At 40.8% G+C, this 229,020-nt stretch overlaps 10 protein-coding genes, 1 long non-coding RNA gene and 2 other non-coding genes across 19 annotated transcripts; 3 read left to right on the top strand and 10 right to left on the bottom strand.

Moving 5' to 3' along the window:
* Positions 1–5,839: 5,839 nt before the first annotated feature.
* Positions 5,840–22,608, top strand: LOC125897177 (ribonucleoside-diphosphate reductase subunit M2-like). Its single transcript, XM_049590290.1, is given in 13 exon segments — positions 5,840–5,934; positions 12,458–12,615; positions 16,450–16,506; positions 16,747–16,815; positions 17,618–17,770; positions 17,944–18,060; positions 20,201–20,334; positions 20,414–20,508; positions 20,617–20,643; positions 20,646–20,749; positions 20,928–21,032; positions 21,121–21,234; positions 22,102–22,608. Coding segments are annotated over 12 exon segments (1,197 nt in total). The 5' UTR covers positions 5,840–5,934; positions 12,458–12,546; the 3' UTR covers positions 22,255–22,608.
* LOC125897652 (small nucleolar RNA SNORD94) lies at positions 21,604–21,742 on the top strand. Its single transcript, XR_007450458.1, has one exon. It is a non-coding gene; the product is annotated as a small nucleolar RNA SNORD94 (small nucleolar RNA).
* A 5,853-nt stretch (positions 22,609–28,461) lies between the features above and the next one.
* On the bottom strand, positions 28,462–39,030 carry LOC125897440 (galectin-8-like). The gene is made up of 9 exons (XM_049590767.1): positions 38,929–39,030; positions 37,950–38,038; positions 37,546–37,756; positions 34,113–34,232; positions 33,931–33,999; positions 31,278–31,304; positions 30,388–30,476; positions 29,206–29,371; positions 28,462–28,977 (listed from the first exon to the last, which is right to left on the bottom strand). The coding sequence occupies exons 1-9, from the start codon at positions 38,965–38,967 to the stop codon at positions 28,828–28,830; spliced, it is 960 nt and encodes a 319-aa protein (XP_049446724.1). The 5' UTR covers positions 38,968–39,030; the 3' UTR covers positions 28,462–28,827.
* Positions 39,031–42,048: 3,018 nt separating this feature from the next.
* On the bottom strand, positions 42,049–46,341 carry LOC125897495 (ribonucleoside-diphosphate reductase subunit M2). Its single transcript, XM_049590864.1, has 10 exons — positions 46,016–46,341; positions 45,705–45,773; positions 44,887–45,039; positions 44,663–44,779; positions 44,283–44,416; positions 44,096–44,190; positions 43,854–43,987; positions 43,571–43,675; positions 43,369–43,482; positions 42,049–42,586 (listed from the first exon to the last, which is right to left on the bottom strand). The coding sequence occupies exons 1-10, from the start codon at positions 46,103–46,105 to the stop codon at positions 42,434–42,436; spliced, it is 1,164 nt and encodes a 387-aa protein (XP_049446821.1). The 5' UTR covers positions 46,106–46,341; the 3' UTR covers positions 42,049–42,433.
* On the bottom strand, positions 42,861–42,999 carry LOC125897651 (small nucleolar RNA SNORD94). The gene has a single exon (XR_007450457.1). It is a non-coding gene; the product is annotated as a small nucleolar RNA SNORD94 (small nucleolar RNA).
* A 4,097-nt stretch (positions 46,342–50,438) lies between the features above and the next one.
* Positions 50,439–78,626, bottom strand: klf11a (Kruppel-like factor 11a). 3 transcript variants are annotated; one of them, XM_049589874.1, is made up of 7 exons: positions 78,312–78,626; positions 78,149–78,208; positions 75,431–75,540; positions 60,748–60,977; positions 55,784–56,005; positions 54,438–55,335; positions 50,439–53,363 (listed from the first exon to the last, which is right to left on the bottom strand). In XM_049589874.1, the coding sequence occupies exons 4-7, from the start codon at positions 60,778–60,780 to the stop codon at positions 53,068–53,070; spliced, it is 1,449 nt and encodes a 482-aa protein (XP_049445831.1). In that variant the 5' UTR covers positions 60,781–60,977; positions 75,431–75,540; positions 78,149–78,208; positions 78,312–78,626; the 3' UTR covers positions 50,439–53,067. The 3 variants fall into 3 exon arrangements, with proteins under 3 accessions (XP_049445831.1, XP_049445834.1, XP_049445833.1); XM_049589877.1 differs by lacking the exon at positions 60,748–60,977 and having other exon boundaries at positions 78,312–78,573; XM_049589876.1 differs by lacking the exons at positions 78,149–78,208; positions 78,312–78,626 and adding an exon at positions 77,159–77,240.
* Positions 78,627–82,197: 3,571 nt separating this feature from the next.
* On the bottom strand, positions 82,198–97,071 carry taf1b (TATA box binding protein (Tbp)-associated factor, RNA polymerase I, B). The gene is made up of 15 exons (XM_049589873.1): positions 96,940–97,071; positions 96,041–96,139; positions 92,228–92,315; positions 91,522–91,619; positions 91,346–91,438; positions 89,960–90,065; positions 88,859–89,030; positions 87,608–87,707; positions 87,278–87,425; positions 86,983–87,157; positions 86,449–86,486; positions 85,367–85,454; positions 84,782–84,852; positions 84,246–84,474; positions 82,198–84,142 (listed from the first exon to the last, which is right to left on the bottom strand). The coding sequence occupies exons 1-15, from the start codon at positions 96,955–96,957 to the stop codon at positions 83,902–83,904; spliced, it is 1,764 nt and encodes a 587-aa protein (XP_049445830.1). The 5' UTR covers positions 96,958–97,071; the 3' UTR covers positions 82,198–83,901.
* A 2,817-nt stretch (positions 97,072–99,888) lies between these two features.
* On the top strand, positions 99,889–113,598 carry adam17b (ADAM metallopeptidase domain 17b). Of its 2 annotated transcripts, none has more exons than XM_049589868.1 (18): positions 99,889–100,216; positions 103,653–103,785; positions 103,886–104,019; positions 104,097–104,185; positions 104,510–104,693; positions 105,306–105,436; positions 105,511–105,597; positions 105,672–105,782; positions 106,945–107,089; positions 107,188–107,279; positions 108,658–108,810; positions 108,881–109,080; positions 109,324–109,427; positions 109,508–109,642; positions 110,625–110,755; positions 110,850–111,017; positions 111,156–111,212; positions 111,360–113,598. In XM_049589868.1, exons 1-18 carry the CDS (start codon positions 100,126–100,128, stop codon positions 111,750–111,752), a joined length of 2,538 nt encoding a protein of 845 aa, XP_049445825.1. In that variant the 5' UTR covers positions 99,889–100,125; the 3' UTR covers positions 111,753–113,598. The 2 variants fall into 2 exon arrangements, with proteins under 2 accessions (XP_049445825.1, XP_049445824.1); XM_049589867.1 differs by having other exon boundaries at positions 103,650–103,785.
* A 480-nt stretch (positions 113,599–114,078) lies between these two features.
* LOC125896905 (cleavage and polyadenylation specificity factor subunit 3-like) lies at positions 114,079–126,966 on the bottom strand. Its single transcript, XM_049589869.1, has 18 exons — positions 126,795–126,966; positions 125,620–125,683; positions 125,403–125,500; positions 124,845–124,973; positions 123,952–124,129; positions 123,718–123,807; positions 123,453–123,603; positions 122,675–122,850; positions 122,425–122,583; positions 120,749–120,895; positions 120,360–120,512; positions 120,142–120,250; positions 119,128–119,226; positions 118,199–118,293; positions 118,000–118,087; positions 116,082–116,148; positions 115,500–115,596; positions 114,079–114,385 (listed from the first exon to the last, which is right to left on the bottom strand). Exons 1-18 carry the CDS (start codon positions 126,863–126,865, stop codon positions 114,296–114,298), a joined length of 2,061 nt encoding a protein of 686 aa, XP_049445826.1. The 5' UTR covers positions 126,866–126,966; the 3' UTR covers positions 114,079–114,295.
* LOC125896906 (uncharacterized) lies at positions 124,192–124,825 on the bottom strand. Of its 2 annotated transcripts, none has more exons than XR_007450362.1 (3): positions 124,530–124,825; positions 124,362–124,487; positions 124,192–124,235 (listed from the first exon to the last, which is right to left on the bottom strand). It is a non-coding gene; the product is annotated as an uncharacterized LOC125896906 (long non-coding RNA). The 2 variants fall into 2 exon arrangements; XR_007450363.1 differs by having other exon boundaries at positions 124,194–124,235; positions 124,362–124,424; positions 124,551–124,825.
* A 1,494-nt stretch (positions 126,967–128,460) lies between the features above and the next one.
* Positions 128,461–162,357, bottom strand: asap2b (ArfGAP with SH3 domain, ankyrin repeat and PH domain 2b). Its single transcript, XM_049590060.1, has 28 exons — positions 161,892–162,357; positions 152,439–152,511; positions 148,106–148,251; positions 147,948–148,022; positions 146,566–146,615; positions 146,144–146,273; positions 145,954–146,039; positions 143,329–143,404; positions 142,800–142,886; positions 142,615–142,718; positions 142,185–142,254; positions 139,792–139,879; positions 139,658–139,706; positions 139,417–139,583; positions 137,462–137,595; positions 137,053–137,147; positions 136,764–136,953; positions 136,532–136,617; positions 136,185–136,300; positions 135,170–135,237; positions 134,896–135,003; positions 134,585–134,816; positions 133,331–133,435; positions 132,065–132,347; positions 131,490–131,548; positions 131,109–131,173; positions 129,515–129,634; positions 128,461–129,390 (listed from the first exon to the last, which is right to left on the bottom strand). Exons 1-28 carry the CDS (start codon positions 162,015–162,017, stop codon positions 129,316–129,318), a joined length of 3,063 nt encoding a protein of 1,020 aa, XP_049446017.1. The 5' UTR covers positions 162,018–162,357; the 3' UTR covers positions 128,461–129,315.
* A 1,635-nt stretch (positions 162,358–163,992) lies between these two features.
* On the bottom strand, positions 163,993–228,773 carry LOC125896984 (NLR family CARD domain-containing protein 3-like). Of its 3 annotated transcripts, XM_049589991.1 has the most exons (13): positions 181,886–181,948; positions 181,123–181,285; positions 180,357–180,459; positions 180,159–180,272; positions 178,826–178,939; positions 178,585–178,710; positions 177,929–178,007; positions 175,241–175,445; positions 171,718–173,524; positions 171,450–171,623; positions 170,968–171,141; positions 170,814–170,860; positions 163,993–167,392 (listed from the first exon to the last, which is right to left on the bottom strand). In XM_049589991.1, exons 2-13 carry the CDS (start codon positions 181,133–181,135, stop codon positions 166,845–166,847), a joined length of 3,504 nt encoding a protein of 1,167 aa, XP_049445948.1. In that variant the 5' UTR covers positions 181,136–181,285; positions 181,886–181,948; the 3' UTR covers positions 163,993–166,844. The 3 variants fall into 3 exon arrangements, with proteins under 3 accessions (XP_049445948.1, XP_049445950.1, XP_049445949.1); XM_049589993.1 differs by lacking the exons at positions 180,357–180,459; positions 181,123–181,285; positions 181,886–181,948 and adding exons at positions 228,241–228,343; positions 228,662–228,773; XM_049589992.1 differs by lacking the exons at positions 181,123–181,285; positions 181,886–181,948 and adding an exon at positions 208,276–208,488.
* Positions 186,066–204,305, bottom strand: LOC125896985 (NLR family CARD domain-containing protein 3-like). Its single transcript, XM_049589995.1, is given in 10 exon segments — positions 186,066–186,681; positions 188,934–188,980; positions 189,110–189,283; positions 189,579–189,752; positions 189,836–191,642; positions 195,114–195,342; positions 195,507–195,555; positions 199,633–199,773; positions 203,443–203,682; positions 204,217–204,305. Coding segments are annotated over 10 exon segments (3,513 nt in total). The 3' UTR covers positions 186,066–186,118.
* Positions 228,774–229,020: the final 247 nt, after the last annotated feature.

The following is a 229,020-nucleotide window of genomic DNA, read 5'->3' as shown; positions in this document are numbered from 1 at the left end:
GATCATGATTTGGGTTAAAATAGGTGGATTTCTGCCTTTCTGACAGAAAGCCTTAAAGACAAACTTTTCTCATGTGCTATTCATTAGTCTAGATTGTTTTGGTGTGAGTTGCTGAATGCTGGAGATACCAGCCGTAGAGATGTTCCCTGTCACTGTTGTACCATTATATCTGATGTTTTTGGATTAATATTACAGCTGCATTAATGTGTATGTTAGATTTTACTGCTGTAGGCCTAGATGTACTGTTTATGTACTGATGGGTAGTTTTACATATATCAGTGCATCTATTCTATAAGATTATCTTATGTTTGTAATGTCACTGTCCTGTGACGATGCATTTTCCAGCTGATCGAAGAGCTTTTTTTAAGAGTTTATTTAGTTGAAGAGCCCATGAAGAAACACTTCATGCTTCAGTTTATCAAAAACATTCAACATCAACACATCTGGAGATTCTTGGTTTTAACTGGACAAGAAGGGGGTGCAAACCGTGATGTGAAAAATAACTACACCTGTCAGGCAAATGTAATGGAGTAAGAAGTAAATATTTACCTTTAGCGGAGATGTATCAAGTTGCATAAAATGGAAATCCTTAAGTCAAGTACAAGTGGCCTACCTTGAATTGGAGGTACAGGTTTCCCTCTTTCATCTGTTAATCCAGTAGATACTTATTATATACATTTTTTGGTGACAATATAACTTCCAAACCAGAAAATGAAATAGAAAACACTTTAGAAACACAAGTACAAATCAGTTGTTGTGTCATAAAACCTCTGATTAACAACACATTTTCTCTTAAAGATACAAAGCAGGCCTAAACAGTTGAACTGTCATGGTGTTTGTGTCCACATGGCTGTGAGTGAGTATTCATTGTTTGCATGGCAGTATAAAGTACGGCTCCATATTGTTTGGGAAGGCCAAATAAAAGGACACTGACCTCACAGAGGTCCTGGTGCACCATCGGATCACTCAGTAGGGCAGGTTATAGCTTTGTCCGGGCTATAACCTGCCCTGCTGAGTGATCCGATGGTGCACTCAGCAGGGCAGGTTATAGCTTTGTCCGGGCTGTTCTTATCAGGGGTGGAGACATGTTGACCACGGGTGTGGATCAGGTCATCTGACTCATGGAACACTTCGAGGAAGAACACACCTCTTTAATTCTGTGTACTGTAGATATGTTTGATACTGATTAGTATAGTACACAGGTCTGCAGCAGATATTAAAACCCCAGAGTCAAGATCCAATCCTGGTTGTGGAAGTCGCAACAATGGACGAGCTTGTAACCATGGATACTGGAGGATGAGATTCATTCCTGTGTTTCCACTTGAGACAAGAAACACTCACATCCAGTGTGTCAGAGACGTGAGGGGCAGAGTCTGGACAACAGGTGGCTGCTGCTGGAGAAATCTGGAGAGGATAAAACTGATACAAAACTAAACTATCAGTGGAAATATCAGCAACGTCACACAAATTTTAAGTGTAACTAATGTCATTGAAATGAAGTTTTAGGAAAAACTAATTTAAAGATGTCGGTTTAAATGTATTAGAAAGTTATAATAAACAACTTTATAACCTAACTGATGATGTGATCGTATTTTTTTCCTCTCACAATGTGTTGCAATGACATGGATGTGTCATACACAGTGGCGTGAGGTAGTTGCAATTGGCCCTAGTGCATGTTTTTGTGCACCAACACTTCAAAGTCTGTGTCGAAGGCAGTGACTTGCGGTGTCAGACCCAGACGAAAAGAAGCCATCCGTTGGCATGATACGTGTACAGTCGCCATTACAGTTCAACAGTGCTCGACAGCATCAAGGGTAGAACGAACGTTATAGTAGTGAAAGTCCAAGTGGGGCGGGCAGGAGTGGTGGTGGATGGGTCCAACAAACACTGAGCTTCACCACAGAGAGCTGTGTTCATGTCCTGTAAGATTATAAAGCCAAACCCTGTTCTTTTTTCTTAAGCCTAACCATGTGCGTTAGTTGTTGGTTGAAAAAACATCAATTTGCAGTGTTGTACCGACGTAGTTTATTTTGAAATAGACAGTATGCAAATGGTAAATTTCCTGTGAAAACGGAAGTGTATTTTGAAAACAGACAATGCATGTAACAGGCTGAACTTGACACGGTGACCCAGAACGTCAACAACCAACACGCCCAGGGTACCTTTCATGTCATATCTGGACTTGGAAGGTCCATGACCAAACGTTGATGAGACGTGAGAAAGTCTCGTCACATGATCAGAGGCTTGACATTGGATAATATCCACATACATAGCGTATTACCCAACAGCCGCTTATCCTCTTGAGGGTTGCAGGGTGGCTGGAGCCTATCCCAGCTGACACTGGGTGGGAGGCAGGGTTCACCCTGGACAGGTCACCAGACTATCACAGGGCTGACACACAGAGACAGACAACCATTCACACTCACATTCACTCCTACGGACAATTTAGAGTCTCCAATTAACCTGCATGTCTTTGGACTGTGGGAGGAAGCTGGAGTACCTGGAGGAAACCCACACTGACACGGGAAGAACATGCAAACTCCACACAGAGGGGGTTCCTCCACCCTGGGGTTTGAACCAGGAACACTCTCGCTGTGAGATTACTGGTGCTGATGCCTTAAAAACAGTAAGTACACACTGCACAGACCAGAATACAATATGAAAGGACCCAAAGACATGTCAACCCCTTGTGCAGTAATAATCAGTAATAAAAGACTGATATGTCATTATCTACCCATCTTTACATTAACAACATAAACACTTAAAGATTTAATTTCATCACAGTTTCAGTCAGTAACAGGGCCGTCTCATGACAAATGTCGCTGTGTCATTCAAGCATAACCAGTTACAGTATTTAGCTGTGGTGAGATGAGCTTCCTCTCGGCTCTCTTGGTATAAAATACTCAAAATTCCTCACATTTTTCTGGGGAGGCTCCAGACTGACTGTGTGACATTGTGTGAAGTGCAAAAGAATGGACAAAAAGACAAATATCACACATCACACTGGGACAAAACTCAGTGACACTGTGGCTGATGGTTTTTTAATTCTTTTCTGTCATGTATTCAGAGGAGACTGTGGTGATACGGAGAGGAGCTGCTGCCCTCTAGTGGTCTGTCAGGATTATAGCTGATAGATGATTGTAGATGATTCTTCTTTACCACAAGACAGGACTTTTAGAAAATTGAGTTAAAAAGATATACAAAGAAACTGCAAAAACTGTTTTACAGTTTAAAAAAAGAAACATGCCATATAAAACGTACAGCAGCAACCCATGTTAGAAATGACCTTCCTCAGAGAGCCTTAATGAGATGATTTGCATGTAACATATAACTATTCTTAAAGTGAAGTGAATCTTATCAGCTCCCCTCCAGTGAAGCTCATCAATTATTTAACACAAACCTGTCTGCAGTGGTGGAAAGATTATTAAAGTATATTTTCTTCCTCTATCTTCTTGTATCTTCTTCATGTTCTCTTCAATCCACAACATGCTTATTCTGAATAATAATACACGATATAATCAACAAATAAATGTATTATTATAGGCTACATGAAGACCAGACTTTACTGATCCCACGAAAAAATAACAATACGCAACATTCTGAAACAGGCCATACTGCATTATGAATGCTTTTACATTTGATTCTTCAAGTAAAATTTGTTGCTAGTGCTCATGGGAAGAAGGCTGTGAGCAACGAAAGAAGAAATGACCCAATAAATTAGCAAGGAATTAGTAAAAAAAAAAAAAAAGAGAGAGAAAATTAAAAACAATAAAATATTTTTTTTTTTAAATGAAAATATTTTTTAGAGGACAGTGAGGAACAAACAAACAAGAAAATGACAAAAAAGCTTTAAAACTATAATAATTCTGTAACATCATTTTAAAAATATAATTGTCTAAATATATGTCTTGTCTAAATTGTCTAAATATATTAATTTTTTGCAATTCATGGGACATTTCTTAATCGCTCAATGCCTTTTTCCCACGTTTTTGAAAAGATAAAATTGCACCAATGTGCTCAGGGCTCAAAGGTTTAAATACTTGCAAAAGGCGTCTAAAAGCAGCACAAGAAAAGTGATGTTGCCACAGGTTTCAAAGAGTTAAGTAAAAATTCCAATACATGACTTTTACTTCTAATAGAGTATTTCTCCACTGTGGTATTGTTACCTTTCCTGAGGGTCAGTGTTCAAAAACAGCCAAACTATATCAAAACATCTCTTTTCAAACCCTCACACAACTCATGCAGTCTCATTTTTCCAGTTGTGTGTTCCTTACTTACAAAACTGCTTAAAAGCTTACTATCTAAAACACTTGTGCATACAAGAAGCATACATGGGCAAGCTTTTGCATTTGAACTCTGTTCATGCATCCCATTTAGCAGAGATCAAACACATGCATTTGCCTAGACACACTGTTTGTACATGTGTGAGACTGTTTATCCAGAAGTGCGTTTACTAAGGTTGTAGCAAAAATGCATGTGTTTGGGAAGTGATAGCCATTTTCAGTTCTTCATTCATTGTGGAGGCATGCAAGAATGTTTTCTTCATAAAGCTCAAGGTAACAGTTGCAGGTGAAATATTCCTTTAAGAAGAAGATCTGAACACTCCTTCCACCACCGCCTATCTGTTGTGGTGCATTCAGGTTCCAAGACACAACTGGACTATCTGTGCAGCCAGTGAGGCTCACAGTGACCAGACAGAGGAAGCCCTCCAGTTTTAGATGGATTGTGGTCTCCTACATTTTAGCTGGTGCTTTATTCATACATAATATAATGTCTCTGACTTAAGATGGTTGTAATAACATGGTACCAGACATTAGAGAAGCAGGTGGTAATTTGTGGATGTGAGGTGCTACAGCTGCCACACAGCCATCAACATCTAAACAGCTGGCAACATAAGTGAGTACACCCCACAGTGAACATGTCCATGTGCCTAAAGTGTCAATATTTTGTGTGCCAACCATTATTATCTAGCACTGCCTTAACCCTTTTGGGCATGGAATTCACCAGAGCTCACAGGTTGCTTCAGGAATCCTCTCCCACTCCTCCATGATGACATCATGGAGCAGATGGATGCGAAGACACCTTGCGCTCCTCCACCTTCAGCTTGAGGATGCCCCACAGGTGCACAGGTGGGTTTAGGGCTGGATACATACTTGGCCAGTCCATCACCTTCACCTTCAGCTTCCGCAGCAGGGCAGTTGTCATTTACTTGGTGTGTTTTGGGTCATACTATACAAGCTATACACTGACTACTTTAAGTTATATCAAAGTGTCATATTTATAGTGTTGTCACATGAAAAGATATAATGAAATATTTGCAAAAATGGGAGGGGTGTACTCACTTATTTGAGATACTGTATGTAAACACATACACTCTTATTTCTGTCTCATAGAAGGACTTTAAAGACTTACTCTGAGCTGTGTGTGATTAATACAAGTACACACACACACACACACACACACACAGCACGAGGAGGAAAGTACAGGCGTAGTGACGACAGAAGAACAAGTTTCAGAGTAAACTAACATTTTATTGCCGTGTCCCCTTTGCCACCCATGGGTGCACCCTGTGAAAAGCTCCCTCTCTCAGCATACTGTATTCTTTATCTTCCTGTCCATCAGGTTGTTTCTGTTTAATAAGATCTGTCTCGTTCTTTCTCTCTTCCTTCGCTGACACCCGATCCTGGAGTCTAGAGTTACAACACACACAAAGACATGCAGGAGGAAGAGAGAAGGAGAGGAGGAGGGATGGAGCTGGTGGTTGGCACTACATTAAACAAACAGGTGTGAACTGACAGAGAGGTATTTGTTCAGTGTCTTGGTATTTGTTCGACACACGTGAAGATAGAGCGAGGCAGAGCAGTGGAGTCTCACAGGGAAACACTCGAGTTCTGTCGAGCAGCTTGTTCCAGCTGATTATCAACTGGCTGTCAGGTAACATACAGTTCGGTGTGTGCGTTGTGATGTTGTTTAGTGCATGTGCGTGTCCTCAGGCTGGGTGTGTATGTTTGTGCATGTGTCTGTGTACGTATGCATACTCTGGGTAGCATTACAATAAGATATTTTCCTGATTAGGCTGGCAGGGTTGGCAGGACTATAGTTGGTCCAGTGGGCAAAGTTTTGCAGTCCAGATGGCTGTGTCAGGGTAATTCCCCTCAGAGGAGCTCGTCCACTAATCCTCCAGAAAATCATTGCTAGGTCTCAGGAGGCTGGAAAAGCATACCGAAGGAGCTCTATATTTCTGTCAGTGCTGTCTCATCACTGTGACCTTATCATTGTTCAATATGTTATGAAAAATAAAGTGCAAGAGAACCATCACGTCATGGTAAACTGTCCCACAGTCAGAAGACATCAGTGCTCTAGATTTACTCACACAAACTAATAAATGGCCACTGGGGTGTCCCTCCTCTCATGTTAGCCTCTGGGGCACCCTCTGTTGATTTTATTATGTTTCCAAGCTGAGATAAAGGTCAAGCTGTTCTGTGTGCATCCTCCTCAGCAGGTTGCAATTTAATTTAAGGACCAGTGAGGCCAAAAGGGTCGTAGACATCAGGAACAGAGGGAGGAGACCTTAATTCACTCAGCCCTGTATTATTTGTGTGATTAAATCTCCTGTTTCCTTTCTCTCACCTAACATGAGGATATTACGTCAGTAAAATTAGACTGATTGCTGACTGCTTGCTTTCACGCCAGAGAGGAGATCTGCTGTGTGTTGTGTTTTTCTCTCATGGTGTCTGGATGCTCAGAGTCACGGGTTCACAGGAGTCAGCTGTGTCTCTTTCTCCATTATTCTCTGCATCATGAAGGGATCATGCCACTGTACACAAGCAGCTGGTGAAATCAATTTAATCTATGTAATGTCATTGCATGAAATGATATCATAATCCCTCATTACTCCAGCTTGGTTTTCAGCTTATACCAGCTCTGAGGTATGCGACTGTAACAGATGCAGCTCATAAAATTAACATGTTGATGTGCAGAAGGTTCAAAGCAATGTCTGATTTTATGTTTTCCCACTCTCCATTTGTCTGTGTTTGTGCATTTATAATCAATAATCAATCATTAAATCTGATTATCGTGTCAAAGTGACGGGACGTGTTCCCGGGTTGTCTGATAGTTTTACACTTTACAGGTTAAAACTGTGTCTGTCACTTCTGCTTATCATCTGAACAAATACACGACACCTCTTAATGTAGAGTTATAATAACAGCTGGTGTGTAAAATATTATTGTGGCGCCACCCAACTGCAGACAAGATGGCGGACAAGGGATGAAATGGATATCCACAGTCCCTACTGGAAGTCACAGCGGGTGGTGGGATTGGACGGTGATTGGCAACAGCTGGACTGTGAATGGGCAGGAGATGGCAGAGGGAAGTGATGGATCAGGAAGTGAGATGGGAGGAACTGAAGTGGCAGGCGGGAAGGAAGATGGCTGGAGTTTGGCAGGTCAGAATAAACAGAGAAAACATAAAAAACAGAGACAACAAAATGACAGAGGCAACATAGAAGGAACTGATAGTGAGGGAAGTGTAACATCAACAACAAAGCAGAGTGAGGAATATAAAATCTACATCAAACTCTCTCAAAACGGTGCATCGTTCAGTGAGTGGAACTCAGTTCAGCTGACAAAGTCAATTCACAAGTCGGTAGGAGAGATTAAGAATGCCAGAGTGTTGTGAAATGGATCATTGTTGATCTTCTGTAGGGATAGTGCACAAGGAAGGAAAGGCCATAAGACTGAACAAGACTGACGGTAAAATAGTGCAGTGCTCAATACCTGAGCATAGGAAGCCGACTAGGGGAGTCATTTCAGGAATACCTACAGTTGTGTCAACAGACAGGGTTAAAGATAATGTGGTGGGTGCAAAAGTGTTGGAAGCCAGACGGTTGAAAACTATGGGGTGCTGTCTGTAAAGTGGCTTACTCTGAAATTAACAGCAACATTTTGCCACATTTAGCTTCAAACAACATTTAAAAAAGTGGTTTGGATTTTTTAAAGTCACTTTTTACCACATTTACAACAATATTTGAAATATGTTAAATATAATATCACAGCTAAATCTAAATCTAAATTTTAAATCTAAATGTAAAATCTAAATCTAAATGTTAAATCTTGAGTTTATATTGAACATTTAGATTAAAATTTAACATTTAACATTTAGATTTAACATTTAACATTTAGATTTAACATTTAGGTTTAGATTTAACATTTAGATTTAGATTTAACTGTGATATTATATCTAACATATTTCAAATATTGCTGTAAATGTGGTAAAAACTTACTTTAAAAAATTCACACTACTTTTTTAAATGTAGTTTGAAGCTAAATGTGGCAAAATGTTGCTGTTAATTTCAGAGTGAAACACTTTGCAGACGGCACCCCGTAGGAAACAACCAGAAATGGAGAGAAATGTGACAGCCTGTCTGTATTGACTAAATTTAATGAGCCTAGGTTGCTCAGCAAAGTGTATAGAGGATATATGAGCTATGAGGTGAGACCATATATTCCTCCACCACTGCGATGCTTCAAGTGTCAAAAGTACGGTCATGTAGCAGCAATTTGCAAAGGCAAACAAAGATGTGGTAGATGTGCAAGACGGGGCCAAGCTAAAGTGTTGCAACTGTGGAGGGGAACATACGGTGCAGAGAGTTAAAATCTCTCTCTCTCCCCCCTTCACGCTTGTCTGTCCTATACATTGAAGGCTAAAAAGCCCCCCAAAAAATATCTTTAAAATCCCCATACGCATACGCAGAGGCAGCGAAAAAAGTAAAGACAGTTCAGACAGTTGCCTCTAAACCAGTGGGAGTAGAGAGTAACAGCAGACCTTGTAGAGGATATGTTAAACCAGACATAAAGGAGGATACACTGATTGTGGGCAAAAATGAACTTGTGTTGTTTATGGTTGAGGTGATTAATTGTTCAGCACAAGCAAGTGAAAAGATTAAGATTATTGTGAGAGCAGCTGAGAAATGTCTTAGACTTGAGGGGATAAGCTGGGAAGCAGTGGAGGAAATGTTAGCTGGGGAAACATCTAACTCTCAGACATGGGCTGGTGGATCATCATGGTCTTAATTATTTTACAGTGGAATGCAAGGAACCTTATCTCTAATGGACAAGAATTTAAAAAGTTTGTATCAAACTTATCAGACAAACCTCATGTAATATGTATTCAAGAGGTCAAAGGTCAAAGGTTAATTTATTATCACTCAGTACATGTCTGCACACTACAGAGTGAAATATGTACTCGAAATGTTGAATGAAATGTTGAGAACTGCCAGAACTCAATATTTCTCCCAGTTAATATCCTCAAAGAAGAAAAATCCCCGAATCCTGTTTGATACTATTAACTCCCCACCGAGCATTTTTCGATCTGAAAGACGTCTAATAGACGTCTAATGGTCCTTAGACGTCTGGGCTAAAATCGGTCTACCATTGGTCTAGAAAATGAAAGTTTTTTTAGCCGTCAAAAGCTTAGACTAGCCGTCTAATAGATGTCTAAAAGACGACTATGTCTATACCCCTTGTCTAATCTTAGACATTTAAATAACCGCTAATATACGTCTATTTATAGACGTCTAAAGTTAGACGTTTGCCAGACGTTTATTTTTAAACCAAATGTATACGCCTCGTCTAATCTTAGACGTCTAAATCGAGTCTAAATCTAAACTACACTGTACATTGATCAATGACTGTTAAAAATATTTTAATCCAACATTTGGCCATCATTTATACAACTTATAGTTGTTTTTTTATTTAATATTTAATAATTAATGGATTACATTCTATCGTCTAGAATCGGGCTAAAATATAGACCGATTATAGACGGGAATTTCGGTCTAAACTTAGATGAGACGTCTAATAGACGTCTAAGGCTCAGTGGGTCTATGGTTTATCCCACTACCCCCCAAGTCCCAGGGTTTTCTCAAGCAGACAAAGATGAGGAAGGTGTTATTTTTGATTCAACGATGTCCTTGGAGCATCACTCAAAACTAAAATTTATACCGAAGAAACTGCAGGCGGTAATTGAGAAGGTGGAGCAGTGGGCAGATGTATGGGGCTGTATCGGTTGCAAAGATACACGGGAAAGAGATCTCCTTGAAAATATATGGCCAAACAATTGAGCAGGTTAGGGTCATTAGATTACTGGGTATGTGGCTGGATGAAAAGCATCACATTGATAAAGTAAGGGATAAGTGCAAAAGGGTCAACAATCTCTTAAGATGCCTGTCAGGAAGAGACTGGGGAGCAACCAGAGCATCACTGTTAAATATTTATCAGACTATTATGAGTGCAACACTAGACTACGGGTGTATAGGGTATTTATCAGCAGCAGAAAGTCATCTTAAAAAGCTGGATGTACAGAAGGCACAGGGACTGAGGATATGTAGTGGAGCATTTAAATCCTCTCCAGTAGCAGCCATACAAGTGGAAATGGGGGAACAGCCTTTACGGATCAGAAGAATGAAACTTATGTTAGCATACTGGATCAATCTTCGAGGGCATAGCATTTCATACCCTGCTAAAGCCATCTTGGATGACTGTTGGGAGCATAATGACTCTAATTTTATGAGCTTTGGATGGATAGGGAACATAAAGGCAGAACAAGCAGGGTTAGGTCATATACAGTTCAGTCCGACATTCCCATATTCACATACTCCTCCCTGGCTATTTGTAGAACCATCAGTAAACTTTGAAACACAGCAACAACTGAAGAAAAGGACTAAGCAAGTCTCTGCTGGGAGGGTAGCTCAGAGTTATCTGGAGCAACACTTCTCAGTCAAAACAATGATTTTCACTGATGGGTCAAAAGACCCTGATACTGGACGAACAGGAGCTGCAGTTTTCATTCCACACCACAAAGTACATATCAAGAAAAGAACCACAGATCATTTATCAGTATATACAGTGGCAGTGGTGTGCACAGGGGAGGGGGGAGGGGGGCAAATCAGTCAAAATGCATGCTAAAGTGTCCTCTTGGGAGCCAAAAGGCATGCTGAAGTGCCCTCTTGGCAGCCAAAATGCCCTCTTGGAAGCCAAAATGCGCGCTAAAGTACCCACCTGGGAGACAAAATGCGTGCTAAAGTGCCCTCTTGGCAGCCACAATACCCTCCTGGGAGTCAAAACGCATGCTAAAGTGCCCTCTTGGGAGCCAAAAGGCACGCTAAAGTGCCCTCTTGGCAGCCAAAATGCCCTCCTGGGAGCCAAAAGGCACGCTAAAGTGCCCTCTTGGCAGCCAAAATGCCCTCCTGGGAGCCAAAAGGCACACTAAAGTGCCCTATTGGCAGCCAAAGTGCCCTCTTGGGAGCCAAAAAACACACTAAAGTGCCCTCTTGGCTGGTAAAAACGTTACTGTTGCAATGACTTTTATGTTGGGCCCTTTTTTGATGTATATTGAGCGAGAACTATATCTCACAGAACCAGTTTGGATTATCTGGTGCTAACAGGGTGTTAAAATGCACTAGAATACAGGAAATGGCATCTACTTAATTGAAAATGTTCTGGGGGAGGACCCCCAGACCCCCCCAGGGATTTATTTCTTTCATACATCCATGTCTCTGTGTGTTCTTCACAGTCCAACGCTGAATCTACACGGTTCTCATGGATACTGATCCTAACTACAAACTAACTTGAGTAGTCTGTCTAGTTAGTCTGTTTTAAGGCTATATAATGTGCCATTTGTATAACACGTAAACATGTCGAAAGTGCCCTCGAAAACACGCGGAACTTAACTTCTTCAGTGGCGAGAACGCGCTGTAGCCCTTTTTTTCTTTTTGTCCCTGCCCTTCAAAAAGTCTGTACACACCACTGTACAATGGAGCTTTCAGCTATTATATTGGGTTTGGAGTGGATAGAAGAAAACAACCATGACAATACACTAATAGCATCAGACAGCTGGGCAGCACTTACAAGTATCAAAACCATGAAGTCATGTAGGCAAGATCTCATAATTGAAATACACAATCTACTGTACAGAATACACAAAAGGGGTCTGATGGTCTGCTTTATTTGGGTTCCATGTGGTAATAGAAGGTAATGAAGGAGTTGATATTCTGGCCAAACAATCACTTAAATCACACACTGTAAATGCAGACATTCTGTTAAGTAGGGTGGAGGGTAATACACCACATAAAACAGGCAAACACCCTGATGGCAAATGTAGTCACTGTGGTCAGTCTGAATCTGTCCAGCACGTTGTGTTGGAGTGTAGAGCATTTGAGGAGGAAAGGAGGACACTGATGACAGCAGCAGAGAAGGCCAAGATATGTTTAAGTATAGGGAACCTGCTCGGAGTAGAGTCAAATAGTATACTCAAACATCTAATCATATATATATATATATATATATATATATATATATATATATATATATATATATATATATATATGAAAGATACAAGGCTGATAATCTCCCCTTTTTTTTGTCTGCACATCTGCTGTCCCACATTCCGGTCCTAGGTGGCGGTAATGCACCTTCAAGTTGGTTGTTAACCGCCAATAAACTCCATAGAAGAAGAAGAAGAATTAAAAAGAAGAAGAAGAAGAAGATGAAGATGAAGAGAAGACGAGACAAGACAAGTAAACGAACAATACACGCACGAGTAATAGAAAGAACGGTAAGGGAACGAGTCTTTAAATTATTAGAATTAGACAACTTTATTGTCATTTTACATTGCACAACGAAATTCTGTTCGCTACTAGCAGTACTAGCTAGTAGCTAGTACTAGCATAGAGGTTGTTTTTTGTTTTGTTTTTCCAATCCAACTTTATTGAAGATAATAACAATAGTAACAGTATAAAACATCAAATGCATCACTGCTCTAATAAAAGAGAACCTTAAGTACATAAAGGTTAAAAAAATAGCAATAAAATAAAAATAAATAAAAATAAACAGAAAAATGAAATTAGTAAACACAAGAGCATTTTCAAATAAACACATTAAACAAAGTACAGATGGTAATTGTTTTAAGAGCTTTTCTGTTTTGTCGATGTATTTTTCAAATTCTGCTTTAAACACCAAAAAAAGAGGTTTTTGTTTTGAGAATTTACAGTTATGGACATGGAATTTGGCAACAAACAAAATCAGGTTTATAAGAAAAAAAACATTAGTGTTCTTATAATCAAATTATCCAAAGATGACATTATGGAAGTATAAAGTAAAATTTTGACAAATGTCATTGACTACAAATGAATTAATATCTTTCCATAGATTATGTGTGAATTCACAAGACCAAAATAAATGTGTGATAGTCTCAGGGTGCAAACCACAAAAGGAACAGTTCACATCAATGTGCTGTTTGAATTTATGTAAGAGCACTTTTGTTGGGTAAAACCTGTGGAGCAGCTTAAAAGACACTTCTTTGGTTTTGTTAGTCAAAAGGAACTTCTGTGGTAGGGACCAGATTTTTTCCCAGTCAACATTAGGGACAAATTTACTCCAATAGAAGGTTGCAGGAGAGGTGGAGACTAAATCTGCCTGAAACAATGACCTGATTTTAGAATTGGAGCCTTTATAGGTGGAGAAACAGATTTTACCTAAAGGAAGTTGAGTTGGGTCTGGGGGTGACAATATTGAAGGCAAAGAGCCATCAACAGAACAGAATAACATACAAAGACCAAAAGGAACAGTACTAGCGTAGAGGACCAAGCCGCTGCGTTTACATGCAGCCATCATCTTCATTATCTTTTAACACGTGTGTTGTGTTCTCTAAGATGCAGTTCTATGCGAATAATATTGAATAATTGGGGGGACGTCTATGTGGGGAATCTCGGCATGCACAAATTACTACCACGGGATGGTGGGTTTAGCTACATTTGTTGCGTAAAAACGAGGGCATGATTGGTATTAACTTTTTTTTTTTTTTTAAAGATATTTTTTGGGGCTTTTTAGCCTTTAATGGATAGGACAGACAAGCGTGAAAGGGGGAGAGAGAGAGAGAGAGGGAGTGACATGCAGCAAAGGGCCACAGGCTAGAGTCGAACCTGGGCCGCTGCGGCAACAGCCTTGTACATGGGGCGCCTGCTCTACCACTAAGCCTCCAACGCCCCGATGATTGGTATTAACTTAACGTCAGCTGCTGAAGGTCTGTTGTGCTCCTTTTCATTAATGTCTGTGTGTAAACAGTGTTAATGTTGGTCAGAGGCTATTACTGCCTTCGCTTGATGTGTTGGTTAATTTAGATGTGTAGTTTGCAGTGGGGTTAATATGTGTTCCTCTGCTTTTTGGTCTGTTGTGGTGTAAAACATCTGTGCACACACTCACTGCACACAAGCCATTATTTTGGTTTGCCTGGTCTCCTTGTGTGTTAATGCTTGTATAACCTCAACCCTGTACTGCTCAATCAAGTTCTATACATCTTTTTTTCCCAGAGATATTCTAAAAATAATAACAAGAGTCGTCTCATGTCGTATGAGACGTATACATAGCCCCGGGTGTCTGCAAAAAATACATTTGTATTATGTTTTAGTAATGCATCAGAGCACTTAATACACATACACATGTGGATACATAAATAGCTGTAGTGCCTCCTCCACCATGAGTCCTTTAGATCGGTAAAATATGGTTGATGCTCAGTATGTTTTCCAGACTTCTCCTTTTTTCAGATGCACCCCTCTATTTTGCATGACGAAGCCAGTCTGGGGCACACAACCCTTTCACCATCTGAGTTTGGGTGTCCTCTCTGCCCCAAATTTAAAACCAAAAATGAGAGTGCGATCCAGAGGCACCTGAAAAACCACACGGAAAATGCAGTTCATTTCCATGGTATGTTGATGAGAAGTATCTGTTTGAGATCATATACTTCTACATGTAACAGTAATGTTTAATTTGTTTGGGACAAAACAAGACATTTTAGGTTGCATCTTGGGATTTGGCTTACAGTGGTTGACATTTTATACCATTTTCTTACATTTTATAGACCTGTTTTTCCATTTTTTTTCTTTTTTTTTCTACTTTTAAGATTGATATGGATATCTGGAATAAAAACTTGTTCACAAAAAAGAGAACTCCAAGTCTACTTCTTTATGTTGCCAGTACAATAGTGTAATCTTGTGTTTACCTGTATTCCTGAAATATAATAGAATACATCTGACAATATGACAAGCTAATTATTGCATTCATTAATAGTCAAATAGTTACAATTAACCATACTGATGTAAGAGTAAGTATGACATTTCTTGTGTCCATGGTTTTCAGTTGTTTTGAATGACCTGACAGTAATCTGCATGTTGCAACTGTAGCCCAATAACTGAAAGTGCTCACCTTATTTAAACTTTGTTAAAAATTAAATCAACTAAAATTCATGTGTTTGCTGATTTGCTGCGATTTTTGTAGGTTTAACTTGTTGGGGTCATTGTTATTCCACACAAAACATGATTGTATTGTATAATAATTGCTGAAATAATTGTATTATTATTATTATTATTTATTTTTATTATGTGTGTGTGTATATATATATATATATATATATATATATATATATATATTTATTTACCATTGTTGACTGCTTTAAAGTTTGTAAAAGCATTCCTAAAATAAATAATTTAAAAAAGACAGACTTAAAAACTGACTTCTGGGGGGGAAAGCAAAAAAAAAAAATATATATATATATATATATATGACTTCCGTTATGGATTTCCGGTATGGATTGGATATATGGCGGCGCCCTTGTCCGCCATCTTGCCTGCAGTTGGGTACCCTTTTACATCAGCGACCAACAAATTGGCGGCAGCGGGAAACAAACCAGAAATTGACTCAAGAAACAGGTCACAGTTATTATCTGTTTCCACATATCTTATGTGCAGTTTAGGTGTATCTATAAACAGAATTATTAATTGTGTCCCAGCTGTTTTCTGTGACAGTTTAACTCATCCACACTCTTTCAGACGTTTCTGAAACACAGCTAAAATCTCATCAGGGAAATCAGATTTATTTTCTGGGATTGTAACAGTAATGTTTCCCTCTCACACTGAGTGTCAGAATCACAGTTTAACGGTTTTTACTGTAAAATAAACGCGTGTTTTTATTAAAATCATAAATGTTGTGTAAACGCGGATTTTAACAGTTTTGTAACACCGGTTTCGGACAGTTTTGTAACTCCTCACAGACAAAGACGTTTGAATCTCCCGCAGCTGCCGGGGCGTCACGTGACCGCTGCTCTCCACCTGATTGGCTCCGTCTCAGCGTCGCTGTTAAAGAGCCAACACGAGCTGTGTTCCTATTGGCCGGCTGCGTTCTAGCGCCAAGATTTCAATAAAAAAGGCTCGAGCGGTCAGAAGCCGCTTCAGTGTGTCTGCTCTCCGTCTGTGTCCGCCGCTCCGCAACAAACCTGCTGCTGCTGCTGCTTCTCTTTTTAACCGACTTTTAATCGGTTAGCGTGTCTTTTATTCGTGTGTCCGTGTGAAGGGAGGAAATCAAAATGCTTTCTGCTCGCTCTCCTCTTTCCGTCAAGGATGAAAACGGCGTCATCAGTCAGGTCAACAACATGTCGCTGGACAAAGAAAACACGGTGAGAACTCAGACACACACTCATGTTTCATGTGTCATTATAACGTCTCATGTTACTTTAAGGTCCCAGCACAGTGTTGGACACTTTAACCTCACGGCAGCCATCTTGTGACGGTCCTGTAGTTAATGTGTGTTTCAGTCTGATGTCATCAATCAAACGTATTGATCCAATATCAGAGTATTGATCCAGTATCAGAGTATTGATCTGTTCACTGAGGGGTTCCTGTCGTTGATCTTTCAGCCTCCGAGTCTGAACGCGACCCGGATCTTGGCGTCTAAAACCGCGCGGAAAATCTTCGATGATGCTGCGGTGAGTACAGATCTGCTGAAACCTTCATCATCTTCATCTAACTCTCACATCATCTTCATCTCATATTAAAATACAGCATTATTAGTTAGTGTTGATTATTGTGCTCATGTGGCGCCTAAAATATGGTTCTGGCGCCAAACAGACAGCTGTTGCTGTTTATCTGCCTTAGGGAGTGTTCTTAACTTATCAGAGGAGGAGGGAGGCCAGGATATGATTTGGGTTTTGATTTATTTTTATTTTCTTTCTTTGACCCTCTCTTCAGCATAAATGAGCTGTTTGAAAGTTAAAAGTTGTAAGATGAAACCCTGGAGGTTAATAAGTCTCAGTTTTTCACTCCTCATGCAAACAATTCATTTTTGGCCAAATCTTAAAAAAGTAGAATGAAGTGATTTTGAGTGTCACTATTTTAAGCTCAGATTTGGTTATGTTTTATGTTTTTCTGAGGGATGCGTTTGTCAGACATGATGTGTCCAAGGACCATCAGCACTTTAAAACTCTAGCAATAATTTCCTATTTTTTTTTAAGGTTTCTGGCTGATAAATGTAGTGATTTTGGCCAAAAGACAGCGGTCACATTTTCTTTCAAAATTGCCTGAAATGTGTAAAGAGAAATCACCAAAAATTTTAGGAGGGAAAAATGTAGCCAAAAAAATGTATAACATACAAGATACAACATTGTGAATTTGTATGGTACCCTCAGACAAAAAAAAAAAAAAAAACACTTTATTTTTTCTCTCACAAATGTGTTTAGACTTTTCAAATCCTGAACAATTCGGTTGACAGTTGTGTGTTTTGTCTCTCAGCCCAAAGCAGTGAAGAAGAGGAGCAGCAGGGAGAAAGAGGAGGAGCCTCTGCTGAAGGAAAACCCTCGTCGCTTTGTCATCTTCCCCATCCAGTACCACGACATCTGGCAGATGTACAAGAAGGCCGAGGCGTCTTTCTGGACCGCTGAGGAGGTAACCATGGAGACCGCTCCCATCTCTATCTGAGAGCTCTGAGAAATACAGCTGTACATATGCAGTACCATCATCTCTAATATTATAAACAGCTAATGTCTGCTCTGATGAACTGAGGCCCATCACAGATGATGTCACAGCTGATGTCATGTTAATGTGCCGTGTGTGTTAAGGTGGATCTGTCGAAGGACCTGCTGCACTGGGAGTCTCTGAAGGACGAGGAGAGGTACTTCATCTCTCACGTGTTGGCTTTCTTTGCCGCCAGTGACGGCATCGTCAACGAGAATCTGGTGAGCTTCGCCCACATGTCACTATACACAACATACACCACAGTCACATGACTTAAAGCCACCACCACAACAAGGCCGTAAAACCATGTTTGGCATGACGGCGTTCTGTAGTCTCATTTAGCCACTTGTTAGCAGCCGCCATTTTAACACACACACACATAAAAGCTTCAAAATGGACGGCGGGCGATTTACTGACATATTTTATGTTGGAGAACAAAACTTGAAGGTCTCAAACTGAGGGAACACATTTCAACATCGTAGGGCTCATTCCTGCAGCACTCCAGAGCAAAGCTGTTGAAGTGAAACATCAGCTCTCAGATCAGTTATTGATTCATTATTGATCATCATCACATTAATGCTGTGATTTTATGATTGAAATTAACAGGATGTTATTAATCATTCAGATCAGAAAGTCAAAGACAACAAATATGTGACATTTTTCACATTTAGCTTCAAATATAAACAGGGTTCCTACGCAAATATGGAAATAAATTTCATCAATTTCCAGGCATTAAAGTATGGAAAATGAAAAATAAAGTATCGAAAAATATTTATGTTTCCAGACTCTTACCACTGTTCTAAAATACTGTTTTCTAGAGTAGAAAATTAGGTATTTCCAAAAATAATTTAATCAATCCGGATCGTGTTTTATGCCTGCGTTCAGGCGTTGTCACGTGAATAACTTCCAGCATTTAAATAGGTCATAACACAAAACAGCAACATGTCAAGTGACATTTTACTTTTATTATATTCAATAAAATTGTATGTTCCTAAATCTTGAGACACCTCATATGTAAGCTAGACAGACATTTCACCTGCTCATACTGTGCACACATGTGCTGTATGTACTTAGTCCTAAAGAGCCCTTCTGGTGCCAGTAGATACACAGAAACATCCCAGCAGGCTGTGCTTTGCAAGCATACAAAAAAGTTTCACGCATGTGAAAATGATTTTTCATGCGTGTGCTTCACCTCCGCTGCTACAACTCCATCCTAGGGGAAACACTGCTGTGTGCGTTTTGTGCAACAGGTGGATATGGTAGTCTACTGGTAGAGTAGAGAGAGAGCTAAGTAGCGTTGAAGTACAGTAGAGCAGGGCAGAGAGATGGAAGCAAAATATATTAAACCTGGTGTTAACACAGCAGAACTGGAGAGAGGGGTGAAAAATAAATAGAAGTGGGCATGGCTCAAGTAGGGCGCAAAATTATAGACGGAGAACGATTGACAAAGATTGCCACTTAAACAATTTTTATAAGGCAAGTAAAAACTGACTTTGGGCAACTAGATCTCTGACCAACTTGCCCGACCGGGCAAGTGAAAAAAAACCTTAGCGTTGAACCCTGCATCGCCAACATGGGGGAGAAGGCAATTCTGAGCCACATGAAAGGAAAAAACACTGACGTCTTGTTACTGCATTGCTTGCACCCAGAGTCCCAACCTTTTTGCCTCAGCCCAAACATTGAACTTACCTGAGTTTTTATTTGCATGCCATTATGGTACTTGGCTACAATCGCCTATTAAGCATAATTAAATATGATGTGAAATATGATACGCTGATATATTTACTCAGATGTCGCATATTCTCTAAAAACAAAACAAAACACAGAAGTCTGGAAATTAGGGTATGGAAAAGTATGGAATTTTGAAATTCCAAATGTGTAGGAACCCTGTATAAAGATTTTGTGTCTTGTCAGACACGTTTACTGCTGCTGAGCAAAACATTTAAAACTGTACTTTAATTAATAAGCAGTTTCCTATTTAATCATGTGATCTGAGGGACTGTTCTTTATTCATGAGTGGGAGGCAGTTCAGATAATTGCAGGAGGGGCATATATTTAAGTTTACAGGAGGGACGTCCAAATTTAAATGGTTGTATTTATTTTACCGCAGATTTTTAAAGAAGACATGCCCTCCAAAACCAGCGTATTCATTTTATTTTATTACGAAGCCATTTATCGCTTCGAGAAACTTTACAGAAACTTTATTGTTGGATTTACATATGTCCGATGTCATGTGTGATGAACGCTTCTGTCAGAAGGAAAAAATATGCAAAATAAAAGTAACCCAACTAATAACGCAATCAATCAATGATCAATAGTTTGAGATGAGCTGATGACTGAGTGTCGTCTCTTTCCCACCAGGTGGAGCGCTTCACACAGGAAGTGCAGGTGACGGAGGCCAGGTGTTTCTATGGTTTCCAGATCGCCATGGAGAACATCCACTCAGAGATGTACAGCCTCCTCATCAACACCTACATCAAGGAGCCCAAAGAGAGGTGATGACCTGGTTACTGGGATCTTACTGGTGTCTGTTACTGGTTACTGGTGTCTGACGGTGTGTTCAATGACCCACAGAGAATACCTGTTCAACGCCATCGAGACTCTGCCGTGTGTGAAGAAGAAGGCCGACTGGGCAATCAACTGGATCGGCAACAAGAGCGCCAACTATGGTAAACTTGCTCACTTCCTGTTCCTGCTGTCAGTCAGCTCTGATACTGATCTATTGATCAGGTATCAGATATTGATCAGGTATTGATGGTGACTCTGTGGTTCCTCAGGTGAGCGTGTGGTGGCCTTCGCGCCCGTGGAGGAATCTTCTTCTCTGGTTCCTTTGCTGCGATCTTCTGGCTGAAGAAGAGAGGCCTGATGCCCGGCCTGACCTTCTCCAACGAGCTCATCAGCAGAGACGAGGTGATTATTGATTATTGATCAGTGGGAAGCTTCATCCTGTCACTTTGACATCAGATAAATCCAGTTTGATCCAGTCAACGTTTAATTGATGGAAATAAATCCAGTTTGTGTTACTGGTATTACTGGCGTGTGTGACTGGTTTCACTGGGCTGTAACTGGTGTGTGTTACTGGTTTCAGGGTCTGCACTGTGACTTCGCCTGTCTGATGTTCAAACACCTGGTGAACAAACCGTCGGCAGAAACCGTCACCAAGATCATCAAGGACGCCGTGGAGATCGAGCAGGTGGGTCCTCGACATGTCATGGTGTCTCTCTGTCAGTCAGCTGATGGTTGAACTGGTTTTAATGGTGTGTTCTTTGTTGTGTTCTCAGGAGTTCCTGACGGATGCTCTGCCAGTGAAGCTGATCGGGATGAACTGTGACCTGATGAAGCAGTACATCGAGTTTGTAGCCGACAGACTGATGCTGGAGCTCGGCTTCACAAAGGTAACCACATCCCAGTAAAACCACAGCTCCCAGTAGGGCCGGGGGACGGCTGATGTCACGCATGTCCGTTATTACAGCCAGAACTAAAAGGTTGTTTTCAGTCAGCTGATGCAGACGACAGCTGGAGTCTGTACGCTGTCACAGGAGCAGTTACATAAAGTCAGACAGACTCTGACACAGATCTGGGATCTGTTCTGATCCTGGATCAGATGTTTTCAGTCTGTCACCCTAAAATGTTTCTGTCCTGTTTCAGTTTTGACTCCAGTAACAGCTGCAGGGTTTTTATCAGCCACTCAGTCGTCTCATCAGAATTATAGTTAAAGGTTTAAATGTGGAGTCTGAGCGTCAGGCGTCTGGAGGAGGATCAGGTCTGTGATGATGAGAGGCGCAGGGGTACGGACCTCAGCCAATGATGGGGGCTGAGTGCTGCTGCACACGTTCTGATTGGAGGACAAGTGGTTCACCAGCAGAACGACAGCAGCACGAAACAGACGCCTGTCTGAACAGACGGCACCTGAAACACTGAGTGAACTCTGAATGAGCGAGTTCAGACAAACATTGCAGAGAAAAGTTGCCACAAAATAAGAAGTACAGAGAGTTGTTGACTGGAGATAATACACCGTCTCATAATGGTCACTTCCTGTGAACCGGCTGCTTTTTACATCGTTACAGAATGGAGCGTTCACAGTAGTTGTTTGTTTCAACTCGTCTCGTTGTGAATCTTTGCTCTGAACTGGACTTTAATGAACGAGTTCCTGTTGGACAGAACAAACTGGTCTCAATGCTTTTAATCGTCCTCTTTTAATGCGTCTCCAGTTAAGCATGTGCAGAATAAACTGACCTGGGTTCTGTGTTGTGTCTCTGTAGATCTACCGGGCGGAGAACCCCTTCGACTTCATGGAGAACATCTCTCTGGAGGGAAAGACCAACTTCTTTGAGAAGCGTGTGGGCGAGTACCAGAGGATGGGCGTGATGTCCGGCACCACAGACAACACCTTCAGGCTGGATGCCGACTTCTGAGGACAGAGGTGGAGACACTCAGTCACACTTCACATCACAGGAGGACAACGGGTTTAACATCAACAACATAAAAAAATAACAACTCTGTGACAGACTGGCACCAGTGCATGCTGGGAGTGGCATCACATTGACACTTGTACAGAACCGTTATATGATGAAATGAGAGTTTTACAGACTGAAGCCTGTATTTGTAAATATATTTTTTTTAATCTGCATTTTGTGATAAAATGTAAAGATTTATATTTAAATCAGTGTTTTAAGATCAGTGATTTGTTGTACTTAATTAAATGTGTACAGTTAAGTTTTTCCTTTTTTAGTGGTAACTTTTGGTTTTGTAATAAAAGTTTGTATAAACCTGGTCGTAGTTTTGCTTTTTAACATTTTCTTTACAAACCGCTGCTGATAAATGAAGATTAATTTTCATTTTTTGGTAGAAATCATTTCTTTAATTTCTCAGTTGGAATATTTAAAAATAGCAGCTTTGTGCATTTAGTCCTTCTCAGGCAAGCTCAGGGGTTTAGTGTTGCTGTAGCCCACAGGAAGTGAGGATTAGAATATATGACCTTCACATAATCCGCTCCAAATTAATCTATATTTTTAGGTCATTACTAAAAGTGTGTGTCATATAGAAACTAAAGTGATGGTCAAAGTTGTCACAGTGAAATTTAAGGTGTGCTGATGGATTCACGTCATCAACTCATGCATTGAGTAACATTACAAGTAAACGTTCCACCTTAAAAGTTGCCGGCAGTCGGCCCAGTGAACGAAGTTATTTTTTTCTCTTTCATTTTATAGTTCTAGTTTACTGATGTATGAACAGAGGTTACATAAAACCAGAGTGACCGTCCTCTACCGACCAATCCGACTGCACGGTTTCTAGCTCCACCTTTTAGTACCAGATCTGTGTGCTAGGTACCCCAACAGAGGGGGGACCAAACATGGGGATGGTAAGGCACGGTTCTGTTGGTACCATCCACAAATTTTCACTGTGAAAACCGGGACAGCTCCTGCAAAAAAAATTTTAAAAATTAATTAATGGGTATAAATGGACTCCACACGAGCAGGCAGTTTTCGGAACAAAAATTTTTTTGTTTTTCCAGATTAAAACAAGGTGAAAAGATGCATTATATGTGTAATATTCTGACATCAATCATGATAATCAAGCCACAGTTCATTTTATTTCAAAAGTCAATGACGTGGAACCTTTGACCCCCCCCCCCCAATCCTCCAGTCTGCATGTTAAAGTATGCTGGAGCAAGATACTGAACCCCAAATTGTTCCTGATGGCTGTTCATCAGTGTGCGAGTATGTTCAAAGTAGTAAGACGACTAGAAAGGCACTATACAAGTGCAGTCCATTTACCCCGTCACCACCCAGTTCTGCCTGGCTGTCAGTGCTAAGAAAGCTACTTTTCTGTCTGTGATTGATCACAGTGACATATTCTATGTGCTTGCAACTTCCTCCATTTTATATAGCCTTAATACAGTGAACCATGCATCTCTACGTTTTATTACAAATACGAAGTCCCTGACTCATCTCTGGATTCTTGATTGATTATGATTTGCTGTGTTGGACATCATCGACCATTTGCAGACAACAGCACAGGTATATTTTTATCTATAAAGCAATATGGGGGAAGCTTCCAGTTGACCTCTGAATCCTGCTGTGTGTCAGATTTGGTAGTTTCCAGCTACACTCCTCCGCGTGGTTACTTTTTAACAGATCTGGGGAAACTGCAGTTTTCTACCCTGCACCTTGGACATGAAAAAAAAAAGGTTGTCAAAAAGATCTAAAATTAAAAACACTTTTATCCACTGATGAATTTAAATCTCTGGATTCTTGATTGATTATGATTTGCTGTGTTGGACATCATCGACCATTTGCAGACAACAGCACAGGTATATTTTTATCTATAAAGCAATATGGGGGAAGCTTCCAGTTGACCTCTGAATCCTGCTGTGTGTCAGATTTGGTAGTTTCCAGCTACACTCCTCCGCGTGGTTACTTTTTATCAGATCTGGGGAAACTGCAGTTTTCTACCCTGCACCTTGGACATGAAAAAAAAAGGTTGTCAAAAAGATCTAAAATTAAAAACACTTTTATCCACTGATGAATTTAAGGGCATTATAAAGAACGTGGTGACAGAAGCCCTTTTTAAACAGGAATTGTGCAAATTTGCAGGAAAGCCCAATCAGTCTTCTTTCAGCATTGGCAGTATAAAAACAAAATCGGGGAGTGCAGCAAAATGCCGCCTGCCTACTTTTGTTTATACAGAATGTGCCTTTTTTGTGGCAATGGGGGGCGTGAGCAAGTAACAAAACATGTAGCTCAGCGTGTGACGTAGTAGGGAAGCCGCGGCTGGTCAGTCCTTCGGCGATTCTCTCATAAGTCGGCCCGTTCTTCACCGTCCTGGTCATCTGACAATTGATGGCCTCTTCGTTTGCGAGGGCAAGGAGGGAACGCAATTCCTTGTCTCCCCAGTTGCTCATCTTTACAGTGTCTGTCAGGTTTGCCTTTCCCTCTTGCTACTACCTGCTCGCTAATTCCTGCTATCAGCTGTTTACTGTTTATCCACCGCCAGTGGGTCGCACATGCGGCGTCATCAACAGCTCCTCCCACGACTCAGGTGACAGGAACGGTGAAGAACGGGCCAATTTACGAGAGAATCACTGAAGGACTGATCAGCCGCAGCTTCCCTCCTACATCCCTGTTTACATCACACGCTGAGCTACACGTTTTGTTACTTGCTCACGCCCCCCATTGCCCTGAAAAAGGCGCCTTCTGTATAAACAAAATTAGGTAGGCTGCATTTTGCTGCACTCCCTGATTTTTTTATACTGCCAATGCTGAACAAAGACTGATTGGGCTTTCCTGCAAATCTGCACAATTCCTATCTTAAAAGGGCTTTCAACGGCCCCTCCCATTACGGAAGGCCGCCTCTGTCTTTTTACACTAAAAGGGTTCCACCAATATGTCTACCCTACGAGGCGGAAAATTGGGCACCTCGGATCAACTCGCAATCCGGCTCTGTGTGTCTAAACGCTCGCAGCTTGCTGGCAAAACGGCCCAACATTGGCGGAAAAAAGCTGGCAGTGTAAAAGGGGCTACAAACACATACTTGTTTTTCTTGAGAGGTCACTGGGTTTGAATAGTTGTTTTTATTGTGGATTTTTTTTGTATTATATGTTGTATTTGTTGCATTTTAATTGTGTTCTGACTGGCTGCTGCCTCAACCAGGTCTCTTAAAGAGATTTTCAATCCTTATGTGACATCCTGGTTAAATAAAGGTGAAATAAATAACCCCAGCCATGAAACTTTGCAGCCCGAGGATGAGGTGGAAGCCTACATGGAGTTCAGGACACCCAAGGAGGATCCTTTGGAGGTTTGATGGTGGTGGAAACAGCATGCTAAAATGTTTCCTAACCTGGCAGTGATTGAATGTTTTCACCATCCAGTGAAAGAGACGTCTCCTCCGATGGATTTCGAATTCAAGAACAAAGAACCCAGCTTACTATGAGGGAGTGGAGCCTGGTTGGGTTTAATCCTGGGTGTGGGTCAGGTCGCAGGACTTTTATTAACGGGTATGGACGGACGCATAGTATAGTATGTTGTCTGAAATCATGAGAAAACGTCATAGTATAGCAATGATGTCCGAAATCATGAAAAAAACATCATAGTATAGCATGTCGTTTGAAATCTTGAAAAAAAAGTCATAGTATAGCATGACGTCCGAAATCATGAAAAAATTCACAGTATAGTATGACTTCCGAAATCACTAAAAGACATCATAGTATAGCATGTCGTCCAAAATAATGAAAAAACGTTATAGTATAGCATGTCGTTCCAAATCATGAAAAAAACATCATAGTATAGCATGTCGTATAGCATGTCGTTCGAAATAATTGTGGTAAAAAGTCATAGTCTAGCATGATGTCCAAAATCATGAAAAAACGTCATAGTATAGCATGTGGTTCAGAATCATGAAAAAACATCATAGTATAGCATGTCAGCCGAAATCTTGCAAAAAAGTCATAGTATATCATGTTGTTTGAAATCATAAAAAAAGTCATAGTATAGCATGTCGTCCAAAATAATGAAAAAAGTCATAGTATAGCATGTTGTTCGAAATCTTGAAAAAGCGTCATAGTGTAGCATGACTTCCAAAATAATGAAAAAATATAATAGTATAGTATGTCGTCGTAAATAATGAAAAAAAGTCATAGCATGATGTCCAAAATCATGAGAAAACGTCATAGTATAGTATGTCGTCCAAAAAAATGAAAAAACTCATAGTATAGCATGTTGTTCAAAATCATGAAAAAACATCATAGTATAGTGTGTCGTTCGAAATCATGAAAAAACGTCATAGTATAGCATGTCATTCGAAATAATGAAAAAACGTCATAGTATAGCATGTGGTTCGAAACCATGAAAAAAACTTCATGGTATCGCATGACTTCCAAAATCATGAAAAAAAGTAATAGTATATCATGTCGTGCAGAATCATGAAAAAAGTCATAGTATAGTATGTCGTTCAAAATCATGAAAAAACGTCATAGTATAGTATGCCGTCCAAAATCATGAAAAAACGTTATAGTACAGTATGTCGTCCAAAATAATGAAAAAGTGTCATTATAGCATGTGGTTCGAAATCATGAAAAAATTCATAGTATACCATATCGTCCAAAATAATGAAAAATAGTCATAGTATAGTATGTCGTCCGAAATCATGAATAAACGTCATAATATAGCATGTCGTCCGAAATCGTGAGATAAAGTCATAGTATAGCATGTCATCCGAAATCTTGAAAAAAGTCATAGTGTAGCATGTTGTCCGAAATCATGAAAAAACGCCATAGTATAGCATGTCGTTCCAAATTATGAAAAAAGTCATAGTGTAGCATGTCGTTCCAAATTATGAAAAAAGTCATAGTGTAGCATGTTGTCCGAAATCATGAAAAAACACCATAGTATAGCATGTCGTTCCAAATTATGAAAAAAGTCATAGTGTAGCATGTCGTTCCAAATTATGAAAAAAGTCATAGTATAGCATGTCGTTCCAAATTATGAAAAAAGTCATAGTGTAGCATGTTGTCCGAAATCATGAAAAAGTCATAGTATAGTATGTCGCTCCAAATTATGAAAAAGTCATAGTGTACAGTATGTCGTCCAAATTATGAAAAAGTCATAGTGTAGCATGTGGTTCGAAATCATGAAAAAATTCATAGTATACCATATCGTCCTAAATAATGAAAAATAGTCATAGTATGTCGTCCGAAATCATGAAAAATCATCATAGTATAGCATATCATCCGAAATCATGAATAAACGTCATAATATAGCATGTCGTCTGAAATCGTGAGAAAAAGTCATAGTATAGCATGTCATCCGAAATCTTGAAAAAAGTCACAGTGTAGCATGTTGTCCGAAATCATGAAAAAACACCATAGTATAGCATGTCGTTGCAAATTATGAAAAAAGTCATAGTGTAGCATGTCGTTCCAAATTATGAAAAAAGTCATAGTATAGCATGTCGTGTAGCATGTCGTTCCAAATTATGAAAAAAGTCATAGTGTAGCATGTTGTCCGAAATCATGAAAAAACACCATAGTATAGCATGTCGTTCCAAATTGTGAAAAAAGTCATAGTATAGCATGTCATTCGAAATCTTGAAAAAAAAAAAAAGTCATAGTATTGCATGTCATCCGAAATCGTGAAAAAACGTCATAGTGTAGCATGCCGTTGGAAATCATGAAAAAACGTCATGGTATAGCACGTTGTCGGAAATCGTGAAAAAACGACATAGTACAGCATGTTGTTGGAAATTGTGAGAAAACGTCATAGTACAGCATGTCGTCCGAAATCATGAAAAAGTCATAGTATAGCATGTCATTTGAAATCATGAAAAAATGTAGTATGGCATGTTGTTGGAAATTGTGAAAAAATGTCATAGTATTTAGCATGCTGTCCGAAATGATGAAAAAAAGTCATAGCATAGCATGTCGTTGGAAATCGTGAAACGTCATAGTACAGCATGTCGTTAATATTACACTGCATGTTTGACACAGTATGAATGTGTGGAATAATTTAAGTGAAGTATTATATTCATGCTTTCCGACTGTATTGAACTGTCTTGATTCAGTAAATGCTGTTTACGAGCGCGTGTGTTTAACACTGGAGAAATCAACAGGAGAACATGAGGCGGTCTATGGTCACATGGGTAGTTTATTTGATGTGGTCACAAAGTGCATGAACAGGAACAGTTAAAGAAGCACAAACAGCAGATCAGGTAATACTTGGATATGTGTCTCAATAGTAACTTTGTTCAGACTTCATTTCATTTTACTTCAGTAAAAGTTTGAGTCTAACAGGTTAAAACATTGAAAATGGTTAATGACATGTTAATGTTCAACGTCCTTTCAGCCTGCAGAACTATTAAACAGCAGTTTGTTCGACCTTCATGTTCGTTAATGTCTGACACCATGTATAATGGCTGTAATGTAAATATTTTATTGCTACACATGTTATAACCTGAATAAAGTCAGCGAGGCCTCAGAGAGTTAAAGGTCAGAGTCACAGGATGTTGACGCCCAGCAGTGTGACGTCTCCCAGCACTTCCAGCTGGGTGATGCAGCTCACATCCTGGACTCGGTGTTTGTAGTCCAGCTGATGGAGCCCATTGACAGCAACCCTGAACTGCTGAGAGTCACACCGGATGATCATCTGCAGAGGAAACATTAATATAACATTAGTTCATATCACACTAATAAAAAACAGAAATTACAAAGTTCTTTTTTTAGCACAGGGCTGCATGGTGAAAGAATGACAGGATCAGATTTCTGTCTATTCATCATCATCCTGAGGAGAGCTGAGGGTTTTACTGGAAACATTTTAGTGTGCAAACAGAAACCAAACAATCAAAGTGCAGATGTTTGTCTGGTGCTGCTGTACCTCAAAGTATTGTCCTGCACTGAAGGGGAAGGAGTCCAGGGATTTCTCCTCAGGGCCCCAGCACTCAGAGAGGAAGGAGTTTCTGACGAAGACCTCTTTCTTCAGACGAGGGTTCAGATGAAGAGCGATGTCGCTGCTGCCGGACACTCGCAGGTTCACAGTGAAACTGACATGTAACACAGAAAATTACTAAAACATGTTGAAAATATAAAACTCATGATCTGTCAAAAAAATTACTATGTGGGAAAAATTTATATTATAACTTGTTGTAAAAACTCAAAAATGTCAGAGTATAAAATGTAAAAACAAACTCTTTAGTATAGTATGATTACAAAAAAGTCATAGTATAGTAATTATTATAAAAACGTTTAAAAAGTCATAGTACAGCATGTGGAAAAAACTGATGTATGATGAAAAAAAACAATATAATTTGATAAAAAGAGAGAAGAATATGATGGAAAATATAGGTCCTAGTATAGTATGTGGAAAGAAATATAAACATTCATAGTATAACATGTCAAAAAAAGTTGATATAACATAATTACAAGTTACAAGTCATAGTATAGTATAATCATAAAAACATTTAAAAGTGATAGTATAGTACATTTAAAGAGTCAGAGTATAATATAATTACAAAAAGGTGATCGTATAGTATGAAGAAAAAAATGTCATATTATAGTATGTAAAACAAACCCTTAAAAAAGTCATAGCATAGTATGTTAAAAGAATTATTAAAAGAATGTTAAAAAAGTCTCAGTATGTTATGTTGAAAACAAGCCATAATATAGAATGTCTTAACTTTAAAAAATGTCTTAAATTTTAAAAATGTCATAATATGTGAAAAAAAAGTCTTTAAAAACCTTTATACAGTACAAACACTTTCATGTCTATGTTTGAAGTCTGAAAATATGAAATCAATTCAAAGAGAGCATTGTATATTTGCTCCAAAACTTAACTGACATGTTACTTCAAGGAGAACCTAATTTACTCTAACAGTTCATAAAAATGTTATTCCTACAGTCTGACACCCCAACTCTCTCCAAAATCCAAAAACTATTGTGTTAGAAACACACGAGTCTGATTCAGAACAGAAATATTCAAATGTCTGGTTCTCATCAGTCAGCTGACATTGAAGTGTAAACCACACAGACAGACAGACAGGTGAGTTCAGGTGTTGTTTACCCCTCTGCGTTGGGATTGGTCTCTCCTTTAATTGTGATAGTGCGTCCAACACTCAGTCCTTTAGCCAGTTCACCTCTGAAGGGAACCCTCTGTAAAACACACAGACAGCAGATCAGAGACACTCTGACATTTCACCCACTGAAGCAGGTCTCAGATCAGCTGAGGAAGGAAACAAGGAAGGAGCAAAGGGAAATAACCATGAGTTAAAGACAGTCCATTTTTAACTGATCTGAAAACGTGAAAATCCCCAAAACTGACAACATGCTTCACTATCAGAGCTTAAAATTCTGATTCATGCTCAGACTTTTTACATTTTATTAAAATTAAATGTTAAAAACAAGTCTGATGTTACATTTATGTAAACAAGTGTCTGCGATTCAATGTACCAAATATAAAAGTTGTGATGAAGACGAGGGAACGAAGGACCAATGGAAGATTTAAGAGAGGAAAGCTTCATTTTAAAACAAAGTTGATTAGATCACTACTCATTGTTTGGTACTTTTTAATTTAACGAAAGAAAGTTTAATGAGAAGTAACAGATATTTGATTAAAATTTTGGAACCAGAAGAAAGAAGCGTCTACGATAAATGACCGATGGATTATTACTATTGAAGAAATCTGTTCATGAGAAAAATGGACAATATACATGACTCAAAATGTTGATGTCTGAACACAACAGTTTTTGTTTTATTATTTTTGGTTAATGTTGTGAATATTTTGCCAATAAAGATTTAAGTGAAAAACAACCCCAGTGTTTTCAATTTGGAGTGTCTTTGTGTTTTTGAGATGAGTTAAAGAATGAAAAAAAAAAAGATACTATATTTGGTTACATGACCACACATCCACTTTATAAACCTGAACATCGACCATCATGCAACAGTGAAACTCACCAAGTTGCCTGAAGAGGAGATTACCGGCTGGAAGTAAACAAACAAAAAATAATTAAATGCATATTAATAATATAACATTTTTTCTAAAACAAATTTGTCTGCTACAGAACAAAGAAACGTTACAAACACCAAACTTTAAAATTGATATGCTAATATTCTCTGTCAGAGAACTCCGCTGAACATCTGACTTGTGGTGTGCCGCAGGGCTCAATGTTAGGTCCTCTGTGATTTTCTGTTTACATGCTCCTCATTGTGTAAAATACAATATCTAAGATGGCTGCTGATTAGACGCATTGTGTTGTTCTGCTCTTCCAATCCAGAGGTGTTGGACAATCTAGGTTAAGAAGTTATTTAAATAACAGGCATCATTTTGTAAAAAATCAATAATACTGAATCACATCTTAGAAGAGTAACCTGTGGTGATAAATGATATCTGTAAAGTATCGACTATATTGAAATTTGTAACATTTGCTGATGATAAAGATTTGTTGTGTTCAGTTGAGGACATGAAAGAGTTATTAAAAACACTAGAAAGGGAACTGATCGTGTTGAAAAAATGGTTTGCTGTTAATATGATATCACCAAATGAAAATAAAGTGTATGGTGTTCAGTGGTATTAAGGCTAAGTGTGAATTTTTGGGAGTGATTATAGATCAAAACTGTATTGGAAGTCAAACATAGAACATATCAAACTGAAATTATCTAAATCTGTTGCTGTTCTTTATAAAACAAGGGTGTTGTTAAATAAGAAATGTTTGTATTTATTTTATTGTTCACTTGTAATGCCATATTTGACCTATTGTGCTGAAATTTGGGGAAATGCTTACAAAACAAATAGATGTAAACTTACACCTTAACATTTCCAGACACTGTGTATTTAACAACACTGGAAAAACCTTTTTGAGTTGTCAACAAAAACCATCCTGTCTGTATTCATATACTGTTTTAGATTAAGAGAAGGAAATTATAATTTAAGAGGGTTGTTTGTTTATCAAACATGTTCAGTGAGAACCAATGTGATGGAATGGACTCAGTGCTGCTCTGTGCTGAGTTTTAAAAAGGCCTTAAAATGTAAAATGATCACAATGTAAAAGAATTGTGGATTATAATTTAGAGTATAATGTATTTAATTATTAATTTATTGGTTTCCTTTCTTTGGTATGATTGATATTCTGTGTTTTCCTTTGGTTAATATAGAACAGGCAATTATAAGCCTGTTCCTTTGTCAGCTACTAACTGTGAGAAAAATTGTGAAAGAATCTTTGTTTTTTTCAGATGTATGTAACCGAAATAAAAATTATTCATTCAATACAAGTATAATAAACTAGTCCATACCCATTGGTAGCTTTATCACATTCTATCTATGCCAATCCTCAATGCCTATGTGTAGTTTCACACAGACTGACCACGTCAGTGAGTAGAAAAACGTGGGACAGACAGAATGACTGACTGACAGAATGAAACACTGACAGTTTATGTGATTATGTACAGCATACCATACCATGACTTTATTAAACACACACACACACACACACACACAAAAAATATGGCCACAGCGATCGGTCGTATTTTAGCCTTTTCCAAGCATTTTTCTGTTGTTATAGCGCCACCCAGATGCCGATTAGAGTTACATTTCTCCAGTCACCTTGAGGCGTCCTGTTCTACATATCTACCAAGTTTAGTAAAAATCGATATAGCGGTCAGGCCTAGATAAGAACTTAGCTCTCTGGCACCCCCATTTTGTTTGATGGGGTCAATAATGGAGGGATCCCCTCAGATTATGTGTGGTCATATGCCTACAAAGTTGCGTGGTGATGGGTGAAACCCTTGAGATGTTATACACCTTTATGTGATGAGCCACGCCCTCCGCAATATTCATTGCCTTATAGAAGCTCAGTTTTAATAAGTTTTCCAACTTTTGCCAAGAGGGAACTTTAGATATTGGTCCCTAGATTATGTTCACAGAGTTTCATGCAGATCGGTCAAACTTCCTAGGAAGAGATCGATTTTAAGTGTTTTTCGAAAAATTCAAAATGGCAGAAAATCTATATAACCAGAAGTTATGGGTTCTTGAGGCAAATTTGATCCTCATGAGGAGAGGCATCTCTGTGCAAAGTTTCATGTCTCTACGATATACGGGGCATGAGATATGCCCATTCAAAGTTTGCAATTTCACTCGGTTGCTATAGCGCCCCCCTTTGGCCAACTGATCTAATATTGCTTCATTCACATCCTCCCATGACCCTCTACCACTGTGCCAAATTTCACATGGATTGACCAAATCAGAGAGGAGAAAAACGTGAAACAGACAGAGACACACCCACAGATAGAGTTTTCGTCATTATATATTAAGATAAATATCTTCACTTCTCTGCTGATGACACTCATCTGCATTCACACATATACCTGGCAACAATTTGAGCTTATAAAATATAAAATATTAGAGATAGTAAAAGATTTATAATCATAGGAAATGAAGGAAAACAAATTGTCACCATTGAGAAGCTGTGAGCTCCACGTCTGGTATTATTGTTTGATAAATGCTAGCTCATGTCACCGAACAATTTTCTGTGTATTTATTAATTCATCTGTGACGACAGACACAGAACAAAGACTCTCCAAAGTTAAACTCTGACTGTGAGAATAAACGTACCGTCTGAAGTTTCTGATCCTTCTCTGGTTGTTCCTGATTGGTCAGACTGGCTGCAGGCAAAACTTCACTCTAAAAACAACAACAACAAAACATTTTATTCATATTCATCACAAGTTTCATCACATGAAGAAATAACCACAAACTTTATTTTTCTATCACAGGCATTGTTGGATCAGACTCACAGGACTTGGGAGGATGCCGACAGCCTGAATATTGACCTTTCCAGATATGGACAGGGTGTCGACTCGCTCCAGGTCCACTCTGTGTTTGTACTCCAACACATGACTGCCGTTCACCGCCACCTGCAGCCGTGAAGGAACAACAAGCAGTACAACAAATTAAAAATATAACAACACAAAGAAAAGTCCTTCATTTAAAATCCTATAAAGTAAAAGTACATAAGAATTCAGAGCCTCGTGGAGTTAAAGGGACAGTTCACCCCAAAATCAAAACTACATATGTTTTGGCTGTACTGATGTCTGCCTTCTCTTCAAAATAATGGAACTAGGTGGCGCTCAGCTTGAAACGCTCAAAAAATAATGTATCAACATGCCTTTCCAGAAATCATGACCCAGTTACTCAAGATAATCCACAGACCGCGCTGTGAGCAGTTTCATGGAGGAACTATTTTCTATCTACCGAACTAAACCCACCAACCGTATCACTGCACAGAAGGAAGTGCCTAGATTAATGAATAGCAGGACAGGTAATTGAGTTGCGTCGTATCCAGTTTTGCCGGTCCAGTCTGGTGTATGAGCTGAAAACCAGTTTGATGTTATGTAAACCAGCTGAACCAGCATTTGTAATGCTAACAATGATGCTAAAGGAGGTTTGCAGCCCAAAATTGAGCCGCTCACTCACCAATGAGACCTGAGGGGAGACCAGAGGGCGGGCATAATGTTTCCACAGCAACGCTGTAGGATGGCGTTATGAGCAAGAGTTGCCCATTGAGCGGTGCTGGGGTGAGCTCCCACCCAAATGGTGTGTTGCGCACAGCAGCCAAGGCAAGGACTGGAACATGGACACTATGGATGTGTTCAAAAATATTCACTACGGGTGCCGAAGTCACACTGACACAAACTGGACCATTCGTAATTCCAAGTGCTCTCTGAATGTTCCGTTTAGTTATTCAGAGCACCACACTCTGATCATTCTGTCTGAGGAGACAGAGCAGCAGAGCGCAGAGTGGAGTGAATGTGTGATTAAAGGGAAATTTTGGTTTATTTCAACCTGTCTCCTATCGTCCTAAATTTGTTTCAAGTGACTAGTGACATAAAAATAATAGTTAGCATGTTAGCCATTAGCCTAGATACAGCCGGGGCGCATAGTAGTGTCAGACCTGTTAAAACGTAAGTGAACGGACAACCTTCAAGTGCAAAGTTAGTCCACTAAACAAGCTTTTTTTCCACAAAGGCCGCCTCATATCGTTAGGATAAATGTCAGAGAACACATAGAAAACGACATGTAAACGTGTTGTCTTACCTTACCGGTGTGCTGCCATGTTTGTTTAGTTTAGTTAGTTTAGTTTATTTACTTTATTAATCCCCCTGAGGGGAAATTCAATGTTTTCACTCTTGCTTGTCAATTACACACAGGTCCGAAAGACACACACATGCACAAACAGGATCTATACATGCACAAAGTGGAGAGATGTCAGAGTGTGGGGGCTGCCCTTGGTGAGGCGCCCCGAGCGGTTGGGGGTTTGGTGCCTTGCTCAAGGGCACCTCGGCAGTGCCCAGGAGGTGAACTGGCACCTCTCCAGCCACCAGTCCACGCTCCATATTTTGGTCCGGACGGGGACTCGAACAGGCGACCCTCTGGTTCCCAACCCATGTCCCTATGGACTGAGCCACTTTACCATTTAGCTCTGCTTTCCAAAGCGTGGCCGAAATATTGCGAGAACAAGCAGCGATCTCATAGCGTGCCTGAAATCTCACGAGAACAAGCAGCAACAGCTGGAAGGCAGAACTGGACAGTAGCCTGAAAAGTTCATTCATTTATTTTATGAAAGATTTATAGAATAATGGCTGACTTTTTGCCAGACTTCGACTTTGTGGAGGAGGAATTTGATTTTGCAGAGTTTGATGGCCGCCCTTATTTATTTGAGCCAGAATACACTGAGGAAGAGCTTTGTGAAATTGAAGAATGGAGAAGGACAGAGAGAAAGAGGCGCAACAGGTAGAGGACGAGAGAGGAGGAATGGCTGCTGCAAGGCTGCGTAGCTCTGGAGATTGGTGGTGTACCTGTGAATGCTGTGCCCCAGTGCCCACAGAAGAGGAATGCCTCTGTTGCAAGGAATGGGTCCGGTTGCAGCCTTATTTTCAAGTTCTGGATGTGACCGAGGACGAGACACCTCCACCTGGAGTAGTATCCAGCTGGGCTTTATCTAGAACTCGCAAGATTTCAGGCACGCTATGAGATCGCTGCTTGTTCTTGCGGTATTTCGGCTACGCTTTGGAAAGCAGAACTAAATGGTAAACAAACATGGCAGCACACCGGTAAGGTAGGACAACACGTTTACATGTAGTTTTCTATATGTTCTCTGACATTTATCCTAACGATATGAGGCGGTCTTTGTGGAAAAAAAGCTTGTTTAGTGGACTAACTTTGCACTTGAAGGTTGCCCTTTCACTTACGTTTTAACAGGTCTGACGCTACGATGCGCCCCGGCTGTATCTAGGCTAACGGCTAACATGCTAACTATTATTTTTATGTCACTAGTCACTTGAAACGAATTTAGGACGATAGGAGACAGGTTGAAATAAACCGAAATTTCCCTTTAACTTGACCGTTCATTAATTCGTGCAGATTTGGAACGCTCTGTTACTTCAAACAACAGCGCTCTCACTTAAGTGTAGAATAAAATCTCCAACAATGAACTGTACAAGAAAACAGGTAGCTGGAGCATCACCAAGTAAATCACACACAGACACCTGAGATGGCTAGGAGGTGTTGAGAATGGAGCAGGATCGGATCACAAAAGTTGCCTTAAGATGGACACCACCAGGCAAAAGAAAACCTGGGAGGCCTAGAGCCACCTGGCGCAGAACTGTGACACAAGAACTGGAACAGATCAACCTGTCATGGGGGAGGCACAACATGCTGACAAGGACCAAATACAATGGAGAGAGCTCATTGAAGCCTTACGTCCCATAGGGGATGAAGAGGAGTAAGTAAAACCAAGAAGGATAAAAATGAATAAATGTGACTTTTTGTCTCAAGACTAAGTCTAAATCTAAAATAGCTGTAAAAAATTAACACTGGTCAGGCTGTTGCAGCAGCTGCCCGGGTTCGAGTCCAGCCTGTGGCCCTTTGCTGCACGTCATTCCCTCTCTCTCTCTCTCTCTCCCCTTCAGGCTTAGCTGTCCTATCAATTAAAGGCAAAAGTGCCTAAAAAGATATCCCAAAAAAACCCCAAAACTGGTCAAACATCAAGAATGACGCTGACTTTTAGTTTTCTGTTAAAGGTTTGTTTACATAGCTGATGTGTGGACACACAGCAGGAAAATCTTCCATATCACATACAACATACGTCTTCATGTTCTGTGTGAAGACACCTGTAACGTGTGAAGACAATAAATGACACATGCTGTCCATCATCAGCTCGTCTCTCACCTTGAACTTGTCTTTGAGGACGAGGATGAGGAGCTCGAACGACTCTCCGTGACTGAAAGGCTTCACATACAGGATCTCCTCTCGGCCCCAGCGCTCCTTCTGCAGCGAGTTGCAGACGATACATGGCGACCTCTTGAACCTCGGGTTGAAGTGAAACGCCACGTCGGCCCTTGGCTTCACGCTGCTGCCACATGTGAAGTCTATCTGGAACCTGTGTGACATCACAGAGGGACGACAAGTGAGTCTTTAACATGGCCGAGTCTAAAAAGTACAAAAAGTGAACTTGAGGTTCTGATGCATCACTTCAGACTGACATCTTTGTTTGGACACAAGTATTCAAATTAAAATAACTTAAAGTGGCCTGTCAGTTTGTGATGATGCTGTACAGACAGGTGAGTCCACACCTGTCGGCATCAGACTGCACTGAGCCCTGAATGAGAACCATCTCCCCCGGCAGCAGACCGCCCAGGATCGTCCCAGCGAAGGGAATAGCCTGTTGGGGGACAGAGTCAGTCACATTCACACATCTGGAAACATCTGACAAAAAAAAAGATTCATGACAGGGAAAATATTTCTGTTTTTAAATCAGTTCATTAATATAATAATCTGCAGATTAACTGCTGATGAAAATAATCTTTAATTGCAGCTTCATCAGAGTTAAATACTGGATACAAGAATTACAAGATATGTTCTATGTCCTTTATACTCCACCGGACCTTCCCCTTCTCTTCCCAGCCATGTCTTTTTTTTTAAATTTATATATCTATGTATATCCGTATCTATAGATAGATTAATGTTCAAATCTCTAAAATGTCAGTGTCCGGAAACATAACAGATGGTTGTGGGACAGGAGGCAGCCTGTTAAACGTGGTTTGTTCACTGACACCAAACTTCATTAGAATTTATGAATATTTTAAAACGTCCTCGTGTTTTCAAATGTTAACCAGCTAAATGACTCAACCATGGTCAGTATACAAACTTTAAATAACCATTATTTTATTCGGCTAACATGACACACACCTAACTGGTCTCACATGTCCATAAATCACCTGTAATTAAGAGTTTGTGACAAACTGGGCGGAGACGAGCTGTTAGAAACGAAACCTTCAGCTGCACATTAACTGACATAAAGTTATTCAGTGGATGAGACAGCAGAAGAATAGCAGCAAACCTGAACTGAGCATTTTAGACAATTAAAGTCTCGCTGAATATTAATCACTCCGCGAAGCTGATAAATAAGATAGTAGAAAGATAAGTTAGCTGCGATGCTAGCTGACCTGCTCGCTGATAAATGTTTAATAAAAAGTGAATTTAACTGTTGATAAAAATAAAGGGAATCAACAATAATACCTGAACACGAGACAAACACACGGAGCATCTTACCGGGTTTAAAAACGACTGTCTCGGGTTTGACACCGACATGTTTGGAGCAAGCAGCTGCGACGTCAAGCTACTTTGGACTTTTGTTTACTTCCTTATGTGACGTCATCACGGCTGACCGTTCCAAGGACGAGACCGACACCGGAAATAAACTGGATTACTAATGTTTCATTTAAATAAAAAAACATCGTTAAAACACAACAAACATCAGTTCGTTTTTACTTTTATGATGTTTAAATATATTTTAAAGCCTTAAATTAAATATTCAAAGCAGCTCGTGGGCCGATGTGATGACGTAGCTGTCCGCACCTTGCTGACTGCAGAGGTTTGGTGGTCACTTCATGTCTCATGATTCTCATAATAATTTATTATCCTCCACCTCAAACTCAAAGGATCTGATAAATACGGTAGAAAATGTTAATTCGCTAGTTTATATTCGTCTAAAATAAATTATTGAATAATATTTCAAATGTTCAACATGTTTGTAAAATAATCCTCTACTTTTTCACATTGTTGATTTAAAATAAATTTTAATTTGTCATTACAATGTTAATAAACTCCAAGCAACACTTATTTACTCATATTTACACTTTACCAAAAATATTAATTAATTCTCATTTCACACATTTCATACATTCTTACATTCCTATTTTCTTTTATTCATTTTGCAATAACTTTTCACCTGACAACCACATATATGTATTTTTTTTATTATTATTTCTACTTTATATTTTAAGTTCTGCAGAATTTTATGTCTTAATGAGTCTTGTTGCAGGAGCCTGCGCCACAGGAAGTCATTCTTACCTGTGTCCATTAAACTGTACAGCTCCTCCCTCTGATGATCGGACTCATTTGGCTATTTATAAAACAAAACACACAATATAATTACTCATTCTTATTTCATTTATAACGCTACAACCACTTCATTGTATATTGTATATATTTCAGATTGTCTACTTTACTATTTTATTTTATTGTCTACTTTAATATTTTATTTTATTTTATTTTAATGTCTACTTTAATATTTTATTTTATTTATTTCATTGTCTATTTTAGTATTTTATTTATATCTTCATCTTTATCTCTTGTTTCCATTCATGCTGTATTTCTATTTCTACTTTGCACGGAGCATTGGAACAAAAACAATTTCTCCCCGGGGATTAATAAAGTATTCTGAATCTGAATCTGAATATTCCATGACAGTAAATAAATTAAAGCCGTTGATGAATAATATTACAGTTTTTGGAGCTGCCTTTTCAAAATGTTGTTTGTGTCGTTTTTAACCACTTCTCCCATGTTGGAGCCTTCAGCTGACACACCAACAGGAGAACATAGATTTTATTGTCTACACAAACAACAGCGTCAACAACAGGATGTCAGCTCTGCCCTGAGGTCACCTGTTAATGGAATAATTTGTAATAATATTTAATTGACCACAGATGCAGTGATGAGGACAGATTCTCCTTTACATCATATTTATTATTACTGGGACTTACATAATATTTGAGCCTCTGTCCTGCTCCAGTAAAAAAACATGGATTACTCACAGAACAAACAGACTTGTTTACACTAACTTGGTAAGTGTAAAAAAAAACGTAATCATGTGCACACAAAAAAACCCTCACCTTTCAGGACTTTACTGTTTAACTTTTATTTTCAAAGACAACTCTTTGTTTTGTTTTTTTTAAAAAAATGCCATAAGTGTCTGGTTCTTAAAGTTCAGTGTGTTTGCTATTTTCTTTGTCTCAGATCTTAAACTGAATTAATCTGAAGACCAAACAGTGGACTCTAGTTTCTGATATTCTCGGACAAAACGACTCAAGAAGAATATAACTGATAATATTTTAAATCATTAGTTAAATCCCTAAATAGTGCTCCTCGAGTTTGATGTTTGTTTGCTGAATAAATGAAACACACGTGTTTTTTATTCCAAATGTAAAAATAAGTCGTGGTTTGGTCATGTGATTCAGCCAATAAGACAGTGAATAAAGCAACCCCTTATTTATTTCTTCATTCATTCATTTATTCATCTTCTAACCGCTTCATCCTCTTGAGGGTCGCGGGGGGGCTGGAGCCTATCCCAGCTACATCGGGCGAGAGGCAGGGTGGACCCTGGACAGGTCGCCAGACTATCGCAGGGCTGACACATAGAGACAGACAACCATTCACGCTCACATTCACACCTATGGACAATTTAGAGTTACCAATTATCCCAGTCTCCAACCTAGTCTGTCTTTGGAGCCGGAGTGCCCGGAGAGAACCCTCGCTGACACGGGGAGAACATGCAAACTCTGCACAGAAGGGCTCCCACGCCCGGGATCGAACCGGCAACCCTCTTGCTGTGAGGCGACAGTGCTAACCACCACACCACCGTGCCGCCCCTTATTTATTTCTATTTTTTGTAAATGTCCTTTAACCTTCTCAGCTGTGTTTAAACCAACTCTACCGTCTGTCATGTGGTAAAGCAGCTGCAGGTTAATTTCTCCTCACTTCAGCTCTAGAATAATGTGCAGATTAAAGAGGAAGACACTTTGCAGTCCCGCCTCATGTTCATGTTGATGTACTCTGCTTCTAAATCTTCTGACCTGGTTCTAATTTATTCTAAGATCTTTTTAATATTTGATAATCTTACAGCTTACAAAATGCATCATATAGTGATTTGCATTCAAAGTGAGTGTTTCTTTAAAATAAAGCTTTTTCTTTTTTTAAAAAGGCACCTCAACATATTACAACATACATGGCGATGTTTTCATAAAGCAGTAATGAAATCAGCATTTCAGGCTGCAACAATCACAAAACTGCTCCCAAAATCCAGGAGGAATTAATCCGGTGAAAAAGGGCTGTCTGTAACGCTGAATCGAACTAAGATAATCCGAATGTAAAAATAAGTCGGGATGATAACAATTAGTCAATTAAGAATTTGATCGAACAAGTTTAATTGATCCTTCAGTGCTGTTGGAGTGTGTACATTGTGTTTCTGTGAGCTTTGACTGAGGATAAAAAACACATTTGGTATCAGAGGTTTTGTGTTTCTTGTGTCGTTTTTTAAAACTCACTTTTAATCAATTATCTGGTTGAGTCAGAGTGGACGAGCAGTAATGAAACAGATTTGAGGCTTTCACATGAAGTTTTGACTTTTAATACAAAAAGCTAAACTGTACAAATAACCTAAAACATTAGGTCCATAAAAACATCATAAAGCAGATATTATTAAAACAAACTATAAAACCAGGGTTCTGCTCCAACCTCCACCAGGTCACTGCTGACTTCACCTCAGTTTATAATTTACACTCAGCAGATAACGACCCTGGTCAGAGGACTGATCCCTGCTGCAGTGCTCCGATTGGCTGAACAGCTCATCTGTCATGTAAACCACCAGTCAGATGATCTGCCGTCATCCTGAGATAAAAATGTCTGTACATGTAGTTCTGTGGTTTGAGCGTTTCCTTCTGCAGAGACTCAGTGAGAAGCTTCTGGAATGTGTGACTGAGTGTCTCCACCTCTGTCCTCAGAAGTCGGCGTCTAGCCTGAAGGTGTTGTCTGTGGTGCCGGACATCACGCCCATCCTCTGGTACTCGCCCACACGCTTCTCAAAGAAGTTGGTCTTTCCCTCCAGAGAGATGTTCTCCATGAAGTCGAAGGGGTTCTCCGCCCGGTAGATCTACAGAGACACAACACAGAACCCAGGTCAGTTTGTTATTCACAGGGAGTGACCACCATGAGACGGTGTATCATCTCTAGTCAACAACTGTCTGTGCTTCTGATCTGTAACGTTGACAGGAAGTGACCACCATGAGACGGTGTATCATCTCTAGTCAACGACTCTCTGTACGCACCTCTGTATTTCTCTGTAACGTTCAAAGACAGTTTTGTCTCATCATGAATCTTTGGTCTGAACTCGCTCATTCAGAGTTTACTCAGTGCTTCAGGTGCAGTCTGTTCAGACAGGCGTCTGTTTCGTGCTGCTGTCGTTCTGCTGGTGAACCACTTGTCCTCCAATCAGAACGTGTGCAGCAGCACTCAGCCCCCATCATTGGCTGAGGTCCGTACCCCTGCGCCTCTCATCATCACAGACCTGATCCTCCTCCAGACGCCTGACGCTCAGACTCCACATTTAAACCTTTAACTATAATTCTGATGAGACGACTGAGCGGCTGATAAAAACCCTGCAGCTGTTACTGGAGTCAAAACTGAAACAGGACAGAAACATTTTAGGGCGACAGACTGAAAACATCTGATCCAGGATCAGAACAGATCCCAGATCTGTGTCAGAGTCTGTCTGACTTTATGTAACTGCTCCTGTGACAGCGTACAGACTCCAGCTGTCGTCTGCATCAGCTGACTGAAAACAACCTTTTAGTTCTGGCTGTAATAACAGACATGCGTGACATCAGTCGTCCCCCGGCCCTACTGGGAGCTGTGGTTTTACTGGGATGTGGTTACCTTTGTGAAGCCGAGCTCCAGCATCAGTCTGTCGGCTACAAACTCGATGTACTGCTTCATCAGGTCACAGTTCATCCCGATCAGCTTCACTGGCAGAGCATCCGTCAGGAACTCCTGAGAACACAACAAAGAACACACCATTAAAACCAGTTCAACCATCAGCTGACTGACAGAGAGACACCATGACATGTCGAGGACCCACCTGCTCGATCTCCACGGCGTCCTTGATGATCTTGGTGACGGTTTCTGCCGACGGTTTGTTCACCAGGTGTTTGAACATCAGACAGGCGAAGTCACAGTGCAGACCCTGAAACCAGTAACACACACCAGTTACAGCCCAGTGAAACCAGTCACACACGCCAGTAATACCAGTAACACAAACTGGATTTATTTCCATCAATTAAACGTCGACTGGATCAAACTGGATTTATCTGATGTCAAAGTGACAGGATGAAGCTTCCCACTGATCAATAATCAATAATCACCTCGTCTCTGCTGATGAGCTCGTTGGAGAAGGTCAGGCCGGGCATCAGGCCTCTCTTCTTCAGCCAGAAGATCGCAGCAAAGGAACCAGAGAAGAAGATTCCCTCCACGGCGGCGAAGGCCACCACACGCTCACCTGAGGAACCACAGAGTCACCATCAATACCTGATCAATATCTGATACCTGATCAATAGATCAGTATCAGAGCTGACTGACAGCAGGAACAGGAAGTGAGCAAGTTTACCATAGTTGGCGCTCTTGTTGCCGATCCAGTTGATCGCCCAGTCGGCCTTCTTCTTCACACACGGCAGAGTCTCGATGGCGTTGAACAGGTATTCTCTGTGGGTCATTGAACACACTGTCAGACACCAGTAACCAATAACAGACACCAATAACAGTCACCAGTAAGATCCCAGTAACCAGGTCATCACCTCTCTTTGGGCTCCTTGATGTAGGTGTTGATGAGGAGGCTGTACATCTCTGAGTGGATGTTCTCCATGGCGATCTGGAAACCATAGAAACACCTGGCCTCCGTCACCTGCACTTCCTGTGTGAAGCGCTCCACCTGGTGGGAAAGAGACGACACTCAGTCATCAGCTCATCTCAAACTATTGATCACTGATCGATTGCTGTGACCCATCACATCATAAAATACAGAGACAATGATCTATTGATCCTTTGAGTCTGAAGCTTTGTTCTGATTAAACTGAGACGACATGTCATGTGCAGTGAACGTCTCAGTGGACGTCTGTCCTAATTTATACTTCTGTGTTAAATCGACATAGAGCAGTGACATGTGGGCGGAGCTCACCAGATTCTCGTTGACGATGCCGTCACTGGCGGCGAAGAAAGCCAACACGTGAGAGATGAAGTACTTCTCCTCGTCCTTCAGAGACTCCCAGTGCAGCAGGTCCTTCGACAGATCCACCTGAACACACACACACAGCACGTTAACATGACATCACCCAACAGCTGAACACACACAGTACACTTAAATAACATCATCCAACAAATGGGAGTGGTCTCCATGGTTACCTCCTCAGCGGTCCAGAAAGACGCCTCGGCCTTCTTGTACATCTGCCAGATGTCGTGGTACTGGATGGGGAAGATGACGAAGCGACGAGGGTTTTCCTTCAGCAGAGGCTCCTCCTCTTTCTCCCTGCTGCTGCTCTTCTTCACTGCTTTGGGCTGAGAGACAAAACACACAACTGTCAACATCACACAATATAACACACCTGCACACAAAGGTTTATACTGATATTAAGTTTGGCTGGATGCAGTGGAAAGGTCTGAACACATTTTCTGGGGAATGCAGAAGAAATATTACACATTAAAGTAAAACATTTAGATAAAAAACTGAAACACCAAAATGTAATTTATTGTCTAATCAACAAACAGAAGTGGGAGGAGGGGTGGTGCAAAAAGGTGGAGACATGTAAAGTGTTTTCTTTATGTGATTTGGCAACCTTTATTTCTTCTTCTAAAATAAAGGGTGATTTCTTGTCTTCACCAATGAGTAAGTTTTATAAACTAATAGCTTATTTCAGTGTGTGTGTGTGTGTGTGTGTCAGTCAGTCACTCAGAGAAGATCGAGGAAAAATATTTGGAGCTTCAGGGAGGATCAGAAAAGAAAAACCAGGTCACACCCAGCCTCCCTCCTCCTCTGATAAGTTAAGAACACTCCCTAAGGCAGATAAACAGCAACAGCTGTCTGTTTGGCGCCAGAACCATCTTTTAGGCGCCACATGAGCACAATAATCAACACTAACTAATAATGCTGTATTTTAATATAAGATGAAGATGATGTGAGAGTTAGATGAAGATGATGAAGGTTTCAGCAGATCTGTACTCACCGCAGCATCATCGAAGATTTTCCGCGCGGTTTTAGACGCCAAGATCCGGGTCGCGTTCAGACTCGGAGGCTGAAAGATCAACGACAGGAACCCCTCAGTGAACAGATCAATACTCTGATACTGGATCAATACTCTGATATTGGATCAATACGTTTGATTGATGACATCAGACTGAAACACACATTAACTACAGGACCGTCACAAGATGGCTGCCGTGAGGTTAAAGTGTCCAACACTGTGCTGGGACCTTAAAGTAACATGAGACGTTATAATGACACATGAAACATGAGTGTGTGTGTCTGAGTTCTCACCGTGTTTTCTTTGTCCAGCGACATGTTGTTGACCTGACTGATGACGCCATTTTCATCCTTGACGGAAAGAGGAGAGCGAGCAGAAAGCATTTTGATTTCCTCCCTTCACACGGACACACGAATAAAAGACACGCTAACCGATTAAAAGTCGGTTAAAAAGAGAAGCAGCAGCAGCAGGTTTGTTGCGGAGCAGCGGACACAGACGGAGAGCAGACACACTGAAGCGGCTTCTGACCGCTCGAGCCTTTTTTATTGAAATCTTGGCGCTAGAACGCAGCCGGCCAATAGGAACACAGCTCGTGTTGGCTCTTTAACAGCGACGCTGAGACGGAGCCAATCAGATGGAGAGCAGCGGTCACGTGACGCCCCGGCAGCTGCGGGAGATTCAAACGTCTTTGTCTGTGAGGAGTTACAAAACTGTCCGAAACCGGTGTTACAAAACTGTTAAAATCCGCGTTTACACAACATTTATGATTTTAATAAAAAGACGCATTTATTTTACAGTAAAAACCGTTAAACTGTGATTCTGACACTCAGTGTGAGAGGGAAACATTACTGTTACAATCCCAGAAAATAAAACTGATTTCCGTGATGAGATTTTAGTTGTGTTTCAGAAACGTCTGAAAGTGTGGATGAGTTAAACTGTCTGACATCATCCTGTTTTTATTTCCGTATCACAATAAATCTCATATTAAATATGTGTCGGTGTTCATAGCGTTAATTTCTGGAATTTCTGGGTCGTTTCCCCGCTGCCGCCAATTTTTTTTTGTTTGTTGTTAATTTCATATTGGCGGTGTCCTCGAGACATTAAAGCGCCTAAAATCATTTCAAACACCACGTTATTATAACTCTATATTCAGAGCTGTCGTTTATATTTCCAGGTTTGAGAATTTAACCTAACATAGAGGATTTATCCTAAAACATGTCACACAACAAAGGAACATATTCCAGGTATTTGGCGGGTTATTAGTCTGAACCAGGACGTTATAACATTTAAAGTGTAGATTATTGTGTGTGTGTGTGTGTGTGTGACGATCTGTGCGTGCTGTGCTTCTGATTAAATCGAGTTTCAGTCTTTGTGGTTTAATGTTCGCCTAGTTTTCCCTCGAAACAGGAGAAGCTGACTGATCAGCTGTTTCCGGAACGGAGCGCTCTGATTGGCTGCCTGAGAAGACAACAACACAGCCTGTGAATGTAGGTCAGCGGGTGGAGTCGCCCCCTGTCGGCAGGAACGAGAACTGCAGGTTTATATCTGCTAACACACAGGAAACAAACATCCCTGTATCATAGAGATAACTCCACACACACACACACACACACACACACTCTGTCAGAGTTTAACATCATAATAAAGTTACTGACGGATTCTTTGTGTCTGTGGTGGTGAAACTTACTTTGGAGCTGTTATTGTTTGGAAATATTTCACCAAATATATCTATTGTCATATTTCTTTAGTGGTACACTGAGGAACATACGAGCTGCCATACTCAGTCTGATCAAATGATGACACACACACATCTGCACTGATGAAGACTCTATGATGATGATTTCATACCTAGTTTTTATAATTTGGATTTTTTTCCTGTTTATTTTATGAACTCATTACTGTATATTACTTATTTGTTTGACTTTATTAACTATGAAAACATCACTGCTTGATTTAACTGTGTTTTGTCAGTGTCCTTGAGTGCTTTGAAAGGCACCTATTAATAAAAGCATTGTCATTATTATTAGTATCAGTGTAAGTATGAATATGAAACATTAAAGAATATCAAATATGTATAATGTGCTGAGTAGGAAATGTAAAGTGAGTCAAAATATAAAAATGTCTGTAATGCTGCCATATACAACACAATATTACACAAACATAAATGTTATATTATTTTACTCCAAATATTATATAGAGACATACAGTAATAATATATTATGTGTACAGCATATTGTTAAATATACATTAAAGAGTGCTGTTGGTTAAGAATGAGTTGAGCAGTTGCATAATTGCAGAGTTTTGCTGCTATTGAATTATTGCACCAATTATTGTGCGGTAAAGACAGTGTCAATAAGAATATTACACCTTTAAGTCTCTATTGCACAACTGAAATATGATACAGGAATCATAACAGTAAATTATCATTATTATTAAATTTATATAGTGCTGTCTGGATACCCAAAAGGGGCTTTACAAAGAACAAAATAAATAAATATTATTATTATTCTGCATAATGATTACTTTTACTTTTGGTATTTTTGTATATTTTGATGCTGAGACTTTTAAAATTAACAAACATTTAAAACAACGTTATTTCTTGTTTTACTGTAGTCATTTATCTGTGGTGTTTTCAGTATTTTCCCGCCTTTGTTCTGTTGATAGACACTGTGCTGCAGTCCCGTTTCCCGCCTCATGATGTCCCTGTTGCCCTGGTTACTCCCGCCTGTTTTTATTTATATATTTAGAGTTTTGATTCATTTTCTTTTGGCTCCTGCTGAATGTCGGTCAGTAAGGCAAGTGGGCGGGGACCTCAGCAGCCAATCACGTGCCCTTCTCACGTTCCCGGCTCGACGTCGTGCTCCCTGATTGGTCACACCCCCTGAGAGCTGGCTGCTGATTGGATGAGCGCTGTTACCGGGGAGAGGGAGAGTGGTCGGAGCGCCGGTTGTGTAACGCAACACGTGACCGCGCCGCTGTCGTCGAGCAGAAACTTCACATACGGGACGTTAATGTATGTTTATATAAAGACACGCTGCTGACGTCACAGAATTAACCTCCTTCACACTGTTTTCACGGCGCGTGACCTGAATTCACACAAACAGCAGGAGCGGGAAGTTATTGATTCAACTTTATTGTGTCAGCTGTGATCTGTGGACTTTATTATGTTACACTGCAGTGTGTCAGTATGTTCAGAGGAGGGAGTAAAAGTAGTCGGATACTCTATTAAAATTAGAGTAGTGTTGAGTTACTGTGTCACATGTTAAAGTCCTGCAAGAAGTTTTATCATCCAAACAATAATACTGAAAGCACCAAAAGATAAATCCCTCATTATACAGGATGATATAAATGATACTGTATTATTCTAACTGAAGTATTAATGTATTGATCAGTTTAATATTGATTAGCTGGTGAAGGTGAAGCTCATTTTGATGACTTTATTTCCTGCTGGTTAGATTAATCTGTGATAAGACATCATCATTTATGACTGATTATATTTTATATTAATAATCTGAATCTGTAAAGTATCTGTCAGATAAATGTAGATACATATCTGTGAGATGTGGAGGAGGAGAAAGTTATATGAAACAGAAATACTCGAGTAACGAACCTTAAAATTACCTGAGAGCAGAACTTCGAACCTTAAAATTACCTGAGAGCAGAACTTGAGTCATTTCCACTGTTCTTTATGACACAGTATTAATAACAGAGTTACAGTTATAAGTGTTATTATCAAAATGTATTTAAAGTATTAAATTCAAAATGTGTATTTTTAAAGAATTTATTGTGTTTACTTTTTTATCAGGTGTGTATTTTCTGTTTTTATGCTGCTTTTTACATTTTTTATTTTATTTTAATCTACTGTTTTCCCTGCAAAGCGTCTCTGTGTCAGAGTTACAGACACACCTGGGTTCACTGTGTGTCGCTTTTGAGGTATTTTTTGTGTTTATTTTGTTGTTTAGTGTCTTCGTGTAGCTGTTTTTGTTTATTTAATGTAATTATTTGTCATATTGAGGGAATTGTGTGTCTTTTGGTCATTTTGAGTTGCTTTAATTTATTCTGTGTCTCCTTGTGATTGTGTTGCTTGCTGTTGTTGTTATTTTGTCTTTGCAGTTCCTCAGCGTCTCTTTGTCGTCTTTTTTGTCTTTGTTTCTCATTTCCAGTCTCTTCCTGGTTGTCATGTGTTATTATGACATTTGACACTTTGCAGGTGACACTTTGGGCCCCTGGGTCTGTGCCCAGCAGCCTGGGGCCATTCATCCGTCCACGATACTGAACATTATGTTATTATTGATGCATTATCATATAACCCGCATTTCAGTGTCGTAGTTGGCCGAGGTGGTTTACAAACCAGTTAGTAGTTTAATGTACAACACTGACATGTTTAATAACTGATCATACAGAGCTCATCAGGAGCTGGTTGATGTGTTGTTGCACTTTAGACAGTCAGGCTAACTGTTTCCACCTGTTTCCAGTCTTTATGCTAAGCTAAGCTAACCATGAGACTGATGTCCATCTGACGTCTTGCTGACAGAAAATGTTGCACTGCTCCTTTAATCAAAACTAAACAAGTTTTTTTTAACAATATAAATCCTAAATTAGTCACAGTTAGCTTAGTGATGATGCTAATTTCCCATCTGCTGTCTTTAATATTTCCTTCAAGATAAAACTAAATGTGACTGAGATGTGTTGCAGTGTGAGAGAACAAACTTCATGTATTTTTGTGGTAATGTTTTATTATAAAAGCCATAATCTTCACCATCGCTTACAGGCAAATGTTCAGAAATGGGATTATTCTGATATAAGCTGTTATTATTAAGAATAACATTTAATAACGAGGTATTTTCTTACTGGCTACACTATGGGCCAAATCAAGCTATCAAAAAACAAACAAACAAAAAAAAAAAAAGCACTTTTTCCTCAACAAAAGTTTATTAAATAATTTTAACGTGTAAAGCAAAGATAGTAGGTAGTATCACAGTGAGGAATACTGTCCACTGACATTTTAAAATATCAATAACTTCGTACTGTCAATAAATGCAGATTGGAATACACGTAACATTCATATAGATATCAATATATTTACAATATTTACAGTCACAGACAAACAAACAGAAGTCGGCTGATAATAAAAGCACGATACAGAGGCTTTGGCAAAAATAAAACGAGTGCATACATTTTGCTAAACGTGACATTTACACATGAAGTAAACATGATTATACACGGAGAGAGTACAAAAACGAGCAAGATTAAAAAAATCCAGTGCAATGTCAGGTTTTTGTTGGTTTCTGTCCGTGAATGAATAGCAGCCTGTCGCCTTCCTCCTCCTCCTTCTCCTCTTCCTCCTCCGGTGAGTTTGTGGTTGTTGGGAATAAAATGTCCTGAGCAGGGCGGGAAACTCGCTCTGTCCTCTGCTGGCTGCTCCGGCTCCGTCTACACGATGCATGCTGTCGTCTTTTTAATTTGACCTTAACATAACTCTGATTGTTGTTGAGCTGATAAACAAAATGTCTTCATCACTTTCATTTTTTTAACATGTTTTCACTTTAATCTGATTTCTATGTTTTAAACACAAACTGTGGAGGAAAGTTAAAACACCGTCAGGCTGCAGAAAGAACTGATTAAACTTTACATATTAAGTAAAACGACGCTGCGTCGAATTTGGCAACCAGGAGCTGAACACGTCATGTAACTGGAGAAACTGGTGTAAACACTCACACACCTTTAACACCAACATGAACCGGCTCGTTCTGGCTCCTAATTTTGGTTTGAGGCATTTGGATTTAAAGTAAACTGAGAAGCGCAAAAAGGGGGAGGTGTGTCAAATGACTTGTATTTTCATTTTGGCTTTTATTTAAATGTATTCACAGATATTTATCATTAATTTATGTATTTGCAGATCGGTTTTAGCAAAATAGCCTTTTTTTAGTTTGAAAATCTTTGTGTATCATTGGACGTTGTTTTGTATTTCCAGATTTACACAGATTGACAATCTGGACTCGTCACACAAATAATATTGGCACTAATTGATCTCTGTGCTGATTATAAAGGTTGATTTGTGTTCAGTGTAATATCCCGCCATGTCGCTCAGTGGCTTATGTCACTGGCTGAGGCCAGTCATGGTGTTTAAGTTCATCCCACAGATGTTGCTGATATTATCGTTATCATTATTGTTCGACTGTGCTCAGATTAAAATGTATATGGCTGTATTTATTGGAAGTTGTACGGACATTATGGACGCTGGTGAGAAAAGTAATGAAATACAGCAATGGTAAAGACTAGGCGGTGTTTTCTGAGTGCACGTCCAAACTATTCAGCCAATTAGCAACCAGTAGTGGTCAAAGTATGGGGCTGAATGTTCTGCACAAACCTGGTGGAAACACGAGCTGCTTCGCTTCATAGCACCAAGGTTTCTAAAGTCATGACTGAAACTGGAGCTGATTTGGTGGAAAACGAGCATCAGAGTGTTTCTCCACAGTAACAGGAGCTTCATGCTGCTGGTGGGATCTGATTAATATTTGTGTCAGATATTCATGATACAACAGTTGTGTTTTCTGGAGTGTAATGAAGGTTTCGGCCTCTCAGGGGCGCTGGTGTGTCTGTATGAACTACAAAGTTTCCTCCCTGCACCTCGCCAAAATCAAACCTGAAGCAGAAACAGAGGAAACAATTTAAAGTTTGTGACTCAGAGTTTGTCGTGGTTCGTGTAAACGCAGCCGGAGCTCAGTGACGTCTTCACCAGCAGAGCTGATTGGTAGAAAAGATCCTCCTGATGTGGAGCTGATTGAAACAACCAGATGAACCTGTCGGTGTCTGGTTGGCGTCCCTCCCCTCCCCCCCTCCCCCCGGGTCCTGAGTTGGCCCTGTGAGGCTCCTGACTGAGTCTGTTACACCCTGTTTACACCTGGTTAAAATGCGTTCTGGACCATCGCATCACAAGTGGACGGCACTGAAGACGAGTGGAAACGACCACCAAGACGCATCATGTCCTGATCACTCAGACCACCTGTTGAGGGGGACCGGGGCATGTTTGACCACGAATCTGTCGTAGTGTAAACCTCAGTGTGTACTGATGTGTCCCTGATAAGGACTGTGTCATCAGTGCAGGATGTGGCGGTTGTTTTGGTAACAGCGTGCCAACGCTGCGCTCTTTTACATGTCCCCAATGACTCTGTGCCGCCAGTCACACCTGCTGAAATAAACCTGTCTTGTGACGTCGGCAGTAAGGAAGTGTGGACACAAGTGTTCAGCTGAGACGCAAGACAGACGCAGGTGTGATGGCGGCATGTCTCTGCCTGCGTTCAGATCACCAGGATGCATTTTACAGCCGAGTGTAAACAGGGTCTCAGTTGGCAGTAGAGACCAGCATGCCGACAGGAAGTGCGGCGCCTCTGTTTTGGCCCTTTGGCAGGGCCACTTTATTGAGGTCTCGGTTTTCAGCGGGCCACGATGACGCCCTCTTGGTGGTCATGTGTCGCCGGGCGTGTTTGGTCAAGTGGTCGCTGCGCATGAAGCGGCGGTCGCACACGTTGCAGGCAAACTTCTTCTCACCGGTGTGCGTCCGGCGGTGGCGGGACAGCTCGTCGGAGCGGGCGAACTTTTTGTCACAGCCGTCCCAGTGACAGCTGAACGGCTTCTCACCTGCGGAGGAAGAAGACGAACGGTTAGCGCACCAAAAAACCCCCACATGATCATGAAATAATGTTCCTGCTCTGTAGTTTAATTCTCCATCTGTATGATCCTGTACCACAACAAAAATGTTTATTGTTTTAGCAGCAGAAAGTTCAGACTTGAGTTTGACTCGGCATCACACCATTGATTTATGTTACCTGACTGTCCAGCTGTACAAAGGAAGTATTTCCTTGTAATAACGCTGGTATTTCGCCGTAACAGCCGTGATAGATCGCTGTTTACATATTCCTGTATATATATCAACCTAAAATAAAAACCATAACAGACAGAATATTAATTATTCTGCAGCTTCTGTCATCAAGTTGTTCCCTCATGATAACGTCACTGCGCTCTGTTACATGTGGTGCAAACCCACGGCAAAACATGCCATGGCACCTAAGGAATAAATGGTGAATCATCTGATCATATCTAAAAAAATAAAATAAAATAAAATAATGTACAGACTTAAAATAACTTATGAAGTGTTTAGAAATATTTTGTTTATGTTTCTACATTTAAAAAATGTTTTGTGTTTTTTATTTTGTAAAATCTGTTTTAAGTTTTTTCTTAAAATTTGAAAAAATGCTTTTTTCTTTTTCTGTGACACCATTTCAATACTTTACTCAATTATTATAGTTTATAAAGTTACATAAACATGTAGCTCAGGTTGTACAGATTTTAGAGATATGAAGAATTTGAAGCTACTCCAGGAAATGACATCACAATAAGTAAAAATACCACTGTAGGCACTGGTGGATGCTTTACATTACAGAGTTTGAAGGGTTAATCTGATTTCATTATTTATATATGAGAAACATGACATTTGATTAACATGCAAACAAGTGCCAGGAGGTCAAAGGTCAGAACGCCCAGTGAAAACCATGTATCTCCACACTCTTGCCTGCAGGGTTCATTCATCTCAGACGGTCAAAATAAATTCTAACACAAATTTGGAGATACGTGGTTTTTAGAGGACAGTGACAAAACAGTCCTGTGATAATGAAGTGAACAGGAAGTGACATCAGAGGTGACTGAGCATCCTACCTGTGTGCGTGCGCAGGTGAGCCTTCAGGTGGGAGCTCTTGAAGTACGTCTTCTTGCAGCCGGGGAAGTTGCAGACATAGTTTCGTCTACGGGAGAAGTCGGCCTGCGAGGCGCCGCCGCTCGCTCCTGTCGGCATGTAAACGGGGGCTGGGGCCAGGGGGAGGAGCTTAGTGTTGCCCAGGGTCATGACAGTCTGCGGTCCCTGCGGCGCCTGGGACACGGACGCCTGGGGGACCACGAACATCACGGTCCCCTGCGGCACGGCGGAGCCCACCAGCAGGGGCTGGGCGAAGCTGGAAGGAGACTGCGGCAGGATGGGCTTGGGCCCCCCCTGAGTCTGCACCTGAACCGGAGCCTGGACGAAGGCGGAGATCATTCCGGTCCGGCTGCTCACCGGGAACACCTGGCAGAGGACTGGCGAGGAGGAGGAGGAGGAAGACAGCGGGGAGGAGTGAGGAGGAGACGCTGAAGAGGGAGGACAGGACGGGCTGTCTGGAGTTGGAGGAGCTCCGTCCTTCTCCTCTGGAAGTGTCTCTGGAGTTCCCGTCTGAGGCGGCGTGGAGGTTTCTGTCGGCTGGGTGGTTGCAGGTGGAGGTGGAGGAATGCTGAGGCTGTCGGCAGTGTGGCGGATGACGCTGGTGGCCATCGCTCTACTGGGCGGAGCCACACAGGACGACTCTGTCTGAGGTGGAAGTGCTGAGGTCTCTGAGGTGGAGGTGGAGGAGGGTGGAGGGAGGCAGGTGTAGGAGTCAGTGAGGAGGAGGGCAGGGCCAGCGCTGAGGACAGGGCGGGGTAAGACTGGCCTGGAGGCGGGGCTCAGGGCGGAGGTGGTGGTGGTTGTGAGGACAGCGGTGGTGGAGGCCTCGGCGAAGCTCGGACTGTGAGGCGGAGTCATACACTGATGGAGGAAACCACAGAGAAGATGGTCACGACAAACAGGGACGCTGTCATGTTTAAATGATTCAATTAATTAAAATTAATTAATTAACTTCCAGAAAATTTAGTTTTTCTTTTTAAGAAAAATTCTGATTCAAGTTTTTTTTGGTTTTTCACTGAAATAAACGGCAGATTTTTCAATAATAAAAAACAAAAACAAAACACAACCACTACTCAAGTTATAATTTATTTTATTTTCATTTTTTATGAAGTCTATACTTCAATAAAGTGTGAATATGCAAAAGTTGTGAGGATTACAATTAACTTTTAAATAACAGTGATAAGAAGAAAGTATTTTTTCTCATTTAAATTATGATATTATTATACAATTAAAACTCATTTTAAAGCCTCAGATCTTCAGATTGCAGCAGTTAACTTTTATCTTTTCAGATTTAATAAAAGTGTCTCACCAGCGAGGACAGAGCAATCAGGTCTTTCGGGGTGTCCCCTCCCTCCGGGTGGAGATGGATGGAGTCACAGGAGTCGGAGGTGGGGGTCAGCGGGCGGGGCTTGTGCGACCTTTGACCCCAGAAGCTCATGCTGACGAGCGCCTCGGCGGCCTCCAGGTCGTGGTACTCGATGCACGGCTTCAGCTCCATGGTGGACACCGTCCGGCTGTCCATGCGGTCAACCTGAGAGACACCAGGACGTCAGAGGATGATTAAATTATTTTATTTTAATATTCACACTCAGATACAGACGAGAATCAGAATTAAGGTTCCAAAAAACTGGAATCAAAATGAGTTCAACTGAAAACTAAATCTTTACAGGATCAAACAAACAGCTGCTGTTTTTGGCACCAACAGGCTTCCATACGCCTGCTGTGTTTTATATGTGGTCGTTTTATGGTTCAGGAAAAGTTTCCAAAAATAAAAAAAACGTTAAACTTTTGGTTCTTTCGAACATATTTTCTGTGTGGTGACACAGAGAAACTAAACAGAGCCTGAACTGTGTTGACTCCATGATCTCACTCCTACACGGGTCGGGTTACATGTTTGATTTAATTAACTGGGCGAGGTCAGAAATCTGTGATGGTTTTAAAATGTTAAATATAACCTGCTGCAGCGCGAGGTCGTCACCGACACCGACGCTCTGTGAAACAACAGACGAGTCTGAACTCTGAGTCTGTTCACCACAGACAGTAAATATATTCTGTACTTTGTATCTGTCTTTGTCTGTCGTCTGGAGTCCAGATACTGGGCGTGATCTGTGATCTGACAGCAGATGACAGAAACATCTGTCATCTGCTGTCAGATCACATCTTATTCACAGAGTTATTCACAAATGTAAATATAATTTGGGATCCCAAATGTGTCCTCTAGTGAAAAAGTACTCCTCTGTAATGTTGTTTAGTGTCTGTTGTGCTCAGGCAATCAAGTGGTTATGACCAGCTAACAACATAATCAAGTGTCTTTTTTACATGACTGCACAGCAGGGATGCCAAATGTCTCCTCCTCTAATGGAAATACACTGATACGTGTTTTTAAAAAAAAGTATGTTCAGATAATCAGCTTTATCAACAGCCACACGTGAACAAGCAACTTTACATATGAGTCGGGACTCCAAATGTGTTCAACTAAGCTCCCACATTATTTGAAAAATATAGTTTGTTATTTTGTGTCCAGAAAGTTTGACAGTTAATGACAAAAACAAATGTCTTTGTCCTTTTATAGCAACTTTAAATATGAGAGATGGGATCCCAAATGTCTCTGCTGGACATAAGTCAGACTGGCTCCCAGGTAAGGTACTGTGTAGTGAGCTGCAACATATTTCAGTTCTTTTGAAGCAATAAAATCTGTTTGACTTGACAACAAACTAAGAGAAGCAGTAGGGATGCAAAATGTTTACTGAGTCGTTTGCTGCAAGGGACATTTGCTGTAACGACTTGATGACTGTGGCCAGCAAGTTAATAGAAACCGTCTACAAATGAACAAGTGTCTGCTGTTTCTGTTTCTTTTGTGTCCAGAAAACCTGAACACTATGTCAGAGATATGAGTTGGGATCCCAAATGGCATTCTGGCTTACTCAACAACAAACTAACAGAAGCAGCAGGGATGCAAAATGTGTTCTCCTGTAATGTTATGTTGTATTTTGTTTTGCGGTTTCAGATAATCAGTTTTATTAAAAGTCAACAATGTGAAAAAGCAATGTCACATATGAGTTGGGATTCCAAATGTGTTCAGCTGAGTTCCCTAATGATTTGAATGATAGGTATTTATGCTCTTTTGTGTCCACAAAACTTGAACGCTATCCAGATGTGAGAGATATGAGTTGGGATCCCAAATGGCTTTCTGTCTGAAGTGTCAGCAAAAAAAAAAACAACTCTTTGACTCGACTACAAACTAAGAGAAGCAGCAGGGATCCCAAATGTTTACACTGCTGCTGACACTTACTGTAATAGCTGGACATCAATCAGCTGTTTGGGAGGCAAAGCGTCCACCAGTCTTCTATAACTACCAGTGATGTCACTGTTTTGCTACTTCCTCCTGAGCTGTCCTACCAAAATAAGACTAATAATAATAAAAAGGATCAGTTTAAATAGACGGTTCAACGCTCTGTTTAACGCTTATGAATTTTTAAAGGTTAAGTTAAACTGACAACTGACGACACTTTGAAGCAGAAGTACACAGGTGTGTAGTTTGTGTACATGTAGGTACATAAGTGAACACACAGGTGTGTTTAAAGTGTTTATGTGGAGCCGTGAAGTTTACTGAGGACGGCAGCTTTAAATCTCTCCAACTGTGCACACGCATGTGCTCATGTACATGTGAAGAGCAGGAGAAAAAAGTTTTATTCAAAAATATCTAAAAGATTTTTACTCGTTTTACTTTTTACAAATTAAAAAAAAATAATTCTTTAATTCATATATATATATATATATATATATATATATATAGTTGTTTTCTTAAAAAATAAAATGAAAATAAATTTCTCTCTGTCTCTCTCTCTCTATATATATACATACACATACATACATACATATATATGTTCCTTTTTTAAATATAAAATAAGTTATAATAAATAAACTGAGGCTGAAAACTAGAAGTAGGTGGAGGTGATGGGGGGACAAAGGGCTCCTGAGTGCTGCGATAAGTTGGAGTCTGGCGAACGTTCAGCTGCACCAACAGGAAGGGTGGAGGGAGGGCGAGTGAGGGGCGAGAGACATAAGATATACGGATACAAAGAGAGATAGAAAGAGAGAGATAAAGAGAGAGAGAGAGAGCGAGAGAGAGAGAGAGAGAGAGCGAGCGAGCGAGCGAGAGAGAGGGGCCCCACTGCCCGGGAACCTCCCTGCACCCCCAAATAAGCCCCACCCACCTCCCTCTCCCTCATTAACATGCACCGACTCACCCCACTGAGAGAGGGAGAGGAAGCTCTGAACAGGAAGTCAACACACACACACACACACACACACACACACACACACACACACACACACACACACAGAGTATGGAGCTCCGGCGCTGTAATTTCCCACGCATTAGATCACACAAACACATCACAGCAGCAACATGTAAAGAGATCAGGAGAGGAAGCACAGACATCATCATCACCATCATCATCACCATCATCATCATCACTGGACGGTTTAATTACTGTTTAGTAATGATAATAAATGTTTTAATAAAACTCTTTGACATCACAGCCTGAATCATCTGAACTGATTTAATGATTCAACTTTCATATTTCTGTGATGTCAATGATCTGATTTTATCTTTTATTTCTGAGGCTTCGTCGTTTTGTTTCCTGTTCTCAGCTGCAGCTTCAGTCTGAATCTGATCAATAAAACATTCATCAGTATTAATACTGATATCTGAGGTGTTATTGACGAGACACTCAGGAGGCAACATGTGATTATTAGGACCAACATTGATCAGTTATTGGTTCTTTAAAAATCAACATGGGCTAATTTTTTTTAATGTTTTCTGTGATATTAAATGTGTTATTAATATTTCAAACTAAACATGAAACTTTGAGTCATCTTTACTATTTTCAGACATTTTACACAACAAACATGAATCAGCAGAATAAAAGATCTGGATTCAGTTATTGTTACAGATAAATATTATAATATTATTATGAATTAAACATTTTGTGTCTGCTTGGCATGTTTTCTTTAAATATTTTTGTTTTGTTTTTTTTCCTCTTTAACAACACGCCTTCAAAATCCACCATGTTTTCTTAAATATATTTCAGCAATTGTATTTTCTTTAAAAAATTATTAAAAAATTATCTTTTAAAAAATTTGGCTTTTTTCCACCTTAAAAAAATGTTTTCATAAAAATGTTGGTGATTTTCTTCTTTTTTCTTTTAAGATTTTTGGCAGTTCTTAAAAACATGCCCTAGAAAACATATTTTCTAAAATAAAAAAAAAAAACAAAAAACCCAAATTGCACCATTCAACAGTCAGAAAATGACACAGTTGGTTTAGGGGAGTAAATGTACAGTGGAAAAAAAAAAAATCATAATAATATTGTGACTAAATTAGCACAATAATGTTGTATCGTGGCACCTCTGCTGATTCCCACCCCTACTAACAGTATATGTAATATATTATATTAAAATTACTATATTATATTAAGACAAAAAAAGTCCCATCCCAGTTACCTTCCTCTGATAAATACAGAACAGTCCATTATCTTATTAAATAAAATTGTTTGTTTTCAAACAAAGTTTTCATTTGGGGACAAAATGTACAGTTGAAAGAAGATAATGTTTGTCATAAAATATAAAAAGGAAATCGCAATAATATCGTGACTAAACGATTGCAATAATATTGTACTGAGGCACCTCTGATGATTATATGTATACATTATATTTCTAATATACATAATAAGCTTTGCAGAGGGTAAAAGAAGTCTTATACTCAGAATGTGACAAAACGTTTAAAATGACAATAATATCATGACTAAAGTATCGTGATTATGATAAAGTGTATTTAACGTACATAATGAGGTGCTATAATGAGGCGGAGTGAGAGCCGAGCTCAGCTGCAGCCTCCTGACTCATCTCAGACAACAACAAAGACAAAACAACCCAAATCTGATTTTACTCACCAACAATAAAAACAAACCGACCTGCTTCATCTGTAAACTTTATCTACAGCGATGCAACGCAGTGATGCAACTGTTGTGGATACACAGCAACACACACTCACACAGTCAGGAGACACTGGGTTCAGTATGACCTCAGATAAACCAGCCCACAGACACTCAACGAGACAAAAACAGTCGGTAACGGGCTCACCTGGAGCCCGGTCACCGCCGCAGCAGCTGAGTTGAGACCAGCCGCCGGTGTCACCGACCTGAGCACTTATAATAACTTTATAATGAAACATGAGCCGAGCGGCTGCAGGCAGGATGCAGAGACTCACCTGACAGCAGCGCTCCGCCGTGAAGCTGAGCATCAGGAGGAGAAACGGGAGAAACGGTGGAGAGTGTGCGGCCGGTGTGGAGAGAATCACGGCACAGACAGGAGAGGAGTGAGAGCAGGCGGTGATCAGAGCGGAGCCTCCACCAGCTCGGTCCCGGTGTGTCTCAGTGTGTCCCGGTGTGTCTCTGTGCCTCAGTGAGTCTCAGTGTGTGAGTGTGTGTCTGCCTTCAGCTGAGAGGAGCCCAAAAAACACACACACACACACACACACACAAAAAAACCAGAGAAACAAAATTCAGAGCCGTCTGGCGGGTGGTAACACGCAGCCAATCACACGCAAAGGTGTAGCGGCCAGCGGCCAATCACAGGCGAGGCGGTGCGTGATCAGTACGTGGCCGCGACGCCATTGGTCCGACGCGGGGTGCGTGGCTGTCGGGGGGCGTGGCCGGGGAGTCAGCGGTGTCAGAGTAAACCCGGTGAACCCGGAACCCGGCCGCGCGCTCGAACTGGGGGAAAGGTTGGGAAGCAGACAGGCGCGAGGCGGGACCGCGACACCCGCGAGGACGCGCGCGAGAGGCATGTAGTGAACAAATGCAGATACAGTGAACATGTCAGGAAATATATCACTGAATATATAAATATAACAGATGAAACGGTGTCGGGCTTTAATATAAAACACATAAACACAGTTATCTTCATTTGTTTAGATTATTTTTATGTTTTATTTCTTTATGTTGATGTGAAAAAATAGAAAATATAAAATATTAATAAAGACATGTGTTTTAATTTAATTAGCTCTGATATTTAACTAAAAATATGTTTATAAACTAATTATGTTGATGTATTTATGATTTTATGGTTAAATGACAGAAAATGTATTCAACCTACAACATATCAGAATATCACGGTCACCCAAAACATGAGATATTAATAGAAAACTATCTGCGTCATGAACATAACATAACTCTCAGTTATATACATATATATACACACACACACACACACATATATATATATATATATATATATATATATGTATATATATATATATATATATATATATATACGATGTGTTCATAAACATAATTATTTTGTTGTATTTCTGCTTTCTTATGGCTGAAATGACATAAACTCAAACTTCAAACAGCCTATAACCTGTTATGTTATACTCACCAAAAATATTTATTAAAAATATGTTAATATGAAACTAATTAGCCTCTTTTTTTATATAATTAATTCATAAACTCAATCATGTTTGTCTTTTTATGATGTGTTTATGGTTTAGACAATTTGTGCTTTTAACAACTGTAATCATGTTATACCACACAAAATATAAGATACTAAAAAATATATGAATTAATTTGCTCTATTTTTATTAAAAAAAATGTTTTAAACGTGATTATTTTGATGTTTTTATGTGCAAACTCAAACTTGAACTTAAAAACAACATACAACTTAATATAACATCATGGTCTTTCAAAATACAAGATATTAATTTAAAAATAAACGTATTATGAACTTAATTTTAATTAATAATTAATTAATTTTTTAAGGTTTTAATGAGACAATTTGTACTTTTAACAAACTCTAACCATTTTAGAATATTAACGTCACATAAAATATAAGACATTAATATGAATGTGTTTTATCTTGATGATTTATGTTTTGTGTTCTGTGCTGAAGGAGCGAGGGTTTATGGGTAAACTTAAATTACATTTGAACTTTTGTTTGTGTTGTCAGCTGAATCAGCTCGTATAGATACGTGAACGTCAGAACACATGACAAGAATACTGTTTGAACATATGTTGAATCAACAATAATCATCAGCTGCAGCCTGAGTTTTGATTCTTCTGTGTCTATCTGTGTAAACGCTGCTGCAATCTGCTGAACAAGGGCTCATGTAAAATGTAGATGTAAACACAGGAGTGTGGAGGAGGAGACGTAGGAGACTGAGGAGACTGAGGAGGAGACGGGCTGTGAGAGATATTTTTCTTTCTTTGCAGATTATGAAGTGTTTTTGTTCGATGTCCTGCAGCAGTAGAGAAGCTGCAGAGGAACAGAGGAGACAGGAGCAGGTCGTCCTGCCGCAGGTCTTAATGTGGACGAGATGCTGCACAGAAAAGTCCACAGGGTTTTTTTTTTTTTTTTTAAGGGTGGGGGGTGGTGGTGTATGATGATTTGTGGTGTGCACGTGCTGCAGCGACTTGGACATGTGCATGTTAAACACTGTTTGAGACACAAAGAAGAAATAAAGAGTCAAGACGAGACAAAGACAGAAACAAAAGCTCAGATCCTGCAGTTCAGAGGCCCTCAACATATTTCCTTATTGTCTTCTTCCTGTACCGCTTTCCTCTCTGCTGAGTCCAACTACCTCCTCCTCCTCCTCCTCACCCCCTCCCCACCGGGCCGATGAACCCGGGGACTCCTATGCGTCGAGGTTGTAAACAGCCTCTCCAATAAAGAATTCCAGGGCGGGGCTAGAAGGCAGCCGGAGCACCCCCGCCTCCCTTCCTCCCCCATCCTCCCCCATTCCCTCACACTCTCGTGCACACGCCGGCCCAGCACTGGCTCCTTTGTTGTGGCTGCCTGTTAACCCTTTAAGCTGCGGCGAGAGGCTGGAGGTCGAGCCGCACTGCTACCATCATCATCATCATCACCACCATCACTGTGACATGAACAAACAGGGGAGGAGGAGGGGTGAGGGAGGAAGGTGGAGGTGGAGGTGAAGGAGGGCTGTGGTCATACGTCACCCTGTCTGAGATAGAGGCAGACAAAGAGCCTGTTTCATTCCTCGAAGCTGGTTTGTGATGTGATGCTTCTTGTATCAGTGTTTGATGGACAGAAATGTCCTCACACGGCCGGCCTCACATCACCCCCTCGCCTCAGAGCACCTCATGGCGGTGGCGGCGACGGCCTGGCTCGGCGTGCAGCTCGTACACAAACCAGATAAACAGCCTCATGACTCAGAGTGAATTAGCTCAACATGCTGCTGGTCTGCCGAGAGTAAACTCGGAGAAAACTGGGACAAAAGCAGGAATCTGGCAGCAGGCAGGGGTGACGTGAGTTCATTTTCATTTTCAAGTTCAGCGAGGTTGTGAAATAAAAAAAAGGAAAAAGAAAAACACACACAGGCGGTCCGTCCATAAAAAAAAAAAAGCGGTTTCCAGGCAGAAAACACTCCCAGACTTGTGCAGGAGGGAAAAAGACGGAGCTCAGCTCAGACAGCTGTTTGCAGGATGAAGTCAGAGAGACGAACCTGCAGCAGAGTCGGATCATCGACTCAACTCATCAGGAGAAAGACTAAACGTGTCATCACCTCAAGTCTGCAGCACTTTTATCCTCTTTATGTAAAGTTTAACGACCTTTACTTTCGTTACGACTCCAAACCTCCTCCAACGTCACGTTATAAAACTCAACAATGAACCGTGCTGAGTCTCTGAACAACAGCAGGGTATCATCAACGTAAGAAACACACAGAGATGGCGCCACAGAGCCGCCACGACGTCCCTCCTCTACGCCGCCTTCTCATTTTTACACAGAACCAAACAACAGCAACATCATGTGGCTCCAAGTGTGTGATGTCAGACAGCATGATGACATCACAGAATCAAGAGGCGTGACATGTAACACCACAGCGTCAGCCTCTAGTGTGACATAACATACCTGTCAGCAGCTCTTTATAAACAATAACAATGACATCACATGTCAATAACAATCATTTAGCATCCCTGTTGTATGGCGGCTGATCTCATCCTCTGCTCGGAGGGTAAGGAGCTCCTGGACCTCATTGTTTGAGTTAGCTGCTAACTGCTAACAGCTGTTGTTCTTCTTCTCTGAGTTAGCCGCTAACTGCTAGCAGCAGCTGTTCTTCTTCTTTGAGTTAGCTGCTAACTACACTAACAGCTGTGGTTCCTCTTCTTGATGAGTCTGTTTAAGTTGTTTACTGCACATTTTTAACGATGGCTTCATGTCACCAGTTTGGCCTTTTTTAAGATTTTGACCTCACTGAAACTTATTTTTACAGTGAACAAAGGAAAAAACAAGCTAAACTCTTTCTAGCTGTAGCATTAAAACTATTTTACTCACAAAACATTGAGTTAAAAATGTTTTGTTTTTTTAAATCAGATTACAAATTCTTCTTAAACTCAAACAGTTGAAACTGTTAGTAAGTTTAATACGGTTTAATGTATTCAGTCAGTCCTTATTATTGTATTATTAGTTTCCCTTCCTCCGTCTGCTGGTGTTCAGGGAGCTTGTTGTGTTTTTTATTATTATTATTATTATCATTTTAAGGTGGTTTGGTGTAGGAAAATTGGAAATTCAATACATTTTAAGTCAGAAAAAGGTTTAATATGTTGAAAACCTGCTGAGGTTTAGGGATGCTGCGATCCAACTTTTTCACTTTCGATCCGATACCGATACCACAGCCCTAGTACCGATCCGATACCGATCCGATACCAGCGGAAATTTCTATCTCTCTGTTCTGACCAATAGGTTCAATTTTTTTTAGCACTTTTTTTGTAATGTGGAATAATAGAAAAGGCTTGATCAAGTGCTATTACTCAAAATGAGAATAACATACTTCCCAAGATGAAAAGTCCAGTCTTTTTCGCTTTTCACAAGGAAGTACTGCCACACCGCTGACATTTTTTTCAACTATCCATGTTGTTTTTCACCCGGTTGTTGTTATCACGTCATCTCCCCCTCCCGCTCTCCTCTCTTCTTCGTGTGTTACAATGAAGTGCTGGATGGAAAAGCTGGAGCGGATTTGTGGAATGGAGTGCTAGTATCGCACTTTTCCCCTGCAGTGCGATCCGATCCATGTTTTTTGGCTGGATCGCAGCATCCCTACTGAGGTTAACTTTAATTTATCTAATTATGACTGAGTTCTTAAAATGTGCGACACACAGACGGTCAGCGCCTCTGCTAGAAAAACGGTCTCTGAAAATGATCTGATAAAAACAGCTTGTTATGTCTTTGTTCCCAAATAATGAACCGACATCACTCAGTTACTCTTAATCACAACTATCTGAGGTGATAATTGGCTGGCTGTTGTCATGGAAATGGAGGAGCGGCATGAAGCTCTGTGGGTTAAAACCTTCAACATGAACACGTCTGACAGGACTGAACAGTTCACACACCTACAGGAGAGTTTAAACACTTCCTCCTCACTAACCAGCTTCCTGTTCGTACAGCCACCTCATCACCACCGCTCCACTGCACAGAGAGCATCTGAGTGTTTTTGGTTTTCACAGCTGAACATTAATCCAGTTTAGACGTAGAGAATAAATGAACAGCTGAGATAACGACCATATTTTGATATAATAACAATAATTTGTTTTAAAATGTATCCAGACATATATCGGTGTTTCTGTTTGCAGATTTGCCTGTTATAGAAGACTGGATGAAAGGCCTCGGCTGGCCTGGTCTCACCCCCAGGGTGTCAAAATACTCCAGCATCAATGTAAGCCTTTAACGCCCGTATGAGACACACCAGGCTTTCAACCAGCTCTAACATAAACCCCTCTGCACTGTTATCAGACGTTCAGAGTGACGTACGTGGTTTAAAAAGCGAGACACAAGCACAGGACTTTAACTCGGGAGACGAGTGTTTGTGTCCTGGGTCAAAGTAAAAGTCAGTGTTGACTGCTAACTGCTAACAGCTGCTGTTCTTCTTCTCTGAGTTTGCCGCTCACTGCTAGCAGCTGTTGTTCTTCTTCCTTGAGTTAGCCGCTAACTGCTAACAGCTGTTCTTCTTCTTCTTGGAGTTAGCTGTTAACGGCTAACAGCCTCTTTTTAAATCTCCCGCAATGGGTCGCACACATAACACATCATCAAAATGTCACACCTGTGCCGCCAATGATCCCATCCTGCGGGCTATCCCTTTTACACAGGTGCTGTTACTATCTGTGACGAGACATCTCTGCCCCCTCATTCTGTGATCGTACCTTTTATACAGAACAGCGAGGCGGCATCATGGTGTGAAATTCCTGCCTGGTCAAGGCAGTGTAAAGAGGCTAAAGTGAGGACATCTTGAGCAGTGTGGACATTTTTTTACAAGCGATGGCATTTCGGAGAGAATGGGGACAATATGGAAAGTGAGGACATTTTATACAGTGAGGACATGTGAGGCCTTTTCGTAGAGGTTAGAAAACTTTTGCAAAGTCAAGACATTTAGGGAAAGTAGGCTAATGGACGATAATTTTGGAATGTCAGGACAGTTTGGGAAAATAGGGAGAGTATTGAACAGTTAGGAGATTTGGTGAATCTGGGGACATTTTCTTAAGTGTGGACACTTTGTAAAACATAGACAGTTTGAAAATAAGGTTAATTTTGAAAAGGCCATTACTGGAAAATGAGGGTGTTTTTGAATTCAAGATATTTTGGAAAAATCAAGGTCATTTTAGTAATGTTAGTCTGGTTCTCGTTTCCTCGTAGTTCAGTTTGAGTCAGAATTCAGTTTAGGGTTGAATGCTGTCGGTTTAAATTCGAGTCAGTTTGGATCCTGAAAATAAAAAGTCCAGTGAGTGTTTCTGCTGCTTGTCATCAGTCTGTCAGAATAAGAGCTTCCGTTAAATCACCACAAGATGTAAATACGTCTGAGAAGCAGAAATAAATCCTGCTCTGGTCTGTGTGTGTGTGTGTGTGTGTGTGTGTGTGTGTGTGTGTGTGACCCTGCACATTACTGAGGGGTCAAAGGTCGCTCCTCCTTCAAGACTTCCAAGAATCAGCCTTCCAGGAATCACAACCGCCAGAACATGCCCACACAGCTCACGTTGAGACTTCGCTGCTGTTAGAAAAATTCATCTGTTTCATGTTTCTGAGATATTAAAGGACGATTCTGCTGTTTTTCTGTTGTAATGTTTAATGTTTTCCCTTCTCATGTTTGGCCCCTGAGTTTAGTTCCCAAGTTTGGTCCATGACTTTAGTTCTCAAGTTTAGTTCCTGAACTTAGTTTCCAAGTTTAGTTCTTAGGGTTTGGCCCTTGAGATAAGTTCCCAAGTTTAGTCCCTGAGTTTAGTTCCCCTTCCAGATTTAGTCTGTGAGTTTGGTTGACAGGTTTAAGCCTTGAGTTTAGTTCCCAAGTTCAGTTCTTAGGATTCAGTCCTTAAGTTCCCAAGTTTAGTCCCTGATCTTAGTTCCCAAATTAAGTTCTTTGGGTTTAGTTCCTGAGATAAGTTCCGAGTTTAGTTCTCAAGTTTAGTCCCCGAGTATAGTTGCCTTTCCAAGTTTAGTCCGTGAGTTTGGTTCACAGGTTTAAGTCCTGAGTTTAGTTCTTTAAGTTTAGTTCTGAGTTTAACTCTTTAAGTTTAGTTCTTTAAGTTTAGTTCTGAGTTTAACTCTTTTTTAAGTTTAGTTCGTTAAGTTTAGTTCTGAGTTTAATTCTTTAAGTTTAGTTCGTTAAGTTTAGTTCTGAGTTTAGTTCTTTAAGTTTAGTTCTTTATGTTTAGTTCTGAGTTTAATTCTTTAAGTTTAGTTCTGAGTTTAGTTCTTTAAGTTTAGTCCTGAGTTTAATTCTTTAAGTTTAGTTTTTTAAGTTTAGTTCTGAGTTTAGTTCTTTAAGTTTAGTTCGTTAAGTTTAGTCCTGAGTTTAATTCTTTTAGTTTAGTTCTTTAAGTTTAGTCCTGAGTTTAGTTCTTTAAGTTTAGTTCTTTAAGTTTAGTTCTGAGTTTAGTTCTTTAAGTTTAGTTCTGAGTTTAATTCTTTAAGTTTATTTCTTTAAGTTTAGTTCTTTAAGTTTAGTTCGTTAAGTTTAGTCCTGAGTTTAATTCTTTTAGTTTAGTTCTTTAAGTTTAGTCCTGAGTTTAGTTCTTTAAGTTTAGTTCTGAGTTTAACTCTTTAAGTTTAGTCCTGAGTTTAGTTCTTTAAGTTTAGTCCTGAGTTTAATTCTTTAAGTTTATTTCTTTAAGTTTAGTTCTGAGTTTAGTTCTTTAAGTTTAGTCCTGAGTTTAGTTCTTTAAGTTTAGTCCTGAGTTTAATTCTTTAAGTTTAGTTCTTTAAGTTTAGTCCTGAGTTTAGTTCTTTAAGTTTAGTTCTTTAAGTTTAGTTCTGAGTTTAGTTCTTTAAGTTTAGTTCTGAGTTTAATTCTTTAAGTTTATTTCTTTAAGTTTAGTTCTTTAAGTTTAGTTCGTTAAGTTTAGTCCTGAGTTTAATTCTTTTAGTTTAGTTCTTTAAGTTTAGTCCTGAGTTTAGTTCTTTAAGTTTAGTTCTGAGTTTAACTCTTTAAGTTTAGTCCTGAGTTTAGTTCTTTAAGTTTAGTCCTGAGTTTAATTCTTTAAGTTTATTTCTTTAAGTTTAGTCCTGAGTTTAGTTCTTTTAGTTTAGTTCTTTAAATTTAGTCCTGAGTTTAGTTCTTTGAGTTTAGCTCTTTTAGTTTAGTTCTTTAAATTTAGTCCTGAGTTTAGTTCTTTGAGTTTAGCTCTTTAAGTTTAGTCCTGAGTTTAGTTCCTTAAGTTTAGTTCTGAGTTTAGTTCTTTAAGTTTAGTTCTGAGTTTAGTTCTAAATTTAATTCTTTAAGTTTAGTTCTTTAAGTTTAGTCCTGAGTTTAGTTCTAAATTTAATTCTTTAAGTTTAGTTCTTTAAGTTTAGTCCTGAGTTTAGTTCTTTAAGTTTAGTTCTTTGAGTTTAGTTCTTTAAGTTTAGTTCTTTAAGTTTAGTCCTGAGTTTAATTCTTTAAGTTTAGTTCTTTGAGTTTAATTCTTTAAGTTTAGTTCTTTAAGTTTAGTTTTTTAAGTTTAGTTCTTTGAGTTTAGTTCTTTAAGTTCAGTTCCTAATTTTAGTTTCTGGCTGTGTTTGGTTGAGAATCTGTACTCAGCAGCAGCAGATGTGATTTCCCTCCAAAGCAAACAGCAACGACCTCATCGACCAGAGACACACCCACACTGAGTATGTACTGTATATACATACGTGTGTGTGTGTGTGTGTGAGGGGGAGGGAGGGGGATGTCCGGGGTGGGTGGGGTCACTGGAATGTAGGTCACACTCCACCCGCCGTCCAGGACGAGGAGGGTGGTGCGGCGAGCTCTCTGAGTGTTTCCTTCTTCTCTCTCAGTGCAGATGAAAAGTGAGTCCAGTTAATGTTTGGTCCTCATCTCTGTGATCACTGATCTGTGGACCCACACCATCCCTAAGTGTGTACATGTGTGTGTGTCCACATTTACCGAACAGCTGGAGACACCATCCAGATTCACATCTTAAATTCAACAGAGCACTGGTTGAGCACTGCTACAACTCTGCAGCCATCTTGGGTTGGTCATATTTTCATATTCTCATTCACCGAAATGTCTTTTACATTTTCTTTGAGATTGGTTTGTACGACCAGCTCAAACTCTTCATGAATCACTTCCTGCTTGAAGACGTCCCGTTTAATGAGGATCATTAGCATTGTTCAGGCTGCTCTCATAAACTGTTATGTACTTAATTCGTACATATCCCACGTAATGACAAGCCAGTAATTTATACACAACCCATGAATTTTTTAAGGCCACCATCACGTGACCGATGTGCTGACAGAAGTAAAGAAGGAGGCGGTCCGAGCACTCCACTTAGGAGGCAGGTTGTGGTGGAGCGGTCACAAAACTCAGGACTTTCCCCTGAAGACGAGCTCACAACCGTGTGAACGTTGAGTCATTTTAAAGTACGTCCTCTTAATGTTTCCCTTCCCTGAACCTAACCTGAGTAACTTTACATTAATTATTTTATTACATTAAATATTTTTAATACAGTACATTTTATGATATTATTGCATCAATCATTAACTTAATGTTAAGGACCTAACCATCCAACAATAATTAATGTTTTTACAATTTATGTCTGTGATAAATGCTGTAATGTTAGCGATGTTTTAAGAAAACATGCTGTCCACACCCACGTTTTCTTTAAAATAAAAAAATCAGTTTCTTTAAAAATCACATTTTTTTTAATAAAAAATTATCATATTTTCTTGAAAAACATTATTTTTTCTTTAATAATCACATTTTCTTTAAAATCAGCATGTTTTCTTTAAAATCATTGTTTTCTCTGAAAAATCAGCAGTTCAAATAGACACGAAAAAATTTTGCTGTAGAGAAAGGATCAGCGCTCAGTGAATAACCTCCGAAGCCCATTGATAAGCTATTATGGCAAGGCTTAACTATACAGACAGTGAGCAGTGATAACTAACACGTCTTTGGGGTCATCAGGTGGGAACCTCCTTTCACCAGTGTTTTGTCTAGTTGGTCCCACGACACCTGCAGGAGGCTAGACAGTGTTCTCTGGCGTCCCAGAGACGCTCCCTTAATGCCAGCTCTCACTGCTCCCCGCACCGACCCTTTAGGTAAAGGTAAAGGACCCTGTCCTTTACCTTACTTACACATCGCTTTCTCAGCCCAAACAACACTGCCATCTTCAACAAACCCAGGCTCTGTTTATGTTGTTTACTTTAAATTCAGCATGTTTTCTTTGAAATCAGTAGATTTTCTTTAAAATCGGCATGTTTTGTTTACACATTAGAATGTTTTCTTCAAAAATCTTAATATCTTCTGTTAAATGTTTTCTTTAAAAATTAACACGTTTTCATTAAAAATCACCTTTTTTTTTTATAAAATCAGCAAGTTTTCTGTAATGTTAGCATGTTTAAATCAGCATGTTTAGTTTAAAATCAGCATGTTTTATAAAAAGTAAAAAAAACAACAAAAAAGGCATGTTTTCTCAAAAGTCAGCATGTTTTCTTTAAAATCAGTGTTTTTTCATTAAAAAGCAGCATGTTTTCATTAAAATCGACGTTTTCTTTAACATCATAATGTTTTCTTCAAAAATCAGAATATTTTCATTAAAATCAGCATTTTTTTAAATAAAAAATAAAATAAAAATAAATCAGCATGTTTTCCATAAAATCAGTATGTTTTCTTTAAAAATCAGCATGTTTAGTTTAATATCAGTATGTTCACTTTAAAATTATCATGTTTTTTGTTGCTGTTTTTAAAAAAAAAAAAATAAAATCAGCAAGTTTCTTTTAAAAATCAGTGTTTTCTTAAAAAAATCAGCATGTTTACTTTAAAATCAGCAAGTTTTCTTTACAAATCATCATGTTTTCTTTAAAACTTACATGTTTGGTTTTTTTAAACAAATTAAAAATCAGCACGCTTTCTTAAAAATCAGCACGTTTTCTGTAACATCTAGCATGTTTTTATTATAAATCATGTTTGCGTCAAAATCATCGCGTTTTCTTCAATAATCAGAATATTTCTTTAAAATCAGCATGTTTGTTTTTAATCAGCTGGTTTTCTTTAAAATCAGAATCTTTTCTATAAAGTCATCATGTTGTCTTTGAAAAATTGGCACATTTTCTTTGAAATGAATCAGCTGTAAAATAAATACAAAACACAGCCATTTAAAGTTGCATGCCCCTCCCCTGAGCCGAAAATAAAAAAAACATACGACCCTCCCCAGCATTTAAAAAGTTAAAAAATTTGACACGCCCCCGTTTTGACACCACCCCATCATAAATAATGAACAGTCCCTAAGGATCAAACACGTCAGCTGACCTGACTGATGAATGACCACTTCCTGTCAGACACAAACAGGAAACAACCTTTTGTGCTGAATTTGTGTTTGTGCCAACTTATTTATGACCCATAATGCCTTGTTGTTCCTTTCACTTAACCGGCATCTGTCAGAGTAACAACACATGTACTTAAACACAAATCTGAGGTTCTTTGATTGTTTCCATGTTCTGCTCCTTTTTTCTACCTCATCTCTCTCAGAAGGAAATCTGGTGTTTTTTACTGCACTACATTTGTTACTTCTTGTCCAGCGAAAACCACGTAACTCTACGTGTTGATGTCTGTGATAAACTGAAGGATGAAGTGATTCTTTATGTATTAAAATGTTTAATTTGTCACAAAAAGTCCTAAAAAGCCATCAAATTGTATAATGTGTCATTAAAAGTAATAAAAACATCAATGTTTGTGTATTTTTCCCTCGACCTGATGCTGCTTCCTGAAATTAAACTCAGTTATAAAAACCTTGAAAACATGTGATCTATGATTTTTATTTCAAAATGTTCTAAAGTGATCTGTTTAGTTTTAAAGTTTATAAAACGTGTTGGGCTACAGACGGTGTCGGTTTAACAGCTGATTATGGCCCTGACCTTAAATCTGACTCCACAGACACAAACTGCTGTTTAACATCTGTTTGAAAAGTACTGATTTTTTTTTAAAGTTAAAATAAAAGATTATTAATATTTAAATATTTAATTTATATTTCCTCAGTAATGTTTGATTTTATTGTCATATTCTTCATCAATTCATTAACTTACATCTGATTTTCTTTGAGGTCATGAAATTTTCCCACAAACCACCTTTTTATGGAGAAAAAAACATTCATGTTTATTTCTTTGTTTTCATTTCTATTTTTGCAATTTTTTGTATATTTGTGTGGTTTTACAGATGTTTTTTGTTTTTCTAATAATGGAGTAATTAAATATTAACTAAATAAATAAATAATAACTGTTTAATGTTTGAGATTTGTTGTTTGATGTTTTGAATTTGACGCCTGATGCTGTTTCTCAAATAAACTCAATGTCTCTTTCACACAAGTTAATTTTCCTTCTCACCTGTCGGCCAGGTGTGCATAACATCACTGACATTATCTGATAATGATTGGTAATTTATTTTATTATTGATAAGCTCAGATAGAACTTCATTTATCCCGAGGGAAGTCGCTGTGGTTGCAACACAAAGTTGGAAGAGTGCAGATACAAAGCGTTTAATATAAAAAGTCTGACATAACAAAGTAGAGAAGCAATATACATAAAACCAGCTGACAGGAGATGGAAAATATTTAAAGTAAAAACATGAAATATTTCTAAAAGACTTTTTGGAATTGAATTTTTTTTTTTTTTAAATGTTCTTTTGGAAATGTTTAAGAATGTTGTTACATGTTTGTGGCTGAAAGCAGCAGAGAAAAGTTTTTATATTTCCAGATTTGCTTTTCTGAATTTTTGTTTCAAACTTTAATGCTCACAAAATAAAAGTCCATTTTACTTTTTTATTCACATCATCTATGAACTTTTTATGGCTTTAGTTTGTTTTTGAGAAACATTTTCTCACGAACGTGTAAAGAAACTTTGATTTAAAAGTTTTTATGGTGAAATTCACACAACTCTGAGAGAACAATAATTTAGTTTTGTTTATTTATTCCTCACAGTGACATTAACTTGATCTTTGAGCCTTCAGGATGAACTTCGTTAAAAACATGAGCTTTATTTAAATCAGATTCAGAAACATAAACATTAAAAACGTGACGCTGAGCAGACTTTAAGACTTTTCACATTTTTTAGCATTTTGTTTTAATATTTTCTTTTTATTTCAATTTGTTTATCAAAAATATGAATTAATATATGGATAGAAGTGTGAAAAGTCCAAATGATCGCAGTAATGATGGCTCCTGCACACTGATATATCTTATTTTGGGATGTCAGTGGTTTCACAGAATTTATTTCTTTACTGAAAACATGAAGTTATTTTGTTTTTATTAACAGATCAGCAGCTGCTGCAGGACGTCAAAATGTTTCTGTTGAATAAATCATTAAAGAAAAGTTTTCTGTTGATTCCAGCTGAGACTTAAATAACAGCACTGATTTCATTTGCTTTAATTCTGGTTAATTATTCCCATTAACTGTTTTACAGATAATATTCGACAGTTTTTCTTCAAGTTTTGATGAAACATTTTCTGTGAAGAATTCAAGTAATTTGAGTTTATGAGTAATTCAGTATTTAAAGGTTCAAACTTGTAATTTAGGATACAAAAGAAATTTAATTAAAACACTTTAAATTATTTATGAAACATTTTGTCTTCATAAATTTCCTCTGACGACAGACTGACAATGTCTTTTCTAAATGAATGAAAAACAAAACAAATTTCTCCTTTTAAGGAAATAAATGAAATAATTTTTACCACCTAAACATAAAGATTTATGTTGAAAAGCAATGAATTATTTCTTCTAAGGAATTTTAATTTAATTTATTTAAAGCTTTCTATTATATCGTTATTATAAAAATACAAAATATCAGAGTCTGTCAGGGTGAAGGACAAATTTCCATCTTGGTCTCTTCAGCTGTATTTAATCTTCAGTAACAGAGACTCATTCAGCGTCTGACCTTAAGATAAATCACACACTTTACATAAACAGAAAAATGAATGATGAGAAAAAAACATAAAAACAGAATAATTTGACCCTTAAAACTAGTCGTTATTCTCACATTTAATTCTGAAATATTGAGGAACAAAAATTCTCACAGAGGAGCAGCCACACAAAAAACTGATTTAAGGAAATTAAAATATTAATTTAAATGAGTTTTTCATGTTTTTTCTTTCAGGACGTCCTCAGATGAAGCTGCGTGACAAACCCGGCTGCTGTAAAGGAATGTTAATCCCATCGGCTTTTTACATTTTCATCTGTTTAATTTTTTGAGGTTGTTTTTTTTTCTGTTTTCTGCTGAAACATTGTGTTTCAACTCAGAGACATTCTCACGTTCGTCCACGTCATCAGAGATTTTAAAATAGAAATGAGGAGCAGATTCAGGAGCTCAGTGTGAAGTCTGGACGATTACCAGAGATTCTTTTCATCAGCGCTCCGACAGGACGAGTTTCTAAACTGGGAAACTGTTTGTTTTCTGTCGAGGATCTGGAAAAAGATCTGACCTCTGTGTGTTGAACGTGTTCCAGTGTGATGATTCGGTTTGTTTTCAGCCTTCAGATTAAAAGTTTTCTCGTGTCGTCTCCTCTCCGACTGAATCAGCTGTGTCTTCAGTCTGAAAGAAACAAACAAACAAAAAAAAAACAATGTTCTGAGGGAAGTCTGAACAAACTGTGACAAATCTGTTAAACCATTCAGACAAACCTGAACTGTTCATTCATTCATTCATTAAAGGGACAGTTCAGGTTTTTAAATGGGGTCATACAGTCAGTAGATGTCAGTTTCGAGAAGCAGACTGGTGTCTGACACAGAAGCCCTTTTTAAACAGGAATTGTGCAAATTTGCAGGAAAGCCCAATCACTCTTTTTTCAGCATTGGCAGTATAAAAACAAAATCAGGGAGTGCAGCAAAATGCCGCCTGCCTACTTTTGTTCATAAAGAATGCCCCTTTTTTGGGACAATGGGGGGCGTGAGCAGGTAACAAAATGTGGCACGCAATTCCTTGTCTCCCCAGTTGCTCATCTTTACAGTGTCTGTCAGGTTTGTGTTTCCCTCTTGCTACTAGCTGCTCACTAATTCCTGCTATCAGCTGTTTCTGTTTATCCACCACCAGTGGGTCGCACATGCGGTGTCACCAAGAGCTCCTCCCAAAAGTCTTCAACAGCCCCTCCCGTGGTGGAAGGGTGCCTCGTTCTTTTTAAACTAAAAAGGTTCCGCCAATATGTCTACCCTACGAGGCGGAAAATTGGGCACCTCGGATCAACTTGCGAATCTGGCTCTGTGTGTCTAAACACATGCAGCTTGCCGGCAAAACAGCCCAACATTCGCCGAAAATCTGGCAGTGTAAAAGGGGCTAGAAGCTCAGTGACATCTTGCTGTGGACGGGTCAGAAACAAAACATATTTTAGACACCAAAACAAATCTATATCAGTTTAAGTGTTCATTATATTGAAAGTATTTTCACTGCTTTACGCCAACATCAGACATCAACACATCCTCACTGCGACCTCGTCACCTGTGGACGTTGGTCATGGACTTTCCACATCCACATATGACGTCCAAGGTACCCTGGGTGCGTTGGTTGTTGACGTTCTGGGACGCCGTGTCAACTTAAGCCTATTACATGCATTGTCTGTTTTCAAAATACACTTCTGGTTTCACAGGAAATTACAGTTTGCATAGTCTCTGTCATGTATTATGTGTGTGACCCACAGCGAGAGATTTAAAAAGTGGCTGATAGCAGTTAGCAGCTAGTGGCTAACTCAAAGAAGAATAGCAGCTGTTAGCAGCTAACTCAAAGAAGAACAGCAGCTGTTAGTGGCTAACTCAAAGAAGAACAGCAGCTGTTAGCAGCTAACTCAAAGAAGAACAGCAGCTGTTAGCAGTTAGCAGCTAACTCAAAAAAGAAGAACAGCAGCTGTTAGTGGCTAACTCAAAGAAGAACAGCAGTTGTTAGCAATTAACGGCTAACTCAAAGACAAAAAGCAGCTGCTAGCAGTTAGCAGCTAACTCAAAAAAGAAGAACAGCAGCTGTTACCAGCTAACTCAAAAAAGAAGAACAGCAGCTGTTAGCGGCTAACTCAAAGAAGAACAGCCATTGTTAGCAGTTAGCAGCAAGATGCTAATTCAAGGAAGAACAGCAGCTGTGAACAGTTAGCAGCTAATTCAAAGAAGAACAGCAGCTGTTAGCAGTTAGCAGCTAACTCAAACAATGAGGTCCAGGAGCTCCTTACCCTCCAAGCAGAGGACAAAATCAGCTGCCATATAATAGGGATGCTAAATGATTGTTGTTGGCATGTCATTGTTACTGTTTATAAAACGCTGCTGACACGTATGTTATATGCCACACTAGAGGCAGACGCTGTTGTGTTACATGTCACGCCTCTTTTGAGTCTGTGATGTCATCACGCTGTCTGACATCACACACTGGAGCCACATGATGCTGCCGTCATTTAGTCCTGTGTAAACATGTAAACAGGAGGCGTAAAGACAGGACTTTGCAGCACCACCTCTGTGTAAACAGTGCTGACACAGCCAGACTCCATTGAGAAAATCAGTGATTTAACATCAGTGAACACAGGAGCTGCTGATCTACTGCTGCCTCCATCAGTTAGTGTGTTTGTCTCACTGTGTGACTTTGGTGTTTTAAAGGGTTAATTCAGACTCACCAAAGTCGGAACATAACACTAACACACTAACTGATGGAGGCTGCAGTCAACCAGCAGCTCCTGTGTTCAGCATGCTTAAATTACTGGTTTTATCAATGGAGTCTGGCTGTGACAAAAATGATGTAACAGCTTCAGTTCCCTGTTGGAAATCACTGTCTGACAGAAAGGTTAAGCAGTGAAAATATATTTAATACAATGTAAGCTGATATTGGTTATTTCAGGTGTCTAAAATATGTTTTGTTGTTGACCCGTCCACTGCAGGACGTCACTGAGCTTCTGTCTCAGACTCCAGTCTGCTTCTCTAAACTGAGGACGTGCTGACTGTCGTCTGCTGTAGGTAACAACCTGAACTGTCCCTTTAAGTGACGTCTCCAGAGGCAGGCAGGTGAGGACAGAGACAGACAGGTGAGGACAGAGACAAGCAGGTGAGGACAGAGGAAGGACACCGTCCTCACGTGTCTGTCTCTGTCCTCACCTGTCTGTCTCTGTCCTCACCTGCCCGTCTCTGTCCTCACCCGTCTGTCTCCGTCCTCACCTGCCCGTCTCTGTCCTCACCTGCCTGTCTCTGTCCTCACCCGTCTGTCTCCGTCCTCACCTGCCTGTCTCTGTCCTCCCCTGTCTGATCAGGTGTTTTGGACACAGAAACAAAGGTCTTTATTTTAATATCAGATCAAAAATGTTTTGTTTTATCTGAATATTATTTTCTGCTCTCTGAAACTCGCCTCTGAAGATTTTAACTGTGACATAAAGTTGAGTTTTCAGACAGTCTTTGTTCTCGGCTGCTGCAGTGACCTCATTTTCCCTCTCGGGGTCGTTTCAGGTGAAATAGTGTGATCTCAGTCGGAGCTGGAAACACTCAATAACATAAAATGAATTAAAATAAAAAGATAAGATGAATATGAAGACTTAAAGCTGATGTCAAACACCTCGTCATATAAACTGTCACTTTACGTCAGCTTCACTCAGACCAGATGCTGATATCAGATGAGGACATGATGTTCCTCCGTTACATGCTGCGGCTGTTGCTAGGTAACCTCATAGTGTTTGTACGGTGGCCCTGAAGAGCAAATCACAAAACACAGCAGCATTTCACAAGAGGGCAACTTCATGAAGCACGACAGCAATATAAATATTACCACACACATCACCAGAAAACAAAACACTAATTCACAACACGAGTGCAACTTACAAAACACAACAGCAATCCACAAAACAGCAACTCACAACACACATCAGCAACTCATAACACACGTCAGCAACTCACAACACACATCAGCAATTCGCACCACGCATGAACAACTCACAACACGTATCAGCAACTCATGACACACACCAGCAACTCACAATACACATCAGCAACTCACAACACACGTCAGCAACTCACAACACACGTCAGCAACTCATAATACACATCAGCAACTCACAACACATCAGCAACTCATAACACATGTCAGCAATTCAAAACACATCAGCAACTCACAACGTCAGCAACTCAACACAAATCAGCAACTCTCAACACACATCAGCAACTCACAACACACATCAGCAACTCATGACACACATCAGCAACTCACAACACGTCAGCAACTCACAACACGTCAGCAACTCAGAACACACGTCAGCAAGTCACAACACATCAGCAACTCATAACACACGTCAGCAACTCAAAACACATCAGCAACTCAACACACGTCAGCAACTCAACACAAATCAGCAACTCACAACACACATCAGCAACTCATGACACACATCAGCAACTCACAACACACGTCAGCAACTCAGAACACACGTCAGCAACTCACAACACACGTCAGCAACTCACAACAAACGTCAGCAACTCAACACACGTCAGCAACTCTCAACACACATCAGCAACTCACGACACACACCAGCAACTCACAACACACATCAGCAACTCACAACACAAAATGTTAATCTGATAACCGTCGTCAACATTTGTTGAGACTCAAACAGGAAGAGGTCGGTCAGTGTCACAGTGATGCTAGCTGCTGATTGGATGAACCGTCTGTCAGTCTGTCACACACTGAAGAGAACAAATATATAAAGTGTAAATACAATGTAAACAACAGTTCAGAGAGTCGAACCAACAGAAAGTTTTCATTTCATATTCTTCTTCGTCCCTCCATGTCGTGTTGTGTCATGTCGTGTCGTGGCATGTCCCGCCCTCCTGTGAGTGTGAGCATCACTGATATGTCTCCTGTCTTTAAACTCCAGATTTCAGGTGTGTGGAGGCTGGTGGGTGGAGCTTTGGGGGACCTGGAGACAGGTGGGGGTCGACACCACCAGGTGCACGTGGTCTCATGTCAAATATGATTTTTTATCATTTCATTGCAGTTATGAAGTTGAGTTTTCAGACAGTCTTTGTCCTCACTGCTGCAGTGACCTCATTCTGCCTGTTGGAGTCGTTTCAGGTGAAACAGTCTGATCTCACACAAAGAGTCAACAACATAAACAAAACAAAGATTAAAATAAACAATAACAACAACATATTAATGAACAGTGAACATGTCTTCATATTAACTGTCACTCCACATCAGCCTCACACAGATGAGACGTTGACATCAGATGAGGACACACTCGTCCCTCCGTTATACGCTGCGGCTGTTGCTAGGTAACTTGAGAGCTTGGGCATGTTGCCATGGCGATACTATAGAGAGCAGCCGTTACCTCCCGTCACCTCGGCACAGTGCTGCATTCACATGCGGCTGGTTGATTCCGGCGTCCAGACAGATTTATTTTTACCATGTCCTCAGATGACTCCTGAAAACCTCGTTTACATTTTCACCTGCTGCGACTTCAGAGCTCAGAAACATTTAGTTCTGAGTGTCAGCGAGACGGAGACACCGAGAGAGACAGAAATATTCCACATGTCTGCATCATTTTACTCACACGAACACATCGTTTACTGCAGCGCTTATACCACACTGTATGTACACTGTGATTCAAAATGTAGCTGCATTTAATTACAAAAATATCAAAATATAAACATTAAAATGATTTTTTCAAAAAACATTTTAACAAAAAAAACCTAATAAAATCTAAAGTAAAAATATTAACAATAAAAACATTTTAAAAAGAAACTATTAAAAGAAAATTTAAATTAAAAAAATAACATAAAATTATTTTTACAAAATAAAACAAAATTAAATGATCAAAAAACTAAAATGTTAATTATTTAAATATTAGCAATACATTAAAAATATTTTCAAAAAATGTATTCATTGAAAGAAAAATTAAATTATTAAAATTAAAATTATTCAAAGAAATTACAATAATCAAAAGAAAAAGAAGCAAAACTTTACATTTGTGACACTAAATGTTTTTACATGAATAATTCACCCATCAGAATAGTTTTATATCAGTTTTCTGTGAACTCATTGATCAACAGATGTTTCTGCTGTATGACCAAAGAGTTTAACTAAAAACAAAACATCACACTTTATAAAATCTTCATGTTTTGTATATGAAAATCTTAATTTTTAACGTAACTAAAGCTGTTTGATAAATGCAGAGGAGTAAAATTATGTCATGATAGGAAAAGAAAATACACATGTAAAGTTCCTCTAAAGTTATACTTGAGTAAATGCACTTTGCTGCATCACATCACTGCTGATTCAACAAAGTAATGACAGCTTGAGTTCAGATTTACACCACACCAGACATTATTTATGCATTGTAAATATTCTCAGCTGTGGAAACAGGTTTAATGACTGATGTGAGACTGAAGATGATTTCATGTTTTATTTTATGATGATTTAAAGGCTTTGATTAAAAGTTAATTTCCGATGAATTCATGTTTTATTAGCAGAGTCGTTTGTGATGTCACAAGGTCATTAATATATTTCAGTGTCTTGTGTGTGGGTGTGTCATCACACAATAATTACATAAACAAACCTCATTAGTGTAACAGAGTGTGTGTGTGTGTGTACCTACTGTAGAATCACTGCAGCTCAGTTTCAGTATGAATGAAGGTGCCGCTCTGCTGTCTGTCGCCTCCTGCTGCTCACTTCCTGTCGCTGCAGCTCTCTGATGTTTCTTTGTCTTCAGCCTGAAAAACAACCTGATCAGAACAATGTTACAGAGACGTCTCCTAATGTTTGTCCCCTCCAAATATTCAGTTCACTGTGACATCACACAGAGAGACGCAGAACAAGACAAGATTTGGTTTTTCTAGAAAACAGTTCAAACAATAAATCAGATGATGAAACAGATTTTTTTTTTTTTTTTTTTTTACAGACGACTGATTTTGAATCTGTTTCAGTTTCAGACTTTTGTATTCACCAGAAACATTTCTGATCATCATGTTTGAACTGTCCGGCTCATTTGATTGGCAAAACAACAAACAAACAAAGAAACAAAGGCTCATTTTACAGTAACTTCATCTTTGAGCCTTGAACGACAGCCAATCAGAGAGCAGGACAGATGTCAGCTGACTGTAAGTATCAAACACAGGTGTGAAATCAAGATGTGATTAGATCGGTTAAAATGGCCGTGGTTTAGTGAATCTCACACACACACACACACACACACACACACACACACACACACACACACCTGTCTCACCTGCGCTGTGAACTCAAGAGTTCCATTAATAAATCAGACCTTTAATGTTTTACAGTTTTCCAGCTGAAATGCAAACACACTCCTGACATGAGGTGTTGGTTTCAACGACGGGCAGGTAAATTGTTATCTCTACATCACATCTGACCGAGTGAACTGAGTCTTAAAAAGTATTTTTACAGGAGAGAAAAGAGACTCTAAGATACAAAAACACTCAAAAACAGGAGATAAATGAGCATTTTAACAGACAGAGGAATGATATCATAATTTGGATGATAATGTCTTTGTGTCAGTAGCTACTTTTACACACACACACTAATATTCCACTGTTATTCCAAATATGACAATATTCTGAATTTAATACAGGTTGTGTGAACAGCATGTTCTTTAACAGAGGGTTACTGCAGGAGGAACACCAAATTATTGTTGGATAATTGAAGTTTTACGTTTCTTGTTTTGTTTTTCAAAAGTTAAAATATGTCTGAAAATTCACAGTAGAATGAATCCAACATATAATCAACAAAATAAATCCGCTCATTTGAAACAAACAAAAACATCCTTGTAATTTACAGAACATGTTAATGACAGGTTGACTGTTACCCATCAGTCCCTGTGCTTCATGTGAGCAAACTAAATCACTGTGCAGCACCTGTCAATAACAGCGAGGTGAACTAGTTCACTAACAGACATGTATTTTCACATACTGACCAAATGTTTACGGACATTATTTTGAGCCATGATGGATCATTTTGAGAGTTTTTGAGCGAGAGACTGTGACACACCGTCCACCTCAGAGACAAACAGTGAAAGTGCAGAAGGTGAGGCTAACACACCGTCGCTCCGTAGCTCCAGGTGAACGAGAGAGGAGCTGAAAATATTCAGAGAATTATCTAAAGTACAATTTAGTTTCATACAGAATATGTGACAGAGGGTCCCTGTCTGTCAGTCTCTGAGCTGAGGGGTCTACGGCCCGAAAAACATTAAAGACTTCTGGTTTAGATAATTCGAGTTAGGCACTGATCCCAAAGAAGCAATTTTCCAATAAAGAAGTGAGATATGTCGATTATTATTCAGGTTTTAGGAGCATTATTTGGACAGAAAGACAAAGCATCCAGAATGTATGACTAGGCGTATGTTTCTACTGCAGTTTGTGACGCACAGCCTCGTGTTTGTCACTTCTGTGGGTTCAACATAAACCAACAGTTCTTCAGACTGTGGTTGAAAGAAAAGTCCTAATTGCTGGTCAGAAACCTGCCGACTTTTAAACATCATGAAAAACTGATATATATGAGCAAATATCACAACATCGACCTTTTAAAGAAGATGGCTAAAGAATTGAAAGAGGGTGTCTGTGTTCACACGGTCCAACAAGTCCACCACTGGTAGGAAAATAATTCTGTTTCTTTGATGCAAAGACACAAAATGACCAGACAGCCATTCTCCATATTCTGATGTGATAAACGGCATGTTATCAGAGTCTGCACAGCTGCATGTCAACAGCTCAGTAGGAATATTTTCAGATTGAGGGTAAAACTGAAATATTTTGTGTGTAAACATGGTCAGTGTTTCTTTAAGGAACCGACTGCTGCTGAAATCAAACCTTCACACAGCGTCCTTGTCGGCTTCAGTCAGGGTTTGATTTTCACACAGAAGACGACTCTTAGAACTCTGATTTCTGAGTGTCCTTGAACGCACCCAGGTTTAACGTGATGTTAAATTACTGGCGCTCAACAAACAGCTGACGGTGGCGTCCTCCTCTTCGACCTAGCCCTGGTCTCAGTCCTGGTCTTTGTCCTCCTCTTCCTCCTCCTGGGCGTTTTGCTGCCAACGACCCGTCTCTCCACCCTCAGCACCTCCTCGTACAGGTACGCCGGCTTCACGTCCAGCATAAAGCAGAAGAGCTGCAGCAACCAGACGAACGTCCGAGGTAGCGTCGCCTCCACCTCTGAGTAATGACTCGTACAGTGCCTGTAGAGAGGAAGAAGAAGAAGACATCAGGAGAGGAAGAGTCTCTCCCTGCAGGGTCTGAAGCCCTGGGGTCAAAGATCAAGTGATGTGTAGTTAAAGGTACCGGGGCTTGCAGGCTCTGAGTGCTGGGTGCCAGTATGTAGAGTTGGAGGGAACCAGGACGTTGCGTTTCAGGGTCACAACTCCATCCAGCTTCTTGTGGTGCAGACTGGGACCATCCGCTCCGTCCTCGTCCCCCCAGCAGAACCTGAAGCTGGACGGATTGACACGCTCAACGCCCGCCGGTCGAGAGGACAGCTTCTCAAAGCAGATCTGCACCTGCTCTGCTATTCCTGCAAACACACAGACACACCAGGTCAAGATGGGACGGATGGTTCATACGGACAGACAAACCGAAAACATGACACTTCTAGCCACGGCTGTTGCCGGCACGGAGCCATAAAAAATAACAGCAGTGACAGAACTCATTAATAATGACCTTTATATCGCTGCAGTATCAAAACGTATGTTTAACATTAAGACCCAGAACATCTTATGAGCATGTCTCTGTAACACTGACTCTGTCCTCCCTTCATATACACTCAGATATCTGTCCCTGTGTCAGACTTTAAAAATCAGTGTGATGACTCAGATTCTTACTCTTCCTCTTCATCACAACACATTTCTTGATGCTGTTGGCATACAGCGGTTTCTTGGCCATCCACTGTTTCCTGCAGAGACAGAGAGAGGTGAATAAATGTCAAACAGACAAATCTTTAAAGTGCCTCATCTATAGACACCCCTTTGATATAAACTCACCTCACTTTATGAATTCAATGCCTCAAATTTCCTTCATTTAAATGTTAAAGTTTGTCAGTGTGCTCTGTTAAACCTGAGCCGATCAAACCTTTAACATCAAAGAGCAGACTGAGAAACAGAAACTACATTTAAAGCTTCGGTTTTTAAATCCTTTGAAATCACCAACATAATGTTCAGACAAATATTCCTGAGAATGTTTGCAAATGAAAAACTGCAGAAACTCAGAGATTTTGAAGTTTGTTAACCAGAGATTTGAAAATCAAAGTGTTATCATTATTTGACATTAAAGGGAGCAGGTTTACAGAGTGCAGACTGGTCACACGATGTCGTGAGTCACCAGAACAAACTGGTTTTAAACCTGTGAACAGATGTCAGGTGGAGTGATGACCTCAGACTCTGCAGGTGTCACAGCAGCTCATGTCTCACCTGGCGACGTCCTGTTGTCTCCTCTGCTGAGCTCTGATCAGAGCGGCCTGCACCAGTCTGAACCACTTCCGAACATTAAACATGTCTCCTGTCAGAAAACAGTATTTATTATTATTTATTCAGTATGACTGTTCAACTTCTTTATGTTCATGAACACAACAATTATACAGGCTGATACTGTTGTTGTTCACAAACTAAAGAAATGAGAGATAATTTTTCTTTAGTTTTTACTGAATATTTGAAACAAACTGTGAAACTATATCACTGATTTTGTTACAATTCCTATTAAATTAATAATAAAATTTTCATATTGTCAAGAATATCGTTATCTCAAAAATACCCTGAAATATCCTGATATTATTTTAGCACCATATCGACCACCATACTTGAATGTATATATTTATTCAACATATAACACACTTAACTGTACATATTTCTTATGTTTATTCTTATTTTTATTCTACTGATGTGCATATTGTAGTGAACATTATACCTTTATACATATTTTATATTTCTGAATGTAACTGGTGGGAAATATTAAAATGTATCTGGAACATTAAAACATGAACAGACGTCCACAGACTCTGAACTTTACAGAGAGTTCAGAAATTAAACTTTAGATTTTTCCTTTATTTGAAATCTTTAATTTCATTGAAAAATGTGTCTTTTAAAAAAAGTAGATTAGATAAAAATGTCTTTGAGGGACAGACTAATATTTTATAGGAGGAAGTTGTTTAAATGACCAAACTGGATGAAATGATTTTATTACGGATTCAAATTCAAAGGTCTGTTTATTGATTAATTTTACTTTTATTTTAATTTGAATTGTTTGATGTGACGTTAAAAATAAAAGCATGTTTCATACAACATAAAAATCCTGATCAACTTTTTAAATGGTCACTTTCAGGAGAGCTTTGATATAAACTTAGTAAAGACTGAAGTTTAATGAACTGAAGATGTTTGAGTTCTCAGACAGTTTCAAGCTGCTCGACGTCACTGAGGTTCAAAGGATAGTAAATACTAGTTATATTAACAGATTTTAAAAATACAAATAAATATGAGTGCGGAGGTGAAGAACTCACCTGTGTCGTCCTGATCAGCTGCTTCGTTGGATAAATCCCTGAAAGACAAAAACAAAAGTGACTCTTTAAATTTAACTTTTAAACGTTTAAACCTTCCTTCTCTGAGTGATCCATCATGTTTCATAAAGTCAGTCTTTTAAATACTTTCTTTTTTTATTCTCCAGGCAGCTGGTCTTCTCCCTGACTGGCTCTTAAAAATCAGTGAAATCTGTCCAATCAGACGAGTTTACAGAATCTCATCAGGATTGTTTTGTTTCAGTGAGTTTTCTCATTTAAATTTAATCTGCTGCTGTGGACATGAAGTCAGCTGATCCGTAAATATACCGATTAAAAGGATCAGTTCAACTCAAATTACGTTTATTATTATTATTATTATTATTATTATTATTACTACACAAGGACAAAAAGATGAACATACACATGCACATAAATGAACCTGATATTAGTACCACCAAACTAAATGATTTATTATCTATAAATAAATATTTAAAAAACATTTGTGGTGTTATGTTGAAGTGACTCTTTAATAATCACCATTCAGTGTGGTCGTCCAGGCCGAAGATGAGCTTCATGGTGACGATGATAACGGCAGTGGTCTGGACATCATAACGCGGCAGGACGGGACGAGACAGGAGGTCGAACGTGTATAATGTCTGATCCGCCATACCGGCGCGCTCCATCAGCCTGCAGACCCACGGGTGAAGCTCGTCTGGAAACAAAGAAAACAAGGAACAAATAATCAACCAATCAGAAGTTATTGGTTAAATAAAGTTTGTACCACCAGCAGGGTTATTAGTATTGTTACTGGTCCTATTAGTCCTGCTGTTACCGGGCAGATTAGCGTCGGTTAGGTAGCGCACGCTGAGCAGAGCCGGGTGCAGCAGACTCTGACGAGTGATTGGAGGACAAGCAGGAAGCTGCAGGAACAAAATCAGAGTCTGAGCCTCCTTATGCACCGCCCGGTGGGATGGGACGCTCTGTGGAGAAAAACAAAACTTACATTCACTCGGTGGTGTTTTATTTAGCTGACAAACACAGACACATGAAACTGAAACTCTCTGAGTGGACAGACACCATTGATTTGATTTGTGCACTGGCCCTTTAAATCTATGACTGATCACAGTATTGATTCAGTATCAGGAGCTGATTGATTTCTGACCTCTACTCTGAAGATGAGAGCGTCTTTGCCTTCGAGTTTCATCTCGTCAGGAAGTTCCTCGTAGGCGTTCACATACGGGACGTGACCCTCATTCACCAACCTGCACACAAACACACCAACTAAATGTTCCAGAACTTTCCAGGAAAATAATTCACTTTAGACTGTTTACGTTGTTTTTTCCAGCCAAGAAAACAAATCAACATTTATAACAATTTTAATTCTTAGTCTGGTAGATATTTTACAGACTGATTCCAGTAGTTTTAGACTGAATATATCTAGATTTGACTACTTTCTGAGAACAAAAGCTGAAGTATTCCCATGTTTCCCCACCAGAATTTATACCTGGTGTTCAGACCTTCACGTCAGGAGACAGGAAATACTACTGAGCAGTTACCTGACTACAAAAAATCTGAAACAATCTACAGTTTCAGTTCCTGTTTGAGGGGTCTCGGACTCCTTGAAGTCCTTCTCTACTGCACATCTTACCTGTGATGTGCCACATGGCTTGATTTTATGTCCTCTGTTGTTTTCAGTTTACATGCTTCTTCTTGAAGAGAATATAATCTAAATGTAATATTTTTTTGATGTTTATACCAACAGCACTCAGCTGTATGAACATAAAACACCTGCTGATTATTTGAGTTAATAAAATGTGAAATATCACTGCAAATTCTCATCTTATGTCACCAGAACAGGATGTGACTTCTGTCTTAAAAACTCTGAACAATATTTAAGAGGCTGTGACCTCCATGTTCAGTGTTTTTATTTGATAAATGTTGACCTATAATGTCAGCGATCACTTTTCTGTGTACTGAATTAGTTTCAGTATCTGTTTGAGGGGCCTCGGACTCCATGAAGTCTTTCTCTACTGCACATCTCACTTGTGGTGTGTCACAGGGCTCGATTTTAGGTCCTCTGTTGTTTTTAGTTTACATGCATCTTCTTGCAGAAAAAATATATATAGTATGTATTGCTGTTTGTTTTTTTATGCTGACGGCACTCAGCTCTATGAACACAAAACACCTGGTGATGATTTGAGCTTATAATAAAGGAAATATTAAAACAAATTCTCCTCTCACGTCACCAGAACAGACAGATTAATAATGTCAGTGATCAACTTTCTTTATATTGACTGATTAATTCTGTAGTTTTAGTATCTGTTTGTGTGGTGTTGGACTCAGTGAAGTCCCTCCCTGCGGCTGAACATCCAGGTGTGTGTCGTTACCTACACAGGCTTGTGTGTGTTGTTACCTGAGCAGGTCGCTGAGCGTCAGTGGCTCTCGGATCCAGATCAGAGCGAGGTGGATCAGAGCCAAAGTCTTTTTCATGGTCATCAGACTGTGGCGACTCCTCTTCATCCGTGCTGACAGGTAGCTGGCGGCGTCCAGTGAGCCCGAATACTGCGACCAATCACTGGAGCTCCCTGTGCAGGTAAAGGAACATTTCACCTACTGCAGGACTGTCGAGCACCTTAACACTGTCACATGTCACTACGGATCATACAAAGACACCGAATCCATTCAAACTAGACTTGCACCAATTACAATTTTTTTGGGCCGATACCAATTTCATTTTTTTCAAACCACTCTACAGCACACAAGATATTGTAATATTTTCTATCTTTCCTTTATTAGAACATTTTAACCAAGATACAACCAGTTTTTCAGTAATCATCTCAAACAAACAAAAACAGTGACACTGGTTAAGAAACATTTTCCTTTTTGCTCAAATATAACTTCAGGTACAGTATTAAAATAAATAAGTAAAAAAGGCATGCATAAATAAAAACATGGATAAATAAAAATAATATTTCTTGGTGTATAGCATTTGTGGGTAATTTCTTGAATAGACAAAAAAGTGTGCGCTGCTGATGTTACACGATGTCAATCACGCAGCGTGGCGGAAATTTAAATCGGCATATTTTTTTTTACTGACCGACCGGTCGCAGGTCACAGCCAATCACGTGAAAACCGGCCCGTTTTAAACGTTTTTTATTTCATAAAGTTCAGATTATAATGAAGATTTCTGTCAAAAACTGATAAATAGTTGAATTTAATTTCTGAAATTTGTAAAACTTTATTTGCATTTCTGTTAATCTGATTATTAAAAGGAAAAACATTTGTCTTTCTGAATTAAATCTTGTTTCTTCATTAAAAAGAGCAGCTGAAACTTAAAAAAAAAAGATTGAGAACTCAGAACTCAGAATATTACTTTTGGTTATCAGGCCTTCATGTTAGATTATATAAGTTTAAGTTTTTTGTTTTTTTACAGTGGACACAGGACGTTCAAATTTTCATAAACTGTTTCCACTGAGTTCATCACACTGATTAACTGACTGATGGATGAATCTACCTGCGTTGGAGCCGGCGGTACTGGACAGGTTTGTGTCTCCGTCCGTCTCACTGGCCGACATGATGGACATCTCAGCTGCACTGTCTGACTCCGAGTCCGGACGTTGCTGAGGAGAGACAGAGTCAGATAACATTTGAAATCCTTTCAAACAGATTATAAAATCAACTTAACTTCTAAAATCTATTCAAGTCTGGATTTTTTCAGTTTTACACCACAAAAGTTAAAACTAATTTAATATTCTACAACTTAAAGTCAAAGTGCAACTACCGCCCCGCAGTTGTATGACTCCGCGAACCCGTCAAGTTTCTCTGAGGGTGCGTTCACACCTGCCCTGTTTGGTTTGGTTCAGTCGACCTCAAGTCTGTTTGCCACCTAAGTGCAGTTCATTTGGGCAGGTGTGAACACAGCAATCACACTCAGGTGTGCACCAAAACAACCGGACTGAGACCTTCTTGAAGAGGTGGTCTCAGTCCGGTTACAAATGAACTCTGGTGCGGTTTGTTTGTGGTGAGAAGGTGTTCCGACCTGGATCTGAACCAACTGCAGTCACATGACACATTGTTTGGGTTAAACATGAGCATGTTACAGTCCTGGAGGATTATTAATGTGCACCTCCTCCTGTACTGCCTTAATATGCACATTCAGCACATCCAGTGCATCAAAACATTGTTTTCTAGTTGGAGCCGCGCCTCGTTTTCAAACTGTATGGTTTGACTAAAATGAACAATGACAGCAATATAGTCCACGATGAGCAGCGCTAAAATCAACCTGCGTAGTTGTCCCTCCATTGTGACATTAGAAAGTGTCACATTTATCTTGCAAGTGTACTCTTCTTCAACGTTTGCTTTACTTCCTGGATTTTTGCCACATGGAAATTCTGACCAATCAAGAGCAGCTTTCTCACACAAGGCATCTGATCTGGTCTGCTTGTAAATGCTGCCGTGAGAACGCGAAGAAATTGTAGGCAATTACACAACTTTGTGACAAAATGAGTCCCTGATTCGGACCAAAGGAGACGACTCTAGGTCTGAGAGCAGCCTAACAGTCTCCATCCATGTCAGTGAAAACATGGATGCTTCACACACAGAAGAGCTATACAATAAGTTTCAAGATTAGAGTCACCAATTCAGTATCTGACCGAATGTCTCTCCTTCTGTTCCTGAGATATGACGCTAAATTATGGACATTTGATTCTAATCTGTTCATTCTTTTAAATTTAAAGAAATTTCCACGAGGCACTGTTGAGATATTGTGTTCATGAGAATGAGATGGACGGACAGACAGACAACCGTAAAACTAATACCTCTGGCCACGTCTATCTATCTTTATAAGACAATAAAATTGTATTAATGTGTGTGCAAATGTTTGTGTAGTTTGTGCCCTTGCCACTCTGAAGCTGGAGGTCCTCAGTGGGTTGTGTGTGAACGCCTGTCGACTCTTCTGCAGGTAGATTCTCCACAGCTGACACAAGACTTCATCCTGAAACAGCGACATTAAAATCAGCTCTGACTCTCAGCAGGTACCGTCTTCTTCCTCTGCAGCGTCCATAAAAAACCACGCACCTTGAAACGTGCACTGACTCCCAGTCTGATCAGAGCGTCGGCCTGGTTCCTCAGGATAAACTGGAAACCCTCACAGATCACCCACTGACGCCCGCACTCTGAAAAACACCAACAACGACTAAATCTATTGCTCAACAGCGTCGTGTCACATTTAATAAGTACAAATAATTCAGCTGCTGAGTTTCATCGTGATTGTCCATCACGTCACGTCAATGATGAAGGTTTCTGTAGATTTAATTCATTTAATTTAAAGTTACGCTGCGTTAAAAATGTGGTTTACGAGGTTGTTATCAGAGCTGCAATGAAAAAATGACAAAAATGATCCATCATAGTTTTCCCAGAGCTAAACGTAACGTCTTTTAATGTTTTGTTTCATCTTACCAACAATTCAAAACCCAAAAATTATTCACTTTATGTGAAATTACAGAGAAAAAAGAGCTTTTTAACTTGAAAAAAAATCACATCAAATATTAATTATTTAAATTATTAATAATTAATCATTTCAGCAAAAAACACCAAACAGGTGCTTTATTTAACAAAATGATGAAGAATATTGATCTGCAGCCTTAATTTTTCATTTCTTTTCAGAGCTGAAAAGTCAATTCATCACTGGACAGAAACATTATTGGTAATTATTTGGATAACTGATTAATCATTTGAGTCATTTTCAATCAGACACAGTGAATGGATGGACGGACTCACTGACCGGGCCTCTTGGTTCTGGTTCCTTTGCTGATGGTGGAGACCCTGGCGGAACCTGGAGTGAAGTTTGGGTCGACCACCTCTCTGGTCCTCTGAGGACGTTTGGACACGTTCACATGTTAACATGGACAGAGACACACTAACTCCATATAAACTGGTATAGAGATGCTGCGCTGCCACCTGCTGACAAACAGCAGTACTGCACACTGAAACTTAAAAAAAACTCCTTCACACAAAAAAGTTTGATTTCTGACTTCAGCAGTGAGTTGTAGCTTCATGTATGTTTGTTTTTTAAACAAAATTTATACATAAACTTCACTGAAAATGATCATTTGAGAAGTTAGTGCAGGATTTTGAAAGAAAAGTCTTTAACTTTTCTGTAACAGCTCAGAAAGTTAAAATGTTGGAGAGCCATCATCCACACTTTCACACACGTTTTGTTTTTGTCCCAAACTAACGTGTTTCTGTCGATCAGTTTTTAAAACCTGTTCAGATGTTCTGGACGTTCCCACAGAACCTTCTGTCACTGCTGCAGCATTTGATGCAGCTCCACCAGACATTAGGCTGTACTGCACTATTTATTACATCTACATGATAAACATTCACTGCTTAACAGCAACTGAGTTCAATGCTCTTATATTTGAAGTTGCTGCTTGTATGTTTTTCATGGGTTTTTCTTCAACTGTAATTTTATTACTTACTTTTTATACTTATTCTCTTTTCTTTTGTTTTTGCACTTGCATTTATCACCAGGGGTCTGAGACAAACAGCTTTCAGTCTGATGATAAAATTAACTTTGATAGTACAGTCCTGTGACACTGACCCCATATTATATACGTATCACTTCTTATTTGTCATGTTTATTTAATTTTGGTAGGTTTTGCTTTCAGCTCTTTTAAAGATGTATCATTTTCATACTTTTTATTGTCTGTTTAATACCAATAAACAGATCCTGACTGAATAAAAATGCTGGAGAGCAGCAATGGAGTCTGAAGTTGGTTCAGATCCTCTGTAACTGCAGTACAGAGGACAAAATATCATCACAAACATTAGTTGCAGCAATATTTACTGTTTAAATGGGAAAAGGGCAGTTTTATCTTATTATATGCATTTTAATATTCCTCCTCTTTTGGCATAAAGCTTATATTAATAGACTGATTAATTTTTATCTTTTATCACTGACAGGGTCATTTCTCACTGCTTATTTTCATCTTGTTTAACAGCAGCACTGTTTCTGTTTTCACCCTGTTTTCTTAAAGGCTCTCTAAGTCTTCCTAAGCTTGCAAAATTTTTGTCACATACAGTAAACATCTCCTCATGTCCTCTGAATATGCTGTGAAAAAGTCCGGTCTCTGTAGGCAACAAAAACACTTCACTTCTGTTTACGTTCAACGTTATCAAACACAACGGAGCTAGCTCGCCTTTTAGCCTCATTGTAGCTTGTAACTCTAACTGCCTCTCTGAGCACCGCGTTCATGTGTGTGTGCTTGCTTTTGCTGGTCTTGCGCTGGCTGGTTGGTGCAGCCTGGACCACAATGTTTTTGTTGCTATTTGCGAAGCCTGGGCTGCCTACAGAGACCGGATTTTTTCACAGCATATTCAGAGGACATGTAGCTAGCAGGTCGTGAGGAGAGGTTTGCTGTATGTGACAAAAACTTTTCAAGCTTAGGAAGACTTAGAGAGCCTTTAATCTACACTTACACCGGTCAGCCAAAAAATTCGAACCACTCTTAGGTGAAGTGAGCAACATTGATCATCTTGTTACAAAGCAATGTTCTCCTGGGGAACTTTTGGTCCAGAAATTCATGAGGATGCCACTTGATGTGCTTCACCCACCCAAACACCTCTGCAGATCAAATTTTTCTCCTCATGGCAGCAGCACTCCCTGATGGCAGTGCCCCCCCCCCCAGCAGGAAAATGCCCCATGCCACACTGCAGAAACTGCTCAGGAATGATCCAAGGACTGTGACAAAGCCCACAGCGGTGTTTGGGAGAGTGGAGGGCATCAGGTGGCATCCACATGAATTCCAAGTCCAAATGTCTCCCAGCAGAACATTGTATTGTCACAAAATGATCATTGTTACTCGCCTCACCACTGTTTTAATGATTTGGCTGATCGGTGTATCACAGGGATATGAACATCACATGGTAACTGCTACTGGACATATTAAAACAATGATTTTCTTTGCAGACAAATATATCAGTAGGTTGAATGTTGACAAAACAAATATTTCAAATGTAGGGTAAGTCATGTCTGATTGGCTGAAATTCATCATGTGATCACTTCACTGTCAGGAGGAGTTTCTTAATGAACGTCTTAGTGCTCACAGTCCTTATCTGACACTTTGATGTGTTGTTACCTTGTTGGTGCCCCGTAACAACATTCATCAGATCAGAGGGGTATTCCAGGTAGGAGGTTCAACAAACTCTGAGTCTAAGCCTGAACTCTGAGTTGATCTACCCTGAGATGGGAAACTCTGAGTTACCGGTTCCAGAACAGCTGATCTGAGTTAGTTCAGTCAACTCTGAGTGTGTTCACTCTGAGTTAAGCCGACAATAAAAAGCCATCATCAGTGGAGCTCCGACTCCACGATTCACCATGGCAACAGGTAAATAAAAGACAGCGCCTCCATTTTAATCCAGTGGATGTAGAGATATTAATGCATGTGTAGCAGACGGTGCACGTTTATCTTTAAGAAGAGCCTGAGTCAGAGCGAGGAAAGTGTAAATAAGTTAACCATAAAGTTAATAAAAAAAAGTTTATTCATCATTTATCAGACTTACATTTCCTTAATGAAGATAAAGTGGTGGAATCTGACTGTGTATCAGGCTGTAGATACATTGCATTATATTAATAATATATATTAATATATTTGTTCAGATTTAATCTGATGGGGAAAAACACAGGAGGCAGAAGATTTAAAACATATAGGCTAGGCTATAGATCAAAGACATAAAGACATGACTGTAAACTCACAGTCTGACCCAGTAATAATATGTTTGGTGATTTGCACTTGAAAAGACGTTGTGGTTAAAATACAATAGATTTTAAAATGTTGCACATCTATTTATGTCTTGACTCAACAGCATTCAGTGACTTTATTTCAGCTACAAATGTAGTAAATTTAAAGACAGTGAAATGCTGCTCCATTGCTCACTCAGAAATATGAACATATAATCCCCAATATTAGGCTATAGGAATTATGTTCCATCAGTGCGACCAATGACATCAGTGATAGAGATCATTAGTCACTGATACTACGTGTCTATACTGATTTTTAAAATTTAAATAATTAGACCTACACATTATGTGCAATAAACATTTCAGAGCTGCTCTGACAGACTGACAGTCTGATCCTTGTGCACAGTGTTATAAAAAATAATAACTATAAAAAGGACAGAGGTTTGATTCTGAGCTGAGGGTGAATTCTCGCTGTGTAATATTTGAATGTAAAGACAAAAAACTGATGTCCAAAGAAATGATTGATGTGCATAAATTCAGTAACTTAAGACAGTCCTGAGTAACAAACCAATATCCAGCAGGATTTAGACTGTGACAGACGGTAAATCTCCGCTAATTAATGTGCTTCGATACAAGCTTTGACACGGACTGAATGAATGAGGAAATGAAACAGCGTGTAAGAGGGAGGAGACAGAGAGAAACTCAGGGTTTACTGAAGAAAACCTGCCAGCGAGCGTGTTAGGTTCACAGACTCAGAGTTTCCCTCATTTCAGGGTTAACATACTCAGAGTTTCCACTAAACCCCGCTTTCTGGAATACCCCTCAGCTGTTGTTGTTGTTGTTGTTGTTGTTTACCTCGATGACGTTGTGACAGGATCTGCAGTAGAAACGTCCCTCATCAGACACTCCCCAATCCACTGCATGACACACAGCACAAGGCTCCCTGTACCCAGCCTGGACAGACACACACACACACACACACACACACACACACACACACACACACACACACACACAGGTACATCAGTGAGTTGAATTATTTTGGTCTGAACACAGGAAACAATCAAATTTTGTTGTTGTGTTTAAATGTATCAGTGTGTGTTGATGACACCTGAACCTGACAACAAGGTGTTAAATTTGAGTCATTAGGGCAAACACTATTATTACAGTTAAATACATCCAGAACTGCACATTAACTATAATAACCCTACAGTTGTGTCTTTACCTACAAACGACTGGTGATATTTTCTGCCCTCTTAACAAAACTTCTTGAATTTAATTTTAGAAAACTAGTGACACATCTCACCAGACTTCATTCAAAATATCAAATATAATCTTTTCCTGTTGATGTAAATTATTAATAAGGCTTAAAATGTCTTAAAAACATTTGTCCGATTTTACAGTAGATGCGGTATAAAGCTTTTTGTGGCTGAGGGACTTTAGTTTAGCTGGAGTCCACAGCACTGAGCTTGGTGACAACCCGCAATGTTTCTTAATCAAATTACGTTAGTCCGCAGTGAAACATGCGCCGATAGTGAAATAAGTTCGTACACATTATGAAGAATGTGTTAAATGGAGTTAAACGTCATTTGAATTTCATCTTGTGCGCGAAATAATACAAACTCGATAATAACTGAATAGACTTTGGTGTGAAGCGCCTAGCTAACACTAAGTTCGCGCTATTTAGTAGCTTAACGTTTGTGACGTCATTAACCGTCTTTATCAGAGTTACAGAAACACGCAGGATAATTTACCGTATGTTCTTCGTCCATGTTCACTTAAAAAAACAGCAGCTTCAGTCCGTAGTTTTATATTTAACCTGTAGTCCGTCCACAGACCCACATGTCCACTTTGTTTGGGCTTCACTACTTCTTCTTCTACCGTTTCCGGTTAGACTGAACTCTCTCTGCTGCCACCCACAGTCCACAATATGAACTACAACAACTATCACTTCACTGCAGACAAATGTACTTTACTGTCATTTCATATATTTAATAATTAAATTATTTAAACTATTTTAGTGTTACCGTTTAAATTATTTTATCACTACAGCTCTATAAGTGAATATGGGTTAAAAATAAATGGGTAAAAATGAAATGAAATAAAATAAAATAAGAGACAAAAACTGTTGAAAAGACATTGATTTTTTCCCCCAACAAAATTACAGCATAAGGTACATATCTTTGTATTTTCTTTGCACACTCTACATACTCATCACACATATTATATATTCTTCAATATTTCACATATTAGTGTTAACAATGTAGCATAATAATACCAACGACTACAACTACTACTACTAATAAATATTTATTATTTTTCTTACATACTTCGCACTTGACACTTCCTTTTTCTACGTCCTAAGTTCTCTCTGCTTTACATCTGAGCAACTGTAACATAAAGACATAACGTATTTCTAATTCTGATTTTCCACCCCAAATTTCAAAAGTGTTATATTAGAGATTTGTCTTTTTAAAGTAGAATTTCTTTACAGCAGCCTCATTATACAAACTACACACAAAAGCATCTACACTGTGTTCACGCACATGAAAACTGTACTCAGAGTCTCTTCAGTATTTTATTTCCTCTTAATATGTTTATTGTATTCACCAAAGACCAGGGCAAAATTCCTAAAAATCTACTAATGAATCATTCTGATGAAAAATAAACTCATAATCTGAACCTCAGTGTTTTAATGCAGACATTTAAGTTCAAAGCCAAAACTGACAATGAAATATTATCTCAGTTTAATAGAATTATCAAAATATTTCTTTGATTTTATGTCATTTCATTTCATTTTTTTGTAAAACGTGTTTTATAAATAAAGTTATTATCATTATTAGTTTACTGCAGTTCATTATCAGTACATAAAGTATCGTCCTTGTGCGGTTTTTGTTTTTTTGAGGCTCTACACTGAGACTTTATTTAATGCTAGTTGATCTGTCTATCTATCTATCTATCTATATAAATAAATAAATAAAATAAAAGTGTCTCAGCAGCAGCACAGACACATTTCCTGCCATATGCATATGACTGTGAAAACAGGAAGTGTGTCACCTCTTCAGTTTAATACCATCAGTCAGAAATGTTAATCCTCCTCCACATTAATCACCACACTCAGCAAAGTCACTTTTACATTGTACTTTATTTAAAATCTTATTGATATATAAAATACAATCGGTTATGATGCTGTGTCACTTTAATATCAGACTTTATCCATTATATTAAACATTTAATTCAGACACAGTGAGTTAATGGTGTTTAATGTTAATAATATCTTAGACTGTAGTTTTCTTTGACTTCCTGCAGTGTGTCTGTGTCGTGTTTTAGTTTCTGGAGCCTGAGTTCACAGTTTCCCTGTGGGTTTGCTGCCCATGTTTCATATCAGTGGTAGTAAAAGCGGATTTGGATGAGATCAGATGTTAAAAATAGAGCTGCCAGATGTCTCTCTGTTATTCTCTTACATAAGATGGACGACATGTTTCACTTCTACCTTCTTTACTTTCATTTTATTCTGCAGCTTTTCACTCATCTAACACACACCACTGTAAAAGATATCAGATATTAGTTTCATATTTATGTTCAGGTTTTTTTTGTTTTTTTTTTTAATTCCAGCGTGTTTGACTCAGCAGTGTCAAGCTCCACAAAATAAGAGCACAATACGACGACGGATTTTCAAAATAAAGTTTTCTTTCTGGAAACACTAATGTTTGCAGGAGGATTTATGTTCTGTAATACCACTAATTATAATAACCAAACATTTGGGACTTAAAATGCTGAAACGCATTTCTTAGAATTTTTAGAGAAGATATAATTGGACAGCGAACTGAATAAAATAAACATTAAATCAATTTTATATAACATTTAATAATATCTTAAGTGGGGAGATTTATTCAATTTTTCCCTTTAAAGTATTTCTTACTAAATTATTTTTCCCCCCATATTTTTTCATTCTTTTATTATAAATTATTTTGTGGTTGGGGAGACTCGACTTGTACTTTGTATTTTTATTTTATAATTTTTTTTTCGAATGATGTTTTTTATTGTTTTAATAAATCTGTGTATTTCTGTATAGAATCATTAGTTTATGTAGTTGTTATGTTATTCATACACCAAAAAAAAAAAATACAAAATTATTTCTTATTTCATTCAATTCTTTTTTTTTTTTTTTTTTTTTTTTGTTACAGAGATTTTCTTTATCTATGTTTAAGGGGTTGGATGGATCAGTCTGGTCTCTTTAATTTAATTTATTGATTAAATTATTTTTAAGTTAATTCTGTGGTTGGGAAGACATGGGGGCAGAACTTTGTGTTTTTGTTAATATTATGAAATTGTTTTTATTTCTATTTTAATTCTAATTTCAGTTTATGTTTATTCATTAAATATTCTTATTATCTATTTTATTTAGTATTTATTTTGCGTCATATTTTTATGAATACTATTTTATTCCTTTTATAATTTGTTTTAATCTATTTTTCTAGGATTTATTACATTTTATTTATTCATTAATTTATCTACACTATTAAAATGTTCTTTATTAATATTTGATTTATTTTTTGCATGGCCTGGGTCAATAAAGTTTTTTTTAATTAATCTCCCCCCCCCCCACCCCCCTTTTTTTTATGTTAAATCTTTATTGAGTTTAAGCGTTGGTCTTTTATTGTGAAGGCGGAGTGACGTACTTCCGCCGCTGTCAGCCAGCTTGACTCTGCAGCTCTTCCTGGTTCTTTCGAACTGAAGACGTTTTTTTTTTTTCTCGTGTTCAAACCATAAAAACTTGAGCTGAACTAAACTCACTCAGCTGTTTCCACAAATGTGTTTTTAATCTGAAACTTTTTATGTAAAGTGTCGATAAAGTTTTTAAATCTGATGCGTCGAGATTTTTTAAACTGAAACAAGCAGCGACGACCTGATTTCATTTTACATCAGTTTCATCAAACATGAAACAACAACTCTTAGTTTTCACCGTTTTTACCATTTTAACGGAGGCAGCTGTTTCTCCAGCTGCAGACACAACGGAGGAACATCACGGTGAGTGTTTTAATATCTGTAACAAGTTTATTTAAAAGTCTGTTTTAACGTTAAAGCAAAAAGCATGAATTACTTTACAGTCAAAGTTAATACAGATTGTATGGAAGCTCAAGTCTGACAGAAAAATAACATCTCATGGAAAGTTCAATAAAGTATGCTATATATTACATACTGGTCATATGTCTAATGTTTGAGTATTAAAGTCAGAATCAGGAGATAAGAGGTCAGAATTTTGATTTCCCAAGTCATAATTAGGAAATAATAAGTCCCAGTTATTTATTACAACCTAGCTTTGGTACTTACTCTGTAATTACTGTGTCATATGATATCCCATAATATGTTAAAACTGAGACAGTAAATCAAACTGAGGACATAATTAATCCAAATTTTCTGACATTATTGTAAATTATGAGATAATATATAAAATATTTGAGGTTTAAAGCACAAATTAGGAGACAGTGAATCAGAGTTTTGATTTAATAACTCTATAAGACAAACAGTTTTAATGTGATCATAAGTAATCATCTCATTTACAGGATTTATAATTTAAATTATGACTTTTGGAGTCAAAATAATTAAATTATAAATCATGTTGTCTTTCAAAGTCATAATCTTGTTAGTCTGAGTGGGCGGAAGTTTGCTGCAGAGAGCAGCCTCTCATTGGGCGGAACGAGCCACCCGCTGAAGTCCCGCCCTACCACCTCCGGTTGTGTAGCAGTTTTCAACCGTTTTCAACACGTCCTTTACTAACTTTTGCTGTGTTTGATCTTGCGGGGTTGTAGCCATTTTTCTGCCATGGTTCGCGTCCTGTAGGTGATATTTTTGTGGGCGTGTTACACCAAAACCTGTTTCCCCCCGGCAGTATTTTTGCAAGCACACCGTTGCTGTGGCACCGCCCAGAACGATTGTGATTGGTTGAAAGAAGTACAAGCAGCCGGGGCGTTTTTTTCTTCAATCTCACAGTGAGAAAGGTCTGGTGAGCGAAACTATAATCTTGTGAACAGCTGGTCAGTCCTGATTTAGGTTTAATTCATTCATTCATCTTCTAACCGCTTCATCCTCTTGAGGGTCATGGGGGGGCTGGAGCCTATCCCAGCTGACATCGGGCGAGAGGCAGGGTACACCCTCGACAGGTCGCCAGACTATGGCAGATCTGACACATAGAGACAAACAACCATTCACGCTCACATTCACAATGTCACAATGGACAATTTAGAGTTACCAATTAACCTAGTCCCCAATCTGCATGTCTTTGGACTGTGGGAGGAAGCCGGAGTGCCCGGAGAGAACCCACGCTGACACAGGGAGAACATGCAAACTCCGCACAGAAGGGCTCCCACGCCCAGGATCGAACCGGCAACCCTCTTGCTGTGAGGCGAGAGTGCTAACCACCACACCACCATGCCGCCCATTTAGTTTTAATATTTAACATTAATGTTTTAATGTTCGCTGAAGCAAAACACCTGACTTCACTTAACAGTTAAAAGTAAATACAGAATGTATGGAAGCTCAAATTTGCCAAAAAAAAAAAAAAAAAAAAAATATATATATATATATATCTATATATATATAGATATATATATAGATATATATATATTTTTTTAATGAAAAGTTAAATAAAACTGTTGGTCAGAGATAATTTGTCAGATATTTGAAATTTAAAGTCAAAATTAGGAGGTAGTAGGTCAGAATTTTGATTTTCAAGTCATAATAATGAAAAAGAAGAAGTCATAATAGTATTATCTTAGTTACTTATTACAATCAGGAGTTGTTATTCACTACCTTACATCCCATAATATGTTAAAACTGAGATAATGTATAAAACTGTCAGGATAATGAGTCCAGATTTTATGATTTAAGTGAAAATTAAATGAAAATATGTCAAATATTTTAAACTTAAACTCAGAATAAGGAGACAGTGACTAAGAGGTTTAATTTTATAACTTGTAACTATGAGACAAAAAGTCAAAGTGACTGTAAGTCATAACCTCTCATCAACCGGATTTAAAATCAAAATTATAAATCATGTTGACTGTCAGAGTCATGATGTTGAAAACAGCTGATCAGTCCCACTTTTGGTTTAATGATTTATATGTTAGTAGGTAATTGCAGTTTATGTTACTCATTACTTACTGTATCATATCAAATATTCATTCATTTACAACCTTTATTTAAACCTCAGTTGTAGTTTCCCTTACTTGAAATGATGCTGAGACGCAGAGGAACACAAAGTGAATCAAATTCAAAGAGAACGACACTCAGTGACACAAACACAGCGTTGAAATGTAAAGATATTAAATCAAATTGAGACATCCGTCTAAATTTCATGAGATCAGTTAAAATGATGAGAAACTAAGTCAGATTTTTGAACAGTATTGATAGTAAATCAAAATGATGTCTCAAATTGTAAGATATGAAGTTAAAATTTGGGGAAAGTAAATTGTACTTTTGGTTTAACATCTTATAACTTAGTATTTACAGTCTTTCTCAAAATTGTGCAAGGAATTTAAGTTAATACAGGAAAAGTGAAAAGGGGTAGGAACATCTAAGTTTTACTTCTATCTACTCTTTTTTCAAACATTTCTGTTTTTGTTTTGTTTGTTTTGTCTTTTTTGTTACCACAACATTGTTTTAAACTTTGGTTTGAAATAAAGTCATTCATTCATGTAGTATAGTTTGTTTTGTTTTGTTTTTTTTGCACAATTAAAACACAAAAAAATGCAAGAACAATGAATAATTAAATACAGTGTAGGGAGAGGCAAAAAACCCAGAGGGCTTATTTGAAGTCTCCACCTAATGAAATATTATTATGAGATATTAAATCAAAAATAAGAGACAGGAAGTCCAAATTGTTTGAGATAAAATGAGATGGTTTGAGACAGTTGTTCTGATATTGAAGATTCTAAGACAAAACTATGAGACAGTCATAGTGAGTCACAGTTTTGACTTCTTGTCTCATATCTTCGTTCCTTACAATCTCTTTAGCTTCAAATCTCATTTCTTTATCTCAAAACCAAGAGATATTAAACCTAAATTTTGACTTTCTAAGACATAGTTTTGAGATAAATCAGTATGAGACACAGTCAGAACTCTGAGACAGTAAATAATCATAAAAAATGATACTCAAAGAAAAAAATATTGACTCAAAATTATGAATTTTAAAATCAAAATGATGAAATACTAAGTCAGAAAGCTTGAGTCTAAATTATTATAGTCTAATTCATGTTATTTAAAAAATTTGGACGAATAATTATATTATTTAATAAAGAGTTTTTAATTAGAAAAAGTTTTAAATGTGAAATAAAGAACATTTAATTCGAAAATAAAGAGCTTTTACCTTGAAAATAAAGAGCTCTTAATGTGAAAGAAGAGCAGATGTTTGTGAACCTGTGATTGGCTGATCCAACACATGATGGACTCTGTGTTCCCTCAGCAGCGTCTCTCAGGTCGATGCTGGATGACTTCGACGTGTTGCCTCTCTCCAGCCTGCAGACTCACTCCGTCCGTCGCCGTGACGTCCAAACTCAGACTCATGTGGAGAAACTGGTCAGCTTTGATGCCCTGCAGAGGTCAGAGGTCACACCTCACACACTTTAATGACTCAGAGAGACTCCTGACGACAGCAGTGTGTGGGGGTGTGTGTGTGTGTGTGTGTGTGTGTGTGTGCAGGCAGTTCAAACTCTACCTGAGGACCAATGACCAGCTGTTCACTGAGGACTTCAGAGCCGTGATCGTAGACGAGGATGGACAAGAGCAGAGCTACGCTGTCAACAGACACAACTACTTCACTGGACACGTCATCGGTAACGACGAGCTGCCGGAGACCTACGAGGACGAGTCAGTAAAAATACTTCAACCCTGTTTTTGTTTTGTGCTGCAGGGGAGGAAAACTCTCGAGTCCAGGCTCATATTGACGACCACGAATTCTCTGCTCACATCCTGACTGACGAGGCCGAGTACAACATCGAGGTGAGACAGAGGAACAACATTTCATTTTAATTAGTGTGTCAAGTCTCCATCAGGCAAAACAGGCTGAATATCTACAGACACATTTATTTATTGATCGTTATTAAAATTAAGACATGGCAGATTCATCTATGGGACACTGTTAATGTAAAACATATAAAAAAAACCTTTAAAGCTCTGAGGCTGCACTGAGACTGTGGGGAATTATAATGGACATTAACAGACAAATAATCAATAAACTGAAAATAAAAGATTGAAAAATGAAATTATCGACAGACCAAACCCTCCACAGACACGTACCTGATGTGATTCTTCTTCTGTGTTCAGCCTCTGTGGAGGTTCACGTCGGCGCCGCCTGATGGTCGTCTGCTGATCTACCGCTCAGAGGACATCAGGAACCTCAGCCGCCTGCACCAGCCTTCAGTCTGCGGCTACATGACCTCTGACCCCGCCCAACTCCTCCCTGACGGCGTTAAAGCAGCCATGTTGGAGGATGGAGAGGAAGAAGAGGGTCTGTAGATCTATAAAAAAAAAAACAAAGCTCCAATGTGAAAAAAAATGCTTTGAAAATTCTCGTAGGAAAAAAAGATCTTTTTACAGGAGAAAAGAGTTTTACACAAAAAAAGATTCCAATGTGGAAAAAAGCTTTTTATGTTAATAAAAACGTCAAATGAGGTTAAAAAAAAAAAAAAGCTTTTCACTAGATGAAAGAGCTTTTATTCTGAAAAAAGAGCTTATAATGTAAAAAAGATTTTCTTTAATGTGAAAAAAGCTTTAAATGAAAAAAAGCTTTTCATGTTAAAATAGGTGCTTTTAATTTGAAAAACAAGCTTCCCATACTTTAGTGCTTTAAAATCTTTTTCTGTGAAGCAGCAGCAGGAAGTGTTGAGTTTACGTATATTAACAGCAGTTAAAAGTTGGTATTGTTTGTAAGAGCTCTCAGTGTACATCAGTAACAACCGTGTGCTATAAACATCATCATTTATTATAACGGCGCTCCGTTAGTTAACAGAGCATCATTAGTCAGTGAAACAAAACAAATCATGTCAATATGATTTGATTTCGTAATGAATCTCGTGTCGTGACTGCAGCACTGACTGTGTTCATGTCTTTCCCTGTTCAGAGTCTGTGATCAGAGGGAAGCGTCAGGTCCACGACCACAGGAAGAACACCTGTCCTCTGCTGCTGGTGGCCGACCATCGCTTCTTCAAACACATGGGCCGCAAGGAGGAGAGCACCACCCTCAACTACCTGGTCAGTCCACAGTCCATTCAGTTAACCTCCATCACCTCCACACAGAGACGTTCACCAACCCACTGTGCTTTCAGATCGAACTGATTGATCGAGTGGACGACATCTACAGGAACACGTCGTGGGACGAAGAGTTCACAGGTTATGGAGTTCAGATCCAGCAGGTGAGAACACTTCTATTAAAAACATCGTTTTGGCCTGGTGGGACACAAAAAGTTAACGGTGTGTTTCCTGTCAGATCATTATAGAGAAGGTTCCCACTGAGGTGGAGCCAGGGAAAAGTCACTACAACATGAAGGGAAGTCCAGCGGAGGATCGAGACGTCTGGGACGTCAAGAAGCTGCTGGAGGTAACACCTGACGGACGGACACACCTTAAGAGCGGTTAATTAAATTATAACTTATAGAATTAACAAGATGATGCAAGTAACAGATAAAAGGTGAAGTCTACAGATTTCCCAGAGGAAACACTCATATATTGTGTCAATATCACTTTGCATACAACGTCAAACATCAGTGATCTGTTCAGATGGAGAGCAGGAAACTGGAGGCAAAGACTAACAACATGGAACAAATGCCTCTGATTTGTGTTTACGGCTGTTCAATCGATCAAACAGGGACAAAACAAAAACTACAGTTTGGAGGAACGAAGTCAACTAACGTCAAACTTTAACATTACACCTCAAGTTTGACGCAGTTACGTGACAACTTCTCTGTGTTTTTGGTTGGCTTAGTAGGTAGAAAAAAAGTAGCTAAAGTTAGCTAGTAACGTTATGCATCACCAGACTTCTGGGAACGACTGAGTAGGTAGTAGGTAAAAAAAAAAAAGTAGCTGCAATTAGCTAACATTCGGTAGTAATGTTAGTATGACACCATTTTACAGATCTCTGGAAGTGGTTGGGAGAAAACTGTCTAAAGTTAGCTATCATTAGCTGAACGTTGCCTGACAGAGTTTCACCAGACCTCTGGGAACGGTTGACATAGAAGATAGAAAAATGTAGCTAAAGTTAGCTAATGTAAGCTAGTAACACTAGCCTGACAGTGTGTTTCCAGACCTCTTGAATTAATTGACTTAGTAGGTAGAAAAAGAAGCTAAAGTTAGCTAACGTTAACTAGTAACGTTAGCCTGACAGAGTTTCACCAGACCTCTGGGAACAGTTGACCTAGTAGGTAGAAAAGTGTAGCTAAAATTAGCTAACATTAGCTATTAACATTAGCCTGACAGCGGTGCATCCATGTACAGAGTTTAAATTAAAAAATAGTTATATTCAAGTACATTTACTCACAAAATGAAGTATTAGAAAGTACGCACAAACATTCGCGGACACAGGCCGGTAGTTTGAACTTGAATCTCAACACCTCACAAATAAAGTTTGATTATTTAAACAGACTCAGTTAAACAGTTGGTCACTGTAGTTTTTAATCAGACAAACAGGAGGCAGTACTTTGGATGGTAGATATATAACTTCCTGTATATTTGATGTCTCCTCTTCCTGGTTTGTGTCTCTGCAGCAGTTCAGTGTTGATATCGCAGAGAAAGCCTCCAACGTCTGCCTGGCTCACCTCTTCACCTATCAGGACTTTGACGAAGGCACTCTGGGTCTGGCCTACGTTGCCCCGTCCAAACCGGACATCCCGGGAGGTCTCTGCTCCAAAGGTGAAGTCCTGCTGTCTCGTTAATGTCCTCAAACTGTCGTTGTCTTCAAACACCAGAAATAATGTGAAAGTTTCATTCTGTGTGTTTCTGTTCTGAAGCCTGTCCTCCATCTGCAAACGAACAAAGAGCGATCTACCTCAACACAGGTCTAACCAGCACCAAGAACTACGGGAAGACCATCCTGACTAAGGTGGGCTGGTTCTCTGACAGCTGGTCGTACTGAAATGATTTCCTTACTGTTCTTATTGTCTCTGTTCTGTCCACTCGTCCAAGACACTGTCCACATTCAGTGAAGGTACAGACACGAAAAGCTTAATAAGTTAATAAAATAAAACAAGTGTTAGTGGAAGAACGTTACGGGAAACCTCGGCTGCCTGGCAACAATAGAAAAACAGCGTTAAACCACCAAACAATGTGTTTGTGTTCTGTATTTATACTGTTATTTCAAGTCGAAATTATTTTATATGCCAAGTTTTCACATGAAATGTCCAGTTTCTGCTCGTTAGACGCAGACAGTCTTTTTCAAAATGAATTTGTAACATTGGTAAAACACCTCGTATTTATTTTCAGTTCTGTGTGCGATAAAAACACGTGGTTAGGTTCAGAAAAAAGCATCATGGTTTGACTCACAGAGGAAGTGAACTCTGTTCTGTTCTCTGTGACCCATCCATCACCCCTCCAGCTCTTCTTATAGGGATTTCCAACTCCTTAAATTATGTTGCTACACAGCAGCGTATCATAAAGCCACGAAAGGATGTATATTTTCATCATCTAATGCCGACATCACTGACCAAGGCATTTTATTTGACGAAGGAAGTAACAGAGCGCTATAACCACGAGTGGAACAATGTCACAGCAGCTGCTTTTTGCACCAGGAGCATTTTGTTTGAGCCAGATTTTAATTTTCTACAATAAAACAACACAGTGTCGTCTGCAGAGAAGTTTAGTCTGGCTCAACATTCCTGCAAAGCAACGTAATCCAGCAAGAAGCTGCACCGGCTCATCACAAATCTGCAAGCTCACATTCCTGGTGGATTACTTTGTATCATAAGCGCAGTATTTCTACTGTTCACCTCATGATCATCGCGCTAAGAAATAGAGTAACTGCCACTGTGATGATCCTCCAGAGTATTACTCTGTGCAATGTTTCCGTGTCTGTTAAACCTTCAGATTGGACTAACCATAACTCTGGATCAGATTTCATTACGTCACCTGAACATGAAGCAACAACAGCTCCTTGTGTTGTTTTTGGGATGAACTCCTGTTAAACATAAAACCACCTGCAAAGAAAAGAGCTCAAACGTCCTGCAGCTGAACTGAAGTCATTAATAATAAATAATAAGGCGGCTGCGTGTTTGACACGTCAGGTACGACATGTATAAATACATCTATCAGAACCATCATCATTTTGTGGTAGCATTTGTTAAAAGCAGGTGATTTTAAGTTTGTCTTGTCGATCTCAGAAACATGTTGATGTAAGAGTTTGTATTTTTTTTTTTTACAGCCGCAAACATCTGAACTTTCGAGGATGCAGCGACATTTCTCTGAACAGTTTGTTGTCTCCACAGGAAGCAGACCTGGTGACGACTCACGAGCTCGGCCATAACTTTGGAGCAGAACACGACCCAGACAACATCCGGGACTGCGCCCCCCGAGAGGACCAAGGAGGGAAGTACGTCATGTACCCCATCGCCGTTAGCGGAGACCACGTCAACAACAAGGTGCCGACTCATACTACTGAGGTTTATTCACAGGTGGAGGTGTGTTTAACAAAGTCTGTCCTGTGTCCAGATGTTCTCCAACTGCAGTAAACGCTCCATAGTGAAGCGTCTGAGGGCGAAGGCGCCGACCTGCTTCAAGCAGAGGAACATTAACGTGTGCGGTAACTCTCGGGTGGAGCAGGGGGAGGAGTGTGACCCGGGACTGCTGCACATCAACTCGGACAGCTGCTGCACCGCCGAGTGCAGGCTGAAAGCTGGAGCTCAGTGCAGGTCAGAGGAACATCAGCCGCTGCTTTTGAGTCCAAAAAAATAAAACACTTGGTGAAGCAGAATTATTTTATGAAATCCGTCTCCATCGTGGGGTCGAGAACTTCAGGTCAGGAACCAGGTTCAGATCAGATCCAGGTTCTTCACATCATGATGGAAAACACTCAGTGAAGAGGTCAAAGTTCATCTGCAGGTTTCGTGTTTCCTTTAAATGACTCAGACTTGGTCCTCTCTCTCTGTGTTCAGTGACAGGAACAGTGCGTGCTGTAAAAACTGCAGGTTTGAGTCTGAAGGTGAAGTCTGTCAGGAGCCCATCAACGCCACCTGTAAAGGACACTCGTACTGTACAGGTCAGCCCACAGGTCAAAGGTCACACATGACTGTGTGTTGTTTAGAGACTCGCAGTGACTGAAGACTTTGTGTTTGACAGGAAAAAGCAGCGAGTGTCCTCCGCCGGAAAACGCCTCCGATAAAACCATCTGTCTGGACAGCGGAGAGTGTCTTAACGGAGAGTGTGTTCCCTTCTGTCAGGCCGTCTTAAAGCTGCAGCCGTGCGCCTGCAACGGTACGATACTCACGCTTCACTGCAGTAACAGTACGAATACTGCTCTGTGACAATACTAAACTACAAGTCTACACTACAGGTCCTACACTCAAACATCACTACTGCAAAGTATAATACATTTGTATTATGTTGGTTCCTGAACGCCACGCACTCATTTTAGTTCTCAAATATCCTGTGCTTATTTTAATTCCTAAATGCCCCACACTCATTTTAGTTCCCAGACGCCCTGCACTCTTTTTAGTTCCTAAACAATCTGTGCTCATTTTAGTTCCTAAACAATCTGTGCTCATTTTAGTTCCAAGAGTTCCCATGCTTATTTTAGTTCCCAAAGTCCCTGCACTCATTTTAGTTCCCAAATGCCCCATGCTCTTTGTAGTTCCCTAAGTGTCCATGCACATTTTAGTTGCCTAAGTGCCTGCGCTCATTTTAGTTCCCAAATGCTCTGCACTATTTTTAGTTCCCACACAATCCATGCTCATTTCAGTCCCCAAACTCCCCGTGCTCATTTTAGTTCCCCAAGTGACTGCTCTCATTTGAGTTCCTTCAGGCTCCACATTCATTTAAGTTCCCAGAGCTCCCTTGTTCATTTTAGTTCCCAAAGTCCCCAAGCTCACTGAGTTCATTCAGGCCCTGCACTCATTGTAGTTCCCAAACAATCCATGCTCATTTTAGTTCCTAAAGTCCCTGTGCTCGTTTGAGTTCATTCGGCCCAACACTTGACTTGTTCTCAAATGCTGTATACTTATTTTAGTTCCCAAACTCCCAGTGCTTTTTTCACTTCCCAAATGCCCTGCGCTCATTTTAGTTCATTCAGGCACTACACTCATTGTAGTTCCCAAGTGACCCATGCTCTTTGTAGTTCCCTACGTCTCTAGATTAAATATAATATTTTATACCGTTGTCAGATTCATGTGTCGTGTGAACGTCGCCTGGTGGACTCAGGTCTGACGTGTTTAACGTCTCCGTTTCTTCTTCTGCATAGAAACCAACTCGTCCTGTAAAGTCTGCTGTCGCAGCAGCAGCGGCGTCTGCGCTCCCTACCAGGACGCAACAGGCAACTTCCTGTTCCTACGTAAAGGCAAACCCTGCACCGTGGGATTCTGTGACGGAGCGGTGAGTTTCTTCTCTCTCTCCCGTTGTCTGACACACAGAGCGTCACCTGACATGTGCGTCACATGACGTGTTGGTGTGGACACTGTCTCTGCAGGGGAAGTGTATGAAGCAGGTTCAGGACGTGGTGGAGCGTCTGTGGGACTTCATCGATAAACTGGACATTAACACGTTCGGGAAGTTCCTGGCTGATAACATCGTGGGGTCGGTGGTGGCATTCTCGCTGCTGTTCTGGGTCCCTTTCAGCATCCTGGTCCACTGTGTGGTGAGTCTCTGTGATCGACCCGCTCAATCCGGATCAGATCTGTATGTATGATGGAGCTTCATGGAGCCGGCTTTAAAAATGGCGGTCTGATCAGCACATTACTTTGATATTTTCTGAGTCATCTCTTTGTACTTTCAGGACAAGAAACTGGACCAACAGTACGAACAGACGACCAAGTCTCTGTTCTTCCCCAGTGTGAGTAATTCCTGATTGACGAGTCATCGACCGTCAAACTGAGCGTCTGTTTGAGAAATTGTTTCTGTTAATAAAGTTACACATTAAAAATATCATCCTGCTCCTTTAATTTTGGTCCATACTGACTGTTACTGTTGATTTTCCCAGAATGCCGAGCTCCTCAGCAGCCTGGAGTCTGCATCTGTCCGGATCTTCAAACCTCCAACCTTCCCCACCAGCACCTCCTCCGCCGGGCTGCGCTTCCAGTCGTCCAGCCCCCAACAGACCAGTACCCCTCCTGTCCCTGGTTCCGCCCCCGACCCCGCCCTCAGCCACCTTCCTCTGGACAGCCCCCGCATGGCCACCATCCAGGAGGACCCCAGCTTGGACTCGCACCTGGACGAGGACGCACTGGAGGAGGCGTTCGGGCGGCCAGTGGGGTCAGCTCAGCGCTCCTTCGAGGACCTGACGGAGAAAAGTGTGACGAGTCGCAGCGACAAGGCTCTGATGTTAAGACTGAAAAGACAACATCAGATCGACACCAAAGAGACGCAGTGCTGAGAGGACTCACCTGTCCTCACCTGCAGAGACCAGGACACGCAGCAGGCGGAGTCACTGCTCAGTGTTTTCGTTGTCAGGTCCTCGTGTGACTTTTTTAACCTGCTCTGTCCCACAGCCCGCCGCACTGCGTCCACTTCAGGGTCCGTCCTCACCGTGGGTTTAAAGTCTGTGTCCATGCTGTCCCTCTGAAGCTGTTACAGTTTGTTTGATTTTTGGTTCTTACTGACTCTGTGATCTGCAGCTGAACGTCATCAGGTGACGAAACAAAGTGAAAACAGGTTTTCTGCCTGATCTGATGTCATACTGTGACATCATCACCTGACAGTGACATCATTAGCCACCTGTCTTTACTCTACATTCATAGATTTTATTCCCCAACGCCCCATTTAAGCTCTTGAGTGCCCCATACCAGGTAATTTAAGTTCCCAAATGACCCACACTTAGTTTAGTTCCCACATCCCACTCACTTAAGTTCCCAAATGCCATGCACTAATTTTAGTTCTTGAATGCCCCACACTCATTTTATTTCCTAGACACCCCGCACTAATTCTAGTTCCCAGATGCCCCACACTCTTGTATTCCCACATGTCACACACTTTCACACAAGTTTCCAATCCCCTGGGGCTAATTTTAGTTCCCCGACGCCCCACACTCACTTGAGTTCCCAGATACCCCGTACTAATTTGAGTTCCCACACTCACATTAGTTTCAGAACCCGCCCCCTTCATCATCTGCTTTCATGGAGTCTGATTCTGAATGAGTCACCTGATAAAATAAACGTTGAACCTTCAGGGTTTTTTTTTTTCCAAAAACAAAAACAAAAAGCTTTAAAACATTCAAAGACCAACAGAGCTGCAATTTAACAGAGTTCTGCTGTTGTTGTTTTTTAAGTGAAATGCCAAAGATTTGACGCCTTCAGCTGCTTTTTAATGAACATTTATTACAGTTACATTAAATTTCTGTGTTTTAGACAGTTTATCTGAAAATCAACAGCTGTGGTTTTAAATTCGTGCTGCTGGAGACAGTCTGTTGGAGAAGTAAAAGTACCTCAAAATTCTACATTAGTAAATGTATTTATTTACATTTCATCACTGTCCACGAGATACTTTTATTTTTTATTTCTGCACTTAAATCCGACACATCAGATGTTTTAAACCAAACGTTACATTATTTACAGCATTTTGAAACCAACATCTTTCTCAGAGCGAACTCTCGGCTATTATTACGCTTTTATTAAGTGTTGTTTTATTTTGACGTCTGAAAGTCAAACTGTTGTTTTTATTTTATAAATGACAATCAGAGCTGTGTGCCTTATCTTCTTCTGTGGTATTGAAAAATGCACTTCAGTCAGTATTTTTATACATTAGAGATGTGTGTTTAGTGTGTTGTGTACTGTTTGTGTTGTTTACATTCAGATGATCGCGTGCCATATTCTGTAAACACGTCTTTGTTACGTTCACTGAGTATTAATACGTTTCAAGTCAAACACGTTTGTTTGTTTGTGTGGCTGTGTTTACCCGTCAGTCTGACTGCTGTTTCAAAATAAAATGTTTCAGTTTTTACGTGAGAAAAGTTTTCTGAGAACTAAATTTATTGTTCAGTAATTTGTAAGAATGTTCTGTGATATGTTTAATCAGCCTCACAGAGTACGGAAGACAGAAGATGCCAAAATCGAAAAGAAATAAATGTAGAATTTTTTTTTAAAATTAAAATGCTATTAAATATGCCAAAAATAACAATAAACACATTTACATATTAATAAAATAACAATACACACAAAAGTAAATGAATATAAATGTTAGTACAAATGAAAAAAATAAAGAGGCAAAACAGAAATATTAATTTATATTTCTTAAGTATTGTCTACAGAAATTTTTATTATTATTTTTTGTACATTCATGTCATTATGAATTATTTCATCTAATAAATAAATTGCCTTGGCTTTGTTCCAGAGCTTAATCATCACATGGTTTTCATCAGTGGAGATCAGTCAGTTGTCATGGAGACAACAGGCTGCTCAGCAGCAGTTATGACCTCAGATTTTTGTGGTATTATATTTTATTATCCTTGATTTATTAAAATTCTGTTTAAAGCTCCAGAATAAAAAGATAATGTCTGTCTATTTGTTTTCAAAGACGAAGAATAATCTTTAATGTTTTAAACTGTAGAGCTGAAATCATTAATCAATTAATTGATTGATTGATAATGAAGATCTACAATCTAAAATCTAAAATCTAGATTTGTTGTCAAACATCACAGCGGAAGGAAACGTTCATACACTGATAATAAAACTGTTGTTCAAAGAATCAGCTGATAAACACCAGAGTGGACAAACATTTGTTTATTTTGTTGTGATGTTTATCAGATACATGGAGTAGAAAAAGGTGATTGGTCCGTCAGCTGCAGGAGGAGGAGATTCCTTTGGAATCAGATTTCATACTAAAAGATCATCTTCGTTAAAAGAAGAAAAACATCAAAAACATAAGTCCGTCATCAGCTTCCTGTGGACAGCTGACTGCCGCCCCCTGCTGGTGACATCACACTCAGAAGGCGGGGCTGAGGGCATCATGGAGACGGTGGACGGCGACCTCCACCATCTCCCTCAGAGTTTCATCCTCAGTACACGTCACCGTCTGGAGACAGAGGTCAGGCGTCAAAAGGTTAAGGGCATTACATCATTTATTACATCACCTGTGTCCTGACAGATGCCGTGTGTGTGTGTGTGTGTGCGCTCAGCCTAACGAATCTTCTTCTGTGGTTAGAAACACATCAGTGAGCCACACACACCATCCTACTGACACAGACACTAACAAGATTAATGTGGATTAATCCGCCTCTGAAAATAGTCCCCAAACACTGTGGACACATCAGAGGACACAGCCCGTTGTTTACCTGATGTCACACTGTGGACAACAAATCTGTGATGACATCAGCAGGAGGAGAGCTAGTTAACATTAGCTGTTAGCAGCTAGTTAATGTAAACTGTTAGCAGCTGGTTAATAACGTTAGATGTTAGCAGCTAGTTAATGTTAGCTGTTGGCAACTCGCTAAACTTAGATGTTAGCTGTTAGTTGTTAGCAGCTAGTTTACATTAGCTGTTGGCAGCTAGTTATAGTTAGCTGTTAACTGTTAGCAGCTAGTTTACATTAGCTGTCAGCAGCTGGTTAACGTTAGCTGTAAGCAGCTAGTGAATGTTAGCTGTTGGCAGCTAGTTAAACTTAGTTGTTAGCTGTTAGTTGTTAGCAGCTAGTTTACCTTAGCTGTGGGTAACTAGTTACAGTTAGCTGTAAGCAGCTAATTCATGTTAGCTGTTGGCAGCTAGTTAAACTTAGTTGTTACCTGTTAGCAGCTCACTTTAACAGCTAACATTAAACAGCTGCTAACAGCTAACATATGGTTTTATTTTGGATCGATAAATGAAGGATAATGTAAACAACAACCATCTGGGCCTTGAGGGGAAATACCGACATAATTACAACAAAATACGTAGTTTGTACAACACGTTAGGTAACAACATCACGATGTGATGACACAGAAACCTGAGCTTTCTACTTCTGAGAGAATAAATGCTCCAACTGGATCATTTAAATGACAACGTCCCACTCACGTCACTGTTTCTGATTGTCTGATGAAACTACTGATCTGTGTTCTTAAAGATCTTCAGCAGGAACCAATGAGCTCTGAGCTGACAGACAGACAGACAGACAGGAAGTCAGATGGGACCTCTCACTGCGTTCAGATACTCACTCTGGTTTCGGGGTCGATGGACGCTGTGACTCCGTCCACAGTCACACTCAGGTTTTTACCGTCTGTGAAGTTGACGCAGTCGTCTCCAAACATGTCGCTGCAACACAAACATCAACAGTTGGGACACGTCTCAAACTGTAACCACTGTGATGAGCTCTTATTCTGAAAATCACTGCATCTCTAAACATACTTCCTTCCTCAGCTTCGACAGTAAACATTTCTCAACAAGCTGTGAAAACAAACTTCAGCATTCATGACAAACATTTTTAAAACTACATTTAAATGTAATAAATAAAAAACAAATAAAAACATCCAGACCTGTATCACTGAGAGTCATAGACCTCTGACATCATGATGTGTTAAAGTAAAGTCAGACATTATTTATCGATCAATCAATCAATAGTTTCCTGTCGTACTAAATCGCTCTCACAGAGGGTGCTTCAGAAAGGTAACAGACTTTAAATAAAGAGATTAAACTGACTTTAATTGTTTGGTTGTCATGCTGTTACAGTCAGATTCCACCCGCCTGGCACTGCAGGCAGAGTAAAACAAACGTCCACCAGCTGAGCGAGTTGAACTTACTGCAGCATGAGCCCGAGTCTTTCCACAAACACGTCCATGTCGAACGCTTCTCTCTTCGAGTCCAGAACTGAAACAAATCAAAACATTCAACGTTAATGAGATCTGTGTGTTTACATATAAATATATGTTCTCACCTTCATCTCTGCATCATCGTTCAGCAAGTTCTTTACATTTAATTCACAAATTAATTTCTATAACAACAGACGGGTCGATCAGCTCCTTAAAGAGAAATTATCATTATATTTGATTATTTTTACATTCTAATTATTATTTAACTTATATATAAATATGTATTTCCCCAGTTTTTTTTCCTTTTTTTCTCTAAACTGTGTACTTCTGTATTTCTTGGTTTTTATTGGAGTATTTTTCACAGACTGCTCCATCTGCTTCTTGTTGTTATTTATCTTTTCTTGTGTTTTTCTGTATAATCTTACTTTAGTTCTTTTCTCCTTTTTAGGAGTCCAAGCCCACGGGGCCTGGGGAACGCGTATGTAAGCAGACCAGCGGTGACCATCTTATTATTTTTCCGTAAATAAAAGTGGTGCTGCAGGCTACACCATGCAGGGGAGGGTGGTACAATTTGGAGGGTTGGTGTAGACCCCTTCAGGGACCTCAGATGCAAAAAATTACACAAGTGCACCTGCAGGGGGTACTACAATCAAGGCCAAAGCGTTTTGGTATGTAACTCCCACACCGTATGTCGCAGATTCAAAAGCCTTGTATCCATGGATTCCCTGAATGGAACTGCATCACGTATCCATGGCCCCGCCCACTTCTGCCTCACTTTTTCCTGCCAAAAATTGCAAAAAACTGCAAAACCTACTTTTTCGAACTGCTCCTGGAGATTTTGTTCAGACTTTATGAAACTTGGCACCTACACTCACAAGATGGACCTGATCTAAAGTTATCAAAAGAATTTTGCCCAGTCAAAAAATGTGCAAATTATTAACAAACACATTTTGTAGCTAGCTATAAAAATGTAAACTGTTCCGTATCTTTGTCAAATTAAAAGCTATCAAAACCAAAGCTGAGATCCTTAGTTAGTATGAGACTGTGAGAGTGTGAAACGAATTTGGTAAACATCGGCCATTAACATGGAAGTTCTGACATAGGCCCTGCCCACTTCCACCGCACATTTTCCTCGCTAAGTTGCTACACTTCTAAAACCTACTCTTTCGAAGTCCTCCTACAGATTTTGTCAAAACTTCATGAAACTTGGCACGTAGACTCTTGAGATGGACCTGATCTAAAGTTATCAAAAGAATTTTGCCCGGTCAAAAATGTGCAAATTATTAACGACAAAATCTTTTTCCTAGCTAAAATCCACATATTGTTGCATATTTTTGTCAGACTAAGTGATATCAACATGAAACATAAGACACTTGTTTCAGACATTGTTCAGAGGCTCGATGCCAAATTTGGCTCAAATTGGCCACTAGTTGACGCTATAAACACAGAAATATCAGGTTTCATTAAAGTTTGGTAATGATAGGTCAAAGTGGGCGTGACTTATTGCAACAAATGCATTCAGCCTTTGGCACTTCCAATGCACTTCTCATTACGATGAATATTGCACCTCAGACGTTGGCTTGTGTCCTGAAGCTTGCCCTGAGCCCATTGTCCCTTGGGGCCGACTTTCATGGGCTCCATGGGGCGTGGAGGCCGAGATGCGTGGGGAGGCTTGGACCACGTTCATAACTGCTTGCAGTTCTATTTTTTTTAAACTGTAATTGTCTGTTTTTCTCCGTCAGTCGAGGGCAGGTCTGTTCGTATCAGCCTGCAGCTCCTGAAGCATTTCTTATTTTTTCTTTTTTACTATTTGGATTTTATGTTTAATGTTTCAGTTTTATGTGTGCGAGTAAAAAAAATAAAAGAGTTCATTCATTAGAGAGTCTGAGCAGGTTGTTTGTTTACTGACGTTTCTGGGCGTTTGGGTTGGATTGGACCTCCAGGATCACTGTGGTGACGGCGTCGGCGTACATATCGTTCAGTGGGTTGGCGATCCACTGAGGACAAAGACACATAAAAAACTCAGTTACATTAAATACACAGACTGACAGGCGGCGTCTGAGGCAGCAAAGATCTGGGTACAAAATGACATCTTTAAAATGTCTGACCTCCAGCAGCACCATGCCAGCTTCATGAACCAGAGTGATGCTCTTAAAGATCCTGACGGTGATCTTCTCCGCTCCCTCCACCTGTTCTACGTCTCCTAAAAAACACACAAAGTACACAGTCAACACTGCAGGAATTCAGCTTTAAACACTTCAAAGTCCTGACTGTTTCTATACAGACGACTTTAAACTAAACTTAAGTAAAATCACACAGTATCACCAGACAAATGTTTTATCAAAGGAAAAGTACTCATAATTACATTTTTAATAATAATTTCTATTTAACAGAGACAGTTCTCCATCATTAATAATAACAATAATAATGATAATAATATATAAATCTGTTGGTGCAGTAAGAAACCTTTTTTTTTAAAATTTAAATCAAGTTGTTTAAAGATGTTGTATAGACGAGTGAAAACCTTAATTTAAAAAATATTTAAACAAGTGAATTTATACTGAAAACAGCTGCAATACTATAAGGACTCCGTTACAAACGATGCAATATTTCATACCATATTTTAGATTTTTTTTGCATGAAATACAAGCTCAAAAATAATTTTTAACTTCAGCTGTGTAACAAATATAATGCAGTAAATAGTACAAGAGGTCTGAAATGTGTTAAAGTCGAGGTGTAAAGAAACAAATTATAGAAACACTCAGGTGACGTACAAAGTACCTTTAAACTGAACTAAAGTAAAGTACTTAAATTACAGTTGTTGACTTTCCACATGTATAAATATTTTTAATCTTATATTGTGGAGAATGTGAAAATAACTTGGTTGGATACATGAAAACAGGAAATATTTTGGAGTTTAGGTCAAAGTGGTTATGATAAGTTTTCTGGCACCTTAAAAGTTGAATAAAAAAATGTTCTTCTGTAGTAAAGAAACAGAAAGTTACACATAATAAAAATAATAAAAGTCACTTCCTACCTGCGAGGCTGCGCAGCTGACTGACCAGCAGTGAGATGGGGCCGGTGTACGGGATGGCCTGAGTCTGTGTCACTGTGCTCATACACAGATCTGTGTAGTCTGAACAAAGACAGGAGGAAACACACTGAGGAAACCCACAGCACCTGAACACAACACAGTCACCAAATACTGAGGAAACCCACAGCACCTGAACACAACACACAGGATGTGTTAAGGGACGCAGCAAAACAAAAAGACGGGTCACCTGAACACTAGACTAGTAACATGTTCACTATGTGGTTAATTACAATTAGTTCATTAATAAAAAGTTCATTAAACAGTTTTTAAGTTTTAAGTCTTGTTTTTTGTTCTAAGTAAATTTCATCGCCTGAGGAAGACCAAGAGACGCTGCTGAAAACTCCAGAAAAAGCTAGTGATTAGACAGCTTTATGAAAATCTGTTGTTTCACACTCAGTCTGCACACTGATTTAATTTACAATTACACGTTGCTATTTATTTACAACATCAGTAAAACAGCTGATCATTAATCTACAAAATACAAATAATTCAGACTCAATATTTATGATAAACAAATTAATAAATTTTACATCATTAACATTACTTAAAACATGTAGTATTATGGGGTGTTTGTAGCCTGGATGTTGTTGAGTTAGTTTTTGTCTGTCTGTCTGTCTGTCTACAGTGTCTGTCAGTGAACCCATTGTAATCTGCAGGTTACAGGAGTTTCCAGTGGCTCATGTCCTCACAATGCTGAAATGTCCTCACTATGATGGTTTAAAACTTGGTCCTCAAAACGATGAAACAATATAAAAAAAAAAATTGATTTAAGATCAGAACTGCATCTAATGCGCCTTAAAACCAAGTGTGAACATTCACAGTCCTCTGAAGGAATCAGGACCTGCCAAAATGTCCTCACAATGCAGAAATGTCCTCACTGTGATGGTTTAAACGTCGGTCCTCACAAAGACTGAAGTACAAACACGCACACACAGACACAGAGAAGGTGTTACTGACTGGAGAGGTCGGAGGGTGACACGATGTGATAGTTGAAGTTTCTCTTGACAAGGATCCCGGAGACTCTCTGACCCTGGACACACTTCCTGTCAGTCAGAGAGCCCATCACCTGCAGGCAGCAAAGCATGCTGGGAGTTAATAGTACTGTACAACACAGCTGTATGACCTTGTCGCAGCTGATCGATAAAACTGATCTGACAGAGTGGACTCAGACGAACCTTTGCCAGCTTCTCTCCTCTGAAGGTGAGCGTGACTGCTTCTGTGTTTCGCGGGTTGTGGACTTCAATGTCGACCTCGTCGTTGTCTTCGTACTCGCGGATCAGAGCCGCTTTCAGGCGGGCCATCTCGTTCTGCTCGCCGTGGACCAAAATCTGGAGGCACGGAAACAAAACTGACCAGTCTGGAGACATTGTTGTATAAAATTAAGCTTTAAAGAAGTAAAGTGAACAAATTAAAACAACAGTCAGACACCTGCATGTTGGACTTCTAAAGACGGGGATGGGTATCGTTAGGATTTTATAATACTCTCGTAAGTTCTGCTTTATAAATGTTTCTGCTTGTTAAACAGGCGAAGTATAAATAAAGTTTACTGAAGAGGTGTGGTTACCACGTGAGGAGGTTTGAGCGCCCTGATGAACTCGCTGGTCTGCTGGTAGTCGGTGTGAGCAGAGAAGGAGATGTAGTCCACAGACATCTTCAGAGGAAGCTTCTGACCCGACATGGTGGCGATCTCGTCTGGCTCCGTCATGATGTGCTGAAACAGAAACACACATCTCGTCACACCAGACTTCCTGTTTCATTTTGTGTGTGAACCGACAGGCTTCAGTTACAGTTTTGTACTTTGGAGTCACATCACTACGTGTCATGACGTCTCCTTTCATCAAGCTGCTCTGATGTCACAGTGACACTTTAACAAACTGTGGTAGAAAAAATGACGAGACATGAAGGAACATTTGATTGGTCTGTGGTCAGAGTCTTTCACTGTCAGCATGTTTAATGTGAGGAGGCTCTGCAGGCTCAGATAAGATGAAGCATTTCACTGTTGTTGGTGTCAGCTGCTAAGTTTCTGTTTTAGTGACAGGGCTCATTCAGACTCAGAGAGGATGAACCAGGTGTGTTGACGCTGTGTAGACCTCCTGTTTTTACACACAGAAAACTGATCAGAAATTATTAAGGGAATCAATAAAGAACCTGACTAATAGACTCTTTTACTGTTAGTAAATAGTGTGACGTTTCTGGTGGGCGGTGCTGAGCTGGAGGCAAAACAATTCTCCACAGACATTAGCTAGTGCTAGCTAACAAGTTGTGTTGTCTTGTTTTAGACAATGGAGGAAGATGATGCTGTCTGAATGTACCGTTGGGTTATCCAGAGCACCGCACTCTCAGAGTGGCAGAGCGCACTCTGGAGACTCTGTCTGCGGAGACGGAGCGGCAGAGCGCCGAGTGGAGTGAATGTGTGATTAACTTAACCGTTAGTTCATTCATGTAGAAATATAACGCTCCGTTTCTTCCACCAACAGGGCTCTCATTTTAGTGTAGAGTGTCAGACTGAATTTACCAACGCACCATGTCAGGTCACTCACTCTCCGGGACCGCCAGTGTTACTTGAATAAATAAACACTGACCAATGGGACCAGACTGGCCGACCCGTATGCTCTCACTCAGTGGATGGATGATGTCACAGGAAGCCAATCTTACAAAGGAGGACGACACTTGTTTGTTTTGCTATGGAAGCTAACGTTAGCTAATGAGCTAAAAAGTTAGCGTTCCAGAGAAATCCAATATTCCTCTTAATCCCTCCCCAGTTTCTGATGAGGTGGACATGATAACCCTTAATACACATAACGTTATTCATCCCTACAACAGGAAATACTTTTTCCCTAACCTGATATGAAGTGTGCGCTGCACATGTGAGCATTTTTGATGATGACCTCTGTCCAGTCCTTTGGTCTTATCACATTTAACCATAGTTGTGTTTGTTTTTGTTGACGGGCAGTGGCGGCTGGTTTTGAGCCATGACTCCTTCTATTCTGGCTCCCAATAACACAACAAGACAAACACATTTTAAAACTCCTATGTAGCCTACAGCCCTGTGGGGGAGAGGCAGCTTTACCTCCAGGTGATAACATCATGTCATCGTGATGTCATCATGATGCCCTGACAGGGTCTATAAGCAAAATCTACAATTTAATTGGTATCAATAAAAACTCCCGTCCTTATGATTATGGAGAAAATCTCTTTACTCACTTCAGTGTCAGCATCAGTGTGTGGAGCTGAACCCACCTTGGCGAGCGTTCCCTCCACACAGTACCCGGCGATGATGACTCCGTTCCTCCTGTCGGTGCACCAGCTCTCAAACAGCTCTCTGGACAGGCCGCTCTGCATCATACCAGGGGATGCCATCACCACGCTGGGGCCGATGTCATCAAAGTGATCCATGCTCTAAAACACACACAGACAGCGTGAGACAGCCTGCTGAGGATACTGGCCGGGATCGAACCTGTGACTGCCTCCACTGAGCACGCTCACTGACCTTGAGGTTGCTGATGTGCTTGAAGACGAAGGGGTTGTTGATGTTGATGGCCTTGCGGATCTTGTCGTTCATGGCGTTGATGTAGGTCTGGTACACCGCCATGCATTTCCTGGCCAGAGACGAGGCGTAGTAGATGGGGATGTCGTGGAGCTCTGGGTGGTTCTGCCAGTACTCATCTTTTTATACACACACACACACACACACACACACACACACACACACACACAGTACAATTAATACACATAGGTTTCAGAGATTTTGTTTTGACCACACAAAGAATCATTTACTTTGATTAAAAGTTTGTTCTTGGTCTTGAAATCAGACTCGTCTCTACTGAGGGCCCATTGTGTCACTTTTCTGGAGCTTTTGATCGAATCATTCCGTCTCTCTCAGCAGATGGAGTTTTGCTCACTAGTTGTGGAACTGTAGACGTTTAAATTTCCATTCTCCTGAGCACTCGAAGAGCTGCTGAGTTAAAGGGTAAAAATTCTGTATTTTTTAAGCCTGGACTCTATTTTACCATGTTATAGCCCCGTTTCCACTAAGCAGTTCAGTTCAGTTCAGTACAGTTCAAAGTTTCTGTTTCCACAGTGAAAATTGTGGATGGTACCAACAGAACCGTTCCATACCGTCCCCATTTTTGGTCCCCCCTCTGTTGGGGTACCCAGCACACAGATCTGGTACTAAAAGGTGGAGCTGTGAACACTGCAGTCTGATTAGTCAGTAGAGGGCGGTCACTCTGGTTTTATGTAACCTCTGTTCATACATCACGTCTCACCCAGAATGAGCAACAGCTCTTGAGCTCGACCCAGTGCGAAGACGGGGATCAGACAGCGACCCTCCCTGTTCACGATGTCGTGGACCGTGTTACAGAAACGAGCTTCCCTCTCCTCACGCTTCTCGTGGATGTGAGTCCCGTACGTCGACTCCTGATAGACGGACACACAGGCAGGCAGACAGAGTGACATGTTGGATTTAGATGTAGTGTTTAAATCCAGTTTAAACTGATGATGTTAGGAGTGAATGTCGGCAGCTGCGCTCACAGTGATGAGGATGTCTGGTTTGACGCTGGGGATCTCTGCTGCCATCAGATGTCGATCCTCCTGACGAGAGAAATCTCCTGTGTACAACAGCTACACACACACACACACACACACACACACACACACACACACACACACACACAGAGGACGTTAGCACATGTGACACCACAAAGATACAAGATGTAAAATCTGATCTAAAAGCTGGGGGGGACTCAGGGACTGAGCAGGATGCACCTTGACTCCGGCGATCTCGATCATGAACATGGCGGCTCCGAGGACATGGCCGGCGTGGTAACACCAGAACTTGATGCCGGCTACTTCCTTCACCTCGTGGAAGTTGATGGTCTCGATCTTCTCCATGCTCTCCTCCAGGTCTGTCTCTGAGTACAGCATGTCGTCTGCCGAGATGTTACTGCAACCAACACCACAGCGCTGCTTTACTGCACACTGACATACTATGTTTGACACAGTCCTACCTGACTTTGATGCACTTCCACCTGACTTTGACACAGTCCTACCTGACTCTGACACAGTCCCACCTGACTCTGACACAGTCCCACCTGACTTTGACACAGTCCTACCTGACTTTGACACAGTCCTACCTGACTCTGACACAGTCCTACCTGACTTTGATGCACTTCCACCTGACTCTGACACAGTCCTACCTGACTTTGATGCACTTCCACCTGACTTTGACACAGTCCTACCTGACTTTGATGCACTTCCACCTGACTTTGACACAGTCCTACCTGACTTTGATGCACTTCCACCTGACTTTGACACAATCCTACCTGACTCTGACACAGTCCTACCTGACTTTGACACAGTCCTACCTGACTTTGACGCAGTTCTACCTGACTTTGACACAGTCCTACCTGACTTTGACACAATCCTACCTGACTTTGATGCACTTCCACCTGACTTTGACACAGTCCTACCTGACTTTGACGCACTTCCACCTGACTTTGACACAGTCCTACCTGACTTTGACACAGTCCCACCTGACTCTGACACAGTCCCACCTGACTCTGACACAGTCCTACCTGACTTTGACACAGTCCTACCTGACTTTGATGCACTTCCACCTGACTTTGACACAGTCCTACCTGACTTTGACACAGTCCTACCTGACTTTGACGTAGTCGGACAGCAGCCAGCGGTAGATGGCCTTGGTGGCGTGCGTCATGAAGGTGCGTCCTTTAAAGCTGGTCTTCTGTAGGAACCAGGGCAAAGCGCCACAGTGATCCAGGTGGAAGCTGAGAGGGATGAGAGGACAACATGTCTGTTACTAAGCAGCATCCAGGTCCAACACCAACCCTGATCTTCATGGTGTCTCCCCTTAACAATCAAACCTCTGCACCACATCGTCTCATTTGTCATCATCATACTGTCAGCAAACAAGTCATGTTCTCTGATGTTAAACCTGGAGTAAGTCTGGGTTTTAATTTTGTTTCTTTATACAACCAAATATCCTTCAGTGTTTTTAAACCCTCAAACATCAATATCAGAATCTGCAGGACTGTCAGACAGTCTGAGAAATGATCATATAACCTGTTTGTTGTCTCAGAGACCTGACAGTGTATCAATGTGTGTGTGTGTGTGTGTGTGTGTGTGTGTGTGTGTGTGTGTGTGTGAGAGAGAGTTCTCTGGTTTCTGTGATGATGAATTATATTTTCTGAACTCACTGGCTGATGAGCAGCAGGTCGATCTCGGCCGGATCGATCAGGTCAATGAACGGCAGAGCATCCATTCCCTCCAGACCAGGATGGATCCCACAGTCCAACTAAAACCACAACACACACACACACACACACACACACACACACACACACACACACACACGTTTTTACTCGACTCACACACACACATGTTAAAGTTCTCAGCTGATGTGATGAAACATACCATAATCTTTCGTCCCTTGAACTCCAGGATGATGCAGGATCGTCCCACCTCCTGTCCTGCTCCTCTGGACACAAACACACACAGAGACGTCGTCACTTTCATGTACAACCAACATCCTGAATCCAGGAGTCAAAACTGTTTCCATGGTAACATTAAGTAACTACACTCAGCCTCAACACCTCAGAACATAATAACTGGAGGATTTGCTGCCACCATGCAGCTCTGCCCCAGATGCACTCTTGCCCTCGAAAGAAAATAAAGCCAAACTCTATTCAGAAAATATTCGATTCTGAAACACGTGGTAGGCTGCATGAGCAAAGCATGCCAAATGAGTATTAGCAGCTAATTACATAAGTTTAAAACCTTGTTTAAGTTATGTAGCTTTATTTCTATTTATTGGTAGGGTTAAAAGTCTTAATAGGTCAAACTTTATATTTTTATTCGCTAAATTAGCCTATGCACGAAAGGAGTTTGGTCTACGGGCAGCAGACAGACGATAACTGTTTACAATCAGAAATAAAAGTTGAAAAACTTAAGTGATAAGTGATGTTTAGCACACATGATCTATGCCGAAAGGAAGAGTGGTCTCTAATGGTGCGTTGGAAGTCTTAAAAAGATCAACTGAATGAAGTTTTCGCCCCTGTTGATGAAAGGATCTACTAAATTAGGCGATGTATAAGCGGAGTTTGGTCTAAAGGCAGCAGACACTGACGCTAAATGGGAACAAAGAGATATAAGTCGAAAACTTTTTAAATGTGTGATGTTTGCCACATTTCTTGTATGCCGAACCGAAGGATGGCATCTAAGGATTCGTTAAAAGTCTTAAATGGTCAACCATAACATATTTATGCTGTTAATAATAAAAGGTATCTACTAAATTAGGCTAAGTATGAATGGAGTTTGGTCTGAGAGCCGCTGCCACAGAGGCTAGCTGGTAACAACAAGTTAAAAGTTGAAAACCTTTTTACATAAGTGAGTTTGATCTTTGCCGAACTGCAGAGTGGCATCTAAGGATTTGTTAAAAGTCTTATATGGTCAACCACAACAAATTTATGTTGGTAGTGATTAAACTTATCTACTTAATTAGGGTTTTTATGAATGGAGTTTGGTGTGAGAGCTGCAGATACTGACGCTAGCTGTTTACAATCAGAGATAAAAGTTGTATTTAAACTCACAGCGGGCGGATGAGCAGTTGGTCACTTTCCTCCGCGGGAACCGTCGTGTCAGATTTACGTTTGGCCGCCATGTTTACCTTAATTAATCTGATTAATCTTTACAAACACTATTAATTCATAACTACTGTGGCAGCGACGCGCTCAACCACAAGTTTCACCCTCGCGTCACTTCCGGCTCCTGCTGAAGACCTGTCCGTGTAGTACAGCTAGTTGTACTTTGGTTCCGCTGTTAGAAAGAAAATGTTCCCCGATTTTAGAAAATAAAAGTCCATTTCTGCCAGACCAGGAAAATTATACTTTAATATTGAAACAATAAAAATAAGTCAAAGTTTGTGTCTTTTTTAGGCTACTTCATATTTTCCCCACTCATTTAACATGATAGTTTGTCTTTAATCAAAAATCACGACAAAAATCTCCTCCCTCATCGTTTGGCAATTTAACTTCCATATTCACTCATGATACCAGACAGGTTCATCAGCTTCACCTTTCTTTTAAAAACATAAAACATGTTCAGTTCTCTCTCAGATGTCCTGGTGTTCAGATATCAAATGCCAAAGTGCACATTATCAAGAGCTAGTTAGCTGTACAGAATTTTCAAAGGAAAGGTTTATCTAATTTATATTTATCTATATATCTAAATCTATATATTCTCTCTCTGTTTTGTGTTTTATGTATATCTTTGTTTTATAAGATTATTGTCCACTGAATGGTTCGTTTTCCTGCTTAAAGAGCTTCTTGTTATCATTGAATTGTTGTATTTTTCTGAACCCTTTGAAACCTGACAGCAAATTGACTTGGTTTCTTTTAAGAATGTGGGAAGATGGCAAAGAGCAGCAAAAGAAAAGATGACCCACAAAGTTTGCAAGAATTTAGTAAAAAGAGAAAAAAAAAGAAATGAAAAGAAAGTTGAAAAACAAACAAACAAGGAAATGAGCTGGAAAAGAGCTTAAAGAAAATCTAATAATTCTGTAACATAATTTTAAATACAAAATAATTGATCATTATAAATATAGTTTTACTTCCCTTCTTTCCTCCTCGCTTTCTTAAAATAATTTTCTAAATCTATTAATTGTTTTGCAATTTGTGGGACATTTCTCACCAAGTTGCTCAGTGACTTTTTCCCTCATGTTTTTGAAAATAATTGCATCAATGTTTTCAGAGTTCAAAGTTTTGAATTCTTGCAAAAGGCGTCTGAAACGTCTGTGTTAATCCTTCTTTACTTTTACTCCTTTTTTGTGATTTTTTGTTTTTCTCCTCAAATTAAGGTCAGTTTGTATAAACCTGCTGCCACATCTCTTATTATTATTATTCATTTTTTACCATCTGGATTTTATGGAGTTTTACAAAAGGAAGAAATCCAGCTTCTCCAATGTGAGGATTTTTATAATATTTTTGGGTTTTGGACTGTTGATCGGACAAAACAGGACATTTGACGAAGTCCGCTTGGACGAAAATGATAAGTTATTTGCAGTGTTAAAGATTTTTAAAAAAGTAAGTAAAGAATACTTGGAGATAGATCTGAGGAGCTGAATTTAAGAGGAAAATTAAATGCATAGTGTGAAAAATGGAGGGTAAGTAAAGAGGGTGGAAAGAGAGTAAAACAGAATATCTACATGTTTGTGTATAAAATCAGACGTCTGATTAAAAAAGCACATCACACACTGACTGTGTTACAGGCGTAATTTCAGGTGTTTTAATGACATTGAGCGTTATAAGAAAATGAAAGTACAATAAAATTAAAAGTTTCCCTTCAGCCAACAGGTTAAAATTAATAATTTCTACCAGAGACATAAACAATAACAAACACATCAGAGTATTTTTGGGGCTGTAACGTCACAGGTTTGATACCAGCAGACTCTGTTTAACAGTACTCATATATGTGCTGCATTTACAGCCTCTGGTTCCAGTGGGATGTTGAAGCGTTCAGACAACAGAGCGTCACACTGACGATGGTGATCAGGTCTGACTCACAGGTGACGTTCCAGTTCATCCCAAAGGTGGTGAGGTCAGGAACCAGTCCATTCTTCACACACTAACTGGGAAACAGGAGCTGCTATACTGCACCGAGGAACACTGCTGTCTGTCAGGTGATTCTGTGTGCAGCACTAACGTTTCTTTTCATTAGATTTAAGGAGTTAAACCAGGAGCAGAGGGTCGCTGCAGCCACTCAGTGTAGATGTTTATATGAAGCTCGATATTAAAACTTAACCAAGTTTCTTTTTTGTCTGCTGGATCCTTTGAAACAAACTCATCCTGACACATTCAGGATCTCCTGGGAAACTTTGTCATCTTGTCTAAAATTTACAATACAGTTCAGTGAGTTTGTAAAGGTGGAGTCACAGGTGAGTTTGTAAATGTAAAACATGTGAGAGGGAAAATCTGACAGAAGCTGGAACATTAAAATAAAGCAGCTTCAGTGTTTTTGAGTTGCAGTCGTGTTCGTCTCTCAGGCGGATCACTGTGAGTCTTTGTCCTGGATGTTTCGGCTCCAGGTGAGCGGAGCGCAGGTGTGAACCTGACGTCACTCTGTGATGAAGTGAACGAAGGTGACAGGAAACACTCCTCGCCTGCTCGGGTCTCCTTCAACGTGACCGACCTGAAACACATCACACACACTCAAGTCAGAGAAGTGAAAAAAGACGTCTTTGGTTCAAACCTGAAAGTTTGGAGGTGATGTAGTGATGATGTATTTCCTGTTCCAGGGGATAGGTGTCACTTACCCACCACTCGCTGTCCTCCTCCCCCTCCACCACGATCACCTCTCCCTCAGTGAACGTCAGCTCGTCTGGATTATCAGCGTTACAGTTGTAGATGGCCTTCACCCTCTGAGGCTTCTGCTTCTGCATGCACGCGCACAAACACACACACACACACAAACACACACACACACAGTAAGTTTTAATTTATGATGGTTACATGACAATAAATTAACACGAACATCTCAGTATCTGACCAAATGTCTCCCCTTCTGTTCCTGAGATATGACGTTAAAACATGATGATGTCACAGTCAAGCTGGCCTTTGACCTTTTGACCTTCATTATTTTATCCTGTTAGACATTTGTGTCAAGTTTGGTCAGAATTAGTGTATGAATTCTTGAGTTGTGGCCAAAAACATATTTTGTGAGGTCACACTGACCTTTGACCTTCAACCACCAAATTCTAATCAGTTCATCGTTGAGGCCAAGTGAACGTTTGTGCCAAATTTAAAGAAATTCCCCACATGCGTTTTTGAGATGTTGTGTTTATGAGAATGAGACGGAAGCAAGGTCACACTGACCATGGCCTTTGACCACCAAAGTCTAATCACTTCATTCCTGAGTCAAAGTGGACATTTGTGCCAAATTTAAGGAAATTTCCTCAAGGCCTTCATGAGATATAAGGTTACCAGAATGCAATGGAAGGGGTCACAGTGACCTTTGACCACCAAATTCTAATCAGTTCATTGTTAAGTCCAAGTGGATGTTTGTGCCAAATCTGAAGAAATTCCCTCAAGGTGTTTTTGAGATATCATGTTAATAAGAATGCAACAGACTAAGTCACAGTGACCTTTGACTACCAAATTCTAATCAGTTTACTGCTGAGACCAAGTGGACGTTTGTGCCCAATTTGAAGAAGGCATTCTTGAAATATCACATTCAAAAGAATGAGACGGACGCAATATCATAGTGACCTTTAAAGTTCACTCTTGTTCACAATTTGTGCCAAATTGGAAGAAATTCCCTCAAGGTGTTTTTGAGATATTGCATTCATGAGAATGAGATGCAAGGTCACACTGACCTTGACCTTTGGACCATCAAATTGTTATCAGTTCATTCTTGTGTCCAAGTTGATGTTTGTGCCAAATCTGAAGAAATCCCCTCAAGGCTTTCTTGAGACATCGAATTGATAAGAAAAAGAGGGATGCAAGGTTGGAGTGACTGTTGAACACTAAAATCTAATCACTTCATTCTTGAGTCCAAGTTGATGTTTGTGCCAAATTTAAGGAAATTCCCTAAAGGCCTTCCTCGAGATATCATGATGACAAGAATGTAACGGACAGAGTCACAGTGACCTTTGACCACCAATTCTGATCAGTTTATCGTTAAGTCCAAGTGCCTCATTGTGCCAGCGAATGTGTCTGCCAATGAGCTGTTCGTCTTCATGCAGAGGAACAAAACTGAATGAGTTCCTGTGACATCACTTGTGTTTTTGTTGTTGAGGTTTTGAACATAACCTGAGCTCCACTGGACCGACCCTCACTAACAATCTGGAGCTGAGTGTGTGTCAGTGTTGACCTCTGACCTCTGTGTCTCTGTTGTGTTTGAGGACTTACGGAGAAAGTGCTTCTGGGTTTGGGCGTCGGAGGCGTTGGAGTTTGTGGGGATTTGGACTGAGACCCTACAGAGAGAAAATGAACAACAACAACACATGACATCACAGTCGTCAGAGACACGGCAACCTGTACAGGTGTGTCTGTATTGGTGACTCGTAGGTTCATCTGTCTCTGAAACTTTTTATTTGTGGTACGATAAGACAGAGATCATTTTTAGTCATATTATTTTAATGCACTGATGGTTTTCAGGAAGTTAAACTGTCACACAAACATGTTTTTATTCCTCTGCTGTCACAGGAAGTTCAGATTTCTGCTCAGATCCAGCAATTGAAACCTTTGTCTGCAGATTTAAAATCACTCTGTGTATCTGTGCGTTTGTACCTCGTTTGTCCACAGACGCCGTCCTGACTGGAGGTCTCTGAGGAGGAGTTTTCACTGATCTGAAATCAGACAGAATAAAGTCGACTGATTAATTTGTTTGTTTTAATGTTGAATAAAGCTCATATAAATGAATGGTCTGAATCTTTTGAAGCATTTGTCCACAGTCAGTGTGTCATCTACAGGAGATGTTAGTCGGCAGGAAGTTAAACAATGTCCTGCTGGACGGGGGCAGCAGCAAAACATATTCCAGACACTTTACTTCATTCTAACACTTTACCTTTCTGTCAGACAGTGATTTCCAACAGGAAACTGGAGCTGTTATAGCCAGACTCCATTGATAAAATCAGTAATTTAACATCAGTGAACACAGGAGCTGTGTTGGAACTGCAGCTCCTGTGTTCAGCCTGCTTAAATTACTGTTTTTCTCAATGGAGTCTGGCTGTGAAGAGAGCAACAATTGGGAACTGAAGTTAAGTTGCTGACCCCCGTCCTCAACTAACTTAGCTTAGCATAGAGACTGTAAACAGGGGGAATACAGTCCAGGACAGTCCAAACTAGTCCAGTCCAGTACGTACCCAGAGGGTGATTTAGGGGACTTGGGACCTGGTGGTACTGGTGGTCCTGGAGGTCTACTGGTCTGGTGAAGGGGGACTGGTGGAGGATGGGGCGGAGCTTTGTAGTGGGGTGGTGGGGGGATGGTGGGTGGTGGGGGGATTGGAGGTGCTGGGAGGACTGGGGGGAGTCCGGCTGTTGGTGGGGGAGGCAGAGGAGGGAGGGGCGTGTTCCTGGCTGACACGGTCTTGGTCTCCAACATACTGGACCTCTTGTTTACTGGAGGAGGAGGACCTGCTGGGAGCACTGGGAGAGGAGGAGGGAAAATTAGGCTCAGATTTATTCAACCAGGAAAACATCTGAAGGACATGGACGCACAGGGGTCATTAAATTCAACGATTCATTTTCTGTTAATCAACTCATCAGCTAATCGACTAATCTACTAAACAACTAATTGATTAATCAACTAATCAGCTCGGGGCGTCGGTGGCTTAGTTGGTAGAGCAGGCGCCCCATGTACAAGGCTGTTGCCGCAACGGCCCGGGTTCGAATCCAGCCTGTGGCCCTTTGCTGCATGTCATCCCCCCTCTCTCTCCCCCCTTTCACGCTTCCCTGTCCTGTCCATTAAAGGCAAAATGCCCAAAAAATATCTTTAAAAAAATCAACTAATCAGCTAATCGACTAATCAACTAAACAACTAATTGATTAATCAACTTATCAGCTAAGCTGACTAGTGTACTAATCAGCAATTTGACTAATCACTTCATTGGTTAATCAACTAATCTTATCAAGTTATCAGCTAATGGACTGTTTAGTTAACTGACTAGTCTACTAATCAATATATCACTTAATTGACTAATTAACTAATGAACTAATCAGCTGATGGACTATTCAGCTAATCGACTAACCTACTAAACAACGAATCTATTTATTAACTAATCAACAAATCAACTTATTAGCTAAGGGGCTATTCAGCTATTTGACTAGACTTCTAACCAGCTATTACACTAATCCTTAAACTGATGAATCAACTAAACTATTAATCAACAAATCAGCTAATGGACTAATCTGCAAAACAATTAATAATCAACTAATCTACTAATTGACAAAACAATTAAACAACTAATCAATTAATTAATTAATTAATGGAGTTACAGGATGACATACATCAATAAATCAATATGAGTATAAATACAAAGGAACTCTTAGCAGCACAGGAAGTAAAGGATCTGATGCTTTTATTTTGTCAAAAGATAGGAAGTGACTGACAGGAAGTGACTGACACCCACCGTATATGGAGGAGTTCCTCTCAGGGGTTAGAGGGTTGGGGGGGTCGGAGGACGACCGCTGTCTCCCGACTGTTTCCATGGCAGCAGGTTTACCGTGTCCTGAACCTGCAGGGGCACAAAACGCATGTCTAGGAGAGTCAGCTGATCAATGATCAAACCATTGATCATGTGACAATGAATGATTAATCATATGAGGTTAACATATTGTGACGTCGTGGTCAAACACCATGTGACTGTAACATTTGATTCCAGCGTTTAAAAAAACTCCCTCACTCGTATGATTTTAGTTTTAAGTTTATTTCATCTTGATTATTTCTGTTCATTCACCGAATCTTATTTTCAGATTTAGCTTAGCCTAGCATAATTTAGCGTTCAGCTAACATATCTTAGCTTTCTCTAACTGACTTTACTTTATTGCTTTAGGTCATTTTTGTGTTTTATTTCATTGTAAAATTTGTATTTTTAATCTTTAGACTAAACCTTTGTTCGACCAGTTTGTTGCTTAAGACACAGCTTGTCCCGACATTTCCTGTCTGTTCACTGTGAAGTGTCGAATAAAACAGACTAATAAAAGGAAAACAAATCAGCCTCCTAAAATATGAATTTAAGTTAAAGGCAAAACATCACTGTGGTTCATCTCAAGCTGTTGTTCCTTCATTTTGAAATGTAGGATTCAGTCCCCCTGGAAGGTTTTGATCCCTATAACACAAATTAAGCCGATCTCCTTGAATTAAAGTAGAATCTCATTTTATTGTAGAGCTGCATTCAGCGCATCGATTCTCTGTGTTTATCATGAGGCTGCTGCAGGACTGAAGCTCAGTGACAGTCACACACACAGTGACAGGGCTAACTGTTAGCATCACACAGCTTATGTTACCCAACAGTCAATAACGAGTGTAACGACAGTGTGAGATTGTTGAGACAGTTAAACGTCTCAGTGTCAGATGTGAGCCGCTGCTGCTGTGTTAGCTCGTGCTAACCAGGCAGAGAGAGCAGGAGGAGAGCAGCTCATGGTGACGGTCCTGCAGCACTGTCTGTTGCTGCCTTCCCGTCCTCTTACAATCACCAACAGATTCTAGTTCTGTGGAAACACTAAACGATCATAATACCAAGCTTCGATTTCGAAACAGCATCGCAACTAATTTTTCACCTGTGAATCCTGTTTGTTTTCTGCGTCTCTTTCATCTTCCTTCTTCCTGTAAATCTTTTTGTTAAATAAAGTTTTTTGTGTTCACTGTTGTCGCTGTGTCTGACCTCTGTTGGGTCCTCTGGGCGGCAGTGGGGGTGTTGGTCCTGGCGGCAGGTTCAGGTCCAACATGGTGCCGTAGGTCTCGTTGCTGATCATCATGCTGGGGACCTGAGGCCTCTGTTTGTCCCGCACCAGGCAGGCGGCGTCTCGGGCCAACACCGCCAGGTTGGGCTGTATGGGGCCGCTGCCTGGCACGAAGCAGCTGACCGGACGCTCCTCACGGCGGTTCGGGATGGGCTGCAGGAAGCAGACTGTTACACATCCTACACATGTCCGTAAGTTGTTTCACACAGAGCAGAAGATCAAACCAGCTGACCTTGTCCTCCATCTCGTCCTCGCTCTCGTCCATGTCGTCATTCTGGAGACGCCACTCGTACTCGACGTGAACGTGGACGTTAAACTTTCCAGTCTGAGCCTGAGTCAGCTGAAATGTACAAACACTGTTTTCAATACAGGATGAAGGAATCCATCTGAATTTTTAAAATACGGTTGATACATAGCAGTCACTGTGACAGGTGACGATTAAGAGACAAAAACATAAAGTCAAACAAACATATAAAAGGATAAAATATAAACATGGTGAGTTTTACCTGTTCTTCACACAGAGTGTGTCGCAGACGTTTGGCGATGTCCAGCGGCGTCTCACCTGCTTCGTTTGCTGTGGAAACAAATTTAAGATCAAAAGAAGCATTTCACTGAAAATTGATTCGTTTAGACATGACTAAAGGTTTGTAATGAAGCTGTCGCTCTCCTGAGGTTGTAACACTGTGAGGCTGTAACACTGTGAGGCTCTTACACTGTGAGGCTGTTTAACTGTGAGGCTGTAACACTGTGAGGCTGTTTAATTGTGAGGCTGTTACACTGTGAGGCTGTTACACTGTGAGGCTGTTACACTGTGAGGTTGTAACACTGAGGCTGTTCAACTGTGAGGCTGTTTAACTGTGAGGCTGTTTAACTGTGAGGTTGTAACACTGTGAGGCTGTTTAACTGTGAGGCTGTTTAACTGTGAGGCTCTAACACTGTGAGGCTGTTACACTGTGAGGCTGTTTAACTGTGAGGTTGTAACACTGTGAGGCTGTTTAATTGTGAGGCTGTTACACTGTGAGGCTGTTACACTGTGAGGTTGTAACACTGTGAGGCTGTTTAACTGTGAGGTTGTAACACTGTGAGGCTCTAACACTGTGAGGCTGTTACACTGTGAGGCTGTTTAACTGTGAGGTTGTAACACTGTGAGGCTGTTTAACTGTGAGGTTGTAACACTGTGAGGCTCTAACACTGTGAGGCTGTTACACTGTGAGGCTGTTTAACTGTGAGGTTGTAACACTGTGAGGCTGTTTAACTGTGAGGTTGTAACACTGTGAGGCTGTTTAACTGTGAGGTTGTAACACTGTGAGGCTGTTTAACTGTGAGGCTCTAACACTGTGAGGCTGTAACACTCAGGCTGTGAGACTGTGACTCTGTAACACTGTGAGGCTGTAACATTGTGAGGCTGTTACATTATGAGGCTGTTACACTATGAGGCTGTTACACTATGAGGCTGTTACATTGTGAGGCTGTAACACTGTAGTGCGGCTGCTTTCAGTCTCTGTGTGTTTGTATTCTCACTGATGGACACTGAAGCTTTTCCTCTCAGCAGCAGTTTGAGACACTCGCTGTTGTCCGTCAGACAGCAGTAATGCAGCGCTGTGCTCCCTTTTGCCGTCTGCTTGTCCAGGTTACCACTGAAACACACACAAACACCTGAGTGTTTCTACACACACAAGGACACACACTGACTGAATGTACATGTGAGGAAGCTAACAGCTGATTACACTGACGTGACCATGGGACACTTTCCTGACATTTAATACACCAAACAATGAATTAATTAATCAAGCAAACAGTTGGCAGAAAAAGTGATAACAACATTGATCCAGTGAGGAGGATGATGATGATGATGATGATGATGTTACCTGTTCTGGGCGAGGAAGTCAACAATGTGGAGGGAGTTTCTGTCGACCATGCGGACGGCCAGGTGGAGCACCGTCTCTCCAGGTTCCTGACAGAAACAAACAGAGGGTGAATCTCTCACTTCATTCTGTCGTGTTTAAAAACTAAAGAGACGTCACAAACACTAATGATTTCTGCCTCAGTTGTTGTTGGTATCTGACTGACAGATGATGGAAGAGATCAGTAAGGTCGTACGTGTTCGTTGGGCTGTGGGATGGCCTCCATCAGGTCCACCCCCTCGGCATAGACCTGGATCAGAGACAGGATGTCCCTGTTCCTGACGGCCTCGTACAGAACCTGCAGTCTGGACGCAGCGTCCGCACAAAGCCGCTGGGCGAAGCGTTTCTCCGTGTACTTCGCTGTGATGTAATCCTTCCTCATCTGCCTGGAGGACGAACCAGAGATCAGAGTGAGTCACTGCGTCATCATTTCATCAGTTTTTACATGTTAGATTTGAGATCACGTCTTCAAGGCCGTCACTCACATGTCACTGGACGGACTAGGTTTGGTGACGCCCTGCGCCGACAGATCTGCCTCCATGATCTCGTTGAAACTGGCATTTCCCACGTTCTTCGCCAACTAAAACACAACATGTCAGGTCAGGTGAGTTCATCACAGCTGCTCCTTAATGAACTTAAATGATCACATCAGCAGCTTCCTGATTGGTTCATTAATTGATCTCAATATAAACATTTAATTGAATTAATGTGATCCAACAACACACCTAAAACATCTACAGCCCGACAGACACTGGATTTTGGGGCTGACGCCGATATTAGGGAGTAAACTAATATTATATATATAAACTAAACTGTGATACACTCTGTATCAATCTGCGCTGCCTCAACACTCTGATTTCCGTTGCTCCAGTGGGGACAGTGAAGTGGACTCACCAGCAGCTCGGAGGTCCCCAGGACGTCCAGGTCCAGACTCTGGATCCTGGAGTAGTGGACCCCCATCTCCCTGTGGATCCCCGAGCACTCGATACAGATCAGCACCCCCAGGTTGGTGGACAGCCAGGTGGGACCTGACGGGGCGAAAGGAGGATGATGATGAAGGAGGAGAAAGTTTTTAAAGACGATGATATCACGTTCATGTCCGTCATCGAGGCTCTGATTCACAGACAGGAGGTGAGCAGAAGGACCTGGTGTTACTCAGTAACAGTGAGTCTAGTCTAATACTGACTCTATGATCTGTATATATCCAGATACACTCCTCTGTGTTTATACTGATATTTTCTACACGTCCTGGTGTATTGATGTATACGAGTTATATATAATGTTAATTCTTTACTGTTATTTACTGATGAGTTATTGCAGCAGGTGTGGTCTGTCACATGACCTATAAAGGCATCATGGGTATTTAAGATGGAGCCTTTCAGATATTTATCAGCAGTCTGAGGCGGAGCTGCTGCCTGTAAACGTTGCACAGCATTAACATCCCTCTGACAGGAGCGACCTGCTGCTTGGATCCATTTCAGTAACAACAACACCAACAATCTCAGCTGCTGACAGACAGCTGGGCTCAAACTGTTGTACTGTCACACAGTGAAACTCTGCAGCAGCATCGTCCTTCATAAACTCGTCAGACCGGCACGACCGACAGCTCAGGAATGTAGCTGGTTAGTTTAAGGGTACAGCAGGTTACAGTTCACATCTGAGACGCTGCTGCAGCACTGCTGAGAGTTTAACCAGCTCAGAGCCAGTGCAGATAATTCCACATTATCACCTTATCTATAACATCAAGTGTGTAACAGATATCACATACTGTTATTATTACATAACAATAACAGTACATACAATGCATGTATAGGTCCTGTTTGTACATGTATGTGTATTTCGGGCCTGTGTGTGAAAAGAGTGAAAATAACTGAATGTCCCCTCTGGGGTTAATAATGTATATATTGTTCTTCAAACAGAAGCAGCAGCAGTAACTGTAGGAGTTGCAGGAGTAGCAATAATAGTAATATTAGTGACAACAGCAGCAGAAATAGTAGTAGTAGGTGCAATACTAGAAGCATTAACAGTAGTACTAGTGACAGTAATAGGAGCAGATACTGTTGTTTTGAATTTATATCTTAATGCTTCATCTTATTTTTTCTTCATGGCTGTGCAGACCAGTGTTGTGCTGAGCTGTCTGATGTCGTTTATAAAGAGAAGAAAGTCAATAACTCTATCTAATTTCTTTTAAAAAGTAGAAATACAGACAGCTTGTTTCCTGTTCCGTCCTGTGGGCTGTTTTGTTGAGAACATTATATTAAACACAGTTTAAGCTGTTGATTTATTTTCCAAATGTAAGAAAATAGGTCAACATATTGCTCAGTTCGTGATGCATACCGCAACAAAAGTCTCGTACTGAACAGTTCGATACAAAAACATGTATTGCCTCCATTCTATTCACTTTCATCACTGTTGAGTCCAAGTCGACATTTGTGCCAAAATTGTAAGGAAATTCCCTCAAAGCCTTCTTGACATACTGTGTGCATAAGAATGAGATGGATCAAGGTAACATTGACCTTGACCTTCAACCAACAAAATCTTATCAGTTCATTGTCAAGTCTAAGTGGATGTTTGTGCCAAATTTGAAGAAATTCACTCAAGGCGTTGTTGAGATATCACGTTGATGAGAATGGGACAGACTGACATCCCAAAAACTGTTTATGTCACTTTGTTTACATGTGAAGTCAAATTGAACTCTGAAGATAGGACAAAGCCGAGACATGTTCATCTTCAGATGTAATCAGAGACAGGTGAACAAGTCAGCAAGAGAGAAGGTCGCTTTCAACTTTTCTCTTTTGGCAGTACTGACCCTACACTCCACAGCAGCAGCAGCAGCAGCAGCAGCTCACCTGAAGCTCCACAGTCGCAGCAGCTGTCGTTGCCACTCATCCTCTTCACCTCTCCTACGATGGCTCTGGTTAGCTCCTGCACAATGTTGTTCTCTCCTTCGTCCTGGTCGCCTTTAAACGCTTTGTTCAGCGCCTCTTCTTTACTGTTCTGCAGCACCGACACCCAGCTGCACACATAGCGACATGTCAGGTCAGAGGTCACTCAGAGGTCACACAGAGGTTACAAAGAAGTCGTACTTACATCTGACACTCGGCTTCGTCTTCGGCTTGGAAGTGATACGTCCTGTCATCTGAGGGAAACAAAAGAAGACTCAGACAGGAGAATGGAAACGGCCTGACTGATGAACACATGAAAACGGGATGTCTGTAGCTTACGTGAGAAAAGGTCGAAGCTCTTCTTCTCGTCTGGATTCCTCTTCACCTGACAGGTGAGCAGGTTGAGTTTGGCTGGAGGTCTGTTAGCCTGAGAGACGAGAAGCAGGGAGGAGAGCGCGGCTGTCACATTGAAAGTCTTTGACAGCCGATAAATAAAAACCAAAATAATCACATGTGCAGTGGGTGTGTTGGCACAACATATGGTGCAGGTATCCATGGTAACCAGATGATTGTGACGTTTCATCTGGCGCCACCATGAGGTCAGCTTCTTAGTTGTGTCTCAGTAAGTATCTGATGAGGCGGTTCATCTTAATGTGTCTAAAACTTTGGTTTAAACACCCGCAGAACTGATGACGTTCACATCAGCCTCAGCTGGACTCCGCTCGTGTCTAAATTTGCGGCCGACTATCATTTGCTATTTTTAGGGCGAACTATCAGAACATTCACACTGAGAAAACTGCACTATGAGTCCTCATAATAGTCAACAAAGTTGAGCGTGGAGAGCTAAACACTTCTCACCCTCAATGGTCACCATCTCAGCTAAGTAGTGCAGAGACCATGGATGTATTAGGAGACCTGAATGCAGTGTTAGAGGCGGGACCAGTTTCATTCCTGTAAAAGTTGCTCACTGACCCACAATGCCAAAAAAGCTCTATTCTGGTGGTATGAAATCACCTGGACGATTGACGCTGCTTCCACATCATCGGGCCACAGAGCAGGCGCACCAGACTACTTGCAATTTATGGCTCTGCTAAAATGAATGGGGTTAAAATTATTTATTCTTTCGGCTCTTCTACACTTTTCAAATGTTAACGGATTGAATGGATTAAATCCTAAAATTTGAACGAATCATTTCACAGGGGTTTTTGCTCAATAAAATGGATCCACTGATTTACAGACACCTCTTTACAATGAAAGTCTATGGGAAAAAGTATTTTTGGACCCTACGGCATCACATGACGGACCCCAGAAATTGCAGTACCGCTGTTTGGCCACTATGACTTTGAAACCTGGCCCACTCCCTGGGGGCCTGGCAAAAAGACGGACCACAAACTTGTAAAAGTGGCAGCAGAAGAAGCTGATAGGCTTGACTTTTTAAATTGTCATGCGATTTATTTGTATGAATTATTTGCATTTGGTGTGAAAAGAGTCTACAGCCATGCTAACAGCTCCTCGTGCATAACAGTACTTTAAGCTGAATGCTAACATTAGCATGCTAAAATGATCACAATGATAATGCTAACATGCTGATGTTTAGAAGGTATTTCTACCATGTTCACCATCTTAGTTTAGCGTGTTAGCATGCTAACATTAGCTAATTATTAGTAAACATTAATACTTTGTCTCAGATACTTCTGTTCACTACACTTTAGTACCTCAGTACACCGTGTACTTTCTTGATTAGTGCATGAATTTCTGCGGTGTTGTCTCAAATCAAACACAGCTGTTGTTCAATTACTGGAAATAACAATCGCAACATTTTAGCGCTTCTTCTTCTTCTTTTTAATGGTAAATTGCAACCAGATGGAACCGCCAACATTTGACCTTGATTGTTTCCCGTCAAAATATCTACTGGTTTATTTTCTTGTTCACTGGCACAACCGCTGCAATCTCTACAAGCTGATGCACATTGAATCGGAAACATTCTTATTTAGCTGTAGTATTGTTTTTATTAGCCGCCAACCGTATCACTGCGCAGAAGGAAGTGTGCATCGACTCATGGGACTCGTGTTTGAGACAGCGCGAGATGGAAACATTAATGGCGTCCTCCTCAGCTGAGCTGTAACGTTAGCTAGCTCAGGGTTGCTAGGTGAGCTAGCAGTAGATGCACGCTTCCCTCTGAGTGGTGATACAGTTGGTGGGTGTAGTTTGGTAGTAAGAAAATAGTTCCTACGTGAAACTGCTCCTAACAAGTTCTGTGGATTATCTTGATAAACTGGGTCATGATTACCTGAAAGAGACCTCGTTAAAAACGACTGATGAGGTTAAAATGATGTAAGAGTAGATTTTTGTGTTTGTGAGAGCTGAAGCAGAGATGAGAGGTTATATAGGAATTATTACTTATTAGTAATTAGTTAAAACCCTCCTCCCTGTTCCCACCCTTGTCTCTGTCATCCTTTTCCTTATGCTCTTCCTCCTCCTCCTGTTTCTCTTCCTCTGCTTCTTGCTCTGTCCTGATTGGCCGTTTGACTCTTCATGTAAAAACTTCAAAATAAAAGAAAGAAGGAACAAAAGAAAAAAAATAAGAAACTAAATAAAAAAATAAAATAAAATGTTGAAACAGAAAATAAAACCCCAGAGGACTATTTTTAATTGGCTGATGGACATGCAGGCGGGAGGGCGGAGCTTCTCATGCAGGAGGACCAATAGGAGGAGAGGATGTGGCGTCTTACCGTGCCGTGGCAGATGGTCAGGAAACCGTTCTTCACCGAGCACTTCCTTTTCTGCCACACCTTCCTGAGTCTGAGGACGACACACATGTTATTCATACATGACGAACACATGTTGATCTTTTTGTACCAATTCTTGAAATGTTCGAATCGATCGATCACTGAAAGTTTACAACGTGATATATAACGGACAGCACACTCTGACAAACTGCCCGCTGGTTGTATGACTTCACCCTAACCCTAACCCTAATTCAGGTCGCAACCAGTAGCACTAATTAGCATACGCAGGTTAGTATCCTGTGTGATCACTTTCATACGTCTGGGAACAGAAAATAATCTTCTGTCATATCTGAACAAACCTGAACTCTGCTGGTGGTTGAGCTCTACAAGAAGTTGTTTTCCTGATGCATGCTGGGAAACTGAGTTCACTCACCCCTCACTTTTCTTGTAGAGGACTCCGGAGCGTTCGGTGCCGTGAGCTTTGTTTCCCTGCAGCTGGTGGAGGCTGTAACCTGCGTTCTGTTTGGCCTGAGCGTCCTGCAGACAAACAGGAAACAAAACTTTAGCCTCCATATTTGTAGTTCTCACAGAGTGTGTGTGCATGTGTGTGTTTCTCACCTCTTTCTGCTCAGACTGCAGAGACGCCTTCAGGACGTCTCGGAGCTGAGTCAGCTGTTTCCTCTCTCCGTCCTGAGTCTGTTTAATCTGAACACCACAGAAGAAGAGACAGGATTTAATAATAACTACACGTGATACTGATGACTGCCGTCTGAAGAACGGCGTGACATTTCAGATATTTTCACGTTTTCAGTGCTGAAATGTTTAGTACATTAAGTCAAGTGCAAATTAAAGGTCCTTGTACTTTACTTGAGTATTTCAATCCCCTGCAGCTCGACTTCATCTCACAGGTAAATCTTTGATTTTGAATGGAGGACTTTTGCTCACAGTGAAGTATTTTAACAGTTTGGTGTTTAAACTTTTATGTACTAAAGGATCTGAATACTTCTTCCACCACATTAAAGCCCCCCAACATTCATTTAGTTATTGTTGAAAGAGAGATGTTGGATGAAATGACCCTTTAATTCCTCACTATAATTCACTCAGCTCTGTTTCTGTGTTCACTCTGAGCTAAACGTTTCATCCTCACCGCCGTCAGGTCGGTCGCCAGTTTCTCCACAGAAGGTTTCAGACTCTCCACAGCTTTCAGTCCGTCCTGAAAAAAACTGAACAGCACACAAAATGACCAAACACATTCGTACATTTACCTATAATCTAAAAATGAATGAATAAATAAAGAGAACAAATCTCTGTCAGAAATTATTTCCTCATTCTGAAAATTATTTTTTTTGCTGACATTAAAGAAAAACACCGTGAAAAGAACTGATTATATGTTTATTTATTATTTTCATCTATTATTTTTTATTTAGCATTAAATTAAGTTTGACGTTGTATTTATTTATTACAGATTCAGATTCATTCAAAACTTTAGAATTATTAAAGTTGGACATTTTCTCACAATCATCAACCTGCAGAGCCAGAGAGCCACCATTTTATGTTGTGTTTACATCAAGCGCGATGCAAATTTCCATGTTGCGTTGCTCTTGTGAGTTTTAACACCAGAATATTTTGTATTGACTCGCTTCATTCATGTGACGCGTGTCATACACGTGTGAAATCACTGGATCAGTGAATGAACTTTGGGCGGTATGTCCTCGGTGTCATACGTCTCCAGAGGATCTCAATGCTGATTGGCTATGGCGCCATGAATTGGTCGCTTAAGTTCAGATTTTTCAACTCTCACAATTAAGCGTACGAAACGAAATTGTGCTACTCATTTCATTTGCGCTGCTTAATTCATGTAACTCGTGTGCATGCGCGCAGATGGCAATGGAGACAGGGGGGACATGTCCTCCCGAGATTTATAGTGACCCCGATCTGTCCCCCCACTGCCCTCCCGACACATAGGTAAAAAAGAGGATCAATGTTCCGTTAGTTAGGCTAACTTACATTGCAGCACAAAGTTGAAATGGCAGCGGCAGTTGCCTTGTCAGGAATCAATCCACATTACACCGATTCAAGAAGGGGAAAGGCTGGAGCAGATCCTTGCTGAGTTTTCCATGTAATTCTCGGTTAATAACACTGCACAGCTGATCCACTGATAGCCCGGTGTTTGTGCTACAACTAATGGTGCGTTCAGTTGTACTTGTAAGTCGGAGTTTTGAAGTCAGAAAAGCATTGAAATCTAGCATCTATGAGCGTAACGTTGTGTTTTTCGTTTCATTTCATTAACTGTCCATTTTTTTTCGAATTCCATGTTCTATGTCCCAGTTTTTAAACTGGGAAGCACTCAGTTCGGAGGTTACGTTGTTCGAGCTCCGAGTTCCGACTTCCAATGTAAATGTAAAGCACCATAAGGCACAGGGGTCCTAAGAGGAGCTGGTAGCTGTGCCTGTGCCTGTAGCGGTAACCATAGTGATCATATACAACTGTCTAATGACTGAGCTGGTGATTTTTCTGCCACATGAAGCCAGAGAAGAAAGAAAAATAATGACAGTGTTTTTTCAAGAACAAAAAGATGTACATATCCTATGCCTGTTGCCTGTTGACTTTCCCAGATGTGGCAAATATTTGTTTTGTAATGTCAAGTAGCTAGTCTGACAATAATAAGAAGGCATTTGGAGTCACCTGAAGTAGGGTAAATGTAAAATAACAGCATTCATAATGTTATTTTAGTAAGCAGCAACAGTTTGATCATGTATGGTTTGTGTTGATCAGGTAGGCCTTTGCTTACCAATGTTCATTCAGTCAGAAAACTCATGATTCTAATGTTTAGTGCAGCTTCAGTATATATTTTATTACATTTTATTCACTTGCGCAAATTGTTTTATACGCGCCCGGTGTGAACACAGATGTTAGATGTAGACGTGCAAGTTTCAGAGGGCGGGTTATCTCATTTTTTTTAATGTGGCCAATCAGAGGCTCACAACCCCCTGTCAGTCAAAAACGTTTCAGTTTTTAATTCAGCCAATCACCTCACAGTGGTGGGAGAGGTCAACATTTCAACTAACTAGCTATGCTAGCGCTAACTAGCATCTGTGTATCAACTCCCTGATCATAAGAGAACATAGCAACTTCAACCACTGCTCATTTTAAAACGACCACCGCGAGAAGCCGTTTCTTTGTTTAAATTTTAGGCAATTAACGAACAATGAATCATAGCGGTTTATTTCTGGCTGCTAGTGTTAGCTAGCATAACTTGCAGGCTAGTGAAGTTAGCTGTGAAGTCGTCCATTTCCACTTCAAAATGTCAATGGAAAACTTTACTGACTGTTGATACGTTGTCAAGGGTTAATGTTAGAATGGGTGGCTTGTGTCCCTGTCCTCCAGACGGGCGGACTTGCTCCTCTGGATCATCCATTTTAGCACTAATCCAAGTCAAAGTATCAACGGACAGAAATAGATAACTCTTAAGCAAGCTAACGCTGCAGCCAGAAACAAACATCTATGATCCATCGTCCGTTTGATAATCTAAACAAAGAACATGTTTCCTTGTGGTGTCTCTCCTAAAATGAGCTGTGGTGAAATCTCTGTCGTCTGTACAACATAAAACTGAGAGTCTGGTACTCTTGCACATGCATCGCCTAAAATGGCGTCTCTCCGGCTCTGTAGAGGGACGTTTCTCCATTTTCTTGATGAAGTTCTGGTTGTTCTTTCTGACAGATTTAAACGTGGTTTTAATTTTTATTGATGATGTCTGTGCAGAGAGACATACTTGCACTGAGCGTGGAAATACTTGATGAGGTTCTGGAGGAAGTCGACACCTTTCTTCACTTTGATCTCGTTGACTTTGAGGAGATACTGTGGAGACAAGATTCATCACCAGCTCATTCTGTTTCAGTCCTCACGTGTTTTATATATTCAATTATTTTCACTGAAATTAAATAAAATCTGAGCGTCCTGACCTCGCACATCTGCAGCTGGAAGAGTCGTCTCTCCTTCTCCATCTCCTCGGCGATCTCTCCTCCGCTGAACTCGGTGCGAATCATCCCATGCTGCTTGGCGTGCTCCCTCTTCTCCTTCTCAATCTTCGCTCTGGAAAGGTTCAAAATTAATTAACAAACTTGTTCTGATCCTCTCACAGGTAAAACCAGGAAATGATTTCATTACTGACCATGACTCCTCATACTTTAATTACTAGCAGCGCTGTCACTTCTGTCAGAGTGAGATCACAGGTTGTTTCCTCTGTGACAGTTTCTACTAACTTTATTTAAACTGACAGAAGGTTCAGGAACGTGAGAAGAAAACGTGTTTCTGTTTTATAATTTTTGAAAATCTCGTTCATTGAGTTTTTTATAACTGATGAGGAGTTTTTGTGTTTTCTCACAGTTTGGTCTCGTAGTCCTTCCAGGATTTGTCAAACGGCTTCTTCAGATCCTGAAAGAGGCAGTGATGTCACATCATTAGACTGACCAATCACAGCACAGCATTCATTCATAACAACACAGACAGAAAGAGGACTTTGACCTGTGAGTCGCTCAGGAAATATGTCAAGATGACAGATAACCTGTGAGAGTATTTTTAACTGATAAAATCACAGAAGGGAAACTGGAATCTTAACTGACTCTACTTTAGTCTTATTCTTATTATTTTACATTGATTCTGAAGAATAAATAACACAGCTGAGCTCATACAGAGAGCAGCACAGACATGTGCACAGATCGACCCCAAGTGAAGCTCAAACACCTGACCTTCTGACCTCTGACTAGATAAGAAGACTTTTTGTTTTATACTTCTTCCTAATAATAATATATTTTAGTCGTGGCTTCAATTCTCGATTAAAAGCATAAAATGTCCGTCTTTAACCTCCCTTGTAGAAGCCGCACACACATTGACCTGACCTGTCTTCATGGACAGACAGAAAATGACAGTGTTTGCCCTCAGTCCTGGTATGAGTTGTCTCTGATGTCAAATTACATCACTATTAAAACATCTCAATGCAGCCAGTCTAATTTAGGCAATGACCCACTGTACAAGTGAGCTACTCTGGTGTAAAATCACATCGTCTCCCTCCAGGTCTTTGTCAGATTCAGGTTCACCAGCTGCCCAGTGTGAGCAGAGACAGACGCCAAATTGCTTTTCAAACCAATACTCAACGTGAAATAAAGGTCATGTCTCCCCGGTGCCTCTCTATAACCCCCGGCCCCCCCTCTACGACTCGTTACACTTTACTCACTCTCTCGGGGAGATGGGCGGAGTTAGCTGACATCATGTGAACCCGAAACACGCTGTATTGTTACCATGTCAAAACGACTCAACTACCATGACACTACTGAGAGGATCAGCAGGAGGAGAGCCTGTTAGGTTAGCTGTTAGCTGTTAGCAGTTAGCAGCTAGTTACCGTCACCTCTAAGCAGCTGGGGGACACAACCAATAGCTCACAGAGGTTGTCTATTTATATTATGAGGCGTTCAGGCTCTGTTCAGTAGAAATGATCATCGTGCGAAGGTAAATTATAGTATTCATACGATGTGTTCAGTGTAATCCTGTAAAATGTAGCTTTCGGTGAGAAACTTGAATAAATCAGCTGTTTGAAGGAGAAATGTGTCGATGTGTTCTGATATTTAGATTTTTTTCCTTCCCCCATTAGTGGCGCCCCCTGGAAACGATGGCGCCTGTGCTGACTTGGGCCGGCCTTGTCTGCGGCCCCTGACTCAACAACTGAGACTGTGTATTCGTTAGTGTGTTCATTAGAAGATGGACACAAACCCCTTTGACGCCCTTCAGGTCGCCCTTCAGCAGACTGTCCAGAGGAAACGTGATGATGTTGTTCATGTTCTGCATCTGCAAACAGGAAGTGTTGTTAGAGCGTCTTCTCTCACAGTCACAGAGGAAAACTGTGTGTTTTTATTTTACTCTGAACTCACCAGGTTCTTGAAGAGTGCCGTCAGCTCTTTGGTGAAAACGGCGAACTTGAGGAAGGCGGAGCCGACGTCGGCGTCCTCCCTGCAGACACAGTTGTCTCCGAACTTCTCCAAGGACTGAATGTACTGCTCCTCATTCTCCACGTGAGCTGAAACACACAGGAAACACACTGAATATTAGGTACAGCAAACAGTGACGCTCCCAGATTTCTTTTTAGAGGTGGTCACATGGAGCCACTGAAAGGCATTGCTGAATTTAAGGACTTGTGTTGAGCTGGTGACGTAAACAGGTGAGTTGAAAACTACGTCAGATGTTCAGCAACTTATTGTTCTTCAAACAGGCTGGTTATCCTTTTCCTTAAAAAGACAAATTTACAGCTTTAATCTGAAGGAGGTCATTCAATATAAGGAATAAAACATTTACTGGGAGCAAGCCGTCTCAAGTTTAACCCTTAGAGACCCACTATAGACCAGTTATAGACCAGTTATAGACCTGGCCCAGGTGTTCAGGTGTTATCTGATCGGATTCCAGATATCTGAGTGGACCAAAGAAAAAAAGGATTCTGAAATCGTCATGTAATGTGATCCTGACTTTGATCCAAATTTATTAGACTTTTGTTAAACAAAGTGGAGACTCATCCTGTGAAGGAATCTGTTGGCCGTCATTTGAGCCTGTTTGCTCTGCTCTCCCTTTATTATATTATATTATAATCAGTGCTTAATTTGAGCCGGAACGTACTGGAACGCACCAGGATCTTTTCAGAAAAGGCCCTGGTGCGTTCCGGAACTGATTTGCATGGGGCTAGAACTTTTCACATCTAAAAACTACATACAGTATTGGCTGACGTCACTAGTGTTGCAGGGTGGAGTACCGTAGTACTACGGTGCCTCACGTACCACTACTGAGGGATAAGTTCAAAGTCCAATCGCAAGAGGGTGAGTGTCCATGTGCCGTCCAATAACGGCGCGCGCTGGTCAGTAACAGTGCGCGCTGGCCACCTGGCACTCAATATGCTGCTGTAGTGGTTTGTTTTCCAGACATGTGAGTATCTTTGAGCAGTGAAAGTTATTATTTATTTCTTTTTACTTGTCGGCAGTGATTTGTTTTCCACAGAGCTCTACGTGCGAGCATTTTACTCGCATTTGCGACTAAAAACAGTTTTGTGCCAGCAAAATAAATCATTCAGCACGCTGTGCGAGTACAGATTTCAACCAGCAGCAGAAACGAGAGGCGAATCCTGCCAGTTGTGGGTTGAACGGGGGTCACAGACAGGAATACGGCGGTCAAATAGCCTACGGTGGCTTCGCGGCGCAAGATAACGGCTTACTGGCGACAGAGAAGTCCGACTCCAGGTCCAGTAGCCTAATTTCCTCTTTCGTTGTTGTCATGACTGCCCAGTAGTACCTGGACAACCGAGCCATGGTGGCACACAGGTATGTGGCGTGTCAGAGGAGAAACGAGCCGTTCACATTTCTCTCTGTCTGGTAGGTAACGGCCCACAAACTTCACCGCACTTTAGGGACTGTTTTTTACTTATGAAGGGACTGTTCTTTACTTGTCAGGGGAGGAGGGTGGCTGGTTGATTTTTATTTTATTTATTTATTTTATTTTGATCCCCCCTATGTTAATCACTTACTGATGCTGTTTTTGAAGTATGAATAAGTCAGTAAGTAATTTATTCCATTGAAATATCATTGATGTATTATAGAAAAGTGATTTATCTTTTTATAAATGACAAAAGGCACATCTGCCTCATTTTTGCTGTGGTATCGTGATACTACTCAGAACTGTGATACTTTCACTGGTATCGTACCGTGGGTCCCAATTTTGGTACCGTGACAACACTAGATGTCACAACCATTCCATTCGGAGATGCGCAGTGAGGCGGCTCAGGTGCCGCTTAAAAAAGTGTTCCCCCACTTTTGGGAGTGGGGGAACACTGCTCTCTCAGAGGCCCAAAGCGTTCCCCTACTTCTAATTTTACAAATTAAACACTGATTATATTATATTATATTATTATCAACATCATTTGATAGAAGGGCTTTTCTAGGACCACAGAGAGGTTCAGGAGGTGGTGCTATATTTTATTTTATTTCATTTTATATATTTTTTCTATATTATAGAATTTATATAGTTTTTTGGTGAATTATTCCTTTAATGTTCAGACATGTTTGTTCGAGAAATGAAATGTTTTATTCTGTCAACAGAATTTATTTCAGTTTTATTTTATCTAAAAAAAAATTTAAAATTAATTTAAAACTCTGCAGTTTGGTTGTGTTTCTGTTTCTGAGTCAGCAGACGGACGGAGAAGTCGTGGAGGCGGGCGTCTCTCCCTCGGCATGCTGGGACTGGACGGCAGTATGACAGGAATGTTTAGAGGTGAGACTCCACCTGTCTGAACACAGACCCACCACACTCACACCGACGAACTGAATGCACTTCTACCCCCAGCACATCAGTCTCCAGGACGTTTTCAATGACCTGATTTTTATTTTTATTTTTTTTGTCTCAGCAGCGTCAGCGCCCGTTTGTCAGGCCAAAGTTAAACTGTGACACAAGTTGTGATGTTTCCTCACAGCTCATCTTCATCATCAACTCAACAGGAAGTAGTATAAATATTCATTAAATAAAAGGAAGATAGTACAATATTTTTATAACGTCCATCTGTCAGTGTTCAACTGTAACTGTTGATTCGTTAGCTAACTATTTTCACTCCCCTTTGTTTACAGGCCTAATTACTGTACACTTTACTTTTTTTTTTAACTTACCCCTATTTATCTTCACCTATTGTATCTGCTTACATCTCTGTAGATATAACAGAGCTGCACGATAACAGATTTTCACTTCACAATTTTCACGGCCAAAAGATTTCAATATAACAATAATGGTATCATCACAATATCTAGGAGAAAAAAAGTTATCGATAGGACTGTCAAAATAACCTGTTAATATCAGTAATTAATCACAAAAAAATAGCATGTAAAAAAATGAACACTTTTTTAATGACGCTCTGTGGTGGCCTTTGACCCTGTGGGTCACTGAAGGCCACAGTGTCTTTGTCACATGATGGAGGCAGACGAGACGACACAGCTTGGCCCCATGAGTGGAACACTTACATTGATAGGAGCAGCGTTCTCTGCAGTTTCTGTTCGAACCATTGCAGCACTTCAGCCTGAAATATCACCTCAACACAATGAGGTCCGAGCTAGCACCGCCTCTGATGCTAACGCTGGCAGTCAGCCTCATCAAGCCACACTGGACCAGGTGTTCAGACGTAGACTTAGGGTGTTTTCACATGTCGTCCTTTTTAAACAAACCAAATTCAGTCCTCTGAAAGTGCACCAAGAAGTGGACCAACAGAAAAGGCACTCAGTTCTTTTTCTGTTCACAGTCAGTTCATTTGAAAAAGGACTCAGTTCTCTTTCTGGTCACACTATCTACAATACTGACATAGCTTTGGTTTTACTTTGACGTGGTGCTGCAGTGTGGCTATGAAGCCCCTCGCTTTCAGATGAACTTAAAACTGGATGAAAACCTCAGCGTGTTTCTGTTTGATGTTTTCTATGTTCCACATCTGGAGACGTGCAGAATCTTCTGTGGACCAAACTACTCCTCATCCTGTGTACAAGCGTTACAGGTCAACGTGGTGTCTGTTTTTTTTAAGTGTCCCAGGTCAACAGCATGTGATCCAGAGGGCTGAATACAACAGCAGAGAGCAAAGTGACCCTGGAACGCTTTGTGTTCACAGGTCACAGGTTCAGTGAACCGCACTAAGGACTTAAAGTGAACAGAACTCAGACCCGGTCTAACATGTGGTGCAGTGTGCCCTGAGAGGGTTGTGAGTCTGGAGTCAGTTGCGGTGCAGTGTTTCTGAGCCCCGACACACCTGTCTCAGCCGATGTGAGCGGCACTTAGGCCTCAGACTGTCTCTGCATACTTGTGTGCAAGGCTGCTGGCTGTATGTGAATTTGTCCTAACAAAGATTATTGTTTATTGCAGTACTGTCACAGCAAAAACTGATGTATGCAAAACTGTGACAACTGTGCAAAAAAATAAAATCTAATTTTCATGGTTTTTGTCATTTATTATTTTTCTTATTTCTATTTGGAATCAACATGTTCTGAATTTAGGGACCACAGTTCCCATCATACTGTGAGTGATGTCAGCAGAGAGTCTAATGTTTCAGTCATGATCATGAGGTGAGACCTGAAGTTATGATGAAACATATAATATGACATTAATGGACGGTTTGTGTCTGAGTGGACAGGAAGTGGCAGACACAGCGAATCTCTGTTGGTATTTTTGGTCAGACGGAGGTGAAACTGTGTCACTCACCCAGACCTGACGTGTTGATGGCCTTCACCGACTTCTTGATCTTATAGAGGACCGATCTGTCCACGTCCAGAACCTGAGGGAGGACAAACAGAGTCAGGACCACACAGAGACCAGACGCCGCAGCCGGAAACCCTCCGAAGAACGTTTACAGCTCGACACAGTTTCTGTTTGTCTCGTTTCTAAGTCTGATCCTGCAGAGTGTCTGTGTCTCTGTGCAGGGATGAACACATGTTATTTCTAATGCTGCTGCAGGTTTTAAAGTGAAATGTAAAGAATAACACCTGAGACTTTACACAACATTCACACTCATCCTTCACTGTTCAGATTCACTTCCTGTCTCCAGGCAGCAGCTGGTTTCTCTTCAGTCTCTGAAAAACTTCACTCAACTTTATTTTTCATTAAAGTAAAAACTGATCATGTAAAACTGAACGTGTGTGTGTGTCTGAACTGTGTCAAATAAAGTGTTTGAACTTTCTTTATTTTCTTCTTTGTGATGTATTCAAAGACAATCTGACATTTGAGAACTGAAATGCAACCAGCTGATTTTAATACAAACTGATGATGATGATGATGATGATGATGACGACGACCTGTAAAATGGTGAGCAGGGTCTAAAACCTGATTTGATTCAGTGTGTCAACAAACAGAAGTGAAACATTTGTCCTTAAAAAAGTTCCAGGTCTGTACAGTGAACCTCCGCCTCAGTTAATATGACACGTACACACTGATATAAATGAATGTGTGAGGTAAAAAAACACATAAATACAAAGAAAATAAAGGAGAAGTACACCAATTGTAAAACATGTAAAAACACTTCATGTTCACATCACAGGTGACAAACAGGGTCGAACCTCAGAGAGCAGTCAGCTGACAGTCGACATCCACAAACTCCTGACATCTGACACTCATCAGGTCCTACCACAAAAAATTACAGCTCATCAACACACTGACTTCATTTCTGGGGTGAAATTTTAAAGGATTTATTCATATGTAATAATATAATATATAAAATAGTTTGAACTGCTGTCATTTCTTTAACATCTAAACTTCTCCTGTGTCAGGGATCAGCCTCGTCTCAGATGACAATGTTACAATGTGTAATTTACGTGGTTGTTTATTAGCAAATATCAACTATTGCTTTCATAAATATATATTTGCTAAAGTGTAATGCAATTCACATACAAATGGAAACGTTCTCATAGGCTTAGAATGATTTCTCTATATAAACACAGGCAGGGCGCGGTCTGCTGGAGGCTGCCTTCCTGCTTCGGGACAAAACGCGAGTGAATATCGGCGTTGCTTATTCCAGGTGGAAAGAAATCCTGAAGGAGAAGGATTCACGAAGGATGCGGAGGTTGCCTGCTTTCTGCTAGACAGGTAATTCAATCTGATATTTTAAAATAGTTTTGGCTTCATATTTGCAACTACTTTTCTCTCTTGTCTAAGTCTGAGTGACGGCTAGGTTTAAGTGCTAATGTTATCCTAGCCTTGGCTAACGTTATCCCAGAGCTACAGCTAAATGGTTAGCCTAGCCTACAGCCTAATCTGTTGATTCCTCTCGCGCTGCTGCGAAGGCTGCCACCCTCTCCTCCTCCTCTTCCCTCTGGGTCAATAGACACACCTCTTCGCCTGGCCGTTCCTGCACCGCCTGTACGCCCTCGCCCCCTTCCTCTCCTGGTCTTCCTTCTCTCCCTCTCTCTCTTCCTCATCTCCCTGTGTCCTGTGGAAGAACACTCTGGAAACGCATATATTATAATCGTACCAACCTATATTTGCCGCACTGTGCCGTGACTATCACATAAAACGTGTTATTTTAGCATTACTGTGCTAATGTTTGCTCGTGTTACCAAAACAATTAGAAATAAAACACTCCTAACAAATATCTCACAGATAACCTATATCTCACTGGTAAGCTATAACATATCGTAACATGGTTTAGATTCCTAAATAAATATTCACCTCGTCGCTAGATACTCCTGAAAAACTCTGCTGTCTGCGTAAGGCTTTTTGTCCTATGAGGCTACCATCACTTAGCCGACGGGAGTGAAAAATAAAATGTCTCCTCACTTTTGATTCCGTGATGTCATTATGCTGTCCGACATCACAAACTGGAGCCACATGATGCCGGCGTCATTTGGTTCTGTGTAAAAATACAAATGCGGTGTAAAGAAGGGACGTCGTAGCGGCTCTGTGCGTACGAAGATCTTAAGAATGGAGGATAACACCCATGAAGACGTTACAGTCTGCACATCAAACCAACGATGATGTACATCACTGTGAACTCAGCATTACTGTGTCATAAGAACACTAATCAAACTACAGTTCCCATGAGCCTCAGCGGCCGCAGACTCTGTCTGAGCAGACGGAAACAACATGCTGAAACACAGCAGCTGAATTCATCAAGTTCTGTAAAACTCATCGAGGGACCTGTTTCAAGTCACCTGGCGGGAAACAGGAACACTGACTCCTGACACACATGACGCCTCGCCCACTTCACCCTGCACGCTGTCAGCAGGTTAAGCCCCGCCCACTTCCCTCTACACATTCTGCAGTGGAGTCAGCTGAGTGTCAGCTCAGTGACTCAGAGTGTGAAACACGCAGACGCTCAGTTACTGTTTGACTCAAAGGGAACAAACACACACTGAGTTCCTTTAATCATGTGATGCTCAGTCTGAAAACAGTCTGAAGTCACAGCAGTTATTTAAACGTAGGGTCGACCAACAAATAAAAAACATGATGCAGGTTTTTAATGTTTCTGTCTCAGAGCTGAACACAAGAAGAAAAAGATTTATAACCACTCTCAGAGGATGGAAATATAAAGTATAACTTACCACACACTTTGTGGATAAAAGAGACTCTCAGTCATTTATAGCCTGAGACAATCTGATATACACCTAGAGGCTCTCCCAGGAAATTTAAAAAGACGTGGGGGCTGTTCTTTGCCTATGTGAAGAAAACTTTTCACGCTATCCCTGAATAATGACCCACTGAATCTGCTCTATTTTTGTTTCCATATCTTTATTCTTACTCCGACTGTAAGAGCAAGTTTATTGTTTACTGCAATAAGTGAAATATGACCCAGCTGAATGTTTGTTTTTCTTCTGTGTAGGTTCTACATATTGTATGTTTTCTGTTTGTTTTTTCTAACAAATGTTTTAAACTAAGCAATAAAGCTGAAAAATGTCCAGAAATATGCCAAAAGAAGACGTTCCTGCACGGAGAAAACAAGTTATGTGTGAAACCCACCGCACTTTTTGGACAATTGCACGTCGTGTCGTCATGTCCGGCGGCACGTGAGGAGTGTTTGACTGTTGAGAACACCAAACTCCTAAGATATTACGGTTAAAAGCAAGTTTTACTGTGAATTTTTTTTGAATGAACCGTCCTGTAACCTCTTCGGACACTGAAGAGGCTGGATTGAAATTAGGGTAATTCTGAAGTTTGATGTCCCCGACTAGAAAGAAAAAGCAGACGCCAAACTCCTCACCATCTGTTTCACCTGGCTCACCTGCTTCACCTGTGGGAGACGAAATGGAGAAGAAAGAGATTGCCGCTATGGTCTGCTCTATTATGCGAGAGGAGCTGAAAGAAATAATGAATGAACTGCAGCCACAGCTGGACGCCTTAAAAAAAGATGTAAAGCAGTGTAAAGATGAAGTAATTGGTATGGAGCAGTCGCTGTCCGGAGCGCTTGACCAAGTGAATGGGCTGGAAAAGGTGTGTGGGGCGTGACAGAAAGAATGCGGTGAGAAAATAAAGAACTAAGGGAGAAAACTGAAAAGTTGGAGAGCTACAGCTGAAGATTGAACATAAGAGTCTTCGGCCTAAACAAGGATGTGTCAAAGGATAATCCAACGGAATACATGTCTGCGCTCCTGAAGGAGATCTTTCAAGGGAATAAACAGTTGCCGTGCCAACTTGATGTGGAGATGGCGCACAGAGTTGGCCCGGCTACCGGTAAAGGATCTGGTCCTGGGCCCATGATTGTGAGATTACTGAAGTATCAAGCCAAGGAAGCTATCATACAAATTGCAAACAATGATAAAGTGTTGGTCCAATGCATCACTAGGAAATATCAGAAAACTGCAACTAGTTCAAAATAAAGCAGCATGTGTTGCTCTTTCCTGTGGGTTCAGCACAAATGTCATAAAAATGCACAAGTGTCTGTCTTGGCTTGATGTAAAAAACAGATTATTGTATTTGTTGATGGTTTTTATAGGACATGTAATCACAACTAAGATTCCACTTATTTTCTACAAAAAGTTATCCTTTAGTTCAGAAACACAGTTATTCAACGAGGTATGCAGGTCGTGGTTATTTTACCTTACCCAATTCAAAGACATCTCTACAGTAATGTATAGAGCTATGAAAGACTGGAATTCACTCCTAATTTCCATAACAAAACAGGAAAATATTCATAGCTTTAAAATTAAACTTAAAGAATATTATTTAACAAAGACTTTAGTAACTGATTTTTTTTCCCCGATTGTGCTGATTGTTTTGAATAGATGATATGAAATGTTTTTGTTGTTAGTGTATGATAACTGATATGTTCTCTGTATGCATATCTGCTTGTAGACATGGAGGTGAATTCGAAATGTTCCTATCAAAGGATTAGTATTTCTCATTAAGGGTCAGGGTATTTTGTAGTGTGACGACAACATTCATTGGATGTGATGATTCAGTATTGAAGCTTGTATTGTGTGTTTTTGTACTGTTTTGTTGTGTTTTTGTTTAGATGTGTGTACCGTCTCGTTGTTTTTGTGATATGTGTGCGTGCTTTTTATTGTCGCATGAAGAATTATGAAGACCCCAGGAAGAATAGCTTCTGCTACGCAAAAGCTAATGAGGATCTTAATAAAACAAACAAACCAACAAACCACAGGAGATTTAAAAATTAGCTGCTAGCAGTTAGCAGCTAACTCAAACAGTGAGGTCCAGGAGCTCCTTACCCTCCGAGCAGAGGATGAGATCAGCCGCCATATAACAGGGACGCTAAATGATTGTTATTGTTTATAAAGAGCTGCTGACACGTATGTTATATGTCACACTAGAGGCCAACGCTGTTGTGTTACATGTCACGCCGCTTTTGATTCTGTGATGTCATCATGCTGTCTGACATCACACTGCAGTGACATGATGCTGCTGTTGTTTGATTCTGTGTAAACATGTAAAAAAGGAACTCCATAACAGCTCTATAGCGCCATCAGCACATCAAACTGATAATAATGTACATCTGTGAACTCAGCATTACTGTGTCATAAGAACACTAATCATACTACAGTTCCCATGAGCCTCAGCAGCTGCAAAGTTAAAGACTGTGCTTGTTGGTTTTCTTTGGTACTGCACTGCCATTACATCACACCGTCATTGACAAGTGCTCTAACACTACTGTCAGTTTGTGTGTAAACAAATAAATAAACAAAGTTCATAAAAACTGTTTGTGTCTGTGCTGCAGCTGCAGATAAACTACAGGACGTAACTTCCTGTTGCTGAGCTGCGCCTGCTCTACTGATTCTAATTTAAACATTCAGTCAGTCCAGTGATGTTATCTAGTTTCTGTTTCGATCTCTGTAGATAATCTGTTATATAAATACAGTCACACGCATCATCAGACAGAATGAACACGTTACTGTCAGAAATAACCAACAGAGCTGCAGCGTAACATGGTGTGTGTCAGCCAGAGAGAGAACACTCATGATATTAATAAACTATCAGGATACTTTTAATAGAATAGATTTATTTAAGTGTTGTGCTTTTAAGAGTAATTTGAATAAATTTAAGTCATATTTCAAGTATGTTTTTCTTAATGTGTTTTATCAATGACTTTTTCCCATGATGAAAATGAGATGATGACAAGCTAAAAATAGATCTTGATGATATAAACTACGACGAAATCTGTCTCATTTTCATTGACGAGACGTGATGTGTAAATGTTCCTGGTGGACTGTCAGACACTGAAAGCCGAGAACTACCGTGCTTGTAATTCTCTTCAGATGCCTGATGAGCGACAGGCTGGTGAACTCCAGTAAATAGTCTGCACCAGGATGTTTGGGTTGGTGCGAGTTGTGAGCTGTAATTCAGCAGTAAATAATCAGCCGTGTGTGTCTGACTGTGGATGGTGGAGCTTCTGAATGGATTTGTGGAGTCTGTTAGTGTTTTTGTTGCTTCTTTTTAAGAACCATACAACCCTTCAAAGTTTTTAGAAAACAATTTCGGGGCCCTGAAACTTCCTGAGAAACAGTCAAGAGTTCTCAACTTCCTCAGTGACACCTAAAAACTCCCAGCCTGGTTCCAGACCTCTCAATCACTCCAAAAAAATCATGAAATGTAAAAGAGCCCCAGAGACAGTTTGTGGACTAAATGATTTCTAATCATTAACAGAAATAAATATTACGGTGCTGAGTTTACTGCAGGTCACACAGGGGGTGTTGACAGGACATGCTCCTAATAAATCTCCCTCTCGTTTCTATGTACAGGAACTGAGGAAGATCTCGCACATGGCAACATCGCCTTAAAGGAGAGCGAAGTTATTCAGAGCCCACGGTGTGCAGAGCTTCTTTGTTATTCTTTGTTTTGCACCTGAGTATTATCACCTGGATGTGAACACACAGAGCTGAGTTTAAACAGGTTTCCTCAGAAAATAAATATCTAACCTGTTTAAATGCAGCAGCAGAGATCAGACACACAAGCTCATCTGTTTACAGTCGTTACATTAACGTCTGATAATGAACAAGCTGATGATTAACGGCAGCTTTAACTCGTCTCAGACTGACTTCAGACAGACGTGTTGGGACATGACTCTGAAGCACAGAGGAGCTTTAAAACTGAACAGAGGAGGACGAGGAGACGGAAAGACAGACTGAAAGAACGAGTGGAAAGACAATAAAGAAAAAGAGATGAGGCAGAAAGAGGACAGAATTCATCAGAGACACTACAACAGGCCTCAGAGGGAGAGACGGGACGAGACAGGTCTGGGTTGGACTTAATTAGACCGATGAGACGCATCTCGTTTTGATCCAATCAGACGAGGTGAGACAGATCTTGCTTGGACTCAATCAGATGGGGTGAGACAGGTCTCGCAGTGAGGATTCATGTTACAGATCAGTGATTGATCAGTTGCTGAGGTGCTGCTGACTACAAAAACATGAATGTCTCTACCTAGAGTCAGTGTTTGGTTTGTCCATTCTGGGCTACTGTAGAAACATGGCGGTGCAACATGGTGATCTCTGTAGACGAGGACCTGCTCCCCAAGTTTACAGTTGGTAAACAATGGAGGAGAAACTGGTGGTAGTGGTTGCTGGATACCCAGAGCTATACGGCCTGACGATAGACAGCAGGTTGTCAAACTGCCCCTGAGTCATCCTAAAATATGCCTTGAAACGTCCATCACGGAGGAGAAGCTCCTGGACCAACTGGTGGTACTCCCCATGATCCACCCTCTTTTTTAGGGTCTCATGTACCCACACAGATCTCTGTTTATCTGCTGACAGCCTCTCACCCTCAACCAGAGCTACAGACAGTACCCTCTGCCTCGACATGTCAGGAACTACACGCTGATTACTGGAAGATAAATAAATGGTATAGTGATTACATGGGAAGGTTGGGAGGTGATGGGGTGGTTGCTTGGCAAAAATAAAAAGGCACAGCAGAAGGTTTTTGAAGGTAATGTGGCATTCTGTTTAAAAATGCAGTGTTTTGCAGATTGAGAGACCTCTGTGGATAATTCAGCTCCTGAACAATGCACACTGAAGGAATTCTAACCAGGAGAAGTTTCAGCTGGTTGTAATCTGTAATATTCACCAGTAGATGCCACGACAAACCTTGAAAGGAGCAAGAAATTTATCAAGTTGAAGCAGTTAAAAATGAAAATATTTAAAGACCAGCAGGAAACCTGCAGCCAGACGAACGAGGATGAATCTGCAGATTAAAATATATCAAGTTAAAGCAGAAGTACCAGTAGCAGTAACACCACCTACACAGACACAGTAGGAGTATCTCAGTCTTAACTTCACTAGCTGCATCTCTTTATACTTTAACTTCTAACTACCGGTTCCCTAATGTATCAGTTGGGTTAAGAAAGCTGCTCGATCATCATCGCTGTGTTGCAAAACAAAGAAGCAGATCTGAACTATTACAAAATGTTCATAAGATTCAACGGTGAGCTGCTGTTTCACCATGAGGAAGTGTTTCTCTCTGTTCCTCTTTTCACTGAAAAACACACTTTTACTGCAAACTGGAAATGTGAGGACACACTGAGGCACGCTTATCTTCATTTATACTCACAGAAACACACTGTACCTTCAGTTATACTCACAGAAACACACTGCACCTTCAGTTATACTCACAGAAACACACTTATCTTCAGTTATACTCACAGAAACACACTGTACCTTCAGTTATACTCACAGAAACACACTGCACCTTCAGTTACTCACAGAAACACACTGTACCTTCAGTTATACTCACAGAAACACACTGCACCTTCAGTTACTCACAGAAACACACTGCACCTTCATTTATACTCACAGAAACACACTGCACCTTCAGTTATACTCACAGAAACACACTTATCTTCAGTTATACTCACAGAAACACACTGCACCTCCATTTATACTCACAGAAACACACTGCACCTCCATTTATACTCACAGAAACACACTGCACCTTCAGTTATACTCACAGAAACACACTGCACCTTCAGTTATACTCACAGAAACACACTGTACCTTCAGTTATACTCACAGAAACACACTGCACCTTCAGTTATACTCACAGAAACACACTGTACCTTCAGTTACTCACAGAAACACACTGCACCTTCATTTATACTCACAGAAACACACTGCACCTTCAGTTATACTCACAGAAACACACTATCTCCATTTATACTCACAGAAACACACTGCACCTTCATTTATACTCACAGAAACACACTATCTCCATTTATACTCACAGAAACACACTATCTCCATTTATACTCACAGAAACACACTGCACCTTCATTTATACTCACAGAAACACACTGCACCTTCAGTTATACTCACAGAAACACACTGCACCTTCATTTATACTCACAGAAACACACTGTACCTTCATTTATACTCACAGAAACACACTGCACCTTCAGTTACACTCACAGAAACACACTGCACCTTCAGTTACACTCACAGAAACACACTTTAAATTCATTTTGTCTGTCTGCAAAGACCAAATCTGCAGCCTGAGACAAACATCATCAGATTCATTATCGTTGGTGATAAACAGGTTTGAGTAAGAATGGGAAGAAATAATGATAATAATTTTCTGGGTGTTTATTTATGGTTATATTACAGATTTCTTTATGGTGCTCAGTGGTTTTAACACTTGAATTAACTCAACAGAAGTGATATATTCATATCAGTTTATTTCCCTGTGTGCGTGTGTGCGGGTGTGAGTGTGTTGTCCTCTTACCTCCTCCAGAGCCGCCACTGCGTTCCTGCAGTGGGACATCCTGGTGGTGAAGCTGGAGGTGGTGGGAGCTTTGTAGTCCTCATTAGTCTCTGCTATAAACTCATTCACACTGATCAGTTCCGGCATCGTGAGCTCCGACACCTCAAACTGTCCTGATGCACAGAACTTTAAATAATCCGCAGGTACAATGAGAGAAACGCGAAGGCTCAGGTGAGAGCAGCCACACCTGGACTGACTTCAACTGATCCCAACTGTCAGAAACATCCAGCAAAGATCCTCTCTTGACTCCGCTTCTCACTCCTCCTCATATCTGAAGGCTTGAATCAGACATTTATTAATCTCCGGGTGAAGCTGTGAGGTTTTATTCCCATGATTTGTCCCGCTGAAGTGAGGCCCGGAGCACACCGACAGTCCCGTCACATTCCTCCGTCCTGCTGCTGCTGGAACCACCTGAGGAAACCGCACCGAGAGGGCGGAGCCACCGGGCGGAGGGGCGGAAGGAGCGGAGGGAGGTGTCACTCTGCTGCTGTTTCCACAGCCCACAGTCACAGAGTCATTACACAGTATAGGAAGTTCCTTTTTCTTTCAAAACAAAACATTTCCTTCGTCAGCGACGGTGAAAAGTAACATTTAAAGTACATTTACTCCAGTACTGCACCATATTTACCCCGTTTCAGGTATTACAGTAAACATGTAGAATATACTCAAAGATGCAGCAACATCATTTTTAATGTAATGTCAGCTGAGTCAATATGAAAGAAAAAAATAAAGGTATAAAAATAAATAAATAAACCGCTGACACAAATAAATATGGCTATAAAATAGATCCTGATATAAATAAACAAGGCAATAAACACGTAAATCAAAAATCTTCTGAAATATATGAATATATTTATTGTCTCATTTATTCATTTAATTTGTTTCAAGATATATTATATAGCCATTTATTTATTTAATGGGTAAAATAAATAAATAAATGAATATTCTTCGCACCTAATATATTTATTGCCTAACTTATTTATTCAAAGAGATATTTTATAGCCATATTTATATCATGGGCAACTTAAAATAATAAACAATTAAATAAATAGATAAATAAATGAATATACCTCTGATATACATGAATATGGCTATAAAATAAATCCTGACATAAATTAACGAGGCAATAAACACGAAAATTAAAAATCTTCTGAAATATATGAGTATATTTATTGCCTCATTAATTTATTTCAAGATATATTTTATAGCAATATTTATTTATTTCATGGGCAACTTAAGCAAAACAAACAAACAAATAAATATACCTATGAAATATGTGTACAGTAAAAAAGAAAATTCAGAAAATGGAAATACTCAGGTAGAGTACCTTTACTTTGTACTTTAAAGTACTTAGGTACATTTACTCAGTTACCACCATTGTGTGTACTTCACTGTTGATCAACTAGTTGACTGTTTCAGCTCCACAGAGACGTCTCATCACAGCTGTTTATTTTTTACAGGTGAGTGATCCATCTTCTGTAACACAGAAAATCTTCGACAGCTGCCTGGAGGTGTGGGGGCGGGGCTAACTGTTGCAACACACCTGGGTGTTGGATCTCTGATAATGATCATCTCATTATTACTGTTTTTAAAACTCAACTCTTAACTCAACTCTTCTTTGCAGTAGTGTGCTGCTGGGGTGGAATTAAGATTGTTGAGGTCAACAGGCTCAACAAGCTTGTGAGGAAAGCCCACTCTGTGGTGGGACTAGATCTGGACAGTTTGGAGACAGTGGCCGAGAGAGGGTGAAGGACAAAATCTGTGCAATCCTGGACAATCCCTCTCACCCCCTGCACAACGAGCTGTGGCTGATGGGCAGCTCATTCAGCCAGCGGATCATCCCACCCAGGTGCATGACTGAACAATTTAGACGCTCCTTACATGTGTAATTACAGAATACACATGTTAATCATGCCTAAAGAAAATAAATATATAATATTTAAAATCTTATACACACACACACACACACACACACACACACGTACAACATGTGATTACGTAAGTTACTGTATTACAAAGAGTTTTAAACAAACAGTGAGACACCAGGGCAGCAGTCAGCAACCTTTACTATCAAAATATTTATTTCTCACCCCAAATGTAAGAATTTCTTTTGGCCTACAACAAATATAAATAATAAAAATTAAAATATGAAAAACAACAACAACAACAAAGCATTATTCATTTTGTATGATTCTTTTGTCACCCAAAGAGCCACATGTGGCTCTGGGGCTAATCAACTGCTCTAAGAGAAATAAATAATTAATCTTATCTGACATTACCGTCCATTCCAGGAAAGAATGATATAATGATTAATTCCTTTGACTGAAACTTTTGTTTGTTTGTTTACCTCAGGTGGGTGCTTCCTGATTCTACTGAATTCAGTACTGAGTTTTACACAAACTTCCATACATCAGCATGATCCATTAATCCTGATTATAATCATATATAAATACAAACAAAACATCCTGAAAGCTCAGAGTTCACCAACAATTATAATTCACAACATCGTTCGTGTTAAATCAGATTCTTCATTATGTGACATTCAGAGCTGCTGACAGTAAAACAGACGGTTAAATACTTCCATTAATCTGATCAAATATTAAATCCTAGATGGTGATAGTGTTGCAGAATGTAATAACTCTGAATTTTAGTGATGAACCCGTTATATATAGTACAAATATCAAAGTTAGTCCATTCTTTAGAAAAATGTGCTGAGTAATATGAGCTGGATAACATCACTTTAATTCAGACACCACAGAGTTAACTCATGAAGACTCATAATGTATGATTGAGACTTTGTTTTAATTGTTCCCAATAAGGAAACAGCATATGTGACTGCATGTAGCCCCCTAGAGACAAAGCGCCACACCCAGCATCTTTTTTCAGAGCCCATTTTTGGGAGCAGATCTGCCAGCAAACACCACAGATGTTGCTGTTAAGTGTGGTGCTCTTATCACCATACACATTGCAAGCTTGTTGTTATCTGTGAGGTCAATTCTCTGTTAATGTAGCGTTACACTGGGGTGCCCAATGGCTCACCTGGTGGAGCAGGCGCCCCATGTACGGGGGCTGTGTCCTTGCTGCAATGGCCACAAATTTGGTTCTGGCCCGTGGCCCTTTCCTGCATGTCTGATTGTGTTGTTAATGTGCTAACTGGCTAACTCGAATCAAAACGCTCTTCCTTTTTCCCTTTTGGAGTGATGAATACAGACAACCGCCTTCTGCTGCTGTGGAGAGTTATTTCCTCTCAGTGGAAGCAGAGCAGACATGCTGGTTGGCCGTCAGTTGTCATCTTTGTGGTGTGTTCATGAGTAACTTTTTGCCCGAGACACGGCATCATCAGGCGACGCAGCAGGGGTCTTCATCACCGCCAGTTCTCTGAGGTCGGTTTGGTGTGTCTGGACCTTTAGACTGTTCACATGAGGCATCAGAATGCATCTCAAGTGATACACTGATCGGACATAATGAACGAGCAGCTTCTCCTAATGTCAGAGGGAATCAGAAATGGAGGACAAACTCATTGTGGCCATCTGTGGGCATCCGGAGCTCTGTGACTACAAGTCAGTCCTGTACAGAGACAGAACGAAGAAGGAGAGGGCTTGATGCAAAGCAAAGTCATGACTACATGGTAAGTTTTAAAAATAAGTACTTGTTACTTGATTCCAGGTATATGTTGTACTTTACCATGAACCAAGTTAGCACTTCATATCAATCAGTTATTTATTATCACATGGAATATACGACATATAACTGCAGCAAAATGTAATCCATCAGCTCCTTTGACCTCCACTGTAATTTAGTCCTTTTTTTGGTCTTCTTCGATTTTTGGCTGCTGCTTTATAATCGCACATTTCTAGATGGTTCTGGTGATCCATGGTTTCTGGTTGTGGAATGATTTAACTGTTCGCACATCTTGACCTCACCAAGGCCGCCATATGGTCGCTCCTTCTGAACATGGGCAACGCCGCTCTGCAGCTGCCTCTGAATGGTGTACAGCAGTGACCCACAGCAGGAACAGGACAGCAGCTCACATTCTCACCATCACACCAGTCCTTATTCACCGCAAAGCCATGCCTCCCATTTCTTTTCTCCCAGAGTCCTCTGTTCTGTCAGATCGGCAGATAAAAAGAGAGTCACCTAGTTGAATGGTGCTGTCTAGGATTAATCATGTTTCAGTGAATCAAAGAATGTTACAGTTCCTGATATCCTGTTGGAAACTGATGGAGGTCATCCAGTTTATTTCGTAACACCTGTACAACGGCTCACCGGATGCTAGTTCCACTGGTGCTCATTCTTCTCCATCCTTTTTCAATGTTTACTGATGTTTATGTTTTAAAACCAAAAAGTGAGCTAGAAGTCTGCAGGAAGAGAGTTCACAGCCTGGTGAGTTGATGTCCTCATCCTGATTAGTAACTTGCAGCCACACACGCCCACTGTCCAACACCAACCACAAAAAGCTCCACCAACACTTGAAAAATGGACTCCAGAGCCTAAATTAGTGCAAATTTAGCTGAGGTCACAGAGCGGCGACTGGAATCGTCCACACCTCTCTCATTCTCTAAGTTGTAATATTAGCTTTGGCTACAAACACCCCAGTGGCCATATTGACATGAATTTTTATTCATGATATTCAGGTTTAAACACACCTTTAGGATTTTACTATTAGTGTGTTCTACTGCTGGCAACACTGAGATCACAACAGCTGAGTTGTGATGATAAAACCATGTTATCCAACCAGTTTTACAAAGAAACATTTTTGCGTACAACAAAAATTGATCTTAAGTGATTCTGTAGATATACCAATGTTATCAGTGTAAGTTGTTTGTGTGTGACAATGCACACTATGGACAGTGATTTCAGCAGCTGTCCTCAGTCAGTATCGTGTGTTTTCATACACAGGACAGATTCTTCTTCCTACAGTGAACACAGAGTCACTGAGGAACCAAGCAACGCCTCAGACTTAAACCCAAACCTGAACCCAGCATAAAGAGGCTCAGTGAAGGTAGTGTTGAAGGTGTGGAGGTGGATCAGTGAGCCAGAGCAGACTCTGTAGAAGGACAGAGTGCCGGCAGGACAGTCCACATACACTGCTACTCTACCAGAGGAGGAGGAGGAAGGGGAAGGGGGGAATGCGTTTCTCTTATTGTGCCAAACAGAGTAACAATCCTTGGCGCATTTCAGACTCCAGGACTGATTATTTCCTCCAACTGAGCTTTCACTACTGTCTGCACTCCTTCTGGTTTCTCTGTAAGTTACTGCAACATGAACTTTCCCTTTCCACTCCACCTCCCAGTAACAGCGACCAGTCAGAGCATTTCTACACAGCAGCTGACAGTAGTCGAATCTGTCTGGATGATCAGGATACAGCTGCTCCTCTTTCACCAGCGTCACCTTCCTGTTGTTGTCGGACAGTTTGAGGTTTCTGTCAACTGTGTCTGTGTCCAGTGTGAGTTCACAGAAATCTGATGGAGAGGAGACACAACACAGCAGCAGGTTATCAACTTTATGTTCATTTATATGTCAAGAACTTCAATTAAGTGTTAAGCCCAGTTCAGACCAAAGAGTGGCAAAGAGACAAAACTGTTGTTGAGTTGTTGACTAGAGATGATACACCGTCTCATGGTGGTCACTTCCTGTCAACGTTACAGATCAGAAGCACAGAGAGTTGTTGACTAGAGATGATACACCGTCTCATGGTGGTCACTTCCTGTCAACGTTACAGATCAGAAGTACAGAGAGTTGTTGACTAGAGATGATACACCATCTCATCATGGTCACTTCCTGTCAACCAGCAGCTTTTCAATTGCAATACAATATTGCAGAACGGAGTTGTTTGTTTCAACTCGTCTCATCGTGAATCTTTGGTCTGAATTGGGCTTTAGATTAAACTCTTAGCGGGGCGTCGGTGGCTAAGTGGTAGAGCAGGCGCCCCATATACAAGGCTGTTGCTGCAGCAGCCCGGGTTCAAGTCCAGTCTGTGGCCCTTTGCTGCATGTCATCCCCCTCTCTCTCTCTCCCCCTTTCACACTTGGCTGTCCTATCCATTAAAGGCAAAATGCCCAAAAACATATCTTTAAAAAAAAAAAAGATTAGAACACTCTTAGAAATAAAGGTTTCATAAGGGTTCTTCTGAAGGGGCTGAGGTTCTACCCAGAACCATTTTCTTCTGATGCATCCTTGCTTTAAAGAAAAGTTTATGATGTAACCATGATCAGTGGGGGAGAGATCGATTGGCAAGATTGTCCGTTACTACTTTTAGAGCTCTCTTGTGTGGATTTAACATAAAACCCTTATATGAAAAGATTGTTGGTAGAACCCCCATGGTGGATTCTTAGCACCCTTAGAAGGTGGAAGGGTTCTAAATAGAACCCCAAGGAAGGGTACTGGGTGAAACCATGTTTTCATAGAGGGGTTCTCTTTAGAACCTCTCAGATTGGGTTTTGGGTTGAACCTTTAACAGATTGTTTGAGGTATAACCCTTTATGTGGGGTTATAGGTAGAGCCCTCTGAAAAGTTTTCAGGTGATATCTTTACAAAAGGTTCTACCAGGAACTCAAAGTGGTTCTCCTATGATGTCAAGCCGAAGAAGCCTATATGGTTCCTCCAACCCATCAATCCATACATTTTCATTTACTTATTTAGGGTCAAGTCTCGAGGCGTTTCCAGGCCAGATGAGATATATAATCCCTCCAATGTGTTCTGGGTCTGCCCCAGGGCCTCCAGCTAGCTGGACCAGGAGGATCCTGATCACCTCAACATGAAAAGCATCACTGCCAACACCATGCCAAACCGCTGCTAGATCTCACACTCAATTCTACCTTCACTCGTGAACAAGACCTCAGGATACCTGAACTCCTTCTCTTGGGGCTGTAACTCTCTCCCAACCCAGAGGGAACAATGCACAGTTCTCCAGCAGAGAACCATGACCTCAGATTTGGAGGTGTTGACTCTCATCCCGACCGCCTCACACTCGGCTGCAAACCACTTCAGTGCATGCTGGAGGTCACAGTGTGACAAAGCCAGCAGAACCACATCATCTGCAAAGAGCAAGGATGCAATTCTGTGGTCCCCAAACCAGACTCCTTCCTTTCCCTGGCTGCCTTAAAATTCTGTCCATTAATATCACAAACAGAAGCGTAGACAAAAGGCAACCCTGGCAGAGACCAACACCCACTGTAAAATGTGTTTGACTTTATGCTGAGTATGCAGACACAGCTCTCACTTTGGTTGTACAAGGACCGGATGGCTCATAGCAATGACCCCAGTACCCTGTATTGCCGCAGTACCCCCCACAAGACTCCCCAGGAGACAGAGTCCTAAGCTTTCTTTAAATCCACAAAACACATGTAGATTGGATAGGCAAGCTTCCATGACCCCTCCAGCAGCCCTGCGAGGGTAAAGAGCTGGTCCACTGTTGCATGGCCAGGACAGAATCCACACTGCTCCTCCTGAATCAAAGGATCTACAATCGATCAGAGCCTCCTCTTCCTCCCTGCCTCCCCTGCTGAACACAGTCTGAGACAAGCCCTGCTTTCCATGGCTGAGGCATCCAAAGGTTTGCCAGAATTTCCTTAAAGCCAACTGAAAGTCCCTCCCCATACTCTCCTCCAACACCTCCCACGCCCGGGTTTTTGCTTTGGTAAATTCCACAGCTGCAAACCCTCTGGACAACCAGTACCTGTCTGCTGCTTCAGGGGACCCCTGGGCCAACCAAATCTAGAAGGTCTCCTTTTTCATCCTGACAGCTTCCTTTACCACTGGTGTCCACCAGTGGGTTATTAGGTTCTGTGGACAACGTTCCATTTACAGCTTTTAGCAGCCACCTCCGGAGTTTGCCATTGAAGACCCCGACGACAGGAGCATCAACCAGATGTTCCCTGTTCACCCTCAATACGTGTTTGGGTTTACCAGGTCTGTCTAACAGCTTCCCCCAACATCTGATCCAACGCACCACTAGGTGGTGGTCAGCTCTGCTCCTCTCTTCACCTCTTCACCTGTGACATACAACCACAGACCTGATGATACAACCATAAAGTTGATCATAGAACTTTGGCTGAGGGTGTCCTGGTACTGGGTTCACTTATAAAGCACCCTTTGCTTGAACATTGTGGTTGTAATGGCCAATCCATGACTGGCACAGAAGTCACATAACACCACTCAGGCTCAGGCAAACTGTACCTCCCAATCACCCCCCTCCAGGCTTCTCCATTGTTGCCCATGTGAGCATTAAAGACCCCCAGAAGAACTATACCGTAGAACTTTATCCCCACAGACTCAAAGTAGGCCAGGTACTCCAACACAGTGGTGCTTAACCAGGGGCTAATGAGTATCCCCTAACCTGCCCAGCACCTCTCACCCTGGGTAACTCTAAAAAAGGCACGAATCCAGCCCCCCTTCTGGGGTTTGGTTCCAGAACCAGTGCTGTGCATAGAGGTTAGCTCAAGTATATCTAGCTGGTACTGCTCCACCTCCCGCACTGGCTCTGGATCCTTCCCTGCCAGAGAGATGGCATTCCACATCTCTAGAGCCAATCTGCAATGCCAAGGGTCAACACACCTGGGTCCCCGCCCCTGCCTGCCACCGGGCACACAATGCACCCACTCCTGATGCCTATCCCTGTAGGTGGTGGACCCATAGGGTGGCTTTAGGAGCTGAGGACTGAACCACTGATCTTCCAATTAGTAGATGATGTTATGGCTTTACCTTCTGTGACACAGATGCCCCAGGGCTATTGTAAACATGGCACATTTGTTGAACCATCAATTTTCAACAAACAAAAAATCCACAATTATTGACTTTTAAAGGTGTGTTGATCTCAAAACTGAAAACTGAATAAAACTTCAACTACAACTTCAAAACTTCATCAACTGAATCCATACTTACACTTTCTCAAACCAGGTGTCAGTCTCTGTTCTCCACCATAGTCCATCCTGTAGGAGGAAATACAGTCAGACCAGTGAATTCTCTTGGATTATTGAAACAGACACATTTATTGACGTTCTCCAACAGTGGTTGAACTCTTATTGTCTTGTCATACCTGAGAGTGTCCAGTCTCCAGTGTGGATTCTTCAATCCAGCAGAGAGCAGCTGAGCTCCTGACTCTCCTGGATGATTGTAGCTCAGGTCCAGCTCTCTCAGATGGGAGGGGTTGGAGCTCAGAGCTGAGGCCAGAGCGGCACAGCCTACGACTGTGACCAGACATCCTGACAGTCTGAAAAAAGGAAATTGTTGAGAAAATTTTCAATAGAAAGTGTGGGGAGCACATGCCTATTGTAGTGAGGTACTAACCCACAGACAAAGATACAAAACTAGAACAGGAAAGCCATGCAAAAGTCTGATGCATTTATTTCAACTAAGAAAGATGATTCAGAGTTACAAGTGCACTATTTTTGATTCCATTTTTGAACCATGTTTCAGAAAGTAATAAAAGAAAAATAATCTTCCAGATGTCAAGTCTCTTCTTCAACGTTAACCTGAGTGTAAAACTATTTAAATTAGCAACTGACAACAAACTCTGACCTGAGAGATTCCAGTTCACAGTGTGGACTCTGCAGTCCAATGGAGAGCAGCTTCACTCCTGAATCCCGTAGATCGTTGTTACTCAGGTCCAGGTCTCTCAGACTGGAGGAGTGGGAGCTGAGAACTGAGGACAGAGCTTCACAGCTTCTCTCTGACAGGTTACAGCCACTCAGCCTGAGGAAGAGCCAGTGAACAGAATGAAATGTTCATATTTTGGATCTATTAAAAGCCTAAAGATGACACTTAATATGACCAAAGATCCACTTACAGAGCTTTGTTGGAGGCTTTGACCACTGGCAGCAGCCTCAGAAGAGCCTCCTCTGAAGCAGAGTATTTCTTCAGGTCAAACACGTCCAGATCTTTTTCTGATGACAGTAAGATGAAGACCAGAGCTGACCACTGAGATGGAGACAATTTATCTGTGGAGAGACGTCCTGAACTCAGGTACTGTTGGATCTGTTTCACCAGAGAACGATCATTCAGTTCATTCAGACAGTGGAACAGATTGATGCTTCTCTCTGGAGAGAGATTCTCACTGATCTTCTTCTTTATGTGCTGGACTGTTTTCTGGTCTGTCTGGGAACTACTTCCTTTCTGTGTCAGTAGACCTTGTAGGTGTTTCTGATTAGTCTGCAGTGACAGACCCAGGAGGAAGCGGAGGAACAGGTCCAGGTGTCCATTTGGACTCTGTAAGGCCTTGTCCACAGCCTTCTGGCAGAGATGCGATAGTTTAGGTTTGTCTCTGAAGACTTTAGACAGCCGGGAAGTGCCTGTTTGTTCTTCTGCCATCAGGTTGACTCCAGAATTGATGAAGGTCAGATGAACATGAAGAGCAGCCAGAAACTCCTGAACACTCAGATGGACGAAGCAGAACACCTTGTCCTGGTACAGTCCTCTCTCCTCCTTAAAGATCTGTGTGAACACTCCTGAGTACACTGAGGCTGCTCTGATATCGATGCCACACTCTGTAAGGTCTGATTCATAGAAGATCAGGTTGCCTTTTTGCAGCTGATCAAAAGCCAGTTTTCCCAGAGATTTAATCATCTTCCTGCTCTCAGGACTCCAGTGTGGATCTGTCTCAGCTCCTCCATCATACTTGATGTACTGCACTTTGATCTGAACCACCAGGAAGTGGATGTACATCTCAGTCAGGGTCTTGGGAAGCTCTCCTTCCTCTCTGGTCTTCATCACATCCTCCAGAACTGTAGCAGTGATCCAGCAGAAGACTGGGATGTGGCACATGATGTGGAGGCTTCGTGATGTTTTGATGTGGGAGATGATTCTGTTGGCCTGTTCCTCATCTCTGAATCTCTTCCTGAAGTACTCCTCCTTCTGTGGATCATAGAACCCTCTGATCTCTGTAACCATGTCAACACACTCAGGAGGGATCTGATTGGCTGCTGCAGGTCGTGTGGTTATCCAGAGGCGAGCAGAGGGAAGCAGTTTCCCCCTGATGAGGTTTGTCAGCAGCACATCCATTGAAGTGGACTCTGTAACATCAGTCAGGATCTCATTGTTGTGGAAGTCCAGAGGAAGTCGACACTCATCCAGACCGTCAAAGATGAACACAACCTGGAACTCTTCAAACCGGCAGATTCCTGCTTCTTTGGTTTCAGTAAAGAAGTGATGAACAAGTTCCACCAAACTGTACTTTTTCTCTTTCAGCACATTCAGCTCTCTGAAAGTGAATGGAAATGTGAACTGTATGTCCTGGTTGGCTTTGTCTTCAGCCCAGTCCAGAGTGAACTTCTGTGTTAAGACTGTTTTCCCAATGCCAGCCACTCCCTTTGTCATCACTGTTCTGATTGGTTTGTCTCTTCCAGGTGAGGCTTTAAAGATGTCTTCTTGTCTGATGGTTGTTTCTGGTCTGTCTGATTTCCTGGAGGCTGTTTCAATCTGTCTGACCTCATGTTCATCATTGACCTCTGCAGTCCCTCCCTCTGTGATGTAGAGCTCTGTGTAGATCTGATTCAGAAGGGTTGGGTTTCCTGCTTTAGCGATCCCCTCAAACACACACTGGAACTTCTTGTGCAGGTTTGATTTGAGTTTGCGTCGGCACACTGCAGCAACAGTCCCTGAACGAACAAAGAAGTAATTAATTAGTGTATGTTTCAGTCAGTCTTACAAATTACTTACAAAGCCCTGATAGGCCCTGCTCCAAGTTATGTATCTGATCTGTTATTGCCCAATGTCCCTTTTTTGTTGTTCCACAGTCCAGATTACACATTTTATGGCAAACTTATTGAGCATAACGTTACTATGTGCAAAGTTACTTTATTTCATTTGGGCCATTGGCTCCATAACACTAAGGAGCTTGTTGTTTACACATTACTTTATCAACTAATGATAGGAAGCAACCCAAGGCATATCAATGCCCTGTAGCTAGAGGTAAAAAGCTAACCTCAGCGAAGGTTACAGTTAGCTAGTCAGCTGCTCTTGCAGTGTTCTTGGCTATTAGAGAACATTTTGTACCATCACATCATTTATTGTTAGCTAAATGAGTACCATTTTTCATAAATTACGTTAACAGATGAAGTAATTTGGCAAGCTAGCTATTATATCCACTTAAATGGTATTTTCCTTGCACTCAAGTTAGTGAGCAAGCAAGTTGTTGTTGGTTGCTTCATAACATTGGTTGATAAAGTAATTTGCTCACAGCAAGCTAGCTAATTTACCAGCCAGATGAGCCCTGGAGTCTGGATGAATTAGCTGATGTTCGTTACTCAAGACAGTATTTTGCTGTTTTAGCTAGCTAGCAATTTGTTGGGAACTGCCCATTGGTCCAACGGCCCATTGGTCTGACATCCCATTGTTCCGACCATATTAAACCCATTGTTCCGAAGTCCCGTTGTTCCGAAATCATCACGATGCCCTGTGGTTAAGGTCTGGTTAGGTTTGGGCACAAAAACCACTAGGTAAGGGTTAGGAAAAGATCATGGTGTGGGTTAAAATGAAAAAGAAAGTGACAAACACATAAGCCGTGAGCCGCGGCGCACCATCAAGGTAGAAATATGCCCGCTGGGAGCCATTCAGCACCGCGGACCGTCGGACTAATGGGATGTCGGACCAATGGGCTGTCGGACCAATGACATGGACCCCAATTTGTTAATGTAGAGTTAACATTATCCAGCTAAAACCACAATATCACAATATATTTCTTGTCATTGTTTCCTATTGGATTTTGTTTTATTAGCACAGAGGGGCACTGACTTCGATGAATTACTGTTTGTCAGACCACATATGGGACAAGAATTACCTTAGCTTGTGCAGCCTGTGGTCCCTCCACCTCCCCTCTCCCCCACTCAGAGACTACTTTCTCAGGAATGAACTGCCTGAGGAGATCAGGGAGCAAACTGACTTATCTTTTAAAACACTTTAAAAACCCATTTTTTATAATTACTTTTTGGTGGTTTCACTTATGTTTGATGACATTTTGATTCTTCTTACAGTGTGTCTAATTATGTTCCCAGTTTTTGGTTCTTAGTTCCTTTCCTGCTCTTCATGGTTTGAAATGCGCTCTGTTTTATTGTAAAGCACTTTGTGTTCTGAAAGGTGCCATATGAATTAAATGTGTATCTCATAAATGTAAACTGTAAACGTCATTGTCCTCCATGACATCTCTTCAAGCACATCAGTTGTTCACAGTTTCTGTTTTCATCTCAGAAAGAAGAATTCACAGATCTGATAAAACTGTGTTCATCATATTAGCAGCAGATATCATAAATGTAAACCTGGACCATGTTGCCTCATTTTCTCTTTCCATCATGTGAAATCTGTTAAAGTGCTCTTACTGCTCTGCAGACAGTCGACCAGCTCCTCCTGCTTCATCCTCCTCAGGAAGTTCAGTGTGATCTTCAGAAACGCCTCTCTGCTGCCGTCCAACACCTCCTCATCCTCACTCTGATTCTCTAAGCATTCTGGATAATCTGGACTCAGAACTTTCTGGATGTTCTTCAGCTCGTTCTTCACAAAACTGATAATGTTCTCCTCCAGCAGCTGGAACAAATTAAAATGGATCTTTAACTGATAAAACTTATCATCAGATCTTCTGTGAGACAGAAAGCCTGCTGCTCTGTACAGACTAGTATTTCAGTTTTCAGTTTGCCTTGTCTCCTAGAAAATACATTTACATTCACTTCATTTGCAACAGCAAATATATTTTTGAAGGAAAGATAATGCTGTCACGTGTTACATTTTCTATTAACAAAACCTGAAAATTCTGTTCATTGTTGTAGTTTATACAGTAAAAAAAATGTTGATACTGCACACATCAGTAAAAACTTACAGACACTTACGAACCATTTTTGTCAAGTAGATTCAGATTTTAATACATGCAGTGAAAGTTTCAAAACTGACGTGAGACATCTTCATCATCCCAACAGCAGCACGAGACACAAGAGCAGCATAACTGCGACATCCGGTCAGAGGCTTTCAAAATAAAATAATCTCTGCACTCTGACAAAATTTCAGTACATGTTCATGACTTTAAAAACCCATAGTTTAATTTCCATTACTACTCACAACATATAACACCAGCAGAACTGTATTGTATACTTTAAGCCATTTTTCGTGCCCCACTTGCCCGGCGTTATTCAAATGTACCAGACACAAATCCTATCTTAACAATTCCAGCTAGCTGGAATACATGGAGGGAGAGACAGAACGCAGCGAGAAAATGTATTTGACAGTAAACAACATGTTGTCACGTGTCGATTCATTTCAGAGCTACGACAGCAGCTAGCCTACAGAAAATAGATTCACTGTTATGTTTTATAGCATGGAAAGAAAACCATGGTAAAATAAAGTAACAATTTCATTATACAACAAAATTCCAGGACCTTTCCAAAACTGTCAATGATTTTAACTAATTCCATGACTTTTCCAGGCCTGGAAAATGAGATTTTAAATTCAATAACTTTCAGGTTTTCCATGACTATGGGAACCCTGAACACAGTTTGTCATAATCCCTGAGTTAGTATCATGGATCATGTGAGCTGGCGATGTAATTTAGCAAGGTAGCTAAAAAGATGTTATGTTTGCTAGCTACAATATTAGAGAGCAAGCACACTTCGGTTAGCCAGCTAGTTGTATCTAAGCTATGCTGTATTGATGTGGTGTTCATTGCTTCCTAACATTAGCTGATGGACTAATTTGCAAACAGTTGGCTAATTCACCAGCCAGATCAGCTCTGGAGTCTGGATTGATTGGATCATGTTAATCACAAGACAGGATTTTGCATTGCTAGCTAGCTAGCAATTTTTTAGCATAGCATTCACACAATCCAGCTAAAGCCATGATATCCCAATATATTTCACATTTCAGTGTATTTCCTCTTTGCCAGCAGTGGGGGGCTCTGAAGTTTAGGACTGCTATTTATCATACCACAAATGAGACAAGACTAGGCAACACCCTCTCATTCTGACCTCGTCACATATTGACGTTTTGGTCATAGACTTTCCACATCCACATACAACGTGCAAGGTACTCTGGGTGCGTTGGCTGTTGTCAATCTGGGTGCCATGTCAAGTCTCACGACTCTCATGACACACTTCTGTTTTCAAATGAAATTTAACGTTTACATACAGTCTCTTTCAAAAGCACTACCTTGGCACAACAATGCAATTTTTTCCCCCTCAACACCTAATGCATGTGGTTGGGTTCAGTTAAAAGAACAGGGTTTTTCTTTAGAATCTTATAGACTGCAAACACTGCTCCTTTGGGTGGAGGTCGATGTTTGTTGGACCCATCCACCACTGGATGGGAGACTGGGCTCGATTAGCGCAACCCATGGCCCCTCTGCCTCAGTTCCCGCTGCTTGGAGACTACTTTGTAAAGAGCAGTTCTAGAGATGCACTTTAGCCACTGCAGCAACTTGAATTCAGCCAGTGCTGGGTCTAACCTGTGTAATGGCAGCAACAGATACTTTGCTGATCCGGTGGGGGGTAAGGGGGTCATACCGCAGGCGCTCAGTCTTGCGCTGGCTGAAATTGAGTTGTTACAGGTCACTAAGTAAAGGTACGTTTTCAGGCCGTTGATGTAAAATGTTAATCACAGAAACACAGCATGTGTTGTGGTGAGTGCCGGTTGTTTGTTGACATTAATAGTTAGCAGGTGTTGCGCACTGTTAGTGCCACTGCAGAGCTGAAGAGAGACGAGGCACTCAGGAAAACATGCACACATCATATCCTTTGGATTTTCTTGCATAAAGTGTCCAAAGTCCTTTACAGCAAAATAGTCTACAGGCTGTTACAGGCAAACGAGGAAGTCGAGGAAGACCTCAATTTTACAATCTCCGACCTCTGACCTCTGACTGCTGGGCAGTACATGAATATAACACCTCATTCATTGATAAAAATGTTGTCTGTGAAAATAATCCAGGCAGAGATTATGTTTGCCAGCGCAGCGTTATAATGAAAACAGTTTAGTAACATATAAATGTAGTTTGTAGGAAATGGTGTTGTGTTTGTACATTTACGCACCATCAAGACAGAGTCCAGGTGTGTTTGACGCTGCTGGGCAGACTGACCAATTCGAACCTCTGATCTCTGCTGCTGAACTCTGTGGAGCAAATATGATGATTTTAAGACACAGTGTTGGGAAGGGTGCCTTTAAAATACAATAGGTTACAGATTACTAGTTAAAATGCAGTAAGTAACACTTAATATAGCGTAAAAATACTGACAAAGGAAACACATTCCTGTGAGGGGAAACGATGCACAGCCAACAGAATACAGATTTTATTCTACATATAATTTTTTAAATGAAAGAATATGTGGGTGTAATCCCTTAGTAATTACCAACATTTTGATTAGTGACTGTAATAACTTTTTTTTTTTCAGCAACTGTAACTGATTACAACCACGACACTCAGTGTTACATGTGCTGTGTTCTTGTGGATCCTGGTAGAAACACAGGACTTACACTTTAAAAACGTGCAGGTCATGAACATGCTCATTTCAATTCTTTCTGGGTAAAGTACTGGTAAAAATTTGTTAAGTTGTCAGTTTCCATGGATACAGAGCTGGGTGTGTCATAGACTGATAGACTGTTTGATCCTGATAGAAACACAAACACTAATGAAAATTTTATTGAAAAGTTTAAATAATGAACAACAAAAATAACTTTAAACTCCGACCTTGGAATATCATAATGCGTTTCATCTTTAAACCCTAAAGGTCGATCCATAGACCAGTCACTCTTGAAGGACACACAGCTGGGTCCAGGTCCAAGTCCAGGAGAGTCTGGTGTCTGCTGTTGGATCCTGACAGAAACACAAACACTGATTAATTCACAGCTACACTGACGTTTTGCTGAAAATTATGTTGAAAAGTTTAGATAACGAACAACGAAAAATGACTTCCAGTCTAAACTCTTACCTTGGACTATCATAATGCGTTTCATTTTTAAACCCTAAAGGTCGATCCATAGACCAGTCACTCTTGAGGGACACACAGCTGGGTTCAGGAGAGTCTGGTCTCTCATGTTGGACCCTGACAGAAACACAAACACTGATAAATTCACAGCTACACTGACGCTCTGCTGACAGAACAGTGTTAATATTGGCAGCTATTGTGGATTTAAGAACAGTCTTTAGAAGAAAATGCTCAATAATCACATTTTAGTCGTTTTTATTCTTCACAGTTTTAGTTGACGAAAAGTCATCACGCTTTAGCCAAAAGGGTTTTTCTCTTCAGTGTGTAGGGTTTAGAGGGATATATTAGCAGATGGGAATATAATCTAATCAGCCTGTCTTCTTTAGTGTATAATCAGCTGAAAATAAGAATCACTGTGTTTTCGTAACCTCAGATTGAGACGTTTATATCTACATAGGGAGCAGGTCCTCGTCTACAGAGATCACCATGCTGCACCATCATGTTTCTACAGTAGCCCAGAACGGACAAACCAAACACTGACTCTAGATAGAACCATTCAAGTTTTCAGGTTTTTGCATCTACCAATGTCGTTAGCAGCCCCTCTACAACAAGCAGCGCAGGAATTACACTAACTTGTAACGTGAAACGTCTTTATTCTGTTTGTTTTAGAGAGGAAGAGACCTCTGTGGATAATTCAGCTCCTGGTAAAAACTTCCTGGCATCAGAAACTGGAATCATGGTGACAGGTTCTATTAAATGTTGAAATTTAATTCAGACATAATTTTATTCTACAACTACATATCATTTCTGAACATTTACAAACTTGCAGAGTTTCTGACAGGTTTACCAGCACACAAGTACCGATCTTCATTTGAAAGTCTCAAAACTTTGAAATCACAAATAATTTGAGACGACAAGACAATGAGTTCAGTGGTTCAGACAGGCGGAGCGAACTGATAACATCTAACTGCCAACAGCCACTGCTGCAAGTAACAAACTCCACAAATCCATTCAGCTGAATGCTGAATTACAGCTCACAACTTGCGCCGACGGAAACATCCTGGTGCAGACTATTTACCATGTTTTAAAACATGTTTCCAATATGTTATATATAGCATAAGACAAATGATCACTTTTCCTCTCATCTCTTTTTCAATGTCCGACAGTTGGCCACGAACATTTTAGTCCTGTCTCGTCAACAGAATTGAAACATAAGTTTTTATTATCAAAAATCAATTTTTAGGACGTCAATGTCTTGTCTTTGTCATAGAATAAAAAGGACACTGATAATATTTTCGGAATATATAAAATATAGAATATTTTAAAATCAACTTACTGTTGATTAGAGGGGCGTCCATCTTTGAACGTAAGTGGTCGTTCCATAGACAGGTCACTCTTGAAAGACACACAGCTGGGTCCAGGTTCAGGTTCAGGTTCAGGAGAGTCTGATCTGTTGAACACACACAGAGCTGTGAGTGTGAACAATGACGGTGGAGTGATCTGAGTCATGGACAGTTAGAGATCCTGGTCTCACCTCTGAGCTTTGGTCTGGCTGTCATGTTCCCCACACAGAGTGGTTTTAGAGGGAGGGACTCCCTTCTCTCTGTCCTCACCCAGATTCATAGCAGAGTCCACACCTTCACACAGACACAACAACATGCCGTCACTCAGTACAACAAGCTGCACAGCACAGCACACATCACTTCATCTCAGTGACATGACACAAAGATTCAGGGGCTGAAACAGGATCTAATAAACCCCAAAATGTGGTGGATAAATGCTTGATAACGAAAAAAAACCCTTGCTGTGTAAGTGAAAGCCAGTGTGCGGGCAGCTCTTTCTGCTGTGCCAACACACCTGATGACAGAAGCTGATTATCCTGGTGTGCAAAGCCTCTTCAATACAAATATCTTTAAATATTTAAAGTATTACAAAGGTTGAACGGAGAAACACATGATGATTTTTGACTTCATCCATGCACCTCAGAGAGTTAACAGTCAAAAAATAAAAGCCCTCCAAACGAGCTGATCCGAAACCGTCGAACCAGTTCACATACCACCTCCATTTTCCACTAATGTGAGCTCAGATTACAAACTGCTGCTGGCTGTACCTGAGAAACACCAACAACATTGAATCTCTCTAAAGTCATTGTTCTTTAACTCAGAGATAAATCCTACAGAATATTTCAAACAGATATTTAGATCCAGCCAATCAGCATCCAGAACCCTTCCTCCTGTGCAGGTAAACAGTGACACAATGTGCAGTCAAACATGATCAGATTCCTCTGGTAGGATTCTCACCTGCTGAACTCATCTCAGGTCGACTTACAGACACTTTCCACCTTCATGTGTGGAGGAAACACTGGGAGAGAAGACGCTGCTCATTTCTTCCGCATCTATCCTGGTGTCTGTGTGCGTCTGATATGAAGACGTCGCCACACCTTCATACCTTCACAGTCCATGACTGGAAAACATCAGTGACGTCAAAAGCAGTCTAACCGGTATGACAAACCAAGACAGTTCACAGATCAGACGATGTAGTTTTACGCTATGTCCACCAGTTGGCGCTGACTGACCAACTAATGACCTGACGATCAGCTCAGCACTAAGATGTAATGGAGGAGCAGCAACTTGGATCACATAGAAATCTCACTGCTGAAGGTTTAACTGTTATTTTGTACCTGGAATTTGAGCCTGACCTTGATGTGTCCACGTCACAGACACTTGTTTCATTTCATTTCATTTCATTATTTATTTATTCCATTCATGTTAATGCACAACAATCAGATTCACAATCAAAACAACACTAACACATATTCCACGACTGAAAAGGAACTGTCAGTTATATTACTGAACAGCTAACACTCAGTCTACTTATTTGTTATTGTGCAGTTTCTTGAACTGAAAAATATTCATACAACCCTTTAAATCTTTCTGTAGAGAATTACACTGAAGTACACGTCTGCTTTAATGTATTCCGAGCAAACTGGTGTTTCAAGTGAAATTGTCGTCTTTGAAATGAACTTTTATCATTGCAAAACAAACAAACAAAAAAACTTTGTACCTTCATGTGTGGAGGAAACACTGGGAGAGAAGACACTGCTCATTTCTTCCTCATCTGTCCTGGTGTCTGTGTGCATCTGATCTGAGGATGCCATCATACCTTCAGAACTTCATAGTCCATGACTGAAAAAAACAGAGTGACCTTAAAACCAGTCTAACCAGTGTCAGTTTAGTGTACCAGAGGCTTTATGTCCTTACTCCTCCCCCTTACCTACCTGTGACCTTCTTGTTATTATACCTGATGAGGGTTGACCTTGAGACAGTGTTGTACCTTTCCTCCATAACACCTACACCCAATCAGTGTCAGAGACTTCACTGATCAGATGGTGTAGTTCCACAAACTGTCCACTTGATGGCGCTGACTAACAATTTAATGTGTTCAAGTTCAGCTCAGCTCAGAAAGTCGTCATAGAAGAGAAGCAATTTGGAAAAGTCTCAGTGATGAGACAAAATGTGAGGTTTGTTTGTATTTATTTACATTCATTCATGTTCAGTAACCGGTTGTCTTGTTGGAGGTCGTGGGGGGTGGAGCCTTTCCTGGCTGACATTGGGCGAGAAGCAGGTTCACCCTGGATTGTTTAAAATGCTTTTGCTACTCAGTGTACAGTGAGTTAAACTGCTAGCCAGGTGATGTCAGTAAGATGAATTTAATGACTGAATTGTGGAGAATCTAACAGAGCTAAGATGTGCAGCGTGTCTATATTGACAAAAGTTGAAACATTTCTATTTGTGATTCCTGAGCTAAGTAGCTACTGCCGCTAGCTCGAACGATTAGCCGACAGGCGACAATCAGATCTGGGGTGGAAGTAAGAGCTGCATTTATCTGTCAAAATGTGCGGCTGTATGAGTTGGATTGTGAATCAGCTTTTATCAAATGTTTTATGGAAAATGTACGAGTTTTTTTCACTTGGAGCTCTGTTACATGGAGGCCATTCACTACTAAACATTGTAGTTAGTCTGAGTTACACAGCTGAGGAGGTATTTGTGTGTGTGTCTATCTCTACATATGTTTGAATATGTATGGTCTGCTGATTTCACAGGGAGGGGACAACACTGTTTAGTGTTTAGATGTTGGCTGTTTTCATTTGGTGCGATATCAGTTTCAGATACTTCATTTTCCTTTGTCTTTTAGAGTACATCACAGCAGGGCTCTGGGGCCCAACACCTCTCCACTACAGCCAGATTCTAGGATGCAGGATGACACACGGACCCTCCACAAACCGTCTCAGTGGGCACACAGTCTGTGGCATCTCAGAAGATGTTGGTGATCAGCATACACCTGTACAGGGCTACTCTGACGGAGCAGCCCGACAAGCAAAGGTGCGTAACAAAGACATTACATGTGTTTTTGTGTTTGAGATACAGTACCTGGAAATATTTTACAGTACTGAAATGATGAAAAGCTTCAGAATATATATTTCTGCGTCACATTATCACATGCCTTTGACTTTGTTATGATGTTAGAGCAGGAAAAAAATTAAATCAATATTATCAATATTTTACATTATATGCATACACATATATCTATACATCTATCTATATATCTATCTCTCTCTCTCTCTATATATATATCTATCTATCTATCTATCTATCTATCTATCTCTCTCTCTCTCTCTCTATATATATATATATATAATTATGACCCCTGGCCCACCCCGTAGTTTGGGAAGTCAGGAAGCAATGCAGCAGTAACATTATGAATAGTGAGCAGAAACAAATCTCTGTGAACAGAAATGGATACAGAAAGGCGTCTTTTGAACACCAAGTTTAGCTTCTGGCTAGATGATTCTCTCGACAAGACCAGAGTTATTTGTATTTTCACCACCGGAAATCGTCGAGCTGCTTAAAAAAGCAGGAGATGTTCAGTGAACCTTAACAGGTGTAAAGTCGGACACATTGTGTTACTGTCAGTAAGTGATGTCACATTCAGGTCAATATGTCCAGCTGTTGTTGCTTGATAGGTTTTGCTCTGGTCTGCTTTCAGCATGTTTTGAACATGCAGTACCTTTGAGGTTATTCTGGAGAATACTCTGGACAGTAATTTCATTGTTTTGGATTGTTGCAATACATGAAATGTGTCCCCTCCCATGTTGATACGAGTATTAAAACCTTGAAAAATATCTCTTTAAGGTACATTTAGAACGGATAGAAAAATGTGTGATTAATTGCAATTAAATATTTTCATTGATTGACAGCCTTACTATATATATCATATCATTTATGAACCCTTTAAATTAAACACACCCGATAATAATGGAGGACATTATGTATATTTCTCTCTTTATGAGACAGTTTGACTCTTTAGAGTTTTGCACTCATCAGGTTTGGGGCGTCACCTTCACCTGAGGGAAAAGAAATAAACCAAATGAATCAGTTTCATAAACAGGAACTGGAATTCTTATCGACACAGAGACCTTCTGCTCTGACGAACACACACAGACGACTTCTTACAGATAAATGAGGACATTTATTTGCAGCTAAATGCGGACTTATAACTGAATAAATGAGACATTAATAATGAATACATGATGAAGAAAATACACCAGACTTTAAATGGTGGGATAAATGTTGGTGACAGTGACGTGAAACATGTGAATAAGTTATTACAAAGAGTTTTAAACAAACAGTGAGACACCAGGTCAGCAGCCGGCAACCTTTATTATCAAAAGATTTATTTCTGACCCCAAATTTTAAAATCAGCTTGGAGCCACAAAACATATTTCAGCTTTATAATGAACATGAAACAGACCACTGTGTCTGAATTAGGCTATCAGCGTTACCATTATGTCTAAATAAACATTCATTAATATATTTTACTACAAGGTGGCTACTCTGCAATGAGCTACTTACAAATCTGTCCACCCTTTTTTAAAGTCTCTATTTTTTATTTTTGTATTTGTAATCCGTAGCTAGCCTAACAAAGGAGACTCGTGAGTGCTGACGTCTTTTTTTCAATTGTTCCCAATGAGCAGAGAGCATATGTGACTACATGTGGTCGCCTTGAAACACAGCGCCACACCCCGCGTCTTTTTTCAAAGAGTTTTGATTTTTTTGTGCGGCCGCTCTGAGCGCTTCTGGTTACAATCCTCTGAGCTTTTCAGAAAGCGGTGATATCATCACTGTCGCTCCTTTCACTGTCACCAAACTGTCACCAAATAAGTCAGAAAAGCCCATTTTTTGGGAGCAGATCTGACGGCGGATGCTGCAGATGTTGCTGTTGGGTGTTGTGCCACCATTTTATCATCTGTGTGGTCAACTCTCTGTTAATGTAACGTTACATCTCGTCCTCTGCAAGACAGCCACATAGTCGTTCCTCCTGAACACGGGCAGTGCCACTCTGCAGCCACCTCTCAACAGTGTACAGCAGTGACCCACAGCAGGAACAGGACAGCAGCTCACATTCCCACCGTCACACCTGTCATTACTCACTGTAAAGCACACGTCTCCTCTCCTCCTCTCCCATAGTCTTCTGCTCCGTCAGATGGCCTTGTAGAAAAAGAGTCACCTGGTTCAATAGTGCTAGCCAGGATTTAGCCAAGTTTGAATGAATCAAAGGAAATTACAGTTCCTGTTGAAAACTGATGCAGCACAGAAGTCATAAGTTTTTTTCCAATGTCTGTACAATGGCTCACAGGATGCTAGCTCAGCTGGTGTCCATTCTCCTCCTTCTTTTTTCAGTGTTTACTGATGTTTATGTCTGAAAACCAAAAAGCGGGCTAGAAGTTGGCAGAATGAGAGTTTACAGATGGGTGAGTTGATGTCCTCATCCTGATTAGTGACTCGCAGCCACACATCACCAACACCACCACCAACAACACTTGAAAAATGGACTCAAGAGCATAAGTTTAGTACAAATTTAGCTGAGCTGGCAGAGAGGCGAACGGAATACCCTATGTTTTATTATAATATTAGCTTTGGCTAAAAACACTCCAGCGGCCATATTCACTTGAGTAAGGCTAAAAATTCACGTCACCTTTGAACACAAACAAAGTGTGTGTCACTGCTTGCAACACTGAGATCACAACAGCTGAGTTGTGATGATAAAACCATGTTATCCAACCAGTTTGACAAAGAAACATTTTCATTTACATCAAAAATTAATCTTAAAGCGATTCTGTAGATATACCAATGTTATCAGTCTAAGTTGTTTGTGTGTGACAATGCACACTATGGACAGTGATTTCAGCAGCTGTCCTCAGTCAGTAGCGTCTGTTTCCATGACAGATTCTTCTTCCTACAGTGAACATAGAGTCACTGAGGAACCAAGCAACGCCTCAGACTTAAATCCAAACCTGAACCCAGTATAAAGAGGTTCAGTGAAGGTAGTGTTGAAGGTGTGGAGGTGGATCCGTGAGCCAGAGGAGACTCTGTAGAAGGACAGAGTGCCGGCAGGACAGTCCACATACACTGCTACTCTACCAGAGGAGGAGGAGGAGGAGCAAAAAAAAGAGGGGGAAGGCATAAATGAATTTCTCTTATGGTGCCAAACAGAGTAACAATCCTTGGCGCATTTCAGACTCCAGGACTGACTATTTCCTCTAACTGAGCTTTCACGACTGTCTGCACTCCCTCCAGTTTCTCTGTAAGTTACTGCAACATAAACTTTCCCTTTCCACTCCACCTCCCAGTAACAGCGACCAGTCAGAGCATTTCTGCACAGCAGCTGAGTTTGTTTAAATCTGTCTGGATGATCAGGATACCGCTGCCCCGCTTTCACCAGCGTCACCTTCCTGTTGTTGTCGGACAGTTTGAGGTTTCTGTCAACTGTGTCTGTGTCCAGTGTGAGTTCACAGAAATCTGATGGAGAGGAGACACAACACAGCATCAGGTTATCAGCTTTAATGTTTATTTATATGTTAATAATCTCAATGAAGTTTTAGATTAGTATCGAAGATTACACTCTAAAGCCCAGTCCAGACCAAAGACTTGTGACAAGATGAATTGAAACAAACTACTGTCAACGCTTCTTTCTGTAACGTTGTATGAAGCTGTCGGTTCACAGGAAGTGACCTCGATGAGACGGTGTGTCATCTCTAGTCAACAACTCTCTGTACTTCTGATCTGTAACGTTGACAGGAAGTGACCACCATGAGACGGTGTATCATCTCTAGTCAACAAGCTCATGACTAGGGGCGTCAGTAGTGTAGTGGATAGTGCCGGCACCCCATTTACAGAGGCACTGCCGTGCTGCAGCAGTCGCGGGTTTGAGTCCGGCCTGCGACCCTTTGCTGCATGTTAGTCCCAGCTCTCTCTCTGTCTCCCCATTTCACACACTGTCCTATCCATTAAAGGCAAAAGCCCACAAAAATAATCTTTGAAAAAAACAGATAGGGCGGCACGGTGGTGTGGTGGTTAGCACTCTTGCCTCACAGCAAGAGAGTTGCCAGTTCGATCCCGGGCATGGGAGCCCTTCTGTGCGGAGTTTGCATGTTCTCCCCGTGTCAGCATGGGTTCTCTCAGGGCACTCCGGCTTCCTCCCACAGTCCAAAGACATGCAGATTGGGGACTAGGTTAATTGATAACTCTAAATTGTCCGTAGGTGTGAATGTGAGCGTGAATGGTTGTTTGTCTCTATGTGTCAGCCCTGCGATAGTCTGGCGACCTGTCCAGGGTGTACCCTGCCTCTCGCCCAATGTCAGCTGGGATAGGCTCCAGCCCCCCCGCGACCCTCAAGAGGATGAAGCGGTTAGAAGATGAATGAATGAATGAAAAAACAGACAAGCTCATGACTGTAGGTGAGGGTTAGGACGAAGATGGACTGGTAGATCAGAAACATTGCCTTCCAGCTCAAATCCCTCTTCACCACGACAGACAACCCTGGCAGAGACCAACACCTACTGAGTGTGTTTGACTTTGCACCAAGTATGCAGACACAACTCTCACAATTGCTTGTAGCAATGACCCTGGGACTGTGCTCAAGGTCGTAAATATGGGTACATGGTACACAAAGTAAGCTGTCTTTAAGTTCCCAGACACATGTATACTGGATGGGCAAACTTCCACGACCCCTCCAGCAGCCCTGCAAGGGTAAAGAGCTGGTCCACTGTGCCACGGCAGCAATGGAATCTGCATTGCTTCTCCTGAATGTACCTTCTCCAAAGCCTCCCTGAACTCCCTCTACACCCAGGTTTTAGTTTTGACAAACGCCGAAACTGCAGACCTTATGGCTGACGGATACCTGTTAGTTGCTTCAGGAGACCTCTTGGCCAACCAAATCTGAAAGGCCTCCTTCACTGCTGGTGTCCACTGGTGGATTATTATAATCCCTGTCCCTATCCCTGTGTGTGGTGGACCTATAGGGTGGCAGCTCCATGTAATTTCTTCAGGCTTAGCTCGACCAGGCCCCATGATCAAGGTCTGGCTACCAGACACCGGCTGCTCAACCCACCCCCCGAGGCCTGGTTCTAGAGGGGGGCCCTGATTTCCCTGTACCGGGCAAAGAACTCAAACTTCATTGTGCCATCAGGGTTTCTTAAATCACTCTTAGTCTGATCCCTCTCCTTGGACCATAGGAGACCCTACCAGGAGCTTCAGACAACACAGGCCACAGGATCATGGTGATACACAAACCCCTCCACCACGTTAACATGGCGATTTTATATGGTTCTGATTAGCAGCTTTATTTCTCTGAGTGTACATAAAGATTGTATTCTAAATGGCGAATGGTAAATGGACTCATATTTGTTTAACCCCTTTCTAATCCTTCCAACCACTCAAAGCGCTTTTACTTTACATCTCACATTCACCTATTCACACCGGTGGTTGAGGCCACCATACAAGGAACCATGTGCTCATCATATTCACACACACACAACCACTGGGAGCAATTTGGGGCTCAGTAACTTGCCCAAGGATATATTGACATACAGACTGGAAGAGCCGAGGACTGAACCACTGGTCTTTAGATAAGGTTGTTGTAAACATTAAGAACGGCACATTTGTTGAACCATCTATTTTCTTTCAGGGTTCAATGAAGAACAATTCCACAATTGTGGACTTTTAAATGCGTGTTGATCTCTTCTCATGAATAAAACTAAATCCATACTTACACTTTCTCAAACCAGGTGTCAGTCTCTGTTCTCCACCATGGTCCATCCTGGAAGAGGAAATACAGTAAGACCAGTGTATTCTCTTGGATTATTGAAAGAGACATATTTTATGATGTTTTATAGTTTTCCAGTGTAACAGACAAACAGTGTGTCACACTCCTATTGTCTTGTCATACCTGAGACTGTCCAGTCTCCAGTTTGGATTCTTTAATCCAGCAGAGAGCAGCTTGATTCCTGTGTCTCCTGGATGATTGTAGCTCAGGTCCAGCTCTCTCAGATGGGAGGGGTTGGAGCTCAGAGCTGAGACCAGAGCAACACAGCCTTCCACTGTGACCAGACATCCTGACAGTCTGGAAAAAGTAAATTGTTGAGAGAGAGAACACAGCTATTGTTGTGAGGTACCAACCCACAGACAAAGATACAAAACTAGAACAGGAAAGCCACACACTCAAAACTCTGATGCATTTATTTCAACTAAGAAAGATGATTCAGAGTTACAAGTGTGCTGCTTTCCTATTCCGTTTTTTGAACCATGTGTCAGAAAGTAATAAAAGAAAAATAATCTTGCAGATGTCAAGTCTCTTCTTCAACGTTAACCTGAGTGTAAAACAATATTTAAATTATCAACTGGCAACAAACTCTGACCTGAGAGTTTCCAGTTCGCAGTGTGGACTCTGTAGTCCAATGGAGAGCAGCTTCACTCCTGAATCCTGCAGGTCATTGTTACTCAGGTCCAGGTCTCTCAGACTAGAGGACTGGGAGCTTAGAACTGAGGACAGAGCTTCACAGCTTCTCTCTGACAGGTTACAGTTTGTTAGCCTGAGGAAGAATTAGCAATGAACACAATTTTTTTTGTCATGTACAAAATTAGACACATTTGTATTGTTCATAAATCCACTTACAGAGCTTTGTTGGAGGCTTTGACCACTGGCAGCAGCCTCAGAAGAGCCTCATTTGAAGCAGAGTATTTCTTCAGGTCAAACATGTCCAGATCCTCTACTGATGACAGTAAGATGAAGACCAGAGCTGACCACTGAGATGGAGACAATTTATCTGTTGAGAGACGTCCTGAACTCAGGTACTGTTGGATCTCCTTCACCAGAGAACGATCATTCAGTTCATTCAGACAGTGGAACAGATTGATGCTTCCCTCTGCAGACAGATTTTCACTGATCTTTTTCTTGATGTACTTTACTGTTTTGGGGTCTGTCTGGGAACTACTATCTGTCTGTGTCAGTAGACCTTGTAGATGTTTCTGATTGGTCTGCAGTGATAGACCCAGGAGGAAGCGGAGGAACAAGTCCAGGTGTCCATTTGGACTCTGTAAGGCCTTGTCCACAGCAATCTGGTAGAGCTGTGTTAGTGTAGGTTTGTCTCTGAAGACTTTGGGGAGCCGGGAAGTGCCTGTTTGTTCCTCTGCCATCAGGTTGACTCCAGAGTTGATGAACTTTCGATGGACGTGAAGAGCAGCCAGAAACTCCTGAACACTCAGATGGACGAAGCAGAACACCTTGTCCTGGTACAGTCCTCTCTCCTCCTTAAAGATCTGTGTGAACACTCCTGAGTACACTGAGGCTGCTCTGATATTGATGCCACACTCTGTCAGGTCTGATTCATAGAAGATCAGGTTGCCTTTTTGCAGCTGCTTAAAAGCCAGTTTTCCCAGAGATTTAATCATCTTCCTGTTCTCAGGACTCCAGTGTGGATCTGTCTCAGCTCCTCCATCATACTTGATGTACTGCACTTTGGTCTGAACCACCAGGAAGTGGATGTACATCTCAGTCAGGGTCTTGGGAAGCTCTCTTCCCTTTATGGTCCCTATCACGTCCTCCAGAACTGTAGCAGTGATCCAGCAGAAGACTGGGATGTGGCACATGATGTGGAGGCTTCGTGATGTTTTGATGTGGGAGATGATTCTGTTGGCCTGCTCCTCATCTCTGAATCTCTTCCTGAAGTACTCCTCCTTCTGTGGATCAGTGAACCCTCTGACCTCTGTCACCATGTCAACACACTCAGGAGGGATCTGATTGGCTGCTGCAGGTCGTGTGGTTATCCAGAGGCGAGCAGAGGGAAGCAGTTTCCCCCTGATGAGGTTTGTCAGCAGCACATCCATTGAAGTGGACTCTGTAACATCGGTCAGGATCTCATTGTTGTGGAAGTCCAGAGGAAGTCGACACTCATCCAGACCGTCAAAGATGAACACAACCTGGAACTCTTCAAACCGGCAGATTCCTGCTTCTTTGGTTTCAGTAAAGAAGTGATGAACAAGTTCCACCAAACTGTACTTTTTCTCTTTCAGCACATTCAGCTCTCTGAAAGTGAATGGAAATGTGAACTGTATGTCCTGGTTGGCTTTGTCTTCAGCCCAGTCCAGAGTGAACTTCTGTGTTAAGACTGTTTTCCCAATGCCAGCCACTCCCTTTGTCATCACTGTTCTGATTGGTTTGTCTCTTCCAGGTGAGACTTTAAAGATGTCTTCTTGTCTGATGGTTGTTTCTGCTCTGTCCGATTTCCTGGAGGCTGTTTCAATCTGTCTGACCTCATGTTCATCATTGACCTCTGCAGTCCCTCCCTCTGTAATGTAGAGCTCTGTGTAGATCTGATTCAGAAGGGTTGGGTTTCCTGCTTTAGCAATCCCCTCAAACACACACTGGAACTTTTTCTGCAGGTTAGACTTCAGTTTACGTCGGCATACTGCTGCAACAGTCCCTGAATCAACAAAGACGTAATTAATCAGTGTATGCTACAATCAGTCTTACAAATTGCTTACAAAGCTCTGAGAGGCCCTGTTCCAAGTTATGCATCTGATCTGTTATTGCCTAATGTCCCTTTACTCTCCATGTCCCTTGCACTCTAAGCTCCTCGATGGTTTGCTCCTTGTTGTTCCACAGTCCAGATTAATTCACAAAGGTGATAGAGCCTTTTCAGTCAGAGCTCCTTAACCTTTTATGACAATCATATTTAGCATAATGTTACTATCTCTAATGTCAGTTTATTTCATTTGGATTATTAGCTCCGTGATACTAAGTAGCTTAATGTATGCTCATAGCTAAAGGCAGCTAACTAACCTCAGCTAAGGTTATAGTTAGCTTGTTGGCTGCTCCTGCACTGTTCTTGGCTAGTAGAGAACATTTTGTACCGTTAAATCAATTAATACCATTTGTCATAAATCACATTAGCTGGTGAATTTACTGGTAATTTGGCAAGCTAGCTATTTTATCGACTTGGATGGTATTTTGCTAGCACTCAAGTTAGCGGGCAAGCAAGTTGTTGTCAGTTGCTTCGTAACATAAGGTGATACAGTGATTTGTTAACGGCAAGTAAGCTAATTTACCAGCCAAATCAGCCCTGTAGTCTGGATGAATTAGCCGATGTTAATAACTCAAGACAGCATTTTGTTATGTTAGCTAGCTAGCAATTCCTTTGCATAGAGTTAACATTATAAAACTAAAACAGGAGTTAGGTTGTGGAACCAAACTCCTGGAGAGGGGGTGGACTCTCGCTTTTTCCAGAGTTGCCCAGGGTGAGAGGCGCTGGGCGGCTGTGTGAACACTCACAAGCCCCCGGCTGAGTGCAGCCTTTTTGGGGTTCTCCCCAGTGAACAAGAGGGTCGTCTTGATGCGACTGCGAGTCACAAAGAGAAGGTCTCTGACTGTTGTTTGTGCATATGCACCGAACAGCAGCACTGAGTACCCGGCCTTTTTGGAGTCTCTTGGCAGTGTCTTGGAAGAGGTGCCCGCTGGGAACTACATAGTTCCTCTGGGGGACTTCAATGCTCAATTGGGCAACGACGGAGAAACCTGGAGGGGGTTGATTGGGAGGAATGGCCTGCCTTACCTGAACCTGAATGGTGTTTTGTTATTGGACTTCTGTGTGAGCCAAGGACTGGCCACAGGAAATACCATGTTCGAGCACAGGGAGGTTCATCGACGATGCGGCTGTGCGTGTGTCTTAGACACTCGGGTGAACAGAGAAGCAGAGCTGTCAACTGATCACCACCTGGTAGTGAGTTGGATCAGATGGCAGGGGAAGTTGCTGGACAGACCTGGTAAACCCAAACATGTTGTGAGGGTTAACTGGGAACGTCTAGCTATGGCTCCTGCCCATGGGGTCTTCAACTCCCACCTGCATCCTGGGGGATGTTGGGGATGTGGAATCTGTGTGGTCCATGTTCAAAGCCTCCGTTGTGGAGCTGGCTGCTGGGAGCTGTGGTCTGAAGGTTGTCTGTGCCTGTTGTGGCGGCAACCTGAGAACCCGTTGGTGGACACCAGCGGTGAGGAAGGCTGTTGGGCTGAAAAAGGAGGCCTTTCGGGTCTGGCTGGCCCAGTAGTCTCTGGAAGCAGCAGACAGGTACCAGCTGGCCAAAAGGGCTGTAGCTGTGGTGGTTGCTGAAGCAAAAACCCAGGTGTGGGAGGAGTTCAGGGAGGCTATGGAAAAGGACTTTTGGTTGGCCTCAAGGAAGTTCTGGCAGACCGTTGGACATCTCAGGAAGGGAAAGCAGGGCTTGTCTCAGGCTGTGCTCAGCAGAGAAGGAGAACTGCTGACCTGATATGGGGACATTTTTGAGTGGTGGAAGGAGCACTTTGAGGACCACCTGAACCCGGCCGTCACATCAACCGTGGAGGAGGCAGAGCCTGAAGACCCAAAGGAACTCTCGCCCATTCCCTGGCAGAGGTTGCTGAGGTAGTCAAAAAGCTGCCCAGCGGCAAAGTGCTGGGTGTGGATGAGATTCGCTCTGAGATGCTGAAGGCTGGGTGGGCTGTCTTGGCTGACACGCCTCTTCAGTGTCGTGCGGAGGTCGGGTACGATGCCTGCAGAGTGGAAGACCGGGCTGGTGGTTCCCATTTTCAAAAAAGGGGACCGTAGGGTGTGCCCCAACTATCGGGTTATTATACTGCTCAGCCTTCCAGGTAAAGTTTACTCCAGGGTGCTGGAAAGGAGGCTCCAACTGACTGTCAAACCTTGGATTCAGAAGGAGCAGTGGAACAGTGGATCAGCTCCTTACCCTTGCGAGGCTGCTGGAGAGGTTGTGGGAGTTTGCCCATCCAGTTTACATTTGCTTTGTGGACTTGGAGAAGGCTTACGACCGCGTCCCTCAAGGGGTCTTGTAGGGGGTATTGCGGGAATATGGGGTACCGGGCCTGCTGCTACGAGCCATTCGGCCCCTGTATGACCAAAGTGAGAGCTGTGTCTGCATACTCGGCGTGAAGTCAAACGCGTTCTCAGTGAGTGTTGGCCTCCACCAGGGTTGTCCTTTGTCATCGTTCTTGTTTGTGATTTTCATGAACAGGATCTCGAGTTGCAGCCAAGGGGAGGAAGGGGTCCAGTTTGGGACCTCAAAATTGCATTTCTGCTTTTTGCAGGTGATGTGGTTCTGTTGGCGTCATCACACTGTGACCTCCAGGATGCACTGGGGTGATTTGCAGGTTCTCTACTGGAAAATGGTGGGTTGCCTTCTCCAGTTTGGGGGAGAAATACTGCCTCAAGTGAGGGAGGTCAAGTATTTCGGGGTCTTGTTCACAAGCGAGGCTAGATGGAGCATGAGATGGATCGGCGGTTTGGTGCAGCTTCTGCAGTGATGCAGGCGCTGCACTGGTCTGTCATGGTGAAGAGAGACCTGAGCCCGAAGGCAAAGTGGTCCATCTATGTCCCAAGCCTCACCTATGGTCATGAGCTCTGGGTAGTGACCGAAAGAATGTGATTGCGGATACAAGTGGCCGAAATGAGTTTCCTTCAGAGGTTGGCTGGGCTCAGCCTTAGAGATAGGGTGAGAAGCTCGGACATCCGGAGGGAGCTTGGAGTAGAGCCGCTGCCCCTTCTCTTCAAAAGGGGTCAGTTGAGGTGGTTTGAGCATCTGATCAGGATGCCTCTCGGGCACCTCCCACTGGAGGTATTTCGGGCACGTCCCACTGGTAGGAAGCCCTGGGGCAGACCTAGAACACACTAGGGGGATTACATATCTCATGTGGCCTGGGACCACCTTGAGGTCCTCAAAGAGGAGCTGGAAAATGTTGCTGGGGAAAGGGATGTTTGGGGTACTTTGCTTGGCCTGCTGCCCTTGCGACCCGGCCTCAGATAAGAGGATGAAAATGGATGGATGGATGGATCGTAAATGTAAAACTCGATTGCGTTTCCTAATTTTCTCTTTCCATCATGTGAAAACTGTTAAAATCCACTTACTGTTCTGCAGACAGTCGGCCAGCTCCTCCTGCTTCATCCTCCTCAGGGAGTTCAGTGTGATCTTCAGAAACGCCTCTCTGCTGCTCCTCCTCTGCTCTGCATACACACCGTCCAATGCCTCCTCATCCTCACTCTGATTCTCTAAGCATTCTGGGTAATCTGAACTCAGAAATTTCTGGATCTTCTTCAGCTCATTCTTCACAAAATTCATAATGTGCTCCTCCAGCAGCTGGAACAAAATAAAATGTAAACATTAACTGGTAGAAGTTGATATCAGATTGTCTGTGAGACAGAGAGCCTGCAGCATGGAGACTGGATCAGGATGATAGTTCAGTATTTAGTTTTGTGGCTGCTGTAATTAGCAGTAGTAGCTGTGCTTTTAAATTTACAAACCATAAATATGGAGTCCAGGTTTGTTTGATACTGCTGGGCAGACTGATTACTGGGAAGTGGATTACATCTGTGAAGCAAACAAACATACAGAAGTTGTTCCATTATGATTATTGGGAACTTTCGGTTCAAAGCTTTAAAATGGCAGAAGTAATTAATGATTATTAAAAACATTAATAATTATGTTAAATAATGGGATTTTATTAACATTAAATCAACTTGTGGGGCACCATTCCCAAAAAGGGAAACACAACAGATGAGATTGTTCTTCCTCAGGAAACTGAGATCTTTCGATGTGGGGAGGAGCTTATTGAATATTTTTTATCAAAGCATTGTAGCCAGTGTGCTACTCTATACTGTTGTATGCTGGGGCAACAGCATTTCAGCCGATGATAAAAACAGAATCAGTGAGTTTATTAAAAAGGCTGGATCCATAGTGGGATGTCCATATGATTCCCTTGACAGTGTTATGGAAGTTAGAACTATGAGGAGGCTGAAGGCCATACTAGATCACAATAGTCACCCTCTACACGGGATATTCAGCAGCCTGCGGAGTACTGTCAGTGGTCGGCGTTTAATGCCAAAATGCTCTACTGAGCATTTCAGAAGGACATTTGTTCCCACAGCTATAAGGCTTGTCTATAAAGGTTAATGCTACCTGTTTCTGTATGGCTGTATACACAGCACAGTACAGGCCTAAATTATGTAACAGACTCCACACTGTGCCTCCACCCTGAAGTGTACTGGAGTCTGCATTATTATACTGGACTGTGCATTATTGCAGTTGTTGTTTCTTGTTTTGTTTTGGAATGTGATGTAATTATTGTAATTGGCATCACTGCATTGTAGATCCTAGCCAGTTATTAACATTAGTCTCATAAAGCATATATAAAGAATCTGGAATTCTGAATAATAAAAAAACAACTATTACCAAAATTACCATTCAAAAATAGAATGGTTTTGGAGTCTGTGACATAGCAGGGGATGGCTATTCATTCACTCTTGTGCAATATTAAACAGACCTGCAGAGGTCTGCAGAACAAAATGGCTGCTTGCGTGGCCTAAGACATTGTCTAAAAACTACAAAAGAAGATGGCCAAATCACAGTGGCAGAGGTTCTGGCTCAGCACATGTGGTCGGTCAGAACAAAGACATGTGAGAATGGAAGCCTAAGTTCCCTCTCTGCATGTGTAGCTGGGTGCAAAATGTATGTGTGTGATCTGTGTTATATTAAAGGTGCCGGATTAGTACAAAGGGATTTTAGATTTCATGCAAGTCTCTGTCTGTGTGAAGCATTAGCAAACAACAATACATTAGCAAACAACATTGCATTAGCAAACTTTAGCAAAGCTAACTGCTCAACAACATTACTACAAAGGTACCACAACAATAAATAATTGAATACCATCAAATGATATTTTAATGTCCTCTGATGGTGGTGACAGTCCTGTGTTAGGACTACTGGATCTCAGTTCTGCGTTTGACAGAGTGGATCGTCAAATCCTCATTAAGCGGTTGCGTGATTGCATTGGCCTATCAGGCAAAGCATCAGACTGGTTGAATCCCATCTCACTGACAGGAGTTTCTCTGTCTCTGTTGGAGACTTTGTATTGGATTCCTCTCCACTGTCCTGTGGTGTGCCGCAGGGCTCGGTTCATGGGCCTCTGTTATTCTCTCTATATTTGCTGTCATATTTGTGAGCCTTTCATGTTATCTAGGATCCTTGACTGCCTTCATGTGATCAGGGTCTGGACCGCTGAAAATGTTTTACAGGCCAGTGCTGATAAGACAGACGTTCTGGTTGTTGGTCCCTCTCATTATGCAAAGTATTGGGCCCTCTTTCCTCTGCTGCTCACTCAAACCTTTGAATTTAGGGGTTATATTTGATTAATGGACGTCATTTGATTCCCATGTGAAGCACCTGATCAATCTTTCTTTGTTTCATTTAAGAAATATGAGTAAACTGGGATCTGTTGTTTCCGCTGCTGAACTGGAAATTATTATACACCCCTTTATCTCATCTCACATACACAACTGTGATGCACTTTTCTCCTCACTCAATATGTCTGCTCTTGCTCGACTGCAATCAGTCCAGAATGCTGCTGCAGGTCTACTAACTATATCAAATAGACACTCTCATATCGCCCCTACACTAAAAACCCGTCACTGGCTTACTGTTGAGTTTAGGATCCAGTTCAATATTCTCGTTCTCACTCACAGAGCATTAAACTGACAGGCTCCCTCTGATGTGGCTGAACTGCTTCACCCATATTCTTAAGCTCAATTTTATGGATCAAATACACTAACTTTGTTGTCTGTCCCTCACACTCGCCTTAAGACACGTGGTGATCGAGCTTTTGTGGCAATAGTATCTAAATTTTGGAACACTTTGCCTGTTCCCTCACAATCTGCTGACTATGTGGTTTCACCAGATCTGTATTTTATTCATATTTTATGTATTCTTTCGGTGTATTGTGATTTTTTTTTTGTATTTTGCAAATAGTATCACTAGTTTTGCACTTTTAACTACATGGCTCAGGTAGTCACTTTATCTTCTGTGTTTTCTTTCTTGTTGTATATTGCCCTTGTAAAGCACTTTGTGACCTTTGTCTGAGAAAAGCACTGTATAAAGAAACTTTACTCACATAAGAGTCAGAAACATTTTACATTCTTACCCTTTGTCAGTGGACTGGTATCCATCTTTGAAAACAATGTATCTTTGCACAGACTGGTCACTTTTCATTGACATACAGCTGGGTCCAGGTCCAGGGGGGTCTGGTCTCTCATGTTGGATCCTGATAGGATCACAAACACTGATGAATGTATTGATACACAAAAATTCTGCTGAACAATATGTTGGCTTTTGAATGTTTTAATACTGATGACAACAAACTGAGATGAACTATTACTTTTGATCATCAGACTTGTGTCCATCTTTGAACCAGACTTCCAGATTGATAGTTCACTGTGTTTTATGAGACTGATTTCATTGATTGGCTATCACTTTTACCTTTCCATGAATGGTGGCCCATGAGGTGATTTAAGGAAAATAAGTCACATCATTTAAAATAAGGAATACTTATTATTAATAATTAATAATCATTAATTATTAATTATTAATAAAAATAATTAATAATCATTTCTGATAGCCATTTTAATAGTTTGAACCACAAGTTCCCAACAATTTGTGATCCATTACGAGGTCTGGTTACAACACTTTGTTGATATGGTAATGGCTATTCTCCCTACATCTCACAGTGACTGGACACCTTCCAATCCATCAGTTTGCATCACCTGATGGATTTGATCAGTAAAATGAAGGGTTTAGGAAACAGCACTTTACTGGAACTTTACTTCTGAGAGTTTCAAATGATATTTTAATATTCTCTGATGGTGGTGACTGTTCTGTGTTAGGACTTCTGGATCTCAGTTCTGCGTTCAGCACAGTGGATTGTCAAATCCTCATTAACAGGTTGCGTGATTGTATTGGCCTATCAGGTAAAGCATCAGACTGGTTTAATCCCATCTCACTGACAGGAGTTTCTCTGTCTCTATTGAAGACTTTGTGTCTGATTCCTCTCCACTGTCCTGTGGTGTCCCGCAGGGCTCGGCTCTTGGGCCTCTGTTATTCTCTCTATATTTGCTGTTGTTGGGACAAATAATAAACAGATTTAACACTGCACATCATTTATATACAGATGATATCCAGCTCCACTTCTTGTTCAAACCTAGTGAGCCTTTCAGGTTATCTAGGACCCTTGACTGCCTTCATGTGATCAGGGTCTGGACCTCTGAAAATGTTTTACAGGTCGGTGCTGATAAGATGGAGGTTCTAGTTGTTGGTCCCTCTCATTATGCAAAGTATTGGGCCCTCTTTCCTCTGCTGCTCACTCAAACCTTTGAATTTAGGGGTTATATTTGATAAATGGACGTCATTTGATAGCCAAGTTTATTTTTTTGTTTGTTTTTTATTTTTGCAAATAGTATCACTAGTTTGCACTTTTAACTATGTGGCTCAGGTAGTCACTTTATCTTCTATCTTTTCTTTCTTGTGGTATATTGCCCTTGTGAAGCACTTTGTGACCTTTGTCTGAGAAAAGCACTGTATAGACAAATTTTACTCATGTACTCAACAGACAGAAACATTTTACGTTTTTACCTTTTGTCAGTGGACTGGTGTCCACCTTTGAAAACAATATATCTTTGCACAGACTGGTCACTTTTCACTGACACACAGCTGGGTTCAGGTCCAGGTTCAGGGGGGTCTGGTCTCTCATGTTGGATCCTGATAGAATCACAAACACTGATAAATGTAGAGATATACTGAAATTCTGCTGAACAATATGTTGACTTTTGAATGTTTTAATACTGATGACAACAAACTGAGATGAACTATTACTTTTGATCATCAGACTTGTGTCCATCTTTGAACCAGACTTCCAGATTGACAGTTCACTGTGTTTTATGAGACTGATTTAATTGATTGGCTATCATTTTTACCTTTCCATGAATGGTGCCCCATGAGGTGATTTAAAGAAAATAAGTCACATTATTTAACATAATGAATACTTATTATTAATAATTATTAATAATTTCTGCCATTTTAATAGTTTGAACCACAAGTTCCCAACAGTTTGTGATCCATTACGAGGTCTGGTTACAACACTTTGTTGATATGGTAATGGCTATTCTCTCTACATCTCACAGTGACTGGACACCTTCCAATCCATCAGTTTACATCACCTGATGGATTTGGTCAGTAAAATGAGGCTGTCTTCTTCCCCTGTGGACATAATTCCATCATCTCTATTTTCAAAAGTTTGGCTGATCATTGGTCCCACTGTGCTTTCTATTGTTAACTCCTCCTTGTCTACAGGATGTGCCGTTCCTATTTTAAACAAGCTGCAATTCAGCCAATATTGAAGAAAACTATCTTAGATATTGCTCTGCTCAAGAACTATAGACCTATTTCTAAACTACCACTGTTGTCTAAAATGTTAGAGAAGATTGTTGCCAATCAACTCACAACTGCATTGGAGAGACACAATGTTCACGACAAGTTTTAGTCAGGGTTTAGGAAACAGCACTTTACTGAAACTTTACTTCTGAGAGTTTCAAATGATATTTTAATATCCTCTGATGGTGGTGACTGTTCTGTGTTAGGACTTCTGGATCTCAGTTCTGCGTTCGACACAATGGATCGTCAAATCCTCATTAACAGGTTGCGTGATTGCATTGGCCTATCAGGTAAAGCATCAGACTGATTTAATCCCATCTCACTGACAGGAGTTTCTCTGTCTCTATTGGAGACTTTGTATCGGATTCCTCTCCACTGTCCTGTGGTGTCCCGCAGGGCTCGGCTCTTGGGCCTCTGTTATTCTCTCTATATTTGCTGTAGTTGGGACAAATAATAAACAGATTTGCACTGCACATCATTTATATACAGATGATATCCAGCTCCACTTCTTGTTCAAACCTAGTGAGCCTTTCAGGTTATCTAGGACCCTTGACTGCCTTCATGTGATCGGGGTCTGGACATCTGAAAATGTTTTACAGGTCAGTGCTGATAAGATGGAGGTTCTAGTTGTTGGTCCCTCTCATTATGCAAAGTATTGGGCCCTCTTTCCTCTGCTGCTCACTCAAACCTTTGAATTTAGGGGTCATATTTGATTAATGGACGTCATTTGATAGCCAAGTTTATTTTTTTGTTTGTTTTCTTTTTGCAAATAGTATCACTAGTTTGCACTTTTTACTATGTGGCTCAGGTAGTCACTTTATCTTCTGTGTTTTCCTTCTTGTGGTATATTGCCCTTGTGAAGCACTTTGTGACCTTTGTCTGAGAAAAGCAATGTATAAACAAATTTCACTTATGTACTTAGCAGACAAACATTTTACATTCTTACCTTTTGTCAGTGGACTGGTGTCCACCTTTGAAAACAATATATCTTTGCACAGACTGGTCACTTTTCATGGACACACAGCTGGGTTCAGGTTCAGATACAGATCTAAAAGAGTCTGGTCTCTGATGCTGGAGCCTGATAGAATCACAAACACTGATAAATGTATAGATACACTGAAATTCTGCTGAACATCATGTCGACTTTTGAATGTTTTAATACTGATAACAACAAACTGAGATACAATTTTTTCATTATTATTTTGGAATATATTATTTTGATTATTTAGCCACAACATGCCTCAGAAATATGCACAAAAACTAGTCCACGCATTTGTTACTTATAGGTTGGACTATTGCAATTTAGGGAAGCATGATAATATCAGCACACCATCGGCTGATATTGGCTTTGAAATGAAATATTTGAACTGGCTAACATGCAGTTTTCTGAAGAAACGAAAAAACATTTTTATTTTTCAAATTGACAAAGTGAACATGTACAAAACATCAAGTAAATGATACAACACAATTAACAAAACAACATATCTGAAATATATACAAGTATGTATGAAAACTATAAATGAAAGAAACAGTCAGATAAGCAGACAATAAAATAAATATATGTAATCCTTTCACAGTTGGCTCGTTCTGTGTTAAATACCACCAGAGCAACAAAGCAGAAAAGATAACTCTGACATGCTTGTAAATGAGGATGAAAGGAGCATTAACCCAAAGATAACATGTCTTAAGAGCTTATGATTTGGTTACTAACTTTTTGGTACAAATAGACTTAACATAGGACGAAATGCTGATACTGCTGTGTGAAGATAACATTCAAAATCATCATAAAGTAACCAGACACCCATGAAAGTTTGTCATTTTGGTGTATTAACAAACTGGTATAAATAAATACCCAGATGTGTCAACGTTACAGTCTGTAAAAGTCTATCTAGTATGTACGTTGTAGCACAGAGGAGTTAATCTGTTACTTACAACACTGCACCATCCTGATCACGGTAAATCCAGAGGCCGCTGTCTAACGAGGTCCTTCACAACAAAAAAAGAAAAAAAATTTAAATCCAAAGGCTGATGGTGCATGCCTATTACACGTCCTTTTTTAAGACCAAATAGGAAAAAAAAAAAAAGAGTAACACATAAAGAACATAAGGGGATCACAACAAATAAATCAGACCTCATCTCAGAACAGATGGATAGTGACGCACATGAACATTATACATTCTTACCTGTGGGCAGCAAAGCGACGTCCACGTTTTAAGTGCATTTGTCTCTTCATAGACCAGTCACTCTTGATGGACACACAGCTGGGTCCAGGTTCAGGTCCAGGACAGTCTGGTCTCTCATGTTGGATCCTGAAAGAATCACAAACACTGAAAAATTCACATTAACACTGAAATTCTAATTTAAAAAAAGTGTTGTCAGCTTTTAAATGTTTTATTACTGTGCAGAGCCCCTAAAGTCCAAAAAGGTGATCATTTTTATCTTGTTTGTAAAAGATAAAAAAAAACGTGTGCACACAACATAAAATATGACAGAGCTGTGAGTGTGAACAGTGATAGTGGAGTGATTTGAGTCATGAATAGTTAGAGATCCTGGTCTCACCTCTGAGCACTGATCACATTCCCCATATTTAAGACTCGACGTACTCTGGCAGTAACTCAGTTCACACCCACAGTAAATGCAAATAACTTTGGTCTTGTCGAGAGAATCGTCTGACAGAGGTATGAAACTGAACTTGCCGTTCAAAAGACACTTTTCTGTATCCATGTCTGCTCACAATGATTTGTGTCTGCTTGCCATCCATAACATTAGTGCTGCATCGCTATTCCTAAACTACGGGGTGGGCTGAGGGTCATAATTACAGAACGTATGTGCATTAATCGCATGTCAAAAAAAATTGTGGCGCTAAAAGGAATTTGCATTAACTTTGACAGCCTTATAAAGAATACAGAGTGATAACAAAGACATCAAACCTCATCTTGGCAGGGATGGATAGTTACAGACACAAACATTAGAAATTCTTACCTTCTGTCAGCAGAATGGTGTCCTCCTTTGAAGTCAATTGGTCTGTGCATGGAACGGTCACTCTTGAAGGACACACAGCTGGGTTCAGGTCCAGGATGGTCTGGTGTCTCATGCTGGATCCTGATTGACTGGTGTCCTTTTTTGAGGTCAATTGGTCTGTGCATGGAACGGTCGCTCTTGAAGGACACACAGCTGGGTTCAGGTCCAGGTCCAGGATAGTCTGGTGTCTCATGTTGGATCCTGATTGACTGGTGTCCTTTTTTGAGGTCAATTGGTCTGTGCATGGAATGGTCGCTCTTGAAGGACACACAGCTGGGTTCAGGTTCAGGTCCAGGATGGTCTGATGTCTCATGTTGGATCCTGATTGACTGGTGTCCTTTTTTGAGGTCAATTGGTCTGTGCATGGAGCGGTCGCTCTTGAAGGACACACAGCTGGGTTCAGGTTCAGGTCCACGGGGGTCTGGTCTCTCATGTTGGATCCTGATAGAATCAGAAACACTGATAAATTCATGGGTAAAATGAAAATCTGCTGAAAATGATGTCTACTTTTGAATATTTTAAAACTGATAACAACAAACTGGGATAATTAATTACTTTTGATTGGAGGGGTGTCCACCTTTGAAGTTTATAGGTTCACCCATAGATGAGTCACTGTTGAAGGACCCACAGCTGGACACAGGAGAGTCTGACCTGTTGAACACACACAGAGCTGTGAGTGTGAACAATGATGGTGGAGTGATCTGAGTCATGGACAGTTAGAGATCCTGGTCTCACCTCTGAGCTTTGGTCTGGCTGTCACGTTCCCCACACAGAGTGGTTTTAGAGGGAGGGACTCCCTTCTCTCTGTCCTCACCCAGATTCATAGCAGAGTCCACACCTTCACACAGACACAACAACATGCCGTCACTCAGTACAACAAGCTGCACAGCACAGGACACATCACTTCAGCTCAGTGACATGACACAAAGATTCAGGGGCTGAAACAGGATCTAATAAACACCAAAATGTGTCCCAGCCTCCAGATTCACCCAGAAATACAGTCTGTTGACCATCGGTGCATTATGAGACATTGGGCCCCTGGGCACAGGTATGCAAAGGGCCCCACCACCTCTCCTACAGGGGAACAAGATACAAAGACTTTGTGGTGTTTTTTCATCTCTTTGTATTTGTTATGCTTTTTTTTCAGGGTTTGTGTCTCGTTGTGGTCATTCTGAGTCTCTTCCTGGACGCTACGTGTTAATTTGAACACCATCCATGATGTTGACCACAGAATCAAATCGAATTCTGTTACAATGCACCGAAAATGTCAGTTTAAATCCTCAGATTTGAAATACGATTCGATATGCAAATAAATATTTGGAACATTATCTCAAAATGACTTTTCATCCCCAAGTGTTGTATGACTCGGCTGCAATCCTTCACACCTACAAATTACTTATATGTAATAATCAGTAGGTGATTTCTTAGTTTAATGCTGTTTAATGTCTTAATTTTAGATTCAAAGATTCAGTACTGAAATTTTTTATTTTCTGTGTCATCGGATTTTGAGCATTGGCGTGGGAAGGTGGGTGCTGAGAGTGCTGCAGCGACCCCTATTGACAAGAGGTGGAATAACAGTCTGTAAATAGCTGGCTTTTTTATAAATTTATAGCCTGAGTGTCAGACTGAAGCTCCCAGAACCTTCAGTCTGACATTGCCTCCATTGAGGGCGATTTACAAGGGGGAGGGAATTTGATTTTTTCCCTAACTAATCAGTAGAGATCAACGACTCACCCAGAATCTGAAGTCATTAGTATCCATGCCTCGGGGGTGCCGAAAACAAGCGAGCATTGCCCGTTTAGAATGTCTCCGTCGTAGTGCACGCCCAGCTGCATCGCCGTTAAATCCAGTTTAGCAGCTTCCTTAATTTGGTCCTCCATTAACACGAGTAGTGGCGAAATACCTCGATAGCACTGTTAATGTGGTCTGTAGGATCTGTAGCGGTCGCCATTGTTGCTATCCTCACCAGTTACCCACCGGCGTACAGCTTGACATCAGTGTGGCGCTGATTGGCTAATCGCTAGACCCGCCCCCACCCCCGGCGTTCATTGGTCCGTCCAGCGTTTGGACGAGATAAATCGCAAATTCATTGCAGTATGCCAGACCAGAGATGCAAGCCTACTCAGTTGAGTGGGCGGGGTCTATGGTCTGGAACCAGGCTAATAAATTTACTTTTTGTCAGGTTTTCTTTTAAAGAACAGACATATGTGTCAACAGGACACAAAAGCACACATGACATGAACTACAAACAAAACATAAATTACCGGAGGATCCCTCTCAAAAAAACCAAAATATACATATATACACACACAGACACACACACACCCACATCCATGCACATGTATACACACGCGTATGAATGTGCTCTTCGATATACATACACATTCTAGTCGACCTGTAGGCCTATTAATTCTACACTTAGAGGAAAAGGAAATTATTTTAGTTTGGGAGACATGCCCATAACATACTACTGCAATACAAAATCAGGCCTTAAAGTCGACAAATGCGTAGGCCATTTTAACTTATTTTCGTCGAAAGTATCAATTTGGGTTTTTAGTTTAAATGTAACTCTTTCCATCATGTATATATTATAAACTAAGTCGACTCACTCATTTATGGTTGGTACATCATTCTTAAGCCATTTTCTTATCAAAGCCTTTTTACATGTGACAAACACCCTCAAGTATTTCTCTCACTTTGCACAGTGAAGCTCTTCTAGATCGCCAAGGTACATGATTTTAAAATTAAAACAAATATCAACTAAAAAGCTGTTTCGAGGACACTGTGGACACTTCTCCAAAATGGAGCCACAGAGGGACAATTCTGGAAAAGGTGGAGATGGTGTGCCACTGTACAGAGTAAATAACTTTGCATCCATTTAAATCATGGCTTCAGTGGAAGACAAAGAGTTGGCTATTTTACAATGATAAGGTGCCTGTGTGGCAGTTGTGTGATTAATCAGGCACAGACCTTCTCTCCGTGGCTCCAACTGACTGTTTACTCACGGGGACGGCACACTGCAGACTGGCTGTGACAAACAGCAAATAAAACAATGATAAAAGCTGGCTTGTTTCATGTGATGAGGAAAATAAAATGATAACATATGTACCTGGTAACAAGAGAATCACATTAAAGTCAGTTCAGACCAAAGATTCACAATGAGACCAGTTGAAACAAACTACTGTCAACCATCCGCTCTGTAAAAAGCTGGTGGTTGACAGGAAGTGACCACAATGAGACGGCTTATCATCTCTAGTCAACAACTCTCTGTGCTTCTGATCTGTAACGTTGACAGGAAGTGACCACCATGAGACGGCGTATCATCTCTAGTCAACAACTCTCTGTACTTCTGATCTGTAACGTTGACAGGAAGTGACCACCATGAGACGGTGTATCATCTCTAGTCAACAACTCTCTGTACTTCGATTGTGATTTTCAGCTTTTCAGACTTATTTTGTGGCTGAATATAATTTGTAGCTTCTTAAAATCTGAATGTGGATAGTGATAGTGAGATACTGGCTACAGTGATGAAACAAAACCAGCATCAGATGGACTGTATTCATAATCAATACGCCACAATAATATAAATAACCAGCGCCAATTCATCAGTCAATAAGAATGTGTGTGTGTGTGTGGGCAGGGCATAAGCACATACAGCCAGCAGCAGCAGTGACCAACAGTCTGACACCGGCACACCGTGAGGATGGACGTCGCACCTGCTGCAGCAAGCCAACACGCCATCTCTGGTCATTTTGACTTGACCAGCGGACTTCACTGCAAGCTGACTGGCTGCTGAAACAGGTGACGTGCTTTAAAACCAGCTACCAGTGATTTGACCAGCTGAGTGTCAGGTGACACCATCAGCCGGCTTGAGTTGAGCTCAGATCAGCCAGTTCACACCGCTGACACTTTTCTCGTTGTGAATCTTTGGTCTAAACTGGATTTTAGATCTCACAGCGACCCTCATGGTAAAAAACTCCATAAAATTTGCTAAAACACAGAAAGAAAGAAATCGTTCAGCTAACAGTAAGCAGGTTAGACCGGAGGTTTTCTCTGAGACAACATCCAAGCTAGAAAAGTCACAATGCGGTGAGTCCAACAAATGACTTGAAAAACACTATATTAGTAAAAAACAACTTTTTTTTAACACTGTGACATGTCAAAAGTGGAAATTTTACAACTCAACAAAAACGCTGGGGAGGTGGGGCACGAAAAAAAAATCTTTGTATTTTTTTGTATTCTTCTTTGAGGGACGGCAGGTTAACAAGAGGATGCAGTACCTCCTGGTAATAATCCTAACATCTGTTCTAATGTAAAAACCTTGAGCTCCTGCTACATCCGAAAGAACTGAATGCATTTTGGGGATTTTGCATCTTTGTATTTATCTTTAAGTATTTAAACTATGATGAAGGTTGAACAGAGACACACATGATACTTCACATTTTTGGCTTCATCCATGCACCTCAGAGAGTTAACAGTCAAAAAATAAAAGCCTCCCCTCGGAGTTGATCCGAAACTGTCAGACCAGTTCAGACACCACCTGCATTTTCCACTAATGTGAGCTCAGATTACAAACTGCTGCTGGTTGTACCTGAGAAACACCAACAACATTGAATCTCTCTAAAGTCATTGTTCTTTAACTCAGAGATAAATCCTACAGAATATTTCAAACAGATATTTAGAATCAGCCAATCAGCATCCAGAACCCTTCCTCCTGTGCAGGTAAACAGTGACACAATGTGCAGTCAAACATGATCAGATTCCTCTGGTGGGATTCTCACCTGCTGAACTCACCTCAGGTCGACTTACAGACACTTTCCACCTTCATGTGTGGAGGAAACACTGGGAGAGAAGATGCTGCTCATTTCTTCCTCATCCGTCCTGGTGTCTGTGCGTCTGATCTGAAGACACCGTCATACCTTCAGAACTTGACTGAAAAAAACAGAGTGACGTTAAAACCAGTCTAACCAGTGTCTGTTTAGTGTACCAGAGGCTTTATGTCCTTACTCCTCTCCCTTACCTACCTGTGACCTTCTTGTTATTATACCTGATGAGGGTTGACCTTGAGACAGTGTTGTACCTTTCCTCCATAACACCTACACCCAATCAGTGTCAGAGACTTCACTGATCAGATGGTGTAGTTCCACAAACTGTCCACTTGATGGCGCTGACTAACCATTTAATGTGTTCAAGTTCAGCTCAGCTCAGAAAGACGTCATGGATGAGAAGCAATTTGGAAAAGTCTCAGCGATGAGACAAAATGTGAGGTTTGTTTGTATTTATTTACATTATCTTACCTTATCCTGTTGGGGTCACGGGGCTGGAGCCTATCCCAGCTGACACTGGGTGAGAGGTGGGGTACACCCTGGACAGGTCACCAGACTATCACAGGGCTGACACATAGAGACAGACAACCATTCACACTCACATTCACACCTACGGACAATTTAGAGTCACCAATTAACCTGCATGTCTTTGGACTGTGGGAGGAAGCTGAAGCACCTGGAGGAAACCCACACTGACACAGGGAGAACATGTGTGTGTGAGGACAACCTCAGAAACCATGGGCTATTTTCTGAAGATGATAACCTGCTGGGGGGCAGCGATCAATAATCTGTAAGATCCGATGTAGCCAGCAGAGATCTGGTCCCAGACTTCTTCGTCTTTGTCCCTCTGATTGTTCACAGTTCCTGAACAGCAACTGGTCTTTACTAAACCTGGTGCGTGGGTTTCCTCCAGGTGCTCCAACATGTTCTCCCCGTGTCAGCGTGGGTTTCCTCCAGGTGCTCCAACATGTTCTCCCCATGTCAGCGTGGGTTTCCTCCAGGTGCTCCAGCTTCCTCCCACAGTCCAAAGACATGCAGGTTAATTGGTGACTCTAAATTGTCTACAGGTTTCTGGTGACCTGTCCAGGGTGAGCCCCGCCTCTCATCCAATGTCAGCTGAGATAGGCTCCACCCCCTGTGACCCCAACAGGATAAGTGGTTACAGAAGTGTTGTGACATCATTTTGTTCCCAACAAATTATACAGTGTTCATCAGTAAAGTAAAGTACATCTGAAGAATTTGTTCATCCAGACCTGATGTGTGATTTAAGTGTTCCCATCATTTTTTTGAGCAGTGTGTATTATTTCTCTCATGCTATACATAATCTAAAACATAAAAACTACACATGCATTGTTACAAAACAAAGAGAGCAGGTATGGAAATAAATATGCAAACTATTTACTGCAGAACAGCCAGTTACAGTAAGTCCTCGCACTGCCTCCTCTTGTTTACCTCATATTCAGATTTGGTCATTCGGAGACATGAATGTCTGAGTGTGAAACTAACAGGTATTGTAATAATAATAACTCCAGGTAATGCCAAAGATGTACAGAATCTTAAAAAGCAAGCATGAGGTGAGGACAGCGGCCGACTCTAAGCCTGTTTCATTACAGGCACTAACAGAGTCACCAGTCTTAAATTCAAGGATGGGGTCAGGTCCAGTCTTAAAGGACTGGGCAGCAGACATGATTGTAGATAACTGTTCAGCTCTGGTAGTGAGCAGGTACAAGTCTGTAAAACTGGTGATGCTAATAAATCAACAGAGATGAGGTGTGGACAGAAGAAACTGTTGTTGCTGTGGCCAGATAATACAAATGAGCAGATGTTTATCAGAGGAGTATATGTGTGTGTGTCTTGTTGATAAAATCTGCCCCTCTGGTGTACTTTGCATACACTGTCTTCAGGCCTGCATACCTTGTGTTTAATAAGCAGATGTAGATTTTCATGACATGATCAGACACGCCATCATCAGTTACATTTACTGTGGACTGTTTGGATGTGAGGGACAAAACAACAACTTGACGGAAGGAACGCGTCCAGGTCACTGACGGCTCGGAGCTGTCAGAGGTACATTCTCTAACATGTGTTTCTGCCGTATGTAGTGATTTGTGTGAGGAAATCAGATTGTAAACAGTCAGAAAAATAGATCTGACGGATCAAGAAGAGGCTGTGCAGTTTACTGCCGCTATATTTTACTGACCTGTTTTATTCTCTTCCTCTCCTCCCTTAAAGAAGAAAACAGCCCCTGGTTCCAAATGAAGACTTTCCTTTAAAGGTCTTTTTACTCATCTGTCCCTTAGTATAGTGTTTGTGAGGACAGTGTGTGTGAACAGTGTTTGTGGGGACATTGTGCCTTAAGTGAACTCTCAAAGAATTGTTTCTGGTTAAATTCTCTTCAGACAGACATCAACTCTGATGAACGGTCTGCAGAAACATAAAGAATTAAAGAATTACTTTCCCCAAAAAATCCCCATCAGTACACCGTAAAATATTTAACTGTGCATTTACAGTAATTACTGGCGACTAGTTGCATCTACCAGTTGGACTTTAAGGTGATAATAATGTAATTTAAATAAAATTAAATAAAAATATTACAGGTACATATTGTAACTTTATGGAAATAATTTTCAGTGTTAGTGACTCACCTTGTGTTACCCTGAATTCGTGAAGAAAAATTTTCTGGCGTGCCTCCAGTGTTTCCTGTCCAGGGCGCAGATAAACCTCAGACCTTTATAAATATACATGTTTTATTACCATTTCATTTTGTCACACAAAAATAACCCATGGAAATATATAATGTTAACTACCAAGAAAAGACCAGACCAGAAAAATCCATTAAATTCTTTGTCAGCCAGTGATATACCTGTCACAGGGTGGTTTATGTGTGTGTGTGTTTGGTTGGGGCTCAATATCCACATACTCAGTGGGTTGTTGGTTTTCTTTATCCTCTTCATCTGCCTCTTCGTCACTTGCATCAGTCTCCATTTTGGACACGTCAGTCACATCCTGCACGTCGTATAACAGACCTCTCTTTGCCAGTTCTGGGATGGAAAAGTAAAAAAAAAACAAAAAAAACCTACATAATAATAATAATAAAAATAATAATAATATTGTCATTACATCCCCACATTCAGGAACATTCTCATCTGATGCAACAAGCATCCCCCAAAACACTGTTTCTGTCTGAGGCCACAAGCTGCTGTTTGGACAAAGGCCAGAAAATACAGAACAGGATCAGTTCAATATATTTTTAACTGATAAGATACAGTTTCAAATACTGTTGCAGAAAGAAGTTCAAATACTGCACCCAGAAATATTTTATTCATTTGTTCATGTCTGGTCTAAACTCAAAATATTACCAGAGGAAACATAGTTAAGAACGTAGTTATAGTGATTCATCAAAGACATTTTATTTCTATTGGTATTTTTTACTTTATGTAAACATGTAAAAGGTGCACACGTTCTGTGTAAAGTACAAATGCTACACTGACTACCACTCTGAAAATAACAAGCTGTAAATCAAATCTGATAAATGTTTTTCACAGTAAATATCTACCTGATCTATTCTCATAATCACTAAAAATGTTTAATAGATTTTAGAGATCAGCTCAACAGTCTGCAGGTTGTGTGAGCTCACGACCAGACGGCCGAACCTATGAACACATTTACTGTCCAACAGCAGTGGAAGGATAAACAGCACAAGGATTAACACTGACAGTGTTAACCTGTGTTTTTCTTTCTTTCTTTAAATCTTTACAGATTTATTTTAGGACAGTTAAAAGTGATGTTTTAATCTTACAGCTGTGGGCCATAGAGGTTTATATGAAATGCATACTGTATGTAATGAACAGAGAGTTTCACCTTACGCAGTGTTGGCTTCATGGTGTGTATCGTCATGGAAAGGTATCTATCTGTGTGTTCAGTGTGTGCAGAGCTCCTTCTGTCTGATCATCATATTACTGCAGAATTCTGAAGACGTGTCTGTCTTGTGTTGCAGGTATTTGGTCATCCTCTTCCCACTGTGGTACCGCTTCAGACGAACCATCAAGACCTCTGTGCTGGTCTGCATTGTGGCCTGGGTCCTTCCTTTCATCTGTATCCTCCCTCCACATGTATCCAGTTCTGCTGCAGCCAACTTAATCGAATCCATCTTTTTACTTCTTCCCCTCCCACTGCTCATATTCTTCGTGGGTGGGACCCTCAGAGCTCTGTCTGCCTCCATCTCGGTCCCCTCTGATGAAAAACGACGAATTGCAGGAATGGTGGTCCTGGTGCTGCTTATTTACATCCTGCTGTTCCTGCCCTACATCATTTCAACCATGGCCGATGAACTGGTTAATGTCACTCTTTCATTACTGTCTCTTGTGTTAATTAAGTTGACTCCTATTGCAGATTTAGTTCTGTATGTTTTCATGAGGGAAGGGACCACACACAGTCTCCTGGCCTCTGTGAGTTGTTGCAGAATGGACAGCAATGAAATCAGAAGTCCAGCAGTACTAGTGGTGATGACGTGTCCACAGTCAGCTTCATGTAGGCAGAGACAGACAGGGACAGAGACAGAAGAGAAAACAGACAGAGACATGCAGGCAGACAGAAAGGACAGAGAAAGGATTTCCAGTGAGACACCTGACTGTAGATACGAGGACGCCTCGTCCTGACTTTGCTGTGGGAGTTCTGCTTGCTGGTTTGTTAACCTTGCTGTGGTTCACTGTGACGCCTTCAACAACTGGAAGTCTGTTCTTTATTAGTCTGTGAGCTGATGTCATTATTATCCTTTAAAACAGTCCTCACAACTTATGAAAAACCCTTTTGATCCTTTGATCCATGGACCCTGACAGACTGAAGGAATATGAATAATTTACAGGGTAATCCAGGAACACACACATAATCTGAGGCAGACAACAACCTGCTTTATACATCTGAAGAACTTCTCTAAAAAAATCAACTGTTTGGGATCCAGACCAGGCCTCTAATGGAGACAGGCCTTTATTTGACATAATGTGGAGCCACACCGGGCTGGTTAAAGGGATTGGGTGTTTAATTGGGATGAGGCTTTTAATTGAAGTTTTAGGTTGTTTATTTTCCTCAACATCATAAATAATGCATGTCCAAAATTGTGTTTTGATTTTATTGTTTGTTAGACTTTGTACAGATCATAAACTAAACTACACACTGTTTGTTTTCTTTATTTAATGTAAGTTTTATTTTGGGCGTTTTAGTGAGAGGCCTGTTTGTTTTCAGGATGTGACTCAGAGCAGATACTTTACAGCTGTTCAGTGATTTGCAATATGGATAAAATCTTACATCACAGTTTATGTAATGGTTGAACTTGTATATTTTCTGAAAATTCAATTAAAAATCTGTTTCTTGACAAAATCGTGAATGTCTACCAGAGTTCCGGAACATTTATAGGGGCTGAACAAGTCCCTGCCTCGGAGTAGGTACTCAGAACGGCCCCGAAAAACTCCTGGCTGGGGCTTGGGGGTTACTTGGTGCTGATTGGATATACTCAAGGCGGGATGGGACGTCAACAGAAAGCAACAAAACAGCCGGCATTTTTAAAACTCAGCAGATGAGGAGTCCTCTTGTTCATAGCTTCCACTGCCATGTAAATGAAGAGACATGCCAGAAACCCAGCAACCACCTCAGCTCCTTCCATGTTGATAATCGTCTTTCTTATGTCTGCTTTCTTCTTCTTACTTCTGCTTCTTCTTCTTTGTTGTTGTTCTTGTTTGTTTGTTTCATTGCTGCGTCGCCCCGGTCAAAATGGTCGCTCAACGATTACATCACATCCAGAACCCGGTAACTTTACAGTTACCTTCCTCCTACTCCGCCGCACAGTGGAGACACAGCGGTTGAGAGGGCCCCCCAAATAGTACCAGGAACTTCTTCAGTGGAAACGGGCCTATCAGGGTGGAGGAGATAAACACAGAGGCAGGAAGTAAAACAACACATGACACATGAGGAGAGTAACTACAAAATAAAACAGGAAACAGACTAAACCTGAACAAATAACATAAAACAAGGAACACAACAATTTCAATTCTATTTTATTTATAAAGCCCAATATCACAAATCAATATTTGCCTCAGAGGCTTCACAGCATACGACATCCCTCTGTCCTTAAGACCCTCACAGCTGATCAGGAAAACAATGGTAGAAACCTCAGGAAGAGCAACTGAGGAGGGATCCCTCTTCCAGGATGGACAGACGTGCAATAGATGTTGTACAGAACAGATCAGCATAATAAATTAACAGTAATCCATATGACACAATGAGACAGAGAGAGAGAGAGAGAGAGAGAGAGAGAGAGAGAGAGATTGACATAAAGACAGATAATCAAACCCACATTACTGTATGTTAGTGAAGTGTGGAGTCCTCTTGTAAATCAAGACCAACTACAGTCCTACACACTGAGATTTGTAAGAGAATACTCAGAGTCCACAGGAACGCCTTGATGCTGAGCTGAACTCAGCCAATATTCCCCCTTTAATACAAAAAAGAGCAATTAAATTGGACTGGAGTTCATCTCCTCACAGCTCACACTGTGTCTGTTTATTTAGTCCTACACTTCTATTTTTTCTTCAAAATTTACATCTATGATTTTGTATTGAAATGTTGTTGTTTATTGTTTCTTTATTGATCTTAAGCAAAGTTACTTACTATACAGTAGACCTATCACACACACACACACACACACACATAAAAAATAACATCACATAAATGCCGGTTCATCTCCTTACAGCTCATGGTCTGCTTTATTCCACTACTCTATTGTTTTTTTTTTGTTGGTTTTCACACACAAACACATAAAACGTGTTTATAGGTAAACAGAAAGGAGACATATGACACATGTATGTATATATAGTATGTAGACCAAGTGAACAGATTAGGCAGCTTTTATAGCTTGGAAGCCCAGGTGAGCCTAATCATGGTAACAACCCTCCCATGTCAGCCAGCTGCCTGATGAGACTGGCTGAAACATTCTCAAAGACATTGGGAGGGGCGTCACAGTACTGTATATATATTTCTCTATTTTGCTCTGCGAGTGTCATACTGTATGTGTAATCAGTTGTAAATTTTATTCACTGTCTTTTAAATGTTTTTATGCTTTGGCAACACGTAAAATGTCATGCTAATAAGAGCCAGCCCTAACTAAGGGCTGGTACAAGGCAAGCCTGAGCCGGCCCTAACTATAAGCTTTATCAAAGAGGAAAGTCTTAAAGGTAGGGTCTGGAGGATTTTCCAGTTGCTGTTTGTAAACACACATTCAAATTTGGCCCCTCCTATCAGGCTCAACTCTCCCGGGTGTATGGAGCCTGGAGGTATGGAAGAAGGCTCCACAGAAGAGGTTCAGGCAAGGCTTGCGCTGGTGCATGCTCGGACACGCTCGGGCACGGCATCTGCGCTCTCTCATTGGCTGGGGAAATCTCCGCCCAGAAGCAGTCCGAGCTCACAAAAACATCAAAATACAGTTAAAGGGCAGGAGCTCTGCAAACAGAGTCACCACCACACATGAGTAGAAGCCCATAGGTGATGATTAAGCAGGATTTCATTTGTATATGTCTATATTTTGTTTTGTTTGAAAATCCTCCAGATCCTACCTTTAAAGTCTGGTCTTAAATGTGGAGACGGTGTCTGCCTCCCGGACCACAACAGGAAGATGATTCCACAGGAGAAGAGCCTGATAGCTGAAGGCTCTGGCTCCTGATCTACTTTTGGAGAGTTTAGGGACCACGAGTAACCCTGCGTTCTCAGAGCGCAGTGTTCTGGTGGGATAATATGGCACTATGAGCTCTCTAAGATATGACGGAGCTTGACCATTTAGAGTTTTATAAGTTAACAGTAGGATTTTAAATTCAATTCTGGATTTTACAGGGAGCCAGTGCAGAGAAGCTAAAACAGGAGAAATATGATCTTGTTTCTTAGTTCCTGTTAGTACACGTGCCACTGCATTCTGAATTAGCTGGAGAGATTTTAAGGACTTACTAGAGCTACCAGATAATAGAGAGTTACAATAATCCAGCCTTGAGGTAACAAAAGCGTGGACCAATTTTTCTGCATCTTTTCGGGTCAGGATAGGCCTAATTTTCGCAATATTACGCAGATGAAAAAATGCAGTCCGTGAGGTTTGTTTTAAATGAGAATTACAGGACAAATCTCGGTCAAATATTATACTCTGTAACTAACTTTATATAGCCTGTTAATAAAGACATACTAATCATATCCAATAAAGATGTGATAACTTCTTTACAGCTTCTTTAAGTAGCAAAGTTCAGTGAAGTAAAGCTGCGCCGACCAACATTAAATCCACAGGGTTTGAGGTCGTCTCCCTCCTACAAAGAGCACAGAGACACTGAGGAGCCATAGGACCAGAACCCAAAGCCAGGATAAAGAGGTTCAGTGAAGGTGGTGTTGAAGGTGTGGAGGTGGATCCGTGAGCCAGAGGAGATTCTGTAGAAGGACAGAGTGCCGGCAGGACAGTCCACATACACTGCTACTCTACCAGAGGAGGAGGAGGAGGAGGAGGGGAAAGAGAGGACTGCTTCTCTGTTTTTGTGACAGACAGAGAAACGGCCACCGTCAGAGCATTTCAGACTCCAGGACTGATCATTCCCTCCAAACACACGGTCATCACTGTATCCTCCCCTTTTGATTCCTCTGTATGTCACTGATATATAAACCCCACTTTTCCACTTCACCTCCCAGTAACAGCGACCAGTCAGAGCATTTCCACACAGCAGCTGAACCCAGTAGTCAAACCTCTCTGGGTGATCAGGATATGGCTGCTCCTCTGCCTCATATATCACCTTCCTCTTGTTTTCAGACAGTGTGAGTTGTCTGTGTGCTGTGTTTGTGTCCAGTGTGAGCTCACAGTAATCTGAGGAGGGAAGAGAAAAAGATGGCAGCAGTTTATCATCAAACACATCTGAAGGGTTTATTCTTAGCAGTACTGTTTTAATGAATCATCACCACAACTACCATCTTGTTATTTAAAGATGAACTGACTGCTGTTTTGTCACAATGTGTGAAACTGAATCCACACTTACACTTCCTCACACCAGGTTTTAACATCTGCTGTCCACCGTGGTCCAACCTGGAGGAGGAAACAGTCAGAATGATTTTCTATCCAACATGAGTCCTAACTGCTGCTCAGCATGAAGCAGTGTCACTCAGCGTGACAGAGAAATAGGCTGAAACTCATCTGTGTCAACTGTCTCCATGATTCTGTTACTGGTGTCTGGACTGGTGACTGGTGTGTCTACGAGCCACTACAGCATTTGGCTGGTATTGTTTTCACCTCTTGAGTCTGTATTTGTTATAATAGCAAAATGTGTCCCTGGAGACACCTTCTGTAGTGGAAACTATGAGAGGTGTACAAAGTCATCATCATCTGTATCTGTTCAACCAAAAAAGTTAGTCATGGAGTACCACAAGGTTCTGTGCTTGGAACAGTTCTATTCACTTTATACCAGTGACGGCTGCTGGTCTTTCAAAGAGGGGAAGTTCACTTTAAGTTTATATCATAAAATGTGTCATGTTGAAGTGAGGCAGTAACTTATAAAAGGAACATTAAATTGAAATCGTTTTTCAACCACACTCATGCCACAGAACAACAGCAAAACACACCTCAAAGATTTTCAGATGGGTTAAAACACCTGAACTGTACTGTACGAACGGTGAAAATGAGCTTCATCGCTTATGGAAATAAGGAACTCCAGATGGCACTCTGTCAGAAGATTTCACTCGCAAATATCCGCATGGGACTGAGCTCGAAATGCGAAGCGCTGTCAATCACAAAGGGGTTCCGCCTTTTAGAAAATTCCGCCAATCATCATGCATACACCGAGAGTCCTCTCCCACCTACCGCTCCATTAGGTCCCAGGGAAGTTGAGCCTCCCTGGAAGTGACAATTTTGTCGCATTTATCCAATGAGTGTCTCGCTTTGCTGCATGAAAAAAACCTGCTCAGCACTGTTTCATAGGAATGCTTGGAGGCTCCACGTCCACTGTGCTGACACGAGAATGTATGACAGGGAGGTTGCATTTGAAAACTGGTGATAAACAGCTGACGTTTGAACATCATAGTCATGATGTTAAATGCATCCTAGCGCAAGTTTAATGCAATGTAAATTCTCATTTTAATGTAAATTCAATAGTGCATATTTGACCATTTCTTCTATGAAATTTTAGGGGAAGTTCAACCTCCCTTGTTGTCTGAGAGCAATGGCCCCTGCTTCATACATGCTTCCCTTAGCTAAATTAAAAATCACTCTGTAAACTGTTATGCAGATGATACACAGTTATATCTATCAATCAAGCCAGAAGAAATGGATCAGTTAACTTAACTTTTTATTTTATTTTATTTAACCAACAATTTCTCAATTCATTCATTTATTTTCGATAACCTCTTATCCTGTTAGGGGTTGGAGGGGCTGGAGCCTATCCCAGCTGACACTGGGTGAGAGGCAGGGTACACCCTGGACAGGTCACCAGACTATCACAGGGCTGACACATAGAGACAGACAACCATTCACACTCACATTCACACCTACGGACAATTTAAAGTCACCAAATAACCTGGAACCCGGAGCACCCGGAAAAACCAACGCTGACACAGGGAGAACATGCAAACACACAGACTCTCAAACTCCTCCAGCCGGGTTCGAACCAGGAACCCTCTTGCTGTGAGGCAACGCTAACCACTGCACCACCATGACCAAGATTTGTCTTTTAACTCCCATATCAAACACACTACGTCTGCGTTCTGTCACCTGCATAAGGGGCTGTATATATGTTGTGTTTTCTTACGTCCTCAAACTCATTGTTTTCAATGTAGACGCGTGGTAGGGGCCGTTTTTACAAAGCTTCCTTGGACAAAGAGTTGCTCCTCATGAAGAAATTCTAAGAAAATTCTTAGAATTGGGACATTTTCTTAGAATTTCACCTTACAGTTAAGACTAGGTCCTTATAGAGATAAGTTATTCACAAAGCATGTAAAACCTTACAAGAGCTCCTAAGGTGAAAAAGGAGGACTTTAAGAGGTTTAAGAGTTTCAGAGGAGAAAATAATGGAAACACAAAGAGGTCAGAGAAATGGTCTCTAAACACTGGATGACACTGAGTAAAGGAAATGCTTCGTTTTAGATAATGCAGGGAGAATATGTGTGGTTGATCTTATTAGGGATATGCAGACATTTTCCACCTAACACAAGAATGTTATAACGCCAGAAATAAAATGATCACAATTTTGAGATATTTGGAAAACTTTGAAAACATATGAGAGCAGCAGTGATGAGTTGAGTCTGTCTCAACCTGTGATAAATATGGAGGAGAAGTTGATCATTTTAGTGCAGGGCTGTCAGAGCTTTACATCTGTCTCAAGGAACTGAAGTAAATAGGCTATGATATGGTGCTTGTTGAGGTTGCTTAGCAACCTCATACAACCTGCCATCGTGCTTTGAAATTTGGCCCAGAAAAGGCACAAGAGTAGCACCTAACACCTGACCTCGCGTTTTCCAGGTGGTTTAAGATGTAGCATGTGTATGGCCCCTAATATCACAAAAATCAGTCACATCCTGTCTCAAAAAGACAGAAAAACAAGTCCACACATTACTTATTTCTGGGCTGGATTATTGTACTTCCTTTTTATCAGATCAAGTCTCTAAAGACTCTCCAGCTGATTCAGAATACTGCAGCAAGATAACTGACAGGAATTGGGAAAAGATTTTAGGTTTTAGATTAGGGAAATTTTAGGTTCTGTTGAAGGTGGCAAAAAGAGAAAAATATTCTATACAATAATATCCCATCTCCTCACCACCACAACTAATTCCTGAGATTGCTGACTAAAACATTAACCTGATGTTCTCAAGCTACAATATTTTTATGTACATAACCCAAGCCAAATCAAATTTTAATTGGTTCCTTATGCTTTAAAAATAGGAGACGATGTGTTCAACTCGCAGAAACAAAAAACTGGGTGCTGAATTCCAAATAAAGTGTAAGTGTTTTTGAATTTTCCTTACACTTCAACATATTCTGAGGTACCTCAGTATGTTCCTATTTACTGAAACTTATTGACATACTCATAAACTCATGTATTCATGTCTAGTTATTCTCAGGTACTCCTATAATCATCCTCTTGGTAATCACCCTTGTATATTGTATTCATCATTTTCTGTTTTATGCAAAGTTAGCCCTCTGCGCCCTGAGTCTGTGTCTGAAAGACATAAATAATATGTCATCATTTTAAAGTCCAATGCTGTATATATTTTATATATTCTATATTCTAACTGAATATTAAAAGTGGAGCTAAGTAACACATATGCTACAGCTAAAACTACAGGTTCTGAGATTTATTTTGATGTATAATTTAGGGTTTTAAAAGAAATCCAGCTGCCAACCAGGCTTTTGTCTCACTACTCAAAGTCAAGGGATCTCACAGGTCACTGAACATCAATAGGTGTTGAAATATTTAGGTCTGGACGCACCAACCGGCCGACATTGCCATCACTAGAGATATGCTGATAGTAGGGGCTGAAATGAGAGTATTTAACACCCAAGTTTTTCTAATGATCGTTTCCATTGGATAAGACCTCTGGGGATCCATGTGTTTCCTAATTGAGGCTTACTCACTTCCTCTGAACAGAATTAGGAGAAGTACACCATCCTTAATGATGACTGACCAAAGTGGAAGGACATGGAATTAAAGAAATTAGAAGCACTGCAGTGTGCGAGCTTTTGATGTCTGTTCATACCTGAGAGTGTCCAGTCTCCAGCGTGGATCATCCAGTCCAGCAGAGAGAAGCTTCACTCCTGAGTCTCCTGGATGATTGTAGGTCAGGTCCAGCTCTCTCAGATGGGAGGGGTTGGAGCTCAGAGCTGAGGCCAGAGCAACACAGCCTTCCTCTGTGATCAGACAACCTGACAGTCTGGAGTGAGGAGAACATTGTAAAATCTGTGTTTTAGAAAATCATGTCAGCAGGAAAATCCCACAGATTTTGACCATTTTCACTAACAGAACAGAAAGCAGGGTGGACAGAATTGAAATGATCAACTTTTTAAAAACTGTCCTGTAAAATTAAACTTAAAATTAAAATTAAACTTAATTTACCTAAAGTGTATATCCAAGGCATTCCCAAAGTACAATGATATCACTATTACTATTAATCACTGTAATTAAGAAGCTGCAGATGACTACAACTGGGGGGTATAAGCTGGAAAACACAACGGAACCATATCATGAAGCCTCACATAGTCCAAATTCAAAGTAGAGAACAATATCACAGAAAATAAATATTTTCCACCTGTTTTTCTGAGGTTGCGTCCAGTTGCTTTTTAAAAAAAGAGAGTAAAACAATGAACTGAATGTGAGATGAGTGAAAAACTTGACACAGACAGAAAGATCTATTAGGAGCTTACTGTGTATAAAAACACTTCTAGAAAACCTGAATTAACAAAGATATTTCAGATAACAGAGGAGCCATTTGTTTATCATTTCTGAACATTTATAACAGTCTGTGGTGTCAGTAACCCGTTCAAAAGCGCACTTAACGTCAGAAGTGTCATTGACAAATCACTGACTATTGATTGGCTCTGTGCAGAGAGAGTGAGGCAGGTCCTTCCATTCAACACAGGCCGTTTTGGAATATTGTTTCCTATAGTGAGAGTATGGAAGCTCCTATTGGCTCATATGAGGTGTCAATCAAAAGGTCAGTGTTCAATTGCCATTTTGATGGCAATAAATTGGCACATTTACATATAAATGGGGGGTTTTGTGTGCAGGAAGTAGAGAAATATGAACATTCAAAACAATGCAACAGCAGTTTGTGGATATCTATAGATGTAATAATGGGATTGGACGAAATAGTTCCGTGGCTTAAGATCACCTTGCCCTTTCGAATTGAGCACCGTTTTTGTTGGAATACAATCAGTCTGTGGATATTAAATAAACTTAAACTTATCATAATGCATAATTGGTGAGTTACAACTATTTGTTTTTTGTTTTTTTTGGTCTTATGTCTGACTGAAGCGTTTATTGGACCTGCTGTGGGGGTTGTATCTTGAAATGGTTCGCATCAAACCACAAGGAGCATAGCTTTCGAAAAATAGGTCAAATGGGTGAACCACTTAAATACAGCATATACAACAGTTGTTTACATATTATAATCATCAAATAAAACCTTATGATGACCTAGTGATGGGACGTCAGATTGTTATCAAACAATACATGAATACAGACCTGAGGATTTCAAGTTTACAGTATGGACTTTCCAGCCCAGTAGACAACAGCTTCACTCCTGAATCCCGTAGGTCATTGTTACTCAGGTCCAGGTCTCTCAGACTGGAGGACTGGGAGCTGAGAACTGAGGACAGAGCTTCACAGCTTCTCTCTGACAGGTTACAAAAGGCTAGTCTGTGAAATGATTAGCAGATAAAAACAAGCAAAATGTTTAATTTGTCATGTATTAAATTAAGCATATTTGAAATTGTTCATAAATCCACTTACAGAGCTTTGTTGGAGGCTTTGACCACTGGCAGCAGCCTCAGAAGAGCCTCCTCTGAAGTAGAGTATTTCTTCAGGTCAAACACGTCCAGATCTTTTTCTGATGACAGTAAGATGAAGACCAGAGCTGACCACTGAGACGGAGACAATTTATCTGTTGAGAGACGTCCTGAACTCAGGTACTGTTGGATCTCCTCCACTAGAGAACGATCATTCAGTTCATTCAGACAGTGGAACAGGTTGATGCTTCTCTCTGCAGACAAATTCTCACTGATCTTCTTCTTGATGTACTCAACTGTTTCCTGATTAGTCTGTGAGCTACATCCTGTGTCTGTCAGCATGCCTCGTAGAAGGGTCTGATTGGTCTGCAGTGACAGACCCAGGAGGAAGCGGAGGAACAAGTCCAGGTGTCCATTTCGACTCTGTAAGGCCTTGTCCACCGCACTCTGGTAGAGATGTTTTTCTTTAGGTTTGTCTCTGAAGACTTTAGGCCGCCGGGGGGTGCCTGTTTGTTCTTCTGCCATCAGGTTGACTCCAGAGTTGTTGAACTTTCGATGGACGTGAAGAGCAGCCAGAAACTCCTGAACACTCAGATGGACGAAGCAGAACACCTTGTCCTGGTACAGTCCTCTCTCCTCTTTAAAGATCTGTGTGAACACTCCTGAGTACACTGAGGCTGCTCTGATATCAATGCCACACTCTGTCAGGTCTGATTCATAGAAGATCAGGTTGCCTTTTTGCAGCTGATCAAAAGCCAGTTTTCCCAGAGATTTAATCATCTTCCTGCTCTCAGGACTCCAGTGTGGATCTGTCTCAGCTCCTCCATGATACTTGACGTTCTTCAGTTTGGTCTGAACCACCAGGAAATGGATGTACATCTCAGTCAGGGTCTTGGGAAGCTCTCCTTCCTCTCTGGTCTTCATCACATCCTCCAGAACTGTAGCAGTGATCCAGCAGAAGACTGGGATGTGGCACATGATGTGGAGACTCCGTGATGTCTTGAGGTGGGAGATGATTCTTCTAACCTGCTTCTTCTTTCTGAATCTCTTCCTGAAGTACTCCTCCTTCTGTGGATCAGTGAACCCTCTGACCTCTGTAACCATGTCAACACACTCAGGAGGGATCTGATTGGCCGCTGCAGGTCGTGTGGTTATCCAGAGGCGAGCAGAGGGAAGCAGTTTCCCCCTGATGAGGTTTGTCAGCAGCACATCCACTGAGGTGGACTCTGTAACATCAGTCAGGATCTCATTGTTGTGGAAGTCCAGAGGAAGTCGACACTCATCCAGACCGTCAAAGATGAACACAACCTGGAACTCTTCAAACCGGCAGATTCCTGCTTCTTTGGTTTCAGTAAAGAAGTGATGAACAAGTTCCACCAAACTGTACTTTTTCTCTTTCAGCACATTCAGCTCTCTGAAAGTGAATGGAAATGTGAACTGTATGTCCTGGTTGGCTTTGTCTTCAGCCCAGTCCAGAGTGAACTTCTGTGTTAAGACTGTTTTCCCAATGCCAGCCACTCCCTTTGTCATCACTGTTCTGATTGGTTTGTCTCTTCCAGGTGAGGCTTTAAAGATGTCTTCTTGTCTGATGGTTGTTTCTGGTCCGTCTGGTTTCCTGGAGGCTGTTTCAATCTGTCTGACCTCATGTTCATCATTGACCTCTGCAGTCCCTCCCTCTGTGATGTAGAGCTCTGTGTAGATCTGATTCAGAAGGGTTGGGTTTCCTGCTTTAGCGATCCCCTCAAACACACACTGGAACTTCTTGTGCAGGTTCGATTTGAGTTCACGTCGGCACACTGCAGCAACAGTCCCTGAATGAACAAAGAAGTAATTAATCAGTGTATGTTTCAGTCAGTCTTACAAATTACTTACAAAGCCCTGATAGGCCCTGCTCCAAGTTATGTATCTGATCTGTTATTGCCTAATGTCCCTTTTTGCACCTTAAGATCCTCGGGTGTGTCGCTCCTTGTATATGATCCAGTTTAATTCATGATAGAGCCTTTTCAGTCAGAGCTCTTACACATTTAATGACAGTGATACACTGCTCAAAAAATGAAGGGAACACTTAATGGTCCCAGTCTAACAGGAAGTGAGTTAAACTTCAGGGATATCAATCTGTCCATTTAGGAAGCACAAGTGACTGTGAATCAGTTTCAGCTGCTTTGGTGCAAATCAAAGTGACAACAGGTGCAGTGGAGAGGCAAAAGCAAGACAACCCCGAAAAGGACAGACAGCTGCTCTCTCCTTATCCTTTCTGACTGATTCTTCTCTAGTTTGGTCTTCTGCTAGTGTCCTTGTCACTACTGGTAGCATGAGGATGTCACATCCGTACGTGTCTCCCAGCACAGTCTCAAGAGCATGGAGGAGATACCAGGAGACCGGCTGTTACACCAGGAGAGCTGGACAGGGCTTCAAATTAACCCAGCAGCAGGACCAGTATCTGCTTCTTCGTGTGAGGAGGAACAGGAAGAGCACTGCCAGAGCCAAAAATGCAAAATGACCTCCAGCAGGCTACTGGTGTGCATGTCTCTGACCACACTGTCACTGAGAGTGGCATGAGGGCCCCACGTCCTCTAGTGGGACCTGTGCTCACAGCCCAGCACCATGCAGCTCCATCATTCACCAGAAAACACCAGAACAGGTTCACACACACTCAATCAATCAATCAATCAATCAATCAATCAATCAATCAATCAAACTTTATTGATATAGCACTTTTCATACAAAAAAAATACAACACAAAGTTCTTCACACAATAAACACACACACACACACACACACACACACACACACACACACACCATGTGATATCTGTTAAAGTGCTCTTACTGCTCTGCAGACAGTCGGCCAGCTCCTCCTGCTTCATTCTCCTCAGGAAGTTCAGTGTGATCTTCAGAAACGCCTCTCTGCTGCTCTTCCTCTGCTCTTCATCCTCACCATCCAACACCTCCTCATCCTCACTCTGACTCTCTAAGCAGTCAGGGTAATCTGGACTCAGAACCTTCTGGATCTTCTTCAGCTCATTCTCTACAAAACTGATAATGTTCTCCTCCAGCAGCTGGAAAAGAATAAAATGTAAACTTTAACTGGTAGAAGTTGACATCAGATCATCTGTGAGACAGAGAGCTGCAGAGTGCAGCATGGAGACTGGATCAGAATGATAGTCAGAATGGTCAGGCTCTGTCACATCTTAGAGAACTCATAGTGCCATATTATCCCACCAGAACACTGCACTCTGAGAACGCAGGGTTACTCGTGGTTCCTAAAGCTACCAAAAGTAGAACAGGAGCCAGCGCCTTCAGCTATCAGGCTCCTCTTTTGTGAAATCATCTTCCTGTTTCAGTCTGAGAGGCAGACATCGCCTCATTAAGACTAGACTTAAGACTTTCCTCTTTGATAATACTGACTGAGTTAGGGCTGGCTCTTATAGTTAGGGCTGGCTCAGGCCTGCCTTGGACCGGCCCCTAGTTAGGCTGATATAGGCCTGGTCTGCTGCGGGACCTCCTATGACACACTGAGCTCCTCTCCCCTTCTTCTCCATTTGCCTGTTCCGGTCGTGGATGTTACTGACTTCTTCCACAGAGCTTTTGTGCTCCCTCGTCTTTGCAGGATTGCAGTTGCACCTGGAGTGCTGGTTGCAGTTATGCTGCCGACGTGGTCCTGCCTAATGCTGACTACTACTGCCATTATTATTACTCATACTAATATTATGCATATATGATTATTATTGTTATGACATTATGACATTGGTGGCATCCACATGAATACCAGGACCAAAAGTTTCCGATGTAAATGAAACAGAATCACACTCAAACTGAAGTTCAGTTCAGTATTTAGTTTGTGTATGTTCTAATTACCAGTAGTAGCTGTGTCTTTACACACCGTTAATATGGAGTCCAGGTATGTTTGATGCTGCTGGGCAGACTGACCACTGGGAACCTTTAAGCTCTGCTGACGAACTCTGTGATAGGATACACAAAAGTTGTTCTGTCACAATAAAGTCAGGTAGAAATCTATAAATTCTGCATGAATATTGAATGTAATGTTTTCAAAGACATCTGTGACGTGATCACATTGCACTGTGTCTCCTATAAATCATGTTTATATACAACTACGTTGAAATAGTACGTTTTTGAGGGGAACTTAATGTAGAGTGAATAACAAAATGATGACATGTTGCGAATTAATGGACCTGGAAAGTAAAAAAAAAACAAGCTCAAACTGAATATAGCATATTTGAGACTCAACATACTCTGGCAGTAACTCAATTCACACCCACAGTAAATGCAAATAACTTTGGTCTTGTTGAGAGAATCGTCTGACAGAGGTATGAAACTGAACTTGCCGTTCAAAAGACACTTTTCTGTATCCATGTCTGCTCACAATGATTTGTGTCTGTTTGCCATCCATAACATTACTGCTGCATCTCTATTCCTAAACTACGGGGTGGGCCGAGGGTCATAATTACAGAACGTATGTGCGTTAATCGCATGTCAAAAAAAATTGTGGCGCTAAAAGGAATTTGCATTAACTCATCATTAACATGTTAACTTTGACAGCCTTATAAAGAATACAGAGTGATAACAAAGACATCAAACCTCATCTTGGCAGGGATGGATAGTTACAGACACAAACATTAGAAATTCTTACCTTCTGTCAGCAGAATGGTGTCCTCCTTTGAAGTCAATTGGTCTGTGCATAGAACGGTTGCTCTTGAAGGACACACAGCTGGGTTCAGGTCCAGGTCCAGGATGGTCTGGTGTCTCATGTTGGATGCTGATTGACTGGTGTCCTTTTTTGAAGTCAATTGGTCTGTACATGGAACGGTCGCTCTTGAAGGACACACAGCTGGGTTCAGGTTCAGGTCCAGGATGGTCTGGTGTCTCATGTTGGATGCTGATTGACTGGTGTCCTTTTTTGAAGTCAATTGGTCTGTACATGGAACGGTTGCTCTTAAAGGACACACAGCTGGGTTCAGCTTCAGGTCCAGGATGGTCTGGTGTCTCATGTTGGATCCTGATAGACTGGTGTAATTCTTTGAAGTCAATTGGTCTGTGCATGGAGCGGTCGCTCTTGAGGGACACACAGCTGGGTTCAGGTTCAGGTCCACGGGGGTCTGGTCTCTCACGTTGGATCCTGATAGAATCAGAAACACTGATAAATTCATGGGTAAAATGAAAATCTGATGAAAATGATGTCTACTTTTGAATATTTTAAAACTGATAACAACAAACTGGGATAATTTATTACTTTTGATCGGAGGGGTGTCCACCTTTGAAGTTTATAGGTTCACCCATAGACGAATCACTGTTGAAGGACCCACAGCTGGACACAGGAGAGTCTGACCTGTTGAACACACACAGAGCTGTGAGTGTGAACAATGATGGTGGAGTGATTTGAGTCATGGACAGTTAGAGATCCTGGTCTCACCTCTGAGCTTTGGTCTGGCTGTCATGTTCCCCACACAGAGTGGTTTTAGAGGGAGGGACTCCCTCCTCTCTGTCCTCACCCTGATTCATAGCAGAGTCCACACCTTCACACAGACACAACAACATGCCGTCACTCAGTACAACAAGTTGCACAGCACAGGACAGATGAACAAAAACACAAACACTATTCTTATTTTCAGCTGATTATACACTAAAGAAAGCAGACTGATTAGATTATATTCTATTTCTGCCAATGTATTCCTCTAAACACTACAACGGAGCTTTAAAGCAGCAGCTTCCAAGCATCATATTGATCTTTTAAACCAAACCAATCAGCATCCAGAACCCTTCCTCCTGTGCAGGTAAACAGTGACACAATGTGACGATCAAACATGATCAGATTCCTCTGGTAGGATTCCCACCTGCTGAACTCACCTCAGGTTGACTTACAGACACTTTCCACCTTCATGTGTGGAGGAAACACTGGGAGAGAAGACGCTGCTCATTTCTTCCTCGTCTGTCCTGGTGTCTGTGTGCGTCTGATCTGAAGACGCCGTTCCACCCTCAGAACTTCATAGTTCATGACTGAAAAACCCCACAGTGACGTTAAAACCAGTCTAACCAGTGGCCAGCCTAAGTATTTCCCTTTCCTCATTCCTCTCCCTTACCTGCCTGGGGTGTTGGCTAATTTATGCTGACATTCTGTTTTTGAGATTTGGAGATTTGTGTTGTTTATGATCCATTTCACAAAGGTTCCAAGACGGAAACATCACGTGCTCAT

Source organism: Epinephelus fuscoguttatus, linkage group LG11 (genome assembly GCF_011397635.1).
Source record: "Epinephelus fuscoguttatus linkage group LG11, E.fuscoguttatus.final_Chr_v1".
In the NCBI taxonomy this organism is placed as follows: Eukaryota; Metazoa; Chordata; class Actinopteri; order Perciformes; family Serranidae; genus Epinephelus; species Epinephelus fuscoguttatus.
This window is presented reverse-complemented; position numbering and strand designations above follow the sequence as displayed.

Excerpts from the sequence above, each read along its gene's own strand:
- asap2b (XM_049590060.1), bottom strand. The coding sequence starts at position 162,017 with ATGCCGGAACTGATCAGTGTGAATGAGTTTATAGCAGAGACTAATGAG. Across the intron at positions 133,436-134,584 it reads GCCCAGAGGACCCAACAGAG|GTTCAGGACACGGTAAACCT; the intron begins GTCAGACACAGC and ends GTGCCCCTGCAG. Across the intron at positions 131,549-132,064 it reads TCCCCTAAATCACCCTCTGG|ATCAGTGAAAACTCCTCCTC; the intron begins GTACGTACTGGA and ends GTCTGATTTCAG.
- klf11a (XM_049589874.1), bottom strand. The coding sequence starts at position 60,780 with ATGCTCAGCTTCACGGCGGAGCGCTGCTGTCAG. Across the intron at positions 56,006-60,747 it reads CGGCGGAGCGCTGCTGTCAG|GTTGACCGCATGGACAGCCG; the intron begins GTGAGTCTCTGC and ends GGTGTCTCTCAG. Across the intron at positions 55,336-55,783 it reads TGATTGCTCTGTCCTCGCTG|TGTATGACTCCGCCTCACAG; the intron begins GTGAGACACTTT and ends TTCCTCCATCAG.
- LOC125896984 (XM_049589991.1), bottom strand. Across the intron at positions 178,008-178,584 it reads ACGCATTATGATATTCCAAG|AGTTCAGCAGCAGAGATCAG; the intron begins GTCGGAGTTTAA and ends TTTGCTCCACAG. Across the intron at positions 167,393-170,813 it reads GACACCTGGTTTGAGAAAGT|ATTTCTGTGAACTCACACTG; the intron begins GTAAGTATGGAT and ends CCTCTCCATCAG.
- adam17b (XM_049589867.1), top strand. The coding sequence starts at position 100,126 with ATGAAACAACAACTCTTAGTTTTCACCGTTTTTACCATTTTAACGGAG. Across the intron at positions 105,437-105,510 it reads GCACCACCCTCAACTACCTG|ATCGAACTGATTGATCGAGT; the intron begins GTCAGTCCACAG and ends CTGTGCTTTCAG. Across the intron at positions 109,428-109,507 it reads AGGACACTCGTACTGTACAG|GAAAAAGCAGCGAGTGTCCT; the intron begins GTCAGCCCACAG and ends TGTGTTTGACAG.
- LOC125896905 (XM_049589869.1), bottom strand. The coding sequence starts at position 126,865 with ATGGCGGCCAAACGTAAATCTGACACGACGGTTCCCGCGGAGGAAAGT. Across the intron at positions 120,896-122,424 it reads TGGAGGGAACGCTCGCCAAG|CACATCATGACGGAGCCAGA; the intron begins GTGGGTTCAGCT and ends TTTCTGTTTCAG. Across the intron at positions 119,227-120,141 it reads GTCACCCTCCGACCTCTCCA|ACTACACAGATCTGTGTATG; the intron begins GTCAGTAACACC and ends GTCTTTGTTCAG.
- taf1b (XM_049589873.1), bottom strand. Across the intron at positions 92,316-96,040 it reads CCTGTCACAACGTCATCGAG|AGGACCAGAGAGGTGGTCGA; the intron begins GTAAACAACAAC and ends AAACGTCCTCAG. Across the intron at positions 84,853-85,366 it reads AGACAACAGGACGTCGCCAG|GAAACAGTGGATGGCCAAGA; the intron begins GTGAGACATGAG and ends CTGTCTCTGCAG.
- LOC125897495 (XM_049590864.1), bottom strand. The coding sequence starts at position 46,105 with ATGCTTTCTGCTCGCTCTCCTCTTTCCGTCAAGGATGAAAATGGCGTC. Across the intron at positions 45,040-45,704 it reads AAATCTTCGATGATGCTGCG|CCCAAAGCAGTGAAGAAGAG; the intron begins GTGAGTACAGAT and ends TTTGTCTCTCAG. Across the intron at positions 44,191-44,282 it reads ATCAAGGAGCCCAAAGAGAG|AGAATACCTGTTCAACGCCA; the intron begins GTGATGACCTGG and ends AATGACCCACAG.
- LOC125897440 (XM_049590767.1), bottom strand. The coding sequence starts at position 38,967 with ATGTCGGTGTCAAACCCGAGACAGTCGTTTTTAAACCCG. Across the intron at positions 34,000-34,112 it reads TCGGCATCCTCCCAAGTCCT|AGTGAAGTTTTGCCTGCAGC; the intron begins GTGAGTCTGATC and ends TGTTGTTTTTAG. Across the intron at positions 29,372-30,387 it reads ACCAATCCCAACGCAGAGGG|TTTCACTGTGAACCTGCGAG; the intron begins GTAAACAACACC and ends GTTACATGTCAG.